At 40.8% G+C, this 271,012-nt stretch overlaps 6 protein-coding genes, 1 long non-coding RNA gene and 2 other non-coding genes across 23 annotated transcripts; 3 read left to right on the forward strand and 6 right to left on the reverse strand.

Moving 5' to 3' along the window:
* The first annotated feature begins 7,180 nt into the window (after window positions 1–7,180).
* Window positions 7,181–7,252, forward strand: trnae-cuc. Its single transcript has one exon. It is a non-coding gene; the product is annotated as a tRNA-Glu (tRNA).
* Window positions 7,253–32,535: 25,283 nt separating this feature from the next.
* adra2c (adrenoceptor alpha 2C) lies at window positions 32,536–35,006 on the reverse strand. The gene has a single exon (XM_046378924.1). It carries the CDS (start codon window positions 34,610–34,612, stop codon window positions 33,260–33,262), a length of 1,353 nt encoding a protein of 450 aa, XP_046234880.1. The 5' UTR covers window positions 34,613–35,006; the 3' UTR covers window positions 32,536–33,259.
* A 76,713-nt stretch (window positions 35,007–111,719) lies between these two features.
* Window positions 111,720–120,325, forward strand: lrpap1 (low density lipoprotein receptor-related protein associated protein 1). The gene is made up of 8 exons (XM_046404198.1): window positions 111,720–112,022; window positions 112,472–112,616; window positions 115,248–115,378; window positions 115,726–115,846; window positions 116,929–117,084; window positions 118,090–118,172; window positions 118,725–118,901; window positions 119,386–120,325. Exons 1-8 carry the CDS (start codon window positions 111,861–111,863, stop codon window positions 119,452–119,454), a joined length of 1,044 nt encoding a protein of 347 aa, XP_046260154.1. The 5' UTR covers window positions 111,720–111,860; the 3' UTR covers window positions 119,455–120,325.
* Window positions 120,326–120,710: 385 nt separating this feature from the next.
* On the reverse strand, window positions 120,711–143,516 carry dok7b (docking protein 7b). The gene is made up of 13 exons (XM_046404165.1): window positions 143,090–143,516; window positions 142,928–142,973; window positions 141,959–142,047; window positions 141,174–141,324; window positions 139,195–139,395; window positions 132,289–132,408; window positions 129,363–129,470; window positions 127,875–128,776; window positions 124,440–124,511; window positions 123,825–123,870; window positions 122,785–122,937; window positions 122,460–122,648; window positions 120,711–121,524 (listed from the first exon to the last, which is right to left on the reverse strand). The coding sequence occupies exons 1-13, from the start codon at window positions 143,141–143,143 to the stop codon at window positions 121,385–121,387; spliced, it is 2,271 nt and encodes a 756-aa protein (XP_046260121.1). The 5' UTR covers window positions 143,144–143,516; the 3' UTR covers window positions 120,711–121,384.
* A 5,766-nt stretch (window positions 143,517–149,282) lies between these two features.
* Window positions 149,283–192,775, reverse strand: rgs12b (regulator of G protein signaling 12b). 5 transcript variants are annotated; one of them, XM_046404126.1, is made up of 19 exons: window positions 192,613–192,775; window positions 190,133–191,458; window positions 189,668–189,907; window positions 188,157–189,143; window positions 183,580–183,699; window positions 163,686–163,707; window positions 158,240–158,409; window positions 157,813–157,905; window positions 157,492–157,635; window positions 155,970–156,152; window positions 154,741–154,891; window positions 154,460–154,554; window positions 154,034–154,246; window positions 153,402–153,475; window positions 153,155–153,281; window positions 152,951–153,047; window positions 152,801–152,850; window positions 151,645–151,816; window positions 149,283–151,271 (listed from the first exon to the last, which is right to left on the reverse strand). In XM_046404126.1, exons 2-19 carry the CDS (start codon window positions 191,216–191,218, stop codon window positions 150,661–150,663), a joined length of 4,635 nt encoding a protein of 1,544 aa, XP_046260082.1. In that variant the 5' UTR covers window positions 191,219–191,458; window positions 192,613–192,775; the 3' UTR covers window positions 149,283–150,660. The 5 variants fall into 5 exon arrangements, with proteins under 5 accessions (XP_046260082.1, XP_046260092.1, XP_046260100.1 ...); XM_046404136.1 differs by lacking the exon at window positions 192,613–192,775 and adding an exon at window positions 192,057–192,187; XM_046404144.1 differs by lacking the exon at window positions 192,613–192,775 and adding an exon at window positions 191,668–192,175 and having other exon boundaries at window positions 151,645–151,693.
* On the forward strand, window positions 191,677–197,728 carry LOC124067119. The gene is made up of 2 exons (XR_006844697.1): window positions 191,677–191,789; window positions 196,909–197,728. It is a non-coding gene; the product is annotated as an uncharacterized LOC124067119 (long non-coding RNA).
* Window positions 195,477–226,383, reverse strand: htt (huntingtin). Of its 10 annotated transcripts, none has more exons than XM_046404106.1 (67): window positions 225,971–226,383; window positions 224,282–224,365; window positions 223,607–223,727; window positions 223,238–223,297; window positions 222,932–223,011; window positions 222,576–222,714; window positions 222,063–222,204; window positions 221,751–221,929; window positions 221,468–221,672; window positions 220,906–220,953; window positions 220,143–220,220; window positions 219,602–220,005; window positions 217,644–217,770; window positions 217,437–217,552; window positions 217,217–217,328; window positions 216,976–217,113; window positions 215,506–215,664; window positions 215,288–215,385; window positions 215,061–215,200; window positions 214,764–214,827; window positions 214,568–214,668; window positions 214,250–214,396; window positions 213,900–214,020; window positions 213,633–213,778; window positions 213,296–213,480; window positions 212,939–213,165; window positions 212,661–212,787; window positions 212,439–212,563; window positions 212,252–212,362; window positions 211,599–211,676; window positions 210,699–210,922; window positions 210,468–210,546; window positions 210,173–210,334; window positions 210,005–210,060; window positions 209,708–209,856; window positions 209,392–209,528; window positions 209,185–209,301; window positions 208,925–209,047; window positions 208,497–208,756; window positions 207,661–207,803; window positions 207,248–207,476; window positions 206,959–207,100; window positions 206,632–206,811; window positions 206,194–206,370; window positions 205,950–206,026; window positions 205,262–205,397; window positions 204,992–205,114; window positions 204,684–204,891; window positions 204,446–204,591; window positions 204,132–204,309; window positions 203,921–204,010; window positions 203,617–203,801; window positions 203,408–203,534; window positions 203,118–203,221; window positions 202,676–202,830; window positions 202,441–202,580; window positions 202,262–202,344; window positions 202,029–202,159; window positions 201,798–201,930; window positions 201,504–201,659; window positions 201,195–201,385; window positions 200,758–200,872; window positions 200,280–200,493; window positions 198,707–198,815; window positions 198,322–198,484; window positions 197,274–197,434; window positions 195,477–197,132 (listed from the first exon to the last, which is right to left on the reverse strand). In XM_046404106.1, the coding sequence occupies exons 1-67, from the start codon at window positions 226,066–226,068 to the stop codon at window positions 196,919–196,921; spliced, it is 9,477 nt and encodes a 3,158-aa protein (XP_046260062.1). In that variant the 5' UTR covers window positions 226,069–226,383; the 3' UTR covers window positions 195,477–196,918. The 10 variants fall into 10 exon arrangements, with proteins under 10 accessions (XP_046260062.1, XP_046260007.1, XP_046259998.1 ...); XM_046404051.1 differs by having other exon boundaries at window positions 198,707–198,926; XM_046404042.1 differs by having other exon boundaries at window positions 198,707–198,926; window positions 202,262–202,347.
* Window positions 211,411–211,540, reverse strand: LOC124053939. Its single transcript, XR_006842270.1, has one exon. It is a non-coding gene; the product is annotated as a small Cajal body-specific RNA 14 (non-coding RNA).
* Window positions 226,384–230,108: 3,725 nt separating the features above from the next.
* grk4 (G protein-coupled receptor kinase 4) lies at window positions 230,109–268,021 on the reverse strand. 2 transcript variants are annotated; one of them, XM_046404178.1, is made up of 16 exons: window positions 267,678–268,021; window positions 255,841–255,936; window positions 250,413–250,525; window positions 249,287–249,364; window positions 248,369–248,469; window positions 241,991–242,083; window positions 241,375–241,438; window positions 240,844–240,984; window positions 236,520–236,710; window positions 235,765–235,802; window positions 235,217–235,306; window positions 234,789–234,997; window positions 233,139–233,276; window positions 232,224–232,361; window positions 231,808–231,939; window positions 230,109–230,322 (listed from the first exon to the last, which is right to left on the reverse strand). In XM_046404178.1, exons 1-16 carry the CDS (start codon window positions 267,727–267,729, stop codon window positions 230,266–230,268), a joined length of 1,731 nt encoding a protein of 576 aa, XP_046260134.1. In that variant the 5' UTR covers window positions 267,730–268,021; the 3' UTR covers window positions 230,109–230,265. The 2 variants fall into 2 exon arrangements, with proteins under 2 accessions (XP_046260134.1, XP_046260142.1); XM_046404186.1 differs by having other exon boundaries at window positions 231,762–231,939.
* Window positions 268,022–271,012: the final 2,991 nt, after the last annotated feature.

The following is a 271,012-nucleotide window of genomic DNA, read 5'->3' on the forward strand; positions in this document are numbered from 1 at the left end:
CAGGCACCCGACCGCAGCAGACAGAGACGACGGCGATACAAGCACGACTGGAATACTTACACAAAGGCCAGTGATGGGAGGTAAACGCTGACCGTGTACAGACAGGCTAATGAGCCAGTGAGAAGGTGATGGGAACAGAGGCGCAGTGCGGGGGTGCATTGGTGTGGGTGTTGGTGGACAGGTGACACGTGACTGACTGGCTCTGTAAGGCAAGTGTGGACCCAGACAAGGCAGAGGAGGACAAAGAGGAAGGCAGTGCTGATGTTGTCATGACAGAAATCTCTGATTCATGCTGTTATTGTTGGCCACGATGTCACTGGTCTTACCTAACTTACCCCTTCAAGACTGACCTTGATTTGCAGCTTCTTCTGCCGTGGCTTTGAGGGAGGTGTTCTGGATGCACCGTGGACTGGCTGTATGCACATATCTTATTACTAAGTGTTATGAATATAAATAGTGGTCTAGCAGCACACAAACTCATTTTATGTCTCATTTTAGCCTTCAAGGACTCAACAAAAAAATTAAATTTTTACCAGAGTATACCAAAAATATGAGCTATTCTTTTTTAAACAATTGCTAATGGCCCTACAAAAAGCAGACTTCTAATAGGTTTATTTTACTCAGGTCCAAGTCTGGTGTTAACTGCTCTCTATCTTGTTTTTCCATTGAGTGAAACTACAAACACACACAACCTCTAACCACCCGCCTTGTTGTTGGCTGCCTGCCTGCTTCCCCTGCCCCTGCACCATCCCAGCTTCGGATGGTGGGGTGCTGTGTCGAACATTGTCAAACAAAAGATCAAACTTCCACACCTCCTCACGTCGTAATCGATGAGCTGTTGATTTCCGAGACGCTCGGACAAACATGTCGAGCAAGCTCATTCTGTTTAACCCCACATTTAAGATATTGTTATGCTTCAGGGAAAGAGCCCTTCCCCACTCCTGTGTGAAGCTGGAGTTCAAACACAGAAGCACAAACAGATACAGAAAAAAGACCAAATAAAAAAAACAGATCATTCACATATTACAATGCCAGAGTTCATCTTACATGCAGTATCATGTATTCATTTAGCAAGCCTTAATAGTGTCTTTAACACTTACTAGGATGTTGCTGTATTGTAAAAACTCATTAATAGAGAGCAGGAAAGCTGGCCACATCTGTACACGTTGTAGTGTCTCCTGCAGGCTGTATGGCTGCAGGTCGTTTGCAGCCATATGCTTTTTGCCTCTGAACTAGTTCATTGAAAGCGTACTGAACTCTTTAATCCAGCTGTCTTTTCTCAAAGACCAGAAATCTTTTCCTCTAAGAACAATGTGATACCTTATTAATACAAATGTAAAACACAGGAGGATTGCCCAAAAGACTCTTCTGCCTGTCTGAATAATGTTTAGTATTCAGTGTCCTCATGCTGTATACACAATGATGTCCAATCTGCCGTTGCCGAGGCAATAATGATCACAATTTAACTCTTAGTAGATGTGCGCAAGTGTGTGAAAACTGTTTGTTTGTTTGTGTTTTAGGAGCAGTTGAAGAAAGAAGAAAATGTTATTTCTCATAATTTCTTCCCATCCATTACAGATTCAATAATTTTTCATTTCCTAAAGGGTGGTGAATGATTAAAGGCCCAGGATATTTCAGTCATATTATGATGATTTAGAAACAGGCCAAGTATCAAATGGCACAGCATTAGACTGACTGCTCAGACTGAATCAGCAGACAGGCCATTTGTCAGAGTCTCTCTGCAGGACTTAGAAGTTTAACTACAGAGCTAATACGGGTGGTCACACACACACACACACAGACACACACACACACACAAACATAGATTCACAGACATGGTGAAATCCAAAGTGTGGATGTGTGGTGTGTGTGTGTGTGTGTGTGTGTGCACAAGCACCCACAGGCTTTCCTCTGCTTGCTTTCTCTATCTTCTCTCCTTCGTATCCTCTCACTTCTAATTTCCCTCCTCACTTGCACCACATAGCTGCGAGTTAGTGGTGTGAAGATCAGCAGTGACTGAAGGTCCACAGAGATACATCTGCAGCAGCAGATGTTTGAGTCAGGATTCAATAAAGGGCTCAGATACTGGGAGTCTTTGTAATTGATATTTTATGTGTTCTCTCAGACGCCTGAGAGATTGATTTAGAGTTGGTACCTGGGATTGTGTCTTTTGGTGGTTATTTGAAGGCTTTCTGTCCTGTGGGGTTTGATCTAGTTTGATACACATTGTTGGAGATGTGGAGTGTTATGTTGTGTATAGATGAGTTTTGTTATCCACAGATGGCAGGGACATAGACTGAATTTGAATAACTTGGTGTTGATGTTGTTATCAATGTGAAAATGAACCTTAATTACTGTTACTTTGAGGTTTACTTCAGAGGACGTTTCTGGTCGATGACAGTATTAGTATTTTTTTTTTTAAACAGTACCTACAGTATCCATAATTCATTAAAGGTGCTGGATGGAGTTTTCTTGTGAATAAAGTAAAAAATTTCTACTTCCATTCTGTGTTACTCATGAAAATATATTGACAAGTCAGTTTTTATTCAGATAGATCATTATCAAAAATCTCAATTTGCCTCAAGGGCCTTCTGCACTTGGCCCTCGATTTGGAGCGAAGAAGGGGGAAGTTTCCCATGTATACACAACACATCAACAAAATGTCGCGATATATAATAACTTTATATAGTTATACAGTATATATGACTTTTGATGACAAAAACACAGATACAAACTGCAAATCATAAGAGTATGTTGACCGACAACAAGAGGACCACTCAAGCACTGACAGCAGAAACAGACAAACACACGGGAGAGAGAGAGAGACAATATGTGTGTGTGTGTCCTTGAGGTGTACAATTCAGCACATATGTTGAATCCATTTCATTCCTCATAAAACATTTGTAAAGCTGTGTTTTTGAAAATAGCAAAATAAATAAATTCAGTATTTGGCACATTGTAACATTTCTTGGTGCATTACATCAACTGTACTGCAGTTTTCTCATATAACAGTTGGAACGCTAATGTGAGCTACATGGCTAACCAAGCGAACTGTCTAAAAGTAGCAACATCAAGTAATATTAAAGCTATGTGTCCATCAGGAAACTCAGTAAACCGCCTCAGTACTGGATACTCTGTGGTCAGACTGGCCTCCGTTGGTCTCTTGGGCTGTGTTCAGTCCCAGTTTGGCCATGTTTGCTGGATGCTGAGCCCAGTACAGTTAGCAACAGTTAACAGTCTTATATTCATCATTATCTTTCTGTCTTAAACCAGCAGACTTGATATATCAGGCTGTGTTACTTTATCACTGGAGATCTCCTCTCCAGAAGCCAGAAGCGGGAATATTTCACCCGGCATTCTGCCAGCTTCTTTTGGCCTTTAGAACTTTTCACCATTGATATTCATACCAGCTGTGTTGACAGTGACTTCAATTAGGCCTGTCCAGGGTGACTTAGTGAGGGCTGCAGAGAGATTTTTCCACTCTGAAGCTTCTCTTATTTAACACAGGGCTAGACTGCAGTCGCAATGAGCTTTACCAGAGTGTATGAGTTGGTAAAAGCTGGTTTGGTAAAAGCTTGGGCCATCTGCTCTAGTGATTACAATACAATTTTACTCAAATAATTGAGATGTATTACAAATGTTAAAATGTTACGCGGGAAAATCAGGCACTGATGAGTGAATGATCCAAGCACAACAGTTGACTGACACAGAACATGCCTCAGCAGTTTAAATAGTGACTTTTTGCTACACCTCTTCATGTCCTTAATTACATTAATGCATCACACTTTGTCTTTCAGTCTCGACACTGGAGTTCACCCTGTAAGCTGCGTGCTTCCACCTAAACTGTTCCTCTGCAGTGATGCCCCCCAGGGAGCTGAAACACAACTGTAGTTGAGATGAGACGAGTCTCTAAATTTAGTTGCTCGTTTGTCTGAGTCGCACAACTTGGTCTGGGGAAAGTAGGAAAATGCTCCCGAATGCATAGCAAAACAAAACTCAGAAAACATGCACACTTACACATACAGTAAACATTACAGACCACGTTGCACCCTCAAAGATGAACACAGTTTGCCTCAAGGAGCAGCAGGCTCACTGCGTCTTAGTCTCTAAGAAGTTTTCACTGTTGTGTGTCAGCTCTTACCCCTGGCTTCCTGTAAATCTCTGCTGGAACACAGCAGTTCTATTGTGAGGCCGTGGAGATTAAACAACCGACAGCTATCGTGGTTAATTAGGTTGCTAGGGCTTTACTGTCACCAGGGCTGGGCTGATAAATGAAGTGAGCAAGGATGCCGCTGTCCTCCAGTGTCTCGCTGAAGGGGATTATCACTGACGCTCTCATTTCAATTCAGCCTGCAGGACAGTGGACTGTGAGAGACATGAGACAAGCACACAAACAGACAGTTAGAGCACATATCTGCAACATCTTTATTTTTATTTGGACTGAATTTAGGGATATCTTTTTTCAGTTTCACATCTTGTTAACTCCCTAATGATACAAAAATGTCTTCATTTCCTTAATGAATGAGGTAAATTTACCATATTTGATATAGAGTGTGTGTCCCCAATCTGTTGTTCATCACTGCATTTTAACAGCTGTCTGCATTGCGCACAAACTTTCCTTTTCTGCTTTTCACAAGTACGCAGTCAAACAGTCAAACCGTGTCCAGACTGGCTGTCATCCAAAATGACAGCCCACTGTTAGGCATTTTGTTGTTCACCACTGAACCAAGATGTTTTTCTTCTCTCCTTGTTTGGAAACCCAGACAACAGAGCTTTCTGACGTGAAAAAGTTTCTATAGTTTGTGTATTTGCAAAAACTTGAGGGGTCATGGTAGCTGTTAATGTACGGTACAAAAACAGTTATACTACTACTACTACTACTGCTACTACTAATAATAATAATAATGATAATGATAATAACTGCAGGTTTGAACAAAACACTGTGCCTATTAACCCCTCATCCACCTGCCACTGACCTTCACTTTCTGTAAACCAGCAGCTTCAATCTTTGATACATGCAGGTGCACCTCCATTCTGTGTGTGTGTGTGTGTGTGTGTGTGTGTGTGTGAGAGAGACATGCATTCACACTCCTATGGCCAGACCACTAGTGTTGAATGATTCATCGTATCCTGTTGCCCCATGAGACAGACCTGTTACAGTGTGTGAAAGAGAAAAACAGAAAAAAAACAATAATAAAAAAATGAAGGGTTGGGGCTCATACTGTCATTGCATTAAGTGAACATTTCTTTAAACAAACTGGTGTTCCAGCTTTCTCTTGTGGGAGAAGAATCACCTTCTCTGTATGGTAGAAACATTTAAACTTAGTCCAGGAAGTGGAAAGAGATAACTCTGTCTAACATGCAGAGAAGTGATACTGGATTTCTAATTTCTGCTCACTGAGATGGAGATGGAATGTCTCAAAATACTTTATTCACCATGAAACCCCTTTGTGATTAAACACGTAGCCACATACACTGCTTTTCTTTTTGTTTGATTTTTTTTCATTTTACTTCTCAACGCTTCCTAGATAGCATATTGGCGCCTGTTGCCATGGTTGCATCACACATGGACATAACCGTTTTCTCACTGTTATGGCCTTGCTTTAGCCATTTTCTGCATGATTTGCATGTCAGCAAGGGAGAGTGTGGTGTTTGGAAAATATATGGGGGGTTAATTGAGCTAATTAGTTTTTGTGATCATCTAAGCCTGTGGAGAAGATTATGAAAGTGTTCATCTTAAAGGCATATACAACACCATTATATACCACTGGATCACTTAGGAGAGCTACTTGTCTTCATAATGTGCTCTTCCTGTTGTGGTGATCAACAGAAGTGTGAAGCAGGGAGTTAGAGAAGTGACCGTCAGATGGGGACATGTGGGCCTGATTCATGGTAAAATGCCTCTTTTGGTTAAGCTTTGAGAGAGACTGAGAGGTTGATGGGTGTGCTCATCCAGACATCTTGATTTATTAGCACCTTATTTATCCTCTTAGCATGATACATGGGTGATTTGTATATTTGTATATCCCTGCAAAAAATTACAATCATGCTTTCCAGGGCAGAGTGAGCATGTCTCTCACTTTTAGATTCAGAAACTCCAATTATAGACTTTGACTCATAATTTAGTATAATTTATGAGTTCCAAAGGCTGGTTCTCCGCCTGTGATTCCCTCTGTGAAACATTTAAAGCACCAGATGGGGAAATAATGAACTTCTCTAGCAGACAGCAGCTGACGGCTTGTGAAACCAAATGCTATTAACTGGGATCTCAATTAAGTGGACCATGGCATATTAACAGAAAAATCCTATTTGTTTAAAAGGTCTTTTATTAACAAAAATACTCCCAAAGCAAGTCAGCTCTTGATCACCCTTGATTTGCTGTTCTGTCGATCCTTAGACAAGAAAAAACAAAATTGCCAGCCCTTATCTTGGAAGCTGAAACAGAGTTGTGATAACATCATGGTTACCATGGTGTCGTTGCATTTACCAAACGGAGGTAGACAAGTTCGACTGTCTTGAACGACTGAGCCTGCTGCAAGATTTAATCTTGTCAACATCTTTGAGCGAAGGAGGGAGGAGGGAGACAGAAGGTTGAGAAAAAACAAGAGGATGGGAATAAGAGTAGAAAAGGAAACTGAGAATGACAAAGTGCAGCAAAGTGCTAAAAATGGAAGAAGCTCAGGGTGTAAACAGAGGAGAGGAAAACGAAGAAGTAAAGGCACATGGTGGGCAAGGAAGGATTAAAAGGCGAAATACAGGAAGGATTCAGCAGTGGAGGAATGAGTACAGTGCTTATGTAGCTCTCTGCAGTGCGGCTGTCTGACCCCCAACTTCTTTTATCCATCCGAGATCAAAGCACCAAAAAAGCTTGTGAATAAACCCAGGGGAAGAGATTCCACATTAGAGTGGCTTTTTTTATTTTTCCCGTGCTTTCTCATTGGATGAAAGACACTTGAAGTTATTCTGGTCACTCATTATGATTATCATTAACACATAGGCACCTGTGTTATTGTAGTCCAAGGAGCTCTTCTCTGTATTTTACACGTTAAGTCATAGTTATCCAAACATTGTTAAGAATTCTGCATGCTATTGTTTGCTTTAAAAGATTTTCAGTGGTTTGAGAAAAAAATTATCTACTGACACAATTATCAGACACAACATTTCACAATATGTTCTAACTTCCCTGGTGGTCTAGTGGTTAGGATTCGGCGCTCTCACTGCCACGGCCCGGGTTTGATTCCCGGTCAGGGAACATCTCTGGGGTGCAGTCGTGGATCAGCGGTTAGGGTATCGGACCCGTAACTGGTGGGTCGCTGGTTCGATTCCCCGTACCGGTGTCCATGGCTGAGGTACCCTTGAGCAAGGGTCGCCCACTGCCCTGGGTTTGTTGTGTGTGTGTGCACGTCACTTGGGTGGGTTAAACGCAGAGCACGTATTTCGTTGGAGTGAGTTCCCTCCAATGACAAAATATGTCACTTTCTTTCTTCTTCCTTTTGTATTTTTTTTTATTATTTTTAATCATTTTCAAACACATAGGCAGTTATTAGACCAACATTTAAAGACAGAAAAGATGAAAATAAAATCATGTTGGCAAAATGTTCAAACCTCAAAGGCTGAATGGGCTCATTTTGTGCGAAGCAGGAGGTGTTTGTACACGTTCCATGTTTCCACGCTCAAAAGCGAAGTGAAATCCACCTATCACGGCGTTGTCTTGACTGCATCACACTGCCTCTCTGAGCTCTCTCCAAGGGCGCTGTGTCTCTTGTGTGTTTTTACAGTATCAACACATCGAATGGCATAATGCAGGTTATATTTGTATTTATGTCTCACGCTTTTTGGAACATCTCTCCTCAAAGGCATTCATCCTTCACTTGCACTCAGTTGTACACATGAAAAGGGGAGAAATGTGTGAAGAATGAAAAGCGAGGTCGCCAGCTTTCTCACCTCTACATACCTGGCCAGTTACTGTGTGGAGATGGCGAGCTTGTTAGGTTGTTCGTTTCTGTGCAGTGATTGGGATTCAAACACTGACAATCCAACACGCGTTTACTTTGACATATACTGACGTCTGTTAAGGTACAGTCTCATTGCACTTGTAACCTTTCTTTCAGTGAATTAAAGCAAGTGTTTCCTGTTTGGGTCCTGTCCTCTGGCCAGATATGGCACACATTCACCCTTGCCTTTGTTCAGATTTTCATGATCAGCAAGTACAGACACTAAGGGCCTGAATATACTTACAAACAGATGTTTAACCAAACAGCTGTGGACAGTAAGCACATGTAGTAGTTCTCTTTATACATTTTTGTGGTGTTCACATGGAGGATCCATTCCACGCTTGTGCAGACATATGTTTTATTTTTTTGCCGGAACCCCCTGCCTTGAGACTCTTGAGACTTCCATTCAAGTGAGTGAGAGGGCTCTGGTTTTTCATGCATGTACTGTGTTTTGAAATGGACAAGTCATTATCCTAGCATGTGTCATCAGCCTGTAGCGAGAAGGTGACAGAATAAGATGTCTCCCCCACTCTCCCCTCTCTCCCATTGTGTATTTGCCTGGACTATGGGATTGTGAATCAATACCTACCTGTCTTCTCTTCTCATGGTAGCAAAGGCTGGGTAATAGGCCGTAACAGAGCTCTAACACATCTGCGCGCGCGCGTGTGTGTGTGTATGTGTTGGATGTTTAAGTATAGTCCAAGCTGTCACTGCCCAGCCTTGTCTCAGCTGCCGAGTAGGTAAGTGTCATTCTTCCTCCTAACAAGAGGAACCTTTCATTAGCGGGAACAAGCTTGAGTGATGTTCTTTTTTTCAGAACAGCCTTTCGTCCTGCACAGCTGGACTTGTGAAAAGGCACACAGGAATGAGGTTATCCAGAGACGAATTAATTACAAGTCTGTAGAAATAGTAGGTTGGTAAAAGCATCAAAATTAACATATTTGTATTATGTTTTGCCCAGTATTGACTCTTGGGGTACAATTTTGTGCTGTAAAGTATCACTTACCATTTTCTGTGTGATTACAGAAAATTGTACATTTAGCAGCGATAATGGGCTGTAGTGGAGCCTAACATCAGGTGCTGCTGTGTTCTCTGGGAAGAAAAATGTTAGTAAGGACTGGACAGGATGAGAGTAGGACACATCATGGTCCGTATTCTCGTCATAGACCATGCTGTGTGCAGTAAAGTGTGCAAATGATTCCTTGAGAAACTCATTCATTTATGTTGCAAATGTTGCAGTTGAAACCCATTTACCATTTCTTACATTTCTCATTGAAGTCGACCTCACATACCAAATCAAGCAAATGAAGCCCTTGCCACCATCTGGTCTACATTCACATGTGGTCTTTCATAACTCAATTTGTCAGAAATATGAAAAAAGGTCACGCAGCTTGTTATTTAAAACACAGATTTACTGTCTGTGTGAAGAAAAAAGAAAGACCTTTATAATAGTTTATCTCTATGTTACTAAAAAATGGACAATGATAAGGTGCTTTCCTAAGATTGGACTTTATGAGCAGAAGAATTGCTCCTACCACCAGTGACCTTATATCAACTCACTAATCACGAAAATTCACCACAGAGCACTGCCTCTAAAAACTGTAATAAATGCATGCCCTTGTAACTTATGGTTGAATAAATTTTGTGCACCGTGACAAGTGGAATTCAGTTTTAACTTTTGGAGCACTTTTTTCTGGGATGATTTTGCAATCAGGAGTGAAAAAGATTAATCAAGTACAAAATCCACCAGGTGATAACAGGTGTAAAAATGTATTCAATCAAACATCACCAATGTCTTTAAATCAATAAAATGTATGAAAGTTACAATGTTGAATCTCTAAAGCAAAATTATAGAATCAGCACAAGGAATGAGAAGGAAAAGGAACATGCTGACAAAATAGAGGCAGAAGGTCTCAAAATTCTTAATCAGTCTTGGCATTTGAAGCGGATTACAGTTGATTTTGGCATGCATTTTAAAAGTTTCATTTAAGCCAGCTTCTTTTGTTTGAGTTCCAGCTACTGACAGGACATAATGCATTTGAGGGTTAGTTATTTTGTGTTTTCTTAAATCCAACTGAGCCACTCTGTTGTGAACTGTGTATCTCTGAGAGTATTTGGTGATAAGAACTTGTTGGGCTTTTTCAGTGAAAACAAGAATGTGCATGATGTGTTAAAGAACAGTGACAGCTGTTTATCAGGTTTCTTAAGCTCATAATTCTCTGTTTTGGTCCAACATGCAGACTCACACTTATGCATTTGCACAGTGTAGACCATATTCTCAGAGGTCCAGACATGGAAAGAAGCAACTTCTGCTAATTAAAAACTGGTTTTCAGGGATGTCTTAGGCAGAGAGTTAGCTTACTCTGTACTAATGTACAGTGAGGAGATTGCGTACAAAGCTCATCAAACATGTTTAGCCTCAATGCGTAGTTTAGATTTTAACTCTGAAATCAAATTTAAGGTCACCACAATGACTGCTAGAGAGAGCTTGCCTCCTCTGTCGTCTTGGCGATGAACCTATAGACTGGGGTTGGCAGTGTTACAAATTTTTATGTGATTTTGCGCCCGCGACCCTGACGGATCAGCGGTATAGAAAATGGATGGATGGATGGATGGATGTGATTTTGTGCAAGGAGAGGTCATTTTGTGCTCCCTTTGTCCTGTGACCAAATGGTCACCTTCATGTAGTGTAACCACTTGCATACAGATTCAGCTCACGTTCTCTACTGAAGAATGATCTTTTATATAGAGACAGTTGTGACCTACTCCAGAAGGTATAATTAACTAATGTTTAAATCAACACAGTACTTCTACTGCAGTATACTGTTGTCTGTTGCACACAGGAGTGCATTTGCAGAATGCATGCCAGAGAGTGCATGTTGTCTTTTTGAGATAGTCAATATCTGTTAGTTTTGACAGGTCTCAAATTCAGATTTTCTCTTCTTGTTTACTTTTTACTTTTTGTTTATTTTAGTTTTAGCTTGCATTTCCATTTCACTGTGCTGCTACAAACGTTAAGTTCGAATAAGTTTGTAAGGTGGCCTATTGTAAATTCACCTCAAATGTTTCCTGCAGAGGAAATAATTTTTGCCTTAAGACAACATAAATTGCATAAAAATAAAACATAAAGACAACAAAAACTACATAAACACAACTAGGTGCAATACAAGATACTGAAAGTTCTATTACCATACACACAATGCAGTATAATAAAAGAGTGAGATGATACAAAACTGTAACGATAAGATTAGATAAAATACCAAAAGGCATGTTAGCATCCCGTCATTTAGCTATCACTTGTAGTTAGCTAAATCACTTGCTTCATAATAATAATAAATAATGTTAGATGGCATACATACATATGAACAACACTGCTCTTTGTGATAATCATGCTTTATTTATTTCTCAGACAGACAATAACTTTACTCTTCCACATGTGCAGGCTAACAGTATAACGCATTCATGGCTAATAGACCATCATAATATTCATTGATATAACTCATCACTCACTTCCAGTATTATGTTGCGATGTTTCCTTTTTGTTGACTTTTTGCGTGTGCTTCAACACTTCAGGGTCACCTTAGTTTCTCACTCAAATCAAAAACACAGTTTGATGAAGTAGTGAAATGGGGTCATGGGCATCGTCCTCATTGTTGAACAACCCTCGTCGCAAATCTGATGTGTTGATTAGGTGTAAAAGTTGATGGATGAAGGAATGTTTTAAACTTTGATTAGTATTAAGTTTAGCGACATTCGCTGATTTCTTTCTTTACTCTTAGATTCTGTCAGAAGTTAAAGCAACAAGCGATCATATGAAGCACGCCTTACCTTGAATAAAGTAAGCAACCTGACAAAATATATAACGTGTAGTTGTTTTTAGACATTTCAATGCTGAAATGTTATATACTGTATCTGTAAAGAACGAGGCTCAATATCTTTCTCTTTCATGCACAAAGTGTCTGAAGTCAAAAGACCAAACTTAATCAAAATCCCTGTGTTAAAGTTCAGTCTCAGTCAGTAGTTACCATATTTACTGACTGAAGAGCACCACTCTTCATTTTGCAAAGTGCTTCCTGAGTCCTGCCAAATTAACATTAGAGCCCAGACGCAGACACCTTGATCACTATGACAGGGAATCATCTACAATGCAACAGCCTCTGATAGCCCAACAGGTAACATGGACATGATTGAGACAAGATGAAGGGGAGTGAAAGGAAAAATGATAATTCATGTTTCTCAGTGTTTCCTTCATCTTGTTGAAGGCTGACTGTGTGAGTGGAGGGGTTGAGTATGTTGGCTGAGAGTTAATCATTGGGAAATTTGATCAATCTCCCATCCAGCAGCAGCAGCAGCAGCAGGTGGTAGTGATGTCTGCCACGCAAAAATAGTATGTCCTCTTACTGTCCTGTGTGTGTGTGTGTGTGAGAGAGAGAGAGGGAGTAGGAGTGGGCACATGAACTTCCTTTGTCCTTGCAACCCAATAAGTGTCTGGGTTCCCTGAGTTCACTGGTGAATTATTACATTAAGAAAAAGAGAAAGAACAGAAGAGAAAGGAAGTGATACCAGCCAGAAGTAGCAAGGGAAAGAGGGTTTGAGGGAGTGAAGTGTTTTGTTGCTGTATGTGTGTGTGTGTGTATTTGTGTATACCTTACAAGTTAAATTTTTACCTTGCTGTGATCTTATCCACGGTGTGGCGGAAATTTACAGTCACAAAGGAATGTTTGAATCTGTGTATTATCAGATTATGAGAATTTATGCTTTGACATGTAGTTGACCTGAGAAGCCTTCACACTTAAAAGGTTTTATGTAGAGAGGCTCCCTGCCTCCTCTCTGGTGCCGCGATGATTCTGTATATAAATCTGTGTGAATGCAGTGTTGGTATATAGCTGTGTCCATTTACACAAGAACTTCTCTGATATCAGACTTGTGTTGTAATAAACATATATATTCAAGTAGGGACAACTTGAGCTGTTTTTTATTCTTGTACTCATTAAAGTGAAGATTGACAAGAAGTGCATGCAGTTGGCTGGGTTGGTTAGCCCTACATCTGTGAATATTTGTAATTGACTGAGTCTTACATCGCAGTTTATTATCAACAGATACCGACTTTAAAAATGTGGATGTAGACTATAGTCAGGTAGAGCATTTGCTGTGGGTGAAAGGGAGACTGAAGCATATAGAGAGGAAGGGTTTAGGAGATACATTTCAGAGACAACAGTATCAGTTTCTTCTCTGTTGTTGTCACTGTTCAGCACTTGTACACGTAGAATAAAATGGTTGAATACCAGCCAGGCTAGAAGAGAGACACTGCTGATGTCTGTAGTGTAGTGTAAATATACAACGCTCCCACTGTAAATAATTCAATAAAATCACTGTTCTCTGGAAAAAAAAATGGTTTGGTGGACACTGTTGGTTCTGTCTGCGGTTTCTTCCTGATAAAGTGATTTTTTTTTCCTTGGTGCTGTTGACAGGTACCTGCTCAGGGGGGATGCTGGGGCCTCTGTTCATGAGCAAATACAATGTGGACTTGCTCCATAAGAAAAGTGCCTGAAGATAGCTTCTGATGTGATTTGATGCCATACAAATAAAACTGACTTGACTATTCTGATTATTTACTCAAATCTACCATTAATTATTACTGACTATCATTTGCTTAATTATAAGTTGTCTTTGAATTGCAACATCTGCTGACTCAATGAAACAGCCCTGCATAGAGAAGAACAGGGGAGAAAACATCCTTTCATGCGTCAAGGGGCATGAGGGAAAGCACACAGTGAAGGATCCCAAATAACAACCACTCTGACAGAACAGAACAGACTGACTCCAGGAAAAACAAGAGATATCTGGGGATAAAAATGATGAAAGGGCAGGAGGTACAGATAATGAAAAGTTATAATTGCAATTATTATCTCTTTCCCAATCAGATGCAATACACAAGTAGAAAGTATTGTTCTGCAGCTGCATTTATAACCCTTTTTTTTATTTTAAACTCAAACATAGCTTAACCATGTGACCTTGAACTTCTCACTTGAACAAGACATATTATCGAGACCAATGGAACACATTTTCACACATTAACCATACATGACCCAGAAACATGCTAGGTTTTGACCGAATCATGTTCCACATTTACAGAAAATCAGCTTCCACTGAAACAGTGCGATAGTGTTAACCTTCAGCTGCTCCACTCTGGTCGATGGGTGTACTATTGCAGATTGTTCAATTTGTATGCATTGTCTTGTATGTTCTTAGCTGTGCCCTCTATGACTCTTTCAGTGTAGACACATGAGGTCTGATGGTATTAAATATCGCATAGTGTTTCTAGCCTCCCTGCGGCACCAGTGACAAAGAATGATCTTTGCACATCTTTGCACGCGCATGTACACACACAGCGCAAGTAGAGCACATACTGATGTGTTGATGAGGTGGTGACTGTTGTGTTGTTTGAAGGTCAGCGGCCTGCTGTGTGCTGTGTATTGCCGCAGGCTCAGTTTCTTTTCCTGATACACTTGTGTCCCCCAACATGCTGTTGTGAGTTTTCTTCAGCTCCCTTGGCTTTTCTTAACGATCCCTATACATTATGCATCAGTGCTATTATCCTTTATGGAAATAAGATCCTTCAGATTGAGCCATTTCTATGGGTAACTCACAAGTATATTTGCTTTACGTTTTAGAGGGATTTACAGTAAGCATATGCGGCTATAGATGACCTGTAAAGCAAGTAATCTCTGTCTGTATGTCCTCTGGAATATTTAGCCGTTCTTCTTCACACTTGGAAAATGTTTCGCTGGTTAAGCAAGCATGTGTACAGTTCAATTTGCACATGTAGCAAGTTATATTTAAATTAATTGTTGTTAATTTGTGTCATGTTAAAGCTAACTTGCTTCCTCAGTCATCGCCCTTGGTATATTTCACCGTAGCATGACATGACTAGTATCTGATTAGCACAAACTGCTATCTTCTCTGTGTTTCTTAAAACTTTCCTTTTTAATAAAGCTTATAGTTAGGGCTGGCTTATGCAGGCCCCTAGTTATGCTGCTAGATTGACAGGGGATCTCCCACAATGCACTGAGCTCTCTCTTGAGTTTCTCTTCCTCTTCCTCTCCTTCTACACACATTTATGTCCCATTAATGTATGTTAAAAAAAAGAAAAGAAAAAAGCATTTCTATTAATAGTATAGCCCAGCCATGACCAGCATCAATATGTGGTCAATATTTGGAAGAATTATTAGCCAATAGTAGTTTTTATAACATAAACACCGGCCATTTTCAACAACGTTCAGTTGTATTTGTACTGTATGTATTTGTGTACACAGTATAAAACCTTCCTGAATAGCAGTCACAAAAAATTGACTTTTAAGCTGAACTTGTTTAGATGATGATGAGTGTTAAGTTTTAGTATATTTGTTTACAATGACAGAAATGGCAACACAGGCACCAATTATGTTAATGAGCAATCAGCTGGCATGCTGCTACTGAATGCATTAGCTGTTTTTTCTAAAACCTGTTCATTCTCCTGATTGTGTAATAGTAAACCCTTGTTAATTCTCTAGGGCAGCTTTAACATTTCAGTCATCTTGAATTTATGTAAAGTCTGCTGGTGACTTTTACAGTAATCAAATAAATAAATGTGTTGAAAGGGATAAGTATTTAAATCAATTTATTAATGCTAGAACATTAGCTAGTGGAAAAGGAACGATCTATGGTACATTCTATTGTAAGTAACTCTGCTGGGATCTGATGCACTGGAAACATTTAGGCTCCAAATAAAATGTTGCTCCCTTGATGTTCTCCCACTGTTTGCCACATTCTTATACCACACACAGCTCACATGTGTATGTATGAAAAATACAGTATACAGCATATATTTAAAGCACATTGTTATATTGTTTTCCAAATGCAAATTTATGCATTTTGTATTTTCGTTCATTCAGCTGGCACCCGTGTGTGTGTATGTGCGTGTGTGTCCGTCCGTCCACTGTTTTCTATCCAAACCTACTTTCTATCCAAAGCAGGTTAATTGTTTGGTAATTAGTCAAGATAACAAGGATTCGCTTCAGAGCTTTTTAATCAGCGGTTTCTCATTTCCTTGTACCTCTTTCATGCTCAAACATGAACACACACATTGCCAAAAGCATGTGCACGCACAGTGTACACTGCATACTTACCTATACAGCCTGCTTAAATATGTAAATATGTACATATGTATGTATGTATGTGTGTAACTGAGAGAAAATCTGTGCTGTTTATTTTTATGGTCCTTCCATGCGTTCATTGTTGTGAATTCATGACTGCAATTTCATGACAGCAAATCCATTCATTTATCTTGTGAAACAAGTTGAGGTATGAAACTATAAGAAACAAAGACACAGTTGAATTACAGGTTTCTGGCTTAATTGGGGGCTGTGTAAGCCAAATCAGCGTGCAGTGGAGCACAGTGATACAGACCTAATGGAACTAATGACTTTGTTTTTGCGAAGTTACACCAAGCAGAAGCATCAGTTTTACTTTTTTGGTGGTGGGGTGGGTGTTGGGGCTTAGCAGAAGAATGTACAGATTTGTAAGTTTCTCCATTTAAAGCAATTAGAACTGTGGTATGCTGAGGTGCAAAACCGCTTTATTTTCATTGGTTAAATGTGATTTATTCCAACTGTCAGAGTCTTCTATACATTTTTATTGAAATTTGTTGTAGCAGAAAAATGGCATTTATGGTAATAATAAATGTAAGAACTAGTAGGTTTTTATGGAATTCCTGTTTTACCAACATATTTACTGTCTGAAACACTAAATACCTTCACATATGGCTCCATTAATCATAATACACAATGCAGTAAAACAGCTCAGTGAACAATCTCTTATCTTCTGCATCTTTTTGCTTTAATTGTACTGACGGATTTTCTTATGTGGAGCACAATGATACTCGGTACAAATGTAACCCTACGTATTTCACTTTCATGTCAGGAGTCAATATGCAGGCACGGGCTTTTCAAATAGACAAAGTCTCATTTTTGGGATGAAGCACTTCACATGTAGTCTACTGTGACAGTAAAATCTAAGCTGAAAGAGTGCATTGTTGACAAGTCAGTTGTTGTAAGGACATTGGCTCAGTGGGTAATAAGCAAATAGACATCCTAACATTGCAATAGAAATACTATTGATTCTCCACACTTGCAGAGCTGAAGTGGGGAGGAGGACACTTCACCTCTCCTGAAGAAGGAAATTGGGTGAACTGATCTTGCAGAGACAATGGAGAAAAAAAGGAGGCCGAGACAGAGTCCAACAGAGAGGTGTAAGAGTGAAAGAGATACTGAAAGGGCGAAAGAGAGAAAGAGAAGTGTTCATGCACAAATTCTTATAGTACTGCATTCCATATGTTCTGTAACTCCCCTTGAGCCTTTAGGAGCCGTATACCATGTAGGCAATGACACTGCTCCAGTGTTTACCTCCAATGAAAAGAGGGTGCAGAGTGTATACGAGTTTCATGCCTGTGAAATGACACTCAACGCTTGTAAAAATCTTAATCCACATTCACATGAACGTGCAGGCTTGTTATGCAATCTATTAAAGTGGAGTTTTTCATTTTTGTCTGCTTGGCAAACCAGCAGAGATTACATATTTACAGACCAATGAGATAAATGCATAGAGCTCAGTGCTGATTGTGTTAGAATAAAATGAGAGAAGCAGTGGATATTTAAAGTAAAGTTTTTATATGTTAGAACAGCTTTTATTCACACAGCAAAATATTTGAGATTGATGGTGAATATTTTATGAGTAAAAACAAGCAAACTAATGCAAGTACAAGATAAAGATAAAAATATCTTATTTATATCTATGTCTTATTACATTCAATGTAAACACAAAAAATGATCTGACCTCTGGGGTTGTGCCTAACTTTCTGCGCTTTGGCTACTTAAAAATAATAAATATTTTTAATTCTGTTAATATATTCTGTAAATATAGGCAGTGGAACACATATATGAATGTACTTTATTATATTTGATGACTACTGGAATGCGTTTTCAAGAGCAGCCCAGGTTATTTATGTTTCTACACACAAAAAGTCTGAGACACTCTGTCTAAACACACACAAACAAATAGATGTTCACTTTGGTCTAAGCTCAGTCCTTCTTTTCATAGTATTTGCAGACTGAGACCATTTTGTCAATTGCTTGGTCAGACCAGCCAATTGACAAATGTTGTCCGACAAGAACAAATTGAATGTAGAACATCTTACACAAAAGACTGATATACTGTATCTTGGGAACCTGGAACATTGTATACTCTACAGTGAAATCACTTCTTTTCTGGGTCATGTTTTACTCTGTTTTATTTAGTTTGAATTGCTGCCAATATTACATCGCATGTTAATGGTCATCCTTGGAGTTGAAATGATGAAGCAGGTGAATCACTCTAAGCCTCAAGGCTGGAGATTAAAAACATTTTGGACAAAGGGCCTCAAGGCAGCAGTAAGATATGAGCATTTTATCTTTTTTCCTTAATTTCAAACCTTCTTTGAGTCTTTTTTCTCCTGTAAACTTCACTGTCAGCATTAATGTTTTCATGTATTTTTCTCCCTTTATCTGGCCTTCTGAACAACCAAACCCCTTTCATTTTCCTGTTCCCCGTAAACCGACTTTCACTATCACAGCTCCCCTGTGTTTGCAGCAGAGGCTGTTCAACTGAATGATTTAATTTGGCAGGCTATATACCTTATAGCCCAGTGCTGCAGATGGAGAAAACATTATCATCGAGGAGGAAGCTCGAGATAGGAGTAACGCCCCTTGGCTTGGTGTTGATCTGAGACAGTGTGACGGAAATACTGATCGACAGAGTCAGATCTTCTAATGGACACACCATAGTTTCCTTCTGGCTATCTGATATATCAGACAAGTGCATTCATTCCATATGCAGCTACACAGCTTATTTTTTTAGTCTCCTTGGAGATTTACACTTCCATGCATGATGTAGCTAAGAGCCATAAATTCGAAGAGGAAATGCAATCTTTTGTGTGTGCAGCTTAAAGAAAACTGCTGAACATATTCCAATACAATCATCACAGGTTTACTCCCATGTGTGAGCTGTCTCTGTGCATCCATCACTGAGGTGTAGGCTGTACATGAGATGGATGGACCACTAACATGCTCAGACAAACAGACAGGTTCCATTAATATTCCATTATCCCTTGTCTTGTTCCTTAGAGGCATCAACGGCATCCTGCACTGCTCCAGTATACACCATGTTGTACTGGAAAGCATGTCGATCCAGCCCCATGTGGACCACCTGTGGCTCAGCAGATGCAGGATTTTCCTATCACTTCCATCAAATAGTATTGTGTTGTCCCAGGCACCTTCAGCTGCAGGATTATCTCCTGTAATCCTTAGAGAGTGCTCAAGAGTGGGAGGGGGTGAAGTAAGGATGACTTTGTAACTGGTATTTTATTGCACGCCCCAGCTTCACACTCACTGGTTCAGTTTCCCACATATTTCTGCATTGCACCTCTTTTTTTTCACAAATGCTTTCTGTTCAAAAAGCACAAATGAATGTTAGGAATACAGTTTCTTTGCAAGATCAGTCAGGAGATGGGGAGTCACTGCAAACACGTCAGGATAACAGAACCAGGGGCATGCACAGACTTTTAGCAGCAAGGGTGGAAGTGAAAAGTGGGTATCATGCACCATTTTCATTTTCAGGTCAAAGCAGTGGGTACACTTGAGTTAAACAGAGGTTCACTCCGGCTGCCCAAGTGCCTTTCTGGTGTGACACTGAAGCAAATATGAAACAAGGAGGTTTTCCATTGAGGTGCAGACATCCTCCACACACTGCCTCAAAGAAAAATATATCAGCCTGCTATTTCCTTCACTGATACCTGACCAGGCAACCTGGACTTTTTTTGTGGCTATTTACATTTTTTTCTAATCACATCTGTACTGACATCCATGAGTGATGAATATATTTAAACTGCTTGTTTACTGCAAATGTAATGACTGCATCCAGAGTTGCAAAGAAGCAATTCATCATGTTTATTGGAGTTGCCGCTCCCTCTCTTTGTCTTTCTCTTTCACTTACTCTTATATTTTTTGAGCCCATGGGTCCTCATTGCAATTCTTTAAAAGTTAATAGAAGGTATGTGCTGACATCACAGTCCCCTGCAACATGGCCGCATTTGGTATGACATACAAATACATTTAGTATAATTATCTGCTTAAATTAAAGGAAATTTGACTTAATGAAGACCCAATGGTCCGTGGACACTGATGTGTGGTCAGGAATTGGTTTTCCAGACATTTATATGTAGTTTCTATCTCTAATTTCTTGTTGAATCTATTCGTACAGTCAATTGAACAACAGCTCTTTTCAATTTTCCAATTTGCTTTTGTTTTCTTACAACATCTCATGCTGAACATTAAGATTGTGGCACTTGATAAAAATCAACATTGCCACACAGTAATTGTGAACTATGGTGACTTCCGCCTACTGTGACATTACATGTATAGCCTCTGTTGTAGGCAATGAAGCAAGCATGATGTCAACACAAACCACAAGAGCCAGAGTTTAATAAATTAGGACTCCCTCTGCATCTCTCTCTCTCTCTCTCTCACACACACACACACACACACACACACACACACACACACACACACGCATGCAGACACTTTGCAATCAATAAGAGAGATCATCCATGAAGCAGCTTATATACCTAAGATTGTATAGGAAATCAATTGTGGCTTTGTCACCTTCATGATGATGGTTATTGCACAGCTTCAGTGTTAAGGAGAACTGACCTTTGCCCCGAGCATACCTGAGCAATGGATACTTCAGGCTTCCTCGGAGAATGGAGAGATAAAAAAACCTACATCATCTAGTCTTACGTATCAAAGGTTGATGAATCTTAACTTATATGTACTGTTTCTGCTGTTAAACGTATTTGTTTTAGAAGTTGGCAGAGAGATGCTAATCTAACTCAGTGCAGTCCTAATAAGAAGTGTGCACATGTTACCTTTTTTCATTCACTCTGTTCTCCTGAAAGCCTTTTAGAACAGCAGTTCATCAGTTCTCCCAGCAGATGAGTGTAATCTGTAGTTAAAGACACTGTAGTTACAGAAATACTATAGCTATACTGGTGACTTTGTGAGGCTGCATTTCAACATGGGCTTTAGACTAATATCTAGCACCAGCATGCTAACATGCTCATAGTGATAATGCCAACATTATATCCCTGGGGACAAGGGATATTTGTAGAAAATTTCAGCTGTGTTGGACCAACCACCCAACAGATACCCTGAAAGTCATGCTATCAGTGTGTCATACCTAAAACATTCTAATAAAAAATATTAAGATCATTACAGAGGTAAAGTTGTCTACCTGCTACTTGTCTCCATTCTCAGCCAGATGTGGTATACGCTTAGCTGTCTAAAGGGCTGTCCACACCATGAAATCTAATTATAAACATACCTGTAATGATAACAATGTGAGTATCCACACTGGTGATCTAAAAAGTGGCCCAGTATTTGTTGTCATTATAGTTGTGGTGTGAACTTGGCTATCCACTTTATTTGGAAGGATTTTTAAAACGATATATTTACAGCTGCTGTTACGGTTATTTAGATGTAGGTTCTGAGTCATCCGGGTCGCGGTAGTTCAACAACCTAAAGATATCCACTTATCTTTGCTTCTAGCACTTCAACTGTTACTGTTATTGTTGATGTGGATGGCCCTTACAGATTTGTTTTTAGAGTAAGTGTTTGTGTATCTGTCAATGTGGAGGAGTTTTATCTCTGCCTGTTTTTGCACACAAATTGAGTGTGTGTGCACTTGCAGAAGTGCAGCCATGTGATTGTGTGTCAGTGGTTGTGTGTGCAGCCACTTGAAGACTGGCCCCCAAGAGATTGCCTATATACAGCTGTTTACCCAAGAGTCAAATTAATTAGGGAGATTAACAGGCTAATAAGTGCAGATTGCTTCACTTAATGACTCACTGCTATATTGCAAACACTTCCAGGCCCATAAAACAAAGAAGGATGAAACTGCCAAGCATTGCTAATGAAAACAGATGAATAGGATGTCAGTATGGGTTGCACTCAGAATCTTTTTATGCATTAAACCTAGCCTGTGTCAGCTGAGTTCATCTCTTACACAGCAACCCAACTGTAAAGTGATAGATTTACAGACAAGTTAAGCTTTTAATCTACAAAGTTATCTCTTTTAGGTCTTCAAAGAGAAAGCACAGAAGGATCTCTATCATGTGCGTGCTGTCTATCTATCTGTGCACCATGTAGCATTTCCACCATTTCATAGTAAACAGGGCTAACATCTGCAACTTATTACTTATCATTTTTTATGGTGTTCACAAGTTTAGATATGTGCTTTAACCTATGTGTTTAGCACTGAGAGATAACGTGGAACAGAACTGGAGGTATATTAGGTTTGCATTGTATGGAAAGGTATCTGTGCTCTGGAATTAAAGCTCTCTTGAGAAATAAGCTTTACCAGCAATGACTCAACCATATAAAAGAAATGAGAGGCATACATAAGATATAACCACAGACATCATGATCAGCAATTCACATCATAAAAGTACTAATACAGTGTATTTCACTCAGGAGCTTTAACTCCAGTGTGAGTATGTGTCCATGTGTCTTCGCTCTTTGTGCTCAGCACCTTGACCTGCTAAACATTCTTTCCTGATGTGCTCGTACGAGGCTAGCAAATGCTAATAGGAAAATCATGACGCAGAAAATTGTGCTCACATTGCGGTTTTTCCTCCCTTGGACGCTCCCGAGTGGAATAATGTGACATTTCCGACTGACATCATAATGACTCCATCCCATCTCCAACTTTGTCACACCTGCTTCGCCAACTCCAGCTCCCTCAGTGGACTTGGCTCTGCTTGCTTCATTTAAGTGGAAAGGGCAACTGGAATGAGGCGATTGTTATTCATTCTACTTTCTGCATAATATTCATGAATCATTTCATTACTGCATTTTTCATGCAGTCTGTTTTGCATACATAATGTGGTGTTTTGTATGTATAATGGTGCATGCCAGCAGAATACCATTTTGTCATCCATTCGAGCAGTGTACTATTGCATGGCGCTGTAAGTCAGGATAGGGAAGTCATAGGGGGCACGAGCCAATCCCATCATGCACTGGATATGAAGCAAGAAGTATGAAACTTTTTAGCATTTCAGACATGATGTAATAGTCCATTGGGCTGCAGTTGATATGAAATTACTTTTATCGGGTTATGGAACAAATGTATTTCTCTGTGTGTAAACCACACCAGTCTGTTTTGGAGAAATCCATTATGCCCCTATGGATGTTGGAGAACAGCAATGTGTGTTTCTTATGAAGACTTAATGTTCTCTTATTTTACTGTGTAAAGATCTTTCCATTTCCCACAGTAAGAAGGCAGCCTCCTCAGGGTGTTTCCCATCCTTACTCCTAATGCATGCTGAGCAGTGGCACTTTAATGCACAGCCTAACCTGGACTGTGCCTAACAGGGGCTTCACAAGACATCAGCTTGTTTTATTTTATTTTTTTTTTAATATATGTATTATCATATTATCATATTATTATATATTTGTACTGCTGCCATGAACAATATTGGGCTAGAGAATTTCTGGAGGTTTCCTGTGCGTACCTTTGATCAGCGCTCTGTAGAGTAGAACAAATACATCTGTGTTTTGTAATTTGCCATATTACAAATTGGGTAGCTGTAGCATCATGTTGGAAGAGAGCACAAGCGGGGGAATGGGAGAATGAGAATTCGGTTGCGGAGGAGGAGGTGGAGGAAGGAAGACTGAGGGTGCCGGGGAGGAGGGAGGAGAAGTAGAGCAGGCAGCAAAAAAGATGCCAAAATGTGATCAAAAACTGATTACCCTCCGCTTTAAAGATATTTAGGTGAAAAGGATTGGATTGGGTAAAATCTAGGGCACAGAGCTGGTAAAACATTGCAGAGTCATAAGGACAACTGTGAACGATATAATTTCTTGTCTTTTTGTATAGACTTTACCACATCTGTAAATCATGTAAATTAGAGGGTCCAAATAAGGACATACCGACAAAGATGAACATAGGAAATATTATTATAGTGTTGCCTACAATCACAGAAATTTCATTCCCGATTACGCTATACAGTAAACTGACAGAACTTGTTTGATCACAACTGTGATTATTCAGTTGCAAAAAACATTGAAGACATACCTTTGCTTTTACCACAAACATAAATTATGCATATTGTGACTGTCTGAGTCATATAAAAGCAGCTGTAAAAGTATACTGCAGGATACAGTCAGGTTTTTGCAGACAATCAGTGTGTTTGCAGGTTGTGTGTTGAGGAAGAGAAAAGAGAAAGAGTGGCATGACAACCACAGGAGAAGTGCTGGCAGGAGACACAACAGATCCTACAGTACTGATACAGGTTGCAGTGCGCTGCACTTTAACCCTAAACAGGACTGCAACTGCAATGACATTGATGTTAAAATGTTCCCAGATGTCACATAAATTGACTAATTTTATTTCTTTTTTTAATGTTATAGTTTTAATTTGACAGCAAAATTAAAAGTTGTAACAATCTTCTTTATGTCCACGTATTCCTATAATACATGCTGTATTGAATGGATTCTTATATTCAGGTGTACCTACATACTGTTTACATTACATAATTGTGCAGTAATATTGGTGGACTCAACTAGAGTTAATCGCTAACATAATAAATGATCAAGAAACAATCACTATCGATTAAAATCAAACAGTGACATAAGGACTACATGTTTTTAGACATTCCTATCTAAATTAAAAGCGTTGCAAGTCATTTCTCCAACCTCTTGGCCACGGCTGCCCCCCAGTAATCTCCAACACCAGCACTTTCAAACGCCATGTCCCTTTTTCATGATTTTGTTCGAATGATTGCCCCCAAATGCACAATTCAAATTTCATTAAGTGCTTGAGATGAACCAGTCAATAAAGTGAGTTGATGAATGGAAACATTGACATGTATTGACTGCAGTAAGTGTCCTCAGTAAAATTAATCTGCGTTTACACAGTGATTTAGAGACATTATTTTAATAATTGCTGTGAAGACAAAACCATCTGCTAGCCTCTGCATTTCATGTTACATCATATAGCAACAGATTTTGTCCCAAAAGTGTTCATTCGCCTGATTAAAAATTGAATCAGAGATCTCAGAGTTTCTCACAGTAGTAGAGGGTAAAAGAACGTTCACCACATCCCAAGTGTCAAATAAAAAGTAAATTACAGGACAACTACCTGTTCATCAAATGGTATTTTGATTCTGCACACAATTCTTATTCCTTTAAAAAAAAAAAAAAAAAAAAAAAAAAAAAAAAAAACCTAGGACAGCTTTCCCCATCTCCATTGTTTGAGGAAAAGCGAGTAATTTTTCATTTTCTGCATCATGTTGTTTTACAGACAGAGAGAAATGATGTCGAGGGGGATGAGATTGATGGATAGAGCAGAATAGAAGGCAGGAGTGGGGAATGAACTTCTGACCCTGAGGGTGTATGGATGCTAGATGGAGGCAGCTTAGCCAGACACCAGTGCATGAGAAAGACATTTCAACATGCAATACTGTGATAAAATAGAGCCACAAACAGCTCATGGTAAAGCTCATGTCTTTGGACAAAGATAAATACTGTAACCTTTATACTCAGCTTTTGTTCAAAAGAGAAATGTATCCTTGGGAAAGATATCTGAACTTCTATACATTATTAGTTCACATCTGTTTCTAACCATGTTAGCGACATGCCTGTATGGATGCAATCTCTGTTAGTGTGTTGTTTGATCAGTCAGTCTACCGTTATAGTCCAGACTTAAATGTATGGATGGCAATTTTGTAGGCGTTCGTGATTCCCAGTTTATGAATTCCATTGACTTGACATTGACATGACATTGACTCCATTTGTGGTTTTGAGTGAAATGTCTTGAAATCAATCATCAGGGGTAGATAGATTATCCCCCTTGGATCAATTTTTCTTTAATTTTTGACCTTTTCACCTAGCACCATCATCAGCTCAACAATATATCCAGTGTTTTGGTTTATTTGACCATTTACATACAAAACTAATGACTTTCCCATCCGTATCAGCTGTGCTTTTTTGTGTGATGATATGCAATAGATGTTGAGTTAACGAAAATGACATTCATGGTAAACATACCTGCTAAACATGTTAGTGTTGTCATTGTAAGAATGTTACCATGCTGATAATAGCAATTGGCTAAAAGCACCACTTTGCCTGTAAGTATGGCCTCGAGGAGCTGCTAGTATGGCTGCAGAGTCAGTCTTTTTTAGACTTAGAAACAAAAATGCAAGGTGAAACAAGAATGGAGCATTTGAAGCTGTAAATAAATAATTTCCTCTTATTCACTTCCTCCATCACTCTCTCCACTCTTTCATAATGCACTAGTGTTAGTTTGACTAGCCATACTTTTTCCTCCACACTTTCAGTACTGAAAAAAAAAGCCAAATACATTTCCTTCTGGGCATTCAAGTGAAGAAAAGAAAATATATTTTGAGAGTTTTTACATGGCCATTCAATAAAATAGTGTCTAATTAAGTTTTTGGGAGGACATAAAACTTGCTGGCTTTAAGGCTGATTGCAGGTCATGAGTGAGGTGCAGCTTGTGCATACCCAAACAATGGGGGGAAAAATAATCAGTGTTGACCATCTGGCAGCGCTGTTAGAAAGTAGAAGGTGCTATTCCCCTGTGAAGCACCCATCAATAACTCTACTGTTAAAATGCAATCCAGGGACCCCTTCACTTGCCTTGAATTAAAGTATTTAATTGAATCAAGATGCACTGATTCAGCTAAAGAAAATGTCAGCAAGATCAGCAGCTAAAAGAATTAAAGGCAATCAGGAGGAACTGGAGGTTGTTTTACTCCAGCTTCTGTATGTGTGTGTGCATCACTGCTGCTCTGTTGTGAAAGTGAAGCAAATGCTCAAAGAATGGGTGGCTGCTGTCAGACAGAGGAGAAGGCATAGATTGATAGAGGAAGAGAGAGAGAAGGACAGTGGCTGAGATAGTATGAGCAGTGTGAGACTGATGGCATACGGTGTGTGTGAGAGATTATTCCTCTGCTTTTCCATCCTTTCTGAGAGAAGAGGTCCAGAGAAACCTGAAGAAATAAAAGAATGCAGTGATTGACTTGATAACTGATTACTCCGTGCAACTGCGTCGCTTGTGCTCCACATCGCCCTTTTGACTTGCGTTCTCACCGCTGAAATATAATCCTTTCTGGACATTCCGTTTCATTAATCAAATACTCTTGCATTCACACTGAGTTTCTCATTTGTATTTACCTGGCAGCCACCGCACGTCTAGTGTTGTAACACAGCAGCAACACCGATGGAAAGCATGACAAATTACATGGTGCTAGTCGCACGCTTGGAGGCATGAACATGACATTCAGTGAAATCCATTACAGAACCCTTTATCCTTCCCTGACAGAACTCTGTATGCTAGACAATAGCGAAAGAGAGGTGGCTGTAGAGGTTTTAATTCACTGTCACGTCTTAAATTGTATTTGTACATCTCTCTGATCTCAGTGGTAGCCTTAAGTCCTTTTAACAAAGTTTGTATCTGTAGGGCTGTTTTTAAGTTGTATCTGAGAGAAGCAGCTTCTAGAGCAACTGATTTAAAGTATTAGTTCAACATAATAAGCAAATATGCTTTTTTGCTTTCTTGAGAAATGTTAGATGAGGATATATAACTGTTAAGTATAAGAGAATATTAGTCGGGGTCAGTTAGCTTAGCTTAGCATTAAGATTGTGGTAAACAGCTAGTTTAGGTCCCTCCTAAGATCAAATATACACCTACACCTCAAAAGCTCACTAACACATTAAATCTTGAAATGTGAAAACAGCATGTGAAAAGAAAAAAACTCTGGTTTACAGAGAGATTGTTACTGGGTTTGGTTTTTTTTTTCTGGGTCCAGTGACTTCTGGAGTCTGACCTCACAGTGTCTGACCTCACAATGACAGCAAGATCCCAGCAAGTCACTGACCTTTACAGGTGCTGGTAGGTGTTCCCCCTGGTTCATGCGTCATTATAATAGCCTGGATGAGAAGTGTTATCAATGTTTTCATCAAACTCTGACCAAAAGAGTATTGCCCAAAGTTTTTGAACTATTCACTTATGTATACAGAGCAGGAAGCTCAGGGGGTTAGCGTAGCTGTGCCTTCAGTGGGAAATTGTTAGTCTGGCTCTACCAGCATCTCTCACTCATTGCATCACTAATTAACACCTGATGTCTTGTTTGTTTACAGAAACAGAATGGTAAAAATGACTAATTTTACTTTACTTTACCCATTTCTAGGTACTAATTCTTGACAAACAACAATTCTTCCATATACCCAGCACTTCAGTGCAGCATCTTTACTTTTTGCCTGGCAAACTCACAAGATTTCTGGTCAGTCCATGCAGCTGTTATTCACCAGATAAACCAAAAATATGGCATGTTAAGTAATTAGCTTTAAAGCAATGTTTTAGAACCCTGAACAGTACCAGGTAAGACTATTCTTTCTCTTTTCAGTCATTAGACTAAGCTAAGCTAATCGCCTTCTGGTTCAAGCTCCATAATTTATGCTATTGATCTTCTCACCTGAATTTAAGATTAATAAGAAACATATTTCTGAAACTGTCTAACTATTCCTTTACTGCTGGTAAGTAATTAGAAGCAGTAAAAGGTCCAGCTAAGGTCCAAAAGGTTAGGGTACATGTATTTAGCTAATGGTGGTTAATTACTATGCATGCATGTTTTAATGTGCCTTCTTCACAAATAGTGTTTCTCTGGTTGATATATCTAAAGATTTTTATAGATTAACACTGAAACAGACAAAAGTCTCCACAAAAAATAAATTAGGAGAAAGATGGAGGTCACAGGCAGAGGACATCAGCATAAGATCTGAGTGGTGTGAGACGTGAGCAGATGAAACTGGTAAAGTTCAAACTGTGCAGGATGTGGGATAACAGATAAACAGAGGCAAAGTTGGTGGAGGAGGCAATGTGGGCTTAAAGAAGAGAGACAAGAGGGTAGAGAAAATCAGAGTGACATTGTTAAAGGATTTTCCATGGATTCATAACACTCCACTGTCCTTTAGGGTTCACAATTATATCTCAGGGAATTTAGATTTAAGACCTCTCATGAGTATTTGCCACAACATAATGTACAAGATGAAATACTTCACACTCTGGCCTGTCTTGATTTGCCACTTCCCGCCCACTGAGCACTCATGCAGATCTGGTGAAATGAGTTATGACATGTGTGAGGGAGGCGAGGGAGATGGGGGATTTTGGAGGTCAAGCTGAGTTGAAGACATCATCATCATGGAAAGCTAACACAGTTAAGGACTGTAAAGATTTATGGAACAATGCTGTTGAAGTCCAGTACATGAACATATTTCCTTCTCATCATTTGTTGTTAAAGGATTGGTAAAAATCGTCAAACTCCAGTATAGTCAAGTGAGTGAGAGGCGATGATACGATGAACTGAAGTAACACACGTGCTGATGAAGAAAACATGTATTTAGTTCTTTGTGCTCCTTGAGGCCAGGAGCATCTTCAAAGACTTGACTTTAAAGGGGACATGAAGTAAGACAGAGCCGAGTCCATCTCCATCTGTGCATTTTTCAGGCTCGTTTGATGGGTTCTGCTTCAGATCTGCAGCACTGAAGCAAACTGCCAGCAGTGTTAGGATGTGACCCGCTGACACAGCAAGTCATAAACACTTTGATGAGGGAGAGGCAGCGATGACAAAATCCATTTTGCTTGGTCATGGAGGTGACTCTAACTCTTTCAGGGAATAAATAAATAAGCATAATGCAGACAGAGAGAGGAGGGGTGTGTTATATACCATGTCTGGGTCCAGGCTTTCTGGTAAACTCTCACCCGAATCTGACCTCTGATTGGATTGCAGGGTTGCTGGTGAGTACTGTTTCCCAGAATACACATAAATGCACAATTACACACACAACATATCAGTAAAAGCTGAGGCAGCTGACCTGTGCTTATGGATCAGCCGGAGTTCTTGCTCATTTCTGGGACAGTGAGCCCCTGGTTTTCATTTCAGAAGGATAAAAGGATTTTCTGTAACTTTCAGTGATGCTTCTTTGAAGGACACGGGTGGAGAAGTTGCATCATAAACAAAAATCATACTGGGGTGTTTCATTTAATTTAATTCAATATGATGCATTATTCCAAATCAAACATCAGGCTTTGTGAAAGAATTCCCAGGTACTACACAGTATGCAAAATGTAGTGTGGCCGGTTAACAAAGGAGTAATATGTCTGGGGGATATTACTAAGTGGTTAATCAGCAGTAAAGAAAGATAGTGTTTACACCTACGCCTGACTACAGGGCCTCAGACAGTGGGAGATGGAGAAATGTCTCTGACCAGAAGAAAACTGTTTCTACCCTGTCATTCAAATAGCGGCGTACATCTTTGCTAAACCAAATCCAACTGGGCAGTCAATACAAGATTGTTGAATCATTTTCTCTTTCTGAATCATCTTTGTGTGACTTGAAAGAAGTGAAGTACAGAGAGCAGAAATTGCACTCACGATCCCCCAGAAGCTTTTGTTTTGATTCTTATTCTGACTTGGATTGCGTTAGTGTGTGCACTGCAAAGCCTCACTTTGTCTCTTCTGTCTGTCGAGGAAGCAGTTTAGCAGTGTTATCTGAGAATTTCAGCCTTGTTTACAAAAGATTCTCATGTGTACAACTATATCCAAGATCCAAAGTGTATTAAAAGTACAATATTTTGGTCAGAGACCATAATTGGCCTTCATATTCACAATATGAAACAGCATTTTTATACTAGAACCATGGGCTGCACCAATACAGAAAGTACTTGATTACCAACATTGATTTGAAAAATCGATATATCTCAATATCTAAAAATGCAGTAACAAAAATGAAAACAGCAAATACTTGATGGAAAATGCAAAGTAAGAGACTTATCAAGATGAGAAATTCAAATAATGGAGAGTGGGTGGAAGATAACAACTAGTACAATCAGTTTATCAATTTTCAGCATGTACAAATTTCAACCATCTCATTTAGATTTATGTGCTCACATGCTTATAAGTTTTCATGCTTTCTCAATCACAGTACATGATGTTTAGATGTTGCTAGTGAGGTGACATCCTGTGCAGTCGGCCTGTCATAGCTGGAAGGTACTACTACTAATATTAATAATATACTACCCAGTCATTTTTTCCCCCATCCAATTAGCTTCGTTGGTCTGTACGCCCTCCAAGAGCAGAATGAGGTACAAATACCGCTGGTTGAGAGTCACTTGTGTAATTGTCTCACGTATTTATCAGGTGACTACTGTTTTGATCGGTTGTTGCACAGTTTGGCAGCAGTATAGAGTTGTTTCATATTGTGAATTTGAAGCCTAACAAACATCTAACAAAATGTCTGTTTCCCATTCATTTTAAGTCTAAATTTATCACTAACCTAAACTCGAATTTTGATGATGAATGTTGTTGATATAATTTCCATTTCCATCATTTTTTTCACACTCTCTGATGCTCTCCAGCCTCAGTAATGACAGCTTACCACAGAGGCTACCTTAAAATGCAAGCACTTAAAGAAAGATCATTAGTCACACAGTATGTTCTGAGTCACACCAGCGACACAAGTCAGCGTAAATAATAAATAAACTACAGGGGCACAACAGTAAAGAAGTCATGCACTCTTGTAATTCTTAAATGACACTTGAAGAAATTTCTTTATTTGATCTTTGTGAATGTGCTCAAAGCAGAGAAGTAAACAGTTGTTCCTTTAGAAAAGGACAGAGGTTGTTGTAACATGAAAATTTTTCAGTGTTCATTATACAAACAATACATTTTTCATATTGATATATGTGTGATTATGAGGTACCACACAATAGTACTGTACTGTCTTCAATTATTTACAGGAGGAAACAAAGCATTAGCCCTTCTGGCTACAAATGCTTGAAATGTAAAGATGAAAATACTGTCTGTATTAGTCATTTATATGTCTTTGTGTATATAATAATAATGTGTATGTGTGTTCATATGTGTGTGAGAGCAGCAGACATGACAACAGGGTGAGAATTTGTTTGGTTTGTAATGTGGCCAAGTGCCTTTTGATGCTGTAAAGGAGTGAAAAGACAACGGAAGAAAATAGAATAGAGGAGAATAGAAAGACACTTGACCAGAGAGAATCAGGTTTTTTGAGAGAGCAGGCTAACACACACACACACACACACACACACACACACACACACACACAGACAATCACTAACTGGCAGTTGGGTAAGACGATAAAACTCTCTGACTCACTTTATCACAACACAGTTTCACATGTTATATACTTAGTCCTTTTTTTCTCTTTTACACACACACACACACACACACACACACACACAGTGAAAGCCTCAGTGGGTGCTCCTCAACAGCACTGCTGTCTTCCATATATTTTGCACAAATTGTGTGCATGTACAAGATCACAAAAAAAAAAAAAAAACAAACATTAAAAACACGTCCTGATAAAAAGTTTCCACTGCAGATCCCAGCTTGGATACTTCCGAGTACAGAGCACTGAAGCAAAAATGTGACTTTGTATTTTATAATAGTGAGTCTTTTTTAGATTTTTTTTTTTTTTAATGAAACGGTTTTGCTACTGAAACAGTAAGCAAGGAGCCCCTTCGTCCCATTGGTCCTCGTGTTGAGATTGTGACATAATAGAAAGGCAGAGAAAAACAGAGTAAGAGACAGAGAGTGAAGGTAGGTAACACTGTCTAACGTCACAAACAACGGTTGTGTGGAGATTGTCAAGGCCTTCGCATTATATTCAGTGAATGAGGTTGTTTTATAAATCGAGTGTCTCTGTAAACCCTTTGCGTCCTGTGCAGCTCATGCAAGTTTAGCCACTGTGGTGTGCATGCATCCCAGTAACTGTTACAAGTCAGTGTTGTATTTAAATGAAGGCCAAAGACGTCAATGAAGAGGAGGGGGGATGAGTCGAAGCCCACATCTGAGTCCAAAAGCAGTCTGGATGGCAATGAGCTTAGCCTTGTCTTTTAAACCCCTCTTCAGCACCTTAGTTCAATCCTTTGATCCATTAAGCATCCCTTCATTTCTAGTGCAATCCCTGAAAGTAAAGGTGTGAAAGCCCCCCCCCCAGCAAGCACTTTATCCCACAGCTCAGAACACTTTAAATTTGTGTCTGTGGGGTAAAATGTCTATTACAACCTCATCCATGCAGGAAGCATTCAGAAAGAACGTTTCCATGACTTACAGAGGATCTTCTGGAAGGCTCTGCGGAAGTCCTGGTTGAAGATGGTGTAGATGACCGGGTTCAGAGAGCTGTTGCAGTAGCCAATCCAGAAAAAGAACTTAAACAGTGTCTCTGGGATCTTGCATGGCTCTCTGCAGATTCCATACAAGCTGTAGGAGAAGAAAAATGGGAACCAGCACAAGACGAAAACACCCATGACGACGGCCAGGACGAAGGTGAAACGCTTCTCCCGAGCCGCAGAAACTTTCTTGCGATTGACGGTGCTCCTACGTTTGCGGCGAGATGAGAACAGCTCCATAGACTTAGAACTGGCGCGGGACTTCCTGCTGGAGTATTTAGAGGCGGAGCTGCTTTTTCGGCTGGACTTCCTGTCTTTTCTGTCATCGTGGTGATGTTTGGAGGAACTGGAATTTTTTTTCGGTTTCTCATCTGACGAGCTGCTGTCGTCAAAGTCGTCATCATGGTCTGTCGCAGGATGTTTTGGCTCGTTTGGGAGAGGGGATCGAGCAGCCTGCTCTTGGCAGTGCCCATTCTCACGGTCCTGCTCTTTCATGCTTCCGCTCCTGTTGGACTTTAATGACTCTCCTCTGCCTGGTTCAGCTTGGTCCATCCCATTCTCCAGTGGCGAGTCCACATCCCTCTTTTTCTCTGACATTGTTCTGGTCCTGGTCTTTGCCACTTGGTAGATTCGAATATAAACCAGAATCATAATGACACAGGGGGCAAAGAATGAACCAATACTGGAGTAGAGGATGTACCAGGTCTCATCATTCAGGATACACTGGGGACTGGCCTCATTGCTGCTCCTGTCCATTGATATCAGCGGTGGGAAAGAGATGACAGCTGAGATCAACCACACCACCACAATCATCCCTTTAACTCTTTTAGGCGTTCTCTTTAAGTTATACTCTACTGCCTGTGTCACTGACCAGTACCTGTCCAAACTAATAGCGCACAGATGAACAATAGAAGAGGTGCAGAACAAGACGTCCAAAGCCAGGTAGATGTCACACCAAATTTTGCCAAAAAACCAGTAGCCCATGAGTTCATTTGCCAGAGAAAAGGGCATGACCAGGGTGGCCACCAGTATGTCCGCACTAGCCAGGGAGACGAGAAAAAGGTTCTGGGGTGGTTTCAGGGCTCTGCTCGTTAAAACGGCGATAACGACCAAGACGTTCCCGACTATTGTAAACAAAATCAGAAAGCTGACAAGTCCGGCCAGAGCCCAGATAGCGAGCTGGGAGTACTGGCTCTGAGAGGTGGAATTAGAGGAAATATTTTCTGTCTCTGTCCTGTCCTCCAGGCTGGAGCTATTAAAGAAATCCATTCTGTGCCTTTTCTTTTAGTCAATGTAGGACTTTTAAAAAATGAAAACGTTAGGAAATAATCTGTAGAAATATCCCACTAGGACTTGGGCGCATATTTCACTACAGAAATCTACAGCAAATGACATTTTTCTTCTCTCCTCACCTGCGATCTTCCACATCCTGCACGCAAGTCTCTTCTTCTTTGGCGAAAGAGAGAGACAGAGAGAAGACAATATGCAAAGTCGTTTAAGTCCTTATTCCTAAAATGTGCGGGCTGCTCAGCAGCAGAATTTCCATGGTTAGAGAGCAGCTCTCTCCTCAACGCGTCCTCTCCCATCCCGACTGCGCCCGCATCTCTCCACCTCCGCCTCCCCGCTGTGTCCTGAGAGAGGTTTGTAACAACCACGTGTCTTTTTTTTTTTTTTTTTAACATTAGAAATAAAAAAAAACTAGCAGGGACCCGCTCTGCCGCGGAGAAGGAGAGGAGATGAAAACGGTGAATTAACCACGCAAACTATATTACTATAAAACGCTTTTATAATTGATGATTTCCTTGGGAATGTTTGATATGATCCGGGCATGCTGCTGCTGGGGGAGTACTTGTTTAACGTGTGTCCTCTTTATCTGCATTGCCGACGCAAACCGACTGACAGTGACAAACCGGATCTCTCTCCTGATTTCACTTTTGAATTTCTACTTCTGTATTTCGAGCGCGCTTGCTCCCATCTGAATAAGTAAAGTGAGCAGGAGATGTTAGAGGGAGGTGACATTGCTCTTAACACGCACCGACTGACAACGCGCTCTGCTCTGTCCTTCTGTGCGCACACTGGAGGTCAGTATTGTAACAGCCAGCAGCAGAGGGACAAACAGACGAACACACAAATATGAACAACATTAAACATGCAGTATTATATCTACAAAGCCATTAGGTCAATACATACTCCTCTGTGTAGAGATTAGTTCGCCCTGTAAGGTGAACACAGGGAGAGCCGTGTGACCTTGCAGTGGAAACTTTTATCATTCCCTGCTCCCTCCTGCCTTTATTAGTTTGCGTGTTTGCATTGTGGTAATTGTGTGATAAGAAGATTACAGGATTACACGGCGCAGTTGTCATGTTCTGATGGAGCTAAGAATCACTCAGCTTTTGGGGATATCAAAAGAGCTAAATCATCTGTATGGAAAACAGTGTGAAAGCCTCCAGAAGAGATTGGGGCTTGCATGATGTTTGATTAATAGGAATACACCTTACAGTCATGGGTGGGCTTTATTGAAGGCAATAAAGGGCTGAATCTGTCATGGCAGTGCCTTTCAGGTTATGTTTTTTGGATTTATTTATTTATGTGTTTCATTTCATACGTATACATGTACATTTGCCACACAAAGTTTTTGGTCTGGTTTTTTTTTTTTTCTTTTTTTGGCTCTCTGTTCCTATGAACTCCTGCTTATCTGGGTGGTGCAGCTGCCTGGAGAAGGTCTGTCTCCTCTTTGGCATATAGCCTGGTATTAAGTTCCTGGACCAGTGTGTTTATTGACCGGTCTGCCAGCTAAGTGACTGTCATTAATCACAGCGTTCAGCCATCCTGAATTAAAGAGCACCCACAGCCCCAAGAAATGCTCAAGTCCAAATTGATCCTCATCAAGGCTATGATGTGGAATGAGGGAAGCTCAGAGGGTTGTGGTCCATTCTCTTGGGAAACAGCGTCAGGACGGCAAACGGTCTCTAACCTAGTCCCCCATCCATCCCCAAAGCACCCTGCTCCTTCTCATGCTGCCTGTTTAAATTGAACTAAGGCTAGAGTGATCCTGTAGGTCAGCATGGATGCACTCTAAGCTGATTTTGAACAGACAGACAAGCCTTATTATGGTCATTAGGTTGTGTCCCCAGGCCACAGCTCTGTCCATATAATTGGGGCACCAGTGAGCGATCTCAGCTATTACCAAGCCCTTTTCTTGTTTCTAACATTGTGCTCTGCTCTGAGGGAATACGTTGGCTCTTCCTGTTGCAGCGCTAGCCAGGAGCCAGCTTTTGGGTGTCAAGGAGACTGTGTTGATTACTTTTATCCCTTTAAATCAAGGCTTCATACTTTCTGGCCGTTTTCAAACTAATGACATACTAAATTGTCCTTCTTTTTGTGCTGCTTCATTCTTTGTTATTCTGGTTCAGTCACTGTAGTTGGGCACAGTGTGGCCCTTGTTTGTCCTTGTAACAGGGCAGTTGTTGGTTTGCAGTGAGCTACATTTTTTTAGTTAGGCGCTACACTGCACCATTGGTTGAGCTGAAACTGGAGGAGAAGCCCAAAGCTTTCTATTAAAGGGGATGGGAGAAGCAATATGAGCCTAATAAGGTTCACCTGGTAGAGCTTCAAAAACTTAATAACAGCTGATGTGTTCTCACAATGTAACATGACCAGCCTTTTGTGGCCCACAGAAATCTAATACAGTGACCACTCTGGTTATTGCACTTCATCACGCCATCAACTCCTCATAATAGGTAGAAGATATAATGCCACAGGCATGTACTTCCTGTTAACGAACTCTCAGTGAGTTACTTGAAAATATGCATGAATGTACAACATGAGCACAGCATAGAAAATCAGCTACATGCTAACAAAGGCTATTCCCTAAAGAAATCAAAGCAGTTCCCAGTAATGACAGCCACTTTTAATTTCCCCACCGTCCCTAATGTGCAGTAGTCTTCATATAGCCACCAACGCCACCAACACCCCCCCCCCCCCCCCCCCCCCCTCCAAATAAAGGGAGGTGTGATTCCAGCTATTGACAGTGACAAATGGCAGTGTTACCTGGGCAGACAACTATAGAGCCGAGAACAAATAGTTCAGGGGAGCAACATCTAGCCCTGGGGAGTTTCCTTCTTCCTAGCATCACCTCACAGAACCAAGCCTGCTTCTTATCTAGTGCCTCGCCTTTCAGTGACAAATTACCTTGTTGGAAAAACAGTAAAATAAGATCAATAGAACTGTTGATTTGGATTTCTTCGACTGCTTTAAAATGCAGGAGATTTTCTTTTTTTTTTTTTTTCTTTTTTGGTAACCTTAAGCCTAAATGTATCACAACAAAAAATAAAGTTGGTGCTGTCAACATCTCCTTATAAATTAATCTCACATCTCTTCAGCTGGTCCAAATAATTCAATCACTCCCAGTTACTTCTTCATTTGTAGTTCTGTGCGTGTGTGTGTGGGATTGTCAGAGCCCCTCAAGCATTGGTGATTAAAGAAGCCACAAGGAGATACAGTTAAAGTCACAGATCTTCAGCTCCGACTTTATTGCATCAGAGGAGAAACATGTCTTGCAGCTATAGGAAAACTAGAACATGTATTCATACATACGTGTTGAGCCATTTAGTCAGATTTGGTGGGGATGACCTTCCTTTTTAATCCAGACTTGCAGTCTGGTTCCAGGTGTATGTTGCTATGATCTAATTATCCTATGGGAGGCATCATAGTTGATCTGTATGCTCTACTGATGGGCTCATAACTCTGAAGTGAGTAGGTCAAATAACACACCAATAAAAGATGTCTTCAGCTACCATGTTTACAGTCCAATAAAACAAAAACAGGAGCATCAGGGGAGAAAGACTGGAGTCTCTCGCTTGATTGGCTAATGTTGGCAGCATTTTAGGATGTTTAAAGGCAACAGTAATGAAATCTGGGGAAATTCCCCAGGAGGCTAAAAAGAGAAGATAGGCACAAACAACAATAACCCGTCAGGGGTTCATGGAGTCTCTGTCTTTGTCCATACACACACTGGCCATGAATCTGTCAATCTTTAAATCCAGATTGTAGCCACTGTAAGATATCCAGGTTTTGGTGAGGGGCAGCAGACAGGCACTTGTGTACTCACACAGATGGAGCACTTTGGCCTGGAGCTCATCTGTTCTAATACGGAAGGACTAGACATGCGCCAGAATGATAATGGGCAGTTGTAGGCAGTTGATTTTCTGCCTCCGTAATCTCAGGCAAACTTCAACCCTCCTGCCACACTTCTCTGTTCCATTGTGCTTACAATGTCTATTATGCCTGTAGATTGTTTTCCAGATGGTGAACCACCAAGTCAGATAGCAGTACATGTCGATTAAATTCTAGTAGGACCTTTCAGATCTCTTAAACTGTTGTTTTATGCTTTTTTCCAGAGATTTGCCAGCACGTCCACAGTGACCCTGGTGTAGTTGTTCCTGTGAAGCAGGCAGCTGCTTGTCAAGTCAGATGCATTTTAAATACAAGAGGTAGGAGATTTATTTGCTTATCTGTTTTAACTTTAGAAAGAGTCTAAGTCAAAAGTGTCTTCGTGGCTTTTAAGAAATAACTTCTGCTGAGTTTGCATACTCTCTTTTAATGGAGGAAATAGAATCAATAGTTCAAGAGTATGTTGAACTTTTGCTGTGTTTATTGTTTAATGCAATAATTACATGACATTTAAATGAAATAACTGTTATTTCATTTATTAAATAGGACCTAACAATTTTTTTAACCAATCATTCTTTTTGTTGTTTCTCTGTCAGTTGTAGTCAGCATAGAATTCATTTTGTTTTGTCAAATTCCAAATGTGTCCAAGCAAGGCTAAGCAAAGGTAAGGTATTGATAGGTATTGATAGTCTGGTATGCTCATTGGTATTTTAAAACTGTGGCTAATAGTGAGGACAAAAATATATAAATACAAAGGATCTTTTCCATTGAGTACTTTTTGACATTTCATCAGTTTCATCACTTCAGACTAATACAGCATTCCTAGTCAAGGTCTTTCCAGTACGTCATCCATATTATTCAGGGTCAGTAACGGTTTGGGGCTCTTGAAACTTTAATTAGCAAATGCGCTTCTAAACACAAATCAAATAGCTTTTCCAAAATTGATGCCCCAGAGCGGCCATTATGAAGTGTTTTCAGCCTCATAAAACTTTTGTATATCTTCTGTAGCAGTACAGACTGTTCTAGTGCAGAGATACTGCTTTTTAGATTATGCAACTGCCTGTGAAAGGCTGACTCTCCAATTATAAGCACTGCCTTTCTGGAGATGAGTAGTTGTGCACTGTGAGGTCTGGAAAAGTCATTAGTTTCAGTCTGAGGGACAGTTGGGCCACACTGGCAGATCTTCAGACAACTCGAGCGTTAGGCACAGCAGGGATGCATTGAAAATGTGACACCCCAGACATAGACATCGATCAACTAGGTGTTGCATCATGATCTGCACACCAGATTGACTTGCCCATGGTGAAAAATGACCATCTGTGGAGTGTCACTCGGAGAGAGGTCACAGATTGACCAAGAGAGGAAAGACAACTTGCTATAGGAATCAAATGTAAGGCTGGAGACAGGAGAAAGTGAAGAATTGTCTCTGAGAATCCATAATTAATTCAGATTTGCAAATGGAGTCAACAAGGAAGAGTTAAATGCATCATGTGTGATGCACACATAACCAGGGCAAACTTCAGCAGTGCCAAACCTGTCATCTGGTAAAGTAAACTACCCCAAAGGGAGCACTTTCAGATCCAATAAAACATGGAATGCACCATCAGCAGATAAACCCACCTAAGCCTTTTGCATTATAGTGCCTCTTTCACTTACAGCCTGATCAATAGATCATTTCACAGACTTCAGTAACCACAAGACATTTTTTCTAGTGCTAAAGGTTTCTCCAAGATGCCTTGGAGAGGCTTTCTGGCGTAATCCCACTACCGATGGCTCTGCTGCCCGAGAGCTCAGCCTTTAAAGCTTCTACCTTAGAAACATGGTGAGGAAAGGGCAAAGTTTAGGAAACAGGGTAGGAAAGAAAAGAGAGAGAAAGAGAATGGTAAGCAATACTCAAAAAAGCAAACAATGGATGAGAGAGGAAGAAAAAACAAAGAAAGAACAAAGTCAGCTAAAGAGCAAGATAACAAGGAGAGGCAGGAGTTGAGCTAAGTCCTATGGGAAGAAAGAGACTGGGTAACCTTGATCCCTCCATCCGATTATATATGGTGGTAGAAACCTTTCCTCATGAGTTAATTGGCAGTATTGTGTTGAAAGGTATTATTCACGCTTTGGGAATTAAGTGGAAAATTGTATTGCACTTCCCATCCTACTCTTATTCATGTTCTCACAGGATATCATTGTATTTGTAGAGGATGATTTGTTGGTTTCTTTGTTGTTTGGATTTGGTCAATCACTCAAGCCTGCATGTGCACATGGAGGCCATCATCATGTTCCCTGTGAAGTGCTACTTGGGGACCCAAGTTACATCTCTGAATTAAAGAGGCTTTTAATTTGTGACAAACTGTGACCAGATGATCAGAAGTTGCCTAATGGGGCCAGTGTGACAAGTGGTAACATAAAATGGAACTGCATTGTAGAGGAACTGATTGGGCAGTTGATGGCAAGCAATTTTTCATGAGTCTAGAAGCCTAATCATTTATTCTGTTGAGGGGTATTTTTGGATTATGTGCCAGAGATGCTCACAAGCCAAGGCACAAGGCAAGTCTCAAATTTAAATAACAAGCGTTTTATAATCCACTGCCTACCATCTGGTCTGCTTAGAGCAATTATTCTGTTCAGCTATTTTCAAGAAATTCTGCTGTTTTATCAATACTCCTTTAACTATTAGCATAAAGGTTCAATACCTTTTCGATACCACAAGCTTAAACCATTACAATATCCACATTTGCTAGTATCGAAAGTACTGAAGCTAAAATGCAGATCAGTCACAATGGTTAACCCAAGGCTGCACAGAAATTAACATTGTGTTGGTATGTGCTCAGTGACTTCTGTACCTGTTCTGTGTGCGTGTTTTTAATTAAAAAAGAATAAATTATCCTAGGGTCCTATGATCCTTTCTTTTCTTTTTGCTGTGGCATCATGTTTTTATAATCGTATTGTACTGAAGTTTAAAATTCTGGTACTGTGACAATCTTCACTGAAAAAGGAGTATCAGCATTGATTAGTTTTTGGGTTTATGATCAAACGGGCTATGCAATGCAATGCAATATGAAATTATGCCCACTCACTGTGTCATGAGTAATGGTGCATCACAGCAGCCCATATGTGCCCCAGTTGCACAGCACAGAAGAACATCTAAAATTCTCCATGAATATATGAAGGTTGCTGGGAAGTGGGAACAAATAAAGCCAGTCGCTATGAGAAAGTGGAGGTAAAGGTTATGGACTGTAACAGTCCAATGAGAAGCAGAGATAGGCAGTAACCAAATCACCTGATATCAATCACTTTGACAAAACACTCAGTACAGATTGACTTTTATGGAAAATAAGAGATAAAAGGGAATGAAAGAGCATGGAGAAGACCAAGAAGCAAACCACAGCTAGCACTCTATGTGAGCAGTGTGCCAAGCAAACACTCTTGACCTGACTTGCAGGAGCTTGCACTGAAACAGGAAAACAGTGTTGAATTCATCCATCACACAGTCCTCAGTTAAGGTAAATGAGCAATGGAGGATTAACAGATACTCTTGACAAGATGTGGGGCAGGTCAAAACTCACCTTTGTTAAATTTCCAGGGATCTGTCAGCACTCTGTTATATTTGCTTTACAGGATCACACTATAGACCATAAGCTGCATCACTGCTTTCATAAACTGTTTAGAATTCATTATCACTGCTCTCATTAATTCTGTGTTACTTACATCAGATCTGTAATAGCATTTCCTTTTTTCATGGCTTAGTGCAGCTTTGTCCTACACCCTCTTCCTGCTTGAAGTAAAACAGTGTGGCTATTTATGAATGAAGACGTAAGGGAATGTGAATAAAACACGTCGTGATTCAACTTTCTCCAAGCTGCATTTGTGCCAATATCCACAGCATTTTGTCTTGCACTGTGATGTAGTAAGTGTGTCTACATTTGATGAGGACTGGAGAAATTATACTGACATAATGCCATCCTGCCTTTTGTAGCTATTTCTCACATTTTACAAGATGGATATTGTGTAATGAAACCATTTTGTCCCTGTCTGTCTCTTCTTCAGCCTGCATCTGTAGACTGAAACTGCTTCTAAGACTGTAATATCCTTCAAGCTCTGAAAGTTGGGGATCAGTTGTGTTTTGGTGTGTATATAGGTGGGTGTGTATGTGTGTCTCTCTTTGACTGGATATGCATGTTTGTGTGCTGTTCTTCGCTAACCTTGCCTTTATCCCCGTCTCACAGGAAACATGCTTTATTCAGTAAAAAATCAAAGCAGCCAAATCTTCTTTAAGTTTGGGGAAATACTCCCTATCTGCAGATTGTCTGCTTCTAAACCCTTTTAAGTCTGTGCTGTGGACAAGCATTGTCAGTGCCAGCTGATCTGAATACAGACTGCCTTTGTGGTGTCAGTGTGGTTTTTCAGCTGGAGCAGTGACATCTCAGCCTCTCTGTTTGATAATGCCCACTGCTATCCACTGTGAATAACAGATGGTGTATGTATGTGTGTGTGTGTTTGTATATGGGTGTGTGTGCGTAACGTTTTCTATTGTGCGTTTAAATGACACCACAGACTGAGAGAGACAAATGTTAAGCAGCTTGTGTCAAAGCAAATTCCTGTTGATTTCATTTTTTCTAGGACTTTCTTCTTTTCTTTTCTTCTTCTTTCATACTCAGCAATATGGTTTTACATGCTGTGTGCGTGTGCATGCGTGTGTCCATGCATAGTTTGGCCAAACTGGATTCAGTAATGCTGAGTTCAGTGTGATGGGTAGAAAATTGAGAGAGAAACTAGGTTGTACTCGACTGATTTTAATGAGACAGGACTGCATTAGATTTGAATGTGTTTAGAAGGAGGACTTGTCTTTAATAAGCTGGTTTAACTTTGTACTACATGATAAATATCTGACAAGCTTATAATATCTGAAGCTGTTTACTTTTAGTCACATTGCTAGAGGAGGGGGCTCTTGTCCCCATGCTGCTCCTCTTACTTAGGGAGCAATCAATATGTTTTCTTCAGATACCGATTATTAGCAAACAAGGAGACCTATAGCTGTTATTTGAAACCAATATGCAATGTCAAAAGTTTAGAATAACCAGTGATGAAATATAAATAAATACAATTTACTCAAGTTCTGTAATTAAGTGCAATTTTGAGGCATTTGTACTTCATTTGACTATTTCAGTTTTGTGCTGCCTGATACTGCCACTCCACTGGATTTTAACAGTAAATACTGTACTCTTTGCTCCACTTCATTTATATGATAACTTATAACTGATAACACTGATAAATGATAATCAGAAAAATGCTGATTATCAGGCCTGATAGTCGGCCAGGCTGATAATTGGTTTATTGGTTTATTTATACAAACCATTCTTCTGCCTCTTTCCCTCTCTGCCGGTGATTTTGTCGCACATTGGAGCTCTGCTCTTATTTCTAATTGTGATTTGTCGTTGTTGACCAATGACTTACCTGTGGGTAGTGACTAACTAGAGTTTTAACTTTTGTATTTTGAATGGCTTTCATTACTGTGTGAATGCAATAGCAGAATGCATGATTTGTCATTTCAATTTCAAGCATAAAATGTTGTGGTCTTTTGCTTCTGTTTTTCTAAATCAATGCAATAACCAGCTGAACCCTTACAGAGGTTTGGGAGGGCAAAGTTGCATTTCCTGTTGATATGTGTAAATATGTGTAAATGTGCTTTTGTCAGTGATCTTTATGGTTCGGAAGCCTAAAATTTTTACCAAAATATTCCAGTGTTTGTATTTTCCTCTACCTAATTAAGTAGTTTTGATGTCTAAATCTAACTGAAATAACCATTTCGCAACCATTTTCTTTTATTATTATTACCATGACGATGGTCACTTGATTATGACGATGAAGGTCTGTTTGTTTTTGGAATAACAGGCTGTCGGATGAATCAGTCATTAAAGGAAGGCAAACACCGTTCGAGTAAAGAGACACATACTTCCCTCAAGAGGTGGTGTAGACCAAAACAGAGCTAAAAGACATTGAAAATTAACATATTATTATCAGGTGACCAGAGACACAACTCCAAATGAATGCTTATGTTTCGTGGGCCTGGATGTATAAGTGGTCAACTGTTTGTCAACAGTCACATTAGTGATAGTGATAGTATGTCATAGATATGCATCTTGTACTGGTGTTTTTGTGCCTTCTAGTGGGATTTTTTCTTTTATTATGCATAAACATTTTGGTCCAAAAACAACTTGTGTACTTTCTAACTTTCTGACAGAGCAATTTAACTGATCAAGTTTAAACCATTAAACAGCAGCTAATGATAATTTATCTTCCATTGCCATTTTGTTCTTTTGTGATGCATTTTTACCTACTTTTGTATGGATGGTGGTGCCCACCAAGCTCTTATGTTGCTTTCAATTTGCCAAGTTTACATCTTTGATTCCTGCTCCTGAGCAATTTTTTACGCGACACTTCACTGTAATACTCTGGGTCTATTTACATTATATGTATATTGATGTGTGGGTGGACAGAGCCAGTCAACAGTCAAAATTCATGAGAACAGATGGGCAGGATCAGTTTTACTACCTCTTCATGTACCCCACAATCATGCAGATATACTGTGCCTATGAAAATGTTCTCCAACTACACCAGGCTGTTAAAAACCCTGTAACCCAGAGATGGTCCTTCCACAAACAATGAAAAATGGACACAACCAATCACTTCCTACAGTCGACATCTTCATGACTTCAGCAGTGGTTGCAGCTCGATGATCCTGGAGATTCAATTACAGCTGGACATAATGAAATGAGAATTATAGAAAACACACATGCATAGTCACACTCAATCACATGCACACACCAATCCACTCACCCAAACATAAGCAAATAGGAAGTCATTTATGTCTAATTACTGTGATTGACTGATCATTTCAAAAGACAGTAGTGGACTCCTGCACACTGTCAACACTAAGCGACAGGAAGTTAGAATTGATACCTATCAATATAAATATAAATACATGGGCTATAACTGATAAAATATAACAATATTTAACACAGAGCTTATGAGCTTATGAGACTAAAGAACCACAAACCACCCCCTGCCCTTTCTATTTCTCTAATTACATGTATTATGCAGCCACTATAGCCAAGCAACCAGTTGGCCAGATGTAAAGCCACAATTAGAAATTTTATTTGCCTGTTGCATACTGGTATTTATGTCTCTGTGAACAGAACGACTTTTAAAAAGTATGTGGTATTAATTATTTTGGCAGTTTTCCTCTTTGACCATGGTAAACTCGTGTGTGTGTGTGTGTGTGTGTGTCTATGTGTGACAATTGGGGAAGTGTGACTTTTTGACGAGCCTTGTGCTCAGGGCCATTAAAGCATGAACCAGAAGTGACTCCCTCTTAAGTGAAGTGCAACACCAGCTGTGAATCAACATACATTACAGCAGGAAGAAGAAAAACTGACAAGGAGAGAAGAGGTGTAATTTGTTGATGGTTGTTTTAAGCACAAGTTGACCCAAACAGAGGGAGGCAGCTTTCTTCATGCAGGCTGCAACACTCAGACTGCAGCTTGCGCTTGTGTTGCAATACGATTTTCAGGTGGCGCTCTCTGAATGCAGCAATGCGTGAAAACGATGTTGCATGGCTGCAAGCATCTGTGTTGCATGTGTGGACCTTGTTTCTGCACTAAACTTTTAAAAACACTCTTGGATAGGAAATGAAGGCGATGGAAAGGACAAAATATCCTCTTTTATACGTACACACACACAGGCCCATATTTTAGGTGTGGGGATTGTTTGCTAGTTTATTGCTTCTTTGATCCTTAATGGTGTCGAAATAGTCCATCTGCTGCCTTATAAACCCTGTGAGTTCTCTGAACTCTCTCCACTGTGGATGTACATGTTTTCATAGCACCCTGTGTCGCTCTTGTGTTTTTTACTTCCGTCATACCCTTTTCTCTTTTTGTTTCTATCATTCGTTCAGTCACACACTGATGCCCACCTTCACACATGCACACGCACACACACTCACAAACACATATACCAAGATGTATGTGGAGCAGTCCTTGTTATACTGCTCATGTTACGGTGTATTTGTGTCTCTGGTCCATTCATCCCCAGAAATCTGAATCTAACATTGCAAATTAATCGTCCTCTGCTCACCCTGGTCTCGTACCACCAACCAATAGCAGCTGCATGCATCTGGGTGTGTATGTTTATATGAATCAAGATATATCTGAGCCTGTGTTTTAGCATTGTGCTGTCTCTCTGGCAAGAGGGGTATAATAAAGCTCAGTTTTATGGTCTTGTCATATTAAAATTACTATGTCACTTACCGGTCTCTGGCAAAGCCCACAGCGATAAAGCTGCTGCGAAGAGGCCATACAGTCATAGAGAAAAGGAAATCATATACTGTACATCTAAAGATTCACCCCAGGGACTGGGACAACCTATAAAAAAATAAAAAAAAGATCTGTGTTGTCATGATTATTTTTATTCTTACAATGATTTTCTTCCACAAATGTAACCTCAATAGGTCTTGTCATCAAACTGTAATCCTATGTTGATAAATATGATCAGTCATGAAAATGAACCAATCAGCATCAGCATATTCAAATAACTACAACACTTGTAGTCTTCCCAGACCACGTGTGTGTGATTTTTCACTAAATGAATCCATGTAACATTTCCTTTGTATTTTTTTCACTCATTAGAGTCAGTGCTGAAGTGGTATTGTGAGTGGTGATATGAGTGTGCATGTCAGCTAATCCTCTCTGTATCCTGTCTGTGAGGATAGTGGCCCCTGGAGAATTGTTTCCACAGCAGGTGGGATGGAAAATTATAGTTTGTTTCCAGCTCTGAATGCAATATTGGCTTTTGGTCTTTAGCTCAGAGCAAAACACACTGCTACTGGTAACAAAGAAACAAACAGCCAGAACCTCAGAGCTAAAATCCTCAAATCACGCAGTTTAATTCATCTGTTTATTTGTGCTGGTTTGTTTCTCTATTTTCATACTTTTGCTTCATTCGTTTTCTTAGTTTTTTTAAGTACATATGTGGGAATGTATGCATGCTAACTTGCTGGTAACTGAGCATGATGTATAGTGTATAATGTCACCATCTGAGTTCAGTGTAGCACTAAATGCAGCTAAGGTTGATGGGAATGCCACTTGTTTTGATATTTGATCATACATCAAAGTACTGAACAAATTAAAATTTCAGCCAGATAGTCGTGTTAAAGGAAATGTTTAGCTAGGAGAACATGAATACGTGTACCAGATTTCATATATCAATCCATCCAATAGATGTCGAGACGTTTGACCCTAAAAGACAAATGTGAAGCTCATGATGGTGCAAAAGTCACTTTTCCCATTTTTCATATTTGCATACAAAATATTTCCGGATCAAAGTGACGGTATGAACATCAGCCAATATTACCATGCCAGAATCATGCATCTGTACTGGTTTAAAACAGTTTAACCCACAGATGCTTGCCTCTACATGGTTATTTTGTGACGTGTGTAGCATATCATGTGCATGTATCTTTGTTGTTTCTACTGTCCCTCACTCTGCCTTGTTTAGTTCCATCTCGGTCAGTCACTTCCTAAATGGCTTTCAGCAAACCCTGGGGAACTTGTCTGGACTTCCATGTGGGTTCTTACATGAACACTCAGGGAGCAATGATAATAGGAACAGTAAGAGCAAAAAGTAAGAGGTGCACAAACCCATCCTTCAGTCAACACAACATGCTTGGAGCGCTGTTGCATAACAATATATTGAGTCCGCTGAGACTATTGTCAGTGGAAAAATGGTATTTTATTCTCCCTGAATGACTGTTCAATGTCAGTGGATGCTGCAGCAGGAGAGGAGTCTTTAGGCCTGATGCCATAGAAAGACATTCTCTTCTTATTGTGTGTTCTCGAACATCCTATTAAATCCTTTTGTTTATGCTTCCTTTTCTAAAGTGGTGACCTATTTTGTCCTCTGGAAACATTATCAAAGATACTCACTGATCTTTTTACTGCAAGTGACCGTGTGTGTGGAGCGATATGCATATGATGGTAGGGCTCTGTCCTTGTCAGTATTTTGTGAGGACAGAATCGTCCCTGCCAATATATGAGGGAATTTGTTTTGCATTATGTCTCGAGTGAAGTGAATTCTGATGTGTTCTCCCACAGGCTACGTCTCCATGACAGTCAGCACTGCTGTTGTTTCAGAACCATGGACAGTGCTGAGAGAGTGAGACAGAGAAAGACTGGCAGCTGTTTCTATGCACTTTCCACTGCTAAACCTGTAGACATGTTAGAAAATGCATATGTTATACATGTATGTAATGAAGGCCGTGCCTAACAGTGACTTTGGGGCACTTTGGCAATTGTAAGAAAAGTGCAGTGAGTTATATCCATAAAAGCTGTCTTCTCACAGTATTGTAGTGTGGATGTTTCCTTTAACCATAATAATTAATAAATAATTAATTAATAATTCCCACAGACTTTGCAGTAATTCCCCTGAGAAGCTGCCTGGAATTGAATCTACACTGAGGGCTCTGTTGTTGCACATGGCATACATGGAGTCAGCTTGTGCCTTTCATTCTTGGCTCCCATGGAGATGCTCTAAGAGTGACATGGAACATTAACACCTCAGTTGCAGTGTTGTTCCCACACATCCCTCAACAGTGTGAAACCAGATGGATAGCTTCTCATTTGCAGAGTTGCATCGTTGCTGTTTTTCTCTGCTGCACCCCATGAGTAGTCGATGTTATCCAACCTCGCAGGTGAAGAGCGAACTGAGCAAAATAACAATAAATGTGCTACTCCTCTTGGAACCATTTGCAATTAAAAACAAAAAAAACTTTGCTTGCTTGTGTGTGTGTGCACAAGAGAGAGTGTGCATCTGTACGGGACAATCAATGTAAATGTGTTGAGCGGAAATGATTATGAAGCGACACTTGAGAGGTATTGATTGGCTGAAGGGGATCCTTTCCCTTGTTATCTCTTTTCTCTGTCTTAGGTGGGTCCACTGCTGTCACTGCTCTTTTATCTTTCTTACAAAGGGTGTGACTGGACCTCTCTGCCGTACATCTTCCTAGAACCCACCAATAAACCTCCCATCTGAAAAATATTTCAAGGGCCAGGGATTGTGACATTTATTTAAACTACCTTTTCAACCAGGCAATTGAAACTCTGTGGTAGCATTCAACTAACTGACACACACACTCAAAATATTTTTTATTTCACAATATGGAAGAGTAAGCTATGTAACTGATTAGTCTTGTGATGATAGGTAACAAATGATGATTTTGATTATTGATTGTTTTGTCCATAAAATGTCCACACTATACCAAATCCTCACATCTGAGAAGCTGGAACCAACTAATGTTTGACATTTTTGATTCATTAGCAGTAAAATGACATGATTAATCCCTGTGTTGTGGTTATGTTTCCGTTGATAGACTAATCAGCAGTACTAAATCAGTTTAGACTTATTAGCACTAAACTTAACAATGAAAAACCTTGCAAACTGAGATAACACACGTGTGTGTAAGTAGGTAACTGTATGTTCCAAGATGGCTCACCACTTATTGCTGTGAAGTTTGCAACTGAGCACATGCATTTTCTTGGGCTTCTGCATCTGTTGGAGCAAAGAGCATCTTCATTAGTCTTGTTCTGTCTGAGCTACATGACTTCCTGTTTGCTCCCTGCACACATGAAGGCTTTCAAAATATTATAGTGATGCAGCTGTTCCATTTCTAGATTTTATTGGATGAATCAGCTCAAAGAGTCATTTTGGGCTGTTTGTGATGCCAAGAAAAATGTATCCATCAACTTACAGCCATGTGTATGAGTGTGTTTAGGAAAAAATACTCTATTTATTATCATTATTTGATCCATTCAGTCCAGTGACCTTTAGAATGTCCACAAGAACCGTATGATTAAATTGTTTTGTCCCATTCATGTGTGCAGAGAGCCAACAGTAAGCTGATGTCTCAGACTCACAGGCTGAATTCAAATGTCCACCCTCTGGACTTGAGGAATGAAGTCTTGGGAACTTCAGTTATACATACTGTGTTTACCATCATTTTGTCAAGTTTAAGATGGCATGAGACTAAACAACTCTATAAGCTACTGATAGAGAGGCTAAAGGTTGCAATGATAAGATAAAGTTTCATTACCTTTAAAGCCTATACTTCCACATATTTCTTTATCTTGATGCAGTTAAATATTTTCTGGCCTACAATCAAGTAACATTTTAATAGAGTCATTGTTCTAATGTTTTTTTTTCTTTGTTTTTTTTTTTTAATTTAAGTAATTGTATCAGTGAGGTCTGGTGAGATCTGCATTCCAAGCGAAGTCTTTGCAAGTCTTCAGAAAGTCCACTTGGGACCCCTTGTGGACTGGGTTTGTGGGGGTTTGGACAGCCCTCAGCACTTGCAGACTTCCTGTGAACGTGCCTGCAAAGTCTGCAAGTCTGCAAACACAGTCCAGGGTCTGGACATTTGGATTCAGTCACATTCTCTCACTCAGCTCACACATGCTTCATGAGTCCAAATATGTAAAAGTGTGAGGAATCTCGCAGGAGGTTAACTGGCTCAGAGAGCAAAAAATTGAAAAAGGCATCATCTTTGAATGCCATATCCAGATTTCTTGGACTCTTGCTTCTGTTGTAGTGGTGATAGGTCTTCCATGAATTGGATGTTTTTACCTAAGAGCCATCTAAGACTCCTTCTCGTGCCTGTAACACAGTGTGGTAAACTGGAATTTGGTTTTTGCAAAAGTACACATAGAGCAAACTCCTTCTCAAGCCAGCTGATTGATCCAACTCATATGTCTCTGAATGACTCTTGTGCATGTTTGCTTTTGTACAGTATCTTGGAAACATGTTTCAGGTTTTAGTGGTGTGGAAAAACGACTCTCTAAAATTTTTATTGTTTGACTTTTACACCTGTGGGAAATATCCTTGCTTTTCAGCCTTGCATGTGGCAGCTGCTGACAAGGACAGTCTGCATGTTCAGTTTTAGCAGAGGTGACTAAAGACATCATAAGGACGTGGAACCTCAGACTGATTGATTTAGCTATAGTATAGGGAGAAGCTCTACCCATTTTGTGTTGGTGATGAAGCTCCCCTGGCTGTTTGTTCTGATACCCCAGCATTAACTGCTAACAGTTCAATAACAATAACCTGTTATGTGCATTTTTGAGATTGTTTTGCAAAGATTTGAGTTAGAGGGAAAAACGATGTCCCGTGTATGCAAGAGCTTGCAACATCTTGCCAGGTAATCAGGGAGTCACTGGTGCTGATCAAAAACCCTATTAATCCCCCGTGAATGTATTACAGTGAGATGCTAAAATGTTAATTGCTGCTCCTGTACTAGGTCTGCATTAGTGGGGTAGTCCTTAACTCACGACGGATGCTCATTTTTTGATTCTCTTTGACAGTAGCCATTAAGACAATTCTTTCATCTGCCTGTTATTATACAAATATTTCACAAAAGGCATCATTAAATGTGCGGTACAGTGCGGTATATAAATCAGTACTGTACTGTCTGCACAGAAAATCTCCTAAATCTTCCTAACAGCTTCGTGTGAACAAAAATGACTGTAGCCGTGTTGTACTTTACATGCAGTCATCTGTGTGTCTGGTTGTGCCTTTGGGTTAAACAACGCACTACGCTTGCGTATACTTTTCCCTGTAACGAGTGAATCATTATACCCCTGGGTCTGAATCTGTAGTTGAAAGAAGAACACATTACCATGTGAGCTGTGAGCTGAAGTTACTTTCCTTGTGAATGCTTTAAGATGAAGTAATGAGAAAAGAAAACGGGTGCAGATGTGTGCTCACGTGGTCACATGTGCTCTCAAATACATGAACATGCCCACACACTGTGATGGATGAAGGCAGTACTCCCCAGTGGCCAAAGTCAGCTCATGCAAACAGACGAGTGTAATCAGTAGTTAAAGGTCATGTTAATTAAATACACAGGCTTCTACAGCACACCCAGTTTCACATATACATACAAATGTTTGCAGAGAAGATATGTTCATAGACTTTATTGCTTTGCTTGCTTTCCAGTTTGCTATTTCTACATTGTAAGCTAAATGGTGTAATGATAACTGATGCTTTGTGATGTTTGAATTGCTCAGTGATTTCATGGACTGTAGTGTTACTGTAACCCTTAATATATGCAATGGATCATTGTGTTCTTGATGCTGGACATCTAAAAGCCAGCAGCGTGGCTTTAGGGATGGTAAAGCCTGTCGATCTGTCCACCCCTCTGCTCCAAAGTAAAGCATCTCTCCAGCTGCTGGATGATTAATTCTTTGATTATTGGTCCCTTGACTTGAACCTAGCATCGCCATGAAGCTGACATTTTTAGTTTTGAGTGAAAATGTCCCAAGCGAAATGTCATGATTCCTGGTCCCTGAAGACTTTGGTAATGCTTTCACTTTGCATCCATCTAAATTAGCAACTAGACACTTTTAATGTTCCACAGTTATTGGATGGATTGCCATCAATTTTTGGTACAGGCAGATACAGTATTTTATCAAAAGGGTAAATTTTCATCTAACTTCATCCCCAAATAAAAATTTCAACTTTGGTTTGTTACCCACTGCTGCAAAACTAATAATGACTTCCCTCAACCATATTGTTTAGCACTGCTTTGCTTGTCAGTATCAACACAAGTTGTGATTTTTCCCACAAACGTTTAATTATCTCTCATTTCCTTCTTTTTTTAAGGTACAAGAAAGAAATGCAAAGAAGGATGAAATGAATAAACACTTATATTTTGAGAAAGCAGGCATCTTCTCCTCAGAAGTGACTTTTCTATAGTATCTCATTGCCCTGTAGTTTTTAATTAAAGAGTAGACTCACATTTCTTTGGATGCGCCTGTCATAGGAAAACTTTCACTTTCATATGCTCAAATGTACATTCACACAGTTTTTAGTCACTGTAAATGTCACAGGTTTCCAGTAATGAGGTCCTTGTTTGGTGTACAACTACGTGCTCAGTTTCAACTGACCAAACAAGGGCATTCAACAGTCTGTATTAACCAAATCACGGGCATATCTAGTGAATGTGCTGTCCTCTTTATGGCGAAGTTCTTTTTCTCCCTATAGTCTAAATGGAAACACTGCACAGGAGGAACACAAAGTTGGGATTAAAAGTACCAGAACTTTTTGAGCCTGAGGTACTGGGTAATGACCTTTAAAGATCAAAAACAAATTTTGGACTCCAGCTTTCGTCCATCTTACCACTGGGTTTCTTTTGACCAGTGCAGCCTTACAGAACTATTTGTATGGCTGTTTTCTTTTTTTTTTTAACGACTTCTAGTGGAACCCTTATAAATTTAGGATTTGCAGATTTAGTTTCTATAAACAGCAAGTTTTGGTTGGTCTCTGTTTCTGCACGTGCAACCATGTGGTTGCATACTCGTGGGCGTGTGCTTGGCTGCATGTTTGTCTTGATGTGTTAACGGTGAATAGCAGCTCCATATCAGCAGAGCTGTGAATTCCCTCTCCTCTGTGAGCCTGTTTTCATGTTGTTTGTTCTCAGCGGGAAATGCAATATTGCCAGGGCCTTGGGCTGCAGAGCTTCTAATGTAGTTACTATTGTCTTTTCTCCAACATCCACCCACATCTCTCTATCTCTCCATCTCATTCTGTCCTGGTTCATTCTTGTCTCCCAGGCTCCTCTCTCCTCTTTAAAGTAGAAACACTCATGGCTGCACGGCTTCCCCCCTTCATCTCTCCAAATAATATTTTATTTCCTATACTAGGTCAGACTACTTCCAGATAAATGACATTTGTAGAAATGTAGAAGTAAGTGACAGCACGTCAGTTAGTGATTTCACATTTGTTGATTCATAGCCTTTTGTTTATTGGAGCAAATCTCAGCAGTGAAAGAGAGGAAAGTTGATATGAAATACTTTTTTTTAAATAAACAGGGGAGAATTTGTTTGCTGTGTGATGAAGCAGGAGATGGAGGAGGGGAGATTTGAGAGAGACAGGTTGGGGCTCAGTGTGGTTATAACTCCAGCATCAGACTCACCACCCCTCTTCGGTGTCCCTGCCAATCACAGGGTAGTCCATCAACAACTGCTGTAATGTAGGCAAACACAGAGCCTCCACAGTCTCCTACAGCATACACACATTCATGGCAGTCCCTGTCCACTCCATCCCCATGAGGCACACACATGCCCACATGCCCATAAATCAGAGGGTTAACCATGCTCTAGCAGAAACACTGGATCAGGATGGACTGCTTCCTCGCTCCGTCTGCATCCTGATTTGTCAATTTATGGCCTGAGCTCACCTGAGTAACTCAGACACAGACAGACAGAGACACACACGCACACACACACATACACACATACCCCTCAGCGGCTTGCAGCATTACCACATCTGTCCCTCTGGTGTGGCAGTATGGACCACCGGAGCAAGTGATAAGCCAGGATGAGAGAAGACAGGACTTAATGCAAAGGAGCAAAGCAGAGTCCAGGCTGGCATATTTTTCTTTCTTCCTTATAAACCAGGTGTTATCAATGGGCATAGACCACCAGAGCATATGATAGGGAGAGGCCAAAGGATGGAAAGTGAGGAAGATAGAGGTGGACGGTTGACTGAAAGTGGGAGAGTAATGGGAAAGTGAAAGGTGATCTCTATAAGGTCTCATACAGGAAGAGAGACACCAGTGCAAGTGAATTAGCTCAATCACCGAAATGGCAAGAAAGGCACAGGGATGCACAAAGACAGAGGGATCATCCTTCTCCCACTGTTAGCCTTTGGTACTTAAGGGAAATACAGTGGTGGGAGAGGGACAGCAGAATAGAGAGACAGTGAGAAAAGGGTTCTCTTGAGGTTCTGTAGGTGGAGATGGTCTTGCAAATCAAGTTATGTGAAGATATAAATGGGGAATTTAGACAGAAAGAACTGAGAGGCAGATAGGAGGAAATGGAGTGGACTGAAACGCTTATCCCATGGTTCTACTTACTAGACAGAGATAAAATACTGCAGTGAAGGACAGAGAAGACAGATGGAAACTGGCAGGGTTAAGTATCTCAGTGTGTGCGCGTGCATGTGTGTATGAACTGCCTAAAAGCCGTCTTGTCAAGGCAACTTTTCCGTGGTGTTGCCTGTTATTGTGGAGCAAGCACAGCCTCAGGCGCTGTCCGTAGTGCTGAATCAGAGGGAGTGTGATCCATGCAATAATGGTGAAATAATGTTCTTGCTCTGTAAGAGAGGAAAGCTACACAGTCTAAATCAGCCCCTCTGTGGCAACGTTCAGCACAACCATAGACAAAAAGTTTGCTTTTTAAGTAAGAATGATGTTCATTCTCTCATTAGATTTGTAGAATCTATCCCAAGGAGCTTTTCTGGGGGCTTGTAGTAACTAAACAACTTGATAAGGCATTTTATGTTGCTTTTGTCTTTGAATTCCATCTGAAACATCTAAATTTTAAATCCCTTGAAAATAATAGTATGAGTAGTATGTTTAAAGTTAGGAAATAAAAACCATCCATTTGAATTATTTAGTAAGTGCTTTAAACTCAAATAATCAGCTTAACTGCTTCATCAGGACTGTGTGGGGTTGACTTGATCAGAGCTGATTTAAATGTAAGCAAATTAACATCTACTGTCATCTAGATTTTGGTTCAAATTCTGTTTGAGGTTTGGTAAGACATGTCTTACATGAGGATGATGATGACATGTATGGGGATGTGTAAATGGAAGATAAGCCTCCAACTGTAATTTGCACAAATACACTGCAGGAAAAAGATTGTGTGTAAGGCTAAAGTTGTATACTGATCCAGTCTGAAGAAACGCAAACACGGGTTCCATGGATACAAAGAGCTCTCTGCCATCACATGATCTTATGTTAAACTCACGGTGAACCTTTAGATTATATTTTCTCCTGCACATATTTATATGCCCACGCCTTCATGAGACCGCCAGCTCATTTTGCTGTTATTAATAGTGCTCCATGTGGGAGAAAGAAGTAAAGGTTGTTGAGATAAAACAATCTGTGATATGTGCTCTTGGCATGTTTTGGTATGAAAAGAAAAAAAACCTGGCAAACAATAAACAAGTCAACAAAGCATTTTAACAAAAAAAGAAAGGAAGTAAGTTATTGAAAACATTTTTGACAATTCGATTGTTGGATATATTGCATCAAAACAGTCTACAGACATGCTAGTGGCTCCACGAGGCTGTACTTACAATATAAACAATAGTGCTTTCAGCAAAATGCTTCCATAAGCTGACCCAATGGCCCAATGATCACTCCAACAAGTTTTGGCATGCTAGGTTTTCTAATTAGCACTAAATCAAAGGACAGTTGAAGGTGATGAGAATGTTATTTCCTTTTGGTATTTAAGTATTTAGTCAAATACTGAAGTATTGGAAAGGCCACAATGGTGTGAGAGTAAAAGGGGGATCATCAGAGTCATTAAGTTCATCCCTTGGGCACCATAGATATCTGGTCCAATCAACTATCCACCCAGCTGAAATCCAAAAATGTCACTCTGCTGGTGGTGCTTGAGAACACCAAACTCTGCAGACTTCATCTTCTAGGGATCACGGATGTCTGTACAAAGCTTCGTGGTCGTTGGGATATTTTTGTGTAGAATTGCTCATTTGGTGTGTAGAGCAAGACCTTTGACTGATCTGTCTAAAATCAAGTGAGATACTAACCAAGGGAATCAGGTTTCCCATAAATGTGTAAATAAAGATTAGATTTATAAAACAATTGAGCAGGTTTGCAGGAAGTATTGAAAGCAGACAAAAACTCAGGGCAGAAGAGGGGAGGCTTGGTAACAGCTTGTAATCAATTCCAGGTGCGTTCTGCAAAGTGCCAGCAAACATCCACAAACACCCACAACAAGGACACATCCTGAATAAGCTTTTTGAAATGGTTGATTATGTTAATAAAGAAATGCCCTTGAATTTGTTTAGGAGTCACTGTTTGACTGTTATGATTTAATTTATAAACACTCCAGCCTCCAATATGAGCATATTGTCTGAAAAAGTAGTTGCACTATATGCACAAGGACATTTAGGGAAAATCAGTAGTCGTGGCTTTAACAGTGTCTCTTCAGAAATGTTCAAAAGCAAAGAAGAGATGCTGTCTTTTGATCTCTGTTTAATGAACAGGATGTGCCAGTGTTACAGCTCATCAGCAGCTGGTTTACCTAACAGCTTCCTCTCTGGGTCTTATACATGTGTTCCTAGAGGGGAAGTACAGCACGGTGCCGGAAGTTATCAGTTGATGAGGAGAAAGTGATAAGCCATTGTGCTTAGACTTTTATTATAATTTTAACTTACTATTTAGAGCATAATACTGTCCTCATTATTATGAGAGATGCATGAACAGAGAAATATTTTTTCTTATTATTTCTATTTTTATTAGTTCTAACATCAATCACTTTGACTTGCTGCATACTAACATGACATGAGAGAGATGAGATCATTTTTAAAGGTAACATGATCACATTTTTTCCAGTCCCATTTGTATCTCAGATTCTAAAAATAAGCACAAGCTACTCATGCATGTTTCACCTAAACAGTGTCTTGACTGACGCTAACAAGCAGAAACTGGTAGATTAGCAGGATACAGTGAGATAAGTAAGCACAGGAAAAGAGAAAAAAAGGACTGATTGGGAGCTGTTCGTGTTGAAAGCTGGAATCATATTCTTGAAATCCCTCACCATACTGATCTATGGTCATGACAGACTTACCCTTGGCCGTGGTGTTCTTTATTATGAGAAAGGTTCAAATGATTGCAGGCCATGTTGTTTACACTGAGACAATAGATCTTTATAATGGACCGTTGTGCAGAGCTTGATAAAATGTGCTCCGACTTGATCCAGTTCTGGTTGTTTTTCTGCATGAAGCCACAATTCTTTTTCTACTTTCTTTTTTATTGCTGCTGCAGTAAAGCAACTAAGAGGATAGAGGAGGTAGTTTGCCCACAGTTTTCAAACCCTGAGATTGATTATAATAACAGCTTTTATCCCCCACTGCAGAAGAATAATATTATTTTGATTCTTTTTTGTATTCATCTTTGATATGAGGAAAATACTATTAAGTGTAAAATTACTTTATGATAAACAGCTTCATTTTCTGAGCGATGCCAGTGCACATTTGAAAATTTGATAACAGACGTTCACTGGGTTTCATGAGCACATTCTTCATATGCAAGGGATTTTATTTACGTTCATGAGCAAAAGGATGAAATTTTAATTAAATTGTAGCCGAAAACTTTTGAAAGTCTTGTCACACCATCCAACTCCACTGTTAAAAAGGGCCAACCACAGGAAACAAGACCACATTGTGGGACTCCGAGAGAAGTCTGCAGTCCAACTCACAGTCTTTAATTCAGAAGCAGGGGTTCAGTACACAGACAGGCAGTCAGGACAGGCAAAAAAATCCAAAGGGGTGAGCAGGGGCAAAGTCCACAAGGAATGTGAAAGTCAAAAAAAATCAGGAAGGCAAAACACAGGAGAGACACTGGTACAAATATAGCAGAGGTTAGGTAGGGTTATGTAACTACAAACAGGTGAAACTAACTGAGGCAGAGCAAGCAATTAAAATTGGAGGGGGTGAAGACAGGAAATAGAAAACTGAAAACAACAGATGGGTTGACTGGGAGATGTATCATCTCCTTTATAAGAGCTTCACTGTAATAGTGAAGTAATTATTTTTTTTCTCATTATGCATTCTGCTAAACAATTTTTTAGAAAGCTAATATTTCATGACCTGAGTTGCCATGTGAGTGCACAGGAGAAACTGTGCAGGAGTGAATTGTTTCAAGTAAGTTACTGCTGTTTTTGATGTCGAATAAGCCAAATCACTCTGAATAAAAGGCACATTTTCTAAAGACTCTTATTATCTGTGAAAAATAGAAATCAGGCAAACATCTTTTGTGAAGAGCATGGCTATTTGTCATCATGCTTGTTAACCAGTCTTGTTTGTTTGCGTCCTTTGTTCATTTCTTCCATGAGAATGCAGCCTAACTTGTGACGACGACTTGCACTTGTGTTGTTTGAGTTGCTGTGCTGAACATGCTACTGCTGGAAGTGATGCTAATGAAAGCAGTGAGGGTCCAGTAAAGCTGTGGGTTGTAAAATCAAAATAGTAATTTAAAACACTTCATAGAGCTGAGGGGAAATGTGAAGTTGGGTCATAATTCTGTCAGAGTTTGTTCCTATAAATGACCCCTTTCACATTAAATGTTTACCTGTTTTATTTATATCTTGGACATTTTTGATTGCAGCAGTTTCCCAGCATCACTTTTTTAGCGATACATATCGCAAAGAGCTGTCTCCCAAATTGTCACAAAACTAAGATTTGTGACAAAAGTTAAAATCCAAACTCATGAATCCAAACCTCCTAAACACAGTTGTCATTTCCATTCCAACACATAGACATTTTTTTGGCAAAGGAACTACTAGATTATATTTTAATTAAGTTTCTTTTCTCATGATGTTCCTTTCAAACAAATCAGAAATCTATCACTGGAACATTATTTTGTTTCTCTTATTGTACTTTGGAATGTCAGAGCTCTTTCTGAGCTGACAAGCAGAGAATATGTTCAGTTTAAACTCTATTTAAAAATTAAATTTAAAAGGCTGAGTTGAATTATTGCTTGTCTGTACTTTCAATGAGTAACCCAATTTGGACTGCTGAAATAATAACTGTTATTCCAACACTGAGTGTGTGTGTTTATGCGTTGACTCTATTGTGGGTCATCTTACTCACATCATCTATAAAGTGGAGTTATGCAAAGACCATACAGATCAGTAACTCCGAGGCAGCCCTGTGACACAGTAGCTAAATAATATAAAAGCCACAGGAACACATTGTTGGAAACCTTTGTTGAAAGTATAGTACATGCACATAGACTTTATCCTTTCACAGTTTCCTTTCCTATGGCTTTTCATTGCTCTACATAGAGTTGAAAGAATCGCACAGTGTGCTTTGATAAGGGAGAGAGGAGAAAGACAGGTATTTAAGTGTGTAGACAGAGAATTTTTAATTACCTTTTCCTTTCTCATCACCATCATAGCACAGAGCAGCCACACATACACACACACACACACACAAGCTTATATTACATTAAATTCTAATGCCTGTTTAAACACTGACTGTGCAACTGTGTGACAGACCACTAACTGTTCAAAATACAGTGGGATGACATTCAGTGAGACTGCACGCAATGAATGCAGATAAGGTTGTCAAGAGGTCTGCCTCAAGGTTAGTGTTCACCAAGGGGACTCTGCTGGAGATCTTCTTAACTAGCAGCATCTACAGTGTGAGGCAAGCTGCAGGGACATGAAGCTGTACATGTATAATGAAGTTAAGGAATTTTAAGTGTGTCCTCTGGAAAAAGATGCCACACTTTGTTTGTTCTGAGAACTTTGATTCTGAGATCCCCTCTTTAACACCAGCAGACATCAGAGTGATGAGAGTTTGATACTGTGGTGACTGCTTAATTTTGTTATTTTGATGTAAATGTTTTTTTCGACAGAAACAAAATGTCACAGTGCATCAGGGAATTACACACTGCATTGTCAAATGGAGGCTGCGTGGCTTCTCATTGTTGTCGATGCCTTGGCATATATTGTTTTGCTTTGTTTGATTTTCAGACAATCGCATCCACAGTTATGTGAACATGTTTACACAAGCTACATACAGGGGTTGATACTTTTGTTAATATGAGTTTGTGGAATCTGCTGGACAAAGAAAATGTTGTTTTTAAATTTGCCTTCAAATGTGTAGAAAAAAAACTTCAAGTTGTTTTCATTTTCAGTGTTAAATTGCAAAAATTTGTAGATCGGCTGATATGTGTTTCAGGACTGAAATACGTATCAGTCGATCGACAAAGCGACTGATAATTGATGTGTTTGTCAGGACTGAAACCGGTTATTGTCAATGGAGAATACCCAGTGGGGGCCGTCAGGGCCAGCAAGGCCTTCTCTGCTGGCCTAAACACTATCAGAAGCACTGACCTACGTTTACAACCTAAATTCTAATATTTGTTCCATGAAATTGTTTTAATTTATTCCCAACAGTTTATTCTCTTCATTTCGTAGTATTTCTCTCAGCTGCCCCGCTTCCAGTACATGTATGTGGATGTTCGATTTTTGTCCAATCAGATTTCAGCCTCTCTCTGTTGCCATGTCAGTCTAATCTGCCCGGGGTCTTCAGAATCAGTAGTGCTGGCCCACACAATTTAGACTATATTAACCACTGACTGTTTCTTTAACCAATCAGATTCCAGAAGCCTCGCAGTGACGTTTCCCAGGGCCAGCTAGCTCTTCTGTCCTCTGTCCTGATTGGTCGGTCAGAGTAAAAGTCACAGCCCAGTGTGATTAGCACGTTCTGAACTGCTTCAGATGATGTACATGGCACAGTTGTGGTTGTAGTGTAGATGTTTGCCTTAACAGCGTTTCTTGTTGTATGAATAACACTAATTATCCTCAACACGCAAAAATAAATATGTCAGTGTCAAAACTTTTACTCAAGTACTGTACGTAAGTACTTGTACTTTACTTGAGTATGTCCATTTTCTGCTACAGTACTTTATCCTGTCACTTCACAATATTTTGGAGAAATTGATAACTTTAGTTGATAGTTACTTTGCAGATTGCATGCTGCATCAGAGCTAAAGTCATGTGTTTTAAATGAATCTATCTGATCAGAAGTCAGGGTTTTGATAACAGAGCACAGATTCCAGCAATCGGGAAAATGTTGAATATTGAATCTGATAATCCCAGTTTTAGTCACCCCTTAACAATTTTGCCATTTGTGTATAATAATAATAATAATAATAATGAACAGACACAATGACTAAGCACAAGAAGTTACTCCTGCAGTAATAAGGACGGGCTCCCTCGCTGGCTTCCCACCTCCACCTGCAACATTAGTCAGCTTAGCTCTGGGAACCAAATGTGTGTAAAATGTGTTTCTGTGGAGTCATCTACCCTTGTCTCCTGCATTGTGTGACCATGAAATAGATGAGATGTTAAAGGTCTTGCTGATCTTTGCAGGACCTCTTCTCTTTGAAGACAGATTGATGGACAGGAGCTGGCCAATAAAGCATTTCAACTTCCCTGTCCTCTTTTCATACCCTTATACCTCCTCTTCTCTTTCCTCTTGGCATTTATCCAAAGATACATCTCTCCATCCTCTTTCATTCTCCACCCTCCCCTCCCTTCCAGCTGAAGCTGCCAATACACAGAGACTGAGGTAATTGCACATTTTGGCAAAACCACAGTGGACTTCAGGCACTGTGTATGTCTGTGTATGTGTAGTTTCTATGTTTTTCCAGAGCTTGCAGTCAGGGTGATGTCAAAATGTTACAGGCCTGATGAAAATGTCTCAGCAGCTCCTGCTTCACTCTGCCTTTATCATTTTTATCAGTCTTTTATCAGGCAATAAAAGAATTACTGCACACTCCCTCACCGAGTCAGTATTGTTTTTATAGCAAATATTTGACTAAAAAACATTTTTCACTTTACTGATTTTATGCCTTTTTGATTAATGTTGTGTCATACTGGAACAATAGGAAATGTGAAGCTTGCTCATCTCTTCTTCTCTGTTTCTCTCCCCCCCTCTCCTTTGTCACTGTTATTTCACAAGGACGTGACCACACATTTACTGTGAGCTCTGACCAATCTCTTAAATCAGAATGGCAGTAACAGTGCCAGCCAGGGAAGAAGGGAGAGCTGTGTGCTCTAAACAACTGCTGTCCGACCTGTGGGTATTCTGCCATTCTGACAGTGGGTCAGCACACAGTCTAATCGATCTAACCAGTCCCATGTCTGACGCCCTGTGGGAAGGAGGAAAGCACAGAGAAGGGTTGAAAAAGGCACACTTTTATGTCAGCGCACACACAAATAGAGACTGTCAGTCATCTGGCAACCAGTCACTTCAGTCTGCTCTGCCAGTCTGCTTCTCATATTTCTGATTAAATACAGCCCTTGGTTCGAGAACCTCTGGATTTGCTGTGTTTATAAAACATATACATTAAGCAACACTGCCCCTGCACAGGGTCAAAGTCCAAGTTAACATGTAATGAATTTTTTAAAAAAAATGACATGAATACAAAATCAGCAATGTTTGGAATATAGAACAGCAGACATCTCATGATCCTCAGGGACATATGCCCCATTTACATTGAAGTGGTTCGTATCCAGACAAAATCCAGATGAGATTTCAGCCACAGATTTTAGCCACATCAGTGTGTCTCCTTTGGCCAGATCACAAATCTGATTACAGTCTGTCTTGGATTTCCCAGGCGACATATAAATGAGAGTGGGCTCTACTCCAGAGAGCGGTGGTAAGGAACCTGTGGCTGTTTGGTGGCTGGAAAAAATACCAGAAAAACATTTTGTTCCATTTAGAAATTTAGTTATAAATACAACTGCTAACCATGAACTAACACAAACATATGAATGAATCGCATGTCTAAATGACGAACAAGACTCGGTTTATCACCCTCAGGCAGTCTCACTTCCATGTCTCCCTCAGCCATACAGATCAATGCTCTCTTATCCACACAAGCAATCATTCAGTGACTGAACTAATCAGGGATCAGATAAATACTGCACCTGCTCAGTGTTTCTGCTGTATGATCGCATGTGTTGAGATCTTGTTTAAACCAGACAGAGAATGAAGGCTAATTTCTGTGTAATTTCGGCTGCATTATGATGGGCATGGGTGTTCTAAGTGGCTTACTGTAACTACTGCTTCCTGACATAGTTAAGCTTCTGAGGTAAGAGCTGAATGCATTTGTAACATTTGCTTAAAATGTGTCTGAACCACTTACAAAAGGTGGTTTGAATGATCAGATTTTATTTTGCTTCGAATGCTTTCATATTGATTCCTAACTGGAAGCGATGCAAGTGAGTGAAAGAGCTTGTAAACTACAGATTGTTTCAATTCTTCCATATGCGAAGTGTTGCTTTTTCAAAAATCACTCACAATGATTGTGTTTTTGCAACAATTTAGGCATTTGCTCCAACTCCAACCTATTCAAAATCTGTAAAAATAGGTTAAAATTAAAACTGACAATCTTCACATTTCTGTTTCTCCTTCAGTCGGAAGTTTCGGGACTTGGCCTCGGCCCCTGACTTCCAGTGAAGGGAAACCTTAATGTTTCAGCATACCAAGACATTTTGGTCAATGCTATGCTTCCAACTTTGTGGCAACAGTTTGAGGAAGGCCTTTTTCTATCCCAGCATGACTGTGCCCCAGTGCACAAAGAAAAGTCCATAAAGACATGGCTGGATGAGTTTGGTGTGGAAGAACTTGACTGGCCCACACAGAGTCCTGAACTCAACCCCATCCAACACCTTTGGGAAGAAGCAGAACAGAGATTGTGAGCCAGGCCTTTTGGTCCAACATCAGTGTCTGACCTCACAAATGCTCCACTGCATAAATGGACAAAAATTCCCACAGAAAGCCTTCCCAGAAGAGTGGAAGCTGCTATGGCTGCAAAGCTGTCTGTGCATTTATGATACAATGCCATTGAAGTCCCTGCTGGCGTCATGGTCAGGTGGCCCAGTACTTTTTTCGATATAGTCTGTTTGCAGCAGAGGATAACTTAAACCTAACATAACAAGTAACTGATTTTACCCAGTGGAGTAAAGTGACTAAGCTACAACCTACATAATTTTCATTGTCATGTTTTTATTAGTGTATAATCAGCTGACACTAACAGTCTTCGCCTTCTCATTACCTTAGAATGACCCTTTTATAACTACAGAATCCGCCATGTTGCACCACCATTGCTCTACATTGGACATTACATTAGACTAGAACAGATAAGCGAAGCAGTGGCTGTAGAGAGGACCTTTTGAGTTTTTGATGTCTTTAGTGGACATTGTAGGGAAGGATGAGATGAGGGGTGTTCTGCTGGTTGCAATCTGCAACTACACCACAAGGTGCCACTACACTCTACACACTGGCCCTTTAAATATGGTTGATGCACCTATAACTGTGTGGTTAAAACAACAACCATAAATTGATGTTTAAATGCCCATACAATAGAACTGCTTCTCTTGACCTGGGTCATGAGTGTTCACCAGCCTCAACAATTTAATTTGTATATTGAAATTCAATAACAGATAAAGATAATATATTAGAATCAAAATAGGGAGAATGCAGATTAATACCAGGTAAAACACAAATGAACAGATGATGTATGTATAAATCACATGTTCATATCAGTCATTACAGCATACGACCTGAAGTTGGTCGTTCCCAAATAATTACAAGTAAAGAGTCCATACTTGATGCAATGTGCTTTCCTTCCCATTAAACCCTCATACATTAAGCCTAACAGTCCACTGTGGTTTCAGAGTGTAGCCCTGTAGCACTTCATGAGCAGATGCTCCACTGGAGAGGGATCATTTGTTCTTGAAGGTCACTGTTAAAAACCATCTGCTCAGGTTATGAAAAGGAAAATGCCACAAAAACACACCATCACCTTTTTGAGAGCCACAGAGCAACAAGACCTGCAGGTAGATCTGACAACTGAAATTTCAGCACATTGCAATCAGAACTAGTGCTGACAGCCCCTTGGAAGGATCACATGGAAGAAGCCTTTGAAAGGAAACAACAACAAGGGGCTGTTTATTAAATGTGAGAATGGTGGCTTGAGAGCAAGAAGCAGGGTCAGGGTCTTTACTGCCTGATGTCCTTCTGACAAGTGTTCATGTTGCTGGGGGATGAGGGAAGATGGGCCGTCAGCAGCCACAGTGAAGTGGTAGAGAGCTTTAAAATGTCTTTGGCTCAGGAAGGGAACACCATGGAAGACTGAGCTGGCCATCTGGAAACAAACTGGGTTCTGATAAACCTTGGCAGGGTCACCTGGTGAAGGCTGCATGATGCTGATGCTTCCAGGAATTTAAATGATGATGTGTGCAGAAACAAGTAATGTTTCAACATCGGAACATTTAAAATATATATATATATATATCCCTAATAGATCCACCCTCTACTGTTTCCTGCTTTTCTCTCACTATATTTGTCTTCCTACTTTTTTATTCCACCTTTCTAGCTGTCCTGTTCACTCATCTGCTTTAATCCCTTTGTTCTCCCACCGGGGGCAAAGGTTGAGTTGGAAATAGATATTCCCTCCCCAGTCAAAATCCCCTGATTAACTACTTAATTCAACTCGCTGAAGAGAGGGAGAGAGAAACAGAAATAAAATATAGAAAGACATAAAAGAGCAGTAGTAATCAAACAAGACAAGGAGAAGCACGGAGCTGAGACAAACACAGTTTAACAGGAAACAATATTCCACTGCTCAGTCATACAACATGTCTCCTAGGAGACCCATTCAGAACTCATGAAATATTAAGACATTTCAGTCATGTCTGCCTTGTTTCTGAATATTTTATAACGCTCATGTCATTGTTTTGTTTGTTTGTTTGTTTTGTACACAGTTCCTCTAAATTCATTTCAAATGACTCAAGGAAGGATTGTAATGTGCTTTACTGTAATTTGCAGTGGGAGACAACGACATACCTTAGATTCTTTTGTTAATGGATATATTGTTGGCTTGAGTATACAGTGAGTGAATATATAGTGGGTATGTGGCTCTGTGTGTATGCGTATGTTCTTTAGCATGTATGTAGAGTTAAGATGCATGTAATTGTACGGGTATGTATGCTCTACTACAACATCTCATTGTTTAAAAAGAGTCCAGATGAAAGCAACAGAAACAGAAAGAAATTCTGGTTAGCAAAGAGACAGCGTAAGGTATTTGATGGCTAGTGTGTCCTGGAGAACTGAAATAAATGTAGTGAATTAAACTGTTAAGACCGTTGGTTGTTAAACACAATAAGAGTGAGAGGCAAACTGCAGAAAAGAAGAGAGGCGGGACGAGAGATATCCACCAAGGGGAAAGGGTGAAGAAGGCATAAGGGAGTGGGACATTAAAACTGGAAGGAGGCCTCAAGGCAGATGGAGAAAAATGGCCAAACTAACACCAGAGAGTGAGAAACGCAAAGAGAGACAGAGACAGTCTGTTTCTGATTACAAAGGAAGAAAGATTGCCTTGGTGATATATTAGTTTAATCAAGCAAAGCTGTTTGGGAGAAGGGAGAATCATTTGACAGGCCTGTCGCCATTCAGCTAAATTGACGCTGGTCCTTGCTCATTTTCATCTGTCTCCATGTCTCTGATACATCCTGGCGTGCATAGAAGGAGACTGGAGCACAATTTTTTTATCTCTTTGTACTGATGTGTGTATGCATCTGTATATGCAAAGTACGTGTGTGCGTGCATGTGCGGGCACACGCATGAGTGTGTGTCCCTTTCCCAGAAATGGACTGCCTGCAGCTCGTTGGCCACCTGGTCCTCTCTGATAGCTCTAACCCAATAAAGAGCTGAGAGAGACTGACTGGCAGTGGCTGTCGGGGCAAACCAGACCACACAGTCTGAAAGGAAACCCTCCCACTTGTGTGTGTGTGTGTGTGTGTGTGTGTGCAGTTGTTCACCTGTCTGTCTCTTTCTCTTTTTTTCCTTGTTCTGGTTTTACAATATGTATATGTGGAAAGTATTGTAGTTTCATTTGAATACACTGTAAAGTAAGACCTTGGCAAATCACAGCACAACTTCTGCTTTTAAACATGAATATATTTAGATGACGTAAGTTTAGAACAAGGGATAAAACAGCAACACTTGTCATACTCGTCTTCCATCATAACATTACTGACAGCACAAGACAGCATGACAGAATGACAGCTCATGTGTTTTAACAGACAGATAGCATGCATGCTAAATAGCCTTTTGTCTATGGTTATACAAGACAGTCAAGGTATAAAGGGACTGTGGAGTGTGAAAAACTGTCAGTGACATAACCTAAGAGATATTTTGAAGTCAAGATTTGCATCTCATGACCATCTTTCCCGGATAGTGGAGGCAGAAAATTCAATTTTAAGCAAATGGGAGGAGCTTTAGGAGGAGGCAAGGGAGGATGAACAGCAGCAACCAAGTAGCAGTTGACTGTAACAGACTGAGAGACTTTCTTATTTTTAAACCTTAAGGACACAGATTAAACATAGTGGTTCTTCATCTGGAAGTCCATCTGAAGTCAAAATTAGTCATCCTTTAATTGCAGTCAAAAATAAATTAAAAATAAATTGAACTATTAAATGCATTTGAAAGTTTAATGCCTCTGAAGGGGTTTGTAAGTGTTTGATTGACAACTTGCATACTGAGCAGAGGTTAAATGTAGAGTCCTTTATATAATAAATAGGGTGTCATTTCAAAAACACCTAGAGGGCAATGGCACAAGCACACACTATAACACATACACACACTCAAACTGGGGAACCACCATTACTCCGTGGTTAATGGTAGTCAGTGTGCAGAGGGGAAAAAGACTGTTAGAAACAGTATTACCTGTTTCTTTGTGTGTGTGTGTGTGTGTGTGTGTGTGTGTGAGAGAGAGAGAGAGAGAGAATATAATATAATAGATTTGTTTCCATATGAAAGGCGACTGAGATAAGGAGCAAAAGCTTCTGGTTACTGTTTCATCAGAGCTGGTGGACTGCAGTCTGCTCTGTCTCTCTCTAAGCCTCTTTATGACCAAATCCCTATAGGCTCACTCACAAACAGAAGACACACACACACACACAAACACACACGTATACACCATTCATACTCACACGCATGTTGCACACACATACATATACACCCATCAGCCGCAACATTAAAACCACTGACAAGTGAAATGAATCACATTGATCACATCACAACAATGCAATGTTCTCATGGGAAACCTTCCTGGCATTCATGTGGATATTACTTTGACTCATGTCGCCCACCTGAAGACCACCACAGACCAAATGCTCCACCTCAGTGCCAACCTGGTCCCTGAATTCCCCACATCTCAATCCAATCAAGAATCCACAGAACCCAAGTCAGCCACAACCTTTTTGAGGCTAATCAGTCTCGGCAGTTTTAAGTTTTTGCTTGGCTTATGTATATTCAATCTGATGGAAACAAAGTTCTCACAACATAGTCTCCTTAATACTCACTTAATCTTAATTCAGTCAGTAACGAGGTAATCGAACTATTTTATGGATGTGCTTAAGAACTCCAGGGAAAACCCGACTCACACACAGAGCAACAATACATTTGTCTGCATTAAAATGAATTGTTTAAAGTTTCATGTAATTTGTGTGACCCAGCATGTCAGTCTGTTACATTCATTTCAGACTGAAGTGTGAAGTAGCCACAGGCTGCTGTTTAGTACCCTGGACAGCATCGCTGCAACATTACATTCACCCTGCAGCATCCTGCTTTGTTGAATTGCTCACTTCATAGAGTGTTCTTGGTAGTGTGTGATTAGTTCACCATCATGAAACCACAAACTACAGCCTGTTGGCAGTGGTGTAATTTCCCATTTTACCACTTCGGGGTGAACAGCCTTAATCAGAGGATTCAGCTGTTTGGTATTTTCAGCTAAACAATAGCTTTCAGGTTAGATTCCCCGAGCTTAGACCAGTTCTCTCACCAAACTCATTCATTAGTCCTCCCACTTAAAACTATTATTATTTTCTCCGTATCATCAATAAAACATAAATCCGACCTTTGCATGTTTAAATACGTTAGTGAGTGCAGCTTGTAAAAATTCATTCTATTTTTTTCTCTCGCATACTCAGACACCCATCAGTCAAGCTCGCGGTAGCAGTTGGAAAGGATTGTCCAATTGACAGATGATTCTGTATCTAATCTGTATATGAGACTTCTCAAAACTTTTTTCACTCCTCTCCACACATTATCCATCCATCCATTTTCTATACCGCTTATCCGTCAGGGTCGCGGGGGAGCTGGAGCCTATCCCAGCTGACTACGGGCGAGAGGCGGGGTTCACCCTGGACTGGTCGCCAGTCAATCGCAGGGTCCACACATTATGAATTTATTTAATTTGTAGCAGCAAAAACACACACACTAAAAACGCAGCATCTCATTTTCAGGCCTCTAAGATTTTATTTGAGTATGACTAATAAAAAGAAAACAAGGAACAGAATTGAAATCATTGGCCTGTGTCTCCAATTAACAGGAATGAAATAACTGGCTCATGGGAAAAACAAATTGCCAAGCCCATAAACAAAGGGTAATCTTTGACGTTCTGTTACACCTTGTTAACTTGACAGGCACCTATAGAATGACCAGAGGATTATTCTTTATTGTGCCTTAGCTAGAAAGATGTTATTACCTCTAGACCCCATAACTGGTAGGTTTACTTAAGGAATATGATGTGCAAAGCCTCATTCAGTCAGACTTCTCTGGCACCTATGGAAATAGGAATCTCTGAAATGCCAGCTATGCAGTCCGTTGAGGTTTCTGTCTCTGGGATTTCTTTACCGCATCTATGGGTACAGCACTTCACTGCTGCTGCCACAATGAAATTATAAGATGCCTCTTGGGCGTAATTGCTGTAAGACATTCATATTGACAAACTGGCTCTTGTCAGCAGGATGTGGTTACACTTGCCATCATGTGATAACAACCTTTTTGAATGGAAGAAAGCAAATAAATAATATGTAAAATATGTATGTTTATACATACAACCTATATATATATATATATATGTATATATATGTGTTACTTTTCTGATATCATGTGCTGAAGGCAGTGGATCAATGTTCTTCTCTGACTTATTAGTGTTTTTCCACTGTCCTCTCCCAAATGGCATTACTTTGGCCAACACTTCTTCAATTACAGACCATTGATTAGCTGACATGCCTGCTACAAACAGGTACTGTCTCAATCTGTGTGTAAGTGCATGTGTGTGTCCCTGTGTGAGATAATGAATTGGCTCTCAAGTGTAAAAGTATCTGTTTATCAACCTAGTATTTGGCGTCTATCTTGCGCTATAAGTACTGTCATTTATTTCTCTGTGTTGATTTGAAAGAGTAGGCTCTCACTTTTAATACCTATTTCTTGGAGTGAAATGTTAAATCTTACCCCTTTGGTAGCTCTGGCCATCATACCACACTTCGCCTTCATTTCAGACAGCATGCTGTCTATATGAGTCCTACTGTTTTCTAGATGACACATTCATCACTATCTTTTCAACTTAGCAAGACCAGAAGCAAGCGGGTTTTGTATCTACGGAGCCCGACTGGGGACAGCTGAGAAATTAGAGCCTTGTGAAATCTGTACTCTCATAAACCATATTTACAAGAGCACGGATTTGCATTTTGATTTTTCTCATATTCTATTTGACTGATTTCCACTGGGTCAGTGTCAGAACCGTCTCATGCGAGGCTCTTTTACTGGCACTTACATGCTGGTTGTCTTTCAAAAACAAGAAATTCACTTGCTTTGAATGGATGCATATATTTGAATGTGTATGTTACGTACTGTATTTATTTTGTGTTTATAGGTAGCTTAGTGAGTAAGTGAGTGAAAGTAAAAGAGAGAAACACCCTGGACAAGTCACCGGTTCATCACAGAACTGACCTAGAGAGACAAACAAACCATTCATGATTACATTCACATTTAGTGCCAATTCAAAGTCACCAATCTAAGCTGTATGTGTTTGGAGTGTAGACTGAGCCTGGGAACCTGGAGGGAACCTACACAGACACAGGAAAAACATGCAAACTCCATAAAGAAGGGCCATGGCTGGGTTTTAAACAAAGAATCTTCTTGAAGTGGTAACCACTGCGTCACCGTGTCGCCCCATTGTACAACATATAGTCATACTTGATGCCTGCATTTAACCAGTCCTAAGTAATAGGGATCATTGTGTGGCACCACCTCCAGGTGTAAACCAGTGCCTTAATCAAGAGCTGACAGTGCCAGCCACAGAGAAACCATGCCGCTGTCAGCTGAGTGCACCACTTCTGAAATATTTCCGGTGGACATTGGCACTGTGATGGAGCCACGTGATCACAAACTGCAAATCTGTCGACACGGATTGTGAAGCTCACTGCGCACATATTTAAAACAAGAGCACATATTTACACAGTCAACACCATACGGGCTCCATATATCAGTAGGATATGAAGAAATGCACTGTCCACACTGTCCTACATTTCTTTGATCTGGCTACCACAAACAGTTGGACCCTGCACAGGTCAGACCAACACGCCTCTGGGAGACCTGCAAAGCAGAGGCTGCAGGATTTTGATTCCAACCAGATATGCTGTGCCACTTATGACATATAAGCATGTTCATGTCCTATCGATCTAAGCAGAGTTTTGAATGCAGTATTTATTTTTAAGTTAACAGATCTTGTTTTTTAAAATTTATCAAATGAGAAAGAATGAAATTGAAATGCTGAATAAATAAACATTTATTATTACAAAACTGATGCCGTATGTGCCCATATTACAATAATTTAATCTACATGTACCTAATACACTGGCAGCTGAGCAGGTTTAAACACTTTTAATCCTAACATTGTTTCTTTTCTGTAACTTTTGTCATATAAAGGAAATATTTGTAAAAATATTGTATTTGATAGTGGGTTCAATTATTACGAACTTAACTTCAGATTTACGTATAGTAGATGGAAGCAAATGTTGGTGACACCTTTTATTCTTTTTGTTTGTACAATTTCACATTGTGCCTGTAAGTAGTGTCTGATGTATTAAAGCTTGAAAAAGTTCAGTGTACAAATTTGTTTTTCAGAAAGATGCTTAAATATGTTACCGTTGTTACATCATTGATCTTTCTCGCTGAACTATATAATATGCATGTCTCAAGGCACAGAACACATGTGAAACAAAGCATGGCAGGACTAAATCTGATCCTGAGTCTGCAGATCATCCCACTTTTCATGAAGCTTACTAATTCAGTAGTTTTTACAAGCTACTTTCTTCTGCCTTTCCAGCCTGCCAAGTCACAAAGGCTGTTTATCCTTCGGAGAGTGAGCTTCGTTAAATCTTTCTTCGTCTCCTCTTCTATCTCCACACTGACCTCTGACTTGCCTAAAACGCACCGTCTCCTCTTTGAGACAAAGACTGTTGCATCATCCTGCTGTGACGGATTTAAGTGCGTGTGTGTGTGTGTGTGTGTGAGAGAGAGAGAGAGAAGCAGAGAGACAGAGACAGTTTGTCTGTGTCGGGGCAGGGAGGTGTCACCAGCAACCTCATCGTTAGGAAACGAGTAATGAGTAAAACATAAGAATAAATGAAGAATCAATTTAAGAAGTTTTGAAACATTTATAGGTATTACTTTAAACTTGCCTGGAAGAGTGTTATTTGTTTTTCATCTTTTATCTTTCTTCTGTTTTTCTTCTCTTACACTGCATTCAGATATATAAACATTTGCCTCTCTGATAATCATTTGGTGATGACTGGGAGCAAACAGAATCTGAAGACAAAATCTTTAACAATTTCATATTTTTTAAAAGTTAACTTCATGTATCTCATCTTGATGAAGCATATACACAGTTATGGCTTTGTCATTGATCGGCCAAATGGCAGGAGTAAAGTCTTCTGCACACGAAAAAGTGGGTAACTTGTTATGTTATGATTTAATCTACGGTTTCCAATACTGCAAAATATATCAGTTCTTTCTACATTGTTGTATTGTATTGTATTGTTTTCCAGATTCACTCTGATGAGCCAGTTAGTATTGATTTTCTTGACATTTTAAGTTGGGCACTGTCTTGTGTGATCTTAGTAACTCGATAAGTACTGACAGTAAACTTCTAATTATTTTTGCATAGCTGGCATATTTTCAGTAGCATGTTATTGTGGATGAGAAACTTAAAAGACAAACAATATTAATTTTCATGTCTTGTATTTCTGCGGACATCCTGTCTTTCATTCAGCCTCTGAAGCGGGACTGTTAGGTGAAAAGGTTATGTTTTGTTATTAAATTTGCTCCAGTGTTTGTTTGGCATGAGCTACACTCACACAGACCATTTTCATCGCTGCAGTACATCTGTATTCTCCGACTTTGATTCTAATTAATCCTAATAGGGTTTGACATTTTCTTTCCCATAAGCAGAGAAGAGACACTTCTACATAATTTAACAAAACAAACAATTACAGACTGTCCTTTGTGTCTTCCATAAATAACTCAAAGCAGCAAGCAAAGATGAATACTCAAAATAAACAACAAGAACAGTTATATTCCAATTATGGCAATAATGACGGTACAGCAGACTAAATATAAAAGTTTGATTCTGACAAGCATCTGTCAACCACAATTGCTTCCCTGTTTGAAGGTCTTTCCTCTTGGGTTGATTTACTTACTAATGTAGCTCAAGTGGAGCACTAACCTTCAGGTTCTTTTCCATAAGTGTGATAACAACAGCAGAACAGAGCATAGGTTAATATCATGCATAAAGGAATAATGCGATCATATTTCAGGAATCACCACTTTAGAGTCAAGTAGCTAAACCCTCCTTATGATGTTCACTAAAGAGTTATCACTCCATTATCTGAGGTTTAAACTTCTCCTTCAAAAGTCTAAACATAGAAATGTGCTAGTGCTAAATGAGCAGAACAACACAGAGTAATGGCTACGGGATTTGCTGAGTAGGGTATGTGTGTTGTGCTACAGAGAAGAGGGGCTCTGTGGGTGAACAAGTGAACGTGACCTGACACTTGTACCTGTGGGAGGTGTACGTAGCAAAGCACGTGATAGCTGTACCTTCGACATGCTCAGGAGATATACAGTTTTGAACTGCATGACAATATATTTGGCCAACATTTTGTAGAGTTCAGCTAATAAAAGTCAATAGCTAAAATTTGACAAAAACTTGTACATTTTTGTCAAAGGACTAAAACAAAAAAAATCAGGTGTTACAATTAACAATCATGTAGATGCATTCTTTGGTTATGTTCTAATTCTAATCTGATTCTGTAAGTATTAGACAAAAATGCTTCCTCTCTTTGGAAGTCGTCTGGTCTCTTACTACATGCCCCCTGTTATGGCCCAGGGTCATGATATGGTATTTAGTGTATTGTAAGTTATTTTCCTCCCTGCCCAGAGGCGGTGCTGTTTGTGTGTTTCTGTCTTCTTTTTTCTTTGTACATCTGCAGGAGGTCGTCGCTCATTGGTGAGGACGTAAATTGATCGACCTTTAAAAAAGGCGCTGTCCCTGTATGCTGTTGGACTCGTTTTTCTCCCTGGCTCCCAACGTGACCCTGCTGATTGTGATTCGTGTGTGATCTTCATACTGTAGAAAACTTTGAGCCTGAGTTATTCTTGTAAATAGTCCTGTTCTAGCAAGCAGGCCAGCTAACGGTAGGGGTGGGAAGCATTTTTATTTTGTTCTCTTTTCTCCTGTTTTCTGGTTAGGGAGTTCTGTTCAGTGAACTGTGTTTTATTTTATTTTATTTTGTGAACAAGGGAAGTTAGCTCTGGCTAAAACTAGATCGTTTTGTTTGTTGTTTTGGGCTATGCTCACTCTGACTTTTTTTTTTGTTGTTTGTTTTGTTTTATTTTTTTTAATTTTCTTGCAAGAAGGAAAATTGGACTGCATTCTGCTGTGGACTGGTCACTCCTTGGGAGCTAGAAAGAAAGAGGAGTTCGTTTTTATGCCATGCTCAGGTTCCCCTTAGGCCAGGCGTAACATCCCATAAACTATTTAGAAGACAGCAGAGGTCATTAGATCAAACCCATCCCTCCTATGGCGCCATTTTAACAAGAAAGACTACCCAGGGGTAGAGGAGGGTGATCATCATAATTTCACTGCACTTAAATCACAGACTCATGATTGTACTCTCTGTGTACACTTGTGTGTGAGTCCATGTGTTAATTAATTAGCAACTGTGATACAGTTTATCTCTGTGCTTGAGTCAGAATTATATCACCAACAGAGGCTGTGAAGAATATTAATTATATTTATCCTTCAACTTCCAATCAGTGACAGGGTACAAGAAGGTGACAGCTTTGGAGTAACAGAATGACATTTTATCTGGTGAATGCAAAGAATCATTTATTCTTCAGTGAATTCACAGCGTTTAACAATTGCTCAGCGTGACACACAGTCATATTTAAGTCACGCTTACTGTGATTCTTGGAGCGGGAAGAGGTGTGTGTCTTGCTCAGTTTGCTGACACAAGGACTTGAATTGAATACTTTGTCTCTACGTCGCTCTGCGGCCACAAATGAGCAGCAGTACACACTGTAGGTCATGTGTACTGTATGTGTAATTGGCTGTGTAATGTCCCTTCTGTATGTAACAGCTCAATGATTCTTCAGTTTCAGGGACAGACAATTTCCACGTCAGTGTCTCTCAAACAGTGTGCCTGTGAGTCTCCAAGCATGATTGATGACTGCAGTGTCGATCGAGCTAATTCAAACACACCCTCCTTTCTAACGCTTCATGCTTAGAGAATATCTGTAATGTAGAATGTACAGTTGAGGTCTGTCCCCAAAAGAAATGTACAAAATCTGTCTACATACTGTAGCCGAAAAGGAAGAAATCGACTCACTAGGGGCAGTGGCAATTCATCATGAGTCACTGACCACACACAGACACACACGCACACACAACGCTTTGATTTCAGTCTTAATTAGCTCACTCTGATAGCACTGCAGTTGAAGCAGTGCATTTGTGAACCCAGATAAGCAATGAGCCAATAACTTAACATAAAAGACTTGGTGATTTAAGATTGTGCTGACACTGTGGAAGCAGACACAGAAACTAAAACTACCCAGAGTAATTACATTGAATCGCCAAATCACAGGCTCCGGAAAGGGTGTTGTTGAATGTTGCGAGTGATAATAATTTTGGGCTCTGAACCCTAACAACCTCGCAGCCATAGCTGTGAGGTCCCTTCATTACCTCCATACCAACTTCCCAAACACACATCTGTTCTCAACCCACCTCCTCTCTGACAGTTTCTTCACTTTCTTGTCTGTGATGGATCTGTCCATTTAAGAAAAAAACACCCTCTCCTCCAGTGTGAGGAATCACCTGTCAACAGGGTCTCACACTGTGTGTTTGTTTGTGTGTGCATGCACGCCTGCTGCCAGTGTACTCAGCATAAATGAGCTTGAAGGGGATTCAAAAGAAGCATTTCAGCGAACCTGCGCTCTTCGCTAACGCAGCAGAATTTCACCACCGCAAGCACAGCTCAAAGAGTTCAAGCTGGTCAGAGAGGACAGATGAAGGCAAGGGGCAGGTGAGAAACAGAGAAAGACAGAGTGGAGGCTAAAATAACAGGAGGAGGAGATGTGTCTGTAGGGGTGTGAGCATCATATGTGAGTGAATAAATATCAGCTAGTTGATCAAAAATGAGTACTATTTCAGTCAAATAAATGCCAAACATTTGCTCAGTTCAGCTTCATAAACATTAGACACTTTTCTTGATTTTAAATTTGAAAGCTTTGAGTTTCAAATGTCATTAAACCAAACAAACTATATGACAACATGACCTTTGGCTCTTGAAAACGATTTTGTCAGCTATTAAAATACAGCGAAGTAGATTTTTTTTCAGTATCAAATGTGGAGCTTGATATCATGCATTCATTATCGCTTAGAAGGTTAAAGGTAGGTCAAAAGAATTATTTCCTTCGATAAAACCTGCATTAAATCATCTGGAGAACAATGTCAGGTCCTACACAATAATACACACAGCTTCATTTTGCTGAGTGTATATGCTGTAGGTCACTCAACTGAAATCCAATTTTCCTGCTGTTTTGCAGTTAGTCCACAGCCAGGTTATAGTGTCACTATTACTTCCACCTGCAGAGTTGATGCTTATATTTACCTGTCTTTCCCATTGTTTGGTTTGTCTGTTAATGGGAAACCTTAAAATACTGAATTAATGTCCGCAAAACTTGGTGAAAAGCATTCTTAGGAGGAATGAAGGAATTAATACATTTTTCACATCAGCTGGCCAAAGGGGACAGTGACCGTGGCTTTTTACAAGAACTCATAAAACTTTAAACCAAATTCACAAACTTTAACTGTGTGCCTGCCACTTAAAATACACTTTATAAACTGAAGCACACAGACAGCTTTGCAGCTATAACAGCTTCCACTCTGCACTGGGACATAGTCATGCTGGAACAGCTTCCAAAAACTGGAAGCATAGCATTGTCCAAAATGTCTTGGTATGCTGAAGCATTAAGGTTTCCCTTCACTGGAAGCAAGTGACCAAGCCCAACCCCCAAAAAAGACCCATAAAGAGGTTTGTCTGGATACTTTTCTCTATATGGTGTATATGGTGACACAAACCGTCCTATATTTGAGTAAGAATCCCAGCAGACTTGGTTGGTTTTTTTGTTATTGTTTCAAATAGGATGAGCAATTAAAAGGATGGTGGAAACAAAAGTCAAATTATATTTGTTTATTATAATTCATTCCTGAAGGGTTTGGTGAGCCAAAGGAACACATAATTCCGAATACAAGCACCTTTTACCTTTTACCCAAAACCAGTTTGTTCAAAATTGTACTGCGATGGTAGACCACCTGATGTCATGAAGGTTGAATGAGCCTTGAAAGTTATGAATTCTCTGTGAAAGTCATACATGTTGAACTGATCCTGATCTAATGTCACTGTGGTTAAGTCTGCTTACGTGTGGGCAGAAAGATGACTTTGTTAAGGTTAGGGAACGATTGTGGATAAAGGAAACTAACAATGAGTGTCAGAAGCAAACAGGTAACAGTCAACTTGTCTCAGACTTGCTTTGTTGAATCATCCATCCAACTTGTAATATAATCCTCCTGGACATGAACAGTATCTTGAGAATACCTTGTGGCAGCTTAACATTCATTCTTGTTACAAAGTATACCTTCTGCTGCACCTTTTAGAGTAAGAAAACTATGTTTGTGGGCCATTTTCAGTTTTCAGTGATTTGTGTGCTCAGTGAACTGAAAATGGTAAATCTTTCATAAGCTCTGTTGCTGTGCTGTATTCTTTCTCCTGAAGTGAAAACAAGCTCTTATGTTTTGCTGACATTTAAGGGCAGGTGGATATCAGAACGGCATGTTGTTCTACAGTCCCAGTACTCGTCTCTGACAGATATCAGTCTGACCTCTCAGACTGGGAGTGAAATGTTATGAAGTTTGTACTTTGTTTGACTTTGTGGTGGAGTTGAAACCATTGAATCCAGTCAGTGTTTTTGTCTTCCAGGTGTGGATTTCAGGTAAAGAAGTGCATCTTCATCAAGGCATCTTTGGTTGTTTTATTAGAACAGAACAGAACTAGAACAGACAAATGGCTCAAGTGTTGCACCATACTGGTGCACCAGTCTAACAAAGTTACTTTTTCTGTAACATCTGGAGATGTAGAGCTTTTGCCCAGTTTCACTCTCACTAGTGTTTTTCTACTGCAAGTCCCAACCTGCATTCACTACATGGCATTCAGTAGTGCCAATGCCTCTGAGAATATTTGGCATTTGTCAGTGTACATGGCTTTAGAGATTGTCTTCTCAAGAGAGAATCAGGCATTTCAGCATATGCCCCAAAATGACATGTTACATTGTTTGTCAATCAGGGAAAAAAAGAGAGAGTTTGCAATGTGATGTTATTATAGAGCGACAAAGTCAACAGGAGGACACTGGGTTGGACAGATGGATCACAAAATGTTAATTTTAACAAAGGAGACTGCTGTTTGTTTTCTGATTGTTACTGACAGTCAGTGATGGCTTCTTTTTACCATGACCAAGTAACCGAGTTGTTACATCATCATGTAAGCATGATGATGAAGGTCCCCTAACCTAAATCCTCCTTTTGACAATGACTTTAATTTCTTCGTAATCTAAACTATGTTTCCCTAAATAGTACTGCATGTATGTATGCTGTTGTACCAATACAGATGCTCTCATGGATCATTATTAGAGTACAGGCAATGGTAAGTCTTTAATTAAACTAACATTCAGTTTGGAGGACATGGTTAAAAATAAATAGGTAACCCAAATTTGTAATGATGAAAAGGCCCTGTTAAGAAATGAAACACTGCACTGAGAGTCAAGATGAAGAAGTTAAAATGGCAAAGAAGTTAAAAATATTTGTCTGGCAAAGATTAACAGCTGCGGATGTTGAAAACAGTGATGTCACCTAAGATGCAACTGAAATATATACCATAGTTAAAACCTGGGTTTATGGTAAAACTTATATTTGATACCTGCTTGTGCTACAAGCTCTTCTTGAAAGGCAATGCGCAATACAACATTTTCCAGTTCACATAGTGTGAAATTTCTCTCACTACTCTGATGACAGGGAAGGGGTGCTGAGAGTTTGAAAAGTGTAGTAATGTTTGGCTGACCTAATGGCTCCACCTGCCAATCATGCAAAGGCCCTTTTGACTCAGCTTTTAGCCTGTGATCTCCCTCAAATGCCCCAGTAATTACTCATAATCACCCCGCACCCCGGTTTTAGCTGACTGTGTGCAAGATGCCATAAGAGATCAGAGGGAGGGCAGTTGGCTGGTTTTTGCTGTCTTCAAGTATACTTTTCAGCGCACTATAGTGAATTCAAAGGCTACTGACCTGATCGTCAAAGTGTCTTTATGTAGATGGACAGGTTGTGTGTTGCTGTGCATTTAGTGTAAGACTGCAACACAGTGATTGATTGACTGACAGTCTTTCATCCTGGTTTGAAAATGCATTGTAAATACAGAGTCAATAATAATGGACTTTCAGGAGAGATCAGCAGAGGAGGTTTTCCATTGTAGCCATTTGTGCCTCTCAGCTAAATGTTACAAAAATGGCAAAATGAGTCTTGGAGATTCTCGTACTGTGAGGACATTCTAATGATTATTTTCAACAGTATAAAATGCAAGCTCAGCAGCTATAAATGTCAACATAGTATACTCACTGCAGTATTATTGCACATTAATGTCTCTTGTGTATGGCTTATTTAACAAGATATTACAGAGAAGCATAAAAGTACACTTTTATGCACCAAGCTGAATATCCATAATCAGGTTTTAAAACACCCGAATGGAAAGGGTGGCTGTGGACAGAGGTCTGCAGGGACTGTCGGAGACAGGAAGAGAAAAGGGTGGGCAGATTAAAGTCAGAGTTGGCTGCTTTACAAGATTTGGAGTTTATGTAGAGCCCAGAACACACAGCGTGGAATAAACTTTTCCCAAAGTTTGTTTAGATTTGAATAAAGGCCAAAATGGAGCTGTTAATTAAGAGTTATTAGGTGTTTACTGTGAAGGTGGTGTAATGTGAGTTTTCTCCTCACACGTCCACAATTGCAGCCCCATACCATTACAGCATTCACCCACACTGCTTGGAGACGTGAGCAGAGATCTGAACACCAGCCTTGATGATACCACACATCCAAACTCTGAATCTTTGCCTGCTGTTACCAAGCAGGCAAGCAAGTCGACACAACACATTACAGCTGTTCTAAGAGCTCAGAATAGCTCTGCTATTGTTTTTTTGTCAGACCTTTTTAAAGCTTTTCTCCTCCTGCCATCTGGAACCAGCAAAGAGCCTGAGCCGCTAGATTTAGTAGATAGATTTCAAATTTCCAACTTAGACAAACGCAACTGCAATGATCAGCCAGAGGGTGTACAACATATAACTCATACAACTCTCTGTTTCAGGCAATCACTCTTGACCCGTATGGCACTGAACTCAAGTTTTGTTTTGTTATTTGCCTAGTCCCTTTGTTAAAGCTACTGTCTTCATAAAGCTGTTTAAATGGCCAGTGAATTGCATCACACCGTACTTGGTTATGCTCACAATTTTTTTCTCCATCCAAAGAGTTGACTCAGATCCCAACAAATATCAGCATATTTCACATGTTTATACACACTATTTCCTTTCAAGTCAGGGGCTGATCCCAACCCCTGAAAAAAAGCGCCATAAAGAGGTCTGTCTGGATATTTTTGTCTATATAGTGCAGATTATGTCATACCTGATAAAACAGAATAAAATACTTGTGTATTCTGACCATTATATAAAGTTGAACATAAAGTTAAGACATTATTTAAATTCTAATGCTCAGAATACAGCAATTTCTTCTTCCTTTTTCCCTCACAACCGATATGCTGTTTCTGAGCACTGAACTGTTTCACATATTTAGTTCTTAATGCTTACTGAGTTCTCTCATCCTGCTGTATCCAGTCCTCTTATCAGCATACAGAGAAACATTCCAGCCAACAGTCTGTTGCATTCCTAACTGTTTTTAATGATAAAACATATAAACACAGGAAAACATATTTGAAGAACTGTGTTGTTATTATTACTAATGTCTGAAAGGACATCTGTACGCAACAGTCCAAACAAGAAAAACAAACAGAACGTTTTGTTTGTGTCATGGTTCAGTGGGTCATTACATCGAGAGCACTTCCAAGTCCAACACAACAGCTTAACAGAATGAGAAACTGGCACTGCAAACTATCGAGTCAACAAGAGGGAGGCAGATGTGGCAGCGTTCCTCTCGTCTGACAAAAACAGCAGTAACGAGCATCAGTGTAAATAATATGAAAACAGTAATGCAGAGAAGCGAGAGTGCCCGCAGGGGAACTGTAATGACAAAATAAATAAGAAGAATAGAAAGAGATAAGGAAACAACTACAAGCTTGGATGGCTGTGTGTGTTTGTGCATCAGATCAAACCTCTATCTTGTTTTGAGTGTTTCTGCACATGTGTGCGTGACCATTTGTCTACAACACTTTCATCTGTACACAGGCACATGCAACAATGGCAGAAGTCAGTAAATGTAAGGACTGCTCACTATTGGGCTTCAGGATTCATTGCTGTATTTAATTATTTTTTGAATATAATGGAAAAATGGAGTGTAAATATACTTTTCTGTGAACTTTAGGATAGAAAGCACCTTATTTGGAAACCAATTATTACTCAGTTTGATGTTTTTAATTGTGTGCAGAGGCAAATGCTGATGTGTGGTCATTTCAGATATACACATGTACTGTATAATGGATGATGAGAACAGAGTAAACAGTACCTATATTAAAAAATGGGCTGTCAGTCATTTATTCAATATGTTGTCTCAAGGAAATTCAATCGAATGCAACTGGACTTAGTTATTAGTCCAGTTGCATTCGATTGAATTTCCTTGAGATAACCATGACCTGGATGAATGAGAATATTCACAGGCTCAATATGTTGTATGATATTGTTCTTTGAAAATCTTCTAAGCCTCTTGTTTTTTTCTGTCTGCTAGTCAATTTCCCATAATCTTTCCTGTGGCCTCCCTCACTAGTACAGCCAGACACTCTTTCCTCCTCGCACACTTCCCCCCTCCACGTATCTCTAAATCATTCACTGAGACTGATTCACATTGAAGGTTTTTAGAGGTGAGGAGTCACAATCACTGACTGATGAAAGGCCATTTTATTGAAAAGTGTAAATGGCCTTGAAGACAAGCTCATTCAATCTTACAAATGTATTGAACCATCAACCCATTAAGATAATCTTTCTGATTTTCCATTATGGAATCTTTACAGTTCTACAGAGAATATTCAAAACAGCCCAATACATTAGAATGTCCCAGTTTGGCTGAGGGGATTTATCTTTCGTTTTTATGTATAAATGTTAAAAAAAAAAAGTCCTCCATGCTCTTGATAAAGAGTCAGCTGCAACTGGAAAACTGCAATAGCCTCAAAATAGTGAGCTTTTGTAAGGCTAATCATGTGTATAACTCTACTTTGTGACTTACATTCATACTAGATGAATATATGTTTATTTGTGTGTTGTCTTCTTCTTTACTAACTTTTTCTGGCACATTTCTGCATAGATCTGTGGAATAGTGACAAACCTTTGGCAGGATTGTGTATGTCATCACTTATGCAGTTCCTCAGGGCTTGGCGTCCTTATGCACATGCATGAGAACAAACAAGAAGGGAACCATCATGTACTGTAAAAACAACATTGCAGAGCACTAGTGATCTAAAACACGTGAATAAAGTGCATCTTGCTTTTGCTGATAAATGTCTCTTGTCTCTCTCTCTATATATATATAGAGAGAGAGACATATATATATATATATATATATATATACTGTATAAATGCTACAGATTAATCACAGCACATCTGTCTAGGTTGTGCAGCAGTATCTCATTACCTTTAAAGACTGTATTTTGTATCGACATTTTGTTTGCACCCACCAACTTAAAAAGCAAATTGAATGAATTCTAACTTGTCCCATGTTTACTTGCAGCTCAGATATTTGGTAGGTGACATGATTTTTAGCCATGCAGCTGAAAATAAATTTTTGCTAGCATGGCTAAAAATATAAAAATAGATATTGACCAGTTACCAGGACCATGTCCCCACGAGAAGAATCCTCGACTTTAGTGATCTCTTGAGATTTGAATCACACATTCATGTACCTCAAACGCCCCCATATGTTAAAAATTGTAATTTTTCCATTATTGTGTCACCTCATAGCAATGTTGAGAACATAGCAAGAGGGTTCTGGGTTCAAATCCCCTCCTGGGTCCTTCTGTGTGGAGTTTGCATGGTCTCCCTGTGCCTGCGTGGTTTTTCTCCAGGTACTCCAGCTTCTTCTTCTAACTGGCGTCCAGTGCAGGGTGTACCCCACCTCTTGCCTGTAATTAGCTGGGATAGGCTCCAGCTCCCCGAGACCCTGACGGATAAGCAGTATAGAAAATGGATGGATGACTAAATACCCACAAAATAATAAGAACATTTGCACTATGCATTTAGAACCAATTACTAAATGTTAGCATGCGAATATGGTTAACTAAGATGGTTAACATAATAAACATTACACTTGCTTAATATCTGCATGTTAACATTGTTATTGTGACGTTGTTAGCTTGCCAGTGTTAGCATTCAGTTCAAACTAAAGCCTCAATGCTGATACCATGACTGTAAACACTTAGTCCTGTCATTCTGTCACATTTGGAGCTGAAACTTCTCAACATTTTAGAAGTACTAACATACTATATGAGATGACAACATAGCACATGTGAAGACAGAAACTATTTTCTCTGGAAAACACAAAATAGTGCTCCTTTCCAGCACTGTTGCTTCAGTGCTGTCAGCTGTCCTTTAGCATTTATTGATAAAGCATTGAGGTTTAATTCCACAAGGGATTGAACCAGTGGCCTTTTCTGTCACAACCAATGTGATCCAGCATTCCAACCTGCAGGACCCTGACTCAAACCTCCAGGGAGACAGGCAAAGAGCACTTTAAGGGCAAGTGGTCCAGCTTTTCTCAGACTCATGAAATAGCCAGGCTTTATTCCTTTGGCTGCTCTTTTACTTTTAGTCTCTTCCTCTGATGTTCTTCTCCTTTCGTGCCTTCACCCCTTTGTTTCTCTGTGATTACTTCTTTAGACTATCCTAAACCTATAACCTCCTCTACTCTTCAATACAACCCCAATCGCAGAAAAATGCAATTACTTCGAAACAAATTGTGTTTATGGACAGTTGTTTTATGAAGGACATGTAGTAATGGAATGGAATGGAATGATCTAAACAGGTGATTTTTGTACAGTCTTTTGTTGCTCCTGTCCCAACTTTTTTGAAATGTGTTGCTGGTATCAGATTCATACTAAGCATCCATCCATCCATTTTCTATACCGCTTATCCGTCAAGGTCGCCGATTAAGTTGAAAAGGTGAAACATTGAATACAATATCTTTCTTCCCATTTCAGTTGAGCATTATTGTCAAAAATCATTTGCAAATTATCACCTTCTGTGTTATTCAGGTTTTATAAAGTGCCCAGGTGTTTTGATATGGGGAAGTAGGAGTAAAAGAATTTACAGTTATTCATTCTCAAAGTTCTTTCTGCATAATGTCCATCATTGCCTGGGAGACAGAGCACTTTATGACTGTACCTGGTACCTGAGGTGATTCAGATTCTCTCTCAGAGATCAAACTTAAGCAGATTAAAGCAACCTGGTCTTGAGATCAGACAACAGGAGACCTCATTAATTTCTTATCAAGGCTAAATCATCCCTAAGAATCAAATGGCAGCTCACACTACAAAACAGCCATGTCAAATTAGTTCACCAAATGTCTCCCCTGAGTATTTCATTAAGTGAATTTACAGGGCCATGCTTTGATTAAGTGGTTTTAATGTTTAGAAATCAGAAAATGATTGGAAATAATTAATAATCATGTTGATGAAGGTGGGGACCTTGAGTCTTTACAGTGCATGGTACCAGCTTGTCAACAAATTAAATGGCTTGCTAGTCACAAATTTATGACAAAAGTAAAAGTGTTTTCAAATTAACTAAGTTTTAGAGTAAAGTTGAGTTGTTTAATGTTATCCTCTTTCCAGGGTTAATGGTACTGATGATGTTTAGGAAGGTCTTAAACCCTGCTCCATTCATTGGTATTTTTCTTTTTCAAGATGATTTCATTTTAAAGTAAATAGTCTGCCTTCACTTAGCTTTCTGATTTTCTGCTGACACACATGCGCATGCACACACACAAATCACCAAAACATGAGGATTTAGCAGTTGACACTTGCCTGAGTGCTAATTAGATGTGTATTGAAGGAGCTACACCGAACTGTTAATGTTAATTTCTACTGAGGTGAGAATCCAACCAAGACAAGTATCCTCCTCTCAAACCTTCATCAGCTTATTTCAAGTTTACGTGCTTCACTGTGTGTCCTGAGGCCACAGATTAGACTGCAGTAGCATATTGCATTGCACTGCCATGGCAAACACTGCACACAAGCCTTACCACAAGTGTGCACACATGTGCTTATGTTGTGAGGATGACAAAAACACATAATATCGCCCTCTTATGATGATAGATGTGTATGCGTTAACTAGGCAAATGGTGTGTCTTGAGGTTCCGGAAAAAAATGCATGCTCTGTGTGTGTGTGTATTACAGTATGTGTGCAGTGTTCATGTAAGCAAGATGCTTTGAGGAAATTAAGTACTCACAAAAATGACACTGACCATCATATGGACATCATGAAAAATGACTACTTGCACATTTGAAAATGTCTGTCCTGATAGCTGCCATAATGAGGGGGCAGATGTAAAACTGATGTCGTGTTTCTCTGAACATCACACTAGCCCTCTTTCTTTAAACTGACAGCCCTAGTAAAGCACCCGGTAACTGGGGAGATATTGCTCATGTGTTGTATTGTATTTCAGATCTTTTTTTTATGTTGCAATCTATAAGCATTTAAAAAAAAATAATAATAATCTGCAGTTTCGTAAGTGAAGTAATTATTTAAATCCCTGACAAGACATGTTAAAAATCTTAGCAGCTGAACTCCACCAAGCTCTTTTTAATAATCCTTTTCCTCTCTCATTTACATGTCATGCATTTAAATGGTGCTCATTCAGAGCGACCAGAGCTACTCTCAGGAACAAGACTTCATTTCTATTTGAGGGACATCATTCTCATTTTGCTTTCTTAATCCTACTCCAGAAATGTTGATGCCACCAGACAAGTACAACAACTTAAGATTTCCTGACAAGAGACCTCTCGTGCTTATGCAGATAATGTCCTCTCACAGAAACAAAAGTGGAGATAGCGAGATATGATAACCTTCCTAAACAGGAGATGAGGGTGAATGGTTTTCTGTACAAAGAATCTTACTTCAAGCTTCAAAAGAAACATTTTAAAGAACAAGAAAACAGAAGATACACTAGTGTGCTAGATCATTAAGTGATGACAGACAACACTATACAGTATACAAGTCATAATGCTTAGTATTTTTCAAGAAGTAGATTTAACAAACATTTGGCAGGGATAATTACTGTTTCTTCATCTCTGTGAGGAGCTTAGGAACAGTGAAGGGTCATACCATCTAGGTTGTTCCCAGCATTGTTGAGAAGGTTGACAAACACAGCAGTCTTACAAATAGTTGTAAAATATTATCTACAGGCTTCATGAACATGGACACAGTCAGCTTCACTGTAAACTGTCCTGGAGTCACAGGGAAGGTGGTCAGGGCAGAGGTGGGCATACAATGTCCAGGACTGCCACACCAGAATCCAGGGTTTGATTCTCATCTGAGGATAAGTTCAGGCAAAAGAAAAAAAAAAAAACAAGCTTTGGTTATGGCTAAAATATTTGCTCACAAAATGTAGGATTCACTTTTACATACAGAAGGACTGTGATATTGGTTTGGTTTGATTTGTTAATGAGAAATCAGTTGTCAAAATACTGACTTCATTTCTTTTCTAGGATTTGTGTACATGGACACAAAGTTTCCGTATTTAAATCTATTATTGACTCTATTAATAACATTTCTTCACTATTTAACAAACTTCCAGGATATTGCATATCCAACAAGAACTTGAAAATCTGACATGTAAGTGGCCTTGCATTCATCTGGACACAAGCTGCTGAATTTCATTTTTATCTTTTCCTTAAAATCAATTCAATCTGAACGTGTTGGAATTATAACAAATGATTAATGATTTAACTACCTTTGCCTTACTTTACACTGTTGAACATTGCTTCCCCAAACCTTTAGAAACATTACGAATTTTGGAAGTGTCATATTTAATTTATTTTTATATATTTATTTATATTTTTAGGATTTGTTGATTTCATCCAGCTCTCATAACATGCATCCTTATTTTGTTAGCCTGAAAAGCAGTGTTTAAAAATCGATCCAGTGGCAGATTCTGTGATCTTTCCCAATATTGCAATAAAATAGCCACCAACTGTTGCTGATCGTCTAACATGTGACCTCACTGTTGCGTAACAAATCTCTCTAGCAACTTAGTCACCCTGCATCCCAATTGTCTCCTCAATCTCCACTCCCTGGCAGCGGTGCTTGGAAGGGATCTAGTTTCCTTGCTGTCAGCACAATCCATGAACCCCGACAACACTGATCCTGGATCAACAGTTCTTCCTTATTGTATGCTGGAAGCTTTTGCAGGGCTTAGAGAGGGCTTATAGAGAAAAGTATATTTATTTACTTTCTTGCAGAGGGTTAGTTGCAACTACAATCACAATAATCTGATCATTAAATATGAAGCTATGACCAGCTGCAAGTTAGCTTAGCATAAACTGGTGTTTTCCTGTTCCCATTCTAAGTTAAGCTAAGTAAGCTGTTTCATATTTTTCATACAGATGAGAGAGTGGTATCAGTATACTTCTGTAAGTTCAGCGAGAATGTAGTAATAATAATTAATACTCTAAGTTGCAGGATACTGCATAACAAGAAAATCGTTATCAAAATTGCTTCTGCCTTTCTGCAGTTACTGTTTAATTTAAAGTGCTATTTGTGGGGGAAAAATTAAATATTTGATCTTTAATGATTTGAGTGAATTCAAAAAGTGGCCGCACCTTGTACTCCAGCAGAAGCATTCCAAAAAATGTTTCTATGACGGTGTGCATGCCCTGCTGCCCTGAAAGTAGGCTATTTTCTCTTGCTAATGTAAAATGCAGGAAATGAACAACCAAACAGTTTGAGAGATAATTAAAGGAAGTATTTTGTATTCAACACCATATGGAAAAATCATAGTCAGTAAGGATGTTTGCACTATTAAGGTTATTTGAAATTCTACAGTACAGATTATTTTAAGGCAATCTACATGTTATAGTTGCATGAAATAACTGTGATTTTTTTTCTTCTTCAATTTTTCAAGTGCTGTAATGTATGTTTAAAGGGCAGACAAAATGCACTGTGTGATGGATACACACGTAGCTCTTCAGCCCTCATTAATGGGCCTTTCAAGGCAGAAGGGGATCGACACATTTTGCAGTGTAAGTGCATGGACAGCAGAGAGATAAATTCCTGCTGCCTGTAATGTACTGTTAGTGAATTCTTTTTTAGAGCGTGTGCATCAGAGTTTTTCAGTGATGCCCAGCGAATGGCAGACACTCACTAACCCATCAGTGACCCTATTTCTGAGCACAGTTACACACGCTTTGACCTTTTCACTCAATCAAAGCTCTTCCTCCTCCATTCGCCTCTCGGCTTCCTCCTCATCTTGCCCTTCCTTTTGCAGGCACATTCAAAGCTGGAGTGCCACTCCAGAAACCGTGTTTGTGAAAAGCACGGCCTGCAAACCATTCCTTTTTTCTTTTTTTCTCCCAGTATGCCTTTAGAGTGACGCCTTTAGATTGCACGGCTGCTGATAATGCTGGGTTAGGGGGAAATAAAGATATAGGTGTTTTCTAAAAAGGATCTGTTGAGAGACTGTGCTTGTGCATTGCATTTGTCTTGCCAAGAATTTTCTCTGTATTATAAAAACAGAAAGGAAGAAGATAAATCGCCTTTTTCTCATATCATAAGATTTAACTGCCTAAAAAGTCCTGAGTGCCATGGATTCTAAACTTTCCTTTGTTTTCCTAGTAATGTCTTTATTTGAAGTCCAGAATTCAGTCCTGTGGTGTGATTCTGTTAAGATGCTTCCATTGCAAGTCTCTAACGCATATGATTACATCATTTTGTCAGGGAATAGAGAGAATGGGATTGTGCAAACTACAATACACAGTGGAGCTGTTTGATATGCTGCACACACAAAATACTCACACACACATACACACACATAAAAAGGATATTGCAGGCGTTACATGAAATGACAACGGACTAAAGGCAATAAAGCAGTGTGTCTTGAATGCAAGTTGTCTCACTGGGAATACACACACACAAATGTGCATACATAATGAATTACGGCTGTATTCAGCTGAGAGTTGACAAAACAAGGTAGGGTTGATTGCTGTAAATGAGCTGAGAATGAAAAGCCTTAAATTAATTTTGCATCATCTACGCCCAAGGGAATGAGAGAGTAGAATAACAAAAAAAAAATGTTACATGAAGAGAGCTGCAGCAATCAAAAAATGTCTCCTTCTGCCACTTTCACTCCCTTCTTTCTCTTGCCATTTATTCTCATTTTATTCTGATTCCATTTCTCCGTCCCCATCACTCAGTATCAAAATTTCATCCAATTTTGCAGTTATTCCTTCTTTGGTGCTTCTTGATCTCAGTGTCAGAGATAAATTCATCGATCACTCACATATGCGCAATTACACACACACACACAAACACACAAACCGCGTAACTGCAGCGGATCAGCAAATACTTTCTGTGTAGTCAGCACGGATAAAGTTCAGCACAGGCTGGGAGAGTGGGAGAAGAGCTGAGAAGAGACAGGCACATTTTGATCAATATTGAATTGATATACACAGAGGCGTGTGCTGTAAATGTACATCAAATCCAAGATATATCATGGAGTTATCCTTGGTCATCATATCGTGGTTCTTATATTTGTCATTGCAATCTTATACTTACAAAATGTCTAAGATCAGTTTTAAAAGATGAGATTATAGTCTGGAAAACATGAGCCCAGCAACTGAAAGCAACTGACTACTGGTTTCAATAAGTGACTACAATCAATATTATTTATAAGTAATGGATCACATAACTTCTCGTATGTGAAAGGATTGCTAGTAATGATGAACCCACAGAATACCACAATATTGGCTCCACAGTTTACTTCTACTCTATAGAGCTTTAGTTTCAGAGTTTTTGTTTTCCAGTTCCCATTGTTACCATTTTGCTTGACTCTCACTCACTGCATTTTCAGCAGTGAGTGAGTGAGTGAACATGGTGGAACGTTGAATAAGATGGGAGAAGATGGAGACAAAAGCAGAGCTAAAAGGAGCGCTAAATTACTTGCTGATTCTGTTAATCACACCATTGTTATTTTACATACTAATTTCTGCAACTGCTTTTGTATAGTTTCTATTTTTATTTCTATTATTTTAGTTTTGTCCATCCTCAAAAATTTTAAAAAGTGATCATTTATCAGTGTTACATTTTTATTATTATTATTAATCTCATTTCAGATTTGTCCACATTTATGATGAAAATCAGATCAAAAATCCTGTGACAGTGAGTGGTGCATTAGTGCTGTCAGGTAGAGGACACATTCATCCTACCCTCTGAAGGAAAACAGCTGCCATCTCATGTACAGTCTACCTGACATGACACCTGCCTCAAGCAAACACCAACTGAGCCTTAGCAGGCCACATGAGCAAAGGCTTGTGTTGCGAGGAGATTGAAATTTAGTCAGGCATTTCAAAGCACACTCAGAAAACAGAATTTGTTGTTGATGAAATCTTCCTTAGATGCTCACTGAAAACGTATTTGTCTCTGTGGACAAGCACTAGTCACCGAGGTGATCGTGTTAGGTTGGCAAGTGAAGAAGTGGTTGCCACATTTCACCTGTATAGACCAGAGAAAGAGAACAGCAGGTACAGATGGCCAGTGGGAGTACATGGCACCATGCTGCAGATACACACACATGCAAGAGCGCACACGAACTATAAGGCCAGAGTCAGACTTTAAGCTACAGACAATATATTTTCATGATTAATACTCAAATTCCAGCTCAATAATTGCATTATGCACAGGGATGTGTGGAGCTCGAGGTAATAGGCATGTAAATTATGGTGTGTCCACCTTTTGAACACAAAGGGCAGAGGGTGACAGAAGCCAGTGTACTCATTTATTTACAATGGCCTGAATCCTATAATATATTGAATGAAATCAGTTTCTTGACGTAAAACAAGAAATATGCAGACTAACAAAAGGGAACAAACACCCAGTAAGATATGAACTGCTGTGCCACAAAAATTATCATGTGATAACTGGTATCATTAACATTGCATTAATATTAAAAGAGAATTATAATGATCAGAGTCCTCTACACTCTGAGCGTTTACACACAGCACAGGCTGTCTGTGCCCACCCACATTCATCTTCTTCATCTCACTCAAATCATGTGAATTTTCTAAGGAATCATCAAAGGACATGTCACTGTGAAGCCACACACGCACAGTGTGGCAAGAAATCATGTATAAAGGGGGAGCTGTATTGTGGTCGGCTTTCTTGCATGGATGGGTGTGAAAATTGATGAAGACCTTCAGAGACCTCTGTAGCCTGCTCCTCATCATTGTTTCAAGTTAGAGCAGCCATTCTCAACCAGTGAGCTGCTGAGGCACTAATGCCCAGAGATGACATTCATTTTTTTTTTCCTGGTAATTTACTAAGTTAGTTTTTATATTTTAAATGGATTGGTTTTTGAAATAAAAAATGATGTGTGATGTGGGAGACAACCCTGCACCAATAAATACAGTGAGGAAATATGACCCTGAATACATTAAGGATCGACAATGGCAGACTGTGATGCTGAGCTGAAGGAACAGTGTGTCTAATACAGTGAAATCCTGTCACAGTCCAGTTTATTTTTGCTCCTTTTATTTGCCATGTAATGCATTTTTTCTCATTTATTTGGGAAGGTCATCCTCCTAAATTTCTTAACAATCAGAAGTGACACAAAGTCACAAAAGAAGAAGCACAAGGCTACATTAGCTGCTACTAACGCACCCAGATGGTCAAGCTGCAGTGTGGATAAAACAGGAGAATGTGTGGAATCATGCCCATCATGAAGCCAACAATAATATATTGTTTAGTTTATTTACTTATGCACCCAGCAAACCCAGCAAAAAATCCTTTTGATTGTCAGAGGCAGAAGCTCTGAATTACCTTAATTATTAATTATTTCCAATTACTTCCTCCTGTGACCATTAAACTGCTTAATCAAAGCATGGCCCTGTAAATTCAATTAATGAAATACTCAGGGGGAACATTTGGTGAACTAATTTGACATGACTGTTTTGTAGCGTGAGCTGCCATTTTTCTGTGGGGTGATTTAGCCTTGAAAAGATGTTAATGAGTCTCCTGTAGTCTGATCTCAGGATCAGGTTGCTTTAATCTACTTTAGTTTCATCTCTGAGGGAGAATCTGAATAACTCATTAAGCACAATAATTATATAGGAATCTGTTTAATAGGTATTCATTTACTTATCAACATGAAGGCCAGGAAAAGAATAAATCAGTTGTCATAGCGTACCGTGATACCAATGTTAGTCTATATATGCAATTCTTGTCTTGAAAGTCTTAAAGGGGAAAGAAAGAGACAGTTAGGATCAATATTGAAATTTGTTCCCAGTTCTCAGTCACTAAATGTTCACTCGTTTACTTCGTCAGTCTGCTATGCAGGCAGTTCTGTACCGTGACCTTTGACAGCGTATCCTCTCCTCTTTAAGATGCCTCATGTTTATGAGCTTCAGAACACCAAGTGGCAGATTTAAAGGCGCCTGAGCTTACCTGAGCTCATATCTCACACCGTGTCTCACATCATTGCAGACAGATGCACATGTCCTCTCTCTTTTATTCTGTGCTTTAATTTCCCTTGTCCCTCCCTCTGCCACTCTGTTTGCATGTGGCAGTGCAGGAAAAAAATACATCTTTTGTTAAGTCACCAACTTTTAACTTTTTATTTAATATACATATATATATAATAAACCTCCTCTAAAGTCCTCTCCATCAAACCAGTACATGTGATTTACCAAACTGGTTACCAGATTTTGAAGTTGGCCAAACAAACATATGAAAAGATTATAATCAGTAATAGGGACAACGTTAAACAAAATGACACAATGCATTAGTGTTGCTAATGTGCAACAAAGTATTGGGACACCTGACCATTACACCAACAGGGACTTTAATGACATTGCTTTCTAAATACATAGAGACCTTTGCAGCTGTAACAGCTTCCACTCCTCTGGGAAGGCTTTCTGCAAAGTTTTAGAGTGTTTCTGCCCATTCATGCAGTTTGTAGGATTTGTGAGGTCAGACACTTGGTATGTTGGTGTGCTGAAGCATTAAGATTTCCCTTCGCTGGAAGTAAGGGGCAGAGCCCAACCGCTGAAAACCAGATGCTTTTGTCTATGTAGAGCACGTTTGGTTTTACATCAGAAACATAAACATGTGTTTCTGAAGGTTTTCTTTGAGTAATGTGAATCTAATAACTGCGGTCACTGCATGTGCATATAGGGTCGACGATGCATATTAAGCTGTGTATGCAGCATTCACACACAAATGCATCATCATTTGTGCATAACTGATCCAACTCTTCTCTGTGTAATTGTGCTTTTAGCATCAACAGTTCTTTGAAGTGTTTCATTTCTAAACACACAAAATAAATAAATCAGTTCTTTTTCATAAGTTCTTGCGTAACTGTCCTTTACTTTCACGCTACTAATCATGTTGTGAGAGTGAATGTCAGATGTTAAAAGATTTTGTGTCTGTGCACTATAGATAGAAAGAGACAACTTCTCATTCAAGGCTAAATGAAGAATCCTTGACAGGGATAGATTTTCTGTTTCTCTGTGGATATGACTGGAATTTGTCTTGAAGGACTTTCGATGCCGACATTGAACCACAGTCTGATTCACTGTATCGTCACTGCATCAAAACAGTAAAACTAAACAGTCATATTAAGTTGATGTTGTTATAGTTGTTCTATATGACCACACATTGTAATGCTGATTAGCATGTAGTGGGCACAAGCACTCAAGTACACATGGTCTTTAATGTATCCTTGTAGTTTAGCTGACTCTCTCCATGTACAATCAGGTCATATTAGTGCTTACAGAAAACATCAAAAACACCCATAAGCAACTGTTCACCCAAAGCAGCTATTTAACAACCACCAACACAACATTAAAGGCGCTTAGGCTCATGCACTAATTATTGTATGTTAGAATGTATATTCTCAAATGATTCTTTTATTTGATGTTTTTGCTTTTATTTTGAAAACAGCTAAATGTGCCTAAAAACTTAGATCCATACATTCTTGAACTAAAGTGCTCATTTTCACAATTTCCCATTAATATGGATAATATTTGTTAATTATCGATATCAGAGAAGCTTATGTAAATTATTTTTAAACTATTTAAATTATTATTTTAACTGTTCAATGGATTCAATTGGATATAATTTTGAGTAATCAAACAAGGACTTGCACACATAGTTTTTAAAGAAAGTAAGAAAGTATAATGTTTCATTCTCTTTTGCCACTTTTTTCTCTGTATTGGATAATATTTCAGTTCCAAAACCATACCAACCTGACCTTGGTGGCTGCTAATCCCATAATAAGCATAATAAGAATTTATAAAATATGTGTTTCTATCAGAGAAATCTCACAGGAATACACTGTTCATCTCAGTGAATGCAAATTCTGCTTGTAGTGGCAATAATTCCATCTATTTAATAGTTTGTCAAAGCAATCTTTCATAACTTTTAAAGAATAACTCAAGGTGTTGGATCCAAATTTTTAAATGTAAATCATGTTACACATTTTCATTTAACAAAAAACAAATCTAAAAGTCAGTTATTCTAAATAAACAAACAAAAAAGCAGCCTTTTAGTTCCTCTTTTATATTGGATTCCAAAGTCTTATTATACCTTTGCAGTTCTTGCCACACACTGGAATGATGAATGAATGATTTCAGATGTCTGTCCTTTGTACTTTTGATGGTGTTGTCCTATACATAAATACTGAGCAGCATTGAAAGCCGTGTCTCTGCCAGCTTTAAATATAGATGTAACTATAAAATGTCTATTTGTGACTCGTGAGTGGTTACATGAATGTTTTACTTGACAGCGGATATTTGCAGAATTCATATTAATCATACAGTCTAAACTAAGGACACAGAATGCCCAGGATGATTCACTCATGCAGCAGATAGCATTGTGTGTAGTATAGAATATATCTTTAATGATGTGTTTTTCTCATGGTTCAAGACTTGAGGGAATAAGCTGTGAATTAGTCACCTCCCAATACAAAAGTTACAGAAAACAGAGAATGAAAAAGAGTACAATTATAATGCTTTATAGAGGTGACTTAACACAGCAAATTGTGTGTTGTCTGCTTTTCCTGTCAGATGCATCAGTTTGCCTATGGAATGAGGTAGAACCCAACTGTGTGCTTTAATGTCATTCGCAGAAGGCTGTCCTTAGCCTCAGGGTGAACACATGGCTACTTTACAGAGCAGTGGTGACAGAGTCACAGTGCCGTGTTAGTTATACTCAGCATGCAAACTCACTGAGATTTAACAAGAAAGAACGCAAATGATTACAGACACAGTCTGTGGGTGGAATATGGTCTTTTTGTCCCTTGTTACACAAATATGAAAATGCTGACACATATGTCAGGCTGATCATGTCATGGCTTGTATTTGTTATTTTACAGAATTTCTGCCTTACAAAAGGAAAAAGAAACATAAAGAATACAAAAAGATATGAAGATTGTTCATGTATTCATGCATTCACTTGAAGGATGCTTCAGCAATTTTGTATTGCACTTCAAGTTGTGGGGCTCTCAAAAGAAACATTTAAGAAAAAATGATCAGATAGGATGAAGCAGAAGCTGAGATGTTCTGATTGTTTTCTGATTTCCCTGGTGGAATCAAGCTTCAAAGACTCTGCACCTCCCATAATGCAACTTGATAATACATATTGATTCATTAGACCCTCCATGCCTCCCAGTAAATCATCGCATTTTGTAACACAGGTTTTCTGTTAAAGATAGATACTTTTTTAATCCTGAGGGAAATTCAAGATAAAGATAAATTTGTGGTTTCCCTTTCACTCACAGTGGTCTCTACAGTGGACTGGTATTCAGAAGCTGTATATTCTTGTATATGCATGGGTTTTGCTGGTATAGTTGTGCATGAGCCATCACAGGTGATGCTGATGTGTCATCGCATACACTGCTACCCAAATGCCTGCTCTTGTGAGTGGAATAAAAACTCTTTGAAACCAAGATAGCCAATGACCAAAATCACATAATAACCAACCTGTGTAACAACAACGTCACATTAAAATTCATGGTATTACTGTGACTACTTGAAAATACTTGAGAGATCAAGTGCAGGGTGAGAAAGAAAGATCTACAGAGTAATGGAGCAAATACCAAGAGTCAAGTGAGGATCAAGCTAGTGGCAGTGATGATGAATGGCTGCCAGAAAAGGATTAGCAAATGCTTGCTGTAGTAGCTGAGGATGTGGCACCTGACACAACTCAGGGCAGAACAGAGTAGAAATGTCTGGAAAACCAAAGACTACAGTCTGAGATAGACTTGCCTCCTTTTTTAGCAGAGTGGAAACTGAATGCTGAGAGAACGAAGCTGATCGATTTCTTCATGAGTCTATTTCCCAAAAATCTGTTTAGTGAAATAGTGCAATACAATACAAACTTGTATGCACTCCTTAAGAGAGAAGAAAATCTGGTCCTGATTAATTTGATCATGTCATACCTCAGATCCACAAGAATAGCTTCATCAGATCTGTGCAGATCCTGAGGTGCATTCACTTTGTTCATCACTACTCACAGGGACCAGAAAATAAGCCCTTTAAATCAGTCTATAGAAAACTTTCCCGAACCTTCCTGATCCTGAAGAATTTCTACTCATTGATGAACAGATCAAAGGAACAAAGAGACAGGTGGCCGTACCTCAAAGAAGTTCCTCACAAAGAAACCTAAACCCTCAGCTGTGAAAGTGTGCATGAGCAGGGCGCTCTGGATACATGAACAGATTTCAACTGGGTGTGTCAGGTCAGCAGACTGGGGATGGCTGCAGACGTGCCCCTCTGTGATGACATACACCAGTGTAGTGTCTGACACTTTCTTTTCAACCATTCCTCTCATTGCTTGCTCTGTTGTCAGATATCATCACTGAAAACATACACTGGTTGGAATGTTCAATGATCCATATGGACTCTTCCTGCGCTGACCAGTGCCCAATAGATTTAGTTCAGAAATGGAAAGGGGGAAATAAACACTCAACATCCAAAGGACGTTTTCCTTGAAGCTGTACAATCAGAAGAATATATCTCATGGATCTGTGTGTCATGTTGTATCCCCACAAATGCAGAAACAAACGGTGGTACGTTCGAGTGTTTTCTTTCACTTAGTGGATGAGACCACTGTGAATGCTTGGCACCTCTACAGAATGTCTGGATTGGAAAAGAAGGATCTTCTGCACTTCGAGGCATCTCTTACTTGTGTGCTGATAAATGGAGGTTCCACCCAGGCGCAGTGTAATGCCATCTCCTTTGAAGTGCAGAGCAGTCTCCGAGGCACCCCCTGAGATCAGGGTTGGCCCTGAAAACCACTGGCCTCAGCTCACTGAAGCAAAAAATGCAAACAGATGCCATAAAACTTTGTGCACATAAAAAAAAGTCTGCATGCAGTGTCTTACAACTTTGTGCCCTTAGTACGCTCCAAATTTTCATAAAAGATAGATGGTGAACTGATGTACAAAAGCAGTAAGACCATAAAATTGCATCTGAAAGAGTGTGTTTGGACAGCCATGGAAAATAATTTTCTGTTAATTATGCAAAAAACATGTTGAAAGAATATACAGTTCAAGAGTGGGAGGTAGGGAGGAGCTGAGCAGTCAAGAGCAATGAGTTGTGTGAGGGATGGAGTGGAGGAGGGAAAGGAGGGAGAGGCAAGACAGAAACAGGACGAGAAAAAGAGAGACTGAGCTGCCTGGAGTAAGGTTCAGCATTTTTTTCAGTGTATTGAAAAGAGAATATGTCAACACATAAATTTAATAGTGTTAAAAATCAATATTATTTATAGTTACTCATAAAATCTCATTTTATTCATTGATTAGTTAAATTCATGTTTCTCCAGTTCAAAACTCAAATGCATGCTGTCCATCTGAGAGAAAAGCTTTCATGAAAAATGTGCTTTAAAAAAGTTACATTTTTCTTCATGCCTAAAGAGCAATAAAAACACTTCCAACTGCGTTTGTCATAATTCATGTATGAAAGGGCCAGGAGGAAGTAATCCTCATTACATCAACATAGCTTCTTCAGAGTAACTTTCCAAGACTTGACTAAGCTCTCTCAGAGGCATGAAAGACATTATACAACTGTTTTCATAGGCCAAGTAAAGCTTCTCATGATGAGAAAACTGATCCTTATAAGTAGATTTGGTCGATTGCCCCTTAAACCACGACAACATTTACTTATTAATCTGAATTGAAGAAAAAAAATGTGAGTACACTGTTCATATACAGTTGTACCCTGCAGGGAACCCAACACATGACAGGTCTACCTGTCCCGTCTTTGAGCAAGGTCACTCACTGCTGAGCTGTTTCCATTTCCTCGTCCCTTTCCCTTTGCCCTTGTTGTTCGTCTCTCTCAGTCTCCGGTTCTTTGAAACATTATGTTCAGTGATGGCTCTGCTCCTTATGAATTAAAGATATCACTCTCTCCCCTCTCCAGCTGTCCTCCACTGTGACATCTCCCAATAACTTTTATGAGAATTCGCTTGCACACTCACACACACTCAATAAAAATGCAATTTCCTACTTCTTAGCATCTAAATGATCACTTCCTGTAGCACTGTCAGTAGATGGTTAACTGAAATAGCATCTCATGTTCCTTGAGATGAAATCTACAAGAAGTAAACTGGGAAATTAAATGATGTGAGCTTTTGAAGGAGCTGTTGTTTTTTAAATGGCACAGTAACTCTGTGGAGCTGAACGAGCTAGACGAACACTTTGAGCATGACTTTGAAAACTTGGGAAATGTTTGACTAAGATCTCAGACTAGTCTGCTACATGAAAATGTGTTGGACTCTCAGATTCTCTCTCTCTCTCTCTCTCTCTCTCTCTCTCTCTCTCGCGATCTTTCCATCTCTTTGATCTTTACCTTGGTCGTTGGTTATCTCATTCTTGATCAGATTACACAACCCAACAGCAATTTATCTTTAACGTAGAGCGAGAAAATAGAATGGTCTTTGTATTATCTCCTCCTCCTCTTCATAAATATTATCCCCACTCTAACGCCTGCAAGTGTCATGTTCTGTAGCTGGATGACATATGCAATATGTTTTGTGTGGTAGTATAAAGTTTATTCTTTTCATTTTTCCCGACTCCAAGCCCACCTTGGATCCTACAGTCTTTGGTTCTCGCTGACAGACTCCACAGAGACGCATTTCATAGCTTCAGACTTTTGCTTATCTGGCAGCTGGTGGTTCAGCAGGGCCCAGGAGCTTTTCCTCTTTATTCTCTTCTTTTTGAATTAAGGGTAGGCGTATGGCAGGGTTGTATAGATTCACATGCATTACTTGGGTAAATATAGCCATGTGCCTCCGTGCATGAGATCTGTGGTTTATCATAACACCTGAAGCTCTTGGTATCAGAAAAACATAACAGGTACCGTATGCACAGGTGGCACCACACTGCTAAAAGATCACAACAGTTATTTAGAGAGGGCTGCCGCATGTGTTTTTTCCTAAAAGCCTCATCATTCATGTGACAAAACATCAATTCAAATTCAAGAGATATGGCTGATTTAAATTTCAGTCACTGCTTTTCACATTAAATCCATATTTTGATATTCTACAAGGCTCCTGTTTGCTGAAGAAGTCATTAGAAAACACCTATCAGATGCTCCAAGCACCTGGAAGCAAGCTTAAGAAGAGTTTATTCATTCATTCATTCATTCATTCTTTATTGCTATTTTTTTTGTCTAATTTATGTAAATTTACAGAGGCTCTTTTTAAGTAGCTTGTGAAACTAAACATTTAGCCAACTACAATTCTGAAGCAAAAGATAATGCAGGGCTGTGACTTGTTAACTCCAGGCCACAAGTAATTATGACTTACTAAAACATGCTAAAAAGGTCCATGTAAATCCCAGGGCCTCAATTTGAAGTTGAAAATTGTGTTGCAAAAATAAACCTTTTTAAGAGCTTGTGCTGGCATACCTAACCTCTAGAGTTCAGTTTGCCTGAGGGAGTGTGAGGAGAGGAGCCTTAGCAATATAATAATAACAGCAACTGAAGCCTCAAAACTCACTTTTGATTTGCTCAAATGCATCTCTGACACTTTCTCAAAAAATAGCTACAAGCTATTAGTCTCACATTAGTAGCTTTTATATAACAGCCAGAGACAATAAATCATCAACTTACTTTAAAGTTACAAATAGCATTGATTTTTACTTTGATATTATTTACAGTCACCATGTTTTAGCTTAGTCATTCAATATATACACCCTGAAATTACCACTCTGTATTCTAGTGAATGCATTTACACACATTAGGGGTACACAGATACTTTTGTCTCACAATGTTTCACCATATCAGCCTCAGCATCCAGCGCTCACTCTCCTGCAGCTGAATCTGAGTCATATGATTACTGCTACTGGAAACCGAACATTTTCCTACTGCTGCTTCGCATTAAACATGGCACAGCTTTTATTGTGAGATGCATTGTATTTGTTACAGAGCTTAGCACTTGCCACAGTCATTCATTAAAAAAAAAAAAAAATTAAAAAATAAATTCTACAAAATCTACAAAACATTTTTGTTCATTTGTTCTTCTGTATCTAACCTATAGCTGCTCATCAAGTGTTTGCTGCCTCCAGAATCCATCCTGGGACCTGTGGTGTTAAACTGCACTTGCTGTTACTATGGTAACCAGACACGGATGTCACCAGATCAGCCAGGACTGAAATGTACTGGATTGCATCTGATGATTCATGGTATCCGCAAATTGTTTATCTGTATGAAAAAACTAATTATCAACACAAAATACTATTATGGTGCAGTCAGTGTCGTTGTGGAGTCTGTACTGTCTGCCACAGCAACACACTGATCAACAGAAACAAATTTTAACTGACTGCGTGTCCATGCTGGTTTCAGGTCAACACAAGCAGCAGGGTCTGCACGGGAAAAGAGAAACCAGATTTTTCACTGTAGGGTCCGTGGAGCCAGCCGCAGGACTCAGGTGGCCTTTAAGAAATAGATTTTTGTGGACAAAGATGCTCTTTGGAGAAACGGTCAGGCTGTGTTTGTCTTTTCCTGTTTCCTTTGTTGTGTCAGCTCTGAATACAGCCTTCTACCCAAAGCAGTTGACTTATGCCTCTGCTCAGTGCTCATATCAACTTTTTGTTATGAGCAATGTACACGCACACACACACACACAACACAAAGCTTTATTTACTTTTTCAAACACTTACAACATAATCGTAGACTGAAATCAACTAAATTAACTTGTCACTTAATCCAGGCCTTTCACCGCGATAACATTCAAATGACTCAGCCAAATTACAGCCTTACAGGTTTCACTCTGATGCATTTCATCAGGTTGCTTAATGCATGAGTGAACTTAAGTCTCATATTACTATGTGAAAGAGCATCTCCTGTCAACAGACTTTATCAGTCATTCCTGCCAGTAAACACAGCTGACTGCTGTTGTTGCCTTTCGACATCTAAAAGCTGATTTTAATAAGTTATTGTATTGTGCACTCATGGACTAATGGCCTGTTCCAGTTGTTTCAGCCTAATAATTCTTCTTTATATTTTGCTATATAAGTATCTTCTTGAAACTTTTCTGACTTTCCAACTCTGATATAAATATATGTTTTAGAAGAATTACGAAAATGAGCGTCAAGGTACATATCATTATTATATTATTGGTTCTGATTACTTCCTCCCTTCCTAAACAACAGGTTTGAGATGGTCCTGCTGCAACGAACAGGTTGTTTAGCCACTTCTTTTGTCTTTTCCCATTCCGCCGTCATCGGTCTCCTCACAGCTGATCTGATCTGTTCCTCTTCTTTCCTTTCTTCTCTGTACACAAAGCAATATCCCCAGGGAATAAATCTGTAAGTGAAGGTTTGCTTTGAAAATTAACGTCTCTTATTGAATCAAATGAAGCGTGGACTCAGGGAGGGCGGAAGGAAGGAAAAGGTCAGCAGACTGAGAACATTTAATGAATATTGAATCCACCACCACCACCACCACCACTCTCCTTCATTTCCACACACACACACACACACACACACACGCAGACACACACACACACACACATACAAGAGAGCAGATGTTTCAATCAGGAGAAGTTCCCCCATGAGTATGTCTACAAAGATAATACAGCGATAGTAATATAAATAAAGAAATGTACTTACACAGTTTTTCCACTGGGATTAGAGCAGTTGTTTTGTAGTCTGCTTTTTTTTATTTGTTTTGTTTACCTTTTTAGTACATTAATGATAAAAGTTAAGTCTTAAGTCTTTGCTTGTTTGTTTATTTTTTATGAATAATCCATCTAATGACACTCATAATGATGAGCCCACAGTGCTGTGACTTTGTTGTTCCTCTTAGTTTTATGCAGCATTTTAGTGTCTTTCAGCTCACAGTTTTCTTTTGCCAGGTTCCAACTTTTTTGTTTTGGTTTCCTCCTCATCACTCTCGGTGTTGTTTCCAAGTGGCAAGTGCAAAAGCCCTAAAAATCCACTTACTTGGCCAGCACCAAACAGCAGACAGACACAGTTAGCAGCTAAAGAGCCAAACAGTTCCCGGAGTCCAAAAACAGAGCAGAGTAAATACTGGTCTTACATTCATATGACTGCTAATGTGTGAATAAGCAGTTTTGTAACTCGTTTGCCATATAGGTCTAAAATCTGGTGATATGTGTTGTGTTAACAGCTCCACTGCCCCCAAGCAGCCAGAAATCATTTGCTGGAGATTTAACTAATTAACTCCTTAAATCTTTCTCTGTGATTTAATTTTACTGTCTTTGCAAAACTGTTGTAAAGTTACAATACAAATAACTAACATGCACAGTTTAGCACTTTCCAGTGACATAATAGTCACTGTCATAACTTGTAACTTACATTCACTGTTTTAAGTGTAAGAAATAAAATCAAAGTAATGGGTCCAGCATCTGTGATGGGTCAGACCACATGTTGTCGCTACACATTTGCAACAGAGAGATCAACTTCACCTTACGTTGTCCTTGACATTTAATGAAATTACCACAATATCTGTAATTACCAATAATGTTCTCTGTGCTTAGTAAGTACACAAAAGCATTAAGAGGAGGAGACATGGCTAAAAATAGGCCATACTTTGGCATTTAAATAGCACAGTGTAACAAAAGGGCGGGTTAACCTTGTAGCCAGCCATATTTATTTCACTTCCAATGTTGTACTTATTTACCTTGACTAAAACTTTACAATGACCTTTATGAAATTATTTCATTACCGAAAGTCTTACCCCACTATAAACTTTGTGATTACAGTACCTGAACTTAACCACTAACAGACAGAAATTTCTTCATTTCACTGTCGCATAACCCATTAGTAAGAAACATAATCATCACATACCTGGATCCACAACAATTAAACTTGATTTCAGTATCTGAGTTGCTTCTCACTTCCTCATTATAAAACAGGTAACATTTAAATGAGGTCCTAAGCATGAGGACATGATGGGCTCCTGGGTTTGAAGTGTAAATAGTGAGGTTAGAATGAATAATTACATTGATTAGACTGACTTCATTTATAGTGATATAAAAACTAATAAAATATTAAAATGTGTTGCTGGACATGCCAGAGACATGTAGAAAGGAGAAGTTACACTAAACGTGTCTGCTGGTGTGAGTGAATGAAACGATTCCCTTCAACTCCAATGAAGCTGAGTGTAAGGCAGGAGGATAAGTTACTGGTGGCACTGCACATTATGTTACACATAGTGTTAGTGACATTCCAGCCACATCCATTTCTCATTAAAAATGTATGGCCTTGTCATGCCAGTAAGACTTAAAACAGAAATCTGACCGAAAGACTGACAGACCATCCTTAAAAGAACAACAGTACTCACATTGCTGGCTAAAAAAGTCACTAGTTTAATTGTAATAACATTCCATATTAATGATCCTGTGTATAATAGCACATTGCATAAGAAAGACTAGCCTGCATACTAAAGTCATATATTACATTCTTTTGTCCCTTGTGTGTACAAACCCTCAATGTCACACTGGTCTTCAGACTGTAAGCTCCATCAGAGATGTCATAAGCTGAAAGTTGTTGACAGGCTGAAAAGTGCTACAAACTTATCATTTTGTAATGTGCAAAATGAGGACAAGCAAACTTGCATGCTGTGAACATCAGTAAAACCTCCTTGCTGCAGGTACGCCAAAATAGAAGCTCTTGCATTTTTAAATCATGAACTAAAATTAGCACAGACACTTCAATCATCATATCATCATAATCTTCCTCAAGCTTCAGTCCATCAGCTGTACTGAAAAAAATAACTGGACAGCAACTGCATAGCTAACAAGGAGTTTGTTGTATCCAGATTTAGAAGACCAGTAAGGGAAGCAGAAAATAATTGTTGAGACAGTAATAGATACACTATATATACAAAAGTATTGGAACACCAATTTACAACAACACCTTTTTATTATTGAATTCAGGTTTGGAATTGGGCTGTTTCACGGGGGTTGGGCTTGGTCACTTGCTTCCAGTGAAGGGAAATCTTAATATTTCAGCATACCAAGACATTTTGGACAAAGCTATGCTTCCAGCTTTGTGGCAGCAGTTTGGGGAAGACCATTTTCTATTCCAGCATGACTGTGTCCCAGTGCACAAAGCAAAGTCCATGAAGACATGGTTGGATGAGTTTGGTGTGGAAGAACTTCACTGGCCCACACAGAGCCCTGACCTCAACCCCATATGACACCTTTGGGATGAACTGGAACAGAGACTGTGAGCCAGGCTTTTTGGTCAAACTTCAGTGTCTGACCTCACAAACGATCTACTGCATGAATGGGCAAAAATTCCCACAGAAACACTCCAAAATCTTGTGAAATGCCTTCCCAGAAGAGTGTGAGCTGTTATAGCTGCAACAGGGACACTATCTCCATATTGATGTCTATGTATTTAGAATACAATGTCATGAAAGTTGGGCAGCACGGTGGTGCAGTGGTTAGCACTGTCGCCTCATAGCAAGAGGGTTCCAGGTTCGAATCCCGGTCTGGGCCCTTCTATGTGGAGTTTGCATGTTCTCCCTGTGCCTGCATGGGTTTTCTCCGGGTACTCCGACTTCCTCCCACAATACCAAATACCAATACCAAAAACATGCACATTAGGTTAATTGGTTACTCTAAATTGCCTCTAGGTGTGAGTGTGAGAGTGTGTGGTTGTTTGTCTTTGTGTGTTGGCCCTGCGATTGACTGGCGACCAGTCCAGGGTGTACCCCGCCTCGCGCCTGTAGTCAGCTGGGATAGGCTCCAGCTCCCCCGCGACCCTGACGGATAAGCAGTATAGAAAATGGATGGATGGATGTCATGAAAGTTCCCTGCTGGTGTAATGGTTGTAATGGCATGTGTCCCAATACTTGTGTCAATATAGTGTATGTGAAAAGGGAAAGTAAAAAAAATTACATATATTGTTATTCTGTTACATAGATGTACAGAATCTCATCCCATGACATATATCATGGTCCCTCCCAGGAGTATCCTGACCCCTGTCGTGCTGTGCAGATGAAGTAGGAACACAGCTGGTCTCACAACATGTTAAACATTGGAGGCTTGGAGCGGATAAGAGTGCATGAGTACCTGGACATCTGGCACAGTTGGACTAGTTGTGACTCATAGTGCAGCTCACTAGCTGCAACAAATGTCAGCCAAGATGGGCTTGTATCTCTCTTTTTTTTCCTTTTTCTTGCGAGACTTCTGGGATTTCTTCTTCATCTTTTTCAAAGGCTCAGGTTGGGCTGATATGTAGAGAGACAGATGAAAGAGACACAGAAAGAGACACACACTTTACTTGAAAATTATACAACAAATCTGCATCTGCAGTGTAATATAATATAATATAATATAATATAATATAATATAATATAATATAATATAATATAGAAAATGTACATAAAAAACATGAACAACTCATAAAATATAATATATTTCCAGAGAATAAACCGGTTAAACAGTTCCCAACCTTTTTGGCTTGCAAACTAAACACAAAAGAATCATAACCCTAGTTGGGTTCTCTTGTCACATCTACATCTTTATAAGTTGTCAACTTTTCAGTCAAAGAGATGGTTTTCTAACTGTTCAAGCACCAATGAGGTGAAAACTGAGAGCAGATATTCAAACTTTGTTGTTTTACTCTTTTCAGCTCTATTAATTGAAAGAATTTCCCCTCGGGGATAAATAAAGGAATTCTGATTCTGATTCTGAATCACCTGTCAGATTTAATTTATCTTGATTGGGAAAGTACTGAACTAAAGAACCACTTTGCATATGACATTAACTGGATCCACCTCAGCCAGCTCATGTCATAATTCATTAAACATATTTAACAATATATTAGTCACAGAGGACATCTTTGTGCACAATGAGTACTTTTATCTTTCATACTCAGTACTTTCATTTCATTTTAAATATCTTTATTTTCAATGCAGTATTGTTATATTTTGATGATCTCAGGAAATGACGTGAGTACTTAAAACACCACGTGGAAGTTCTGTATATAATATTCATCTCCCTCCTCCGGGAATGTGCAGTCTGGACCTCATACAATTAAACATATTTATTTTCTAATCTGGTTTGTGCAAAGTGACAAGGAAAATGTAATTAAAAACAAATAGAAAGACTAAGGAATGTTCTTCTTTTCCCTTTATCAGCAGAGAATAGTTTATCTGCAGTAACAAAGAATACATTACATTTTGATTTATCGTCAAGCTCTCCAAAATGTAGACAAAATGCTATTTAGATAAAATGAACGTAAAAGTGCCTTGAAATAGCTGTTAGAAGGTTTTGAAATGCTGAAAGTTTTATGAGTGAGGAGCTCATTCGAGCCAAAGTAATGCAGTGTCTGTTCCAGTTGTTTCCTGCAGTTAAAGCACAAGTAATAAGATGATTGAAGCCTGTTTATTGCAATCATCTTAATGACTCTGTTTGTTTATGTCAGCGATGGATTATAACTTTGATTTCATTATGATCCCCTCACATTTTCAGGACAACACAACCTGCTGGTGAAACACCTGCTATCCAAATATTTTTCTTTCTTTCTCTACATTTCTTTTTCGTTCTTACTTTCTTTATTTCCTTTTCGCTTTCCAGTGGTTGTATGAGAGCAGTGTCTCACTGTGCTCATATCCACCTCAATCAGTTTCTCTCTTTCCACCCAATGGAAGCCAAAGGGAGAAGAAATGATGCCATCATCAACATGGTTTATATAACGGTCACGGTACTGTGGGCTGTTTGCTGTGCCCAAACCTCCCACTGGCCTTTTTTCACTTTCCACTCCAGAGACTCACATATTTGTGTAGGTTGACACCCAGTCACAACCAGACCCACACCCACCAATCATTCTCTGTTCGATCCTTTGTGATCTGTGACAGTACAATTTAAGGCCCATTTTTTTAATGTACAAACATGTCAAATATGAGTCCTATGTTTTATTGAGGAAGCTATTCATTTGTTTGTTTTCACACTTTGATCCACACACAAATGCACAGAAATATTAAATCATATATTCATGAATTTATTCACAAGTTCCTGCACATTTCAACAGTGGTCAGTCATTGAGCGTGCATTGCTTTTTGTGTGCATGTACAAAATGCTGTAGGTGTGTCTGAAGCTGAGACAGATGTGACAGTGAAAACTGTCTCACAGTCTTTGGTTGTTTGTCGGCTGTTTGAATCAAAACCAGCCTGTTGTCTTTATGAGCACACAGGTGTCAGTGTGGCTCTCTCAAAACCAGATCTCTGACAGACTTTTTTACTCATTAAAGCAAGAACCTGTGGGGATGCAGTGAAAAGAGGTGCAACACAACAAAGGGTGAGGGAGAAAGAGAGAGAGAGAGGAGATGGAAAAGATCTAGAGAGTTTCATACTATAAGTGGCCCAATTTATGGTGCCTCATCATATGCAAATAAACATTTGTTCAAAAGCTGTTTCTTATTAGGAAGTCAGGACTGTACTTAAACTGTCCAAATTATACTTTGAATTAATTCAGTGGAGAGCTTGTAAGAAAAGGTTTATAAGAGGAAAAATGCAAATGTGTTAAAGTTCTTTGGCTGGGGACTATGCCCCCTATAATATATCGATCAAATGCTGCAATATCTGTTTATCTGTTTGTATTGGCGTTACAGTGTATCAGACAATAATACTAACCAGGTGGCAGAGATTACAGCACTAACTCATCTTGTTTGGATTCCCATCCTCATAGCGGCTTTGATCCTGTTAACAGCAATTTCTGTCACAACAACTAACTGCCTCAAATAAACTGACTCTACAGACCTGCAAGGTGAAATAACACAGGGTTACATTTGTAGAATATAATACAGCCACTTATTTGTATTGTTTGGATCTACTGTGTCCAGATTTCAAAATATCCAAGCTAAAATCTATTCATTATCAAATTGATTAAACTGACCTGTCTAGAAATGATTGTTGGTTTTCAAAAAATCTAAATAATGGACGAATTATTTTTTAAATAACAGTTCTAACTGAAATCCTGTTCAGGTCAAGTAAATTATAGAAAGATTTTTTGTGAATGTTTCCTGTTTAAAAACTACTCTGAGAAAATATGTGTTTTGGTCTTTTGCTGAGAAGATGTGAGTTGCTGCATGGCACACACCCACAAGTCTGTCATTCATCCCTTCTCTCAATCCAGTTTCAGTTGGTTGAGATTTATTGACGTTAAAGTTCTAAAGCAATATTGTGAAGGCGAGTGAGTACAATATAATGTCTTTCTGTCTGTCTGTCTCCCTTCCCCTTCTCTTTCTCCCAGTTTAATATAGCTTAACTGAATTCAGTTCAGTTATTGTGGTGCATTGGCATGAATGCTATACAAACAATTTTGTCAAAGCAACCGGTTCTGTGGATCAATAATAAAAACCCTGCTCGCATTCTGTCTCCTGCTAAATTCAATTAACTTGGCTGGTAAGAATATGAGACAGTATCAATAGCTACTTTATAAAGTGTGTGTGTGTGCGTGTGTATGTGTGTACTTGTGTGTACTTGTGTGTACTTCCATGGATTATTTAAGTAAATTATCTACATACTTTTATATAAAGCTGTGAGTCAGCACTGTTACCCCTTTTAACTCTTTGGTGCAGTAATGATAAACTTTTTCTATGTCACACATTACAAAGGTTGAAAATCCTTACAACAGCTGGTGAAACTGATAAATATCTATTAATGTGAATGCCTTAAATATCACATACATATGGCCTGATAAGAGTGGAGAGAGAAATTAATTTAACAATGCTCTGTCATCAATGACCTTTGTTTTCAGTGTGACTTGTCGATTTTTGAGTAGTCAGGTTATAGTAATGTGGTAATAATAAAACAAAAACAAATAAAAAAATATAGTTTACACTTGGTCAATTGTCTCACTGGACAGATTTTTTATTCTTTATTCGGTGTAAATTAAATAATAATAGAAAAAAACGCAATGCAGGCTTCCTTTGTAAATAATATATTCCAATCCACAGAAAACAGTGAGGATTCCCAGGAATTCCCTTGTAACTTCATCCTACATTGTAGCGTTTATAATGATGTGAGCAGCATCCAGTCGTGTAAAACGCGTGGAGGTTTTCTATTTGCCCAGTTTTTGCTGCCCTCGTTGCCAGGTAACCGGGCAGAACGGCATTTCAGAAATTGTAGTTCACAAATGGCCGTTTCCGCTTTACACAAAAAACATTATCCTAGGCAAGAAACTACATATCCCATATCCGGGTCTCAAGGAAGTGGCCGCCCATTTTAAGCACATGACTTGTGAGCCACAACAAGCGAAACATTTGTAGTGTTGTCTGGCTAAATTTTTGACTAGCTAGTGTTAGTTCAGCCTTTTTCCCTGTCATTTGTTTGTATTTATTTTTCAAATGAAGCTTCGTTGTTTAGTTATAGCTCTGTGCTTCGGCATGGGTGTTATGGCTGGGAAATACTCTCGTGAAATGAACGAACAGAAGCCGAGCGGTAGTGATGGGCAGGCAGTGGAGTTCAGGATAGCTAAGCTTAACCAGGTGTGGGAGAAGGCCAAACGGGTACGTATGTTACCATATGAGATACATTATAATATCTGCGGTTAACGTGAAGCTGTAGCAAACGGCTGTCAGTAGCAGCACAGCCGCACTGACGCCAAAACGTCCTTGTTCTGCCGCGGAGTTCAGTATTGTCTGAACTTTCATTTGCCTAAATGAAGATACAGCCTTAACATAACGGTTTAGTTAGCTAAGCAGGACATGATGCATTCATATGCACAAACTCATGTGATGTTTGGTGAACAAACACTGCATGCATGTGTAGTGTGCTTCCAGCTCAACATAAATAAATGTTTCTCTAGGAAACTCATATCTATCAATCAGATAACCTTTGATTAACTGTAGGCTGTGTGTTTTTCCTCACTCCTTACTCTTCACTGTCCTCAAGCTTTTTCTTCAAACTTCTTCTGTTGATCTAATGTTATCTTGTCTCTTGTTTTTGCTTCCTGTAGATGCAGTTGTCCCCAGTGCGGCAGGCTGAGCTGCACAGTGACCTGAAGATTCAGGAGAAAGATGAGCTGCAGTGGAAGAAGATGAAGGTGGAGGGGATGGATGAAAATGGGGAGAAAGAGGCCCAGCTGCGACGTAACTTCAATGGTGAGTCTTTGCATAGTGATTCAGCCAGGAATAGGCTGAACCATGTTCTTAGTTTGAATTCTGAATTCAGAATTACTCTGCCATAAATATTCAGTGACTGGCCTTGGTAATGCCACTTTGTGCTCAAATTTTTATGATCTTTGGAAGTAATTATCCTTAAAATGTTGGCTTGAATTTAGTGTGTGTTTCACCAACAGAGAGTTACAAAATGGAAACACTTGTTCATACACTGTTCATAAATAATACTCCAGGTGTTCTACATGCAAAATTGAGTGAAATTACATAGTTGAATATAGTAAAAAGCATGGCATTGAGAAAGTGATGCTGATGTCTCCACTAATGCAGGATTTTTTAATAACCTCCTGTCTTGCACATGTTACTTTGAGGCTAATGTGGCCAAATTGCACCTTTCTGCCAATTTAAGATTAAGCATAAAACTTCATTGCCATTTAAGGCTGGTGGTTTAAAGGACCCATTGAGACAGCAGGTTGAGGTTGAGTTTTATTTTACAATATTTTAATCTTCATCACAATAAAAAAAAGACAGAGGACATAGTTTATGATGTATGATGTACTAAATGTCATTAGGCAGTTCATGGTGGAGGGTTCATAATTCTCGATCCCATCAGGATCATAGGAATACATTATTCTGGATATAACAGTTTGTGTAGTGTAATGAACTCTGTCCTTTGACTGTTAAGATAATTCATGTGTTACTTTTTACTGGGTAAGCCAAGTGTCAGATCAAATGTTCACCTTCAGACAGTGTTAAGATTTAGCATGTGAAAGATATGAGTACATATACAACAAAATCTTTATTTCATCATGGGCTAAATGTTTATTAGAAGATTAAACCATCCAATGATTCATTGCAGATTTCGGTCAGTTAGGGCCCATTCAGTAAACGTTATGGTGAGAAATGAAGCAGGTTTAACAGCACCAAGTGTCACCTAATTCAGGTGTCTGTATGACTCAAAACAATTTCATGATCAAATATATATTTTTAGTTTTGCAGACTGTCTAAAGTCAATGCAGTGTCACACATAGATGTGAGTAAGATTATGCTACACATGTTGCATTCCCAGTACTGAATGGCATGCACCAGCTGGACTGTGAGGAATGCATTAACAACTTAGACACAGCTACTGTCAATGAAGTTTGCTCTAAGACGCCGAAAGGACAGGACTGGTATATTTGGATGATTAAGAGTTCAATCCATTCCTAAGTGCATACAGAGCTGCAGTTTGAGTGTGTGAAGGGTGTTCGCTTCAGTACCTGCAGGCAGTGACCCAGCCCCACACAACAGCCTGTTTAGCATTCTGCTACTAGCAGCTGGTAGACGTTTTCCTCGGGCAGCAGTCCACCCACGCTGGACTCTCCTCCGTCACAGCCCAATGGCACAGTGACCTTCCAGCTGCAGGCAGTCACTCTCTGCTCCTGTTTTCTTTTTTCTTTCTTTTCTAAATTAACTCAAGTCACTTTCTTTTCACAGAATCATGTCTTTTTAAAAAAATCATATCTGCCTCTGTCTTTGTTTTTCTTTACGTAGCATTCCTTGACGTTATGATATGCTCAGAGACGAATCCTGCCACCTTGCTTGTTGTTAATCTGGGAACATAAGATTGTTTTAGTGTTTGCACATTGTAGATCACTTGGGTCAAGAGCCTCAGCTAGATCCATAAAATGTGAAGTATACAAGCCCAATGGTGCTGCAGGGATTGTCTACAAGGTCGTGCATCCTGTTTACGAGGGATTTAAACTAGCCCTCTACATGTAGACACTCTCCCACTGAAGAATCAGTAGTTAATAAGTGACACTGATAGGTTACCAGTAGGTTTAGATTAGTGCTCACTCAGCTGCTGCAGTAAGTTTACTACAGCGGGATAATGAGGACAGAGCTTTGTCAGAGCTAAGTCCAGCTACGTATTGTTATGTAGTAGTGTGAAATGTCGAGACAGGACTAAACTGTCTTGTGCTGCTTAGTAGTTTTTTCACACATAACAAACAAATGAGTCACAGAAATACCAAATATGTGTCAACATCTTCCCCTGTCTGTCCTGGAAAATGAGTCTGTGGATGTATTTCTTGCATGTTCTGTTTTTCTTGCATGTTCAGGCCTCCTGCCAAGTTTTGGCCTAAGTAGTCTTCTGTTATGTGAGTGAGTGGGAGGGTAAATGAGCATTTTCCTCCTCTCTCACTCTTGACATCTTCAAAAGTTGTTTAGGTTAAGAGCAACATGAAAGCACCCACTGCGTGCTACCCATTTCAAGAAAAAAGTGAAGTTAGTTTGATTTGATAGGCTCTTGTCAGATTCCCAGACTCTAAACCTTGTTTGATGGCCTGCTCAGTTTATTTTCAGCAGCTAATACATTCATTCACCCTTTTCTGTTTCTTTTAACATGGGTGGTGACTTACGAATTAATGAGTTGCTGTCAAGAGTTGCAGGTCCTCTGGGTAATATTTGATGTGAAATCTTTCAGTCTTGTTTAAATGATGAATGTGTCTGTGTCTTAGTGACTTTCGATTCTCTCGTGTATCAAACAGCTTCCTCTCATGACAGCCTCAGCTGTTACTTCTTAGAGGATTATTTATTAGAACATTAGTTAAAATGTGTGGATGTTGTGTTGTGCAGTGATCCTGGCCAAGTATGGAATGGATGGGAAAAGAGACACTCGGCCCCTGGAGAGCAACTACCTGAAGGACCACGATACCAAAGAGGGAGACCTTTTTGATGATCCCAGGCTGGACAAGCTCTGGAACAAGGTGTGTATGTGTACAAAAGAGATCTGCAACAGTGAAACATAGTCCTGCTATTTAATGCCCTCTTTTTTTTTTTATGTGTCAGTGCTACACTGTTATGACTCCCTCATGCAGCTGCCGGATGAAACTCCACCATAGCTGTTTGACAAAATAAGTGTGCAAAATAAAATAAACCTCAATTAAGCTAGAATTTAAATTTATGTGGAGAAATATCAGGTGCAACAAATGTTAAACAAGGCTTAAAAAAACCCCAATTCTATTACAATTCAAGTTTCTCACCCAGCAGCACCTAAATTCTCCATCCAAAATGTGTCTGTGACTCTCCTGTCCCATGCCTGTTCCCCCACCAGGCCAAGAGCTCAGGGAAGTTCTCCAGTGAGGAGCTGCAGAACCTGAAGAGGGAATTCCAGCATCACAAGGACAAGATGCACGAATACAACATCCTCATGGATACTGTCAGCAGGACTGAGGGTGAGCTGCGAGAGTCACTCCCTTTGCTCTGCCGCATGCAGCAGGTGTCACGCAGCCTATTTTCTGAGACTAAGTTTACGATGCTTTAAGTCCTGTCCTCATCTCTGCCATTCACCAGTTTACATCAGGGCAGCTTCCAAAGTAAATAAATTCAAAGAAATACACCTTCTCACCCTCTTTCACCCTTGTTGCTAAAGTCAGTCATCCAAAGATTTGACTGAAGTGCCGTGTTAGTTCAGCCTGGTGGTCATGTACGTAGGTGGCAGGTATCAGACCGCAAACGCTGCCACCCGCCGCTTTGTGCAAGTCATATCACATCAAGCTCTGAGTTTAAAGCTCAGCTGTCATACAGCTTGATGAGGGGAGGACAGGCACGTTTCCCTTGGACGTGACGGACACTTTGCAGCTGTTCGGTGCCAGAACTTTTCCGTTAGTGCTGCACGGCGCTGCGTCTCTGTGGAGCAAGCCGGGGGTGTTTTTCTGCTTGTCTGATGCATTTAAATATTGAGCCAATCACTTGTTGCCTTTAGGGGGAGTCTCTGTACACCTCGGCAACACCACCACCTCCATCCATGCGCGCTTTTACTGCCTGTCAAGCTTTCAACCTGGTCTTGCCTTTTCTCTTTTGATCCAAATGTCAGGCTTTATCATTGAGTGCATATGTTGCTGTCCAGTTGGCCTTTGTCTGCTTTTTGCCTCTTCACTTTTTACTAGAATGAGACAGGCAGCATACTGTCATATTAACCTCCAAGCTGAGGCTCATAAGCTACTCAAGGTTCTTAAGAAATACTAAATGTGATATATGAACAAAAAGCTAGTCGTGCCATAAAATTTTCACGAGTTATTTTATAGCTAATACTGAACTGTCCTTATTGAATGTTGTTTTTCTTTTTCTCTGTTATTGCTTAAATTTCTCTCTTTTTTTAAACTTTCTGCTTTTTATTCCCTCTGTTTTCTTGTTTCCTCCCTTCATTATTTGCTCTCGCTCCCCTTTAAATCCAACCACGCAACCCTGCCGGCTTTTGACTCCTAACCTGCCCCATCTCCTCCTCTTCTTTCCCTCCGTCTCTTCACCTCAACAGAAATACACAAGAATGTGATCTCTCCCCTGGAGGGTGACACTAAGGAGCATGTACTGCAACAGAAGCACACGGACCTGAAGCACAAAATGAGAGACCTCAACCAGGGCTTTGAGCGCCTCCGTAAGATCAGCCATGAGGGCTTCACTGAAGACAGCGGTGAGACAGAGAACACACACACACACACACACACACACACACACACACACACCCATACACCCACGCACAGCTTGTCTCTCTCTGCATCTTAGTCTCACTCTGCATTTATCTCATCAGCTTAATAACTAGGATTTGTAATTATCATAACACACTCACTCTGTGGTATCACACTTGGCAACCACTGATATGCTAGCAGCTTAACTTAAGTGTTTTGTGTTTTTAGTTTCAAATTGAATAAGTCTCTAAAATGGAAAAGATATAAAAAAAGAAGTATTTGAAAGAGGTTATTTAAAGAAGCTCACATTGCTTCATGCATCCACCCAGTTACATAAAAGAGCTTGTCCTTGTGCTATTTAACTTGGAGGAAAACATTAATTTACTCTCTTAAGATTTATTTTCTTATTGTTTATAGTCTTTCATCTCTCATATTCTGCTGCTTTTGCTCCAGTGTACTGCAGAGTTGCTGTGGGGTCTCAGTTGTGCAGGTTTCAGTGGGAGTCTGTTGGGTAGTTTAGTTGAAGGGATGTTCCTGATGCTGATTCAAACTGACTTTTTTTACTTCTTTTCTCCTAATTCCCCTCCAGGTTGTTTCTGTCTCAACCATTTGTTCTCATCCTCCCATCACTTCCTGTCCTTCTTGCACAAAAAAAGTTATTATCTCCTCTTCCCTGTTTACTCCATCTGATTTTTTTTTTAGACGTGCAGGTTTGTTGCACGTGGAGAGAAGTCGGTGATAGCACCTCAAGCTGAGCTTTAAATGCAATTTACTTCTCTTTCATATTGTGCGTGTTTGTGTGCATGTGTGTGCGCACAAACCAAATGACTGAGCAACTAGGGTAGGTCATTGTTGTGGTTGTATCTTATCTTAAACATCTGCTGTGACTGCTCCTCTTCAAAGCTCCCTCCCTCTTGAGTGTGCAAAGTATTGGGCTTATTGAGGCTCCAAACTGTCTATTTGGACTGGTTATCTCTTTATCTTTCCCTCTGTCACTTCTCTGTCTGTAGAGTTTCGGGAGCCCCGTGTGATTGAGCTGTGGGAGGCTGCCAAGAGAGCCAACCTCAGCGAAGATGAGCTGGACTCTCTTAAGGTAGCTTCTACATCAGTCACGAAAGTTTCTTAGCCACTTCTGATTTCACTCATTTGTTTCTAGATAACCCCTCTTGTTTTATCACAGTGCAACAGTCTAACTTTCAGAGTACAAAGAAACTTTTTAATCAAGTGCTCTTTTGATAACAGGTGTATTAACTTTTGTAGTATGCTTGGTAGCTAAGTACTACTTGTGTATGATAAGCCATAAAGCCTAGAGTGAACATTATTATGGTCAAATTTTGTGCATCACACATTTGCAATTCATATATACTCCACTCTCCTATCTGTCATTGTGCTCTTTTCACCCTTTGTCCCATGAGCAGATATTCACAGTGCACAGCTCAATTTAAATATCAGTTGTTTTTAAGGATATCTGGCTTCAAGATCAGTTGAATCACAAGGAAACATTCAGCTAGACTTTTCTCTGTGACATTTCCTCTCGAGGCACTGCTTGAGATGCATATCAGCTCCCCCTGTGCAGCTATGCATGTAATTGAAGGTGAACTTGCACCCCTCTGCGATCACTGTCCTCCTTTCTTTGTTCACTTAGGAAGAACTGCATCATTTTGAGACCAAGGTGGAGAAGCACAGCCATTACCAGGAGCAGCTAGAGCTTTCCCACCAGAAGCTGCGACATGTGGAGTCTTTAGGAGACAAAGAGCACATAAAGAAGACCCAGGAAAAGTACAACACACTAGCTGAGAAGACCAGGGAGATGGGCTACAAGGTAAGGAGGGACCAAAACGTTATCTGTTAGCCCTTATTCCCTATTTTACCATCAAATACCACAAATCTATTGTCCAATGGCTGACTGCTCAAGTGCAGTGAAAACTGATAATGTCACAAAATGGACAAGGAATAAAATATTATATAAGATATCGTTAGAAAGAAATATGGAACAAAGGTCAACAACACCTGATGTTGTTCCTGTCATAGAACAGTTGAGTCTCTTATTTCTGCAGCTGCAACACAGCAGTTTTTAGTAATAAACAAAATGCTGGAAACTCCATACAAGGGAAATTCATGTTCACCTGGTTATAAAAACATTTATATTTAAACATACCGATGCGATCAAAATCAAACATTGTGATTGATAAATGTTTTGTATGTAGCTCATGTTTTATGTTAAAATAGTCATCTCATGTCATAAAAGTACCACTAGTTAATAACATCTGTTAACAACATGCATGTCTTTCATTGTCTGATTTCAGATGAAGAAACATATGCAGGACTTGTCCAACAAGATCTCCCGTCAGGGACTCGCACATAATGAGCTCTGAGAGGCTCAGATATCATGTCAGTGAAGGCTGAATGAATTGACATAATTCATATAATAATTAGGCTACGGTCCCCCATTCTCCTTCAACTACTGTAAAAAACAGTCAGTGTTTTCTACATTTCTGGTGTTATTAGTTGTTGATTTGTTTTGAAATTGCTAAATGAGTAAATTGTGAGCTGTTTGTACATATTATACAGATGAGAGATTTTTTTATAAATCAGCTGGACTTTTTGTGATAAATAAACTGGTCAGATTATCAGTCACGGTACAGATAAAATAAAAGTGGAATAGTTTACACACAAGTCTGGTACTCCCTGGTAGTACTGATTTGTACAACTAGTGGCAGGTGGGTGCAGAAGAAATGTCTGGCTGAGAATGTGGCAATACTCCAAGAAGGCCAAATTTTGTGGGGGTGGTTTGTGGGGGATGGAGAGCAGCACTCGAGTCACTCTGAACCAGATGATGTAGTTTAACTGCAGAGGGATGGTTCAGGTCCTGGGAACAGCCAACTGACTGCATGAGTATTTCATCCTGTGGGATTATTGGCACATTGTTGGCCAGACACATAGTCCACACCCATCTGCCATTAGCTGTGCAAGTGATAAATGCTATATCGCAGAGGCTGTAAGTACTATAGTAACTCATAGGTCAGTCTGCTGAAACATTGTAATGTTACTGCTATTGTATAATCAATATGAAATGAAGAATGCTTTGCACGTTCAGGTTAGAAGCACTGAAACCTGGAAAATTGTAACAGCAATCTTTAATAGGAGGAGCCAACGGCTTACAAACAGTAATATCTTAAAAATACACTTTAACATGATTTCATACTGTCTTGTCATAAATAAAAGCAGTTACTATTTACAAATAGTGTACCAAGCTATTCTTAGTTTTTGTAACACATCCTCACGTTGTTTCTTTCTCGATGTCTCCTGCTCAGACACCGTCGGGGATCTGCCACCATAAAAATAAATTGGCATCAAATATTGCACAATTCGTCCTGATGATCTCAAGAGGGAGGTGAGAAATTGGAACACACACACTGTGCTTCTCAATTTATCAATTCCTGCCCTCTCACAGAGCAGAAGCAGAGACATTGATTGCTGTGATGAATAATGTTACTAGCTGGCTGATTACTCAGTCATGTCCTGCTTGGCCCACATGGGCCTGGATTAATGTAATTTGCACCTGAGATATAACTCTAAGCTGCTTATTTCAATCGAATGCTTTTAAGCTCTGATGTGGAATGATATCCAAGCAAGCTGGGACTCTTAACAGTGGATTGTAATGTGTCAGTGCTACGAGAAAGGACTTGATCTCATGGTGTAATCATACTCTGCTTCAACCCTGTGATTAATCGTTTGAATTTAAATAAAGGCAGTTTCTGACCTCTCGCTAAGAGAGTTCATAATAAGTATAGAAACATCCAGACAGTGTAAAGTAAGTAATTCTTTCCAGCAAAGTAGAACTTGATGCCAAGCAAAGCTGCTGTCTGTCATGTCAGTGGTAAACAGTCTTTGGTGCTCAACAATCATCCTGAGAGAATCTTGAAAGAGGCAGACAGATTTTCCTCCAACCTCAACAGACACAAGTGCCATGCAACCATAAAAAGTATTTCTGGGGTAAATGTCATCAAGGGAAATGCAGGGAAGCACTAATTTAAGTATAAATATATGAGAAATTACGACACAACAGAACACAAAACACATCCAAGATGGCTGCTGTATAAGAGACTTCTCAGACAGTTTCTATTTTCTTCTTAGTGGAATGGATTGTTGGTGGGAAATTGCTGTCCACTGGCACTGTGTTTTACGTGCAGCAAAGATTGGTATGACACGCGGCTGAAATGGAGCACTCAGTTTGTTCAGAGAGATGGAGAAAATCAGTAATGAAAACTATTTTGAAGTGTCACAGAGTTGGGCGTCGCACAGTCAGTTTGGTGGCCCTCGCCGCCTGCTCTCCAGCTGAGTCAGTCTGTCCTCCCTGCCCTGAACATGCTCCGCCCCCACTCTCTGAGCTGTTTCCATGGCAGTGTTGTCGAGGTGGGCGTACCCAATAATGGAGCCCTCTTCTGGTCAGGAAAATTGAGTGGTGAAGGGGGAGAAAAGAGAAAACATTTCTTGTTTCTACTTCTTGTCATATGTTCTTTGACTTAAAATTGTCGCATGACCTGTCAGTCTGTGAGATTTGCAGTTCAGTTACTTTGACCTTGTACCAATTGAGCCACAGAACATTTTCATTAACAGTGCCAGAATATAACTTTAAATTATTCATTTCACCTGATTGTAAAATTGCATACGTTTTTAAGTTGTTCTCTTTAATTTGCCAATTCACTCCTGAGAATTTTAATACATAATTTTAGACTGTTTGTAAATTGGTTTATGTCACTGTTGTCACAATTTAAAAATCTGCGATTGTACCACATCAAATAGATTCTGAACTAGCACTAGAAATCTCATTCATATGTCTGTTTTATATAAATAAATTGTTTCTACACATTCAATGTACTTATCTGCCTCTTTTTGAATTACAAATTGAAAAAAACACATTCCTGTACAGTTTTTCAAATACAGGCAACAGGCACAGGGAGACAGAGGTGCCAAAAGCAGACTGCTGTCAACCAAAGGCAAACTGTTAGCATTGTTAGTCCATCATTATGATAGCAGTGCCATCTATTTCCTTGTCTGTACATTTGTAAAAATCAGCATGCATAGTGGTACAAGAGTTAACAAATCAACCACCCAGCCAGTAAAAAGTGAATGCATAAGGACGCCAGGACATTATGCATTCACATTTAACCAAATCATTTTTAATTTTAGGCTATAATGCAGTGTGTTATAAACTAAAATGCTGTGTGTAGTAGTAATGCTTAGGTCTACAGGAGGCAGAGGCATGGGATGCAAGAGCTGAAGCTACTTCAACAGAAGCCAGTAGAAGGAAAAGACAGCTGGAGATTTAACATGGCCTTTTAAGGCTCTGTGTTATTACTGATACTGGTGGTGTTACCTCTGAGAGCACTGTACGGACTGGAGACTGATGCTGAGCTGGGCTCCTGCAGGTCCAGCTCCGTGCAGTGGAGCTCTCTGCTAGTTTTAGTGGACAGGGAGCTGATGGGGATGTTAACATAATTAACAGTGCTGTGGCTATGAAGTCCAGTGACCAGGGACACAGATGGATGGGGAGACTCGAACACACCTGAAGGAAGAATCCAAAAGGATTAAATTGGTCATACATTTGATCCCAGACAAGCTGGATCAAGTCCCACTGAGACAAATAATTTGTATTTGGAAAACATCACACTTGATTATCACAAGACGGGTAATTTTCTTACCACTTCCTGGTGTTGGCCTGTACATGCCCAGTGTAGCAGGTGGAGGTGGAGGCGCTGAGGGTGGCAGAGAGGGCACGGACATCTTCAGGCCTACCACTTTATCACCAACAGCCCCAATGTCATCATGTTCCTCTCTCACACAGAGAGGAGCGTCTGGAACATAAGTTCTGCACATTAGAGTTTTAATTCAATTCAATTCAGTTTATTTATTTAGCGCCAAATCACAACAGAAGTTGTCTCATGACACTTTCCAATTAGGGCAGGTCTAGACCAATTAGTACATAGTTCACATGATGGCAGTAACACATTAAGTATTCAGATAATCTGTTAGCAAAAAAGACCAAAACACATCCCTGTTGTTAACCTGCCACCCCCTCCTCTCCATCCCATAGTAGCAGGAAGTGCAAAGGAGTTGTTTAGTTGAATATGTTAGTCTCGTCTGCTTGACTCCTTTATCTGACAAAGTTAAAATCCATGGCCCTGACCCTGACATATCTCTGAGATATCAGTAGCCCAACTTTGCTGTGTATTCATAAATCCATAGTGCTATCTGTGGTGGTGAAGTAACAGATAGATTTGTAATTGTGCTTTTTGCCAGTTTCGTCTTGGATCTGTGATATTCTCTGTGCTGCATACTATAAATACTCAATTCTATACTATACTGTGGCCTAGATTCTATTGAGAAGTGCCGTCTCCGTGATCAAAGTGACAGGTAGCTACATGAAGTCAAGGAAGAGCAAGAGGATCATAGAGACACACTGCCACCTCTAGTAGTCCTATAATATTTCTATGATCACTCAATCGCAGACCAAGCCACCTCTGATACCAAGTATTTTAGGGAGACATGACTACAGATATGTCTTTTACTGTAGTTTTTGAAAGTGGACTGGAGATAAATATATTTCCTTCTGAAGCAACATGTTATAAAATTGGCATACTGAAGTTCCATACAAGTACCTCAAAAATGTAAATGCTCCTAGTAACTTTTTACCATTGAGTAATACCCAATAACTGAGCCCTAACTGCATTCACAAACACACCTTGTGTATCATCAGAAGGTAACAGGACTGATGGTGAGCTGGCAACCTGAAAAATAAATGTCAAAAACATTATTTCAAAGATTTTATCTTCACTCTAGCATTAGCTAAAATACATACAGCTCATTTACGGTGTAACAGACTTAAGAAATAAGCTTTGTCATGTTTGATTTAAAGTGATATATGTAACCCCTGCTTAGCTACAGCACTGTACATGACAACTGCACAATGAAGCTGCCTTCATTTCCCAAGATTCTCTTGAGTCAGGTACTTTAAAGACATCATCACCTGATGTGTCTGAATATACTGCAACAGTAACATGTGGAAAGAGGCATTAAAAATCAGCAAATTCGCTCATTAATGTCAGTTGTAAAGTAACTAGTTTACACAGGCGAACATAACTGTCGTACCAAGTCCAGCCATAGCACAAAACCTCTGAGTGTACTGAAATGAGCGAGGATGTGTTTTATTGTTTATGAATTCAAACTTTCATTCATAGGAGGAAAGAGGGAGTTGTTTCATCTTTCAAATGTTCCATAGTCTCGCTTTAAGCCTTTCAAAAGTTCTTTTTTATGGCTCCTTAAGACCCAGAAGTAGCATAGTCAGATAAAATCTTACCTGAGTCAAGCATCTGTTCCTCACTGACCGCCACTGCTCTGGTGTAATGTAATTGTCCAAACCATGGCCGCACTGGGTGGGGAGACAGCAGAGGTTATCGTCGAGGTAGGGTTAATTGGTGAGAAATGAGATATGGAGAGGGAAGATGGACAGAGGGGCTTTGAAAAGGATTGATAAGCAGAAAGAATAAAGGGGAAAGTGCATAAACATGAGGCGAAGGGGGAAAAAAGGCTGCAACGGAGCCAAGAAAACAGAGCTGACATCTTTGACTGGCGATAGACGAGACAAAACGGTGGTGGACTCAGAAATGAGAACTTTCTGACAATGTGTTCCGGTTTACTATTTTCTCCTGCACACAGCACCTAATAACCAGCATCAGGCTCAAGCTTCAGGAATATTATCGTTCATGCTGTTTGTTTCAATGAACATAATACAACTCCAAGCATCTTCTCATTACCCGACATGAAGGACGTGCAGTTTTTTCCACATTGGACTGCTGACACCTCTGAGTCAAGAAATGACGAATAAAGAAGAAACTGATTTGTGTTTCATACAACAGGAATCTCTTCTCAGAGGGTTTCTGCTGGTTTCATCACTATTCATTAACTTACTCAGTCCCCTTTTGCTCTCTCTGAAGCATACACATGATGTATAATGAACACACACACACACTCCCACTCCCTCCCTTACACAACCTGTCAGAAATCACAAGACATGCTGCTTCCGCTTCTGCTCTGATGATAATTTGCTCACAACAAGGGGGAAACGCTTTTCACAACCCATCAGAAAATTAATTAGACAAAGCACAGAAGTCTCTTCCAGTGGATTTTGAGGTATTAGACAAAAGTATTAAAGGGAAAACAACCAGCTCTAGCCAGGTTTTCAACGAAAACCTGTAACTAATTTTTTTTACAATTATTGTTTTTCCGTGTTAGCAGTTCAGAGCCTCAGCAGGTAGCACTGTCACCTCACAGTGAGGGGGGCCAGGCTTTGATTCAAGGTCACAGTCTGGTGTTTGAGTCATCTCACCCGTTTCCACACCCCATGGATTTCAGACCAAAGACAAGCAAAGTCACTTGGACTGGAGACTGCCCATATGGAAGAATCTGAGGAGGCCTGCTGTGTTTGTAGGATACACTGTAGCTCAGATTGAGCCCATGTATAGTCTTAAAACACAAGCCAGCAAATGGTTAAAAAATGGTTTTGTTCCTTCAGTAATCTGGTGTGATAGTAAAGCTTAATAATGCTAGATGTCCCCAGTTTGAATCTAATCCAATCGTAGCAAATATGTTTTATACAGAAATTATTATAAACAGCTGCTTTTCTTTTTGCTTTTATGTTTCTCAGCATTTTGCAGTGTTTTTGGCTTCTCCGTGAGCCTTTGAGCCAATGACTACTGTAAATCACAATTACAGAGGCAGCCAAAAAAGTAAGTCATTAGGTTGAGTCAAGAGTCAATGGCAGTGTGTATATGACGAGGCCAGATAATTGCTGCTAGAACTGCTGGTGCATCAGTCGCAAACACTGCAAAGTTATGTAATACGGCAAGAGCAAAAGTTTAGAGACCCTAACCAAAGGAAAATTCCATTCTATAGCCACCATTAAGTTGAGTCAGCATTCATTCAACATTCATAAATTAAATTTAAAAAAAATGACCATTGCAAGCCTCGACAAACTGACTCCAGCAGCACTATTGTTCAGTAAGGTCTTTTTTTGGCCAGTCTCTCTATGTATGTCATCTGCAGGTTCTGTTTCAGTTTAGGGTCTGGGTTAAGGGTCTGTTAGGGTCTGTTAGGTTAAGTCTAAATGTGGGCTTTTATATGGGCCTCTGGCTGTACATGGAGTAAACTGATGCAATTGACAGTTGTTACTCGGTCTTGCACTTCATTCCTGTTGTTTCCTTTCTGTTTATTGCATCTGATAGGTAATTTGATTATTGCAAATTCCAGATCAATACTTGTACTTGTTTATTGTCAGTTAGTTATGTTAGGTGCAAAGTTTTGGAGTGGCAACTTTGGTTTGTTGGTTGCTGTGCCCACCAATGTGGTCCAGGTCAAAATAGGCATATCTCAAGAACTATCTGATGGATTGCAATGAAATTTGGTGGAGATATCCATGGTGCCCAAAGGATGAATCCTGCTGACAGCATTAAAACTAATAGTAATAGTAATAGTAAAACTAATATTTCCATAAGTCATAAGTGTACTTTGCATCTTGTACTAAACAGTTAGTGTTAGCATGTTAAACTAAGATAAAGTCCATACTAAACATCAGCATGCTAACATGCACACATTAGCATTTAGCTCAAACACTGCTGTGCCAAGGTACAGCCTCACAAAGCTGACTCTTAATCTTGTTCTGTATCCATGTGGCTTATGCATTTGTAGCTTGGGAACTTGGAAACTGTGAACTGCATGTAAACGAAAACTAACAAGAAAGGTTTGCTGTGTTGATGTTATTATAACTTTTGAAATTTCAAAGAAAATTTGACCTGATGAGGCTGGATTTTATGCACAGAGCATCTTTTGTCCATGTTAAAAGTAAAAAGGTGTCCGGGTTCAAAGAGATCTAGCATACTAGAGTAACAAGAGTACAACAGCTCCCCAGGGGTTCCTCTGAAACCGGTTGCTGGAGAAATGCATGAGCCAGTTCTCAAGCTCTGTGGCTTGATGAGAGCAGAACAAGTCACAGATACTGTCAGTCTTCAGCGGTGTCACACTGAGGTGCCTCCACTCTAATACAGCAGATCTGTGACAGCAGATGTCACAGCGTGGTAACCTCAGCGGTATCACTTGAACTCAGCCTGCCTCTTTCCTCATCCCTCAACATCCAAACCACAGCTCTGCCGCAGAGCTCATCCTAGCCTATTAGCACAAGGGATAGTTACATAAGACCCCATTTATGAGCACAAAAATAAAAAAAATACAAATGTGGGCTTAATAAATGTAAGCAGAAACATTAAGGAGAGATTAGCATCTGTGGGAGCGAACCCTAGAGCTGGAAAAAGTGATTAGGATGATGATTTGCAAACATTTTGTTCTATTTCATTAACAGTGCAGATTTAATGCAAATGTTAACACAGAAACAAAACTCCCAAAGAGAATTTGCAGATAGAGAATTTCTCTGAGCTCCATTTACATAATGATGAAAACCTGTCTTTTTTTTTTTTCATTTTGAGCTGTATTATAATGTGATTAACCATATCTCTAAAGGGTGATTAGACTGTAGTATGATGAAAATGTTTATAAAAGCATATGTTCTGTGGTTCACTAATACAGCCTGTGTATCTGGTGTGATCCAATTTCTGAACAGGGGTTTCAATTTCACAGAGGACTCAAAAGGCATTATGCATTATTTAATGATACTCCTCCTGGTATGCTATACTCTACTAGGCTGTTTCACTGGTTGACTGGTCTATTGAAAGAATGTGAGTACCTGTGTTTCTCCACAAACCAAGCCTCCAGGCAGCAGCATGGCTGTAGGTGTGGACCTCCCCTCACTGTCCACAGAGGGCACCCTTTCACTGCCCCAGGAGTGTGAGCGCTGCATCATGGCCTGACACTGAGTCCTGGGTTCTGAAGGGCTGTTGCTCAACCTTTGACCCTGACCACCCCCTCCTTCTGCAGTGCTGCTGCTGTTCCTGCCCAGCTCAGGTGGGCCTTCTTGGGCAGAGGGTTCCCTTATAGACAAGGTTTGGAGCAGACTCCGGGGGGTGTCATACCGCAGTCTGATCAGGCTGGGGATTTGATACTCCTCACTGTGCCTCAGGGATGCACGAGAACCACATCTAGAGGCACAAGAGCAGGAGCCCGAGGTAGCTGAACTGTGCTCTTGGGTAAGTGTGGACTGTAAAGGAGAAGGAGAAGGAGGAGGAGGGGTGGAGGAAGGAACAGAAGGAGATGAAGAAGGAGGAGCAGGCAAGCTGGCCACAGAGCCAAAGTCTTCCCCTCCTGCCTGGCTGGCTGTGTCCAGACTCCCCGTGCATGAGGAGAAGCTTCCTGAATAAGATGACTGACTGCCTGTCGCTATCCCAATCCCACTGTCCAATGAGCTCTGTCGACCGCTGTCATTGAGACCACGAGGATGGAGCTGGGCAGAGGATGGACGAGTCCCGGAGCCTCCCATCACAGCAGCATAAAGCCTGTCATCCGAACTGTTCAAATCCTTCAGTGTGGAGGAGCTTGACGCTGTCTCGTTAGAGAGAAGCGGCCTAGCTAACGGCTCCACCCAGAATGGAAGTCTGCCTCCATAGCTCACATCTGATTGGCTGGAGGAGGAGCTGGAGATGCTACTTTGGTCGTCCCCGGCAACAGATGTGCTGCAGCTGTAAGTGGAAGCTGAAGAGGGCAAGAAAGTTATTAGATCCTGATGAAGTAATTAATTAACCAGTCTGCACACACACACACACACACACACACACTAAAAAGAATTTATCCTTAAAGACCAACATCATTCAATATTTATTATGTAGATCATGTCTTTAATGGGTTGGGTACAAAATATTATGACCCTGTGAAATCAGTTTTCAGTTAACTGTTCTCATTTGCTACAGTCTCTTGTGGATATTTCTGTGTAGTGATTCATGATATCTCATAATCATGATAATCTTTTTCTGAACTCAGTCATGAGTTAGCAAAACGTAATCACAGGACCTCTGACTACTCCGAGCTTCATATTTCTAAGAAACACACATGTAATTATGACACAAAGGTGTTCCATCAATATGAATCCCATCAGTATGAATAAAGGTGTCCCATCAATATGAATCTGGTGGTCGGCTGGACCAGCCTGATTTATAGCAAATTTCTGAAGGCCATGACAGACTACATCAACATGTAAACATCCTAAGATTATGCATAGATTATAGAGTGCTCATGAATTATATATTGAATAGGCCAAGGTGAAGGTAATGGAAAAACCTACCAGTGCTGCTCGCTAGGCTGCAATGAGACAACATGCTGAGTCTTTTCTCCAGCTCTGATGTTTCCTTGCTGATTCTTTCCTCCGCTGACACTGGGTCAGCATTGGGATCTGTAATTCATATGATACAAGCAAACACACAAAAAGAGCACAAAAACATAAGACCCTCCAAATGTGTTACCAGGAAGACAAGGCACGTTTATGCCCACAACTGATGACATTAAAACACATGTTCAGGGTGAATGTAGTCCATTGGAGTTTTGATGTCATATATATAGATAAAGACCTGAATGGAAATATTTAAGATAATTCACATTTGACTTATCTTTTAAAAGGCATAAGGTGTGAAAACATATTTCAGCACACTAGAATGTCTTTTACACATATACACCTCACAAAACCAGGCCAGAAAACTTATCTATATAAAGGTAGTTGTTAGTTGTAAGTTGTTAGGGTGCTACTGTATGCATCAGCCTGCCCTTCAAGATGTTTGCTGTGTGTGTGACTCTGTCTCCAACTGTTACACTGTAAATTTAACATCTCTCAGAGGAGGTTATAGGCGCCTTGACTATTAGTTTGAACATCAATTTAGTGTAAAACCCTGCCAATTACACACTTAATGCCTGCTATATATACATGCTGCATGTGTGCGGCCATCAGCATGTGCACATTGCAGTGGGTCAGGGTGTTTGTGTGTCTAAGTGTTAACAACCTAACCCTTGGATCTCAGCCTCTGGACTGCACAAGCTAATGCCAACGTGCAGATGCCAAGTTTCTTCACTACACTATGTGAGGTGTCAGCTAACATTTGCTAACGCTGCTGGTCTATGCTAATTATAGCTACTTCACAGCACTGAATGCCGTGGGGTTACAGTGGGCCTCAAAGCAGACTCACACAGGCCGATTCGCACTAGAATAAATGTTCCAGGGAGGAAGAAGTTCAAGGCATAACTTCCTAAAAAGCAATGTCTGGACCCATAAAAAGTAATCTCTCTCAGTCATCACTTATGGCCAACCAGAAGTGTGTGGTGGTGTCTGTAGTAGTCTGTATGAGACTGCACCCGGTCTGTATTCTTATTTTGTCATTATTTTTGCTGCAATTTTTTGAGATGTTTCTAGCAGTAAGCAACTCTGAAGAAAGAAGAAGATTTGTCTTATTTCCAAGTCATCAGATGCTGACATTTTGGGCTGGTGGCAGTTTAAAGTACACTATACAGACAAAAGTATTGGGACATGTCCTTTTATTATTGAATTCACTTATGAAATGGGGCTGTTTTTCAGGGTTTGGGCTCAGCCTCTTACTTCCAGTGAAGGGAAATCGTAATGCTTCAGCATATCAAGACATTTTGGACAAAGCTATGCTTCCAACTTTGTGGCAACAGTTTAGGGAAGACCCTTTTCTATCCCAGCATGACTGTGCACCAGTGCACAAAGCAAAGTCCATAAAGGCATGGTTGGATGAGTTTGGTGTGGAAGAACTTGACTGGCCCACACAGAGCCCTGACCTCAACCTCATCCAACACCTTTGGGATGAACTGGAACAGTAATGTGAGCCAGTGTCAAACCTCACAAATGATCTACTGGGCAATGGAATGGGCAAAAATTCTCACAGAAACACTCCAAAATCTTGTGGAAAGCCTTCCCAGAAGAGTGGAAATGGACAGCTGCAAAGCTGTCTGTATGTTTAGAATGTCATTAAAGTCCCTGTTGGTGTAATGGTCAGGTGTCCGAATACTCAAAACTCTCTGGATACTCTTGTCTTGTTTTAGTGAGAAAGACTGAAGGTATGCAGAAACAAATTTTAATTTTGTTTACAGTAAAAGTCCACAGGGCACCTTTAAGTACAGGGCTTAAGAAAATTGAGTTATGTCTCATAACTTTAGTGTAGTGTGAAGAGCTACCAAAAATGCTTAAGTTATGGCTGACAGAGCCATCCATGTGTTCAAGAAAACAAGCTTTGGGGCTGATCTTTCCTTTAAAGTCAGTCTTTCTGAAGTACAACAACTGCAAGTAAAAGAACTCCTGGGCAACCAAGATATAAATAATTCTACGGAGACCTATTGACAGGAAAGTCAATGAAAACGATCATTATGATGGAAATAGATGGAAATAGATGGGGAAACTGGGTCCAGGTCAAAATAGTCAGGTTATATTATCATTTTAAATAGCAGAATGATAGAGGAACCCTGACAAAAGTGGCACAGAAAATGAATGGGTGGATGAATGGAAAAATATAGGAAATTACATTAGACTTATCTCCACATTCTGATTACTTCTGCATCTAGTTCATCTCAAGCATTACCAAAGTTTTACAACTTTCGTTTAAGTTTATGTTATGTCCAAAAACCACAAAAAACACATCTGTGAGACATCCTGTGAGTGTGTGTGTATGTGTGTGTGTGCATGTGTGGATGTGTGGTGTATCACAATAAGAAAAGTCTTCTTCTCTGTCTAATCAGACGTCTTTGGTATGTGTCCTGTATAACTTCCCTCTTTCCAACTGACACTAAACTCTGTCTCCATATTTGTGGTCTAAGCAATGCCTGTGAAATTAGCAGTACATTACAATAATGCACAAGTCACACACAAAGTCATGACTCCTTAATCCACAGAGTGACCCTTGGGGCCTTAAGCATGTGGTGTTTCCGCTAGCATGGCGCCTGACACAAATGCTAAACATGCGCTCTAAACAGGCAGTAAACCTTTATAATGGAAGTCACAGAGTCACATACCAATGTGATTGATTGTTTTAGTTCAGAATAGTAGGCCTCTTTTGCAGATATTTCTTCAACAATATTACAATTTAAGACTAAAATTAATTATTGTACTGTACAGATTTATGCTCACAAGCATATTCTACCGTTTTTTGAAAAAAGCTTATATGTATGCATATGTATGTGTGTGTGTGTGTGTGTGTGTGTGTGTTCACCTGGCAGGACAGGTTGCAAGCCATGAGGGGCCCTGCTGGGGGTGATGCCCCTGACAATGCAGTCAAACAGGAAACTGATCTGCTCTCCTTCTGAACAGGACAAGAAGAAAACACCAGCCCCTGGAAAGTGGATGGGGACAGAGAAAGACAGCATTATTGATGAAAGAGGCACATATGAATGTGATGGATAACACAAAACATGATTAAAAACACAGAAAAAATGTTGAAAATTACAAGTCAACAAATTAAAAAGAAGAGGTAAGCAAAGGTAATAAAACCGTTTGAGTTAAGGGTGAGATACATGTCAAAATTTTTGGAGCAAGGCCAAATGGTACAAGTACATCTCAAATAGAATACCATGAAAAGTTCAATATTTATTTTTGCAGAAAGTGAAACCCATATATTATATAGATTCATTACACATAGAGTGAAATATTTCAAGCCTTTATTTCTTGAAATTTTGATGATTATGGCTAAAAGATAATGAAAACCCAAAATTCAGTCTCTCAGAAAATTAGAATATTGTGAAAAAGTTCAATATTGGAAATAACCTCAAAACACCTGCCAAGATTTCCTGAGCCTTGAAATGGTTTCTCAGTCTGGGTCAGTAGGCTACACAATCATGGGGAAGACTAATGACTTGATAGATGTCATTCACACCCTCCACAAAGAGGGAAAGCCACAAAAGGTTGTTGCTGAAGAAGCTGATTGTTCACAGCGTGCTGCAAAAGTGTGTTAGGAAAAGATGCACCAGCAAAAGGGATAACTGCAAATTTGAGGAGGATGGTCCTCAGATGAAAGCAAATTTTGCATTTTATTTGGAAAACTGAGATTCTGGAGGATGAGTGGAGAGGCACAGAATCCACATTGCTTGAAGTCCAGTGTGAGGTTTCTACAGCCAGTGATGATTTGGGCTGCCATGTCATCTGCTGGTGTTGGTCCACTGTGCTTTCTGAAGTCCACAGTCAATGCAGCCATCTACCAGGAAATTTCAGAGCACTTCATGCTTCCTTCTGCTGAACAAGCTATATAGAGATGCTGATTTCATTTTCCAGCAGGACTTGGCAAACGCCCACACTGCCAAAGGTACCAAAAGCTGCTTCAGGGACCATGTTGTTACTGTACTTGACTGGCCAGCAAACTCGCCTGACCAGAACCCCATAGAGAATCTATGGGATATCGTCAAGAGGAAGATGAGAGGCACCAGACCCAACAATGCAGATGACCTGAAGATCGCTATCAAAGCAACCTTGTTTTCCATTCCACCTGAGCAGTGCCACAGGCTGACTGCCTCTATGCCACACAGCATCGAAGGCCCAACCAAGTGTTGAGTCCATAAAAATGAACATACTTTTCAGAAGCCTGACATGTCTGTTTAAAATATCCGTTTTTTTTTAATGAGCTTATGTAATATTCTAATTTTCTGAGACATTGAATTTTGGGTTTTCATTATCTTTACGCCATAATTATCAAAATTTTAAGAAATAAAGGCTTGAAATATTTCAATCTATGTGTAATGAATCTATATAATATATGGGTTTCGATTCTGAAATGAGTGATAAAAAATATTGAACTTTTCGTGATATTCTAATTTTTGAGATGTACTTGTATTCAGTGAGGTTTTAAGACTTTGAGCCAGCAACAAACCTTTCTTCTAAAAGTTACATAAAGCATCTCTCAATTCAGCCCCCACTCTTATTAAGTTCACACAGAGCTTGGAGTCCGCAAAAACACAAGACAAGAAAAAAAAAAACTCGAAACATCAAAAGCTCATATTGCACAGATATTGAGAAGACAGTATGTCCTTACTCAGGGATTTGGCTAACAAAAAAAGGAAAAAGGAAATAAACATCTGAATTTGCTGTTAATGAAAAAGGAAACACCTGAGAGTCTTGAGTAACATTAGTAAGCAAAAGATTTTATAAACTGCTGTTGTTTTATTAAAGTACTTATGTTCAATGTTAATATATAATATTTGGCTGATGGTCCATCCAGAATGTTGATGTTTTACTTAATAAACTTACTTACTTAACATTTTGCTTACTTTCATGTGTTCAGTGTTACTACTGTGTACTTTCTGAGCACCATTTGGATCTTCAAGCTGAATAACTGAAGAGTTTCTTGCTTGAATCATGACTGAGCACTGACTGTAATGGAAACCTATTAGCTTCATCAAGCTGTTGTGTATTTTATTGTGTTTTTCTTGAGTCAGTGGAGATGCTTGGCCTGCAGACTGACTGCCAGCACGAGGAGATGAAGTAACTACACAGTTAATATCAGACTATGGCTGCTAAACACTAAAAAGAAAAGCAACAAAAGCAAAAAATGTTCTGCTTTTAATCCAAATGAATAAACTGAACTGACTGAGGGACATTTGATAAACCCAGAATCATACAGTCCTCACCTTTGTGAATCTAGAGTTTTGTAAAGTATGTAAGAAAGGTGTACGTCACAAGTGACACAACTATAAACCACACTGAACCCTTTATGCACCCATTCAGTCATTCAGGCATCAAAATCAGACCAAGAGAAAAACAAAAAACAGTGTATGGCTTTGAAAGTGAGGACTGTCAAATTCAACTTCACATCAAAGTAAATGACGGTTTAAGCTAGAATTGCTGCCTAATGGTTGTATGTCTCCATGCACCAGTCTAGTTGCAATTTACACCCACATCTTTCCAAACTCATATATGTAGTGAGGACTGAGAGGTGTTTTTAAAGTGTTGTCCACCAATTTTTTCTTTTTTTTCAGGAGGTGTTCTGTTACTGTTTTTGTACTGGCATGTCCCTTTCCTTTATGGATTGCTCATTAAGTCAATTTCATCATCTGGTTGCCGTCTGGTGAAGGTGTTTCATTAACAGATCTTCCTCTCAACCACAAGGTGTCTTGCTTTAAGGGACAACATGACTCAGATTTATCTTTGGAATATGAAAATCTCAAATTTTTGGCAGTCATTTTTTGTATTTATTATAGACACCAAAGAGCCTTGTTGGACCTGGTCCTCATTTATTTCTCACAAATGGGCTGTGCTCAGCTGCATGACAACTCCACTTAAGAGTCACAGATCTTATTTTCTTATTGTACTAGTAGAGCATTCTTTTGAATCTGGGCGCAAGCAACACCATGTAAACAAATCTGTTTTATCCTCTAAACTGGCTGATATAAGCTAACAGGTAACTTTTCTCTTCAGCGCTCTCCGATGTAATGACCTATATATAAGGTAGAAGTAATGAGTCAATAGCAGGGGACAGCTGTTTGCAAGAAGGTTAACAACTAATTCAAAAGACTTCAACACCTCTAATGACAGGTGGAGAGTCAGAGGCATTTTAATCTCTGGGGGTCACTCACACCTTAATGTCACACGACATCAGAGTAGTTGATGTTGCCTTTTACTTCTAGAAAGCATCTGAGCTGGACAAATAGGGATATGGACAAACTGTAATGACACTCAAAGGTAAGCAGCAAAACTGCTGCATAACACTTAATAAACAACACACAACAAAAACACGCACTGACACAGTTCTGTACTATGATACGATGGGTTGTGTTTATGGCAGCTGAGGGACAGGGAGAGATTGCTGACATAGTATTTCGGCTTAAAATTACTTATATCTTGATCACAAGCCTTGACCAGTCATCCAAACTCTGCTGAAAAATGATTTATTACCGTGTCTGCATGTGAGCTGTGAAGCCGTGTGTGTGTGTGTGTGTGTGTTTGTGTGTGTTGAGGGGGGTTGACATAAACGCAGTTCGAAGACACAAGCTCTGCTCCAAACATCATCGATCAATGACCGCATTGGCCTCATCACATCGAGTGGAAGCTGGAGTGTTGATATGACTGTATACTGACTCACACTGCTGCGGTGTGTGCACGCATCCGTGCAACCAAAGGCACACGGCCAACAGAAATCCATGAAGATCCCAGCTCGACTGATTACTGTCTAGTAAAGGGCTTCACCCAGATGACTGCCCACTATCCCACCGGATTGGTCGGTTTGCTGCGTGTGTGTGTGTGTGTATCTTGTGTGTCCATGGCAGTAAAAAGGATTGTCATGTCACTGTGGTGTACGACTTCAGCTCTTCAGCCAAGAGTCGTATCATCCCAGGCACAGCTGACTTTAAAAGTGCAGCTGCAGCAGAGAGCAGTGTTTCAGTCAAGGGTAAAATATTTTTATACAGCAGCATTAGATGACCAAGAGCTCACTTACTGATTGCTTGAGCAAAAAAGCCTCAAGGGAAATTAGGGAGCTGAGAGGGTAAAGGAGTTAAAATTTTTTATAAGACATTGATTCAAATTACAGGGCTGAAAAAATGTAGCCTAATGAAGAACTATTTGTCTCTACTAATTATTTTGTACCACTGGCCCATCTTTGCAGTGATCATGGCCTGATAGTCTGTTGTAAATATGCAGTCATTTTGTACTTCTAAAGCATATTAAGGCGCTGTGAGTTATTAAAGGACTCATCACACACCCTCAGGCGCCAAGTTTTTCTTTGGTGGGGTTTCTAAAGTCTAAGCACACCAATGTGTTTGTGCATCCTAATGTGTTTGCATGGTTCATCCAACATCAAGACACACAGTTGTTCAGCTGAACAAAACGGCAAATCAAAGGGAAATAATAATCAGCATTATATTGATGGGCAGCTGCTGTGAAAATAAGACCTATACACCATTTTTACAGCAAACATTCTGACTTGACATGATAGAGAAAGCACAGACAAGGAGAAGCACCATTTGCACTAATAACAGCATGTGAATGAAGTCGCTGTTATGCTTTGACTGAAAAACATCTCTTATGGACTGATCTGACCAGAAGCAAAAACAGTTTTGTGAGAAAATCTATATTGCTGTGGATTTCATTCTTTAGGTTTTGTAGTTGTTGTTTGTCTTAGTTTTCAAAGCCAGTGATGTGTGAGACAGCATAGTGCTTGTAAGTTCCTTCCCGAGATAAACATAAAGGAAAAGCTATGCCACCAAGAAAAGAGAGCAGATGATCACTGACTGTGTCACTGACCTAATGGTTGGTATATGATTAGAAGTGAAGTGATAAACAGTATAATTTCCTCTGCTTATGGTTACTGAAAATATTTAAAGGAGCTGCTAGGTGGAGCAGAGCTAATTCTGTTCATTTTTGATGACTCCTCCAAAAAAATGTTAAGAGGGACCGTCCATCTTGGTATTTGCGATAACTTTGCACACAATGCGGGTGTACACAACTTGAAGCATGAAAGTACAAAACATTAGCAAGTGCTTAGAGACAAGAGCGCATAAACACACTGCAATGATCCGTGTGTAAAAAATCTGCTTTGGGTGAAACCAGACATCATCAAAAGCCTGCTATGTCTCACATGTCCTCACCAAATACAAATAAACATGTAAAAATGTAAACCAACACTCCGCTTTACCTTGCAATCACGCAAGGAATGTCACTTGCTGATTTGACTCTCGCATCCCTCTCTTTCTCTCACTCTCTGTTTCTGCAGCCAAGTGGGCCTCTCGCTACTGCCCCAGTGGCTGCTGGGTAATATGGAAATAGAGGTGAAGGAGAAAACTGTCATTGGAGTTCTAGCCAGTCGGTGTCATGTGATTGGCTCAGTGACTACTACAAGGGAGGCTGGTATTTATAGATGGTGCCCATCAGAGCACTGAAACCAGACTCTGAGGACCTCATGGTTATTCCTGTAGGAGCCATGAGACTGTTTGCACACACACACACACACACACACACACACACTCAGACAGATGTCACATTAGTGCATACAGGAACTTTCTCTTAACACTAACACCTCTCTAAAACGGCACAATAGCAAGGAGATAGTTATCACTATAAAGGAGAACTAGCAAAAAACATATTTTAAGGCTTCAAAATAAAGTCAGGATCAAAAGACTTATTTTGCTCTTCATGTATCTCACTCTTTCACACACACACACACACACACATCTCCACCCAAATACATAAAAGTTCCTCACATTCTTCACATTCATGCTCAAGTCAACTGGACATTCAGAGGATACTTCAAGCCTGGAAAACACACACACAAACTTTAAGTGTCAAATATTCCTTTAGCTGCATTCTGCTGAATTTATGGGTGCCTTTTCTGGAAATGTTTTTATTTATGTAATGAAAAAAGTGTCCTAATAACAGACCTCCTTCTTCATTTCCCTACGGGCTCCTTCATGGTTATCGACTACATATAGCTGCTGCTGCTTCTTTGTAAATATATTATTAAAGTATTATTCCTCTGTGGCTTTCATGTTTTAATCAGAGAGGATAATGCATGTCTGTGATTGACTGGCGACCTGTCCAGGGTGTACCCCGCCTCTCACCCGTTGTCAGCTGGGATAGGCTCCAGCCCCCCTGTGACCCTCATGGATAAGCGCTATAGAAAATAGATGGATTGACGAATGGATAATGAATGTATCTCAAGGACCTTTGCCTATGCTTCAGTCTATAGTCTAGGCCTACATATTAACCACCAGCTAAAAGCATACTGTTAATGAGTAATTTTTTTTCTCTTCCAGTAATCTATGTGTTTACTTTGGTTTGCTTTGCAAGATGAATACATTGAGAACACAGAAAGAGGCTCTTTGATTCTGAGGGAATAACATCAAAATATGCTGGTGACTCACAGATTTTTCTCCTCATTAAGCCACATTATGCTGCTGTATCTCTGTTGGAAATAATCCTGACCTCACATCATGTAGGTTTGGACATTTGGCCACAAATTAGACAAATAAACAATTGAGAACAACAGAACACAGCAAGACATCTGAGGTTTGAGGTCTGTGGATTGCCAATGTCTGTTTTTCAGCTATTAGTATTTAAGTGTTGCGCTGTTTCGATGCAGGCTGAAGTCTCTAAATTCACATAGCAAGAAAACCCCCTCAATCCATTTGTTACTTACAGTATCCACAGCGAGTCCCACCCTCGAACACAAAGCCATTCGGCACCGCACCATACCGCCGCAATGCCGACAACTTCCAGTGGCCAACGACGACAGGAGGGACGCCTCTAGTGAGGACCAAGAGGTTGTTGCACAGGTGGAGAGAGGCGGGGCCGCTTTCCAGTTTGGTACCTGGCTCGACATTGACACTGAACCTGTGGACTGAAGGAGAGAGAGAGACACACACACACACACACACAGAGGAGAGAGAAAGTGTCAAAATGACTTCAAGACAGTTGAAGTATCTTTGATCATAAAGCACATCAGAGCAACAGCAAACTGTGTGGAACATAAAGACAAAAAACAAACAGGGCTTATCACACATATGCACACACAAGCATATGAACACACATGTGCAAACTGAAGGCTGCATTAATGATGATTAAGCAGTTCTCTAAGCTCTGCTGGCTGCAATTTGTCATTGCTTAGTGTGTGCAGATGGCATGTTTTCATTGCCAAGGTCTGTCTTTGCCTCCAAACACAGAGAGCACACAGTATATATTGTACATACTGTATATATGTGTCATTTTGAAAGTAGTTAAAGTATTTTCTGCTTTTTGGGGGGGGTGTTAACAAAGCAAGTAATCTCAAGCAAGTTTTAAATCACGTAAAGGATGTAAAACTTTGATATTCACACTTTGCAAGGAGGGTAAATTGAGATTTCAACATTTGGCCAAAGGCTGAAGCTTTACAGCAGCACTGTGGGCAACCTGCAGGCATTAAACACACTTTTTCTGAGTAAAGAGAGCTGGAGTGATATACAGGAGGAAATAAATGCATGTACGACTCAGTACATTTTAAACCTTCTCAGCTGCAGAGAGTGCGACTACAAAAACTCCTCGTAAAATCTGGACTTCTTCAAGTTTTTGCCGTGTGTTTTACATTGCAAGATCAAATATTTAGTATGCTGTGGATTTTATTATATTTAAGAGTCAGAGGGACTGAAAAGTACAGCGTTGTAATATTGAGAAAACTGCAGTTTCATGAGGATAAAATAATGTGACATCCACATGAAAGAGGAACAGGCTGCTGGTGGGTCATACAAAAAGGTAAGCTGAACCCTTGCAAATATCCTGCAGGTAATATTTTGGAAAGAGGAGGAAGAGGAGACTGCCAATGCAGAAAAATGTTAAGAAATAAGAGTACTGACAGTACTGCTTGGTGCTGCCCCCAAAAAAGGTCAATTCAACTTGCAACCTGGTTGAGAATTACAGTTAAAAGTATGCCTGAAGTAATTTAAGTATGTTATTAAAATTCATGGTGGTAGAGAACATTTCTCAATAAGCAAAAAAGAAAGTTGGAGTAGAGGTAAGGAGTTATTCGTGAGAGGTTTGAGTTAGAATTCTTAGGTGAACCACCAGAAACTTATAATTGAAAGCCACAGATAAATGCTTGTGTTTATTACTTCTTCACACTGTTAGAGTGGACCTGTATCATGAGACTCTTCTTGCAAACTTCAGATTGTGCAGGGGAAGCCTCTAAAGGATAACAGGAGGACCCTTCACTTGCACTACGTCTTAGAAATTTTACTTAGGAGCACACTACATTACACTTACAATAAAATTAAGTAAACCTCATAAGTCATATCAGGCCATCTCTGTCTACAACAGTTTATAATCAGTTTCACTGAAGAGAAAGTTGTGGAGATGAGACAGCAGATGTTGCAGACAGAGAAGGACCAGAGTGACTGAAGATAGATTTTATCTGCCCGTGTAATTCCACCTGTGATTTCTAGCCAGTGACTTCCAGTGGAGTGGGTAGCAACACTTACAACACAGGTACATACACAGTACACACATATGGCCGCATTCAGACTTTACTCTTTTTAAAGGGTCAATAGGAACTGACCATATCATGCTCTAAAGGTCTGATAGAGTTGATTTTTCACTCAGGATCCTTCACACATCACATCCAAGAACTGTGATCTCCACACCACTGACCTTCTCCCAGGCTGTAGCGGACGCGGGCATCCCAGGCCAGCAGGGCGTCTCGGCTGCTGAAGCCCAGAACCAGCGTGTGTGCCAGACAGAGGATGGAGAGGGTGTAGGATACCCCTTCATACCCCGGGCCTGGCTCCACGCCACAGATCCCCTGAAGGAGCAGAATGCATTAGACTGAGAATTTCGACTGCACTTGACAAAATATTACTCAGACGCCTAAATTAGCCTAAATGAAATGAGGTCAGGTGGATTTATCCTAATGAAAATCTGATGGCAGATGTGAACACTTTCCCAGCTAAAGGCAGTGAGAAACTGAAACATGAGAGCGAAACACAAAACTCTCTCAGGTATCAGGGAACCTCATTAATCTTGCAGTTGATCTTGTGACTGCAGTTCCCTTTGCTCTGGTGCAGCACTGAGATTAGATCACATGGTCTCTGGGAATGAGTTCATATGAAAAAGAAATTTATCATTCGATATTCTGGACATTCAGCATGATAGTCTTGTCCCCCATTCCTCTTTATTTAATGCTGGAGTTTTCTTTTTCAGCATTTGGTGCATTAACTTGCAGTTATTTGACCAATTCTCTTATCCTCTGAGCGGAAGACCCTATCCATCAACATGACATTCACATTATTTGGTCTACCCCTGTACATATGAGAGCAGTGAAATGACAGCAGCAGACGGCCCGACTGGTTGTGTGATGCAACAAGACTAAAGAGCTGTAATAAACCTGCCACCAGTGCGGTTCACTTGTACATGAGATCAGAGGCAGTTGAACCTACCTCCAGTGTCACACTGATCCGCTCCTTGTGGCCACTGGCCTTCTCCTTCCCTTTCTTCTTCTCCTTATAGACCAGCAGAGACAGGCAGTCTGACGCAGACACGCAGGGCAAATACACAAAGAGTGGGGAGCTTTTAAGACTGACAGGCTTAAAAGTCAATTTTGTGATTCATTTCAGAGTGCAGAATAACAACAGTGTTGCTTTTTTGTAATGTAGGCTGCGTGCCTGCCTGTGTTTATGGCACAGCTGTCACAACACACCCTAAAACAATGAACTGATCCGCTGGCAAAGCTGATGGTGAAAGACAAGAAACAAATGCAACATACTCTCTCTCTCTCTCTCACACACACACACACACACACACACACACACAGTAGCCTACACTATTCCCACCCAGTTTCTTCAAGGACACAGCAGTAGCCTACAGCTTGAGCCATATGTTTCGATATGCTGAGAGGTCTGCCCTCACAGCATCTCATGTGGAGCTCAGTACCCTTTGAAAACAACGCTGCTTTCTTTTTTTTCTGCCAAACTTGCAGAGAAAAACGTCCATGAGTCGCCGTTTATGTTTTTAGCTGAAGGACTTTTAAATAATGAATCTTAAAGCCACCTGGCACCATAAAACCTCAAGATTTAATATCCACACTCTTAATTTGAAGAGAGAGGCGTGTTTTGTCTGCACTCTTTAAAGGTGGATTTGGTTAATAAAATAAATTCAGTCGATCGCTGTATTGCGTAACATCTTCACGTGTTGACGCGGACACGGTGCGTTACGCGCTTCTGTGGCTCACAGCCAAGCGGCCAATTGACAAGTTGTGATTAGTTCAGCTGCAGAAAGCCAGTTGAGATTATTGCTGAACGATACGAATGAATGAACTGGTGACTTTCCTATCGCTGTGAAAACGTGCACATTTTGACCGGCAACAATTAAGAGCTGACTGAAAGAAGTAAAAGCTGTTTACCACATACCTGCGACCGGAGAGGGTTTCCGAAGAACGACCCACCGAGTCTTCCACTGTGGACAAGTTTGTAAAGAATCAGAAAATGACAAAGTACATTTTTGCAGTTGGCCCTGGAGTGCGGAAAGACATTTTAAAGCTCAAAAATGAGAGTAATATTGAAGGGACTGACCTTTTTTCCATCTCTAAACTTGACTTGTCCCTCCACGACAACTGTATCCGTCATCTTCTGTCATGGTTCCGAGCAGCTGTGTGTGTGTGTGTGTGTGTGTGTGTGTGTGTGTGTGTGTGTGTGTGTGTGTGTGTGTGTGTGCGCCCTGTACGCCGCCTCTCTCCTCTCCACAGAGGGGGGAGGTCACATTTCAAAATAGCATTTACAGCTCAGGTCCCGCAGACTGACTGCACTCTCTCCGGGCCATCAGACCACCGAGGCGGGTAGACGCACCAGTCTCCCCCCGCGGGCTGCTGCCAAATTAGTACAGTTGTCATCCTGCGTCAAGTGCTTATTGTTTACAATGGAGCTAATTTGATTAAAACCACATAACTCGCGCACCTTTCACTTAACTCATGAGGCTGGCCCTCAGCCGGGTGTTAGACTGGGATTCAGCGGAGCCTCAGCTCTGTCCGTTTAAAGCCAGTTTAATCTGGAAGAGCTGGCTGGTGAGTAATCCCAATTCAAAGATGTGAAATGAGCAAAATAGTTTCAAATCCGCAACAATAAATAAACGATTATACAAGATTACTACTCAAGAAAATACTTTATTATTTGAACTTGATATGTCTGTATCCACTGAATGATCACATCCTGAGGACAAAAGGAGAATACAGCAGTCCAGCTCCACTGATTTACTCTTGTCTCATAGCAACAAGCCACAGTCCAAAATAAAGTCTTGCATCTTAAGGCACTTGACTCAGAACAGGATGTTTTTGGGGGTGGTATTATTTCCAGGGCCTCTGTGAGTTCAAGAGTATTTATCCATGAGGTGACAGAGGAATTCTGGACTAGCTGGTGAATAAAGTGCCACAAAACAGAAGAACTGTCACTCCCTCGCTATCTTGGCCTAAATATTGCACACAGCTGACAATTTCTAGGGTGATTCAGGTGGTGCAAGAACTTTAACTGACTTCAACACTGCTCTAGTTTTTTTTTTTTATCTACCATTGTGGCTGTCTTCTGTGGCTCTGGAGGAGCCTGGTTAAGTCTGGGAAACCATTATGATGACATCAATAGGGGTTGCAAGACTGAAAGATGTGGGTGTTTTCCAGGTGGGGAGGGTCTAACAAAAGATGCTTACTACAGACTGAAAGTCAGAATATTTCTGTATGTCTCTGTTGGGTTGACTTTTGCCCATTCAGAAATCTCTCAAAAGAGCAATACTAATTCGCTGGATTGCCCCTTAAAATTACTGCGTCACAGATCCATTAAGGTGCATCACTGTGTCCCAGTTACATATGATATGCTCTTTGTATACAGTATGTACTATCCAGTATACTAATTGGTAAAAAAAAAGAATCTTATAGCCAGTAATAATAGCTGTGAAACTGAATGTATTGGATTAAATATTACAATATTCCCCTCTGAAATGTAGTCTAGTATATAGTAGTTTTAACTGGAAATACTCCGACAAGTCCTTGTACTTAAAGGTCCAGTGTATATGATCTGTATGATCACCACACACTCCCCTTCCAAGCACGTAGGACAACCTACTGTTTGCCAGTAAAACATTAAAGGCTGTCACAGTGGTGGACATGGAGGAAGAGAACCTGCTGCTCCTGCAGATATAAAACACTCGTTCTAAGCTAAACACAGTTTTTAGTTTCAGGTGATTATACACTTTGAACACTTAATTCTGAAAATTATATTCCATTTCTTCCAATAGATCCCCATTAATCTTACACACTGGACCTTTCAGTACAGCTCTTGAATGAAGGTACTTCCTTTCCACCAAAGGACAACACATACTGAGAATAAGCATGCCATATGGAATTGAGGACACAGCATTTGATTAATCTTAGTCTGCCATCTTGTAATTGCAGTCCTCCGTAGAGAGAGCAGGAGCAGCTGTACACTTGTTGACACCATGCCCTTGGTCTCAACTTGACCCCCAAACAGAGTCTGAGCTGCAGCAGAGACCATCGGTGTGGTCAGAGTCACAGAGACGCCATCAGCAGGTCAGACAGGCTGTGAGTCCACTGAGTGACTCAGGGTTCCTCAAACAAACGTTGCTTTCAGTTTACTCCGGTCTATCTGCCCTTTGCCCTCACTCCGCTCTAAATGTCTCTTGGCTTTGACCATGGAGGGCAAGTCTGAAGTCTGGTACACTGCCGACCTCATCCTGCTCCCACGGCAACGCAGCTCCAAAGCCACACCCTCCCACTTCCTGTCCAGCTCTGAACCCTGGGAGCCCCGGAGGTCTCTGGACCCTCTGCGGGTTTGCCTGCTGTCCTCCAGATCATATGTGGTCCCAATCTTGTCCAAATCCAAGGCTCGCTTTGGGGTTGAGTGGTTGGAGCGGGATGAAGGTGACTTGGATTTGCGACGAGAGCGAAGAGGAGGCCGTGGTGGAGGAGGGGAAGGAGAGGGAGGGATGGGTTTGGAAGATATTGTTCCTCTGCTGGGCATTTTGAAAGCTCCTTCTTCTCTTTCCCTCCCTCTCCGTCTGTCTCTGGCTTTACCTAAGAATGAAGAGGCTGCTTTAAGACGAGGGACAACAAAGGAGACTGAGGAGACAAAAGGAATAGCAAAGCACTCACCATCACTGCAAAAAAAAGTCCACAGGCAAGAAACACTCAAAATAGGAGAAGCTGCATTCCTTGGTAAAAATCTGTGATTCAGTTAGAAATAATACAAAAAACCAGACTGAACTAAAGATACTCTCAGCATGTTTACATGTATGTGAAAAAGTGACAGAGAAATTAAGAGGATTATTAATGATCTGCTAAATATCACATTCAGACAGCCATAATCAGCCCAACTGTTCCAACACACACACACACACAGAGCTGGGTGGCAGCATGAAGCTGAGTGGATGTGACAGATATTCCCATGCTGGCTTTTGGCTATGACATCATGGGAAAGAGGGTTAGCTGGTGCTCAGTGTGAATGTGTGTGTTTCTCTGTGTGTATTTGTGTGTCTGAGCGTGAAAAGAGACTGTCTCCTCATCTTTAATACAGACTGCTGCCATCTACTGGCTATGAGAAAGAGGGATGTGCTCCCTCTCTTTGCTGGGCAGCTGATTGCCTGGTGTTACTTCACATGGCTCCGTTAATATTAATAACCACGTGATACTGACTTCAGATTCATTGCCATCTGCTATCTGTCTCATTTCTTTTCTTTCTTTTAGATTTATTGGTCTTGTTTTATAGACATCTGACATGTAGTAGCAGGAAAAGCACTGGGGTAATTAATGATGATAATGAAGTCTCATCATTCATCATTAATGTTATTAATTCCACCTGTGTTTTTCCTGTCAAAACGTCAGCTGTGACAAATCTTGGAGGTGATGATTAAAATCTCTCTCTCGTGTCGTGCTGTTCTCATTTCAGTGCTTTAGCTTTCAGCCACGTTAGTGGCATGGCTGAATGAACGGCTGTGTTATATATTACATTGCATTTGTGAAATGCCCCAACAAATGTTAGATGGACTACCATGAAATTTGGTTCAGATGTCCGTGTTCCCTCTCAGGAGGAAATCACTTTTCCCTCAACCCAACTTTTCCCAATCCCTCAACTTTGGCATTCCCATAAACCTCAGCTGTACTTGGTTTAGTGCAAATTAGCAAATGTTAGCATGCTGGCCTGCCTGCTAAATGTTAGTATTTAACTCAAAGTTCTGCCTCACAAAGCTGCTGGCATGGCTGTACACCCTGGTGAAATGTACAATATAGTACAGTGCAGTACAGTAGTAAGTTGTCCTAAGGAAGGGCTGCTGCTTGACGTTGTTACTCAACTGTAAATGAAATTACAAGAGGACAAAAATATGCCTGTTTTGAAGTCTGCGTTTCAGAATTAGCTTTACGAGAGCTGAGGAATGAAGAAACGTCATGAGGTCTACAGGTGTTTCTACTTACTGATTAGACATAGGTTGTACCTCTTAAATAGCATTTTGTTCTTTGTTTTTTTAAAAATCTTATTTAGTATAGTGCACATTGGACTATCCTTCACGAAAGGAAATTAAATAATGTCACTGACCACAATTCCTTGTGGCCCTCTTGTTAAATGCAGTCGCATTCTTTTGGTACAGCAGTTGTCTTTTCCTAAGTCCTTATGACTTCTTGTTCCCATATTTATCTGACCTCATGACGTGTTCCATCCGGATAAGGGAAAAGTTCAGGAAAAGACAAAGGACATGATTTTCTTTTGCCATTTCTACTATAGCTCTGATTTCCCCTGGACTGTCTGAGTGAGCTTGATTGACATGTCCCTCACTGCTGTCAGTTTTGTTGAACCTGTTATCCATTCAACCCTGGATATAATACAGTGCAGTCCAATTTGCCTCGTTTCAGCTGAGGAAATGTTTTCTTTCCTCCTCTGACCAGCAGATGGAGCCATTTGAGATAAGAAACTGATGAAGCTGAAACACTAATTATTTTGTTGGCCTGCACACAAGAGCCAGTGAACTGGAACACCAAGCCAAAACTGTATTCATATAAGAGCTTCTGTGAACAGGGTTTTCCCATGCAATTACAACAAGAAGATAACTTTCTGGGCCCTGCAGCATGAAAGCAAGATTCACACCCAGGGACTCATTAAAAAAAAAAAAAAAATGTAAAAAATCTCAACCCCTCCTTGATATTCAAAATAATGATTTTCAACAAGATTCTAGTGAACTGGGCTTGGCCAAATGAATGTTATAGTTTTCATAAAGCGCTCTGTGATCCTCATCTGAAAAACGTAGAAAAAGAAAGAGGACAATTTAAGTATCCACTGTCTTCCACTGGTTTTTTGTTCTTTCCGATCTATCATCGTCCCAGACAGAGTCTTCTGGTGAACACTTGAAAAATCCCACAGACTCATGCATCACAGCCAGACAGGAAGCTCTTTGTGTGTCTGTGTGCGTAAGAGAGAGGGGAGAAACTGGAGCAGGCAAAGATTTTTTCTCTCTCTCTGCTTCTGTACCAATATGTTTTGCTTAATTGTATGGACCAGTTAAATACAGCTGCTGCTGTTGTCACATGTCAGTCCTGGAGGAAACACAACAAACAACAATGAAGAACTATTATAATGAAAACTGCCACAGAATAAGATCATCATGTGATGCAAAAGAGACACACAGATGTAAATGCTCTGTGGCTGTGCATGTATGTGTGAAGTGGAAATGAGTATCTGTGTGAATGTGTGTGTGCAAAGACAAGGAGGAAACAGAACCCAGTTTTGTTTGTGGGCTACCAAAGAGCCCAGCATGACAAAGATTGCCTAACGAGGCATTGAGCAGAGGGGAACCCATGCATAGCTAATAGCCCAGTACCCCCAAAAGCCTTTGTACCTCGAAACAAAAGCCCTGTCCTGCAGACAAACACACACACACACACAGGCAACAGGGAGAGAACGGCAGGAATATCAAGTAAGATAAATAGGAGAGAGGTTGTACAGATGGAGTGAGTTGGCCAAAAAAAGAAGAAAAAATAAAGTGAAAAATCTGTCACATTTTGTTAGCTGGTATTGAGTGGATTTCAAACTAGGATAGGTCTTGATCAGTAGAAGACATTTTTTTGTGTCATAACCTGAGATTACTGTACAAAAGAAAAACAACAATGCAAGAGTATTCTGTTACACGTAAAAATTAAGAACTAAAAATCTTACTACTTAAGTACAGAAATACCAACAGCCAAACTAGTATCAGAGTATCAAAAGAAACATGTATTATGCTATTGGATCATTAATACACCATGGACACGAGCTGTATTTTTATATTGATTATGATAGTTTGATTTGTATGAAACAATCACAGCTTTTTATGTCAAATCCTTAAACTGGCCAAATAGCTAATAACTACAGTGGTCAAATAAATATAGTGGAGTCAAACATATTTCTTCTGAAATGTCCTGGAGCAGAAGTACAGAGTGGATAAGAAACTGGAAACATTTAAGGAAAGTACAAGAATCTCCACACTGCTACATTCCACCACTGGTTCCCATGGTGACGTTCTCTGTGATCAGGATATGAGGATGCACATGAATACCTAACTGAATGACCCAGATTTAACAAAACTACATGTAAACTCTGATCCCAGGTCAGCGCTTCCATGTACATAAGTGTTGGGAAAAAAATTCAGGCACACATTCATAACAGGAAAAAAAAAAGGCAAAAGAAGATAAAGGTCAAGAAAGAAGGCAGCTCACATGAGGCTCTGCAGAGAGAGTTCAACCTTTAAAACATTTATTTGATCTATTTACAGACAGTACAGTCGACTGAACAGAACAGATATTGTGATACTACTGAAGAAACTGCATGGCTGCATTGCATCTTAACAGTGACTGCAGCGACACGATTTCACAGAGTTGACTATATACAAATTAATACTTTTAACTGATAGACTGTAAAAATGAAAAGGACACGGGATAAATTAATAGCACGATTAAGTAAGAGCGAAACCTTTAAAAAGTGAAACCATTTGACTTGTTAGAACCAAATTTTCCAGCTAAAACCCTGCAAGGAAAGGCAGTTTACAACACTGTTGAGTTGCTAGACTGTGAATGAAAGAATAAAAAGAGATGCCGCTGTTGTGTGATGTAGTGCAAAGAAGAAAATGGATGTAGAAAACCAAAAACTGCTCATGTATAGGCAGTGCGCAAGTTTCTGAATCATCTTGTCAGAGAGCAAGGACTCTCCATAGTCTTCATGAGTGACACGAGAAATGCCTGAGGTGAGAGGACAGTGGTGGGAACACAGAATGCACTGTGCTCAAGTCGATAAAGAACAGCAAATGCATGTGGTCATGATATTGTCGTATATGTTTGTATTTATGGGGTCAGCATGCAGTGTGCTCAAAAGCATGGAACAGGCTGAAAAGCATACATGGTCCACTTTGAAATGATTTTGAACAGACAGTGACGACTGCTAGCTAATTGCTTTCTGAATGTATGGCAGCTCAACTACCTGCAGCTTGAAACAAACAGGGAGAAAAAAGATTTTTAAAAATGTGTACGGTCTTCTTTGTAAGTGGCTAAAGTGCATTGTTAAAATCTGTACATGGGACGGTGGGTGCGGGGGTGGGTGAAGGAGGGATTCTGGCACTGGTGATCACCAATCATCCTCGAGCTTTCCAAAAAGAAATCCACAGCAAGTCCACTCAGAAGTTAACACAGATACACACCACGCAGGGGAAATTCGAGGTCAGGTTCTGTCCGAGCCTAATGCATCCATCTTTCCTCTTTTCGTGTTTCTGACCTCTTAAGCTTGTTGTTGACTTACAGTAGGTGCTGGCTGCAGGGTAGTGCATACATCACTATATCAATTCACTATATCCCTATATTTGACTGAATTAACACACTGCTGAATGTGATGAGTCTCAGCTTAGTCATTTACATTGTTTGACTCGTAAATAAGGAACTAAATCTTAGGTAATTTTAATTAAGCGGAAGAAATTGAAATCAAAAGGAGGAGCTCTGGATGCATTGAAGGCCGATTCAGCCACAGACCAAAGAGTGACCAACAAGGAAACTCAAAATGACTTCATTGTGTCTCCAGTCCCACTCACAGTCAGGTGAAGGAGGAAGTGAAAGTTCAAAAGTTTCAAGAGTTCACACGGGGGAAGTACCTGAGCTAGGCTGACTGTCCTGTGCTTGTGGTTGGGGTCGGGGGTGGTGTTTGCACTGTAGGGCCGAGGGAGTGACGTAGTTTAGGCTGGGGCTGTTAATGTCCCCCTCTCCTACAAGAGTCAGATCCGACAGGGTGTCCTCCTCCAGCGTCTGGACCGCTTCTCCCCTTACAGAGTCCTGAAGGAGACAACGCTGGGCACCCTGGGATGGGTGGATGGGGGAGATGGTGCCAGGAAATGGGGGAGGTGGTCTGGCTTTCCTCCCCCCTCCACTCTCAGTGCCCAGTGCAGAGTCCAAGCTCTGGGACTGATGGCTTGCACTGAGCAAGTGGGTGCTGCCTCCCCCTCCCCCTCTGTCATTGCTGTTCGCCTTATTGCCCCGGCGACCGCTGCTAGGGAAGCTGCCATTGTTGGGGTTACGGGAATACGGGGTGGAGCAACTGGGCTCGGGGTCGTATGGAGGAGGTCCAGCCTGGTTGGTTGCCACTGGCGACAGGCGCAGAAAGTCTGGGAGTTGCAGGTCGCTTTTGTTTAGCAGGCCTCGCTGGTCGTCTGCTCGGTTGCTCTGAGCTTTGGATAGGAGGTCGAAGAACTCTGCAGGCAAACCCACCCCAAACAGAAACAGGTGTACAAACACACATAGGCACACATACATGAATGTGTGCGCACACAGACACACACACACACACAAGCAAATGAATAATCACCCAAAATGATGCATAATAATCAATAAAACATTGTAATTCAGAAAACATGCAGCAGTGCGTGTATTAATCAGTTAGACAAGTCAAAGCTACGTACAGTGTGAGCAGAGCTGACTGTGCTACATGTAGCTAGCTAGCTTTGAAAGCATTTGGTGCTGCTTCTGCAATACTGCACACAGGCAATAGAGTTAGTGTGATCATAGCAACAAAGGCTACAGAAACACAGAAGGGAGAGAGAGAGAGAGAGGTCGTTCAGTCTTTACCTTCAGCTTCATCTATATTAATCTTTTTCTGCTTTCTCTTCTCCGGAGCCTTATGGAGAGAGACAGAATGGTTGGGTAAGGGCTGGCTGCTTGTGTCAGGGCTGGGCCCAGCCTTGCCGTTTTCCCCATGGGGGTGGACTGAACCGGCTTTCCCTGATGGCCTGTTCTCCCCCTGGGGGCCACAAGGAGAGCGGAGCGGGGCATTAGAGCCCTGGTGAGTCATGATGGTGCAAGCGAGGGCACAAGTTGTGTCAACGTGTGGGGACTAGTGCTACTGATGGCAAGGACAGTGACAAAACTGTGAATTGGGGACACTTTGATGGGGCACTGGGGGCACAAAGTTGATTAAAAATAATTATGATAATGAGACCGTTGGTTTTATATAATTATCAATCACCTACTGTAAAAAACATATTTTCGATAAATTCAAATTACAAGACAGATGGGATGTTCCATTCAGACAACCACAATGTCCACCACTATGTGTACTACATACCACTAATATGTACGATACAGTAACACACAGAACAACAGAGAGATGAAGTTTCTACTACAACTTAAAGCCACACTACTCCCCTTGGAGTTAGAAACACCCTGTTTAAAGATTAAAAAAAGATTCTTCTGGAATCAACCACAAAACTAATAAAAGGCCATTGCAGATCAGATCAATCAGCTTAAATCCCCCGTAAGAAGAAACCTCAGAAGATGCTACTGCCACCGACTAAGCCCTTTCTAGATGCATAGAGGGAGACCCAGAAAACACAGTGCGACGCTGGGCTATTGTAACCTGGCCACTGGGTTTGTTATTAAGAAAGAAAACCAGCAAACCAGAAAAAGAAGTCAGCGATGCATTCGGCCAACAGGCATAACACAACGATGGAACATTAGGAACCTCGAGAGTGTGACGAGGCTCTCGGCCACACAGCAACGGTGCACATAAATACAATCACACACAGCCCCGACGCTGCCAGAGACACACATCACACACCTGCGTACATTTTTAACACGTTGCAAACAGACATGGGTGACTGAAGACGAGCAAGAGAGACACTTAGTAGCGTGACATCATCAACAAGGAAGTGGAGACATTCGGTGGGTTATGGAACATTCCAAAGCGAGAAGAAAACTGGAAATATAAGTCTGGAGGAGATCTTACTGTTGTTGACTGGTTTCTGCTTGTTGAGGGGACTACGACCTTCTGTTTGTCTGTTGGGTGAAGGAAAAGGAGCACATGTAGATATACGAATGTAAAACTGACAATAACGGACACATACAATACATGCACTAATTTTTATGTGTTCCTTACCTTTTTCAGGAGTGTGTTCTGCTATATCTAGTACCACTCGTAGCCCGTCCAGGTTGGATATAGGAAGACCTAGATCTAATGGCTCCAACTCCCCGCTCTGCACCACGCAATCAGACACACACACACACACACACGATATGAGACTGACGTCCTCACATACACTTTCCGTCTACCTACAGGCAGCCAGAATGAGGGAGGACTTACAATACGTGCCACCAGGTCAGAGAGGTGCAAGCCATATTTGGCCACCACAGGCCTAAGGACCTCAGTCACTGGTTTGGTGGGCTTCGCTTTTAGGCCCACTGAACGGTTAATAGGAACCAAATCTAGCCTGGAAAACGAGACATAGGACATTATAGCTGCAGCATAAGCGCTAATCGTGGTTTCAAAACTAGCTTTATTCCTAGTCTCGGTTTGAAATGTTTGAAGGGATTACTGTGTATTACTGTACCTGAAGAGAGTGCGTTTTTCCAGTCGGAGGTCCCGAGAGCACAATGTCATACAGTCTTGATCCAAAACAAGTGGCTGACAGGGCGAGACACAGAAAAAAGAGAAGCCATCATTAAGAATGTCAAGCTTATTGTCTAAGCCCAACATGTGATCACAGACTGTCAAATAAAACAGCACAAGCTAAACCTGTGACAACTACGGCCCGCTGACCCCCTGACTGATAGACAATGCTTCTTTCTAGTAGTTGTAATAATCACTGATTAAAGCTGCATTCATATTTTCTTGTTGTGGGAAGAACTTCACAAGAAGCTGAAAATAAAACATGTCACACATATTGTGTGTGACTTTATAAAGTTGAAATGGCCAAAATATTATGAAACTATTGCCTGTTTGAAACTGAACTGAAACAGTTGCAGACCATAAAACAAAACAGTGATGCTGAAAGAACCAAAAGTGCTTCACAGAACTGAAAGAAACTATAAAGTCTTTGTTGTTTTGGGTTACAAGTGTGTTTTTTTGCTTTTTCAAGTAACAACCAACATATACTTAATGTGATTGGTTGTGGTTGATTTGTATAAAAGAAGGCAAAAATACAAGGTATTTTGGACGGCTCCAGATTCTCTTGTGTTGTACCTTCTCCCCTCCGACAAGGAAGAGGTCTATGGCTGCCAAGTTGATACAGAGCTTCTCACAGAGACCCAGCAACAGATCTCTGATAGACACTCCAGCCCGCAGTGGCACTGAGCAACATGAGCCATCTGGTAAGCTTATGTTACACTGCCTCAAGGGGGCGCTGCCTCCTCCACGCTCTGCTGTCACTGATACTGCACCACGGGAAACATCACCCTGAGCGTACAAAAAAAGAGACAAAGATAGGGAGGAGGAAAGGAGATAGTGAGTGAAGAGGGTTTTAAAATAAAATTAAAAAAAAGATTTAAAACAGATATTTTGAAAGGAAGAGGGTGAAGTTACGGCTGCTCCATGCTGAAATGAATGTGTATGAGCCTATTACTACAACCACTAAACTAATTATCTGTTGATGTCTCCTTTCAGACTGACCTCGTTCCTCCCAGACCCCGACGTCCCCAGCTCCAGACTGGCTCCTGAAGACAGTGAACCCTGAGATTCACGCCGACCGTTGCTGCCAGAGAAATCTGAAAAACAATACGCTTGTCAGAAGTGTTCTGCAAAAAGATAAACAAGTGAACAATTCAACTATCACTCTACTGTATATCCAACACACCTATTTTCAAAAGTGTCCATTTTTAACATAATAAAATTTTATATGGTTTCTGTTTGAACTGAACTCAAAACTGAAAAAAAAAAAAAAAGCTACTGACTGTAGTTGAAGTCGGCCAGCTCTCGTTTCTTCGGGCCTTTGCCAAAGCTCCTGTTGCGAGACCAGGAGAAGAACATGCCTTTCCTCCGGTCTCCCGAATCATCCCGACTGTCCTCGTTTAAAGATCTGCCTGACTTGCTCTTTTTGTCCTCCTAGAATACGCAAACAAAATAAAAAAAAAAAGAGAGGAGAGCACATAGATGTACATATAAAAATTCAAAGGATCAATGCAATTCCATTGGAGAAAACACACAAAACTGCTCTACTAGATGGCAAACACTCTGAATCCATCAAACTCCTGAATAACCTGGATTTTTGCATCGTTCTCATCCTAATGAATTCATAGGCCATTTCTATATTTGATTTTCATAAATCAATCTAGATGCTTCTGTGCATTCAGAATCAGAATCAGAATTCCTTTATTAATCCCTGGAGGGAAATTCTTGTTTCTACAGACAATTGCACATGCAGTATTCCCGACCAAGAAAGGAGAAAAGTGCAGAGTATATAAATAGGATAAACAAAAACTAAAATCTCAAGTACGGTAGTATTTACAAAAACTGTATTCAAAAAATTTTTTAAGAAAATTTAAAAATACAGGTATGTACAATGTGTAAAAGTAGCCAATATGTACATTGTATAAACAGTGAGTGTGTCCGTCACAGTGCTGAGTTTAACAGTTTGATGGCGACAGGCAGGAATGATTTCCTGTGTCGCTCTGTGGTGCATCGTGGCAGTATGAGTCTGTTGCTGAACGAGCTCCTGTAGCCGATCAGCACATTGTGGAGAGGGTGAGAGGGAAAGTCCAGTATAGTTCTTATTTTGGACAACATCCTCCTCTCAGACACCACTGTCAGAGAGTCCAGTTCCTCTCCCACAACATGGCTGGCCTTCTTGATGATTCTGTTGAGTCTGTTAGTGTCCCTCACCCTCAGGCAGCTGCCCCAGCAGGCAACGGCATATGTGATGGCACTGGACACCACCGACTCGTAGAACATCCTCAGCATCGTCCTGCAGATGTTGAAGGACCTCAGCCGCCTCAGAAAGTAGAGGCGGCTCTGGCCCTTTCTGTAGACCATGTCCACGTTCTTGCACCAGTCCAGTTTGTGGTCTAAGTACACCCCCAGGTATTTGTAATTCCAGCAGTAATACTGTGAAAACTGACAAGACACAGCCAAGTGGAAGTGTTGGTGTGTATGTGTGTGTGTGTGTGTGTGTGTGTTGTGTTACCTTCTTGGGTGTGGAAAGGTTGGAGCGGTCAGAGCCAGTGGTACTGTGTTTGGAGGTGGGGCTACTGGGGATGTGGTAGGGGTCAGGCAGGGGCCTCCCCTCCACCTCAGCAAGCATACACTCCTGATACAGCAGAGACTTGAGGAACCGTGTGTAGCTGTCAAACTTCATTAGGTTGAAAATCTAAAGGGGTGAAATAGAAAGAAAGAAGGAAGTAATCAGTGGGTGACAGAAAATGCAGGAAGGAAGAAGATTTTGAAAGCTCTTGGGAGAAAAATAAAATCTGAAAAAAAAAGTCTAATATCTCACTTCCGGTTGCCGGTTCAATTCCCCCTGGACCGGCAAGAAGAGAAAAAAAATTGGGTGAGGGGTGGAGCAATTAATCAATGCTCTCACCCTCCATTAGTAATGGCTGATGAGCCCTTGAGCAAGGCACCTAGCCCCCCAAAACTGCTCCCCGGGTGCCTGACATGGCAGCCCACTGCTGCTGTGTGTTTCACTGCATGTTGCATGTGTGTGCTCAACCCGTGATGGATTAAATGCAGAGAAGAATTTCAATGTATGTAAAAAATATACTGACAATAAAGTTTGAAGTTTAAGTCAATGGCACCATGGGAGCCAAGACACAAGCCCAGGGGTATTCCACAAAAAGCTCTCCTCAGGCTTTGAAGTGCGCGTGCGCATGTGTGTGCGGACGTGTGCGTGTCTTTGGGAGAACGTGTGCATGTCTGATGTGTAAAAATATGGAAGGTTATGTTGAGGATATCCTTCTAGCCTTGTGACTCTTATCAAAGTCTGAACATCTGAGCTCAGCTGTTGAAATCAATGAAGCTTTTCAGCCCTCCACGACATGCAGATCTAAGAAGTCATTCACATCCACGGTGTTAGAAAGCAGGCAATGATGAATACTTTATCTTATGTTGTGCAAGCACCCTGTGCTGTAATACTAGTCAGTTTTCAATAGGGGACTGTTGGGATTCAGTTTTATGAGAGATAACAAATATGTCCTTCAGGGAAAGCCTTTTTTCAGTTCCCCCTCATAAGGAAGGTCAGAAGTCAGTGTCATTTAGCTTCTGGAGCAGATGCTTCCTGTTGCACAGAAGTAATTGTCAACCACACTGAGATGTCAATACATACCCTATATAGACATAAGTATTGGGATGGGGTTGTTTCTCAGGGGTTGGGTTCAACCCCTTACTTCTAATGAAGGGAAGTGTAATGCTGCTTGTGGCAACAGTTTGGGGAAGGCCCTTGTCTATTCCAGCATGACTGTGTCCCAGTGCACAAAGCAAAGTCTAAAAAGACATGGCCAAACGAGTCCGTCATCACAAACTCTCCACTGCATGAATGGGCAACCCCCTTCCCCCCAAAAAAATCCAGCAGAAAGTCTTCCCAGAAGAGTGGAAACTGTCACAGTCGCAGGGGGGGAAACAACTCCACACCAATGTCCGTGCACTTGCGCGAGAATGCGATGTACACTTTTGTTTATTTAGTGTATGCTGGGTTTTGGTGTATATGTTACCTGTAGCTGCTGCTCCTTAAACATGTCATGTCGGGGAGCATTGAGTATGTCATCAGCAAGCTGAGCTTGACTGTCTATGTTGACCGGTGTTGTGGCTTTACTGGACAGGAAGCTGTTGTAGATCTCCCTGGCACGCTGAGAGAGCTGGAGGAGGTGAGACGGTAGGGAGGTAGGGCGGAGAAGAGGTTAAGGTATAGATAAAAAGAAATGTAATAAGAAAGTGAGATGGAGAAGATGAGAAATGAAAAGAGCTCAGTAATCCATTTAGTTGTTTCTCATTATTGCTAGAGGACTGTAAATGGATGCATGTGTGTGTATTACCTGTTTCTTGTCATTCTCAGGGACGTGGCTGAAGAACTCACAAGCTTGCCAGAACAGGATATTCTCCTCACTGAACTCCTTCTTTAGGAACTCCTGAAGCCCAAAAATTAAATGCGGATCGAAGCAAAATGAGGCAAACTAATACACACCCAAAGAAAAACAGAAATGTCTCATTTTGAAAAATATTTGCCATTTCTATGAGCACTGTAGATCTGACAGAACAAAAGCAGAATGAGACTAATTTGAGCTGACAAATACAACAACAAATCCCACAAACCCCTTACATTTCTGACAGAAGCTCAGGTGATTTAGCTTTTCACTTTACAACATTAGAAGAATTGCCAAAAAGTCCTTTTGACAGTTGGAAGGAAACAAAGCCAGTTAACTGTTAGGTGAACGTGCTACCAGTCGTGTGCTGTTGCAGTACCGAGAAGTAGCGGACTCCCACAGGGTCTTGCAGCAGTCTCTCGAAGCAGACAGCCCAGCTGGCCACTCTCCTCTCAGTGTGGCGCCGGTGGCTCTGAACGCTGGGCAGGCTGGCATTACTGTTCAGACTGTTGTCGCTGCTGCAGCCCTGAAGCTCCACGCTGTTGAGCTCTGTACACACAAATACACACATCAAATAGTTGCGGTGCTAGTGACTTCAGTAGGGCTGAGCATCCTTGAATAACTCCAAATTTGATGTGATTCAGAGTCTATTGATCAAAAAACTATTTGTTCCTCTTTGTTCGCTTGCCCTTTTTGCTGCTTTGTTTAGCTCTGTCTGTAGAGCTTCACCTGAAGGCAGCACTATCAACAGTATGGTATTCACCTGGGCCCTGTGTGTCCCAGGTGCTGATAATCAGGCCAGGGCAGCAGCCAGTTCAGTGAGACCTCCTCCACCCACACATGCCTACTGTGGTTTTCTGTGCAGCACAATTTCCTTCATAAATTCCCTACAATACCGCTATTACAGACTTGATCTACCCATTTGTCTGAGCTATTTTCAACTCATTGTTCTAAATAAAAGTATTTTAAAATTGCATGGATGCTGAATTGTTCAGTGGAGAGCTGCAATGCCTTTAAGTTTTGATTATTTTCTCCTCCACTAGACCTGAATATGTCTATTCTCCTAATGTTAAGACAGACTTGCAAAGCAAAGGCACAGAGCGAAGCTGAGTAACCAAAATAACACAGCTTCAGGCCTAATGAACTGAAAGTGGGACACTGTTGAGATAAAACAAAATACAAGAACAGCCAGAGGGTAAGCATCACCGGTCAGGTGCCTGAGACGACGCAAATCCTCCAAATAAACTGAAAGACCAGTGTGCTGCACACAGCTAAAGTCCTTTGTGATTTAAAACTTGGAAACTTGGCTATTAATGGCTAATGTGATTTCCGCTTTTGGACATTTTTCACCATTTTTATGTTATCAAAGACAGTTCTCACACTGAGGCTTTTTTTTTTTTGTAAACTTGACTCATTAACTCTCATTCAGTTTCAAACTGAATGGTAAACTAAGATTTCTACTTCGGCCATTGATTTTAATTTGTGAGTGGTAGGGAAACATCAAACCATCCATTCCAATCTTAAGCACTTATCCTGGGACGATGACAACACACATCCTGGATATATCAAAAGTTTATCACACAGACCCTAAAGATACATCATCAGTTTCAGACAGCATTTCACATTAATGATCGTTTTCTCAAAGCAGAGTAGTTAGAGATGACAAATTCTGAAACCTGGAATTAAATGGAAATATTCTATGAGTAACCCGTTAAAAGACCCGTTGTAAAATGTGTCATGCAATAATTAAATGGATTTTTGTAGTCTGACCGACCACTCACACATATTCACTGGTGGCAGAGGATACCACGCAAGCATCAGGAGCGTTTACTATTCACACGAACACCCGTACACCAATGTAACAGCCACTGGGAGCACTTTTAGGCTCAGTGACTTGCCCAAAGACATTTCGACAAGTAGACTGCAGGGTCCATCCCTCCGATGGATGAACGACTGCTCGTAACAGCTGTGCTGTTGTTAGGTCACCCTCAATCGAAGCATATCAAAAAAGTTCCAACAAAGCACATTAAACTCTTAATAAATAATTGTTGATTATTTATTCATGAATGGTTAATGTTCTTAACACTTAACATTTGAAACCAACTTTTTAATGGCTTTAAGGAGGATTACTGAACAGTTTAGTACATTTTGATATCTATGTTTCACAATGGGTACATCTTGCTGAACATGCCAAAGGATAGCAGCCATTTAGAGAGATATTACTGGGAAATTGCTCAGTAGAGCTCAGTGGGCAAAGTGGAACCTCCATAATAGCAAACCAGAATAAGATAATAAGAAAGAAAGAAAGAAAAGTACTTTTCCTATTTTACTGTACTCAGAATTTGTCCCACAGACAGCAATAATGCAGCTTCACTCCTCACTCCTTTATAAAGCTGATGTTCAATTCACTTTTATCTTGTCTGGACAACTGACAAAAGAAACAGCAGAGCAGAGGTACAGCACTTAATCATCACGCTTTTCAACTAACTTTGATTACAACAGTCCTCACACATTCGGACAGGTTAAGCTCTACTGTATCCACTGTATTACAAAACCATTTATTTAACAAAATGCCCATACTGTAATTGGGGATTCCGTTTAAACTTAGCAATCTTTAAAAGAATGCCAGTGATTAAACTAAACTAAGCTGGTAATCAACATCTCGGATTGTGCTATCAATATGTTCGATTTTATTGCTTCTAAAATTGACATTTTCTTTTGATGGAAACAAAGCATTTGAAGCACCAACTATATCCTCACCTTGGTAGAGCTGGTAGGTGCCTGTGTGGTGCCAGCGGGGCAGGTAACGAATCCTGAGGGGTAACCAAGCCCCTCCATCCATACTCACCCTATCAGGGCCCTTTGCAAACTCAAACACATCTGGTTGAACACACAGTTCAAGACAGGGCGCACACACACGCACACACAGCTGACAACATGACAGGAAGGAAGCAAGCAAGCGAGAGGAGGAAAAAGGAATAGAAGGGAGAAAAGAGAGTCAGAGAGAGAGAGAGAGAAAAAGGCTGTCGGTGGTGAGCAACCAGAGAGACCACAGAGAGTCAGGTCACAACATGCACACCCATCTGCATGTACGTCCACACACATATACACACACACACACCTTTATTAGCTTGCAGGTAGGTAAGTGATACAAGTACACACAGGCCTTGTGATGATGAATAATTCAGAGCCGAGGGAGGAGGAGGAGGACTAAAAACAGAGCAGAAATGCATACATATGTGTGTGTGTGTATACACACATACACACACACACACACACACACACACACACACACAAAGCTGCAGTATTGATGAGGGGCTTGTTAAAGGAAGGCCACTACTGAGACTAATGAGGCCTGCAGCCCTCATATAGCTGCCCACACACACACGCGCGCGCACATTAACTGACTGGAACAAAAAATAAGTACGATTATCGGTCAGCCCCCACTTGTCTTTTCTGATAGATCAAAATAAATCTAATTTATGAGACAGGTTCACAGTAAGGCATACAAAACAAGTATACAAATCATATTGCTGAAGTTAACAAAGTCTTAAATTTAGTGGCACACGCACACTCACAAAAGTCCAAATTCATGCTACAATAGAAAGGACTTTACTTTCACAAATTATTTCAGATTTTTTGTTATAATAAATTATTTATTTGGTATATACTGCTTTTTTCTTTTTTGTTCTGAAAGCAAAATGGTACACTTTTGTGAGCAGTTTCCTGATGTCGCAGTAACATTAACAAGTGGTTTCTACACTGAACTATGAATACATTTACACTGACTGCAAAACTTACAGTGACTGATTCCTTTAATATTTAAAACATCCATAAAACAGATTCAGTTGTATTAAACATGAAACGGTGGTGTGTATTTTTATCACTGAAGTGGCAATACCACAGCGTAACTATAAAAAAATATTAAAAAGTCAAGTCCTGCAATCAGTGTTACTTAAGTAAAAGTACATGAGTATTATCATCTAACAGGTATTATTATCTAATTGTACTTAAAGTACCAAAAGGAAAAGTAGTCATCCTGCAGAATGGCCCACACTATTGGATTATAAGTAATGATGCATTCAAGTGTAAGCATCTCTAGTTGGAGATGGAAAAGAGAGGGCTAATTTCAGCTATAATATAATGTATTTATTGTTTACATTTTGCATTAATAACTTAGTAACTACAAACAAGAAGATGTGAGTTTGCTAAATAAAAGGTGGTCTTCATGTAGAGCTGTACATTTTCAGTGTTAGATTATATACAATGTTAAAGATTATTAGAGTCTACAGTCTGATCTGCTGGTTGCTGAACAGCTGCACTGAGCAGCAGTTAGAGTCTTCACTGTCTTGCTCAAGGGCACCTCAGTGGTGGTACAGAGAGCAGGACAACGAGATTTCACCCAGCTGTATGGTGGCTTCTTTAAGCTTTAAGGCACCACTGCATCTCTCATCATGTTGGGCTTCTCACTCTTCTCACTCACATGATAGCAACTGTTCCACAGTATACAGAGGTTAGTTGTGCAGGATCCCAGTAGCTGCTAAGATAACATTTTTCATGTAATCTTCACTGAGTTCATGACTTTCTTGACTCACAGATATGTACAGTCAGATTTACCTATCAAACTACCGCTGTATATTTTTTCTTAGCGTTTACTTATGTTATCTCAGAATGATGTAACAATGAGGGTCAACAACAAAGCAGCAAATGATTTATAGAAAGACACAACCTTTAATCAAAATAAGACCAGTGCATAGATGGGCTCTCAGCCAATAGACCGACACACAGACCATGCTGTGTGCACATTTCACAGACTATACCCTGGTGATCTACACTCTTTACACTTTTCACTAGCCTCATTCACATGCACATAAATGTCAGCAAGGTCAGAGCACTTTCCACTTGACTCACTAACAACCCCTCGTCCAGGGACACGTGGTGTGAATAAGTGGCAGTAAACAATTCTTCAGTTGAGCTGATTGTAAACATGACTGCCATGGATTCTACATCTGCCTTGTTGTTTCTCACCCCCTCTTCCTCTTATCTCCCGTCTGCCATAAAGTGTGCCTTTCATGTGCATTTGCGAGGTGTTAAAGCACCATGAGAAGTCTCCTAAATTGGAGATCTTTCGTTAGTGTTGGCACATGCTAATTGCGCACATGACACCAACTGTTTACCCCAAATGAAGTCCAGTATGATACAACACAGCTCAGAATCCAATTAAAAATCGATGCCTCAAAGGTTTGACATGCTAATTAAATCTAGACAATTACAACACCAGGGTGATATGCATATTTTGTCTTGTTATCAATAACAAGCTTTCACATATGAAACTATTATTTCTGATTCCCAGGGCTGTTTCACAAACACACCAGTATAAATTAGTAAATGCAAAACCACATTAGCCTTTTAAAGTGCTCCTTATCTCATGCTGCATGTCTCCATCCATGATTTGTCACTACAAGGTCCTTTTCTGCAGCTAAAGTTTGCAACTTTGTGACTACCTTTAGATTACAGCCTGTGAAACTCAGCACAGCAGGCAGAGGTGGGGCAGAAGTTGAACAGGTCAAACCAGAGTGTCTGTTGTTTCAGTGAATATAGTGAAAGCAACAACATCAACAACAATATCATGAGACATTAACTTCATTACATAAAAGGACACTTTCACAGATTATAACAACTGAAGAATGAAGGGAAACCATTTCAGTAATGTAAAAGAAAGAAATAAAAAAGTAGAGATTCAAGATTCAAAATCATGAGAAAAGTCATAGATTATTAAAACAGATATAGGGTGAGTCAAATGCTATAAAGACATGTCTACTCACCTCCATCGGAGACTGCAGCTGACTGTAAGGGAGCACAAAGAGACATGGATTAGGATAGTCCCTCATCACACAGAGGACACACACAAGCTCACACAGCACATGAGAGCCAAGAGTCAGCTGTCCAGACACGCACTTTTAGCCACATGGAGCCACAGACTGTGTTTTCTCACAGGACTTGGCTCATTATCACACACACTTTCACATCAAAACACTGTAAGGTTAGCGCCCACACTTATTGTCTTGTGTGTGGGTGGAATCAACTGGCTGTGCTGGCTCTGCAAGAAAACGTCTTTAGAGGGGTGTGGCTTACAGTGTGTGTGTGTGTGTGTGTGTGAGAAGAGGGGAACTTTCAGGGCCTACCTGCCCCCAATTTCACAGTCAAGTGTGATGTTTGCTTGTATATCTCACAATCTCACTAATTATAGATTTTAACATGTGGCGACATCTTAAATCTGTATCTAATCTAATCACCATATCGTTCACTCATGCAAACAGAGGCACAGACTCACATATGAGACACACATTCAAACCAAATTTACTTGAGTCATATCCTATTTCCCCAACGCTGACAAGAAAAAAAAAACAGCTCACAGACACACACACAGAGTACAATGCAATGATTTTTATCCCAGACATGCTGAACTGCGATGAGATCATTCAACACAGACATCAGTAATGTAGCTAACTCTGGAACATAGCTCTGTGACTCAGAAAGAGCAACAGGAGAGCAGTAGACAAAAGAGAGACAGGGGAAGACAGAGAGAGAGAGAGAGACAGCCGTGAGACGAGAAAGGAGGGGTGATCAGCAATTAAAGACAAAACTGTTTGTCAAAAGACAGAATACTAAACTGATATCAGCCACATCTGCCAGAGGCTTTTGATGCTGCTTCTGAAGGCGTTTTCTGTTTGCATTTGGAAGTCCGAATGATGTCATTATTGCTCAACGCAGACGTATGGGAGTCTCTTCGATGACTTTACGTTACCCAGGTTATAAGTCCGTCACTCATCAGATCGAAATGTTTCAGTTTAATTTCTCAGGAGTCAAATAGTTTCTCACTAAGTTTGGTATGCTTGAATGACACTTCATAGAGTAAGCGTGATCCTCAGAGGTAACTGCAATGCAGAAAACCCCAACCAGCTATTAAATAGGAGCTTTAGTATATTTGAAACATTTTGTCATGCTCATGCTCTCAACAGGAAATCACATTTTATGACATCATATTCAAACTAAACATTGAAAAGAATTTACATAGGTGTTTGTGATATTGGGTCTACACCCTGTCTTTACGCACAGGGTGCAGCTACTACCTTCCCCTCAATATACACAGGGAGCCAGTACATAGCTGCAGTTACTTCTCTCAAAGAACCCACATGGACCTAAATAACAATTTAGGATTTAGTAATTTCCCAGTTATGGGACTGATAAAGGATTATCTTATCTTAACAATCACTGTCAGCCTTCTGCAGTAACATTAGGCACCCAAGTGACACCCAGTGTACAAATCAAACATCAGAGAAACAAGGGTAAAACAGCCAAGTTTTTTGTATGAAAATCTCATTTCTTGGCCATGTGTACACAATTAAATGCCTTTCTGATGTATTTTCTACAAGAACTTGTGCCTGTAGCACTGAGGCAAGAAAGGTATCACTGTGACAACAGAGCACAGGATGAAAGAAAAGATCATTACCTGTAGGAGTATGTCTTTGAGTTCAAAACAATGAAATGAATAAAAATGAAACTGCCAGTAAAATAAAAATAGGAGCTTCTAGTTGGTTTTAATAAGACAAAACAATGAACAATGGGCTCTACAACTGAGAAACATTCAAAGTGTAAGGAAAAGACTGCCCTCCAAAAAACCTTCAAGGGGAAGCACTTTATATCACTAACATGCCAAAAATTATCCATCATTGTGAAGTAAAAGCACTCTCATATTTCCCACTATAACCTGATTTGTACCAACAACTATTTTTCTTTTTAATGAATGTGACATTACGCATACCCAAATTTGGCAACATCGTCACTCAGATTCAACGTACACTTTTAAACTAATCAAATCTAATAAAGCTGACCCTGGCGGTGTAGCATATGTGCTGGTTTAATTCATGTGTGTCTTGGCCATTTCCTCACTTGAGCCAGGCTGTCCTGGCCAGATGGCACAGCAAGCATAATCACTCGGATTAGCTATTTCAGACTGTCCCTGGAAGAGCAGAGGTTGGCACCAGCACATGAAAAGAGATTTGATGTGACTTTATAGCAGCTGATTGTGGTTGAACTGCCACGGAGGACAAGAGGAAATGACAGAGGTAGAAACCTCACCAGTGGAAACTGGTTACCCGATCCTTACACCAATTAGATTCCCACACATTTCAGCAGAGTGTATTCTGTTTCTAATGTGAGTGTGTTTCATGTGAATTTTTGTTTCATGTGGGTGTAATTGGATGTATGCATGTGGTCGACATCTGTTAGAGGTGTCTTTTGTATGCTGGGTTCTTTTTTTTTTTTGCATTTGTGAATGTATGTGTGTGTGCGTGTGTGTGTTCACCCCCAATCCCCATTCAGCTCTAGTGTGATCACTTCCAGACGTACTCTGTGGTGGAGTGGTTTGGCCCCTGGTTTAGGCCCCAAGTCCCCTGTCCTCTCTTTTCCTCCTTGCACTCTCATCTAAACCATTTTCAGTCTCTCTCCTTTTGTTTGTTCTTCTCCTCCTATCCAGACACCTCCCTCCCCCCACTTCTTCCTCTGTCCCCAAGTTATTCTCTCTTCTTTACTCCCTCCTTCCTTCAACCCTGCTTCAGTCATTCCAGTGGTGTTCCCCCCTCCTCTCCTGGCAGATCCCAGTCATTCCTGACAGCCCACAGGGAATGACTGGGGTTTTCCAGACTTTCCCACCTCAAGCTTGTCTCCCCTAGTCCCTATCCACAGAGCAGCATGCAGCTGGAAGATGTCTTATAGACAATCATAACGTTACATATATCCCCAGAGTAACAATGCTGCAAAGAGGTCCTGCCACTTCACAGAACCCATGTTTTTGGCTTCGGCTGCTTTCACACTTAGTACGCTCTACATTACCTCAATGTTAGCGGCAGCAGAGATCCACAGATACATCACAGTCCTGATATTGTGTGCAATTATTGTGTGCAGACTGTTGACAGATATTAATGGGGCTTATGTTCCCATCATACAGTTAATGCCCTGATAAGACCAACAGAGAAAAAGCAGCACATGACTAATGGCCATGATCATAGTTATTAGAAAAAAAGTTCCACCAAAGTGTGTGTGGTTATGAACATTATGGATTCAAACAAAGCTGTCGCTGTAGCCTTCTTTTGATCGATTAACACGTCAGTATAAAAACATACGTTCCTTGTAGGTCAGACGCAGCCACCTATCTTTGTATGTAAGACTCTGTGGTCTCACCCAATTTTCCTCTTCCCATCTTACTCAATATTTTCATCCAAAATGTTGTGAAGTAGAAGTAGATAACAAACCCTGAGCAGAAAATGGAAATACCCAGTTAAAGTACAAGAACTACAAAATTGTACATTGTACAAGTACAGTATTTAAGTACAATACAGTAAATTGTACTTATTTACATTCACACTGAGGGACAGTCCAGAGAAACTGCAAACATTAAAATTCATATGAAGCCAACTAAATAACGAGAGTAGTAGGTTGAAGGCTTGTAACTGCTGTTTTGTGTAAAGCTATAGTTACATGTGAAAATGAAACTGTGAAAATGCAGGAATTCATTTGCTTATTAACCTTGGGTAACTTTGATTAGCACCCAGCTCTAGTTTGCTCAGATCATACGTGTAGCTAAAGTCATTTATACTGATTCCCTGCTTGCAAAAAGACCAGCAGGGCTGTGAGCTGCAATGCCCAAACAAGGCCTGTGGGTGCTGACCAGTCAGGGCAAACTGGGCGAAAGCAGACATAAGTCAACTCCCTTTCATGTGAGCAACCACGCTCCTTTTTGGGTGAAAACGAGCGATGTAAAAGTGCTAGTGTCAAATTGTAAAAAACTAGTGGCTTTGCACGTCGTATGTCAAACAATTTACACAGTTTTATATAAATTTAAACATTTTACTATTTTCCTTACTTTCTAAAAAAGCACAGGACAGTGAAAGAGAAAGTGAAAGAGCTCAGTTAATGATGTTAACGAGTAAATGTTTACATAAACTGAGTAGACCTAAATTCTAACGATGAACAGCATAAAGTAATGCAGGAAGTAAGTCTAAAACCAGCCAGACTCCTAATCATAAAAAAGTCATATAGGTAATCTTATTTTATCCTATTTAATTTGCATTTTCGGAATTTGCATTTATAGTTAAATCTGTTTGACAGTAGGATTTTGGAAAAACGACTGGCTCGATTTTCATGAAACTTGGTAGAAGCATGCAGCACGGGCCAAGAAAAAATCTATTAAACTTTGGAGCAGAACCAAATCACTGGGTGCATGAATTTGTTATTTACTGCAGATAGGATTCAGCTGTGGGTTGGCCCCTCCACCCACTCAAGAGAGCAGCGGTGGTCGAATAAGCCAGACAGTGAATGATGCAGAGAAATAAAACATTATCTGCTGTTTCACATTGGTTTCATTATAATAAACTCTTCCACACCTCCTGGTGGGTACTGCAAGCCCACTGCACAAAGGCTGACACTCACACTCACACTGAATCATTTACAACACAATGACATAATAATAATAGTAAAAAGAAGATACAGGTACACGCAGGGTATCCTCAAAGACCACCACACACATCTAGTGAATCACATGTGGTGACACTACAACTGCACACACCCAGCAGATCAGCGGTTAGGGTGTCGGCCCCGTAACCGGTGGATCGCTGGTTCGATTCCCCGTACCAGTGTCCATGGCTGAGGTACCCTTGAGCAAGGTACCTAACCCCCACTGCTCCCCGGGCGCTGCACGCGGTCGCCCACTGCCCCGGGTTTGCTGTGTGTGTGTGCACGTCACTTGGGTGGGTTAAATGCAGAGCACGAATTTCGTTGGAGTGAGTTCCCTCCAATGACAAAATATGTCAATTTCATCTTCATCTTTATATTTTGACAAAATGCTTTTGGAAATATATCCAGAGTGAGGATTGCAGTTTTGTTTCTAATTTAATTTAATTTTGCAGTTTAATTTGTTAATTTAATTGCAGTTATTTGCAGTTGATGTTTTTGTACATCAACACACAGACAGTCTAAGTTCATATAGTGAAAAATGTTGGAAACGATAAATCCTATGAGTAAATCCTGAGCCTCATCATAGCTGTCTCAAAATATTTATTTCGGTTTTCTCTGAAGACTTTCCGCTGTACTGCCAAGTTTACTGCCAGCTGCAGCTTTTAGTTTTGCTGCTTAAATGTCCCACAATATTTGTTGCAGTGACATTACTGCATCATGGAAATGTTTAAAATGACTGAAACCAGCCTCTCTAATCAAGAAAGCACACATCACTGCAAAACACAATAAAGAAATCGCCTGGAAAATGTGTGTTGCATGACAGACAAAACAGCCTACAGGGACTGTTACAGGTGGAATGACATGTCCATGCTGGTGAAGGTCTCTAAATAAATAATAAAGAAAATAATCCAGTTCGGGTGGGTGGTTTTGCATCCATGTAGATTCAAGTGAACTCACAACACTAGTCCAGACATATAGTGGATGCACTTGCTCATTTGCATAGCGTAGAAGAGGAGACTCTTGGCCTTGGCATTCTCCAAGAGCCTTTATAATTTTATTACAGTTCAGTGTACATGCTCGCCCAAATTGGTGTTGATATTTTAGGGGGCACATAACACAAAAGGCATCAACCTAAGAATATGCATTACTGAAAACCCTGCGCTTTCTAGCAATGAAGTAGAACAGCAATCACACTAATATGCATCTGGTTGAAATGTTTAGGCACAGCTGTTACTGCAGTGGTCTGCCATGTCAGGCTGGCCCCGCAAAATTAACAAATACCATCAAGCACCATTATTTGGTTTTTATCATACTTTTGATGCTCAAGTTAGAATTTTATGGTATTCTGGCTGTCCACAATGTCACATAACATAATGACTTAAAGTATTCATGTTATATTTGAATGCAACCGATAGTGGATCTTTGAGGTTGACGGTCTGCCTGACTCTTTATATATATATATATATATATATATATATATATATATATATATATATATATATATATATATATATATATAGATATAGTCTATAAAATAATGAAAAATGCCCACTACAGTTTTCTAAAGGCCAACATGACACCTTCAGACTGTCAGTTCTGTCCAACCAATGGTCCATAAACCCCAAGAGACTCATTTTTCAACTCTAAAAATGAAGCAAATCCTCACATTGGAGAAGCTTGAACCCCCAACTTTTTGCTTGATAAACGACTGAAACTCTTGATCATCATTGGATTTCCTGATTAATCATTTATCAGTGCTTTTTGGTAGATACTCAGTAATGTTAAACTCGATCTGATTCCCTATTTATAACTTGTCCATTAGAATAGTTCTTTTTGTTTAGTGTGTGTATGTTGGCACATCTTTAATAATATCTTTGAATTCACAAAAATAATCACATCTGAATCACATCTTTACAACACACACTGGTCTAAATCAATCACCCAGGCCCATTTTTCAGTCCTAGTCCATCACTGCTGGTACATGTGACTGACTCACTACATTTACAGGACAGGATTCAAATGACAGGAGTGTCAGTGGGAATTGGATGTTGTTCTGCAGTATGACTTTGTTGAACAGCAGGGATGAAATGACCCTTTGGGTTATGTGTTTGTACACCTACATCATTCTGTTTTCAGCTCCCTGAACATAAAACACCACCTTACACATGCCTGCTTGTTTATGTGTGAGTGTGTGTGTGTATCTGTGCAAAGCGGTTACAGCGGTGTACAGGTCCACAGGTCCCAAGTGCTTTATTAGCTGTGACTAGGGGGAGAGGGGACGCTTACATCATCTGTTATGAAGGCTGGATGTCGGGTTCAAACTATGGCAAAACACAGGGCACAATTTACAGCCTTTCATTTTCACTGTTATCATAATATTAATACTGTAAAAGCCATAAAAGTCTCCTTAAACAATCTTAAGTTTCCAAAATGTTCCCTGTCTGTCTGTATGTGTGTCTAGTGATTCCTGGAAAAAGACACTCTGTTTCATAGGATGAGACACAGAACAGCCAGTAATACTTCACAGGGTGAATAAAAAATGTCTATCTGTGGGAGAAACTGTCAAGGATAACATATGCACTCACACACACAAAGACAAGACTGTTTGTACCACAGGAACCTGGCTCCATCACTGGAGCTGTAACTGCCACCTTTGGAAAGGAATGAACTCCAGCTCTTATGTGTGTCAGTGAAAGGTGAACACGAACGGAAATAAGGAAGAACACTGAGCATAGCTTCTGCTGCTGTGCCTATGAACACTGGCATTACTAAAGAAGGACCACACCTATAAGTGAACAACTGACACACACATGCTGTCCTTAAAAGGTGACTTAGAATTCACAACACAGATTTCCCAACTGCATGCACCCAAACACACACATGCACACACACTTCCAGCTGAGGAGGAAACTGTTGCGCCAACAGTCTCAATGTGTTCGTGCCTGTGTGTTTACTTTTGAATATGAGGTGAATAGTAGCTGCCATTGAGAAGACCAGAGTCGCCCTGCCAGGACCAGCAACCATTAAAACCGCTTAGCTTTAGCGAAGCTTATGTAGAAGAGGATGGGATGTGGCAGACAAGCTCATTAGGTCTGATTGGTCCAAAAGTGAGTGAAATGAGGTCGTGCAGGTGTGAGCATGGGTGACAGTGCCCGCTGTGCAACCCTGAGATGAAGACAAAGTTAAATATAATCACCTCCTGGAAAGAAAAGAAATAACTAGAGATTTTCAGGAATATTTTCAAAAACATAACTGACTAAATCAACATACAGCGATTAGCAGACTGTGTCAATGGACCCTGTGTGTTCACCACCTCAGTGTTCCCACAAGTATTTCAAAACTTCATAATTTTTTTTAATTCCAGGGAGAAATCCTCTGTGACTGTCTCTGGAATTCTGGGATGAAAGCCTAAATCCCAAAGATGCATTCAGGAATCAATATCCACTCTCTATGAAAGGAAGGAATGCAGATAATGTTTGTTTCGGTACAATGGAGCCACACAGGAGATGTGACTCAGAGGCTGAGCCTGTGATAAATCTTTGTTTGACTTGGCTCCTTTCCTTGAACGCACACAGACACAGAAGATGGAGAACAAGATGTAAATACAATACAATCTGATCACATACCTCTGTCTGAACACACTTGCAGCTGACAGCCGACACGCTAATTAAAGTGAGATTTCACAAAATCAGCTTAGTTAGATCAGCTCTTTATTGTCTTAAAGATGCTTCTGTCCTCACTTTCTAACACACACACACACACACACACACACACACACATGACAAGCCTTCGAGGTGAAACGCAAAACCATAGGTTCTTCCAGTGTTTGCTTCCATTTGTCTCAATCTCTGGCCACCATCTCTACCTTAGTTTCTCTTCCTATCTCTCTCTCTCTCTCTATCTCCCGCTCTGGCCCAAAACACATCTGGCTTTAAGAGGAAGCGAAACAGCCAAGAGCTGTCTCAAACTCTTGTTAGTCTTTTTTTCTCTTCTATCTCACCTTTATACACACTTTTCCCCAGCCTGCCACCTCCTTGTCCCTTTTTTCTTAAAAGACGGGACAACTTGTTCGTTTTAGCTTTTGAATTGTGTCTTTCCCTCCTGTCCTCTTTCACTTTTATTTTGTCTTCATTCACTTCCATTGATCTTTTCGCCCTCCTCCAGATGGTCTGATGGCAATGGATTTCTCTGTACTTTGCTGTAGGTAACAGTCCCCTCTTTTCTCTGTCTGCCCTTGTCTTACCTGCTTGTAGTGAGCACAACCCTGTTATGCACTGCTGCTTTCACTGAATGACACTCACTCTTCCTTGTTCATCCTTCTCTGATTTTTGTCGTTAAGTGGAAAAACTGAACCCGGGGTAGAAAATTAACGTCAGGAAAAGTCCTTCTGAATTTTTGGCTGCTAAGTTGTTTCCACTCGTGGCACTTTGGCAGCATTATAACTAGACTTTGGTTTGTTGTTAAAAACTAATTTGGCTTATAAATCAGAGAATGTTTGAATATTTCAAATCTAGTGTTAATTAAGTTTGCTTCTAGTAAATGAGTAAATGTAAATGAGCAAGTAAGTCTCTCCTTCCATCCACCTCCTCTAGCTATACAAAAAATACAGCATATTGTGCACTCTCCATATACAAACTGCTTACTCTGTGTGTGTGTGTGTGTGTGTGTGTGTGTGTGTGCACTACTCACTGTATTGAAGTTCCAGACTCGCTTGAAGGAGAGCCTCTTCCTCAGGCTCATCCTGCTCTCCTCTCACAAAAGAGGGAACCCACTGATTGCTCAGTCTACATATCTGAACCACACAAACACACGTGAAAAAGGTCACACTCACTTGTGCGCTGACATAGCTTCTTCGGGAGCTATCTAAAGCAGGAAATTCATGCAGACAGCTGACTCGCATGGAGCCATGCCTCAGCACGTCTGTCACACACTCTTCTAAGCATTAACCTTAACTTTGAATGTACTGCATCTCACTGTTCTCTCTTACTATACTACATATCTCTTCCTCTCTTTCTCACACACTTAGCCGACAGACTGACTAGGAAGTTTCATTCTCTCGCAGACGCGTGCGTGCACACACACACACACACACACACACACATACCCAGCTCAGTTTCCATAGTGACACGCCCAGATTAGGCAGCAGTTCCAGAGAAGGGGAGGGAGCAAATGTCAGTCTGCCAATCACGCTGCAGCACAGCCTGTTACCTCTCCACCCTCCTCCTACTCCTCCTTGTTCAAATCACAGTGGGGCAGGTTTAGGTACGATCAAATTCAGCTGTGAAGGATGTTTCTCATGATACATGAAATGTAATGTCTTTGTTTGCGTATCATGAAGAGAGGTAGACCAGAGGAGGAAACAAAATGAATGAAGAAGAAAAAGACTTTTTTCCAGCATTAGAGATAAATGAAATTTCTGCAGGTTTGTTAAAAGGTCAGCGGAAGCAAACAAAAGCACTTCACAGGACAGAGCAGCCTACTTCAGCACGCACACACACACACAAAGACTGCAATTGAATTTGTGCATATGGCCTTGAGCCTACACTTCGCTCCCCCAATTTCCTGTTTTGGCAAAAAAAAAAGAGTAAGAGTTTCTCTTACACCTTCTCCTGTACCTCCACAGTCTTTTGATGCTACTGTCTCTCACTATGATGACATACTGGCATTTACTGTATAGTGACAGGGAGCACATCCAGTAAAAAGGTCTGTTTGAATTGTGTTTCATAGATAAGTATTTGCATAGTATTGTTTCTGTGTCTCACACACATTAAACAAATGTGTGTGAGACTCATTATGAACCACAATAAACTGCTGATGAGTGTTTCCATTTGCCCATACTCTCTGAACTGCAGCCAGCCTCGAAAGCTGTAGTGAATCTAAATATTTTTTACTTGCACATCCACTCACAACTGTTTTTTGTCTTTACATGCCAGAAGACATCAAAAACATCAAAACAGAATAGCTGCAACCTTTAAAAACAGTAAACATGAAGAGCTATGTGAGCTTTGTCCACTACTACCTCCTCCTCATTATTTCCAATGAAAGACTTTCTCACTGTAAAGGCTATTGGTCCAAAATGTGACATTTTCACAGCCCTCTTTTCAGCACCACAAGCACCATTTGAGACCATAGAACTCAATATAGTCCCATATTGTTGTTAAAGTCAATGTTAACCTTCCACGTCCCCGTCTCATAGGAACATCAGAGATGGCTGCAGCATTACACCACCACCCTCCCAGAAAACACACACACACTCACTGAAGCAAGGCGCTGCCAATGTGCTAATTACCAGAGTATCTAATGTTAAACAGGCCATCCAGTGGAGCTCTCATTTTTAAAACCTGGTTCAGGTCATTTTGTAAAATGCATCCCAAAAGTCAGCAAAGTCACAATGTTCAAACCTCAGACTCTCAATTTTAGAACAGCTTACTTAGAGTCTTTCGATTGACCAGGGAGAATAATGAGTGGTGTAGGAGTAACCTGTGCTCAAGTTCAGCCCAAAACACATCAATCAATGGAGGGGAAGAGAGAAAGACTGGGTTCCGAGACTGGAAGAGAGTGATGTGACAAAGTTTAAGTTGGCTACATTCACATCCTAAAGGGAGAGAGGAGTGGAGAGGTGAGGAGAGGAGAAAGGAGGGGAAGAGAAGAGAAGAGAGGAGAGGAGAGGAGAGGAGAGGAGAGGAGAGGAGAGGAGAGGAGAGAGTAGAAGAGATTTGTTATATATCAGTCCTCTCTTTAGCCTCATTCCTGCGGTCTAGCCAAGCAGCTCTACTTCCTTTGTGTGTGTGTGTGTGTGTACATTAGATCATGGTCTTCTCTAAGGCAGTTCAACACAAAAGAGAAATATTCTCTTTCACAGATATCAGATGACAGTAACACAACAGAGCTACACACAGAAACAGACACATGGTTCTGTGCACTCACACACATGCAGAACACATGTTAAAAGTTAAGACTGAGACTGAATTTTCTCAGCTTCTGGAGTGCATTTCTGTGACACTGTTTTAACCAAACCACACATATTTACATGGCTATATGTGTTAGCTAGAGAAGTATATTATATATTTAAGTAGGTTTACTAGGCTGCATTTCTTATTGTTTATACTATCACATGTCTTGTGACTACTTTTTGTCCATGTCTGGAACATGCTGGCATACTAAATAAGCAGTTTGCAGATTTGTGCACAGAATATTATAGTGTGATGTATAACATTGTCTGAAAATTCACTTAGGAAACCGTTTTGATATAAAACACCCTAACAGGCTTGTTCAAAACCAGAAAAATGCAGTGGTTTTGTATATTGACACATAAATCCAATATTGCCATAAAGCAGTGCTGCCAACTGATCTTCAAACTGTAAGATAATAATTGTAAGGAACTGGAAACAAGGTCTTAAATGAAGTAACACAGGGGAAATCAGCAGGTGGTTTCCATTACTGGTTTAGCTGACAATTCAGAAACAAATACATTAAAATGAAGGACATGTATTAACTCACTTTAAAAAATCCTGCAAAAAATAGTCTACCAAACCCCCCGTTTTTCTTTTTCTCCTTCTTGCACACAAACACTGTAATTCAACAAAACTAAACAGTGCCCTCTGCTGTCATAACAGGGGAGGCAGCGATCTTCAGATCAGTTTCTTTAAGTACTTCAATACCACTATTCAGTAAGAGTCAGTGACGAGTCAGCTGATCAGCCTCATCAATCATCTACAGTGTGTGTTAGCATCAATAACTAATGGAGGTGGACAGGTCACCAGAGAACAGACCTTACTGGCAACAAATCGCACGCGCGCACACAAACACACACACACACACACACACACACAACACACGTAATTGTACGGTCAACATACACATGTAGGTACACCATCAACTCAGACAGTGGCCATCTGGCCTCTTCCTGTATGTTGTCTCATGCTTGAAAGCTCACTTGCTATACACGTGACTGTCAGATCGGCATTAAAGGCGACACGTACTGCTAATTGATATTCAGCTGAAGTTGACTTGCAAGCGTTTATGCATTTTAAAAGTTACGATTTACAGTAGTCGCTGGCGTACAAGTCACATACACTGCAAAATTATGCAACAAAAAAAAAAAGAAAGAGAAGAAAGCTTGAAAATCACAGTGACTCATGCTTAAACAGGAAAACTGCAGCGGAAAAGAGGAACAGTGGTCAACAGGAGACCTTCACCAACACACTGAAGGAAAAACACTTGACAGGATATTTACTTAACAGCTCCCGCAAAGTACAACCTCAGACCGGTAAGATCTTTCTCTTATTTCATCGACACATTTAATACACAGTGCTGCGCCTGTCTTATCACATGACACTGTTTGATTGTGCTGATGTGGTAAATTGCACCCATCTGGCACTTGATGAAGATAAAAAAGAAGCACTTGTGTTTATTTGAAACTGGAGCTACATCTGATGTGACTCCTGGCCTCCTGAGGTGTTTCGTGTACAGGAGCAGCGTTGATCCTGTCTCATCATCTGATTTTTCTTCCCCAACGCACTCTGCTCCCAGGGGATATCACGAGGAACACACACAGTGAGAACACGCACACACAGAAGAAGAAATGTGTGTGCAGGTTCTTATCTTTGGGTGTCTTTGGGTGATTCTGTGCTTATTCACTGTTTTTTGGTATGTTACTGAGTTTTGTTTTGTTTATTCTCTGTGTGTGTGTGTATGTGTGTGTGTGTTAGGTCAAAGGGCTTGCACACTGCTCTTTTCTCACTGCTGTGTTTAGTGACATAATGTCCTGCGTTGCTTTCCACCAAAGTGCCAAAAGCTCCACACTCAAAATTGCATATGTACACACACACATACACATCTACTGATGTATTAGACAACTTACAATGCATGGTTGGCATGGTGATATTGTAATAGAAGATTGCATTAACACATTAAACATTTTAAATAATAATAATACTACTTAAGACCCCTGGAACAAAAGCAAATACAGTTTCTGAAGTTAAACATATCTAATGGACTACACCAAAGAATCAACAGGTTTCCGTGCTGACACAACCAAGAAGACCATGATGATTGGCCTGCACATGTCACATGATCTGTCATTTCGGAGATAGGCCTCGCAAAAAGTTTCAGGATATTTCATTCATTTTAACCCTGAATACATATCTATGTATTGGGTGATTAGTGTAAACTGACACCTTTACACAAACAAACAAAAAAGACAGCTCAGATATTAAACAATTTGTTCAGGCTTCTTACAGATACAAAGCTTACCAAGGATTAAATTCAAGCTGACAGTGAATCGATTTGTATTATTTCTTCAGCTGGTAGGTGAAGAATTTGTTTCGACAATGTGGCTGTAGAACAACCACGACTGTCTAACACAGTCTGCATGCTATATGTGACACGAACAAGAGAGTCATCGGTGGGATCATATGTGGACTGCATCAAATATAAGGAGGGCAAACACACACACTCTCTCACACACACACACACATACACACATGCACATATTAACTCACTGGATCAGCAGCCGTTTCAGAATCCACGCTCAAAGTTTGTTGCTCCATGAAGGAAGAGACAAGTAATCCTCAGCACTGCATGGGAGATCTTCCCTCAGTACACATTGTCATCAGCTGTTGAACGTGTGTGTATGTATGTGTATGTGTGTGTGTGTGTGTGTGTGTGTGTGTGTGAGTGTGTGTGAGTGTGTGCACGCGCAGAAAGACAAAGCAGCAATGCCTGATGGCTTACAAATGTCCAAACCGCTACAGAATGTCGCTGTCGCTAGATTTCCCTTCCTTCTCTCCCTCTCTCTCACCCCCCTCCTCCTCCCTCTCTATCATCTCTCCCTCGTCCTGCCTCTCCGCTCTCCCCCTCCTCTTTCTCTGCCTTTCCACCCACCCTTGTATAATTTCTATTCCACCCACACTACTGTGGGCTGAGACAGCACGCACACGCACACACACACACACGCATATACACATTTGGACAAATGCAGAGGCATGGCAGCAGAGGGAGACCCCTTGCCATTAAGGAACACACACCCACACATAAAATCAGCATGGAGTTGAATGTGTTACCCTAAGAGCTCTTCTGTCATCTGCTTAGTATGCCCCATGCACGTCAGGAGCATGGAGCTGGGGGTGGAGGGTGGGCAGAGGCAGAGGCAGAGCAGACAGGAAGACAGAGAGAGAGAGATGTGTAGAGAAAACAGGGAGATCCACTGGCTGACAGCAAGAACTGATAGCATTCCTCATTCCCCAACATGCCTTGACACACAGTGAAGGTACTCATCCTAACACCCCCTCCCACACAAACACACACCACTCATGCCCATCCTCCACTTGGCCCAAGGGTGAGGACAGCGGGTGAAGCACCACCTCACTTGCATTCAGCACTGATAAATAACCAAGAGAGCATTATACAGGCAGGAGACAGTCCACAGGAACACAACGTTTTTCACAGCATGGCTCGTCAGAATGTCACGTCAAGACCGCCTTGCAAAGAACTCTCGAGATATATACCGGGTCCTGTGTTCACACAATAAAGTATGGTAACCAGGAGCTCCCAACAACCACCAGGCAAAGTTCTTTCATGTGTCCATCCAGCACTGTGTTTACACTGTTTTCAGCATAGATATCAACTATGTGTGAAAAATCATGATGAAAGTTTGGTAGAATATATTTTTGCTTTGTTTTAAAAGAGAATTATAAACATTAAAATCAAATTGTTCATTATGCTTAATGCTACTGAGTCCGTGAAAGAGTTGTATACGAAGAAACTGAGCCAGTAAAGGGACATTTTTTTAAGACCTCTTCATCGTAACAACAATACTTGCCTCTATACTATACTTAAAAAATATAGTTTCCTTAATAACTTCCTCTGTCCATACTGACCACATAGACACGCTTCAACTGCAATGAGTCATCAATCTATGGAGGACTTTCAGTATTTTCAGTGAAAAAACAAACAAACAAAGAAGGTAAAATTTACTGTTTTTGCCACTATGACTCCCTTGTGGCTCAGAAAGAAAACACCCTCTGTGAAAACAGAAAGATGGAGCCTGGCACTAAAATTACTGAGGTTTGGATGAAGATTTGTTTTGATCAGCACAGACTTACAAAGCCACATATTAGCTTCGGATGAACTTTAAAAGCATTTTTGCACAGAACCAGGACTGTGGATTCTCTCTTAGCCTGTAAAACATTAAGAAAGAATCTGTTAACAGCCAGTATAGACAGGAGGAATGAGTACAGTGATCAGCAATTCTTTAAACTTACAAATGGGCTTGAGAGTATTGTGCTAAATAGCATCCTTTGAGAGTTGTTTTTTGACCCTTTTAATAAAACAATAATTAAAGCTGTGGGGATATAGTATATCGTAAATACTAATACTAATCACATGCACGTCTGACTGATCCTTAACTTGCACTGCAGAGGAGCGTGCATTCTCAAAAACTGAAAATGTTCCAGCAAAGTTCAAATATCGCTTTAAGGTGACTTGACCTCAGAACACAGTCAGATGCATGTCTTAAGGTTATGGCTGCGTGATGATGCGTGTTTGCACATGAGATCAGAAGAATGTTCCCAACCTTCCCTGTCGAAAAAAAAAGACAGATTATATTTGTCCCAGTGCAGAAGAAGCCAAGATAAGCCAGTTAGACACATACATATACACACAGGGCCACTTCTATGGTACAACAGAGAAGTTAAGTAGCAGCTGCCTGGCTTTGACATGTAAGAAATAAGCAAATCCGAAAAAAAAAAAAAATCTAAATAAATCCGCAAATCTGCACCTGCAATCAAGGGAAACTGCATAAGTGGCCGAAGAGCCAAAATCTTTCATTAAAGCATAATTCTGTAGTATAATTCAGCACTTCATCCACTTTTGATTATCAGACATTTGCTCACAATGACACGTATCAGCTATGGGGCAGCAAATATGCCTTTCTACTCTGTCAGAAATACAACAGAAGATTAAATATTTGTGCATCTGCTTCGCAGGGTAGTCAAATTAGCCACTGGCAAAGGACACCATCTATTACATTGTTTTAATAAAGGAGACTACATACTAGAAGAAGACAAGTAAACAATGTCGTCTAATGCAGAAATAATGAACCTGTGATAGACTGTCTTTCGCAATACATGAAATGTGGCTTATGGCCTCTGCACTACACGTAGCAAGGGCATCATTTCCTGTGAATCATGTGTACGTAGCTGGAGTCCCATCTGGCATTGTTCATTGGAAGAATCATTTTGCGCCTGCTTTAGCCTGTTTTTCAATGTCAAACATGGTGCCAGCACTACTTTGCTCAGTTGCTACACCTCTCAAAAATTTACCAGCAATTTTTCAAAACTTGCCTGGCCAACATATTAGTTTAATTTTAAATCCAAGTGTCTCAGATCTTCCTAAGCATTACTTCAACATTTATTGTACATAACTTATGGTATTAGTTATCAGCATGTTTATATATTTATATTGGCAGATTTTACACAAAACTCAATATTATGTGCTGTGCAGAAAGTCTATTTATCATGTGTGTACTCAGTACTTTTAAGACCTGTTTGTAAAATTAACTGAAGACTTAATGTGCAAGCTCACATTAAGATGTTTGTCGATTGTATCAAATTAAAATAAAATCTGTAAATTTAATAAATGATTTACAGCAGCAATCAGCCTATTGTGTGCACTGTTTAGTGCTTATATTTGTGCATTCAACCACTAAATAATCATTTGCACCTGTTTTCATTTGTCAGTCTTACTTTAGTAAGCTATTAGTAAATAGCTTACACAGGTGTGCACCTGCAATTTGTTTCTGTCCTTTGAAATGGTTAACTCAAGTTTGCTGCCTGTGAGGCTGTTTTTCATCTTGTTGACGGTTGTCTCTAAAATAGTTTTCTGTGGTTTTGAACACTTGCACTTTCAAACTGTTGTGTTTCAAAAGTTGTGCAAATATTTTTTAACTGTGTCTCTTAGCCTGCGTGCACATATGACCCTGGACAATGATACTGCAGAAAGGTTCATCAGGCAACGGAGATCCAGGCACGCAGCTGGAAAAGAGCAGATGTGTACATCCCCAAATCCTTCTCTTTACTGTTGTCAACAGACACCATCCGTCTCTTTGTTTGCGTGTGTGTGTAATGGCTGAACTCTACAATCAGACCTGTCACAAGATAAGCTGTGAGCCTCAAGCTCTGGTAGATATACACACAGATACATTCAGTACTGCGCACATACATGTGCGCTCACACACACTCCAACTATAGCATGAAGTCTGAAACCTGGAGGAGCTTAAATAGCACAGCTAACAAGATGCTGTGTGTGTGTGCGCAATTAATTATAGTGCGCATGCTTATGAGCATTGCTGTGTTTGTATGTGACTTAGAGTTTGGGTTGCATATGTGCGTGCGTGGTTCTTCATGCCAGTATGTGTGTGTGTATCTCTCCTGTGTGTGTGTGTGCGTGTGTGTCTATATGCTGTATGTGCTTTTGTGTTGAGACCTCACTAACGAGGGGAATGTCAGCTTGTTGCTCATCAGAGCTCATTAGAAGTGCAGGCTAACACTTTGAACCCCATTACCCCCACCACCATCAGTGAAATCCACCACACACACACACACACACACCTCTCTCTCTTCTCCCTTCTTCTACTCAACACAAAGCCCTCTCTGTTTGTGGACATTACTGCAAATGCAGCAAGAGAGAAAGGTCTAACACCCGGAAGAAAGGGGCAGAATAGAGGGAAGGTCTACCGCTGTTTGAAATGCACAAAATTGTTTGCAATTGAAAAATTTGCAAAAATGCACCAGGGTTTTCAATATTATCACCTAATGACGCATGACTTCCCTATTGTTTTTTTTCATGATTAAAAGAAAATGAATATGACTGCATGACAGATACATTCGGACTGACAGCACAACGTAGGCATTAGCACAGCCGAGTACAAAATGTAAACTCTACCCAACACCACTGTGAATGGAAAATAAGTATACTTTGAAGTGAAATTCCCACACAACAATGGGAACTGGAATTCCCACAGGAATTTGATCAATCGTTCGATGTTCTTATATAAGAAACATTATGTTAAAAAGCAGCACCTCCAGTTTGAATGCAGCCAGTAATTCCCAATCTTCCGTACTTCCTGTCTCTCTCTCCACTGAGTTGTCCAATGAAGGAAAAATGCCAAAAATGCACATTAAAAAAAATCCACTACTGAAGCGACAGTGAGGGATTTGCTTATCAGTTCCCCGGGTGCCTCAGTAGTCACTAAACGGCGGAAATATTTAGCTTTCTTCTGATCGCTATCTTAGGACTAAAACTACTCTTATGAATTGTGTTCACAGACAGCAGGAGCAGGACTCTCATTTTGCAGGACTGCTGTGGTCTCTCCGACCTTCACACAAACACACATACTCAGTATATTCACTTTAGTCAACTTTAATGATCAGTTTTATCCTGTAGTTAGTCATCTGTTTTGCTTGTTTTTTAATTGCTTTAAGAAAAACGGTTACAAAAATAGCTGCTGGAACATCACATATTTATACACAATTCCCAACACATTTAAATTGAATATACTGTAGCCCTCTGCAAAGCTAAGACATTGGTAGACATGACAGCTGTCTATTGTATCGTTCTGTACTACTGCAGTCGCTGCAGGCTGTCTCTTTAGAAAATGCTGTTAAGTAGAACTAAATGGGCATATTGTTAGTCAGAACTCATGGCTCTCAAATGACTGTGTACCAGGTCATTTCTTGCAGCTAAAAGGAGTGTAAAAGTACAATTATTACAGTGTATCCATACTGCACTCAGTCAACATAATATGCAAAACTTCTACAACTAAATGTATGGCTGCATATATCAAATATAACCGCAGTTAATGTTAAGTAATCTCTTGTTATCAAAACTGTGCAGCAATCTTCCAAATGCATGCATGTCAACGTGTAAATATGCGTAGGCTCTTTCTATAAAGTGTCTCTGTCCTCGATTGTTGCCACAGTGATAGGAGAAGAGGACTTGACATGTCATGTGAGGATGTATGATCAACATAAGCTGCTATTATTAGAGATGGATGGTGCACGTGTGGCTCAAATGTGACATGAACACAGTGGTCGGAATGAGCTTGAGCACTGCAGTAACACTCAGTGCTTACTGGCAAATGTCACTACTGTGTGTGTGTGTGTGTGTGTGTGTGTGTGTGTGTGTGTGTGTGTGTGTTCCCACCTCCAGGTCATCCAGGGAGCGGGCCAGGCTGAGACGTTTGGAGCGTCCAAAGGAGCGCCTGGCTGAGGAGCGCTGGGGGAGAGGAGGGAAGCCCATGGTCAGACCACGGAACCGACCACCCTGTGAAGAGAAAATAGCATCAAGTTCAGTTCATATGTTCTGTGTTATACAACTACAACTGAGCTTCCATTAAAACAAGATACTTTATTCCAAACTAAGAGAATAAAGCAAACAGCAAAACAGCAAAATAAGAGTGAGAACCTTTCAAGAGTAAATTAACACCAAAAATTGCTTGGTTAACTTTCCAGTGAAAATAATGAAAATAATGACATAGAGGTACAAGGTACAGTTCACCATCATCCATCCTGTGGAGGATGCCATTCATTTTTACATCCCGGCACAAGTTTCTACACAAAACTGCTCACAACAAGACCTGTGGATCATCTTGAGTGATTTCTGAAATAAACTAAATGTATTTACTGCCGCATTGAGCACCAAAATAAAAGTTCCATCTTATTTATTTACTTCCTTTTCAGTTCAGAGAAGGCAGATACCTCTACAGCCGATATCTCCAAAACTCTGCAACTCACACCAAAAGTACTCTAAATGGATAAATAGCTCTACACGTAAGAGGAAAAATATGTATTTATGATTTTGCCATGAACTGTCTCTTTAACATGGATCAACAGTCTTCTGAGCTCTCAGTTTGGCCACATATTATCCCTCTCTTATACCTTCTGTCACTTTTGACTGGCAAACAACACAATGGAAAAATAAACAAATGTAGAAATTAGAGCATGACTGATATGATGATCTCAGCCTATATTGGCTCATTGTGTATATTTATCAGTACCAGTGTGTATGTTTACCAATAAATAACAACAAATTTCATCATAGACATGCCAAAGATGAGGTCACCGAAAGTCCACAAGACAGTATCACGATTTATTTTCAAACTGTAAAATGTCTCTTTCAGTAGGTATCCCTGTCACAGTTCTGTTAAAAACAATGTCACAGAATCTTTGACAAAAATGTTTATTTAACTTAAAAAAGAACAGCAGGTGATAAGTCGTTATCAAAGTGTGGACCTTAAACACCCAGTATGAGTCAGGCTATAATGGGAGAGCACTCACCTTATCTAATATATTCACATTCAATCAATTTTTCATTATTAACCTGTAGACTAGCTGAGATGACAACTATGACAGCTGGTAGCCGAGGTCATGTGTTTATATGTTAATAAGACTCTCATGCATTAATGGGACGAAATGTTTGTTTATCCACCCAGGTTTTACTTAATCTCGTCTCATGGGATATTAACTCGTACAATAACTTGCAGTAATTTTGCTACATTTGCGCTGTCCAAAACTAAATGAATTTGAAAGCCATGATCCAATCCAAACAAGTTTTCATGAATAGACATTGACACTATTTCTTACACCCTATAAATGCCACCCGTGCGTGCATTTGGTGGGACAGGTGTTGCATTAAACTGAATGTATGTATATAGGTGACCTAAATAAAGACAAAGCATAAAATATAAACAGAATTAAAATAAAACTTGCATGAAGAGATTTGTGCATCTTTGCCTGAATTTTACACATGCATGTCCATTGGAGATGGGCTTCTTTTTTTTCCACTGAAATGTTAAATTCCACATGTCAGAGGGAGGCATGTACGGGCGTGTGATTTAGCCCACAGTACAAGACAGTACTTCAGTCAACCCCTTAGCAACAGCCACAGCACAGAGACACATACTGACAGACAAACGGGGTAGACAATACTTCATGTGAGGAAGCAGTATTTGCCCTGACACTGGACTGCATAGTATGTTTCAGGTGGTTTTATTATAGTGTTCACTTTCATTTAATAATAGCATGATGTACAAAGACTACTGGAGATGGTTTAACAATTGTGTAGTGGAGATCCACTAACTGGAATGAAGTTAAAACTGGCCAGCTGTTACATGAAGCCATAAACTGTTGCATGTGAAAATTAGTCATTGGGTCGTGAAGATTTATTGTCCAAAGCCATCTGACAATGATGAAATCACACAAAAAAATGTTTGCGTCGCCTTCACAAGTTTACAATTAACCTTTGAACAGCTGTCGTCCTTCGGTCTTTAGAAAATAACAGAAAAATCTTGCTCCGTGATCTCCTCCCACAAACGGCATTTTGCCAATATGCTTATGCTGCAGGAGAGAGTATATATGAGGGGACTCTGGTTGACTAATGAGTGATTAATCAATGCTGATTGGCTCCAGAGGCCAAACTGTGACACATGTTGAATCTGACTGGCTGATTAGAAGCAGGTCTTGTCGGCATTTCATCAGGAGATGACCAGCCGTGTTGCCTGGATACCGAGTCTGCGCGTCTATGTGCTTGTGTGTGTGTGTGTGTACGTGTGTGTCAGATACCACAAATTTGAACGCTAAATTACATATGTGAACACCAACACTGTCACATGACACCTGTTTAACCCGGCTGGTTTAAAACAAGTCTTATTTGTGACGGCAATGAAGCAGAAAGTAAACAAAAGGTTTTATGAGAGAAGCTGAGATTTGGATTCAAAAGTAAACAATAAAGTGTTGATCCGAGTGGTGCTGCTCTTGTTTTGGGTGTGGCTGTAACAGAGCTTTTTCAGAGAAACACCACATTTTAGTGGGAAGCTCACAGCTCTTATCTGTGCAGCGGATCTTGATCCCCTTCACAGACACACAAACTATCGATGTTACAGAACTGAAGCATCCTTTCTGTTTACAACAACACAGCTGTCAACATCAAAACCAAACACAAATATACACACAACACTTAATCCTTGTAAAAATAATTCCTAAAATAATAAGCAGTATAACAGGAGATGAAATGTGCCAAAGCCTAACAGGCATCCTAATCAAATAGCTATCTCTTTAATTTCACAACACATGAAAAATGAAAATGACCACGATGTCCCATCTCAAGCGTCAGGATACAGCTGTTTGTCTTTCTCTGTATTCGACATATTCAAGGAATTTAATTCCACAGATACTGCAATTTTAGCTTTCTGTTTCACAGGAGATGAAAATCATGACTGTGATTCTGTGGACAGATGAGCTTCATTCCAATGTGGATTTATAACTTTTTTAATGAAAATGGACATTCACAGGACATTCAGCAGGCTTATGTAGGTTTAGATAGTGAAACAGTGCCACCATGTGGTAAACACTAAAAATCAATTAAGGATTATACATAACAGACTGTATGTATCATCTGCATGCAACAACAGGTCACAAATCACTTGTAAAGAATTTCATATTACTTATGAAAGACAGAAGTAGTGGAAGTGGACACACAAAGCTTCATTTGCCTCAGCAGAATCAGCATTTTATTGTGACTACCGTTAATCATGGCTTACTATGACAGTCATAGCCTCCATGACCTGTAGGGAGCCCTCCAGTATGAGGACATTGTTCAGAGGGGTTAACATCCACCTTCCTGTCACTGCCTTTACCCTGCCCATGGACTTGTAAACACTTCCTCTGATTGTCCCCCAGGGGTCCCTGGGACTGTGTCTGATTCAATTTTTGCTGGGAGAAGCACCAGCCTACTTCAGTACCAAGGAAACAAAAGCCTATCCCCAGTTACTTTTTAATATGTAAATGTAGGCAGAGACAAGTCGACTGTTTCCTACACACTGCGTAGGATTTTATATGTGCATTTCAACAGACGAGCTGTAAAGAGGTTAATGCAGAAGGAATCCTGTCAGGCTGAATATATCTTTTACTCTCTGTCAGTATCTCTTCCTGTCTATTGTGTGGAAACAATAAACAGGCAGTCAAATGTGCTGTAGTACAATACAAGGAAATTTATTCCCCAAAAATGTGACAAATGCATTATTGTAGCATAGCTTAAACTTAATTAGAATAGTTTGAGAGTTTTCATTTACCGAAATTACCACGTTTAAAACTAGACTGAAGCTTGCTCTGCGGTTGTACTGAGTCTCATTACGGTGGGAAACAGGTGGTTTTCAGGTGAAGGCATACGGGCTAGTGCATAATACATGATCTGATACTGGAGCAGTCTGGATAAATAACTTATCAATCCACTTGTACTGAGTCTGTGGGGACAGCCAAATGGGGTGCTGGCATTTTTCAGTATAGTGTAGGGATGTTTGGTGGGGTGAGTAAGGTTCATCGCAACTTTTAAAACCACTGACGAGTTTTAGTCAAGGACTGCATGGGTTAAATCCTGGGTCTCTTAAAGGAGAAACTGAGAATGCGATGGAGAGCAGCGGGATGAACACAGATGGATTTACAGCCTCAATAAACTGTAGTCTTGGACACTCTCTAGTCAGAGTAAATTTCCACAGCAAGGGTGTGTGATGGGGGATGCTACCTGCTGTTCAGGCTTCTCATCTCATGGTCAGTTTTGACACAACTCTTACAAAAGCCCACAACTTGGCTGAATGCAGCACTGTAGTAAGGCTGATGATCTATTGGACTAAATTTTGAATAAAAAATTAATAAAATATGCTGTGAGCACCAAAACTGAAGGGTATCTCTAGTTAAAATCCATTTTTAACTTTACCAAAAACATACCTTTTTTTCTCCCTCCTTCGCATTGCCTCGTTTCTTCTCTCTTTCCCCTCTCTCTGCTCCAGCTCTCTCCCTGTCCCCAGCACCAAATAGTTTCTTGGCCCACTCATCTTTCTGAACAGCCAGTCTGTGGGTGTGGGAGTGGGAATGTGAAGGAGGAGGCGGCTGGCTCCCTCCAGGTGGTGGCAGGTGGTCTCCAGGTGCCAGTGGGGCCCGGTAGCGATCAGCAGGGATCTTATTCATGGGTGGGGGCAGGGTGCTGCAGTTAGCTGATGACCATCCGTCCGTCGATTCAGCATAGGACTCCTGATCGCTGCTCAGGCCCTGGAGGTGGCTGTGGTGGTGCTGCTGACGCCAGTCTCTCAGCACATGGACTGGCAGCCACCGCTGCTGCTCCACCCCTACCCCTGCTCCTCCACCCACTCTCTTTTCTCCTCCCACCACAGCTCCTCCCCGCTTCCCTGTCGAGTAGTGGTGTGGGTGGACCCCTCGAGAGTGCCTGCCAGGGACATCAGAGTGAGCCAAGGGGAGAGGGTGAGGAAGGTCAGCCAGGTGTGGTTCGTGACGGTAGTGGCCATTTCTCAGAGCTGGTGGAGGAGGAGGAGGTGGGTGTGAGGCCGTGGCTCCTAGGGTGGGGCTCCAGGCCTGCTGGGACGAAGGTGGGCTGTCCCACTGGCGTGGCCCAGAGGTGTGGTTGTGGTTTGGAGGACCTCCGAGGTCGACTAAAAGCACCCTGTTGTTTTTCTCTTCGGGTAAAAAGTTGCCAATCCCACTGTCACTGTTACTGCTGGTGCTGTGGTTCTGCTGAGCATCGTCTGGATCATGGAAGGCCCGAGCACGGACCCCTTCAATGTTGTCCCCCATGTCCCGATAGAGAACAGAGACAAACTGGAGGAGAGGCTGAGAACTTGGTGGGAATTCCAGACAGCCTCCTGTGTCTGGGTCCGGGGTGCACTCAAAGCCAAACCTCCGAGCTACACCCAAATGGACCTTAGGAAACAACAATCATAAGTGTGTCAGTCGATTTGTACAATATATGTCAGTTTTTGTCTATGACAGAATTGCATAGGAAAAATGCTTGAATTGTTGAATCTGCTTCTAATCATATAAAATAGAGCTGTTAGTACATTTCTGGCTGAATAGCACCACTGACACTAAATTAAAATTAACTTGTTTTTTGATTGGATATTTAAATGAGGAAATACTTCTTTTAAATATCCGATCTAAAAGGCCAGCATGTTATATTGTTTTATTTTTATAAATGTAAGTAACAGCAAAGCATTTTAAAAATTTGGCTTGGTTTGTTAAACAGACAAAAAGTTCTATCCACTACACGACAATGTTACAGCTGTATCATATCTGTATAAACAAAACAATTCACATTGTCTTTTGTTTAAGATAAACTGAACATTTATCCCATATATATATATATATATATATATATATATATATATATATATATATATATATATATATATATATATATATATATAAAAAACATCCTCCATATATACCTGGTGGTGACAGAGGTCTGGGTCCACTATGAACACATGGCAAGAAGTCCTCAATGCACCCTCATCATCTCGTCCATTGCTGAAGTGACAGTCGTCATGGTCGTCAGCGGCCTGCATCGTGACCAGTCCGAAGAATCTACGGTCATCTGGACAACAGGCGCTGAACGCTAGTTTTTCTGCAGGATAGGTGGCCAGAACGTGACCTCTGTCGCTGCACAGACGCACACTGTCATGCATGACCTGTCAGGATATGGCAAAGACACAACCACAATTACCATCACTAGCTTTTAATGTGTTTTTCAACACATTAAGCTTAAATACAATATGATCAAATCTTATCTGAAGATTGGGCTCAACGATACAAAGACTAGAAACTGACAATACTATTGCAGTTAAGGTTTTCTTAAATAAAATATTCTTAACAGTTTATTATGATCAGATGGTTAATAAAACATTCAATCGCACCTTCATAAGAACCAGTGAATGGATCTTTTGCTCAGCACGAAGACGCCTCATACTGCATCTGATGGCTTGCAGGCTGTCATTCTCTAAGCTCGTCCCTATGGAGGCCAGCTCGATGGAGCCCAGGTAGCCAACAATCATGCCAACATTGAGGATGCCCTCGCTGGGCTCCAGCACCAAGTCGCCTCCATCTCCTACATCCAAATCTTGCTCTTCATGGTGGTGAAGGTGAAGATGGCGGAAGTCTGAGTCCAGGAAGACAGAGTCGTCATTCAGAACTTGGGCCATCTCTTCCTCAGAGAGCAGGTTTGGGTTGCTCTGGGAACGGGAGGAATTCCGATACGGAGGGAATTCTGGATCGGATGGAGGACGTGGCTTTGATGATGAGCTAACCCCAGGCCTGTCCTTGTCTGAGCTGCTGGAGGAGTGGCTGGAGTTCTCAAAGATCATGTTAAAAATTCCACCAGACTGCAGCTCTGCCACAACTTTCTCTGCCCTGTTGATACCCAGCTGCTTAGAGTCCAGTTTGGGTTTGTACCATCCCGCACGGGCTCCACCACCTGGCCTGCTGTTGTTATTATTGTTAACACTGTTGTCATAAAAACCATCCAACTCATCATCACTAGAGCACGAATCCATGTAAGATGCCGCCATTGTGTTGCTACTATGGTGACGACTTCCAACAGTACGTTGGTGGTGATGGTGCCGTCTGTGGCGTTCTCCCTCAGCAATAACCAGTTTCAACACACCAGAGCAGCGTCCAATTAGTTTGACCACATCCTCATGGGATGCCTTGGAAACATTGATGTCATTGACAGACAGGATGTAGTCTCCTGAACGCAAACCGACATAGTCTGCAGGGCTCCCTTTCAGGATGCAACTGAGGACACATGGACTTTGGCCTGACAGTGTAAAGCCATACCCTGTTCTTCCTCTCGCCACCTCCACAGCCCGGATACGACCCTGCTGGGTAGAGGAGGAGGGTGGTGGAGGCTGAGTCACGTTGAACCCACTTCCACCACAAGGGCGTCTTTTGGATGGTACATCCACTTGCCTGAACATTGTGCCTGGGAATATCTTCTTGTTCATTGATTCATTAAGGTTCAATCAGTCATTATACACCCCCAGGCTCTGCTCAAGAAACACAAGACATATCCAATGTCTGTCTTCTTGTCAAATCGCTCTGCTGTCAAGCTGCTACGAAAAAGTGAGTAGCAGTTCTAAATGCAGCAGAGGGGTGAAAGTTTGGCCTCAGTTCTGGCACAGTCTTGCTACTGCAGCGTTCCCATCCTGGTGTCACTCTCACTCCCAATTCACAGGCTCAGTTACCTGCAGCACAACAGAATACAACCAAGCCGGTCATGCTCTTGCTGTCTCTGCATGAACTACTATCGTACTTTTATTCCATACATAGATCAAATATGTTATCTGTCTGGTCGATATGGTAAAAAAAAAAAACCTCTGCAATTATTTCATCATCATTAATGGCAATATTGACTGTTAACATTTTAAGGAAGGGAATCTACAAAAAGCCACACCTGAGCCGGGTGGAGTCTGTACAGCTCTGTCCAATGGGAATATGCTTCCAAACCAGAGGCGTTTGCGCACCTTGCATGCACACAGGTAAAATCTAACTGACCCAGCCCACAACAATTTCAAGGTAACTTAATCTTTTGACTTTTAAATTCTCTTATCGTTTATTATCAACGCGGACTGTAGCTTTCATTTTTCATATCCAGTCATAAATACTCTATGAAATTCATTAAGACGCTGAAAAAAATGGTTACGTTAGCTGAAATAAAGTTAGCAGACGCTTCACCGTTAGCTTAGTTAGCTGTACATGCTAGTAAAGTAGCACGTTAGCGTTGGTTACGGTGGCCGCTGATTAGAGACCTCAACAACTATGTGTTTGCCACTTAACACTCACAAATGCATGCGTTTTTTCAGCGAACTACTGAGAGTTAACCAAGACTTTCTTGCCGTTACTTGCTGTTCAAAAGTGCATCCACCCGTGCTTAAGCTAGAGTCCCGCCCCCCGATTTCCACTTCTTTGGAATGTCGGTCCGTAACTATGGCAACGGCGCCGTACACAGACTTTTATATCCTGTCATTGGTTTTCTGAGTTGTCAGTCAGACAGCGAACAGTTGTGCGGAGAAATTGACAAAAGTTAGTTTGAGAAATCGCAGATAAAAGTAAAAACAGTAACTTTATTCCACAGGTGTCGAAACTTAGCATCGCAAGAAAGGCTGTTCAAGTCCGCTGTTATAATTATTGGGTGTGTTATTGGAACTGGAGTGCGTGTATCGATCTGTCTTTTACCATCACGCAGCGAGTCAGCAAACGACAACAGCTGGCCACAATACGTCGGAGTTGTAAAGCAGGGATAGCTGTAAAAGGTGGATGCAGGTCTTTTTTTAATGTTCCGACAAAGATGTTTGGTCTAGCGGGTTCACTCAACGGGGGATAGAAGAAAATTACTTACTCGTCGTTGTCCGACGGTGGTGGTGCTCGGCCAGTTTCCATAGTTTAGTAGCTAAGGTTAGTTAGGTAAACTCAGGGACGATGGGTAAACAAAAGAAAAGGCTGCACCATCTGGCGAAGTAGACTTAAGAGGAGGAGGACTGGAGGAGAGGGAGGTGTGCTTCAGAGAGGGCTACGGAGGAGGGGTGTGCTGAAGGGGAAACTTCAAACAGTTTAAGTGATAAAAGAAAATACATCAGAGTTAGGGTTTTTTTTTAAGTTCATTTTCTTAATATTGTTCACAGTATTTCTTATAACAGTCTATCTGGGAGAGAGGAGTTTGTCTAGGCTGCTGAACAGGAGTCTATATCTTGTTTTTTGAGGTCAAGGATCTTGATCTGTTGTACAAATTGTATTACAGCTAACCCTACTTTGAAAAGCATCCACATCAAGTCCTGGGTGGGGCAGCAACTTCACCAACACTTCAAAGTGAAACAGTTCTTCATGTCAGTGAGTCAAACCAAAAAAAAAAGTAAATAAATCTACTTCAGATCTGAGTGACAAAATCTTAATTTGTGTATGCAAAGTGTCACTGGAGTAGCTAAACTCTGAAAATGCAGTTTCAAACCAGAAGGATTTGCAGTACAGGGCATATACACACCTGATGGTTTCTTTATGCATTTCCTAGCTTAAAAAGATCCGATTGTGCAATTTGGAGTTCCAGTAAGGTCTATGAAAAGTCAATTTTCTTTCCAAAACTGTCACCTCTCATATTTACATGATAGTCATTGTTTTAGTTTGTACTGTCAATGACATGTAAAGTGCTGTGCTTGGTGTAAATCATACAGATGATATAATAAACCCTTTCTAAAGTTCAGCCATCATGTAAAGTGTTTGCCATGTACAGTTGCTTAATACCTGTGCCATCATGATTTCAGCTTAATGCTCCATGAACCATATGGCAGCTGTCAGCTAATCTTGTTAATACCTTTTAATCATGAACCACAAATCTTAATGGGTGCTGTAAAACAACATAGAGCAGCATATGCTTTCATACTGTGGGGACTATAAAAGGGAATTACAGGATGGTCAGGAGAAGGAAATTGTCTACAAAATGCTATAATTGAATTTCCTAAGAGAATTGCATTTATGTGTCTGACAGCAGACACAACACAGCATGCAACAATGGACCTTGAAATGAGCGTGTTGGTAAATTACATATTTTCTCAGTAGTTCTCGCCTGACTTGATCACTTATCTGTCTGGCTAACCAGAGTTCACTGGCAACAGCCTCTTTCTGACAGGGACGAAGACAAAGCAGTGCCTTGCAGAACATTTTAATGGCTGTATCCTCACAGTTTGATTGTATTAGAGACGCACTAAGGGATTCACTGTTAGTAGCTTAGCTGAATTTAACTTAGCTGAACTCTCCACACTCACATATGTCACACAAGATGACATCTTTAAATAATTTATTCATTTCTACAACAGACCATATGCAGTGATTCATCGCTTTAAAATATTAAAATCAACAGAAATTCACAATCTCTTTTTTTTGTAAATGAGACGCCAGGGTCTCTTCTTTTGTTGAGAATCAGACTGAAGAAACTAAAGCGGAATCTTATCATTCACATTCTATTGCTTCTATTACCATTGGATAAGTCAAAGTTGTGGCAAATGGTAACCAAACTGTATTTTCTACAAAGGAAGGGGGGTTATATTAGCACCAAGATGCTAATATACAGACTTGTAAAGAACTTGGCAAGAAAAGATTTAGTCATTATAGTGATTCTCTGCTCTTTTATTACTTTATCGGAGTTGTTGACTCTTGAAGTGGAAGAAAAGTCTTAAAGGGAAGCATGTTAAATCAGTTGAACATGACCTTTGTCCATGACCTCCACGCCCATCTCCCAAAACCACAAAAGATTTCTGGGTAATCGTATTACCTCCCCGCAGGGGTCCCCAGTCAGTCTTTTACTCGTCTTACGCCTGAAGACAAGATGAAAAGAACATTTTCGATCCTGCTTTTGAATTGTTTCCTGTAACACAAGTAGAGCAGGAAAAAGGTTTTGTCATTTCTTTTCTCCCCACAAAAAAACCAAAGTGACTTTGAAAAGACTGTTGATCAACAGGACAGGATTTAGTCTACTTCAGGGAGGCCTCTCATTGGAATTTCAGTAAAAGTTGCAGAGGACTCTGCATTATTTCAACATGATCAGAAGGAAAGCAGTAGTACTGCCTTTGAAGATTGGAAAGTGGTACCATATTTAGCACACTAATCACTGATGGTTTTACTTTTATGTACTGTAGCATTCATTGCATATCAAGAAAGTGCCTAACATCAACATGAGAGGAACTTCAAGTTTTTAAGTGCTAGGTATTTAATATTCTGAGACAAAGACAAATGGTCAAATATTTACCAGTCTTTAACAGAAAGAAAAAGATATTTAAAGCTCAACAAAAACGGAAACCTCCTGCCGTCACGTGGCCTCCGTACACTACAAGTCCTCGTATGTTGATTTGTCAAAGCTGCTGTTGGTCACAAAGGTTACAAGGCTCCCTTTGGATTGTGTTGAATCTCTTCCACACAACAGTCATGGCAACTGTACCCACGGAAAAACAGTATTAAGGACTATGCAAGAAAAGAGCAGTTATGCTAAGCATGCTTTCAAGCTTTCAGTGTACAGGACAAACATATATTCAGTCTTGATCTAAGGCAAGTGTATGTACAGAATAATGGCGCCCAGCACACTCCCAGGCAACTCAGGGTCAAGTCTTCAAGAAAACACTATAAAGCTTGTAGCTTCCTGCATTCTGCGATCTGCTGAACTCACTTTTCATGTTATGTGTGTTGGTGTGTTAAGACAGAAAAGAAAATGACATCACATTATCTTGGTGTCCATTTTAAAATCTCATCTTTACACTGTTCTTGTTTTGTCATGCATCATGGCTTTTCATATTACTTGACAATGACTTTTTACAAGATTCAAAGGTAACTATTTAAAGATGACTGGAAATTACTTCCAGTCTTATTAGAACAACAATAATCACATCTTACATCCTGAGAATTAAAAAAGTACAAGAAATAAACAGGTGGAATCATTCGGGTAGACTGGGAATATGCAAGACTTGACTTAAAAAAAAGAAGGACTAGACAAATAAAATCATAAAAAGAATAGACAACATCTCTGCAATTTTGGTATTTTTCTTGCTCGATGGTTTCCACCACCTTAAGTGTCAGTATAGGGGCCCTTACAGTTAAAACTACATTATTGTTTCGAAAACAGAAGAATTTTTCTTTTTTCTTTCCAACTTCCCAGCATACATCTGTCTAGTCCTTTGACCCCCTCATTACTACATGCAGAATAGGCCACTGCACAGATACAGAAAAATCATAGCAACTAGTTGAAATGGGTGCAAACAAGTTGCCCTTTCTCCAGTGACAATTTTACACACCCATCTCCTGCTTATCATCACTGCAAAGAAAAAAATATGGCTATTAGTGATCATTCTTACACATGTAAGGTTCTAACTTGTGTGTCAGAAGGACCACAAATAACTTAAATATAAAAAAAGCTCTTCCAACATACTAACTGACAACATTAAGCAGGTATTTATGACCCTTTTGTGTCAGGCAAATTGTCAATGTCCTAACCAGACCCAAAGCACTCTTTAACAAAACGTACTGAAAAATAGATGCATTGAAACTTTAAATATAGTAAATACTTTGCATTGTCTGTTTTTTTTTTCTCTATTTGTATTTCACTGACATCACAATACTCAAGCAACTCCTCAGAGGAAAATAAACTAATCCAATCATGTGTTTCATTAATGTTATTTTTATATGCTTTTCAATCAAGGTGCTGGGGAGGGAAAGTGTTCAAGGTGCTGTCATTTGTCTCAAGGAATGGTCTGTTGGGGGTGTAGGCTGACCCACAGTCTGAAGGCTTTGCAGCCAGATTCCTTCACATTGGTGCACTCTTCAGATAGTCCTTTTACATTTAACATAGTCTTCAAAACTGACATGGATTCAGATCTGCCCTTGGTTTCTTTTTATGCTCACTCCACTGAAGTAATCAAGGTAACTGCAGTGATTCCACTCTTTCTTAAATTTTTTTAAACAGTGTAAAGGAGGGCAAGGGATGATGCTACAGTAGAAAGTAGTAGAAACATTCTGTTCATCCCCTCCATCACAACTCAAAGGGGAGAGGGGTGCACATGGAGATCTAATTTTTTTTCCCTACCACATTTGTCACTTTTCTCTCCATATTTCATCCCCTCTGCCTCTTTGTCTCATTCTGTGCATTCTTGTCCTACAGTCCATTGGCCTCAGAGTGATGTGTCCTGGTGGATTGACTGCAGACATCCCAGCAGCTGGTAATAAGGGCTGCCTGGTGAGGCCACAGTCTCAAAGACAGACTGGAAAGCTCTGCGGTCCAGCTCCTCGTCAATCTGGTGCCGGTAGAAATCCATGGCCACAAGGCAGAACAGGTTGACATCCACCACCTCACTGGAACCCATTCGACTGATCACATGTGGCAGTCTGGTTGAGCACAGGGGGGTTAAGGACAACACTGTTTGATAAGCTGTACGTTTACACTTTGCTGAAACATCCCAACATACAGTACAGATACAACAACCTAATCACAGTCCTGCTCACGGGACTTGTGTCATGCAAGGATACAAGGCTGAGATCCACTGGGAGGTGGAAGCAGAGACAAAGAAACAGGAGAGGCTCCACATGGCCATGGCCACTGGTGTCCTCTGAGTGAAGTTGGACAAGGACAGCAGCACCCAGTCTCGCACCATAGAGGACTGGCCTGTGGCGTGGAGTGTTTGGAAAACCTAGAGGTCGGTACAGAGCAGAGGGAGAGGCAGGAAAATGAGAGGAACTGTACAGAATATAAAGATGAAAGATTTGATTAGCTTGTCAATTTTTCAAAATGTTTTAAAATTACATTTGCAGTTATTTAAGTAGCCTGTAAATTTTGTTTTGTTGTTGTTGTTTCTACCAACAGTATGTGCATTTTTTGAGGACCGGCATGAATTTCAGATGCATTGAGCATCTGCTGACTCACAAGTGCTTTTCTTTCCCTGACAGAAACTTGCTGTCATTTGTCTGTAATTAGGAAAAACAAGGTTGCTGTGCTGGAAAATCTAAAATTTCTGTTAAATTACCATGCCAAACTGGCCTCTAAATCAGCTTGAGACAAGAACTGCAGCACACTGTTGCAGATTTTCAATAGGCATTTTAAATAACAAATACTGAGCTTTATAAGATTTAGGCTTGTGTTGCAGAGCACAGCAACATTTATTTATGTTTACTTAACTTCTATTTCAGTATAAGCATGGCTGACTCATGCTTCTTCATGTTTTCTTCTTCAAATTTTGACTGCATCGATCTTGTTGTTTTACATCTTGGCCTTGGCAACTTATTGTCTGATTGGACAACAAAAAAGCTGGCAGGGGTGGTCAAAACAGAGGTCCCAAGTAACAACTTAACTGAGACTGGACTTCATTGAAATTCTCTGTAATACTCATTACAAGAAGCAAACTAACAGAAACGGAGTAACAGTATTCTGGTCAGAGAATATGATTCGACAGTACAAATGAATGAAATATGAGATCCAATTTAGCCTTGCCAAACTAATGTACAGAAGTTTTAATCAAGTTCTTCTTTGGTATTTAAAGTGAATTTTAACATTTGCATGAACTGGTTTCCTGCTGCTTACCTTGTAGACAACAGTGGCCATGAATTGTGGGTAGGGTTGCTGATTGGACAGGAACTCTCCGATGACCTTGTTCATGACATCCTGTGGCGGGAAGAAGTCATCCAGAAATTGCGGGAGAATCCTTGACACCACTCGAGCCTCGCTGGGTAAACCTTTCCGGATCCTGAAACCCCAGAGGAGCAAGTGATGATGTTAAATGAAACAACCATTTGCCAAAACATTTATTAGCTGCCACCATGAAATTATCTTGGCCACTACAAACCCAAAGAGGTTTAACTCGAACGATGAAAGCTGCAAATTTAAGAGTGAAGAGTGTGTGGCTTGTTTTTATTTCTAAAACTGTGTACAACTGTTGTGATAACAGAGGATGTGCAAGTGTGTATACCTGTCGAAGAGCACAGAGACCCTCTCCATGGCAACAATGACCGACTCGCTGTCTGGGGCCTGAGGGTCAGAGTGGGCGGGGCGACTGGCAGGGCTGGCTTTCTCCTTGCCTGAGGGGAAACCAACATGACCTGCCGTGACGCCCACCGCCTCTGCTACGGCAGAGCCAGAGTCAACCTGACCTCTAACCCCTGTCACGTCTGAACCCGACGCAAGCACCGCTGAGAGGACGAGAGGTGGGGTGGGGGGAGTGGCACCAGTTGAACCAGTGGGGGAGAAGTTAGAGTGGGAGTAGGGACACTGATATCACAAGATTCAGATCAGAATTTTGTGGAACTCAAATGGAAAACTGAGAAATTCTGAGCTACCTTTGGTCAAATCACAATCTGAAGTAGATTTTCTGTAAGTGACTGGTGTTAAACGTATTAAGAGCTTCCTGGGTACATTACATACTAGATTATCCACTCCTGTGATCTGACTGTACTTCAACTTGCTTTGCTGTACAGCACAAAACAGGACGTATGCAGAAAGTCGTAAATCTGTTGGTATTTGCAGGAGCAAGGGGTTTGCTCAAAGAGTTTGCCGGCTAATTCTTGGAAACAAAGAAGTAGACAACAACATGCTAAGACAGTTGCTACAGTTAGTAGGGGCCAACGCAGGGTTAGAGGTAGGGTATAATCAAAGGTATGCAGACAATACACAAATCACATGCAGGAAGCAAGCATTAAAGGGTTGATTAGAGCATAAAAAAGGTCTTTTGTGCTGTAAAGAGATTTAATGACTGTAAATCACTAAACCACAGTATACATGTTGGTGTTTCTGGCAGTGGGTGTTCAGAGAGCCGATATGTGAACAGCTGTAATTAATGTGTTGGTTATATATTCAGTTATCCATGTACACTAGTTACTAGTTCATGACAATCTAAGATGGAGGCTGCAGAGATTTTATTTGATGAGAAATCTTCCATGCATTGCTTAATATAAAATAGCAATTTGTTGTATGTGCTCTGAGCTGCATGCAACAGTGGTATGCACAATCAAGTGTAAGCTGGTGGAGTTACAACCTAATGTTAATCTAAAGATTGCCCCAGTTCTCTTCCCCTTTCTTTCAGAGTAAGCCAAAGCTCCATGGCCTCCACTGAGGATTGAGATGCTATCCTATTTTTACACTGCATTACTGCCGTCTACATCCTTATTTGTAGATGTTTATGATAGCGAAGGCAAATCATTTTCTGTGGGAGAGGTGGAGGGGTCACTTTGCAGCAGGGACACCACAACATTTTACTGTACATACAACTAGGAAGGAAGGGGATGAGAGCAGAAGCAAAGAAATGGGATACAACCTTATTGCATAATTATAAGTAACAGTTACAAACTTTACTAATGTCAGTGCAGCATCAGTGAGAACAGTGAGAGCCCAAGCCTATGGTGAGTTTGCAGTGATAAAGTTACAGCAGCAGTATTAAAAGCAATCAGTCCTAATCCAGTACATGCCCATTAGTTAGCAGAAACAAAGTGCTACATTGCATTTATGCTGGACTTTAAGTGCAGCAAACATGTTAGTGCCTCTCTTACCAGTGTACATGCAGGTGAGCATGAGGCCCAGGGCAGCCATGGCTCTGTGTGGCGATGGCATGTTGACTCGGTCCACGCTGAGTTTGACCAGCACCTCTCCATCCACACGAGACAACTGCTCCGACAGCAGGAGGCGCTCCAGACCACGCAGAACGCAGTGATAGATGATGGAGGGAGTGGAGTCCTCACTGGCCGATACCATCACACCACACAGCTAAAAGACAGCAACAGAGGCAGGAGATCAAGTGGGGAGAGGAAGGGAGACATTTTACAAAGAGGAAAAGGATGCATAATGCTAGTTACAATGTAAAGCTACTACCAGCACACCGATTATATAGTGTAAAAGTTCAACTTTAATGCATAGACAAATAAATAGGTTGCTATATTTTTGAATATATTTTTACTCTTCTCCCATCCGGTCATGGTGAAAAACTCCATCAATCATATTACTTCACATGCGCACACACAGAATGTTTACCTGGATAATTCCAGCCATAAACTCAGCTCCTACATCCAGAGGGTAGTTCTCCATCATGTAGAAGGCAACTGCACACATTACCAACACATGCTGCTGGTTATGCAGGTTCACACAGCTGCAGGATATTAAGAGGGGAGACATTCAGAGTGAGTGGAACAAAATTTAAGAATAAAGCCAGAAGGTATTTGTTTGAAATGTGAAGGGCATCACCTAGTGCCCAAGTCTTGCACTGCACACTTTGCACCTTGCTAAATTCACAGACTTTAAGAATTGGAAAATCTGAGTTGCAGTGGTGCTCACACCACAGGAAAATTTTTAAAAGAACATTATGTTACATAAGCAGTAAGGCAGGTTTGTGGTTGAGAAAGTGAAGTCAATTAAATGTCATTAAACTGACAAAACTTGAACTACTTCTTGAGAATGAGAGGGATACTCACTGAGCAATAGCTCTAAGGTTGGACAGCAGGTACTCAGAGACAGTGGGAATGAGCTGTTTGGCTGTATCATCCAGCAGGTCACACTCCAACACATACAGCACTCCATGCAGAGCCCCCATGCGGCTAGGCAGATGGGTACTGCGCAGGGTGGTCTCCAATAGGCGACACACGGGCTCCGCTATTGCTTTGTCCTAGGAGTATACATTTAGAGCTTTCATGCACTGTAGAATATCAGATTAGACGTCAACGATAAACTACTACAACCAAACAGAAACACACATCCTTCCACCCACACACTGCAGCACTCACCATGCCCAGTACGGCAGCAGCCTTGCAAATGGCAGGCACCAGGTATTGATTGAGGATCTCATCCTCTGGCGGGTGGAGCTTCTGCAGTTCCATCAGGGTGGAGAACATCATATCAAACTGGTTCCTTTCTGTGAACAGGTCTGACACCGCCAGCAGCTATAGAGGGCACAAGGAGGGCAACAGTGGAGAAGCTGAGGAAAACTAGGTTGTTTACCTAAAACTGTACCGCAGATAATCTTTACAGATGTGAATGAAAACATGTGAAATGATAACAGCGTGTGCATCACAGCTCACCGATCGGACCACTTCACTGACAAGTATGGTTGGGGTCCTCCTGTTACTCGGGGAGCCGGGGATGAGCCACTGACTGTAGAGCTCCAGGAGAAACTGGGAACATGAATGGATATCCACACCTGCACGATGCTTCCTGAAAGCACAGATACACAGTGGTAGGTCCTGTTGTGCTTTCTTGTTTCAGTGCGTATGCAGCAAATATCTGTGAGTGTCCGCATTTATTTGTCTTACCTAGAGTTGATGGGAGATAGGGGTGGGGAGGTGGGGGCTGGAGTGTCTGCTTCATCCTCTTCATCCTCACCCCATTCCTCCTCTCTTAGCGGGGTGATGTTGTTACCTAGCCATACTGAGTGGATTGAGACCTGAAGATGGGGAAGAAAATACATTTAACATTGTGCTACTGAAAATCATAAGAACTGCAGAACCAAAACATCCACCTTTCCCTCTTATCATGCATCTCTTACCTGTCCCAGTTTGTAGTCCATGTTTCCCATCTCCCTCTCTGTGTTGATCTGTAGCAACAGCTTCTCGTGGCTGATCAGTGTGCCTGCTGAAACAAAATTGAACAAGAAAATAGTGGTAAGTGTAAGAGCAGCAGGTGGAGGTAGAGACATACACTTTGGAAATGTGGATTATGTGTTACCAGCTGAGGCTGCAGACAGCGAGGGCACAGGATCCCAGGCGTGGTACGGGTGGTGTGTATGGACATTGTCTCTTTTTGACACAAGAGCCTGAATCTCTCTCTCCACCTCACCCCTGATCACTGCAAGTTTCCTTCCAAACCTGTGTGGACAAACACACAAAATACTCCAAAGATTAATGCATGCTTATTCTGGGGATTACAGCAGTGTAAATTTAAAAAAAAGCTGCATAGCTACCGTGTTTCCAGTGCTTTGAGGCTCTTGTTGCGGGGCTGCTGTTCCAGACAGCTGACTGCAGGGTTTCCAGCAGTGGGCAGGGTCATGGCACTCAGCACCAGGCTGGTGATGGCCTGCACTGCTAACACATTCAACTGGGTTCGCTCCAAGTCCTCCTAGACACAAAAGGATAAACAGAAGATTGAGACATGCTAAAGATTGAGGCACAAAACAGAGGGCTGCAAAACAGTTTCCCACACTTTCTTGCATTGTAGTCCTGAGGTGTCATGAAATTAAGCATGTGCGTTTCTTCGGTGCTCACTCCGAATAACCACTAATGCTTGCATGTCTCATTAAAGAAAGCAGCTGTGCTTAAACAAGCAAATGGTGGTCTGTGGTCCTATCAGATTTTCTTAAAGGAGAATGTTTAGAATATGAACAATTTATTTCTGTGCATGTATACCTCCTGCTGCGTCTCCTCCTCCTGGTCCATAGTGATGGGTTGGGTGACCAGCACTCCCAGCAAAGTGGCCCAGGTCTCCTCAAACTGAGTCCTGCTGCTCCAGCCTAAACATGTAACAAAAGCATCCAAATGACAGAAAATAATGCAAACTTTTGTCAGACAAAAGATCTGGTGTAATAGTTGCATTCAGAGTTTACTCCACTGAATCATGGGTAACCAATAGTTGACAATGTCACTGATGAGATAAATGTAAATTAGACAGTAAAGGGAAAGTGTGTTTGTTTCTGTACCCAATGTGTTGATGCGGTACAGGAATTCTCTGAAGACATCCTTTTCCTGCAGGAAGTCTACAGGGATCTCAGGCAGCGTTGTACCGTACTCTCCTCCTGGCTGAGGGGACCAGCCCAATTTCCAAACCTATGCACACACACACATAATTTTAAGAGACCATTACATTCACGTATACAAACTCTAGGCATAATATTGTTCAGTCACTGACCAGGGGAGGTACTCGTGTGTAGCTGTTGACCAGAGGCAGTCGGGAAAGACTGATGACAATGTTGCGCAAGGTTGGTGTGAGGAAAGCAGGGAATGCACTGTTTCTATGGTGACCCAAGGCGAGGACACTCTGCAGCCCTTCCACCAACTCTGCCATGATCTCACACGCTTGCCATTCAAACATGTCTGCAATACAGAAGGAATTTTGCAATCATATTCCATCTAAAGCTTTCAACTGAGATCCATTTAGATGCAACGCCCTGATATACTAAACATAAAGCAACGAGCAATGCTGAAGTACTTACGGTCAGCATGTGCCGAGTCGACTTGGTCTCCTTCGGCCTTTGTCTTTTTCTTCTCTGGATGCAGAAGCTGGTCACCAGGACTCACAGCCACTGGGAAGAACAGAAAAGTTTTGACCAACACTGGAATGACACGTCTTAAAATAAAAAAAAAATCATTTAACCACACAAAATTATGGGCTATGCAGAAACATGTCCCAGGTGGCCTCCTCACCTGCAACAATGATGAGGCGTAGGCAGTAGATGAGGGAACAGGTGTGTGTAGTGTACTCTGGGGTGGAGAGTTTGTTCCAGACACAGGACTGCTGCAAAGCCAAACACAGGCAGGAGAGAGCCCACTGCAGGTCCACACTCAGGGGCAGGTTGTCCTGGAGGAGACGCCACACTACCACCTGGGCCAAGAGAGAACCACACAGGTATGAAAAAGGTAAAATTGGGAAAATTCAGTTATCCATGATTCTGTGATGAAAGTAGATACCTCTAAAAGAGCAAATATGCTTTAATAAAGAAACAATAATACAACATTACCTCAGTGGCAGTGCAGGTGAAAGTGGTGATGAGGTGTTCCTTGTCAGAGGGGATATGTAGTGAGGAAGGCAGCTGGCTGATGCTCAGCAGGTACTGGGACAGAGCTCTGCAAAGCGACAAAACCCTGGGGTAGAAACCTGGCTCACCTGGAAAACAGAGTAATTCAACAAAGTCACCTAAAGTTCATATTATTTCAGAAATAACTCAATCCAACAGTGTAAGAAATTCTAGAACTCACCATACACATCAGCTAGTTGATCCCAGTAGGGCTGTGGCTGAGAGGGCGGCAGGAAGGACTGGTGTGGGACAGGAAGTGACCCAGTGACACCTGCAAGTTGCTCCAGGGTCACCTGTAAGGCCGTCTCCAACAAGAGTGAACCCTGACCGCGTGCTAACCGCTGCGCTCCCATACTCAGGCATGGACACAGCAGGCTTAGGTTGAACTCCTGGGCAGGGAGGAAAAAAGGTCACGTTCAGAATCAATACATTTTAAAATACTGTATTTATCCTTGAGATGTGATATCTGGAAACTGTGGTCTGTGTCACCTTGCAGCTCATGACATTAAAAAGGTCTGCAGGAGGTAGCTTGGTAAGGAGTTCTGTCGTCTCCAACAGGGAAACGTCTCCACTAAGACAACACTGAGATTTGACCAGAGCCACGTACCACTCCTGCGAACAAAATTATGTACAAAAACATTTTAACTCCAATTCCGTATTTTCTTGCTCTGTAGGCTCAAGATGTAGTTTAGAAAAAAATAAAACAAAACAAAAAAACATTAAATACCAGACCCACATGCTAATTCTCTTATCACTCACTTTATCTGCAATGACTAGCTCAGGGGAAGGTGGTGGATCCCCATCCAAGGGGTGTGAGGTCACAGGAGGTGTGGGGCTGCTGGTGTCTGCAACAGTAGCTCTGAACCTGTCCAGCAGGGAGTAGAACCTCTGGTGCCTGTGATGAGATGAAATGTGGATGTAACGCATACCCATTGTCAGTTTGACAAACATCTGTCCCTGCAGATACATGGAGACCTAGACAACCTCAGAGCACAGGAGGTCAGCTTACCTTGGTCTGAAATTTACTGTAATCCATATTCACACTCAAGATTCACAAATGTCAAATTGATTGTCTAGATGTTATTTGGTAACAATGACGGCAAAACAAAAAAAGGGCACAACTGCGAGAGAAATGCAGCACTGCAACAGTCTACAGTGTGCACATGCTGTAAGCTGGATTGCAAGTACCACGGCACCAATCAGACCAACATTAAAGAAGCAGAAAAGCAATTAGTAACAAACAAGACCTGTTGGTAAACACACACACAGCAACATTTAACAACTTTAAACAAGCTTAAGGAAACCTCAAAAACTCCAACCTTTGGCATCTCTAGCTGGTGTGTTGTATTTGTAATACATATTTTTTTTACTATACAATCACAAGTCAAATATGCAACACAATGCTAAAGCTATTCTTCCTGTTGGCTGTAATACATCAGAGTGTTACCTCTGAGCCAGGCCACTGGTCTGGAGATATTCCTGGATCCTGTCCAGTTCCTCCACAGGCAGCTGAGCCACACTGTTCTAGAGGGTGGAGAGACAGAAAAACACACCATCAACTTGAGGGAAATTACATACAGAATGAGACAAAGTTTGCATCTGAATAGTTTATTTTTTTTAATCAATCTATTCATGAGTGTGATGAGAGTTTGTACAATACTAAAACAGAATTTATCACATGTACATCTCACCTGTAATGTCTCAGCCAGCAGCATCTCCACCCTGCGACACGCGAGTGTGTCCACCATGCGAGCCAGAACCCTGAAAGGTGTGCTAAGCAGCTTGTCCACGTACAGCATCAGCAGGGAGCCAGACTGACTCAGGTGAATGCCTTCCAAACACTGCAGAGTCTTCTTCAACATGGTCGGCTGCAGAAGAGGAGAGGATTCATTTAGTGAGGAAGAAAGAAGATGGCAGGGGAGCAAGGAGAAAAGGAGGTGAAGAGGAAGGACAGTGACAGAAGAGAGGAAAGAAGGGAAACGTGAAATCACACAAAAAAAAAAAAAATCATGATAAACTGGCTGATTTAAACGATATGGTCAAGATTAGATGTTTTGTAAGTGTGCTTGGTGAACAAAATGACTGGTGACGGATGATCAAAAGAGAGAGATAAAAAGGTGTAATCTCACAGTAGTGAGGTTGTCACAGCGGGACTGGATGGCCTGGATGAAGAGGCCACTGGCAGCTGAGTTGCGGTGCACAGCGCTGATAAAATCCTGCACTGGAGGCTCATGGGAAAGGCTGATGAGGTCACGCACGTGGTTGACAATCAACCAGGTCAGATGCTCTGAGTCATGGAGGTTCTGACACTAGAGATGTGAGAGAAAATCTAAATTAGACCTTAATTTAAAACAAAGGTTTGTACAATCAAAACATTTTCATGATTGTTGTCCATTTGCGATATATTACAACAGTGTTAAATGTTTTGTACTAGCCAACAGCTTTAAGAGTCTCACCACATAGTCACAGAAGAGGATGAGGGCTCCCCTGCGTACGATCTCTCTGTTGACCATGGCTAAACGAGTCTCAGGCTTGTCCTCGTCTCCTTCCCCAGAGGAGTGAGGACTCAGCAACTTTGTACATGAAAGGCTGTGTCTCCTGAGAAGGATGGAGACAGGGTAGTTTGTCACAAGGTACGGTGCTGTGCTCAAGTCCTAATGGGCATTTGATTTTGGAAAATTTGGTATACTGCAAATTTATCTTACAATAAAATAACAGGTTTTAGGCCACACTATCTGTTCTTACCTGGGTGTTTGGTGCACCTCAGCCCACCAGGAGTAGTTGGTGTAGTTGATGATGAGGAGGACCTGGCACCACAGCAGCACCAGGGAGGGGTGGGTGGTGATCAGGCACTGCACTATACTGTTCAGCCCCTCCAAGGGGTAAAACAGGCTGGCCTCTGTGCCAGTCTGTCCACCTCCGCTCTCACCTTTCAGGAGACGGCTAGCTGCGGCTGTGATCCGGCGAAACATTCCTGGAAGGAGAAGGAAAGCAAAAGAGGGAAAGAACTATTAAAGAACATTATAAAACTGATTTGGCGGATTTAGTGAATTTCACTGAAAAACTGAAAGCTAAAAATGTGCACTGTTTTGAGAAGCTGCATGTGTTTTTCAATTGTTTAAGAAATAGTGATGACGAATGAAACAATATGAACTCACCACTTTTGAAGACATGTATGAGACACATGAGCAGAGTGCCCAGCTGCTGGCAGTAGAAGGTGTGCTGCTGCTCTGTAATATCTACTTTGACCTGTCTAGATGAAATGTCATCCAACAACACTCCTACCAGCTGGAGGAGGAACCTGAAATGGGTTGATAGATGAGAAATGTCAAGTGAAAGTGGGAGACAAAAAAAAAGAATGTAATAGTGGTTACAAAAAAACAGGACACAGTAGAAACATTCCTGAATCCTTACCCTAAAACTACACTATATAGACATAAGTATACAGATACACCTCTTTCTGGGGCCGTTTTTCAGGGGTTGGGCTCAGCCCCTTAAATCCAGTGTAGGGAAATCTTAATGCTTCAGCATACCAAGACATTTTGGACAAAGCTATGCTTCCAACTTTGTGGCCACAGTTTGGGGAAGGCCCTTTTCTATTCAAGCATGACTGCCCCAGTGCACAAAGCAAGAGGTTCATAAAGACATGGTTGGTGAGTTTGGTGTAGAAGAACCTGACTGGCCCACACAGAGCCCTGACCTCAACCCCATCCAACACCTTTGGGATGAACTGGAATGAAGATTGCAAACCAGTCCTTTTGGTCCAACATCAGTGTCTGACCTCACAAATGCTCTACTGCATGAATGGGCAAAAATGTCCAAAGAAACACCCCAAAATCTTGTGGAATGCCTTCCCAAAAGAGTGAAAGCTGTTGCAGCTGCAAAGCTATAGAATTTAAAATGTGATTTCATTAAAGTCCCTGTTGGCACAATGGTGAGGTGCCCCAATCCTCAATACTTTTGTTTATGTAATATGAAGAGTGAACACACTAACCTGGCAAAGGTTTCCTCAGGCAGGGCTTTCTGTGCCTCACCATTAGGTTCCTGGTTACCAAGACTATCAGCAGCAGGTGGGTCACTTGGAGAGGAGCTCTGCTGATGGAGGCGCCGAATGGTGTGGCAGGAGAGGAGATGTGGTGAGAGGGAGAGTTCATGGACCCGAGACAGGACAATGTCCTCAGTAGACTGGGAGATGAGGACTCTGAGGACTGCAAGGATGCCAGACACCCATAGCTGGACTGTAGCTACTGACGCCTGAAGGGGCAGACATTTGATTCCAAGTCAAAAAAAAAGACAAAAAAAATCTATAGTTTTCAATAACTTAATGGAAAGGTAGACGAGGTGTTAAAGTACATTGCATTAGCAAAGGAAAAGTCTGTCTTGGGTGTGGTGCATGTTCAGATATCCAAAAAGATCTCTTACCATGGTGACCGGGATGGTGAACATGCTCTTGAGCAGCATGTCTACAGGTCTAAGAGAAGAGGGCGCCACAGTCTCAAACAGAGTGTTCAAGACTCCCAGGGCCTCCGGAGAGTCCAGGTGCATCTGTGAAGATACAACATACAAATACGTTTAATGTCAGTATGTGCCAACATAAACCAACATAGACAAAATTTTATCCTACTTTGCTGTCATGTACTAGTGACTCATCACATATAGTACAACTGCATGCATTTTCCTACCTGCTGCTTTGCAATCATGGGAAGTATGACATCAGCAATCTGTCTGGACAATCTCTTCCACTTGTCCTCATTCTCTTTGTGACACTGCTGCAGTACAAGGATGAACATCTCCAAGACCTGCAGCACACAAGCAAATGTCAGATGTTTAACACCAGCTTGAATACTCTGACATTAGCATGCTGTGCCTGAATCCATTTGTGATCATACCTGGTGGTGCTGCACAAGTCTGAGCAGCATGGAGACCACCACCTCTTTCTGTGTATCCAGCTCTTTGCCTGCATCTGCTTTGTTCGAGCCCCTCAACACAAATAGGTCATGCACTATTGGCTGTAGGGCTGGAATGGCTGGGGGACAGGAAGGAGAGTAAAATATAAATACTGTGCCTCTTTGCCAAGCAAGTTGGTCTTTCAGTTACAGTATGGATGAGTTTTTGAGGTTGTGTTATCTGAACTTGAGGAATTTAAGGAAGAGGAAACATTAAGAAACTATTCTGTGTAGAAGGTATTGCTCATGCTTCTCTCACCATGCGTGACAGCCTTCCTGCCGCTCGCCATGATGCCGTCACACAACTGGATGATCTTGGGAATACTGATTATTTGCTTTGAGTGGTAACGCTCATAAGATAGCAGGACTAAGAAGAAAAAGATGTTGGGAATGATGGCCTCCGAATCTCTGTGTGAGTAGAAGAACCATTATTTTAGTTCACAGAAATGTGTTGGAATAGCTGAGTGAATCTACCGTTAAGTGGAACCAAATCACTTCACCTGAGAGACTCATGGGATTCTGAAAACAGTAAGAGTAATGCACAAAGTAAGCTTACCTGAACTGCCCCACTTCAATGTACTCAAACTGCTTCAGGACAAAGCCTATGAACACCTGAAACACAGAAAATATCTTCCTGAGTGTCCTAAATTCTACAAGGTGAGGATGGAAGATGGCGTCATGGAAAAGCATGAGTGCTTTATTGTCTTTATTTTTTTTTTTTAACCTGATCTGAGTCCAGTAGGCAGTAGTTGACCCTGAGCTGCACAAGTTGGGCAAGCAGGTCTAGTACTTGTCTCTGCAGGGCCACAGAGGTGCTGGTCGTGTACTGTTTCAATGCTTTGATCACCAGTGGCTCAAATAGACGAATGTGGTTGTGAATGGCATTCTGGAGAAACAAAGAGGAGGCCACAGTTTTCAGAACAGCAGCAAATACGCCATTAAAAAACACACTATGAAAAGCATTTGGGGTTTCTGCCTACAACACATTTTTAATTCGTAGAAGTACGACAGAAGCTTACCTTGTCTCCTCTGTGGCGTGTTGCATTTGCAATGTTGGACCTCAGCTGGTTTGAAGCTTTTTGCATTACATCAAACCATCTAGGAGTGGAAGATGAAAAGGTTCTGTAATATTCCACCTGCTCTGTGTTTATTTCTATGTATTTATGCAGAAGAATGCCCATTTACTGACTCATGTATCAAAGTCTGCTCCTGTGTATTATCTGGATGTGTGTCCATCTTGTCCAACTCACCCTGAAGTGTCCTGCTCCTGTTCAGCCTGTACCATGTTACGAAGACTGGCATCTGCGAGAGCCTGAGTGAAATGGGTGTAGGGCGCCATGAAGCAGTAGTGGTAGAGTCCTGGCCGCAGGCTAGATGAGCCAAGACGGAGAGCCTTGCCCTGTGAACGGCTGGGTCCACTCAGAACACCCTCGTACTGGGAGGCCAGGTTGGTGCCAAACAGGGTCTTCAACAGCTAAAGAAAGAGAGATCTACAGTTACTTAAGCAAGCAGTTTGGACTCCACCTTTGTTCAGGCATGTAGTATTTTCAAATAATCTTCAAAGGTCCAAGGCTGTGAGTCAGATATTCCCCATTTCCAGAAAACTGATGTATGTCTTTGTGTTTTCACAGCCCTTTTCCATTTGAATTTCTGCCTTGTAATTTAGTGACTTTGGTCTTTTTACATAACACTAATCCATGTTTTAACATTAATTCTGTCTTTTTATGGAAAGGCTATGATTATGCAATTAAAAATGTGAAACTGATTTGTTTGAGTAGGTTTTCTTTTTGTTAAGTAATTCCTGCACTTTCTGTTCTAAGAGGTCAGCGCAAACTACAGTATATCCTCAGCTGCATTTTGATCTGCAGTGTTGATCCAATCCAAGTAACAGCTGGGAAATTTCTTGGGTCTAGGTATCATGTGCAAGATGACATCCAGCAAGTATATTGCAATGTGTGTGAATATGTATGGAACCATCGCACAGGGAAACCAATTCCTTTAAAGTCCCTGTCGGCAGGAACCAGCCTCACTCTGTGTGGAGTAAAACTGATTGCAGCACACTGCTCAGTGCTGGAACCATAAAGACTGCCACACACCATGTGGGGGAGAAAAAAAACTGACATTCAGAGACAAACACACAGATTACTGACCTGTTGAACACACACAGTAGCCATGGTTGGTTCTCTGGAGAAGCAGGACTTGAGGTAGCCCAAGATTTCCTCCACACACTGACAGAAAATACAGTGCGTCATTTTATTCCTTTGATCGGTTACAGTCAATGCAAAAAATGGTTACACATATGAATGAAACATATTAACGTTATTCTAGGGCTGTTAAAATAATGCGTTAACTTTGATTAACTAAACTGATCAAGTCTGCCTGTGACCGACTAAGTCACTCCCTTGCAAAATGGATTGCAAACAGTTTCAGTGCTAGAGGACAGGGGGTTAGCAGAGGCTTTGCAGACATAAATTACTGTTGGTTGGTGCCTGAGTTTATTTTGGCATATACATTATTGGAGAAATACTGGTGACAGTGTGAGTGTGAACATAGACAGTGGAAAAAAAAAATGTTATTTTGAAATAAAAGACATTGAAGTTTAAATGTCAATAATTCATTGATCCTCCACTCTGGCAAAATTTATCAGAATTGAAATATTTTTAAATACTTTCAAAGCAAAAACTGATGTATGCGATTGAATTCAATTAATTAATCAGAGCATCTAATAGACTTGATTTTTTTTTTTTTTTTTTTTTTTTTTTAAATCGCTTAATAGTCCAGTCATCCAGAATCTCATTTTTACCTTGCTAATGTCATTTAATGTGGCCAACTCCAGGAGCTGAGACAGAACATCAAGAGTGGCCCGCAGGAAACTTCCAAACTTCTCCTGGTTACTGTGGAGGTCCAGCGTCACCTAGGAGATTAATACAGTTAACACCACCCCTCTATGTTATGACAGGAAGTAGTTTAAAACAGAGTCATGTTCTGACCTTGTAGTTGGCGTGTGTAGCTTTGAGGACATCATACAGCTTGAGGTAGGGTGGCAGGTGGTAGAAGCTGCCAAGCGTGGTAGATTTGTTTATGGCTGTTGACCCTGTGCTGTCTGCTGGCCTGCCTGCTCAGTAAAAGCACAACATCAAAGTTAATATTCACAGACCGTCTGAGAGAGATCAGCTGTACCTGAGCTAGTGCGTGGTCAGGTGTAGCTGTACCTGTGTTGACCTCATTGCCTTTCTTTGGGCTCATAGGAGCAGCACTGGGCTCAGCAGCTTCCTTCTCCTTGCCTTTTCTCCGGATGGGACTGAGAGAGGGGGTGTTGCTCAAGGATGGGAGGGAAGCCTGAAATGTAGGGAGTAAAAAAAAGAAAAACAATGAGCTCAGTACAATGGACTTCTTTATGGATGCAAGTTGCAGTCATAAACGGATAAATGCCAGTGAAATACAGTTTGAAATAATCGCTTTGATTACAAACAACAAAATAAATAGTTACCTTAACTGCTGGTCCAGGTGGTGTGTCATCCAGCACATGGGCACAGATATTGAGGACCTTCAATAGGTGGGAGAAGAGCTGCTCCAACAAGGCTACCAGGGGGCGCTCTGACAGGCCTGCCCACGGTTCTTCCATCTTATTTGTGCCCCCCCCAGTTGTGTTAGTGCTGCTACTGCTGCCATCCTCCTCTCCAGCCCAGGGGTTCCGCATGCATTTTGGAGCCACAGCTAGGAACAAAAATAAGATACTGGTTAATCAACAGCATGTTACTGCTTTTGCCAAGAACTTTTGATAAATTATATATTTGATAATACATAAATAGTGTGGTCAGGCAAATTTTGCATGCATTTTACCCACCAGAAAGCAGATTGCCAGAAAGCAAAAGTGCATCTTGGTGTGCAGAGAGGTCCAGAGGAAACCAGGCGGAGGAGAGTAAGGACAGGACCATGTTGGTCATTCCCACTGTCAGAGTCCTCCGCTCGGTGTCTGGTGCAGATGAGGAGGTGGCTGAAGAGGACGGAGCGCTGCTGGGCTGTGACACACTGCAGGACAGAGGGACAAGGACAGAAGATAATCACGTGTGCTGAAATGGAGTGCAAGAGTAGTTTATTGTCTGGCATAAAATAGTGAGGCAGAACATGCAGCTCGGATGTACAGGTAAAGGATGAATTCACAAAAGAGAGGAAACACAAACCTGAGGGCCCTGCTCCTGCTGCGGTTGAGACTAGAGCGGGAAGAAAAGCTGCTGTTTGAGCTAACATATCCGCAGTGCCAACCTGTGCTCCAAGTGCACACCGGAAAGTTTAAAGCCAGGAGGCACAAGGCCTCACAGCAGCCAAACTGCAGAGAAGCCGACAAAGGAAAGGTACTTAAACATGATTTCAAGAAAACAAAACACACTCCAGTTTTTCATGCAGCAGGCAAAAAAAAGGTCAAGTGTTATGTGGGTCTGAAAACTCACAGTCAGTGCTCTGGAGGTAGAGGAGGTGAAAGCATGGGAGACAGCAGTAACAACTCTGGATAAATTGTTCTCCACTGTGACATCAGCCACAGCGTTGGACAAGTTGTAACCTCTGTATGCCCTGGCAAACAGAAAAGAGCAGAGCTGTGATTTTGTCATGAACTGCTAAAAGTCAACTCAAATCTAATTGTGATCACACGGAAAAGACATTTTAGTACCAGTAAGTTCTGATACAACATACTGTAGGTATCACAAGAGAAAAACATGAGATTGACTTCTTAGCAAAAGGATGGCATCACGAGCTTATGATATGTGACGCCTAAGGAATTTGTGTCTGTGTTAGCACATACCTTGTGATGGTGCTGACTGTGAACTGGGAAGGAGGTTGTGTCTCATGCATCAGCAGCTGCAGGTAGACTGAACTCTGGTCGCGGGCAATAGCCACTACTGGGTCCACCTGACCCTGGTCACAGTCATAGAACAACTTGGAAACCAGCCTGGCAGAGAAAGATGCACGGAGACATGAGGGAAGGGTGGTGCAACAACGAGAAGAGACCTTTTAATTTACTGAACTAAAATCAAATTAAAGTCTGCTTGTCTACAATTAAGACCAGTATTTACAAGATGTGTGAAATAGACAATACAGTAACTGAGAAGAGATGGTGTACCTGCTGACAGCAGAGGCTGCCACATGCCGGACTCTGGGGTCATCATCTCCCAACAGACGGATGACCACATCATTCAGGACTCTTTCCTGTAGCCGCAGTCGCTAGATAGCACATTGTGGACAAATTAGGGACCACCGTCTTAGCGACACATGCTAAAAACAGCAATGATTCACACTTTGATATTTGGAGAACTTACACCAGTGTAGTGATGATCCCCTTTGTGCAAAGTCTCAGTTTTCCACTCCAGAAAATTAACTAACCTAGAATGGAGGGAAGAGTGAATGTTGCTCATAGACATAACAGGTAATAAATTATGACTTGAGTTGTGCTGCATCATTTCAATACATAAGACTGTTTCTGACATTGATAATGTGAGGGACATAGTGATTTAGAAAGTGCAGCCGAACCATGATGGTAAAATGCCGAAGCAAGTAAGTCCATCCAACACAAAAAGAAAAACAAAAAAACAAAAAAACATGAGAATTGACCCTACCGGAAATCCAACTCAGCCAGGGTCTCCAAGAGCTCAGTGCGCACTAGCCAATAGGAAGAGTCCCTCAGAGCAAGCACATTTATGACCAATTGCAGGCCAAGTTCACTCAGGGTGCTGTTGCACAAGGTCATGATGCAGTGCTGAAACACACATAAAAAAGGTCAAACTCACACACTCATGGAGTCCAGATTACTGACACACTCATACAGACGATGACACACTCTTACCCTCACTGCAGAGCACGCCATCTTGCAGGTGACGGAGGATTCATCTTTCAGAGTTTTCTGGAGCAAAGGCACCAAGTCCACCAGGGACAGAGGGTTACCTGGAGAGCAACAGGACACACATGCGGGAGAGAACCATAAAATACTATTCACACATTCAATATGTTAGAATCAAGAAAAACATACCTGTACGTATACTGTCCCCCTGCACACACACTAACCTGTTGCACTTTGCACACTGGCCAGCCAGCTGTGTATGTTGTAACGTGTTTTGGTGAGTGCCGCCTGTATGATGGCCCCACAGAGGATGGCTGTGGCCCCTCTAATCTGGGGGTCCCCATGGTCAATGAGGCCCAGGATGTCAGTAATATACTGTTGCTCTGCAAGGGACAGACAGACAGACAGACAGACAAAAAAAAGCAGGGTCAAAGATGGTGCTGAAAACACACAATACAGCCACTAATTAACACATTTTGGAACTACGATACTTTCTCAGCATTACTTGTCAAAAATGCACTACAGGCCTTTTCCAGGTATTTTTAGACATGTCAGTACAAAAAGAACAAATTTAAATAATGTGTATAATGGCTGAACTTCATTTAGCGGCTTCAAATTCACGGTCCTGGTACTGTGCATGTTGAATCACTAATGGCTTACTGGGACACTTAATGTTATTAACAGAACCTGTGATTTTGCTACTATGATAACTGTCTGCTGTGGCAAAGGAATAATGCCCTTCTCTGAGGCTTTACCCACACATATATGGCTATTTTTTCCCCCTGCTCCTAATAAAACTTTTACACGAGAAAATGCAAAAATGAAGAATAAAAGAACAAATACGCCGGGTGAGTAGCTGCTGATTAAATCTACATCATACATCAAATACCAGAGAAGAATCTTCTGAGCATGCATGGTAAGGTTATTTTCCTTCGGTGGAAGTAACAAAACCGCAAATGGTAGTTAGGATAGGATTATTTACTAGTTATTGAACACCTTTCTGGCACACGGCCTGGCAGTGCTGACCAATATGCAAAATATGCATATTTGACCTAAAATAGTGGAAATTACTCTCAATTCAAGTGAACATGGAAGACATATCAAGAGGAACATCAACAAATACAGGCAGTCATTTCAATATACCAAAATACCCACATTCACAACAACCATTTGTGCTACAATTAAAAAAAGCCATTTTAAGCCACTCTAAAATACTATTGAGAATTGAATTTGAAGTGGAGTATTTTGCCCATGCTGGACATGGTCTATGGTTCACATTTTTCACGTGAGGCCCGTCATACAAGCACACAGGTATTTTCACTTATTGCCTGACTGGACCTCTTCTCAGGACATCCCTCACTCTCCTGTCAGGTTACTGTTTTATCAAGTCAACTGGCATCACATAAATCTTAGTGTAGCTCCAGCCACCTTCGAGCTGAGCAGAAGTCTAATAAGCCTGACTAAGCAGAAACACCCATGTGGCTGCAAAGGGCCCCTAAATGCACCCCAACCCCCGAAAACTGCATGATGCAGTTTGAGTAAATTACTAATAAACACTCTTAAATTAGGGGGCCGAACTGAGTGATGATTAGTATAATATTAGTTTTGTTCATAGGCCCCTTAATGCTAACCTAGTCGAGTGTCACGCATCAGCTAAATAAAACTGCTTTTATCTTTTTCTTTCATGCCCCTACCTCCTACTGGAATGCCGTCCAGCGGCTCCAGGTACAGGGAATTGAAGAAGGCTTCAGGATGCAGAGCTGCTGCTGCCCCGACACAGCTGACCGCCAGAGCCTTCACACTCACTCGCACCTCTTTGTCAGGGATGAGACCTGAAAAAGAAAAAAATAGAGTTGCTCGAACTTCAGCATCTCAGAAATTAAAATGTTTTTAAAGAGAAATCTGATATATTTTGAACAGTATGGTCACAATCACCATTCTTTTGTCCTGTCAGCAGGAAGGAAGCAGCAAGAAGGCGTACACAGTGCACCAGTGGCTCCATCTCCCGGTCTGTATAATGTCCAATTGGACCTTTTATCCGTGATGGCTAAGAAGCAGGCAATTAAGTTAGATACAGAGACAAAATACGTTTTGCTTTTTTTATCTTCTGGTGTGACGTACTGGTATGGATGCCTTTGCGTGGGTGTGTCTTTACCTTGTTGTCAGGTTCCGGTTCAGCGGGTTCGTCCTTTGGTATGAAGCGCTCCACACTGCTGTCTGAACCCTGCCGGTTGTGACCGCGGCCTTCAAAGAGATGAGGCTTACTCAGAGCTGCGTGTAAAAACAATGAGAATAATCAAAGCAATAAGTACAAACGGTTTTCAGTGTAAACTAGTGTTTCTGTGATTATTGTGCAACATACCCAGTGCTGACTGAAGGAACGGTTCTGTGGGTTCTTCTTGGGAGGAAGGCGCTGTTCCTTCATCTTCTTCATCCTGTAGTGTTCCGATCTGCATCCCAGAGTACTGACTCTCACTGCCATCCAGTACCTTATGAACAGACACACAAAGCAAACATCTACAGAAAGGAACTTAAGATTACAAAAACATCAAATGCAACCGCATGCAAAGGAAGAAAATACTGAGTTAGATTTGCTGGACTGAGGACAAAGACACAGCATAACAAACAACTAAAACTGCAAGTCAACAAAACATTCCTTTTTAAAAACCCTAATGAATCATGCTTGGGTCAACACAATTTACAGCAAATCAACCACACACAGGAAAAAAGCACAGGCTTGAGAACTCCGTTATGGCTGCCACAATCCAGGAAGAGCAAGCTTTTGATCCAAAGTATTCAACTTTAAAATGAATTCCTCTCCTATCAAGTAAGGAAGTATTAGTTTTGCTAGATACATTACACATACAACTTTTTCAGAGAAAGAGCTTTCCCTAACAAGATGCAAAAAGTACACTTAATCAAAGAATCTGAATTCATTTCTCTCTGTCTGACCTCCACTGGAACAAAAGCCTGTCACACTGTTTTGAAAGGTTAAAGGGAAGTTAATCTGAAGGAACAGATGTCCTTCATGCTTCTACTTTGAACTCACTTTGAACACACTTCAAACCAGCAAGTCGGGGTTGCTTGTTTTCACAAAGGTCTTTCAAAACCATCTAATTTTGAGAGGGAATCAATGCAAACAAGGAAAAGAGGAAAGGGCATAATGTACTGTCACTGACAACAAGAGGAGTGAAGTTGCAATAAGCAGGACAAAATCAGTGCATGGGTGGTGACGAACAAGCGAAAGAAAGAATGAGGAAAGCTAAAAGTTTCCAGACAAGCAATCCCACTTCTCCACTCTGTTCAAAGTGACTAATTGGCTGACCTTGTCACTAGTGCTAGAGGAGGAGGTGGCATAGAAGGAAGAAGAAGAGGAGAAAGAGAAAGAAGACGACGAAGAGGAAGCAGTGTAGTCGCTGTCTGTGGCATCGGGACCCTCGGTGGAAGTTGGCGAGGGAGGGGGCAGCTCAATCACCCGCGGCAAAGGAATGCGCGACTGTGACGAAGTGGGAAGAAGGATGAAAGAGAGGGGGCAAGACCATAGAAGTAGTACTGTTAGAATGGACAATCTCAAACCAAAATGGCTTCGGAGGGGGGGACAACACGTTGCCTCGCAACAACCCTAATGGCTATGTGTGGCATCCCATTTTTCTTGCATTTTTATATTTTTCTTCTCTTAATGCAGTAAACATAATGGCCAACCAGTTCCGGGAGCTTTTAGATGTCACTGTAAATCGGTCTTGTAGGTAAAGGACCCAAAACAACGAGCAACCTATCTCTTTGACTGGGAATTTATCTATATTCGAAGGTCTGATAAAAATATTATCACTTCCATTTCAGATTATACCCAAATGGATTGCTGTTGCAAATCCCCCAAAAAAAGTCAATTTGAAAACATATAGTACAAAACAATCTAAAGGTAGGACAGAAACACAAAAGAATAATACAATTATTTGGGAAAGTATTTAGAGTAAAGGTTTATGTAATGTTTAGGTTATGGACTAAAATGGACAAAACTAGTGATACACTTAAATGCTTAAATTGTGGAAAATGGAAGGAAAAATGCAATTAATACAAATCCTCATTCTATGAAGTGTAGTATCACTCACAAAATGAAGAACTATGCCGTTAGGGACATCAGGGGTCATAGTTAATTATGGAATTACACGGTAATTATGTCTTTTGGAGTCTAGGGAAAAGCTGAGCTCTGTATTACACACAAACACACACACACATACACAGAATTAAAGGACTGCATCTTCAAGCTGTATTCTCTGAATAAATGAAATCTCACTTGCATGCCCACACAGTGACACTGACCAGTTCTGCTACATCTGAAGGGGTGACAGCTGAGTCTGGTCCCTCCGTGGTGGTCTGTGAGGAGTCGCTGGGTGGAAGTGAGCGATCATTAGTGCCTAGCAGAGTCCCGCCTTCTCCTAGGGGCCCCCCCTCCGGCAGAGCGTTCTCAGGTGTGGTGTAGTCAGCTGTCTCTGGAGTGATGTTGGCCCCGCCGCTGGAGCTCCGGCTCAGCATGTCCTCCTCATTGTCATTGGGTGACTCTGGAGTGTCTGATGCAGATGTCCCACCGCCTCCGCCACCCTGCTCTGAGGAGGCACTGAGGTCCACAGAGTCCCCAGGCTGCAGGGTATGCTGGGAGGAGCGTGGCTGCTCTGTGATGATGTCCACCTGGGCCACAGAGGAGCCATCTGCGCCAACCACTGATGCTAAAGACAAGCATATTTTTACTGCTAAATTGGGCTTTAACATCCAGATTTAAAAGCCAAGTAGAATCTGTATGGGCAACCACATTTTACACTCAGCCACTCAGTTTACATTCTGCCTTTTGGTGGGTGCATCTCACCTGTGAAGGAGCCAGTGGTGACCTCTGTTCTCTCAGCATCATCCTCCAACCCATCTTCCTCCCCAGAAAGCATTTTACCTGGAAATAAGATGTTTCATGTCAACATAACATCAGCATTAACCCTAGCTCAAGAAAGGAACAGAGACATACAACATTCAATTTCTTCAAAAAAAAAAACATTAACGTACACCCTATTACAAAAGTAATTTCTCTAAATCATCAACGCTGACTCTCTAGCTGCAGGTGTGCGCTGCACAGAGACAGGCAGGAGCAGAGAGACGTCAGAGCAGAGTGCACGTCTACTATATTCACACAAAATCCAGAGGGTAGTGCAGAGGTTTGGGTGTCTTTATTTGTGTTTTAGAACAATTCACTTGGTCTGTTTGCACCAACTGTCACAATCTCTCTTCATTCACTGTGTAGCTCACTCAACCACAGCTGCTGTCTCTCTCCCTATCGACTGTTAAGTCGTGGAGGAGCAGTCAATGCTGAGTTGTGCCTGAGAAAACAGCAGCCAAAATATTCTGCATATTATGTGCAAATTCACCTTTAACTAAGTGCATTAAACATCGACAACAATCTGCCTCAGATTTTCAAACATATATAAACTAAATTGGAAAAAAATTAAGCATGATTAATGATACAGTATATCAAAAATTTGGATGACAACCAACAACTCAGTTGCAGGTTAGTTTGCCAAAACCCAGACTGAAGCATCGATGAGAGGATAGAGGTTAGCAGAGGAGATAAATAGACCAATCACCTCTCTGTTTCCTGAGAAGGAGTGGGCTGCAGGAAGACCCTCCCCCAGCTGCAAATGGCAGGAAACAGGAAGTAAAAACAGGAAGTAAGGAAGAGAAAAGCAGCAAAAGCTCAGACAGACTCGTAAGAAACAGGATGATTATTTCCAGATGACAGAGAATGATTAAGCAAGCAAAGAAAATGCCAGAAGCAGAAACCAGAAAACACAGTTTGCTCAACTAATGACCTGGCAAAGTCAGTCGGTAAGAGTTAATGTCTGTGGATACTCAAACAGATTAAATCGAATGCAACTGAACTGGGATATATGTCTTTGAAGGCATTTCACCTCACAGACTAGCCTAGTCTAGTCTTGACAAGATGAACTGATGAAGCCTCTCGGATGAGAGGCGAAAGGTCTTCAAAGACATATGACCAAGTCCAGCTATCTCTTTGAGATAAGAGTTAATGAGTTAAAAGCTACCTGAAGCACATAAATTGTATTAAATATTGTAGGGCCCACATTACATGGTACAGAAGGTTAAACAAGCTTTATGAACACAGTCCAGACTGATTGATGTGTTTACCAATGAGCTCGAGGATGCTGCCTGAGCGAGCACGGCTCTCAGTGTCCTGCCGAAACACAGTGCCGTGTTGAATGCTGCCAGGGGTGATGAGCAAGTGCAGAAGCTCCGGTGGAGGAGTCCTGAATATCTGCTGCAAGAGCTCCAGAGCTGCTGTGACCACATTGTGATCCCAGTGCTGTGTGTAGTGTAGAGTCAGCTCGTACACCTTCCGACACATACACAGAAAATTTAGCCACAGCTCTCTTTTTAATGCACAGTAACAAACACAATCACTTCCTTCTACCTGTAGCAGTTGTTCAGGTGTTGGCTGTACGTCAGCCTCCTTCTTCATGACTCCAAAGCTTCCTTTGAGGCTGGTGGTGTTGACTTGCTGCTGCAGCAGAGGCATCAGGTAGCGGAGGGTCAAGAGCACCCCCAGAATTAGGTGGCTGGGGTGATCCTCGTCCACTGGAACCAGCAGACCTAGAAAATGCACAGAGTGTATGTGTGTGTGCTTTCTTGTCCTGGACACTGTAGCTAAAATAGGTCTGATACCTGGTTAAGCTTAAAAGGTAAGAAGGAGCATGTCCAGAGTATGTTTGTGAGTGTGTCTTACCCAGCAGCACATTAAGGAGCCAGGTGTAGAAGTAGCTGGTGCGTCTGGAGTGTTGGCACACGCTGACGGCTGAGCTGGCTGCTGTCCGTCTGATAGTAGGGGAGCTGGATTTCAGATTGGCGACAAATGACTTCAGCAGCACCTGAGACAAAAACGATTGGACTACAATGAAAACAAGCTATCAGAATTTAGATATGCATATGTCCTCCGGTAACTGCTGTCCTGTGTAAATTATTGACAGCACTGGAATGGAGCAAGTCTAGAAAATTTAATGTTTATTAACCTAAGATGGGAAATCTAAACTTTCAAAATAGAGAATTTCTCTTCAGCTTGTTTTAATAATGACTTAAAGGAAAATAACTCAAATTTAGGAGAAGAAATACCAGGAACCCCAAGTCAAAAAGTGAAAAAAAAAAAAAACAAAACAATTGTTTGAATATGAAAATCATCAGAGCCCAAATTTACTTCCTCCACATAGTGCAGAGTTTCATTGTTTGTCCTTTGTGTGGATACCTTGATCTCGCCATCATTGGCAAAATGTCCCAAGGCAGCCATGGTCTTGGGCATTGCAGCAGCCAGCGTCTCCTGTACAGTCTCCTCCTGACGCTTGGTGATCCTGGCGAGGCATGGTAACAGGTTGACCAGGTAGGGTCTGGACGACAAGAGACAGATGAAAACATAGTGATGTTTATTCAGGACGCAAATCTACTTGCATAAATATAACTGATTTTTAGGGAATAAGGTTACGATGTACAATAGAAACTGCTATACTCCAGGTAAGATTTCTGTTGAGTTTGGAAAAGTGTAATTTGAATATGGTTGTTACGTGACTAAAGTAAAAAGCCATTTCTACCTATTTGCGTGTATACCTGCATTTTTGTGGTCTGATGAGGTGGGCAAGCTCAGCAAACCTCCACAAAGCTGCCCTCAGACTCCGAGAGGCACCATTCTACAGAGATACACAAACAAACCACCACACACACTAATATTACCAACTGTATATCACTACTAATAAACTAAGAATACAGTACCTAACAACAAATAAAGTGTTTTAATTTTCACACCGTACATTAAACAAATGTCAACTCTCGTTCATTAATCTGAGAGAATAATACTGTATAATACTGGTCATTAATCTGTGAGAAAAAATGACTTAGAGAGATATAGCTCATTACCTTTTTAATTTCTTTGTACAGCTCCAGCTGCAGCCTAGGCAAGTTGGAGTCCATCAGCGCCTGAAGATGAATATCAAAATGATCATCTGGGGCAACATGGTTGTATCAAGAATAAAAACAGAACTTATGGCTTGATTTTTACTTTGATATTTATGCTTCAATTCTTTCATTGCCTTTAAACTGATTGATAAGGTGGGAACACATCTGATCACATCATGCAATACCCAAATCCATGCTCATTATTCAGTCAATGCACCATGTCCTCAGAAGGTACTAACTACAAATTAATGGATGGTCAACTTATTGCCCTATATCTAAAGCAAAAGTGAAGGAAAAGATCCTTGCTAGAGGAACAAGAGTCCTGCTCACTTTGATGATTTTGTTCAGGCACTCATCGGCTACCATCCGGACATCTGATTCGCTGTCATCACTGCAGAGCAAGAACATCTCCATGGCGATGCCGAGCAGTTTCTGAAACTCTGGAGACGTTCTGCTCCCAGGACCATAGAGAAGAAAAGCAAAGCAAATTTCATCACGCACACAAATATTCAACTCAGCACACACTGTTTATGTCAATAACACTACACTAAACTGTTCACACATGAAACGCTCTGATGAATACACTGAATACACCCACACAACAAAGTGACATTCTTCCATCCAGTCACGTTTTACTTAAAAGACTTTCACAGGCTATCCTGAACTCCTGCGTTTTCATCCCTCACAGATCAGTCCTGGAGTAGCTGAGTACATTTAATGAGATGGGATGAGACTTTATGGATTTAAGATGTAGCTTGTTGCAGAACAGAATAAAAATGGCAGATCAGGCTAGCCTAGCAAAATGGGTATCATCCCAGTTATAAACTATTTAAATATGACAACCATTCTATAGAACCGGCCTATAGACCTGGAAAAGAAATACGTAATCAGAAGTGGTAGAACTTAAAGCCCTCTCAATGCAACCCAACTCAAACTGACACATATTTATTCTAGGTCACTGTTAAGGCATACTCTGTTAAATGTAAATTAATCAGCAAGGCCTACCTCAGAGACTGAGCCACAATGTTTTCACATATTGTCAGGCAGTGTGTTACCCTGTCCTTCTTTGTGGTAGCCTGTTCCTTTTTCCTGTGAAAGGAGAAAGATGGGGAGAAGAGGGAGGGAATGCAAGAAGCAGCAAAAGACAAGGGAAGACAGAGGCAGAGATGGAACGATTAGAGAAAACAACTGGGCAGTACCCCTGTGAAACTGAACTGCTGGACGTAACGTCCATCATCTCTAATCAGGAGTCAAATTAAATCTCTTGCTCATAGCCAAATAGGACAGTGGATGGAATACTGAATATTAAAAGTCAGCACCAATCCATAGAACACTGAAGCACTGGTCACTTATGTTGCTATCACTGAGAAGACATCAACTGAAGAGTTCCTCATCAATTCAAATCTTCCTTTAGCTTCCTTGATTAAAAGGCATAAACAAGAATTTTAAGTATCAAGGCAATAAAGTAGGAACTCACAAGAGCACAATTCCATACCTGTTTAATCTACATCTTATTAAAAAGGGTATATCAAAACAGTCACATGCTTGCAAGAAATCCTCTGCTCTGTTTTGTTCTACAGAATGAAATGTAAGTAAAGTAAGACTTCTTAAATAGCTGACAGAGCCTGCATATAATCCATCCTGTACACCACTTATGATGAGACATATGTAATCACCATAATTATGTGTAACAACAAGCACAGGACGCAGAGTCAAAAAGGTCAAAACTTGTTGCGCAGTAAATTCAAGGTAGTTGCTGTTTCACATTATATCATGTACAAATACAGTAAAGAGCACTGCTTTCTATGGCTACATCACTGATCAAAAATGGTCACCACCTTGTATGAACCTTCTAAATACCAAACCAATCACTGAAATTCAATGGCACAGCAGACTCCCCTGAGATGAACCTATATTGATCCCATGTGAGCGTAACACCATGCATACCAGTTAGGATTTTGCCTAACTTTATACCATATGATAATAATTGATAAGTGATATGATGTTTCCAGATATTTTTTTCGATATGACTGACTGAGCTTAATGGAAAATTTGGAAAGGTGGAAAAGATGGTAGTTTCATGACTAAAGGTTACCGCATCTCTTGCTCCACGGGTCCATGATCGAGTTCGGGTGCGACGGACAGACGTGAATGGCGTCAGTTTAGGACGCTATATTACCATTGCATCTGGTCATCGGTTCCCTAATTATGATCTCTACCCTTCTGTGCAATTAACTTCATAATGTTTTGCTCAAATTGTAATGAGGCTTTTCTAACAGAATTGTTCTTCTGAGATAAAGTGATAGCAAATGAACCTTTTAATCGGTTCATTGGTTCCTGACCCATTTAGCAGGTGCGTGGGCATCAATTAGCGAACCTCTTCTGCGTTAGCTACTATTCAGCTACTCTTTAATCTAACCTCAAAAATCTTCCTGGCTGACACTCACATACCGTTAATGTCAGGCAAAGAAACCTTTCTAATAAATGGATAATGTCGTAATAGATCTAAAATAATGCAGTTTAAATAAGACTTTGGACACTGCTAACATGCTTATTAGCTTACCGAACGTCACGCCAGCTAGTAAACCTTGCCTTCCTGGGAGGTACTGGCGTTAGCTGGCAAGCTAAGATACCTGTTTAGCTCAGCGATTATTAGCTTGCTATGCAATCGCCGCTAGACCAAAATCCACTTACTGCCTCTGGACAAGCTCCTCGGCGGTTGGTGGTCCCTGTTGCTGTTGGAATGACTTCAGGGACTCAAAGGCCTTCATCAGTTTCTCCATGGTGGCCATTTTAGCAATCAACAGTAAGCAAGCTAGCTTGACTAGCTAATATTTACTATGTGAGCTAACTAACGAGCACAGTCGGGAACAAGTTAGCGCACGGAGAGAGCAAGCGGTGCGTAGTGCGACGAGAGTGCTAACACTGCTCGCGACAACTACCACCAGCTCTCCGTCTTCTTTTCGTGCAAGATATCTCCTATTCCTTCACAACGTTATTCATAAATGAACAAAATGCTGGTTGATAATAAGCCATCTTTGATGCAGCTTTGCGTTATCCCGACAAATCAAACCAGGAAGTTGCGAATGTGAGAGCTTGACAGATAGGGTAGGGGTGCAACGACAGCGGCCAATCAGAATATCGTTTTATGTTGAGTGACTTAAGAAAGAACCAATGCGTGACTGTGTTTTTTCTTTTGTTGTTATTGTTGCTGTCACGGGACCGCTATAATCCAGATTGTGGAAATCTTTGAACAACACCGATGCAGTAGCCGTAAAATGAGTGGTAGGTGTGACTGTGGGGAGACTAAGCCGACGTACTGAGAATCATATCAAGAAGAAAAACACGTGTATTAAAATCCAATCTTGTTCTTGCTATCATATGCGCAATTATACTGTAGTTTATAACAACCAGTCTCAGCAATGAGAGCTTTAATAAAATCTTACCAACAGATATCCTGCAATATTGCAGCATGTCAGTATTTTCGGTTTGTTTTCTAGCTTGTTTTCTCCCAACGTTTTTTATTCACAGTAAACAAGTTAATATATGACACAAATTAGCCAGGACACAAGCTTTTTTATACAAATGGCAGTGTGTTATTTCATAATTACAAATGTCAGATATGGTACAACAACCAGTGATACAACTTGTACAAGATTTAACAATGACTGCAGTGGTTGAACGACATGACTGTACAGATACAAAAAAGAAGAAAAATCAAGAAGTCCCAGGCCCTGTTTGAATACCAATAATGCATTTGTCATTCATCCCTTCCTTGAAAATATCATTATGCTATCTGACATACCTAGACATGAGGAGTGTGAAACCCCAGAGAACCTCCAGGCATTTATTGGTGTTCATCCCTAAAGTAGACTCAAAACTAGACATCGAGGAACTAAGGATCTCTTGTTTCTAAACACTGCTGATGAGCGTAATCCCAGTTTGTTTTTTGTTTTTTTGTTTATTTTTTTTTGGGGGGGGGCCCTCACCATCACCGCCTTGGAGAAAGGCAGGAGAGATGGAATTCTTGTTATGTATTCAAACGGGGCCAACTCAGCGGATCACCTTGCCATTTATAAAGTTGTCCTCAGATACCAGCGAGATATGTTGGCACTAGAAGGTCATCATTTACATATACAAGGAACCTGAAGTATTACAAACCAATACATGCTTGAGTAATAAAACATATGTATTTTTTAAAACAGGCATTACAATGCACTTAGTGCGGACATTCAAACTGCTGAGCTGTTTAAAGTTCCTTTATGTGAAGGAATTTCTCTCAGAGTGGACGGAATGGTAAAGAGGTTCAAAAAAGGTCAGGATGTCAGAACTTAAGTTGGTAATTGGCACACACAATAAAGGCTGACAGTTTTTCTTTAGTATTTTTTTCAGATAACAAAACAAGTTGGATTTACTTCATGTTGCTTTTGGTATCATTGGCAAAAAAGTTAAAGACACTTCCTATAGTCATTGTCAAAACACACCATAGTGCAATGAAACTAAACAGAACTTCTTTACTGCTATATGTATTGTATAAGAGTAAAGTTCAAACAATGACAGAGGCATGGGTGGCAAACACACTTTAGTTTCCCTGTGAAAGTGAGTGAATGTGTGTTAGAGCTTAGTTACATGTTAGAAATACATAATTTACAAGGTTTTTGAGGCTATAGCGCTAAAAGGCTAAAATCTACATAGGCAAGAGAAATCAGCTTCAAAATGTGCCTGAGAGCAGCAAAAAAAAAAAAAAAAGACTCAAGTGACAACATGCCAGCAACAGATAGATGCACATGTTAGATTCCTGATTTTTGATAATGGAATGTGTTACAGGGGACAATTTTTTTTGTTTGTTTTTTAAGAGTAAGCCAGCTATCCAAAAGAGTTAGATAACGAGATGAGGATTTATATGCGTACCATCTGAAATGTAGGCAGTCTCGAATAAGTTTGAAATTCCATTGAGTGACATTCAAGTCCCGACATGATACCGAACTATTGTATTGTTCTACTTCAATGCCTTTGATTGAACAAGAGTTGCATTTGTATACAGAGTAATATACAAACACACAAAGCTAACATGTCCAGATTGGGTTTTCACAGCATTAAAACAGGTGGTGGGGAGTAAACAGCAACTGCCTCAAAAGCAAAATGACTTCAAAAGCTTCTGAAATGCCAACATGAACAAACCAGTATTGAACATAATGAATCCTGATTAGAACAGAAATGTACGGAAAATGGATTCTTTCATGATCAGTTAACTTGCAAGGTAACACTTCTTCTATGATGAAAATGAAAGTGCAACAACTGGTTGTCAAGTGTTAGTGCTGTACACAGATGATGGTAACTCTGCAGACAGGAGTTTAAACACAAATTTCCATGTTCCTCCCTTTCTATGTACATACAAGCAACTGTCACAAGTCATTCCTGTGGGGGAACAACCAGGATTCCAATGAAAAAGTTAGAGGTGGGTGCTATGATAATAAAAAAAAGTTACTGTCATCTGGTACAAATACAGCCAAAGCCACTGGAGCTAATGGAGGTCCGTTAGCAGGGTATGTGGCCAACAGGCACAGAGGCCAAAGCAGGCTGAATGACTCAGTGCAGAGGCTAATCGCTGCTGACAGCTGAATCAATGGAAGTTAGTTTGATGCAACACCAATTTGTTATCTAGATGAAGCCCTTGTCAGCTGCAGGTCAGATCTCTGATACAGTCTCATAATCACCGCCATCGTAATCATCCACATCAACAGGCTCTATCTTTCAACTCATTCTCCAGTCAACCTGTAATAGGCCTTCTGGTATACTAAAAATACAGTTGGCAGATAGTCCAAGGGAAAGGATTTCCGCTCTACACATGAGACATCTTAGTAATAACTGGACAGGAAAAAAAAAACAAGACAAAGCCAAGTACTATAACAAAAGAAACAGAAATAAAGATAAGAAATAAAGATAAATCACCATAAATTGTGTTGCCTGAGTGAATAATAACAGCTGTGCTCACAAAGGAAACACTGTCTGGCATCTGAAGTTAATGTTCTGAGCCTTTTGAAGCTCATGAGAGATTTTTGGAGAGCTCCAGGAATGATAATTATCAGGCCTCGTATTACAGGAAAAAAGCCTCTGTAATATTCCCATTGTATTTTTATTTTATTTTTTATTGTTGCGCAGGTTGACTAAAAGAATTTCAGAAATAAATCCATGCCATCTCTACTAGAATTGAGCTGGTACAGGCACCTCGAAGACAGCTTACTGCACATGACATCCAGCCCAAGGCAACCTGCCCAACTGGGCTGAGGGAAGGAAATGGATTCCAACCTCCAAACCAGCTAAAAATCAAATTGGTGGTGGTGGTGGGGGGGGGTTGAAGGTCGCAAGGGCGCAGGTACAGGTCAGAGAAAAACATAGGAAGGCTTAACCAGCATGGCGTCCACACAGCGACGTTAGACTAAATTTGTATCCTGTATCATCTTGATCCATGCGCTTCATTCAGATCTACCTGAGCCTTGAGGGGTGCAGAGGCTAAGGGTCAGTTTAGGGCTCCGTGGATCTGATGTGCTAACACCATGTCACATTGGTCAAATTATTGACAAACATACAGCACATATGAAAACAAAAAGGCCTTATGCTACATTGAGAAAAATAAAAAGACTACTGATACTGTGCTTCTTAAAAAAAAAAACCCCAATACACATTGTCCATACTCATTCCAAAAGAAAATAAACAGGAAATAAAAATGTAATGTATGCATTCAAGTGGTACTTTTATGGCTTTTTGTACAATACAACCTTTAGTGAAAATATACATCTACACATAAATTCAAGTACAAATGTACAAAATCTTTAAACTCATACTTTTTTCTTTAATTATAATACACTTTTAATACAGCTCATAAATACAGATCAACATTCACTGAGTTATTAAGATTTGCGCTCTGTCGGAGTTTGTGGTGAAGTTCAGCGGCGAGGGGGGAGGAAGAGGCGGGTGGAGGGAGTGGTTTAAAGTCGAGAGGGCTCTTCCGTCTCGTCGTCACTGTAACCGCCCTTAAAACAAACCTGTGAAGGAGCAAAAGTGAGGATAAATCCCCAATGTTAGCAACTTTGATCACCGCACTAGTCACATTCTGCTGAAACACTTTATATATACAATGTATATATTGTTTTTTTACACATGTACATACCTCTATTTTTAAAATTTAAAAAAAAATTGAACACATTGTAAATACCTATACTTTGAGATTTTAGATTTATGTAAATACCTGTACTTTTAGATTTTCGATTTACACTTATCTTGTTTTGTTTATCCTATTTTTATACTTTTCACTTTTCACTTTTCTTGGTCGGGAATACTGCAAGTGCAATGTCTGTAAGAATAAGAATTTCCCTTCAGGGATAAATAAAGGAATTCTGATCTGATCTGATCTGCTCTGAAACCCCAACCCTGATACAACCGCATCACAATATGTATTTCTGCAGTGGTGCCCAGCACTCAATTTGAAAGATAACGTAAGCCATGCAAAGGACATAAGGGTGCAGGTTTGGTAGCAAATAACAGATTGTAATGAAACTGGTTACCGTTGTTTCAACAGTAATAGTAGAATAAAAAAACAACTACAAATGTTATGGAAATCTGTGTTTTTATGTGCTACCTCTATTTAAATTTAAGTCTGGTTTCCGTGAGAGAGACTTGTCTCATCTTTAATAATTGTTCAGATATGTATATATATATATATATATGTATATATATATGTTTAACCTGAAAAACATGCAAAAGTAGTGGTAAGCAGTGCTTGTATTCTGAATACAGCCCCAACAACCTCCATAAATACGATGAATGTAGCCCCAGAGGCAAAGCTCAGGGTGGAAAATGACAACTTCTCCCTCTTATCTAAATTATGCCGGTAGGCTGTTGCTGCGATTTTAATAGGAAAATCAAACAGAAACTAGAAAAATATGCTGTGGACAAAAAGGAGGATTTTGAATAAGAGGGGGAAATATCCGCCCTGTCCCCAGTGATAGTTACACCCTTGAATTCAGGGAAAGTTCAGACAAGAACAGAACAAAATGAAAAGTCTCTGGAATTAAGAACAGATAGTGTAAATGAACTGTTAGTTGAGTAGCTCATGCAACCAGTAAAATATGTGGGAACCATTTCTTTTACGCAAACATTTTTTGGTACATCCCTATACCCTCCCACAAACCAGCTTCTCGAAAGAGCCCTCATGTTCTGAGACAAAGGAGCACAGCAGAAAAAAGAAAAGAATATGCAAAGCGAAAAGAATATGCAGAAATGAATACGCAAAGGCATTAACAAGGGACTGAACCCCAGAGAAGAGGAATAAGAGAGGCCTTATTCTATCCAACCTCAATGAGGAATGACATAACTGGAAACAACAAATTTCATAGTGGTGAAGTCTTCGCATGTTGAGTTTGGACAAGGCCTGGGGGGGAAAAAGGAAGGAAGGAAGGAAGGAAAGAAGGAAGAGAGGAAGTACCTTAGCCCCCACCCCCTCGGACAGTTGGCGGAGCACTAGAACTTGCCTCTCTTCTGAACAGACGGTAAAAGAAGCCTCTCTTTGGTGGAGGATTAGGCCGATTCATGTCCAGGTCGGAGCACAGCGTTCCGTCAGTCTCGTAGACGTTGATTTCCTTGAAGCACTCCATCTCAATCATCTGCAAAAGAGGGAGATCTTGTTATTTGTCCTGATGATTTTCACTTCTTTAGGTGTCTGGAGCTACAAAATGCCTATGGGTCAGCGTTGATTTCTTTATAAAACCAACCTCTCTGATTAAGACAATGGTATATTGACAATTAAAAGGATTTACATCAATTTATCCCTCTACATTACTCTTAAATGAAGGTAAACTTTACTGGTATTCCTGTGTCACCAGTGCTACATATCTGTCTGTTGAGGTCCTGAACAATGACATCATCCAATAGCCTGAGCCTGCAGTACCTCGTTCTGCCATGGGATGGAGACACTGCCTGTGACAAACTTGTGGTAGAAGTCATCGTCTGTGGGGTCAAGGTTCACGCCTTTGACAGTGGAGAACTGCTCAATATCCAGGACATCTTTACAGTACACGGCCCGAGGCTGAGAGAGAAAATGAGACAGAGAGAGGAAGAATGACAAAGAAAAAAAAGAAACTGTGACGAGTGTGTTTATTTTGGACCAAAGGGGGAATGCTAAACCTGAAAAGCTTAAAATCAAGCTGTTATTTCAATCTCATGGAAGTCTTGACATGCCTGAAGACTCTTTGCTGCCTTGTTTTCCTCAGCGAGACCCTAGTGACCCGAATAACTCAAAATAGAAACACAGATAACACTATCTACTTTCAACTATTGATTTAACCTTTCGGGTCATTCACTCTCTCTAACTCAGGCTATTTATGACATTGAAAATGTAATAATTCTTTCCATGAACAGCTTTGTTATTGTAGGGGAAAATCTATGAGTGCAGAACATAATAAAAGCTTACAGTACATTCATCCAGGCAAGTCAGTGGTCTGTGCTACACTCCATAGTTACACATATTCACACTTGAGTTTCCCAGAATGACCACAGCCATTTACTATTTACCATTAAAATGCTACACTGGAGGTATTAGTGACCATGACCAGAAAACAGGACAACTCTGCTTGAATGGTCACAGAAAGCATATTTTCCATTTCGTCAGCGGTTTGGGATTTCAAACGAAGGCACTGAAACTCCACACCTGCTTCCCACCACCATCACTAGCCAACATGACAGCTAACTCATCCTGGATGTGTTTGTTTATGTGTGACAATGGTATTTCCTGTATGCTGATTTGCTGCTTGCTGTGAATCGAGCCTGTATGTCCCTTGCGCACTTGTGAGTATGCCATTCTTACATCGGGGCTGAAGGGAGGGTCCAGCATGTTGGCCTCCAGCCGTTTGAAGTTGATGTTTTTGAAGATAGGGTGCTGCTTGACCTCTATGGCTCCCTGACCCTGGCAACCCAATCGATCCTTGGGGTTCTTGGCCAGGAGCTGACATGCAGCAGGAGGAAGAGAAAGAGGTGGAAAACATTTAAATACTGTTTGTGTTAGCCCAAATGGCTCTGGTATCAAAATTATAGCTTAATATATTTCAAGTTTCTCATAAAACAAACTTCTGTTTAAGCCTGGTTCTCCATCATGAATCAAACACACAAACAAAGGGAGGGGGCTGCTGTGATGTTGGATAACTCCTGACAGTTTTATGACTAATCTCTCTAGTTCATTGTATACACAGCACACACACACATGGACCTGGTTTGCATTTAATCCTCTTGACTTTATGAATCTGACTCCACGTAATCTAATAAAAAACAATACAAATACATACACTCAGGGGTTAATGCAACACCATAATGGACAGAATTAGGGAGAGCCATTGTTGTCTCTATGAGAAATTCTGGATAATATTACCACCACACCACCTACAGTGCAGCAGGCTCATGAAGTGGATCAGCACGGCTACCAGCAGACACTCTCACTGGCCTACGCTTCTGTTAAAGTCACCAGCTTTTCCAATAAACAAACCAATGGCTTCTCAATGTTTTCATCACATGTCACGCATTCACTGTAGCTTCCCTCAGTTTCTCTTGTTTTTTCACTACTTTCAGCCAATTTACATGATGGTTCAAAGCAGACTCTCTTTCTGCTTTTGACGACTCAGATCACTTGGTTAAGAGCCATCTCGCTGGCATGGCAGAGACTGTTTCCGCCCCTCCCGCATTCTCTTCCCTTCCTTATTATCCTTTTCCCTTTTCTTGCTGAAACCCCTCTTTCTCTCTGCGTCCCACCCCCACTCCTCCTCTCCCTGGGGAGTCTTTGAATCTACTGAACCTCGGGTCAGAATGTTCCACCGTGTCACACAAATAAACGTCGCATCCCCTCCTGCTCAGAGTCAAAGCAGCTGAGTGGCTTCCTTTTGGAGTACAAAATAGTAAGACTGTGGCAGGAAGTGAAAGACAGATGGGAATATCTATTCAAGCCAAGTTAGCTGACTGATCTCCTTAAACCTGCACTAATCACTATGTAACATTGGCTGAAATTACTATATTGTCAAAAAGTAAGTAATAATAAACAGTAATTAAAAAAACTCCTCTGATAAACTGTATGGTACCTGGCCTGCACCAAACTTTAGGAACTAGCTGGGAGCCTGATATTTTCCCAACATGAAAGAAATGATTATTCAGATTGTTCAAATAAATGCATGTTGGGATTAACTGCCCACAACCCTGAACAGGCCAAGTGTTTACATATTGAAAAAATGGATAGATAGATCTTAGCCATAATGAACACGATATGGGGTATCATATTATCATATAATCATGAAAAAGCAGAAGCGGTAGAAAAAACAATAACTTTTCAGCATACAGCTCCCATTCCACTATCCTTTTAGCCTCATACACCCATGCACTGATTTGCCACCAATCTCAAAGAATCTTCTTAATGTTTTCTCCTCCCTGCGCCCCTTTTTATTTCTTTCCCTTTCAACTGTCACTTTCATCTCACCTGTCTGCAGATGTCCTTCGCCTCCTCTGAGAACTTATCAGAATACTCCTCCTGGTCCTCACGCACTCGTCTGTCCACCTCCTCTCTCTTGACGCGCTCCTTGCGTTTGCGGAATGGAGACTGGCCCTGTATCATCTCAAAGATCAGGCAGCCCAGCCCCCACCAGTCCGGGCTGATAGTGTAGCTCTCGTTCTGGATCACCTCAGGAGCTGAGGAACGGAGATAAGGAGCAACAAAAGAGAAGCCAAGTTCGGAGGGGTTCACAAACTGAATCAATTGGAAATGAGACAGTCAATGAAGCTCATAACGAGTAGTAGAAAGCTGAGATTTGCACAGAGGAGGTAAAAGAATGGTTGCAGTGATTTCAGAAAAGAATGAAATGCTGAACTACAAAAAAAAAGGTAGAAGAGGGTTACCCAAATACTTACCCATGTATCCAACGGTGCCCACTCTCCCTCGTATCGTCTCTCCTTCAGGGATCTGAACAGCAAGACCCAGGTCTGAAATTCTGATGTGTCCTAATCAAAAAACACAGATTCATTACCTAACTGGGATCATGTGGGCACATGAATTTATTAATGAAATGTAGTTACTAGCATATGTCATTTCCTAGATACCATTCACAATGCAGGAGCAAAAGTAATAGTGTGTGAAAAGAAAGAAAGTGACCAAGAACAGTAAGCGCTTAAGTGTGACATGAAGGAGATTCCTCTATTTGAACACAAGACCTCGTTACAGTGAAGACATGAAATGAAAGTATGGCTGAGAAGAGAGAGCGTGATGTGAAGAGCATGTGCTGGCATTTTATGAAGTGGACTGGTTACAAACTGCTTATTTGTCTTGTAGCTTATGAGGTGTGAGTTGCATCAAACAAACGGTGGAGAACAAATAATATTCTCCAGCCATGAAGTGCCATATATTACTGTGTGTGCCCGCTCTGGCTTGTGTTGAACAAAGGTAAAAAACTGGAACATACCACGATCATCCAAAAGGATGTTTTCAGGTTTCAAATCCCTGTGAGAAAAAAAAACAACATTGAGGAGTCACTGTGTTGATATTGTGCGGTAAGAGAATTGAACATTTGAGGACAAGGACATAACAATAAAAATCTGGATAAATATCTGTATACTTTTCATTGTATTATTTCCTGTTCTTTAGGTGTTGTTGTGTATTATCATGTGTTGTACTGTAACAGGGTTTTACTTTAACATTATTTTAAGCTATATAATTGTCTTATCTAACTTTTTGCGAAGTACAATACCAAAATTATTTATTATAATAGCTATAGAATTTGAAAACCGGGAGCCTTTCAACAGTGCCAAACTCAACCGCAAATCAAATGTGACGCTTACATGAACACATGCAGAGATCAAGGAACACCATGTGTTATATGATTACTTCTAAGAACATCAGTGTTTATGTTAGCATTACTCCACTGAGGTACATCACACCTCGGCAAAATCAATACACCATTAATACAGTAACACCTCATCATCGCGGACTTTCTATTTGCACTTGTCTTACATAACTGCAAATGCTACTGTGGAATATAATCCAAGCAGGGACAAACAGTCACACACATAGTTACTTTATGGCTTGCTTTAGGCCTCTTGCATTGGTGGGATATGTCATCTGACCTCAGGTTGAAGGGACATTGCATAATGTCGTGCTAAACTTCCATAAAGTTTGGTGACTTGTGAGGGAGAGTGTCTGACGCCCATGTGACCTAACCTGTAGACTATCCTCTCACGGTGCAGGTCCTCAAGGCCACAGCAGATCTCAGCGGCATAGAAGATGGCCCTCTGCTCGTCGAAGCCCGAGTTGCCCATGTTGTAGATGTGGAACTTTAAGTCACCGCCATTCATTATGGTCAATACCAGGCACAGCGCATCCTTGGTCTCATAGGCATATGCTAGACTAACCTGGAGAGAGAGGCAAATTTGTGGTGGTAACAAGGGAGGAGGACCGGTCAAAGAGTCATGTAGCAGAGGACATGAAGAGAAGGGGGAAGAGCTGTGGTAAGAGACAGGGTGGCTAGAGGAACATGACTGTTTTATTTAGTTTCTTTAATGCCCCAAATAATCATCCATTATCCCAGACGGAATGTCAGAAATGTATACAAAGAGAAACAAAGAGAGATATATCACAGACATGGAAAAACAGAAGCTTGTTCACTCCGTTCTCTCTTGCTTCATGTGCTTCCCCCCTCTCATTCCCACCAGCCTTCCCCCTTTTTCTGCCCCCTGTGGGTCAGTGACACGCAGGGTATAGTGTGTGCATGTGCTGTTGTGGACAAGCAGGATGTTGCTGCCATCAAGAGGAATCCCATCTGCTCTGAACTATGTAGCAAGAGACGGACCACAAGAGGGGATGGGAAAAGAATCTTATGGGCCAAGTGAACATCACACAAGTGCATGTACTGTACCTAAAGAAATACACTAATATGTACTACACGCTACAGCAAACAGTGTCATGCATGCTTCCAAAATAGTAGATTTGTCCAAAAACAATGGAAAAATCTACTGTACAATGCCTCTCACACTGGGTTTATTGTCAGTAAAAACATGTTAAAGTAAATATATCCAAAAAGCCTCCTGATAATGAAAGAAGCTCACTCAAACTGTGAAATCAAATTCCGACTCAAGTCTGACATCTATGCTAATGCAATACAGTCACAGAAATAAGGAAGACCAAAGGCAATTGGCTTTCTGTAGATTACTTAACACTCAAAGGGGGTGACTCATAATATCACCACATCCGCTTTAGTGAAATCTGATTTAAACCACTATTTATGTAATCCTATGATCCTATAATTAACCTTTAAAAATCTTATATTTTCAGAATTTTATATTATGATATTATTAAATAATGAGTCTTACTTGTATTTCAATTCTTTAACAGTTTCATCGTATTAGCACCAGTATTAAAACGTTTCAAATGACAGCCAGCCAAATCTGCGGAGCAAGGTAGCTCTAGCTCAGACTTCAGAACAGGGTCATCCTGCCCAGAGTCTCACAAACACATATACACACCAGCACACACAATGTGTGGATGGGCTATGGTTAAAACATACAGTGAACTAGCAGTACGGATTGACTAATGGTATGATCAAAAAAAAGGTAGAGAAGAATAGCGAGAGAGAGAAATGAGGGGTTTGAGAGAGCACTTGACTCTTCTCCTTGCTACTGCTGTTTGGTCAGTGTTGCTAGGCAACAGAGCTGCTCTCGTAGGTAGAGAGGCACATGAAGAGTCATCAGTTCTGCCTGCAGCATAGAGAATGAACACACACACACACACACACAGAGAATCATGTGCCAATCCCAGGTGACAAGAGCTGCAAGTCTGAGGTTCTGCAACAAGCCCACTCCACACACACTCCTCTGTGTGTGTGTGTGTGTGTGTGTGTGTGTGTGTGTGTGTGTGTGTGCCAGCACACACACTTGCATGCCCATACACATGCTTCTGCCATGACTCACACAAAACAAGAACGCGCAACATAGCTCACACTGCATCAGAAACCGACTAATCCAGTGCGTCGTACAACTCAAATGCAGTCATTAGCTTCAAATGGAGAACATGGAGCGGCTTTGAGGCTCCGCTCTCTTACAGTCCAGCTTACTGTAAGATCAATATCACAGTTCTGTATGGTTAAACAGTAGAACACCGTGTTCTACAGTATGTACACATACACAAAGTACACACTGCTCACAGACCCACAGAGCAGAAATTAAAATGCTTATCCCTCCAGCCGCTCCGAGCCACGTTCCAAGAATGTTAAACGAACACTTGCTGTAATTTTCTTGTCTTTGGAACAATAATTTTTTTTAAAGAGAGACACAACACTGAGCCAAAGCTAAGTTTTCTTTTCCTGTCGGAGCACCTGAGATGTTTTTCTGTGTACAGTCGGACGACATAGAAAGAGAAGCACAAATCACTAGTTTTCCAGCTGCGTTTGACTCTTAATATCAACATGCGTAGGCAAGCGGGATTGAAATTCAAGCATTTTTATATACAAAAAGTGTTGATAGCAGAAAAGAACAGAAAAGTGAGACACACACACACAGGAACATGTACACTGTATCACATGTACACAGATGGTTCATATTTTAAAAACTGAACTGATATTTTTCTGCTCTTGCAACTTACCTGTATTTTATTTTAGATTTTTATTGCAGGTGTTAAATTAACAAGTTACACATTCAATGTTATTCTTGTCACATCTCTCTTATTTTTCACTTATGAGCAATGGACATTTGAACTGTTCCTGTAATGTATCATCTTACATGTTAATGGACTGTCAACGGTAAATTTTTGCTCTTCAGAGCTGTGGGACAGCATGGAAGAAATGAAAAGCTCGGTGACTCCCTAAAGGCTGTTCAAACTCGGCATTACAGCAGCAGCCAAAAACCACCGCTTACTCATGACTATGGCTCAGTTTATGAAAACCCTCCACAGGAAAATCAGCCAAGAGAAACGTCACCATTAAGAGCTTGAGGCATGGTAGTACGGTGGCAGGGTAATGACATTTGTGTGTGTGTGTGTGTGTGTTGGGGGGGGGGGGTGGTTCTTTATACATGCTGTGGCCCTTTTATGAAACTCTAATCGTGCCACAAAATTCTATGCAATTAGTTTGCAAGATAGGATGAGCTCAAAGGAATGAGACAGTGTCAATGGAAGGAACTGAAGGCCCAATGATGTTTTCTCCATTTTATGGTGTTTTAGCTAAAGTAGTTTTACCAATGTAAAATAGTATTTTAAGTATTAAAGGTCTCTGAACTGGTTGTTTAGTTTAGTTGTTCTACCAGAAATAGCACTTTTATTATCAATTCCTAACAACAACTGTGGTGCATTGATGAAGTTCTTTGGCAATCAACTTCATATTGTTCTGCAGACCAACACTTCCTCAGAATTGCCTCTGAAATCTGTCACTTCCCTAAACTTCATGCTCACCTTACTGCTCTGACGTGTATTTTTCAGTTCCTTACAGATGGGCTTTGTTCATCTTATCACAGCAACTGTTCTGGCTTCAAATGCACTCCAGTCGAGCTCTAAGGGAATCTAGATCTACTGTGACTCAGTTTGACAGTTCAAAGTAATCCATCCATCACTGTTTCAGGCTAGTGAATCATACTGTCATCATCATCACCATATCATTATTATTATTATTATTAACATGCATGATACACATGTGGCAAAAGTCTGCCTAAAAGGCGATGAATAAGAAAAATGGGGCCATGGATACATGGGTCATGCCTGTGGGACCAAAGTAGGCACAGCGGTACATGTGTTGGTGTGTGTTATTTTTCCCTCACAATCTACGACACAGAACTGTCAAGAAAAAAAGTACACAAATATTATAATGTGTTCATTAAATATTTATATTTAGATATTGTTGCTACCTGTAAATTTGATGCAAGAACTTCGTGAACAGAAAAAAAACTTCATTAAAACAACACAAAACAGATCAGTAAAACAGCTTTCAACCACATTTTAGAATACATTCACAGACGATGAAAGGCTGACAGTATGCTCCAAATGAAATCAAATTCAGCATGTTTGCCTGGCAAAGTAGAAGGTTTATTATGAAAATCAATTTGGATTCGGCTTCAGAGGCCAATGTGCATGCAAGTTGGCCTGAACTGAAATATGTGAATTGCTGTCACCTGCAACTGGTCAATTATATCACCTGACTTAACCACTCCCCCACTCCACCCCCAACACGCCCTCAACATCTCCCTGGCCCGTCCCCACCTCCCGGCCCATTTGTGGTTTTATCCCATCACGTTTTTTTCCTCTGTGACTCACAAGCTTGTCCACCTGGCGTGGACGTCACTAAACAAACAAAACTTGAGTCCCAGCAACTGTCTCTAACAGCTGATTGACAGCCTTTGCAAACACGTTATTTGATTTCTCTTGCAGGATCCTGGAGCCACAACAAACAGCACTCTCTCACATTCAGAAAACACACACGCACACACACACACTCAAACAAATGGACAGACAAAACAGGTACATTTCTGTTTAAAGATTGAATAAGAAAAAAGGTAGTACTTACTACAAAACTACTGTTAACTTTTTCTAAAATGCGTTTTTCGTTTAGTGCCATTGCTTCACCTTTTCTTTTCTTCACTCGTTTCTTTTCCAGCTTTTTACAGGCGTACATCTTACCGGTGGCACGTACTTGGCAGGCACAAACCTGGAAAACAAGGAGTGAGGAAACATGATCACAGATGCACACGTACACACATGTACACTTGAGAAAAAAAAGCAACAAAAAAAAAACACAAAAACACACAAAACACACACACTTAAAAAGTACAACGAATGGAAGTAAATGTGTCACGCCACAGATTTCTCCACCCAACATCACTGGAGTGAGGACATAAACAGCGCAGCACATTAACTAGCTGTTAAAGGTTACTTGTACCAGCCTAAATCATTAACATCTCATTTCCAAACTTGTTGTGTAAGGGAACATAATGCTGACTCAGTGTCCATTATAAAAAAAAAACAACTTTAATAACCACAACATCACAGTACACCATCAGTTTTGTCTAATTTGCTTCTGGATTGCAGTGACACTCACCTCGCCAAATCCACCTTTTCCTAATACTCTATAATGTCTGAAGGTATTTTTGGTTACTGGTTGCCTGCAGGAGAAAGAGAAAAATGAAAAAGAAAGAGACATAAAATAACTGATAGGTTATGCCATTCTCTCATACCATGCAATGTTGCAGACAAAGTAATGCTCTAATATATTATTAATCCACCCTGATGACTGCTGTTTCCTCCCTGCTTCGGTTACCAAGCCATTACGCAAAGCATCATCAATTATTTACCACTCACACAGATAAACTTATTGGCAGCACCACCTTTACGTTTTGGTGCAAATTTCCTCCCACTAGTCTGTATATACTACCGTATACTGTTTGTGCACATTTAACATAAGGATATCATCAATTTTTTCTGTTTATTAAAATTTATTTTATTATTTGTGTTTCTTTTTCCCTCTAAAGATAATAAAGCATCCACCAAAATCAACCAACACAGTACAGTTGCTGCCCATAGGAAGCAATGAAGTGGAATGCAACCCTAAACAGAGAACGCATGTGAGATGGTGACAGGTGTCACTTTTTTTGTAAGACAAAGGAATGATTTGCAAGTCTGCTTCACCAAGTGTATGTTGCACATTGACTACCCACCTCTCCAACCATTTCCACTGTAGGAAGCGAGAGAAGTACATGGACTCCTGGTAGGAGGAAAATGGAGCTCCACTCAGATAATCACGAACTATTCTGTATGGACGGAGAGAGAGGGAGGGAGGGAGAGGGAGAGAGAGAAAGGGAGAGAGAGGGGGGGAGAGGGAGGTAGAGGGAGGGAGAGAGAGGGAGAGAGAGAGAGAGAAAGGGAGAGAAAGAGGGGGGAGAGGGAGGGAGAGAGAGAGAGAGAGAGAAAGGGAGAGGGAGAAGGAGAGAAGGGGTTGATGATCATTTAATGAGGTGATAAACAAAAATTAAACAAAATTTTAAAAAAAAAACAAGCATATCTAAGTTTCTTTGCCAAATCTTCCAGACAGACAAACAGCTGGCCGGCGTTCCCCAGAGACCACTTTTTATTCTTTACAATGACTACAAACACACACACACACACACATCCTCTTTATCTGACTAACCCCTCAATCACACTTGTATGCGTGTTTGTCCCTGTGTTTAGGCATCGCCGGCTGTGTGGCCGTCCTCAGTGGAAAGACTGAAACAAACTCAGTGCCGAAACACCACCGTTTGAACAGAGACATTCCATTCAACTCTAAGAGGAAACGGGGGATTTTGGGGAAACCGGTTTTAACTGAGCAGGAGGCTGAGCGGAACAACTAATCTCACCTCACCTCGCACACGAACTTGAGTGTGAGTCTGTCCAGATTGATGCCATTATGTCACATAATCAGACATATAAATCAAACAAAAAAAAACCAACATCCTGCCCTAAGGCGAAGGACTGAGGTAACAAGCACCCGTCATGACACAAAAATGAAGTGCTCTGAGGAAAACAAGGGGTCACGAAAGGTCACAGCCTCATGCTGTCCTGACCATACATCACAGTCACACAGTCACTGAGAGTCATAAGAACACGACTCTCTGACATGACCCCGCCAGCCTCGTATATTAGCGTCTTTGTTCACTGATTTAACTGCAGATGTTGTTTGACTTTAAAAAAAAAAGTACTCTTTAACAGTGTCGTGTAAAAGAGACACAAACTGAACTGTACTGGGACAGGTTTACAGTTTCTTCAAGGGCCATGGAAATTAAATAACATGGATCAGCAAAAATATTGTGGTTATTATACAGCTAAAAATCTTACTGTCCTTGCTGTCAGTGTTGTTGACAGATAACACATTTAAATGGAGAAAGAAGCCAAATACCAAAGGAACACTGTGAGATTATGTATCACAGTGGTGGGTTTGACTCTTTTAGGTCTGCTGTTTGACCCTTTCCCTTCAGTCTACACATAACAGTAAGCAGATTTTCACTTTGATGATTCTTTGATGGTTATTTGCTGCTTGTTATCAGATGCAGTTTCTGTTATTTAAATGACTGAACAAGATGTTTCCATGAGCTTCCACTGTGGCCAAATTCAAATACCACAGATGTTTTAACATGGCTGAGCTGTAATGATTGTGTTAGAAAAAATACCACCAATACATGCATCATTTGAAACTGATGATGTGCTGGATAGTCCAACATTCAAATATTTATGCCAAAAAGATAAATGAAACGAAGACAAACTTGGCTCAGAATGAAAAACGGTGAAAATACAAAAATGTGTCAAATTTATATTAATATGACCTGCAACAAATTCTGAAAGCTTTGACAATCTTACAAAAAGAAAAGGCATATATCACACAGGAACAAGAAAAACAAGTTGAAAATACACCCTTGTGACACAGACTTTCATCTATCCAAAACTCTATCTCCAAGTCATTACCCATGACAAAATGACTAACAGGCAATAAGGGCTTTCCACCTCTCACAGCCAACTTTATGAAGCTGAAGGAAGCATGTAGGAGCATGTATGTATGCAAGGCAAGTGTACCACTTAATCACCTGAAAACATGCATGTCAGAAAATCGTAAACTCTTTTACATGTCTGAACTTCTCACATGTCTCGAGGGATACTGGTCAACATGGGCGCCAGTTTTCTAAAATTTTATGAGCTTAAAAAATCTAAATGGTGCATCCCTGGTCGTAAATTGTGCTAAATAACCTTTAACTATTATGTACGATACCAGCAGTCAGTCTATGACAGAGGCAACATGGGTATTTAGCATAAAATGAAACTGTATTTTCACCACTTTAACATGTGATTTGGTTAAATTGATTATTACAGAAATGTCAGGTAAAGAAGCAACACAGACTATGATGATAATCCAAAACACTGAAATTACACCGCTTTTGCATTTGCTTTACATTTATATGTTTATTAAGTTGAACATATTCTTGAAAACCTTCATATCTGACCAAACCATGTGTGAATTATTGGTACTGATTAACAACAAAATTCAGATTAAAGACAGTACTCCTATGCTTTGATTATATGACTAAATTAAAACATTAACATTATTAGTTTGGGATGCATTCAAATATGTAATGCATATTCACTATATTGACAAAAGTACTGGGATGGTATGCTATGCTTCCAACTTTGTGGCAACAGTTCAGGGAAGACCCTTTTCTGTTCCAGCATGACTGTGTCCCAGTGCACAAAGCAAAGTCCATAAAGACATGGTTGGATGAGTTTGGTGTGGAAGAACTTGACCTCAACTCCATCCAACACCTTTGGGATGAACTGGAACAGAGACTGTGAGAAAGGTCTATTGGTCCAACATCAGTGTCAGACTTCACAAATGCTCTGCTGTCTGAACGGGCAAAAATTCCCACAGAAGCACTCAAAAATCTTGTGGAAAGTCTTCCCAGAAGAGTGGAAGCTGTTGCAGCTGCAAAGCTGTCTGTGCATTTGGAATGTGATGTCATTCAAATTCCTGTTAGTGTAACAGTCAGTTGACCCAAAACTTTTGTCTATATAGTGTATGAGCTGTTAAAGCTCCTGAACGAAAGCAGATAATATCAAATACGCCATTACTATTTTCTCTCCTGTTGACCAGAGCAATCAAAACCTTCTCTGCCAGCCCACAACACATGACTGCAAACCAAAGTTACAGCACACATCCCTCTTCTACCACCCAAATGTTGAAGAGATGCTCATATTTGGCATAGATATTTTCCCTGACCATATTTAAAAATTACTTCATCACTAAGGAGGATGAGGAAAGCTGCCTGTGGTTACCAGCAGCCCTGGGGTGGCTGTTCTTGGCAAATGGCTCGATAGTCGAGAGTTTCCACAAGTGGAGCACCCTCTGCTTTGTAAAAAAACAAAAAACAAAAAAAAAACACTTAATTATGTCATCATGGGACCAAGTTGTTTTGTACATGAGATGAACATACATTTATCCTTCGCAGTTAAGTATTCTTGTAGTCTATTTGATTGCTCTGTTCTCTACTGTTCCTGAGCTTTTAGTATGAACCTCAAAGCTCAATTAAAACTTGAACTGAAATCTCCTGCAAAGTGCTGGTCTGTGATGTAGCTTACACAGATGCAATAAAATGGTTTCTATACCATAGGACAGCACAAGTTTCCCCCTGTAAGTAATGCCTCAAATCTGCCATCAAACCTTGTCTGGATGGCTAAAGTTTCTCAGACTCATATGAATGTTCATTTGTCAGGTCAGCTGGCTTTTCTCAATCTTAAAAGACAAAAGTGGTCTCGGACACTTTAAGAAAGGGGCTCCAGAAAGGCAGGAGCCTAGCTGTGCCTGGCTTGGAGCCTCAGACAGACACCACTGGGAGTAGAAATAAACACAGCTACAATATGGCTTTTGTTACATGAAGGGAGCAGGAGAGGGAGAGGACAAGAAAAGGAGGAGGGGGGAAAAAAATCAGCACACGGTCTTTTGTCAAGCAGGGCAAGAAACAAAGCACTGTGATACACATGTACTGAAGGCCACGCTCTACTCTTGGTATGACATAACCGTATGTTCCACTGCAGCAGAAGAAAAGCCATGAGTGAGCTAACACATTTCTGCTAGTGGGTGTGTGGCTCTGCCAAAAGTCACGTTTCCACGTGCAGGACCATGCTTTCCTACAGGCTCTCCCTCTGAGAAAAAAAACAACTGAATAAGCTCTGGGTCAGAATTACACGTCGGAATAATAAAATTAAGGAAAATACAAATTCCACAATGGAATATAAATAATAAGGATAGTGGAAGGAGTGATGATCAAACTTGAACAGGAATCCCATTCAAAAACATTTGAAGTGATGTTGCTATTTTCACCAACACGTGCCTGTGTTGTTCTACGTTTGTGCACTCCACTGTTTTGCCCCGCTCTCCTTAACAATTTCTTTCCATTTCTGCTCATATTTCCCAGTATCTCCGTTTTGCTGTCCTTTCATTACTCTCTGTGGATTTTCTAGCTTAGGCTTCATGCTGTGATCCTGTCGGCCTATTGCTTCTTTGCTCGCTCTGTTTTCAGTCTGGTCAAGAAGGTTGAACAGAGTAGATGCTGTGCTTTCCCACAGCTCAAATTCAGTGGTGCCTCTCTTTCTTACACCATTTCTCTGCCCTCTCCAGTGCCCTTCTGACTACTCAGAGGTGTTAAAATAGAGATGCATGAAGGGAAGGAAACAGGGCCAGCAGACCATGACCTGAGAAGCCAAAGAGAGAAGACAGGTGTGTGTGTGTGCGTGTGTGTGTTGTTCATCTTAACCTCAACCACTGATGTTTTCCAGCTTCAGTCACACTAAAACTACCACCTCGCTTGGCTCAAACTCTCTCTAACAGAGCTTTTGCTTTCTTTCTCACACACACAGTCCTCTTGGTATGTCTCTACACTGCTCATTTTGTCCCCCCCCCCCCCAACTCAAACTTTAGCAGCAAACACAATAGTACAGGTAAATGAATAAGTTAAAGACAAAATAAACAGACTAATGTCACACGCATATTACTGCATTTCACTACTGGTCTGGATAACCTGGATAAATCTGTGCCTGGGAAACTAACTCACAACAGCAGCAACATTATTACCTGTACTTCACCGTCAGCATGAACAGCCTCTGAACCATCTGGGTTATTGATTTTATAAATCCAACAGCTCTTGAACAGGTCTCTACATGTGTTTTGTTCAAACAGGAGTCCTGCCTGAGAACACAAGTAAGTGTTTTCCAAACCATGAATCCTACTTCTGCTGAAATTCCTTCTAGCAGATTCCAGTATTCCCCCAGGGAAGCTCGAGTGAATCACAGGCTGGTCGCAGCGTTTCCAACTCAAATCCGTCCGATTGTGTGGCTAAAAGCTGGTACTTCACAGAAACTCATCTCTTGCCTGGACTAAGGAAACATGGGTTTGTTTTCTTGAAGTCTGTTGATTTGATGAAGGGTGGATGATTGTGATCTTATGTATTGATGTGATATATTAAGGTGACATATATTTCTTCTGTTTTTGGTCCCCAACAAACAAATTCAATAAAAGAAAATGATCACATGTCATTCGCAAAAAAAAAAAACTGCCAAGTAACTGCCAGATTGTTCACACAATCCAGCAAAATCTTTGTATCTGTGCATACTCGACAACAAAAAAGTTCTTTTGTTATGTTTTCTGGTGAGGCCTGAACAGCTGAATAGGATTTAATATATTAGCAACATCATGAACCTTAATTTACTCATGTCAAATTGTTCACTTCAATTAAACTGAGAGAAGCTTAAACGATCAGAGATATCTGACACATCTTTAACTGCTCATACTGTAATATGTACTGTAAGCCAAAATGTTTCCGAATGTAGAAAACGTGACAATTTATCATTGTTCACATTTCACAATGTATCATCTAGCTGATGTCCTGACTGTGACAGGATTAAATCACTGGCTGATACAGTTATACTGAGGTGTGTGAACGTGAATATGTGTGTGTGTATTTGTGTGTGTGCGCATGTGCAATGAGAAGTACGTTCATGGTAATAATCCACCGTTTGTTTGCTTCTTCTGGCTCTCCGAGCAGGAAGCAGAAACACCTGCAAGAGTGTGTGTGTGTGTCTGTAAATCTATGTTTGTGTGTGTACGGGGAACACTGAAGTGGCTGTTGTTTTCATGCCAGCCATCCGGATGCTCTCTCTGCCCACTGCTCTTTTTCATTCGCCTCCACTGTGTGTGCGCTTGCAAATCTGCGTATGTGTGTGTAATACTGCGCTCCAGGTGCCAGCTGCCTCATCATCACTTGTGACAGTGCGTTGGTCCACACAGTCTATAAACACACACACATTTTCACAAGGGACAGGATTCTATCGGTGCCACTGCACTTGAGGGCCAGACTCAGTCATGAATAAAAATAAAAACACAAAGTCTGGACATTTTTCAACAAATGGACTTTGGATCAAAAGGCCGATCACAACTACGAGCTGTGGGTCAGATCACAGTCAGAAGGAATATTAAAAGGGCGCCATACGCCAGATGTGTGGACGAGTTGGAGACTTACTTGGTGCAGTCATTGAAGAGCTCCTTACACGGACTCTGCTCCAGCCTCTCCCGACACCCAGCGACCACATCCTGGGGTATGTCTGGCAGATGGGCTGCCGACTTGAGGGTCACACAGAGAAAGACGAGTGAGGCAGGCAGGTGGACAGAGATGCGCAGAAACAAAGTGAGGCAGCACACTGTCGAAGCTAAGACAACAAGTCAGTCCCTTTCTCTTTGTGAACCTGTACAGTTTGGTCAGTGGAGCATGACATCCAGGATGGTCACGCCTCACCTGTTGGGTCCGAATAAAATAAGGCAGTTCATTTAGTGTGGGGACAGCGCTGTAAACTCGACGTGCACCAAGATTAAAAACAAAGCACGTGGTGTGTTTGTGATGAAAATGCAACAAGCAAAAATCACACCAGTGTGACACACTTACACATTCAGCTAAGCTAAACTTTATACATCTACCCAATCTATTTGCTCCTATTCACACTGTAAGACAGCCTTTTTACTTATTCTACTTCTGTGTGTGTCTCACAGTTTTTCATGAGAAATGGCATCCAGTTAATCTTGTCCAATAATGTAAAATTAACCAAGCAACAACAACAACCAAGACAAAGGTGTAAATACTGTCTAACAGTGATGCAGACAGAGGAGCTGCTAATGAACAAGACACCATAACAAAGAAAAATTACACATCTTGGATTATATACTTTCCACCACATATACATCACCATCAGTCAGATACTTTCCACCACATATCACACGTACTTCATTGGTAAGTATGTGTTTAGTCATTAATAAATGTACATGTAATGATAACATAATTAAAAGAAAGCTAAATAAATACATTAATAGAAATGAAATGAAAAAATATTATCTTAAAATAATATCACAATTTATGTGTCCCTATTGGTCAGCTCAAGTGTCTTACCCCATTGTTAAAGTATGTGTCTAAAACATTCAGTCCCTCCTCCCTCCTCTTCTCGTCAGGAGCTAGCTGGTACATGGCCTGTTCGGGAAGAACAGAAGTGTGAACAACTGCAGCAGAGTAGGAAGCCATACTCTTTTAGCCATATTTAATATCTCTCCAAATAAGGTCAGAAAGACGGGCACCAGGGTGGGTGATTGGGAGGGGGGGGTGAAGATGACAAATGACAAATGAAGAAATTCAAATGAGAGCAGGACAGCAGACAAGTATAGATATGTTACTGATGGCATCATAACATCTCATTTTTGCCAAGGCAGCAAAATGGCAACCATGTTCATCTTCACACTTCGCCTGTTATATCTGTCACCTACCAGGCCTCAGTCTTCACCCTATCACACCATCACAGATTGTGTTTTTGGTCAAATATGGCTCTAAGCAGGGAGAAGGTCTGGAGTTTGACTGTTTCGAGCCGTGTGTTTTGTTTGAAAACAAGCTCGGCGGAGAGGAATGGGACTGAGCTGTGTCTGCAGTAGGACTACGAGTACATGTTAAGCACTGACTGTTGCTCATTTAATTTCTAGTATTTTTGTCAGTCAGTCTGAGTATGTGTCACTCCCAGTGTGTGTATCTACGTGCCTGTCTGCCTACCTTGAAAAAGACTAATGTAGGTTCTTATTAAATAAGCATGTATCCCCCGTTTTCCTTTCTCGCATACCTCCAGGGGCCTAGACACAAGCTCAAGCTTGTGTTTGCCTACTCACCCAGGGGACCTGCCTCTGACGTGGGCTTGACCTCATGGAGGAGTGCACAGAGGAAGGGGAGGGGGCTGCTCTGACAGCCTGTCTAAGTTGCTAATCACCCCCCCTACACCCACCCCACCCACCACACCACGCTACTGCCAAGAGCAGGCAAGGAACCAAGCACCGACTTTCCTCTCCTACTCCTTGCTCTGCAGGGCCTGATTCAGACCAGTCTCATGGGAGAAATCACAGAGAGAAGAATCAGATTAAAGAGAGTGAGGTGGGGACACAGGGACAGAAAAGTGAGAGAGTATGTGTGAAAAAAGGTTAGCTATAAGAACATCAGAGAATAAGCAGAGTACTTCTATAAGGTCCCCTAAAAGTCTTACCACAGCATCCATAAACTCAATGCAGCGCTTCAGCTCTGGCCTGGTGTCACAGTACTGACGGAATAACAGCCGACCAATTGGCTGCTTCTCACATAGACTGGTGTAATCCCTCTCTGCAGGATGAAAAGGAGAAGGAGACAGAGGAAAAAACATTATTAACCATCCTGGCCTCTCAAAATTATCAAAATGACATACTCTGTAAAACATGAGTCGGTAAAACCACTTTTCAACTGAGCTGCCTGTCAGTCACAGAAGTTGACAAAGGATCACAAGCACACAAGCTTCATTACTTTATATTAAAACATAGTTGGGAACCCCTACACTACTACATTAAAGGGTTTAACAGAATAGTTTGTATTTTTTGTATGTTTCTTTCCTTTGTGCCAAGAGCAACAATCAACCAACCTTGTTCATGTCTCTGTTTTTCAGTTGTGCAGTTATCTCTGTGATTAACCCAGCCTAGCTCACTAGCTTACCAGTATGTGGAGGTAGCTGCTTTATTCAGAGGTACAAAATATAATTAAATACACAGTAGTGCAGTTGTCATTGTAGCATACTGTGTTTAAAAACATGTTTAGAAATTTAGCACTGATGTTCCAACCGTCTTCTAGCTAGCTCATCGATTAGCTTTATCTTCTAAGGGACTTAAAAAGCTGAAACATGAACATGTTTTTTTATCCTTATTCCAAGTTAAATAAATACTTTCTACTGTACCTAATAGTAATTTTGTATATTTTAACTGATAAAAAAAAATACTAACACTTCCTGCTTGGCATGTAATAACAGAATCCCTAAGATTTCCCCTGGCATAGCTTTCAATGGGAGTTTGGGTCCTTGAATGTAGCAAAATAAATGTTGTGTTAATAATGCAAAACAGACGGGTTGTTAAACTTTTACTACAGCGGACTAATACTTTTAACTATATCTGCTGATACCCCAGGAACACCTTTTCAGTTTTCCAGAATGACTGATGAAAACCAAGCATAAAGAAGCTAACGTAAGTGGAACAGAATCTAGCTATGAAGAGAGGGCAAAACTTTAAATCTCATATGCTTATTTATGGCAAAATCAGCAACTACAACAAGCGAAAACACAACACACTGACTGTGTTTTCTGTATGACTGTTTGTTTTCTGTGTATGTCCGTGTCTCCCGGGCAGCTGGCCCCAGCCTATTAGCACTAATGGTATCCATTTGAGTCATATTTCCTCTAGTACCAAATGAGGAAGAAGACTCAGGACGTTTTCCATCACTGGTTGACAGTATGGACACACACACACACATACAAGATAAACATACAAACAAAAATAGGCCACACACATTCGTATACACATGCGACATGCGCGCTTCTGAATAGACGACGTGGAGACGCATGGGATGAACATTTCTGAGTGGTGACAGCTACAGGACGACCTCCAACAGTAAATCAAAATGTTCATAAAAGCCCTCTGAGCTTTACTGTTTATTACACAGCATTCCCCTCTACTCTGCTCAGCGCTTCCCATTCAAAGTCACCACTCATATGACCACAAAAACAAAGTTATCACTTTGGTGAGCAAACAACAGAGTGCAGAGATATGATATTTTATTGCTTCCCTTTCTGACTGCTGTGATTTAAATGTGAAGAACAAAAGCTCTTTCAAAGATCTCACAGAGATTTTTAACTGTGCCTTTCATCTTTGATCACCAAGTTTGTGGACGCCCGCTTTGGTGTTTCTCTATCAGCTGTGTTCAGCTGTGAGCCAGAGCTGGGAAAACCCCTCACAGTCATAGCTGATAGGGGCAGTGGTAAGGCATCTGTACAGCAAAAATGTCTGGACAGTTTATTTGAACTTTGGAGTGTTTACTCCTATAGTCTGATTCACCTGGCCAGAGGAGAACAATGGCATTTGAGTGGTTTAATCACAGAAGTGTGCCACAAAGGTTGCTTGTCTACATCCATGTCAAAAAAATGTATAAACTAAACAAGTTATCAGCACTCTGTTCAATACAGAAACTTCTCGTGAGCACACGTGACTTCTGTTTACGAGCCGGTTTGTTTGCAAAAGAGCCTATGAACCTAAACAAACCCAATTCAGCAAAGTCAATTTTTCCACTTGGTTCTCAACAGGATGACTTTAGTTTAGCTGCCTTAGTTTGAATCATTAGTGTCTACTTTTCAGCAGCCAAAAAGCTGGAGATGACAGATTCTTTACGTCAGCTGATATTTTCTCATGGGAATTTGGTGTATCTTCCACACCTCATTGCACCGACAGGTTTAAAGACATTGGGCTGACGCTCTAAATTACAATGAGGCTCCTGATAAAGTTTCAGTGTCTTGTTCGAGAACAGGTTTAACGACAAGGATTTCAGCGTGGTTTCACTCTAACTGCTTGGTTTCCTGCCACTCCAGAGGCCTTGAGATTCCACAGAATCCCCACAGAACTGGTCACTGGATGAGGTGACACACACACCAATTTGCATTAAAAAAAAAACACAGGAAGTACCGGGAAAAGTTTAAATAAGTTTTAAGCAACTTAAGCATCTGATGCCAAATGGATCTATGTGTCTCTCGTAGGCAACCAGCATAATCCAAATCAAGAAAAGTGATGGATGCATGATAAAATGATGACAGTATGTTATCTACATGCACTAGCACTACACTGGCAGTATATAAATTTGAAGTCAATTTCAAATTAATTTGACTTTTGGCTTGCTTGTCCAGAGGTTTTCATCTATATATAGAGATAAATAGATATATACAGATGCATATATATATATATATATATATATATATATATATATATATATATATATATATATATATATATATATATATATATATATATACATACATATATACATACATATATACATATATATATACATATATAGATAGATATATTCTGATCCTGTCAAAGAAGGACTGAAAACAAAAAAAAAATAAAGCCAATTTCAATGCATTTCAATGGAGAGAAGTTGTCTCAGCAGTTCTGTCATAATTTGTTTACATTTTAACAGTACACAGAGAACCTGGACTTGGCAACAATCTACACCCAGGGACACGTGAATGATTTCAGTATCTATGTTTTCATAACTTAATGGTAAACAAGTCAATTTTCTAAAAACATGGCATTTTTCTTCAGGGTCAACAGCTACTGCAGAGGCAATTTATGTCAATTTTTTTAAAATAAACCAGCTGAATCTGGTGGTAAATGAGAAAATTTTTTTTGTAGTTGTTCTAGACATCCATTATTAACTAAGTCGATGTCTGTTTAAGTCCAAATGTTAAGACAGAAACATGTTAAATCTTGTGTGTCTTTGCACATTCCTTCTCAAACTTTACAGACTGCTCTTTTTATACTGACCGTCTACATTTTGGATCAGAATCCTTAGTTTTGCAGGCGAGTAAAGACCTGAAAAGAAACCACAGTTTCTTTGGCCTAACTTTGGGTCAGCGTGTGAGAGCACGTGTGAGTGTGTGTGTGTGTGTGTGTCCAGGCTGATTCCAGGCACTAAATCATTTAAATACGAGAACGCAGGCCAGCATTCCACCAATGAAAAATTTCCTCTTAGCATAAGAGAACCCTCTCCTGTGTCCTGAAGGAAAACAACTGTGAAAGACTGGAGAGAAAGAAAGTAGGAAAGCATAAGACATCAAGATATCAGAGAGAAATGGGAAAGAGAAATGAAAGCATGGAGCTGTGGAGCTGTGAAGCTTGAGCTACCCTGGACTTGTAACTGTCTGCGCCAGTGAAGTAAGCTGCAATTACAACTTAATTAAAACTCCAATTTAGGCTGAGACTGAGTGAGTTAGCAAGACAGTGAATGGTCTTCCAAATGTGAACAAGTGAAAGCATGCGCAACGGGTGTGCATGCTTTTGAGGCAGTGATCAAATGTAATAAGTGCACCTGTACTTTACGTGGTGGTTGGATACCAGAAGAGAAAAAAGGGAAGGGAAGGGAAGGGGGGGAGAGGAGAAGAGAGAGAGAGACAGAGAGAGAAAGAGAGAGAGAGAGAGGTTGGCTAAGGTTGGCAGACAAAGGGCTGCAGCCCACATAATGTAATTTGGGTTTCCTAGAAGTAGTGCACACTTGTCAAGGCTAAGGTCAAATGCCTGATATTCTCAAGACACAACAAAGACAGTGCTATCAGTCACAGGGATGTATGTGTGTGTGCCTTTGCATGCAGGTAGGTGGATCTGAGTGTGTGTGTTCGTGTACATGTCTGCATGTCTGTGTTTAAGTAGGTAAAGGGGATTATTTTGATCCTGCGCTCGCTGTGATAGGGAAATTACGCAATGGAGTCTGTGTAATAGTGACGTATGTAACCCTCAACAGCTGCTGTGTGCATAAGCAAGCGCGCACACATACACATAAATGCAGGCACATAAAGCCCATTTTTAGAATTCTCTGCAAAGTTAGAATTCAAATGGCAATAAATATGTAAGACATGACAAGTACAATGCCACTTCGCACTTAAGGTGGCATTGATGTGCTGTTTTTAGGCAGGTAATCTATCACTAATGATGACAGATACATTCACATTCATTATGATAATTAGATCTCTGAGTGATGATTTGTAATATGAAGACAAAAAAGACAAGGAACAAAATCGACGCTCAGTAACAGATATCACCGCAGGGAGTTTATGTGCATCTACATCTCTTTCACCCAGCCTCCCTCCTTTCCTCTCGCTGTTTCTATCACTCTCTCCTGTCCTTAGGAGATCCTTCCTCCCGTGGTTAAAGCCTCTTTTTGTTTCTGTTTTTCACTCGCTCTCTCCATAACTCCTGTTCTGCCACTCTTATGTTGCTTTCAAGTGGTGGAAAGAGGGAGGGAAAGAGAGGGAGAGATACTGATAGTGGGAGGGGGGAGGCACAGAGACAGAAAATAGGGAGGGAGAGCATGTGGGGGAGGGTAGCACTGCAATCTCTGGCAGAGATAGCTGTGACGCACCATTACACACACACAGACACCTACACACACACACAAACACTCGCAGTGCTGTGGCATTCAGAGGACCCATGGTGGGTGAGTGAGGGGGGGTTAATGTAGTCCAGTAGTACAGCACTTGTCTGGGCCTCAAAGAGACAATCCTGCCCCTATTTTCAAGTCAGCCCTGGATGTGAAGAACAGGAAGGAAGCAGGAGCGAGGACGTTTGTTTTATTGTGCGACACGCAAGTCATGTTAAGAGAGACTTTGTGATTAAAAAATGGCTGTGCAAATGGATTCCCTGAGTCAGGCACACACACACACACACACACACACACATGCTCACACACACGCAGTTTCCTGTCCCCTGCCTGTAACTGTGGGTGGAGACGGGTAGAAACAGGAAGGAAGTCCAATCTGAACTTCCTCCCACAGTTAGACCCAACCCAACAACACAGCATGGCACGTTATCTTTCTGCCTCACATGCAGACATGCATACTCCCGGATTCCTACCAATAGTGCGGCGTAGTTCCTCACACTGGCTGATGTGGGGGAGTTTCAGCATCTCCTTCCATTTCTTACTGCGACCATTCCTCTTCCCTCCTCCACCTGAAACACAGAGGGAGACTTAAATCGGCCCATAGGGAAATTAAACATTTTTTAACATTGCACTTGAAGTCTTTAACCACATTAAACGGATGGCATTTTCAACGCAAGGACAAGATATTCAGCCTAGTGTCTAGTGTGTGTGTGTGTGTGTGTGTGTGTGTGTGTGTGTGCGTAGGCACGTTGACCTTGCAGTGACCAGAGGCAGGGACAGCTGGTTCATCTCACCAGTCACCTCTATGCATCATGACAGAGAATGTGGTGAAGAATGTTGACAGCTTCAAAGATCATGGAGCATACACACTTCATGTCTCACACACAACACACACACAAAGTTGGCTCTTTCCCTGCAGCTCAGTCAAACATTAGCCAAACCTAACTTTAACATAACACACATCAGTTACATCAATGACACACACACACACACACACACACACACACACACACAGTTGTGGTGAACATTCTTCCTGTAAGATCAGATGACCCTGATGTGAGGGGTTGAGGGGTGAACATCCTCTAGGCAAAAGAGTGCTGGGGTCACACCATATACTTTAGTGAAATGCGCAGCAGGGGTGTGTGTGTGTGTGACTGTGTGAGTGCAGAGAAATAGCCTCATCAGGGATGAACTGAGGTCTTGACAAGGACAAGGAGTACTGAAGATGGAGACGTCAGTGAAGTATTCAGATGAGACATGTCTTTTATTTGCAAACTAACAAATCTTGTGACACATGTAGCAGACATGTCACGCAAGAGACAATTCATCAGGTCAAAACACGACAAACAATACCCTGGTGATAACTTCTCAGGTATGAGAATGTGCTTACTTCTGCTGCTTATTGTTGCATCATCATAGACTGAGTGCTGGTATGAGAATGTAACATTATTTTTGACTAACGAACAAATTTACCCTCAAAAAATGCAAAGAACAAAAGCAGTTCTCAGGCAGTGCCCAATTTTCACTTGGCCAAAACAGAAATATTACAAAAGTTCACTTCACACACTCCAAAGTTCATGCATAATCACTCAAAGAGCTGAACTGCACGGGAATGAGAGCCATGGCCATCTTCCTTAGGCCATGGGCCCATCAATCACCACCTGAATGTATGGCCATCACATTGTTATCCCATTCCATCACTTTTATCTCATTTGCTGCATTACTCACAGTAAGTATGAACACACCAAAAGCCCTGCGACTCCCTGTGGGTTATCATACCCGAGTATTCAGTCCCAAAACATGCAAGGCCAATTTTCTCAATAGTTACATATAACGCTCACTAAGACAACCGTGCATGAATTAAATGTTGTCTAAAATTTGCAAATTTGTTACTTAAATTACAGATCATCTGCTAAAAGATTAAGTAATGAATATTCTGAATCTAAATTTAGCTTAGACAATGATATGTCACCCACACTCATCTCAAGCAAGCTTATTTGAATTTAAAAGTAAAGCTTCACAACTTTAAGAGGTATTCTAAGCCGACTTTAGGCATTTGATCATTTACTTTACATTTTCTCATGACAAAAAAATACAAGGCATCTCCTTCTAATGGGTTTTTATCATTAAAACAAAAAAGCGTATCAAGTTAGGAAGCTGAATACAGCGTTCCATAATTTATTAAGACGGCAGAATGTTATTAAGGGGATCAGATCAAGGACAGAAAGCCCTTGCTGCAGATTTCCACCAACAACTATCTTTGGGCTCATGTTTCCTATCACTTCCAATTCCATATTTTTAAAAAAAATACTGAATAAATAAACTCATCCGAGCTGGAGTGAACTATGCAGACTGTGACAGTGTGAGGACGACAGAGAGGGAAATCCTCTGCCCCAAAGTTCACGAGACACTGGCTGGTCCGGTAGTGACATGTGACAGCAGCAATACCAGCAAATACAGCAGGGTCACAATGGTCAAACACCTGCAAAACAACACCTTACCAACACACACGAGCATACTGTCTTTACAGTGTACATGCTCTCACCTCTACAAAAACATCCTCATCTCTCTTCCACTGCAACATGTGGACGTTTTCACTGCATTTTAGTTTTGTCCTAAATTCACAATGAGTAATATAAAACCAAAGACATACATATATACATCACATAACAGCACTACAAACAATGTAGTGTAATGTAAACCATGTAATTGGACGAGCAGTGGGAACACACACATTTAAGAAAGGGGCACATTTGTTTACTCTGTCACAGCCCAAATGGCTAAAAAGGCATGTTATAAGCAGCTACATGTTGATGTTAACAAAGCTGATAAGATCCCTCTGGTCTCAGGTTGTAGATGTTGACAGGCATGTTGACAAACCTGTTGTGGAGCTGCAGGGTGCGCGAGCACATGCACACGCACGCACACACACACACAGATATGTAGACGAATAAGCACATGCACAAGAATGTAATCTCTCTGTCGCAGGAAAAGGAAAAAGTAAATAAAAAAAAGAAATGAAAGGATAAATGTCTTAGTTAAATGCTATACTGGCTATGGTACACACTGTCTGATGATAACCAGTTGTACCAGGCTGGTCATTTTGCAAGAGAAATCCTTACACACATTCAAGCAATGTCACCTAAATTTGAGGATAGAGAGAACAACTGATGAAAATGAGAGGATAGACAAAGATTCTGAGAAGAAAGGAAAAACAGCAATTTTAAAAGCAAATTATGGAAGCGAGCATGTGTGTGTGCGTACATCAGAGCTGGCTGGGCCACCCCACCCTGTTTAATGTCACTCTGACGTCAAAGCCATGTGTGCAGGCCCTTAATGCAGACAGGATGGAGCAAGTATTTATTTTACTTTGGTTCTCCCCTCCGAGAGAACGAGGCCCTCCATAAACACCGACTTCTGAGCAGTTTCGCTCATTCATAGCCGAGCTGCAGCCAGCGCTGAGATCATCACGCAGGATCTCAGGACAGGCCTGCGCAAGCGCAGCTCAGACCATTTTCCAAATGTTGGAACATGTTGACAAAGATAAATGTCAAATCACAAGATTTGCTCCTCGAGTACAAGGATGCACATTCCTGCTGCTTAAAAGATTTGTAGACAGCGGGTCATCCTGGTCGCATAGCAGTCAGAGACGTGTTAAGTGTTACCAACAGCTGGCCACCTTGTGCCCCCTCACATAAAAAAACTGCCATTAGTAAACTGGTAGACCGGTTGGGCCACAGATGAATGGATGACCCAACATCACACTGAGCCTCTTCTTCTCTGTTGATAAAATCCTACAGTCTTGTATTTCTTAAAGAAGATGCTAAGGACCAAGTAGCATCAATACAACCCATCTCATGAAGTATTTATGTCTTATTACTATGGAACAGCACTCTTTACAGTAGGTACATCAGTACATCAACAGCAGTGTCATTTACTTTGTGTCTGAAAAGTATTCTGGTGTGTTTCAAGTCTGACCGGTTGGACTGTATTTGAGAAAGGGGAGTATGGGAAACAAAAAGAAAACACACAACAAGGAAGAACAAGAGAGAGGGAGTACACAGAATATTTTCATGCAGCTTTGTTTTTGTATGTTTGCGTTCGGAGTGAGCTACAGTGTGAGTGCATTAATGCGTGCACAGTCTTGTATCTATGCTCTCTCCCTCTACTGTGATCAGCTGCAGTTTTCACATGCTCTTCGGGCATGTGCAGCAAGGCCAAATACAGTCCAGCACCATCCCAAATATGCTCCTGTCCCTGTCCTCCCTTTCCTCTCACTCTTTCATCTCAAGTGGGAGAAGGAGCCAGGCTGGAGGTCACACAGTAGACTGTGGAAGTATCATCTCAGGCCAAGCACCCAGATCATTAAATAGATTCACTCAGATTTTTAAACTCCCAAATCATTTATCAGGCTTAAACATATTTGGGCTACAAGACAAAATTATTCTTGCAGCTCCAAGGTTATTTGTGAGATGCAAGCAAACAAAAAGAGATGTAATATTTCTTCAGGTTACATATAAAAATGCTACAAAATTTTTACAATTACTTGATGAATCATTCTGATCCATAAAATGCCAATGCCAAGAGAGGCATTTCTCACAATTATAATTTCCTAAAGCCTATGATAACATCTTAAAAAGTCTTGTGTGTTGTCCAACCAACATCCCTAAAGATATTTAGAGAGAAAACTTCTCACACTTGAAAAATGATTCTAAATTTCAAAATAGTTAAGCAATTTTTAGTCTTAACACAAATCATTTCAGCAAGAAAGGCAAAAATTCAGCTTATCAAATTTGAGTATTTTTCGTACTGGTATGTGAGGATTAACTGAACATCTCTGAGTTTTTGGCTTCACTGGACATACAAAAGAAGACCACACAACACGAGCTTTGGGAAATGCTGATAAGACAAAACGATTAATCAACATGTTGATCAACATGTTGTCAACAGGTATAAGTGACTGTCTGTTACATCCCTAAATTATTATTTGGTTCTTTAAAATGAAACAATAAAATCGAATATGCATTCACTACTAAGAAAACAATGCATTATTATGAATACACAATGACATAATAAACAGTGTTTTGTCACAGCTAGGTCTTCAGGGTTCTTCAGCTCTGTGAGCACTAAAGAACTAGCTGTGACCAAAAAAAAAAAAAAAACACTTGGAAGTGAAAACAGCATCAATGGCAACTTTTTCTGCTGTGATTCCCAGCTTTATCAGATGTTACCATGAAACACAGAGCCACGTGGAGCTGCTGTCTTCACAACCCGTCTTTATTTTGCATCGCCATATGGGAGAATCCGCTCACCCATCTGATGAACACATGTCACATGCTGACACTCAGAATAACAGCCACAAGGCTAGAAAATCCAGCTGACAGAAACAACACGGCAGCAAGCAGCCAGGATTTACATCCTCACACAATATTCTTCCTGCAGTTTCTATACACACTTCCACAGAGACACCTATGACAGGACAAGAAGGGTTAATTCCGTGACCTGACTTTTTATTTCTTCTCTGAATGCAGCATGGAGGTCAACAGTCAAGGTCTTTGTGCAATTAAAAGACACCTATGGCCACAGCGAGAAAAGTAAAAGAAAAACAAAGAGAAATGGTATGAAACCAATCATGCCGTTAAGTAACTCTACATTTTGGCACCAACAGCAGCAGCCCCCCCACACACACACACACACCTTCCAAACACTGATAACGGTGTTTACAAAGATATTTTTGGCCATGGTAAACATACCCAGAATATTCGGTACCAGGCCATGCCTCACTGCATCTGACCCCCACTCTGCAGCAGTCATGCAGGTGGAGGCTTGGCTGTAGTGCCCTCCCAAAAACTTGACTTAAATGGTAGGAAATGAGAAAGGTTCATGCATAGTTGAGACCCATTGTAATATGAGCATGCACGCTCATATGGGCACAATGGAGCCTGGCCATGATAAATGAATGGCCTGTTGCTTTCCCAGTCGCTCTCTCATACAGTGTGTGATTGGCTGGAGTAGCCCCTGATAAGGAAAACATTAGCTGGGAGTATCTGTGTTGCCTATTCAAAGCAAAAGCCCAGTGTTTGCATAAGGTAATCCGTATGTATACTCGCACTGAAAGACACACATCAGCTGAGAGAGAGAGAGGGGGAAAAAGAGAAACATGTGAATACCAGGCAGCACTGCTTTTCTCTAATCCCCACCTCTATCACATGCCCCCTTCCCTTTTTCCTCCCCTCTCTCTCTCACTCACTCTCTCCGAGTCCAGTCTCTTTCTCCCCTCCCCCATATAAACAGTTTTCTTCTCTTGTTATGCCTTCGTTAATTCTTTATGGCCAGACTTTCCCTTTTCTCTCTCCCTCCATATGGCCCTGAGAGAAAACAAGGGTCACGTGTAATAAAAAAAAAAGAGAAAAACAGAGTAAATTCCAGGACATGACAACTAACGGGCAAAGCGGCAGATGGGGACATATAGTTTTTCACATGAGCAGAAAAGACACACACACTACATACAACATACACAACACACACCCACATACTATACATAAACATACAGTTTTGCTCATTCCAGTAGCAGGTTGTGGTGTTTTGCACGACCCTTCCTTTCTCTGCCCCATCACTCTGTGTTCAAGATGTTCCACTAAAGCTAGCCAAGGGGTGCTTGAAAACTGACCCTTGTTTTCACAGTGTCATGGGGGGGGCGAAGGATGGCAAGGGAACACGGTGAGACTAAATTTGAACTAGACATGCAGAGTTTGAGAGTGGACGACAAACCTAAAGGTTAACCATCATATATGATTTCTGCAGTTGTCTTGAGACCAGTTTCACGGTCACACTTACAAAGAGCACGATCACACCAAAGCAGCCTTGGGTGTGGAACACATAGCAGCACACATTACACCTTGAAGATTATCTGTGATAAGACAACACCTTCAGGTCTTATTTGAAGGCAGAACTGACATAAAATTGAACTGAGGACAGGCGGCAAAACTGTGACTCCAGGAATGTTTTTTTAAAAGGCAAACTGATAAAGCGTGAAGGATCTTTGACATTTAATGCACTTGCTTCTAGACTCAGCCAGACCTCTAAAACTCCTTTCAGAGAACCCAAAATCTTTATTTGAACCATAAGAACTTGTAAATACACTCAGCCTTGCCATTGCTGGCTGATAGCTGGGTTCTCATAGGAAGAGCGCCCATTTAACATTTAATAAGGCAGCTGAAACGACGTCCCTATGATGTTCACAAAGTGCCTCAAAAAGTGCTTCTTCATGCTTAGTCAGCTTGCCAAAAAATTGTGCTAATGAGAATCCCAGTAGCCACCCAGCTATGTGTCGCTACTAGTGCCATGCAGCAGAGCTGCGTACGCAACACACTGCGTCCCATTCTCCGCACAGCCCATTTGTGGGTGTAATAACTGTAAAATGAGTCCCACATCAAGGGACAGTCACAAAGCAATGTGTTTTATGAGCTGCAGCTGGAGGAAACACCCCAGAGTGATGACAACAAGTGTTAGCCCAGCTATGACCACAAAACTAATAAAGCTACGCTGGCTAACGTCACAGGCAAAGCCTCACAAGTGGTCGGAGAGGACCTGCTAGCATACAACTTGAGGGGTGGTGGAGAGGGGTAGAGAGAGGTTAGTGACACCAGCAGCAGAGGTATATTCACTTATCGGCATTTGAAAAATATATATATATCAAAGCTTAAAACTTGTAAAGTGGAAATGAGTTTTTCACCATGTTTTTTCACCATGTTTACCACGGCCAAGCCGGATTTCAGTCTCGTCAGTGACCAGTGGACTGTCCACATTGCTTCCTTTTAATAAAGACAGCAGCAGAAACAGATCTAGAGACATTTGATTCCAGGAAGGGAGGAAAAGAGAGGTGAAATGCCCTTTCATGTCCAGTCACTTGTAACATCTGAATATGAAAATATGGGTGAAAATGTCAATAGTGGTGAACAAATGTTCTTGTCCCCGTTCCATACAGGTCTGCATTAAAGAGTAGTAACGCAACTCAACCCTGTTCCTCTCTGCAGCTTGGATATCTCAGATGCTTCTTGTCACAGACATGTTTCTCTAAAGTTCCAATCGTAGGAACTGAGAAAAAGTTGGTTCACCACTTTGTTTCACTGAATAGTCTGCATTTTAATCGGCTCATTTTATAAATTTTCTCTACAGTTACACCATGAAAAAAAAGAGCATTCCGAACAACCCTGAGAATAAGTTACTGAAAAGTATAAGTTAAGGAATGGATTATCTGGGATTTTGTCCGTCACACTAGACGCTGTGTGCGGTGGACACCAAACACTGCACATCACCACAGACACAGTGGCAGCATCACGTTGTCAGGTTGCTTCTCAGCAGCAGGCCCTGGAAGGCTCATAAAGGTAGAGAGTAAAATGAATGCAGCAAAATGTAGGGAAATTCTGGAGGACAATCTGATTCAGCCTGCAAGAGAACTACGATTTAGTCAAAGCTCAGACCTCAATCCAATCTAGAATTTGTGGCTGGACTTGAAAAGGGCTGTTCACACCTGATCCCCATGCAACCTCACAGAGCTTGAGCAGTTTTGGAAAGAAGAATGGAGTAAAATTGCAGTGTCCAGATGTGCAAGTCTGACTGAGGCCTATCCACACAGACTAGACCAAAGAAGCATCTACTAAATACTGACTGGAAGGGGGTGAATATTTATGAAATCTCTTACTTTACACTATATATTTTAATTAATTGACATTACTTTGTACAAATCTGTTTTCACTTCAGCATTTAAGAGTTCAGATTTTTTTTATTAAAAAAAATTATATTGAGCAATTTTGAGTCCATTTACAGAGGCAATAAAAAGAGAAAACATCCAAGGGGGCAAATACTTTTTATAGGCACTGTATATCTCATATTAATTCTCCAGGGGATATTCAGCACCACTTTGCTCGCTAATGGAGATAAAACTGTATGTTCAGCTACAAAAAAAACAACAATTGTTTCTCTTTTTGTATGTATATAAACAATCTTTTCATGCAAAACTGATCAAAAGGACCCTGCAATTTGGTTTTTAAAGAGCTCTGACAAATACATGTAATGGAGGCAGGATATTTTACAGCAGAAGAGTAAACATAATTTTTCTCAACAGACTTCACACAGCCATCTGCTCCACTAGGATAGGGTGCTCTGCCAGCTCAGGTGCTGAGAAGTATTGTAAACAGTGGCGTCTGCAGGGCAAACTACGATAACACTGCTCCAAAATTATCTCAAGTGCTTTCAACTGCATTATGTACCGCAAGTTTTCGATGAATATATATATATGTGCTATATATGTGCCAGTGCATTCGCTGATGAAGATAATATTAGCTGCCAACACAAGTCCTCCAATATATCAGTTAGATTCCACAATTTAGAGGTAAATGTTGAATAGCCCAACAATACAAATACTGATGATGATGAGTATGATGACATACTCCCGATGCTATTCTGCATGAGACCAGGCTATGTGGAAAATAACACTTTAATGTTTGGCTTAGCATAAACCGTGCGCTGCATCTATGCTAAAAGCTATCTTCTTGGTATTCTTACAAACACTAAAAAATGTTCTCACACGCTCTCGGGGGAGCAGTAACTTCCTCTTACTGTAGAAGACAGCCGCATGTCATCTCATGTAATTGTCACCTCTTGCAATATGAGCAGCCGTGGAAAATTATAAACACAGCAAACGCGGTAGATCACGATAGATTCCCCGCTTTTGTACAGACTGGGAATGTGTACGTTTCACACAGGCGGAGGGTGGAAGCTGTGTCATCTCTACAACACCAAACCACTTCCCTTGACGAGTCACTTCAGCTGTAGCAGACTAGACACACCCTGTCATAACATTTCTCGCTGGGGCCACCCAGTTTCACATCAACAGGTGTGTACAAGTTGACCCAAAAGCCATGTTACGAGCATCTCATGACCGTGCTCAAACGTTTTCTGGGCGCTAAAAGACAAGTGTCGGATCTTATTAATCAAAGTCAGAGTCAGTTCTGGGACAGAGAAGTCTCCATTATCGGCAGACAAACTAAACCTCTGGTTGTTTATGCAACATGCATACTCATTAGTAAGCTGGGAAAATGCTTACCGTCTTCACGGCAAGGTCAGAGAGTTAAAAGACAACTGATTTAATGTCTTGCTCAAGGACACATCAGCAGGACAATCTCCTGCTGACTCAGTGGCTACAGCTCATGCAGGTGGTAGACGGCCTCCCTGCAGCCGCCTGCTGCCTGTGGAGGCCTTGATGCCATGCAGCACAAGGGCAACCGAAGGAGGACTCTCGAATAAAAAGGCCACTGATCCCTGATCCACAGGAGCCACGCTCTATCCGGATTCGTGCATTTAAAAGATGGGGTTCACACCACAGCTTGTGACACTGCCAGTGTTGACAACTGCCACTGCGACATATGAAACCCTTTTGACAGCTGCAAACACCCACCTCAGGAAAGACTAATTAAAATCCAATTAGTCTCCCGTGCAACATAAAGGGATAAATTGGGAGCTATTAGATGTTTTAATCTGAGTGCTGATTAAGACCGTGAATGGTATAGTAGGGAGAAATATAAAAAATAAAAAAAAACAGTAACTGTAAACTCAACATGTCTTATGTGGCAAAGGAGTGTCTATACCAACTAACAAAAAATCCTCATTAAGATGCAAGTACTGACTCTTTTCTTAAATCTATTGACCATACTGAAAATATTTTTTTATCCTATTCGTTCTCGTAAGTTATGAGAACTGTAAATGCTATTTCAGTTTGACAGACGACTAAAATGATTACTGAATTATCAAAATCGCAATCATTTTTCTATCAAATGACCAACTGCCTGATCAGCACAAACTTACTTAGCACTAAAGTCAATTTTGCTGAACTTGTGCCACAGATTGAGACTTACACCAGGCTCCTTTCACTCTCTCCTTGGTTCACACACACTCACACTCATCACTGAGGGCCTTTTGGGGCCTCTGGTGATAACAGGCTGAGGACACTGACAGGTACTAAGCCTGTAGATCCTATCAGTGTACAATAACCTCACAGGGTGACACTCACAGCAAAGCCAAGCACCATTTAACGCCAAGTAAGGGAAAGCCTGGTGCCTTGTAGGGCGCTGCTGCTGCTGCTGCTGCTGCTGTTGTTGCTGCTATATTAAATGGATTCGCTGTTGCTGTGAATAATCAATTTCACAGCAGTGTTGGCGTTTAGTCTTGAACTGAAACGCGGTTCGAACATAATGCAAACCACAAAGCAGGGAAGGCCTCTGCACACTGCACAGGCACGGTGAACCACGACCTCCGAGCTATGCTCGCATTGTGAGCGACTTTGCTGTCGAATACGATGGATGAACTTGCACGTACTTGCTCTGAGGCCGTACACTCTTCTGCTGCTGTCAAATCCGATTGGAAGAGAGAGAGAGGGAGAGAGAAAAGTGACAGAGCAGTAATAACACCTTTTTACCCTCATCTGGCAGCTGATACAGTGTTGTACACCCACCCTGCGCCCACTCACTAGCCTCTCTGCTCTGCCATGTCCTGGAAAACAGATGGACACCCGCCTCTAACCCACCTCCAGGTGAGCTGCTGCGGGATCACCGGCCCCCTGAGCAGCGTGCACACTCGGGGCTATAGCGCCTTGGCCGCCGGGGTACACAGTGGGCCTTCTTCCAGCCCCCCACACTGCATCCACACTGTAATATTCTTCCTTCCTCACGGTAAATGAAATAAAAGCAAAACGGCGATTCGGTGGCATATTTCTGCGTCAAATCATTCCACACGTTCACTTTACAATCCTGATATGGCTTTAAACACACCGAGACAATGACAGGTAACAAGAGGCAGTACTGAGGCACAGAGCCCCGCTGCGCAGCTATATTTCAACCCACAGTCAATACCATGAAATGTGAATACCGTTAAATATCGGTTATGTCATCGTAAATTGTAAATATCCTCAAAACCGCTGGTGCTTGGGTAAAAAGAAAATGCTCGACAGCCTCTCGAGCAAGGCGATGCTGCAAACACTCCCTGCGTTGTTCATCTCCAGCCTGCTGGGCCTTCTGTTAAACCTGCCCGGTAAATATGTGTGTTGTTTGTGCACAAACAGCTGATTTCAACGGAATATGTTTAGCGTTTGCCCGGAGACAAAGCGCTGCGCAGGGATGGGAGAAAGAGAAAGCATAAATCCCAAGGAGGACAGCCGAAAGCTCAGGTTCGTCCATGGCCATGTCGTAAGGGGAGGGGGGGGGGGGGATACATATTCATTTTATTGTCTTTCTTGTCATTCAGCCGTGCTTACCTTCCCTTGCCTTCAGGAGAACCGTGTTGGCCACGATATTTTCAATCTCCATTGTCAGAATGTGAATCCCGAGCAGTCGCGATACATTTCACTCAGCGGAAAAAGACGGTTTTTCTGATCAAACGCGCCGACAACGGTGAGGCTGCTGCACGCGCACAGGGCGAACGCGGCACTGGCGCATAGTAGGAGTTTAATAGTGGTCGTCGTTCCTCTCCATTGCAAGACGTTTTATCAAATCCTACCTAAGGAGCTGTATGACTACGACGGAGCTTGTTAGCATTCACAGCCTGCCTCCTTTCCCTCTCTGCCTGCTTTCCTTCCTGCTTCGGAACCCTCCTCCTCCTCCTCCTCGCCCCTCCTCTGCACAACGAACCAACGAGAGTAGGAGGGATCAATTTACAACTAGTGCAACCGCACACACGTTCACACACAAGTGCATTCATACATACGTGCATGAAATTAGGCTTAGTTGCTATGAATTATATCAATAATATGTGTGAATTTCGGATTAAGATTGTTTATGTGTGTAGTTCCCCTCTCAGACTCAAGCACAGGAGCGAGAGCCTATACAGGAAACATCTAGGAAAGAGAGGCGTTCCCTTTAAATTATTACACCAAACTTGTTTTTTATTAATCAAAACGTGGATTAACATGCTAATAAGTCAGCTTTTCTTCTCCATAATTTCCTGCTGCACAGCCGTTTCATGCACTGCTGGCCAATGAACTGAAAGGAAACACGAATGCCGCTGGCCACAGAGGCCTGGTCCAGACCTCTTATTGTGTGAACAGTGCTGTGTGGGTTTTAAGTTGTTACATTATGCCAGGTCATACAGCCTGGGGAAAAGAGATAACACCGGTTCTCTCCTCCTCATGGCCACACTGTGACCCAGCATCCCTCTGGGCTTTCTAATCTGCCTTTTGGATCAGCTGAAGCTACAATGCTTTGACGAGAGCTGTGTGCAAGAGAAGAGGACTGGAGTTGTATACCAGTTGAGATGATGTGAAAGGTTAGCTTTATGTGTAAAAATTTGTTTACAGATTCATAAATGGTGTAACTGAGAATTAACAATAAAGACAAGTTTCACTTTTCATTTTGTTACTCGGGTCATTAAAGTATTAGGGAGAGGCCTGGGGGTATCTGAGGTCAAAGGTCACTCACTTTCTTTTTCACATTCTCTATGATTTTGATTTGAACTAATGACCGTTCTGATATCCCAGAGAAACAGTCATATCACAGATTTGGAACTGAGGAAGTATTATGTCATACTATAAAACACTTCACTTTTTTCTTACTTTTTATTTAAGGTATTTTCCTCATCAGATGCATATAGTATGGATGCAAGTTGTACAAGCAGATGTTATTTCTCTGACTGCAACTCCTCTCAGTCAGGACTGAGTCAGTGGTAATCCACAGTCTGTATATCATTATATCAACGTGACTGTAATTATTTCACGTGTTCAATAGTACACCCCAGACCACAGTCTATCAGTACATGGTTTCTGAGCTGTCATTGTGGGTGTGTTTGTCTTGAACAACAACAACAAGGGAGAAACTTTCATAGACGGGCCACATACTGTAGGTTCAATGCTGCCACCTAGTGGTCACATTACACAAATGCAAGCGGGCGTCATATATATTAGTCAGGTATAACGCCACATAATGCCAAAGAGTGCTGTAATATAACTAAGTACACCTACTTGACTATTGTACCACTACAGTGGAAATTTGAAGTTCTTGTCCTTGAGTATTTCCTTATTTTCTACTCATACCACTTTACACTTCTGCTCCGCTCACTTACAAATGTTATGCCTTTTTTATATTTTCAATTACACAACAGTTTAAGTGGAACAGACTCAATTAATCAATTTATCAGTTACAGAAAATCAGTTAGCAACTATTTTGATAACGAATGATGAGGCGATTTTCAGAATCAGGTAAAAACAGACACCAGAAAATAAAATAATCTCCAGAGCACTGTGCCTGACAACACCAGATGGTGAAATGAGAAACAAACAAATAAGAGATGCTTAGTCAACAAGAGTCCTAAACCATAAACACATAGTTTCTTTTAGATTGTGGGCAGCTAACATTTCTTTCTCCACCAAATGCTGTCTCTCTGTTATAATGCAGGCCACATTTAAGACACCAGGTGGTGCTGCGGACGTAAAGGTTTCGGACCAAACCGCAACTTTACACCTACAAATCATTTATGTTCTCGAACGCTGGTTGTGGAGTTTCACCAAACTGACTACAGCAACACGTACCTGCCCCTCATATGCATATTGTTCATATCGACCTCCACTTCTGCATGTACAGGGACTGTTTTCCTCTCATGGGTCTTGTGTCCTGCTGTGACTACATAAATGAGGCTGAGTGAAGATGAAGTGTGAGTTTTCTCACCATTTGTGATGATTCTTAAATGAAACATCTCATTGTTGAAAGCATGGCGTGTGATTTAACTATATGGAAAAAAGAGAAGCTGAAGGTCTGTTTCACCTCTTTTTCCTCAATTGAAATAAAATTCATATTTTTACCACAGCGATTTTGGACAGAGTCTGTCCTAACAATGTGTTAACAATGTACTCAAAATGATCCTACTCAGATTCACACAGGAACTCAATTTGATAACACAGAGGAACAAAGTATGTATTCAAAGATAAGAAGATTGGTAAATGATTACAATGCAATAAGTTTTATGGTCTGCATCAGGCCCAACATGTTCTTTGAACATAAAGGCAAATTCCTGTTGAATATGTATCTCTCTCTTTTCCAAATGTTTCCTGGCCGGCCACGCTAAACCAAAGATTTAAAAATGTACAAGGATGGATGCGAAGGATCCACAGTGAGCTACTACAACACACCACTTTTTAGTGAGGGAAATATTGTATTAGTTTTTAATTAATCTGACAGTTATAGTTACTAGTTACTTTAAAGATCAAGACTTTATATGTACAGTGCAGTTGAGATCACTTTATATAATATGCATTTCTATAGATTAAACTATATACATGTATATTTGTACAGGCAGGCCTACAGTGCAGTTTCTGAATGCATGTCTTTTACTGTTAAGCATTTTTCTGCTCTGCTCCTTTTTTCAATCTTGAATTTCCCTCAGGATCAATAAAATATTTATCTATCTATCTATCTATCTATCTATCTAATACTTCTTCCAGCAATGATAAAAGCATAAATTATACAGTATTCTGTAACAACGGTCAACGGCCTGCAAAAGAATGAGTACTTTTACTGAAGATACTTTAGCTGATACTTGAGTAAGATTTTGAGTGACTCTTTCTTGTAACCAGCTGTGGCGTTAGGATGCCGCTGTGAGCAG

This window comes from Scatophagus argus, chromosome 2 (assembly GCF_020382885.2).
Source record: "Scatophagus argus isolate fScaArg1 chromosome 2, fScaArg1.pri, whole genome shotgun sequence".
Classification (NCBI taxonomy): Eukaryota; Metazoa; Chordata; class Actinopteri; family Scatophagidae; genus Scatophagus; species Scatophagus argus.

What these genes read in the sequence shown, in the direction of transcription:
- adra2c (XM_046378924.1), bottom strand. Translation starts at nt 34,612, where the DNA reads ATGGATTTCTTTAATAGCTCCAGCCTGGAGGACAGGACAGAGACAGAA.
- lrpap1 (XM_046404198.1), top strand. Translation starts at nt 111,861, where the DNA reads ATGAAGCTTCGTTGTTTAGTTATAGCTCTGTGCTTCGGCATGGGTGTT. An exon ending in TGGACAAGCTCTGGAACAAG is followed by an intron (nt 115,379 to 115,725) that starts GTGTGTATGTGT and finishes TTCCCCCACCAG; the next exon opens with GCCAAGAGCTCAGGGAAGTT. An exon ending in TACTGTCAGCAGGACTGAGG is followed by an intron (nt 115,847 to 116,928) that starts GTGAGCTGCGAG and finishes TCACCTCAACAG; the next exon opens with AAATACACAAGAATGTGATC.
- dok7b (XM_046404165.1), bottom strand. Translation starts at nt 143,143, where the DNA reads ATGACGGATACAGTTGTCGTGGAGGGACAAGTCAAGTTTAGAGATGGA. An exon ending in AGTTTAGAGATGGAAAAAAG is followed by an intron (nt 142,974 to 143,089) that starts GTCAGTCCCTTC and finishes ACTTGTCCACAG; the next exon opens with TGGAAGACTCGGTGGGTCGT. An exon ending in CCGCTACAGCCTGGGAGAAG is followed by an intron (nt 139,396 to 141,173) that starts GTCAGTGGTGTG and finishes TCTCTCCTTCAG; the next exon opens with TCCACAGGTTCAGTGTCAAT.
- rgs12b (XM_046404126.1), bottom strand. Translation starts at nt 191,218, where the DNA reads ATGAACAAGAAGATATTCCCAGGCACAATGTTCAGGCAAGTGGATGTA. An exon ending in TTAAGGAGCAGCAGCTACAG is followed by an intron (nt 156,153 to 157,491) that starts GTAACATATACA and finishes TCACCCCTTTAG; the next exon opens with ATTTTCAACCTAATGAAGTT. An exon ending in CTGACCTGGTGGCACGTATT is followed by an intron (nt 153,048 to 153,154) that starts GTAAGTCCTCCC and finishes TGCGTGGTGCAG; the next exon opens with AGCGGGGAGTTGGAGCCATT.
- htt (XM_046404024.1), bottom strand. Translation starts at nt 226,068, where the DNA reads ATGGCCACCATGGAGAAACTGATGAAGGCCTTTGAGTCCCTGAAGTCA. An exon ending in CCTGAGGAAACCTTTGCCAG is followed by an intron (nt 207,804 to 208,496) that starts GTTAGTGTGTTC and finishes AACCCATTTCAG; the next exon opens with GTTCCTCCTCCAGCTGGTAG. An exon ending in TCCTCTTCTGTGACTATGTG is followed by an intron (nt 206,812 to 206,958) that starts GTGAGACTCTTA and finishes TCACATCTCTAG; the next exon opens with TGTCAGAACCTCCATGACTC.
- grk4 (XM_046404178.1), bottom strand. Translation starts at nt 267,729, where the DNA reads ATGGAGATTGAAAATATCGTGGCCAACACGGTTCTCCTGAAGGCAAGG. An exon ending in GGAACTACGCCGCACTATTG is followed by an intron (nt 250,526 to 255,840) that starts GTAGGAATCCGG and finishes TTCATCCTGCAG; the next exon opens with AGAGGGATTACACCAGTCTA. An exon ending in CTCTTCAATGACTGCACCAA is followed by an intron (nt 242,084 to 248,368) that starts GTAAGTCTCCAA and finishes CCGTCCATACAG; the next exon opens with AATAGTTCGTGATTATCTGA.